The sequence below is a fragment of the Hakea prostrata genome, chromosome 9 (genome assembly GCF_041222555.1).
Source record: "Hakea prostrata isolate BN-2017 chromosome 9, UWA_Hpros_2, whole genome shotgun sequence".
Classification (NCBI taxonomy): Eukaryota; Viridiplantae; Streptophyta; class Magnoliopsida; order Proteales; family Proteaceae; genus Hakea; species Hakea prostrata.
The window spans coordinates 15,767,908-16,056,265 of record NC_142608.1 but is presented as its reverse complement, the minus strand read 5'-3'; the positions used below and the strand labels follow the sequence as shown (position 1 = coordinate 16,056,265).

Genomic DNA, 288,358 nt, shown 5'->3' with positions numbered 1-288,358 from the left:
AATAGGGATTGATGATTTATTTTTTTAAAATAGGGATGACATTTATACCCATTATTTTACCTTTAAAATTTGTTTTCAAATTGAGGGGGGAAAATAATGATATTTCACATGTGAGAAGAGAAAAAAGCTGGAAAAATGAAGAAAATTAATGTAAAAAATGAAAAACCTAATGAAATAGTAAAAAAATTTAAAAATCCGGGGGCAGGGGCCATGGCCTCCTTGGCCCATTAGTAGGTCTGCCCCTGCACACAGAAAACAAAAAAGCATATATGAATAGACACACTTGCGTCTGACACCAAGATTCTTTAATTATTTTTTCAAATAAAAAACTTCCCAAATTTCTCATTTTCCCCCTATCTTATTTATCATTTATTATGTTATTTTGTCCCCATTATTTTACCATTATACTAGATTGTATATGATTTGGATCGTTATTAGTCTATCCTTGCAGTTTTGTGTTATAAATATTCTAGTATCTTATAGAGTATTTTCATTCCTACACTGAATAAAAAATGTGCATACAAAGTATAAACGTAAAGAATATTAAACTGATAATAGCCAATTAGTATAACAATAAGATTTTATTTGGTAAAAAGAAAAAACAATACTACTTGAACAAAGAATGCCAGAGAACATGATAAAAGTAGCATGATTTTTTTGTCAAACTTATTAATTAGGAATATGAAGCTGGATAGATGTATTGAGTATGAATGAAATCCAATAAAATCACAATGGCGATGAAGCTTTTGCCCTTAGCCTTGGAGCATTAAATAATAAGGAAGCTTAAAAGATCATTAATATAATGCATCGTAGCTACTGAAATATCTGGTTTACAATTGAAATGAATGGAGAGGGATATTCATCAGCATATGTAAGTTTTTTCATTTACTGGTTTTCTACTCTTCAATAGAAACTATATTTCTTGTTAAGTTAAAGTTAACGATGTTAGCAAATATAGTGGAGAATAAATCATATAAACTTTAATGGAGATGATCAATTCATACAATTGATTTAGATTAGTAACGTGTTCTACTAGATAGGCCACAAAACATCACTATATATTCCAAATTATTCATTTGGATTTTAACTTTGATGCTTAGATTAAATCTCCACTGTCCATTATGAGCATGTGCACCAAACACTAACTTAAGTGAGAATAAACCATTTTTGTTTCAAACACACTGAACCATCTGAGGTTCAACTCAAACCAAATAAACATTAGTTTTTAAACAGGAGGTAGGATTCAAAAAATTCAAAGAGCTCGTTTAGACCAAACCGAAAAAAATAAAGCAACGATCGTGTTACAGTTGTGTATCAAACTCTTCATCTTAGAAATAGAGCAAGATAAAGTGGAGCCGCTCTGAGAAGGAGAAGGTGGAGGGTTGTTCCAGTAACAAAGAGAAGTAGCAAAAGAAGGTTGATGCCCTTCTCATTTAGTTGGTAATATGTGCATAGTGTTCAACATGTAAAATAGAGGCTAGGTAATGAAAATAGCAGAACAATTAAAAGACCAAAAATTCTTTTTACTGCAAAACATAGGCTAGCTAAGACCAGTGATTTAAACACCCAAGAGAAGTGAGGTGGGATCTTAGATGATGATGCCCATAGATTCCCAAATTCTCTCTTCTACATGCAACGCCTACCTCTGCATCTCTCAATCTAAGCATCAACCCCTGCAATTTTGGAGTCAATCTTATTCTTCAACTTCTACAATTGTTTTTGAGAAAATCCATCAAGGGTGGCAATGCTTATCTCCTCGTTTTTCCTCACACACTTACCAGAAACGTGTTTCCATTCCCATATTCTACACTTGAATACCTTCGAATGAGACGTAGCACCTCTTACTTATTCTTTGGCCAGGTAATCGATTCACCAGCGTCTTCCAGACTAGTTGCTTTAGGTATGATAATCATAAAACCCTTGATATCGCATAGGGTTTTAAGTTTATAGAGCTTCTTCTGCAAACCCTCACTTCGTTTTAGATAAGAAACCTTCTTTTGTTGCTTCTCCTTGTTACTAGAACAACCCTCCACCTTCTCCTTCTCAAAATAGCTCCGCTTTATCTTGCTCTATTTCTAAGATGAAGAGTTCGATATACAATAGTACTACGACCGTTGCTTTGTTTTTTCGATTTGGTCAAAATGAGTTCTTTGAATTTTTTTTTTTCTTTTATCCTGCCTCCTGAATGAAAAACTGATGTTAGTTTGGTTCAAGTTGAACATTAGATGGTTCAGTTCATTTGAAACAAAAACGATTTATTTTCACTTAAGTTGGTACTTAATACATATGTCATAATGGACATTAGAGATTTAATCTAAGCATTAGAATTAAAATCCAACCATTGGTTACTTTGAGCATGCCACATAGTCATTACTCCCAGGCAAAATTCTCCACATTGGGATGGATAATTTTTTTTCCTTTTAATTTACCTTTTATTTTTTCGATATATAATGCAGAATGGATGAAAATCATTCAAGTTTCTATCAAAAAAATAAAATAAAAACTATAATTGTCAATTCATTATTAAAGTTACACTATTTATTTTTCAAAAGAGCACACTAATTAGTGGCCTTTAAAGATATTTAGATACATGGAATTATAGTATTAACAATATGATTTTTTTTTATTAAATAACATTACCGTGGAAATTTTTTTTCTTCTTTTGATAAAAGAACACACTAATTGGCAGTACTCTAATAAAGATAGTTAAATTTATAGTATTATAGTATGAGCCATGAAATTTTTTTATTAAATTTTATAACATTACAGTAGAGACAACTTTCATCAAAATATAACATTTAAAATAAAAATTTAATACTTGATGAATGAATCCGATTTCAATGTCTAGAAAAACTCTCCCACTTATAAGAATGAGAGATCAAAAATAAATAAATCAATATAGTCCCAAAGTACATAAGAATTGCCAACTGTTCGACTCTCTTAAATTTTCATATCTTCAATAACCACAATGCAACTAAACATTAAACAAATTATGTAAAGTATGTAAAAGATATGACAAAATGCAGTAGTTAGTTGTCGTATTTGCACTAGTTTGTTTATATAATATGACATTATTTCCTAAGAAGTGTTGAAAAATCTACACATAGGAAATTATCAGTAGCCCCACTTTACCTAAAACAAATATAATTAATAAGGGGAGCATAAAAGATCACTAATATGACGCATCGTAGCTGCTGAAATACATTATGACGCATATGAATAATATATCATTAGAATGGCGTGTCTTGTAAACAGACGCAATTTCAAACAAAAAAGCAGATGTAAATAGACAATGAATGTAAATAGACATGTTTTTAATATAATGTTAAGAATATGGTATTAGACACAAAGAAACAAAAAAATATATGTGAATAGACACGCTTGCGTCTGATACCACGATTATTTAATTGCTTTTTTCAAGTCTTAATGTTCTTAGGTTTCCCCTTCTTCTCACTATCTTCTTTATCCTTTCTTCCTATATTTGGTCCCCTATTATTTTACTATTATACTAGATTGTATATGATTTAGATCATTATTAGTCTATTCTTGTGATTTTGTGTTATAATTATTCTAGTATCTTAATGAGTATTTTCATTCTTACACTTCATAAAAAATGTACATATAAAGTAGAAATATGAAGAATGTTAAATTGATAATAGTCAATTAGTATAATAATATGATTTTATTTGATAATATATATATATATATAGAAATAATAATAAAAACTATTACATAGAGAATTAATATCTAACAAATCTATACCCCAACTTCTCATTTTGAATATTGATATCTTTCTTTAGCCTCTCCTGTGATATTTGAAAAAAATTTATTAAAGACACATAGCCATGTTTGTAACTAAAACATCATTTTCTTTTACTATGAAAAAAAATACTTTTTTTTTTTTTTAGTTGAATACTAAATTATCGTTGATTTACTTGTTAATAAGGTTTTGAATATGAATTTTTTTGTATTGAATAAATATATCAATTTATCGAACAGTTGTGAATGAAAACATACTTACCTATGGCTTAAGTGCTTGACTTTGAAGATAAACTTTTCATTTTATCAGATCATTTTTTAATTCTGAATCTCTGATGTTTCTAAATTTACAAAAAGAGTTTGTGTGACATTCTCTATAATTGACTTAACTTTCAAATATGCCTAAATTTAATTACAATTCTTCTCTTTACGACTCTACCGATTCTATTTCATGAATAATTTTAACTCTTTGCAGCTGGAGAAAAACCAAGGGAAAAAACAGAATAAGAGAGAGAGAGAGAGAGAGAGAGAGAGAGAGAAACTTGGGGGTAAGACAAATTAAAAATTTGGAATGAAGTTTGACCATTGTCTTAAAAGTTAGAAATTGAGAATTGAGATAAATCTTTTTCTTTTGACCTTCGAGCTTACATATAATAACCATAATTTCATCGAATGGCAAATTAGAAACCCTATAAATTTGGATTTCTCTGTTTCTCTAAAATCTAAATGGGTATAAATAGTTAAATACATATTGAATATAAGTTTTGGACTATTTGTTGACATCTTTACTATTTTATTTTCCAGAACTGAGTTTGGAATTTAAGAATTTAATTACTTTAATATGTATTTCAATAGAAAAAAAAAGATCACTTATCTCAAGTGAAAATTTTATTTAAAAAATTCAAATAAATAATAATCAGTCTGAAGAGTATTACCATATCCACATCGGCACATCTTATTAGTTATCAAACGGATTTGGATACCCTTAAACAGATGCCAATGAGTATCTGAAAGCGGATTTCGGTTATTCGTTTTGTCATTTACATGCTTAGCAACATTTTATATTTTTATTAATAAAATTTATGTAAATAAGTATGAGTTATTTGTAATCAAATTTTTAATTCAATTAAATTAGAACTTTTTTAGAATCAAACTTGTAAATAAAAGGGGAATATTTTAAAGACCACAAGTCTTTTGTCTTTTGAAAAATATTATGTTGGCCTAAAAGGGGTAATCCCAATACAGATTGTGTTTATGATTGAAACCGTTTTGAATCAAATATATATTGGTAAGGCCCTTTTAATAATTAATGGTAATAACTAATAGTAATTGTGAGAAAAAATGTTCGTTTTGGAGAAAATGTCAAATCAACTTATCTCCCCTAACTTTTTTACTCAGGGTATGAGAGTGGATCCGTAGAAAACATTTGAAAATTAGTTTCGGTAGATAGAATCAACTAATTTTATCGGATATAATAAAAAATGGTACTTTACATTCGGGGATTGTTGTTGTATCATTTGCACCACCAAACTTGCCTTTCGAGTAGGAGCGCATGGGTTGTCAAGCAGTGGCGGACCTATGAAGGGGCCGAGGGAGGCCATGGCCCCCCCCCGGAATTTTTAAAATTTTATGCATTTCCTTTAATTCCTGTAATTTTTCCAGTTTTTTCATGTGAAATGCCACTATTTGCCCCCCCCCCCAATATTGAGAACAATTTTTAAAGGTGGAATAATGGGTATAAATGTCATTCCTAATAAAAAAACTAATTCATCAATCCTTATTTATTCTCCCCTCTCTTCTCTCTCATCTTTTCTTCCTATTTATTCTCTTCTGTTTCTATAAACGTGGTTAAAGGAAATTTAAAAAAAAAATCTTATTAGGTATTCAAAAATCAAAATGTTATTTCTAATTAGAAACTAACTCTTCAACCCTATTTATTCTCCTATCTCCTCTCTCCTCTATCCTCTTTTCTTCCTATTTATTCTCTTCCCTTTCTATAAGCGTGGGTTAAGAAAATTTGGAAAAAAAATCTACTCCACAATTAAGTCTCTTTCTCTTTCTCAATTTATTTATGGTTTCTCTTTTTCTCTTTTTTTCTGTTATTCTTTTTATTTGATTTTATATTCTATGTTTCTTTATTTTTCTGAATTTTTGTTATTTGATTTTGTATTGTGAATAAAATGTCTATAGTTAGTAAGTAACTAACTACCATTGATTTGCATCTCTTACCTAAAAGAAAATTTTGTTTACATCTCCTACCAAAGAAAATTTTGGCTTGCATCTAACTTTTTAGGGTTGAAATCATGTGTATATTTTTTTTTATATTGTCGCTTTAATTTTACCTATATTTTGTTGGAAAAAAATATCATTATCAATAATTTACCCTTTTTTCAAATATGTGTGGGCCCCACAAAATATATGTGGTTTATTATTTAATTTAATAAAATAGTTTAGAGGTGGGACCCCAAATGGGTCTTATAATGACCCACACAATATGTGTGGCAAAAAAACATTAGTGTTTTTTCAACGGGAAGATTACTTGGCTTTCATTCTTCGGCCCCCCCATTGCATCCTGGGTCCGCCCCTATTGTCAAGCATTACATCTACCGAAAAACCTGAAAGAGAGTCCTTCTGGCAGCAAAAAAGTATAATTAACCCTCTTAGATCACTAGTTAGTACTTAATAGTTATATTTTTTTTAATATTTTTGTTATTAGATTTGAATTTTAAATGAGCCATGTACTATATTAAATTATTAGAAGATTTCTAAGGAAAAAAAATAGATTTTAGCTAAGGAAAAAGTGAGAAAAAAAGCCCCCCCCCATTTTAACATGTGATCTGATCAAAGTATGATTTAGCCTCCCCTAGAATTTAATACGGTTTATGTTTTTGGCTGTAAGAGCCTAATATACTTGAAAAAATGAATTCTATATGAACAAATAACCTGGATGGTTAACCATTTATTCTCCACCTTAATTTATTAAAGAAATAGTTAAGTTTTATGTTATCCATTTTAAGAAATCATTATAATAATGTAGTTTAGAAAATTGTCAACTTTTCCTTAAGGCTAGCTTTATTAACTCAAAGTATGATTGAAAAAAGATAATTTTTTATTTCTAAAGTTTTGATCATAAGATTCATAACCATCTCAAGTCATTATTTGAATTGGATGTTCTTTTTAAAATATTCAAATTTTAAAAGGACTAGAACTTTCACTTACCTGCATTTAAGGAGAGAAATGCATAAAAAAATATTTAAAATATAGTCACCTATCAAAGTCAAATTACATTGGAGGAGACCAAGACATAGGAAATTGGAATAAACATTTAAGAACTAAGAAGTGTGTTTAACAAGTAAGGGTGAGTGAGAAAACGTCCTTACTCCTTACCAAATAGAATTAAAAAAACCAAAAAAACTAAAAAGAAGCCCAAAAGCCCCCATCATTGTGATTTGATCTTCACCTGTATGGTGTATACAGTGCTATTTTTTATTTCTTCTCTTCTCCTTCTCAACCTCTAAACTCTCAACTCTCATCTCTCAACTCAAATCTAAAATCGTCTTCACAGGTTTGAAGCTTTAAGCTTTCATTAATTCAAGATTTCAAGGCCTGCAGTTCAAGGTGTGTTCCCATTTGATGAATTTTTTTTTTCCTTTTGTACGCTGTGTTTTACATTTTTTTGATGGTAGCATTGGTAGGTTCAGGCATTCGGCTGTAAGTTCTATTTTAGATTCTCTACTGCTTCTGAAAATACTTTGATTAACATGCATGGAATCATTTAATCGAATAACTCATAGGCAAATGGTGTACAATAGAAGCATACAAGGGGCTTTCAAGAACATGGAATAAGCCAAGCAACTTTGTGGAAAAAGTAAAGAAATGAACGACTTATTCTGATTTACATCACCCATCTGCCAAAATCTTCTGGTTTAATTTTCCATAGCCAAAGATCAGCGTTGGAACACATAGGGAAAGCTTCTTAAGTTAATTGGGTTAACCAAGTTTGGACAATGATTTAAATTTTCTACTAATGACTTCTGAACCATGCTTTGGTCAACTGGCTTGAATAACCAAGTTTAATAGCTTGAATCTATAACCACTTGTAGGAGTGGAGGTTATTGTAATAAAGACTTAACATCTCTAAAGAGGTCTTTGGTGATTATTTAAACAGACAGAATAGTTTGTGGAATAAATTAATTATCCTCACGTTTCCTCTTAGGAAAAAATTTCTCTTAAACATTCTTACATTACATTCTCTATCTGACCTAATCAAAACCATTATAATATTATATAGGGATAATTTATTAAAAGTTGGATTAGCATTTTAGGCCTAGCATTTTATATAGGTTTATAGTAGTGTAACATGGATGGAACAGTATCTTAATTCATAATTCTAATAAATAAATAAATAAAATAAAGAACCTCAAGAGGTTGGATCATTTAGCAAAACACTCTAGGAGAATTAACAATTTTTTCTTAGTATGTGTTTTTATGCAAATGTAAGATGTATTCTTATGCAAATGAATTTTACATTTGCAGATATTAACAATGCAAGGAAATACCAACTCAAGTGCAGTAGATAAGCTAAGTGGTTCTACCCATGAAAATGTTGCTCAAAGTGAGGTATCTTCTGGTAGTAAAATAGTAGGACCAAGTAGTGTTTGGAATCATTTTACCAAAATTGTACCTTTTAGTGGTTCAAAAATCACAAAATGCAAATGCAACTATTGCAATGGAGAATTTTCATGTCTTAGTTCAAGTGGGACTAGTGGATTAAAAAGACACTTAGAAAGATGTTACAAATATCCTGCTAGTCAAAAAGATAAGAAGCAAAAGTTACATTTTTCAATGGAGGAGAGGGATGGTAAAAATGTTGCTTCTTTGTCATGTTGGAAATTTGACCAAGAAATTTGTAGAAAGGAGCTTGCCACTATGGTCATTATGAATGAACTACCTTTTACATTTGTTGAACGTGAGTGTTTTAGAAGATTCCTTAGGACATTACAACCTAGGTTTAATATTTTGTCACGTACCACTGTGACAAAAGATTGTTTTGCACTATACTTGGAAGATAAAAAAGAAATTGAAGGATGTGTTCAAGAAAAATGGTTATCGGGTGTGTGTCACTACAGATATGTAGACTTCAATCCAAAACTTTAGTTACATGTGCGTAACAGCACATTATATTTTGGATTGGAATTTACAAAAAAGGATTATTAATTTTTTCATTGTTCCATCACCACACACCAGTGAAATGATTAGTAATGTTCTTGAGCAACGCTTAATGGATTGAGGTTTAGAGAAATTGTGTACCATTAATTTAGATAATGCATCTAACAATGATGTGGCTGTTCGAAATTTGAAGAGGAGGTTGATTAAAAAAAAATGAATTGTTGTTGAATGGTGAATATTTTCTGGTAAGATGTGCTCATATTTTGAATTTGATTGTTAAAAGTGGTCTTGAAGTTTTTGGGAATTCAATTGCAAAAATTCCTACTGTGGTGAGATATGTAAGAAGCTCACCTGCAAGGTCCCAACAATTCAAGCTATGTTGTGAACAAGAAAAAATTCAATGTAAAAAGACTTTGTGTCTTGATGTTGTTACGCGTTGGAATTCTACATATCTCATGTTAAGAACAGTTTTAGAATTCTAAAAAGCTTTTGAATGCTTAGAAGATAAGGACTTTAGCTTTACAATGGATTGTAAGGATATGGTCCCAAATGAACAAGATTGGGAAAAGGCAAAATATTATGTAATTTTTTTGAAGTGTTTTACAATGCCATAACAAGATTATCAAGATCACTTTACATCACTTCAAATTCTTATTTTTTTGAAGTCTATGGAATTGAATCACTTTTGATAGAATGGTCAAGAAGTGAAGATCCTATATGTCATGATATGACATTAGTAATGATGGACAAATTTAATAAGTATTGGGATAGTGCAGAAAAAATTAATATCTTTTTGATTCTTGCTATGATTCTTGATCCCCACTTCAAATTAGCATTTGTGGAAGCTTGCTATTTGAAAAAGTATTCTCAATGTGATGTGGAAATGAAGATTGGAGAAATTAAGAATGTCATGAATTAGCTTTATAACTTCTATCAATCATTTGAATTACCTCCTAATGCAATTGAAGCTGCTTTAATTTCTAAATCTAGTGATCTTCAAAAGAATTCTGCAATGGAAATTCAACACAGGATTCTTCAGAAAATGAAAAATAGGTGAATTTACAAGTGGGAAATGAGTTGGATCATTATTTATTGGAGACTATTGTTGATACTGGGGATAATGGAGATAATTTTGACATCTTGAACTGGTGGAAGATTAATAGTTCAAGATTTCCCATTCTTAGTAAAATGGTTCAAGACATTTTACCAATTCCTGTTAGCACTGTAGCTTCAGAATCAGCTTTTAGCACTGGCAGTCGAATTCTAGACCAATTTCGTAGCTCATTAACACCACGGCTTGTAGAAGCTTTGGTGTGCACACAAGATTAGTTACGGCAAACACCATTATCTTGCAATATTGAAGAAAACCTATATGATCTTGAGAAGATTATACCAGGTAATGAATTTTTAATTTATTGAATTACTCTACTTATATGTACTATGCATTATAAATTGAATTACTTACTAATTAACATTTTTACATTGTTAATATCTTTAGACTTCAATGAAGACAATGTAGCTGCAAGTTTGAATTGAAGCATGATATTGCATAGTTTCCTATTTTTCATTGAAGGTAAGGATTATAGTAAGGATGCAATAAATTTTTTCTTCATTTTAATAGTAACACCAATACTTTTTGATGATTTCTTTTATTTATCGTTGACTAAAAATTTAAAACTTTTTGTAAGATTTTCAATTTCCATCATTAAAACAATGGGGGTAGGTTTTCAATTTTCATCACCAAAGCAATTGGAGATTTTCAGAGCTTAACATAGACTTGTAAAGCAATTGGAGACTTTCAACTTTCAAGCTTACTTGTGATACTTTTATGTATTTTGTTTTTTTGTTTTTTGTTTTTTTGTTTGTTGTTGTTTGTTTTTTTTTTTTTTTTTTTTTTTTTTTTTTTTTTTTTTTATGAATTTACAATCTTGGGTTCATTTCTGTTTTTTTCTTTGGGGTGGGATGGGTGTTGTATGGCCTGGATTGGTAATAGTACTTGGACCTAATGATAGAGTTTTGATTTAAGTGCAAATGAATACTTTTAGTAATGCCTCAAGCTTTGATTGAACGCATAACTGTGTCTTGACGGATGCTGTAACCAATATCATGTTATATGCTCTGTTTAACTCAACATTTGCTTAGCAGGTATTCAGAATTTAATTTGTTGTTGTATTGTTCTATCCCCAGTTTTGCAGTATTTCTTATTTCATGGTCAGAAGTATACTTTCTTGCATTGGTGACTCAATTTTGAATATCATGCCAGTAACCTATGCATTCAAGATAAACTTAATATTCATACTTTCTTTTGTTGATCTGATCCTTGAGAAATGTCAACTTCCATTCCCAAATCATGGGCATGTTATTTTAGCAGATGCTTCTCCCATATTGTTTTATCCCATTAGTAGTTCGGAGATTCGATATTTGGTTGATGTACCTAGACAAAAGGTGCCTTCTCTTGGTAATGGTGAAATGGCCAAGTATTTGAAGACTGTAGTCAGGTATCGATAATTTGCAATATGCAATATGATGATGTGTATCTATGTTTAGATTGATGCATGAACCTAGAAGTTTGGTTGTTATTTTGTCTTTGTTATAAACATCAGCTAAGTTATTCAAGATTCTCACTTCCTGCTTTAATATGTACAAATAACTACCTGATGTATGTTTCAGATCCCCCTTAGCTGTATGATGCCTTTGTAGCTGCAATTGACAAAGGAAGCATCAAAACAATGTCAAACAGAAGTATGTTAGCTGCTCCTATTCCTACTCCTGGGGCACTGTTAATGGGTGATGCATTCAACATGCGTCATCTAGTAACCAGTGGTGGAATGACTGTTGCATTGTCTGACATTGTTGTGGTAAGGAATCTTCTTATGCCTCTACAAAATCTCAATGATTCATCTTCACTGTGCATACATCCTTCTGGAATGGGTTTTTTTCTTAATGTGTTATATTTTGGTTTTAGCTTAGGTTGACCTCATTTAGTTGGGTTAAGCTTATGTTGATGGTGTTGATAATGTTGGTTATTTTCTTAGCTTGACTTTATGATGTATCTAATATGTTACTGATATTATACATCAATAGCTCTTTTATTTTGGCTCTGTTACGATGGTGTATGGTTATGGACCTTCTATTTCAAGTGTTTTTATTTGTAAATTGGCTCAATTATAAGGCCTGAAATTTAGATCCAATGTGGGTGCACAAAATTAGTATTTTAGTTAGGGAGTTAAGTATTAGTACTGGGAACCTATTAGCTATTAGTTATTAAGTTATGTTGTGAACAAAGTTTATCTTTTTGCAGGGGCTTCGGTTTGGAGAAAATAAGGTTCATTTTGAGTTAGACTTTTTACATACATGAGGAGTTATATATCAATTTAAGTTATTTATTTTATTATTGCTTTTATGAGTCAAGAGGAAAGTTAGGTGAGTTGGACTTCTATTTTGTCCTTTTTCTTTTCTGTTTTATAAACAGATGTACGACATCAGAATTCATGCATTATTTGGAATTATAGAATGGTATTGTTTTAGTTTCTGAAAATCGAGTTGTCTGCTCTCTCTCTCTCTCTCTCTCTCTCTCTCTCTCCCCCCACCCCCTTCCCATGCTTTTCCCCATGATTTCTTGATCATTGTATTGCTACCTGTTTTACATTTGATAGTTAGGACCAAAGATATGGGCCATATGGCCAATTAAGGTTAGGGCCAGGGTAGGAATGGGCTCAAATTAGAACATATAGAGCTGGGCTTGGGATTGCAAAAGCCCGGCCCAGTTACAGCCCTAGGTAAAATGTCTAAATTATCCTTGCAAAAATAAGTAAAGACATAGAAAATAGTACAACATTATTGATATTTGAAAAAAAAGATAAGGATAGAAAAGGACAGAACAAGATTTGCAGAAAAAAACGAGTACATGTTTTTATAATAGTAGTATGATATACTATAATTGTCAATTCATTATTAAAAGTATATTATTTATTTATTTATGTATTTTTTGACAAAAGAGCACACTAATTGGTGATCTTCTAATAAAAATATTCAGATATATGAAATTATAGTATTAGCAATATGAATTTTTTATTTTAATAGTGGATTTTTTTTCTTTTTTGGGATAAAAAGAGCACACTAATTGGTAGCATTCTAATAAATATATTCACATTTATAGTATTATATTATGAGTCATGGAATTTTTTTAATTATATTTTATAACAAGCGGATGTAAATAAATAACGTATGTAAATAAACAACGCATGTAAATAGACAAGTTTTTAATACAACGCTAAAAATATGATATTAAACAAGCAAAAACCAAAAAAGCGTGTGTGAACAGATACGTTTGCATCTGACACCATGATTCTTTAATTACTTTTTCAAGTCTGAATATTTTCAGATTTCCCCTTCTCCTTATCTTTTTTATCATTCCTTCCTGTATTTTGTCTCTTGTTATTTTACCATTATACTAGATTGTATATGATTTAGATCATTAGTAATCTATCATTGTGGTTCTGTGTTCTAATTATTCTAGTATTTGAAGGAGTATTTTCATTTCTACACTACATAAAAAACTTGTACACAAAGTAGAATATAAAGAATATTAAATGGATAATAGGAAATTAACATAGCAATAAGATTTTATTTGGTAAATAGAAAAACAATATCACTTGAATGAAGAAGGCTAGAGAACATGATAAAAGTAACATGATCATTTTACCAAACTTGTTAATTAGAAGTATGGAGATATATGTATTGAGTATGAATAAAATCTAATAGAATCACAATGACGACGAGACTTATGCCCTTAGCCTTAGAGCGATAAATAGTAGGGGAGTGTAAAAGATCATTAGTATGACGTCTCGTAGCTACTGAAATATCTGGCTTACAATTAAAATGAGCAGATTGTTATAAATAATATTTATTGTGGATATCCATCACCCTCCAATAGACAATATTTCTAATTGAAGATCTCAACCACCTCAGCATACAATCTTGGTGATTCACATTCCCATCTTAATTGAAAATTACAGTGATCTCAACACCCAATGTTGGCAGTCAATATTTCCATTCTATGCACCTTCTATCTTGGGCGGCAATCTATCTTTCTATATCAAGAATATCTTATTGTGTGCAAGAATCATATATTGTATTTCCATATCAGAGTAGATGCTCCTTTTATAAATATATAATGCACTCAACTGAATGAATTAGTTCTGATTGAACTCATTTTGTCTTTCTTCTTTGTATTCAATATCTTCTTTATTTTATAACACGTTATCAGCACGATTCCGCTCGAAGAACGAATCCGCTCGAAGTATTGCGTTTTGAGAAGAAAGACAGCAGACTATGTATCATTATGTTTTCTATTCCAAAGTGAAAAGAATGATCGACCTCCTCGCACGTTTTTGTAAACAATGGAGTTTACCTTGTCCATCTTAAAATGTAAGTGCATCATGATAAAAAGGTATGTGTTTTATTGAATCTAAGAATCAATCAAATAATAAGATATTATGTTGCTTTAACGATTGTGGTTTTATTTATTGTATATAGTGGTTGCTAGCTTTGCACCACAAATATTGTTAAATGCACCTGAAGTTGCAAGATTTGAAACTGTAAATGAATACAGTTCTACAGATGCACATGAAGTTACAAGATTTGAAACCGTAAATAAGTAAAGTTCTGCAGATGCATTTGAAGTTGCAAGATTTGAAACTGTAAATGAATACAGTTCTGCAGATGCACATAAAGTTACAAGATTTGAAACTGTAAATAAATACAGTTCTGCAGATGCACATGAAGTTGCAAGATTTGAAACTGTAAATAAATACAGTTCTGTAGTTTTTGAAATTAATTCTCTTTTGAAATTATAAGGAGAAAATATTATTCATGAAAATATCCCAGCAAATTTTCAAGTTTCAGATTTGTTGTTACAATAGTAATATTGTAAAAGGAGTTTTAATAAATACTCTGAATGATATCATGCCTATTTGTGGTTGAGTAAAATAATGGACTCTTAATGAAAAGTCATGAAGCTCGTCTTATTGGTTCTGTTCCATTCCTTGAAGTGAATGTAACAACTCATGATATGCTTGAAAGAAGGCAAAATTAAAATTATGGAAGAGGATGAGACAAAAGACGGAATAATTACTGTCATTATTATGGAAATAAATAAGAGAATAATAAGGATTATCAATATAACAATTCAAGGAGTGAAGATAATATTTGTTACCGATGTGGTATAAAAGCCATTAGACATGTATCTGTCGTACTCCACAATATTTAATTAAGCTTTGTCAAGCCTTAATTAAAGAAATAAAAATAATGTGGAGATAAATTGGATTTTCCAAAATCATGATACTTGAGCAATTTTTGCCTATAAAAAAAATGATGATTTTAATGGCTTCATAGATACTACACATCTAGATGCTGCAAACTCCTTTGAAGATAATAGTTGAAGATTTGATTATGGTTATTTTATTTGATGACATGGAAGCCAATGTTCATACAAGAATTGTTAGTACAACATTGATTGGAAGCTCCGGAAGAGCTAATCTATTATTATCTAGAAGATAAAGTTGGTTATGAATAATTCATTATTTTGTAGTAAGTCTCAAATAAACTTATTAAGTTTCAAAGCTATTTGCCAAAATGATTATCAGATTGAGATTACAAATAATGGTATAAGTAAATATCTATACAAAGGTATTAGATATTTCTCCCAATTTTTACTACACGAATATCGCATGGTTGAAACACATGCTTGGGTAAATCAAATGAACATTGATTCCAATAATTTTATTATTTGACATGACCGGTTGGACAATCCCGGATCAAGTATGATGCGAAAAACTATTGAAAATTCAATTATCATCCATTGAAGAACCAGAAGATTCTTCAATTAAGTGAATTTTCTTGTATTGCTTGTTCTCAAGAAAAATTTATTATTAAATATTCACCAGCTAAAGTTGAGATTGAATATTCTACGTTTTTAAAATGTATAGAGGGTGAAATATATGGGCCCATTCACCCATCATGTGGACCATTCATATAATATATGATTTTAGTAGATGCATCTATAAAGTGGTCACATGTATGTTCATTATGAACTCGCAATTTGGTGTTTGCTCAAATAATGAGATTAAGAGCATAATTTATGGATTATAAGATAAAGACAGTTTGTCTTGATAATGCTGGTGAATTTACATATTAGGCTTTATGATTATTGTATAACAACTGAGATCACAGTTGAATAGCCTGTTGTTTATGTTTATATCCAAAATTGTTTAGCAAAATCATTTATTAAATGTCTCCAATTAAAAGCTAAACCATTGGTTATGATAACAAAGCATCATTTGTATACATCAGGCCAAAAGGTTGTCATAAATTCTCCCTATTACAATTGGCTTATGGTCAGAAGCCAAATATTTCTCATCTTAAAATTTTTGGATGTGCGGCTTACGTTCCAATTGCTCTACCACAGCGCACAAAGATGAGTCCCAAAATAAAGTTGGGAATATATGTTGGATATAAATCTCCTTATATAATTCAATATATTGCTAAGGATAGGAGATTTATTTAATGCAATACTTGCTGAGTAATAGTTTTTCCAACATGAGGGGGAGAGAATAAACAAATGGAAAAAGAGATTGATTGTATGCATTATCATTATCTTATTAGATCCAGATTTGCTGACTTGTTAAGAGTTACTAAATCTTATATTCCAGCTGTAAATGCTCCGATTAGAATTGATGCCCCAGCAGGACAATCTATCAGTGCAAATGAAATTAAACCACATTTAAAACGTGGAAGATCAATTGGTTCAAGGATAAAATCATAGAAAAAGAAAGAAGCAAATGATCAAGATGATCATAAAATGGAGACAATTGATTATGAAAATCCTGAAAACATAATTTTCTATGAAACCCTAGAAGAGGTTCAGGTACCTGAAAATAATGAAGAGATCTTGATTAATTATGTCATTGCGGGAAAAAGATGGAACCAAAAAGATAAAGTTGTCGACAACATTTTTGCATATTATGTTATTGTTGGAATAATACAACAAGACAAGAATCTTGAACATAAATTTGTTGATGAATATAAATCAAGAAATGATTGGCCAAAATGTAGAGACGCAATTCAAGCAGAATTGAATTTCACTTGAAAATAAAAGTTTTTGGATCTGTATTCCAACATATGAAGGTATAAAGCCAGTGGGGTACAATTGAGTTTTCTTCGTAAAATGAAATGAGAAAAAGAATGAAATCGTGATATATAAACTATGAATATGGCACAAGAATTTTCGCAGATGCCTAGCATTGATTACATGGAAACATGTTCTCTTGTGGTGGATGTAATCACCTTCAGATATCTTATTAATCTGATAGAATATGAAAATTTTGACATGCGTTTAATGAATATTATTACAGCCTATTTATATGGCTCACTCGAGTGTGAAACATATATGAAAATCCCTGAAGGATTCAAAATGACTGAAGCATATAAAAATTCACAGGAAGTTTATTCAATAAGGCTTAAAAAATGATCAGGGCATATATGGTATAATCTCCTTAGTGGATATTTACTAAATGAAAAGTATAAAAATGATCCAATTTATTATTGTGCCTTTATTAAAGGATATGGGTCTAATTTTAGTAAGTATATATGATGATGATTTAAATATCATCGAAATTCCTAAAGAGTTTCCAAAAGCAGTATATTATTTGAAGAAAGTTGAAATGAAAATCTTGAAAAGACAATGTTTTGTCTTAACTTGTAAATTGAGTATTTGACGAATGAAATATTCGTTCATCAATCAACTTATATAGAGAATATTTTGAAGCGATTTTATCTAGATAAAATACATCCATTGAGTACCCCAATGGTTGTGAGATCGCTCAATATAAAGAAAGATTCATTTCGACCCAAAGAAAACAGTGGAGAATTTCTTGATCCTGAAGTACCATATCTTAGTACAATTGGGACATTAATGTATTTTGCTGATAATACACAATCGGATGTGGCATTTTCTATAAGTGTATTAGCAAAATTTATCTCTTCTCCAATACGAAGACACTGAAATATTATAAAACATATATTTCAGTATATTTGAGAAATTATTGACATGATATTATTTTATGAATGTTGATATCAACTTACTTGTTATGCAGATGCAAGATTTTTATCTGATCTATATACAACTAGATCTCAAACAGGCTATTTATTCATAAGTGAATGTTAGCTATTTTATATTTGGTTTAAATCAATGATACAACACATTCAAGAAGCATGCAGTCTTCTACTAGAATAAGGGGTTTGAATTATATTATATGAAGATTATGCTGCATGCATAGCTCAATTGAAGCGATGATAAGGAGATGGAACGATACATATTTCACTGAAATTCTTCTTCATTCATGGTCTTCAATGAAATGGTGAAATCGATGTTCAACAAACTTGTTCAAGTGATAATTTGACAGATTTATCTACTGAGAAGTTTCATACTTCAAATCTTGAAAAGCTGGTATATGATATTGGAATGTACGTACTTAAAGATACTCAATGATGTTATCATCAGGGGGAGTACAATACGTGCTGCACTCTTTTTCCCTTAACCAAGGTTTTGTCCCACTGGGTTTTCCTGGTAAGGTTTTTAATGAGGCAGCTATCAATACGTATTATTTAGATATGTATACTCTTTTTCCTTCACTAAGATTTTTTCCCACAGGGTTTTTTCTTAGTAAGGTTTTAATGAGGTACATTATCTATTGATGGACATCCAAGGGGGAGTGTTATAAATAATATTGATTGTGGATATCCATCACCTTCCACTAGACAATACTTCCAATTGAAGATCTCAACCACCTCAGCATACAATCTTGGTGATTCACATTCCCATCTTAATTGAAGATTACAGTGATCTCAACACGCAATGTTGACAGTCAATATTTCCATTCTATGCACCTTCTATCTTGGGCGGCAATCTATCTTTCCATATCAAGAATATCTTATTGTGTGCAAGAATCATATATTGTATTTCCATATCAGAGTAGATGCTCCTTCTACTATAAATATGTAATGCACTCAACGAATGAATTAGTTCTGATTGAACTCATGTTGTCTTTCTTCTTTGTATTCAATATCTTCTTTATTTTATAACATAGATATTATATATATATATATATATATATATATATATATATATATATATATATATATATATATATATATATATATATATATATATATATATATATATATATATATATATATATCGTTAAAAGGGTCATTTTATAACGAAAATAAGAAAAAGAAAAGAAATACAGCAATTAGTACCTACCTTGCTCACCCGCAACAACAGTTGCCCCTAATACACCCTTTCTCACTGGTTCCTACTCATAATTGACAATAACTAAGTCATCAGAAAAGAAATGTAGGACGTCTAGATGCATCCAAATCAAGATCTTTAAGAAAAGCTTCATAACAATAGTTACATAGCAGTACTATCCTCTCCCAATGGGAGGCTCTGATGCACTGTGGATACTTTTGCTAAAGCTGCATCTACCTTCTTGAATTTCTCTGCTATAGAAACCTTTTTACTTGTTACTACTTTCTTCACTGCGTGAGCCTTCTTCTTCGGACGACCAGGTTTCCGACGAGGAGAACCTTCAGCCCGCATTGATATAGACGAAGACGAAAGTGGAAGAACTACTTTCAATTGCAAAGTTTCATCATTGGCCGAACTCTCCAGCCTGGCCGAATTCTGATCGGCCCCACAATAGTCCAAATCATCCTCCGTAGTTCCTTCAATGGCTGAACTTCTAATAATATTTGCAACTTCAGGTCCCACCAATGAACACTCCAAAGAAGGGTTTCTAATTTGCATAGAACTTTTACCTGCAACAAGCACTTTTTGAAATTCAAAAGGAGTGGCCGAACCACTTTCGAGCTTATCTGTAGGTCCCACTAGTGAACTCCCCAAAGGAAGTTTACTAATTGGATTAAAACACTTTGCCGCATCTAAGGAATTTTGAATTTCAAAACTAGAGTCCACGGCTAAAGAAGCTGCTTCAAAATTATTCAAATTCTGTTGGGCCCCACAAGGCCTCTCATGAAGCTTTTCAAACCGTTCAAAAGAGCCAATATCCTTAGTGGCCGAATTAGGTGGAAGTTTGTTAGTCGTGGGACCAACAGAGGTAACTACGTTCTTTGAAAGATTACCAACCAACATCGAACTCTTGCCTTTATCTAAACTTTTTTGAAGTTGAAAAGGATCACTTTGAGAGAGAGAAAGATCAAGAGAAGAGTTCTAGCTAGACGCAATCACCACATCAGAGGGAACCAACCTTGTAGATTTGAAATTTGAATTGAAATTTGAAATTGAATTTGCTGCACCCTCATTGGATGAAATAGAGTCCTCCAAACCCGCCACCTCTAGAGCCACACGAATCTGATGTTGGAGTGAGCTTGGAGTCTGCACTCTCACACCGTCAGTAGGAATCCCATCCACAATAGGATTATCTGCTGGGAGGTTTTCTGCATGAACGATAGAGGGCTGAACCTGCAAACCATCCACAGAATCGTCTGAAGCAAACCTACAATGAAGACCCAGGTGGCCTTCTCGATTACACCGTGAGCACCGCAGAATATCATCCTCAAAAATTACCTTCTGAAGAAAACTAAAAACTCGAAGAGTTCCTGGTTCAAGGCGCTCAATCTGAACCTCATTCACTCGAACAGCATCGACCTCCAATTCAACCAAAATTCGAGCATAATGACCAATAGAACCAAGACGAGTTCGTTTATCAAGAGAAACAGGTCTCCCAACAGATTTTGCTATAGAAAGAAGCACTTTCTCATGCCAATACTCAAGAGGTAAATCAGGGAAACGAACCCACACCAACTTACCTGCTGGTTGAGGAGAGTGGATATTAAAATCCGGCCTCCATCGTTGAAAACGAATGTATTGCTTTCCAACATTCCAAAAACCTCTGCGCCACACCTCAGTCATATCTGCCTCACTATGAAACTGAAAGATGATAAACCCTTTCCCAATGAATGTAAGATCACCCCTTGAGACAATTTCCAAGCACCCCTAGCTAGCTCTCGCAATTCATCCATGGTAGTGATGCGAAAATTAGTTCGCCCAATCAACGAAAAACGGAACTGATTTCGTTGCAGCTCGTATTCCTGTTGCGGGATTACAATCCTGTGAAACTTACCCGCTTGTATAGGAGAAGGGAGGGGATCGATCTCAGGCAACAACGAACTCCCCACTACTCCCGCATAAGATTTATCCCCATTGGTAGGCACCTCTGGAGGCTTCAAACGCAGGAAGACCGATTCCCTAGGCACCTCCGAATTTCCTAGAGCTTCCATCTCCTCCATCTCATCGCATCTTTCTCTATCTCAACTCACCGTATGTCCTCAAGTTATATATATATATATATATACTAGTAAAAAACATACGTGCAAATGCACGTAGTGATATATGGGGAAAAAAATTGAAGCAACTATAAATTTGAAAAGAAAAAAAAAAAAGGATTTGCAAAAAAAGGTAGAGTACACATGCTTTTATAATAGTAATATAAAATGCATTCCACGAAACAAGGTAATCATAACTTTCAGCTGCATTTGAGCACATAGTTATGCGGTTATACATAAGGCTAATCCCAAATATTGGGCACGTGATTTATAAAATATCTAGAGCTTGATATAAAATCATAGAGTATATCCCCGTGCCCAGTATAGTGGTAACGAAGATGTCAGCTTTTGAAAGCACATCTTTAAGGGTCAGGACATTGAAGCCTTCCATCAAAGCTTGAAGGGCACAAATAATGTTAACCGTATCAGTGATAATGTTAGGATGTTAGCAAATAATGTTAATGCCGTATCAGAAGATAAGATAATGTTAATTCTCGATTTTGTGAATCCAGAAGTCAATAAATCAGAATCCAAATTTCGAGTTCTATAACAAATTCGAAGAGCTAATAAAAAACTCTTTAGCAAATTGTTGAATTTCAACGGAATTGAAATTCAAAAAAAATGTAGAAGACGAACACTACAAATGGTACAGAGAGTGGATTAATACCTTGAAAACCCTTGACAGCCCGCTTTATTTTCTTGGCACATCCTTTGCAATATGCATGTCGACCTTCAAAACCGCCATTATCGATCCATCTTCTTTCTTCCCCCATCTCCTTCTTCTCACCATTGTTCGGCTTCTCACCATCGTTCGGTTTCTGATTATCTTTCTGCAATGAGAGAACAAATACATAGAAACCCAATAAATTCCTCGAATATAACTGAACATCAAATTCAAATTTCAAAATTGAGAGGAAGAGAGAAGTAGAAGGCAACCCACCTCATCCATTATAGCTTGCTTTTCTGTGAACATGCGTTAACAATAATATACCAAAAGAAGAACTTGAACTGTGCAAGGGTTTACTTCAGGAAGCTCTTACCTTCGATTCAACGGAAGGTGCAGAATATCTCTTCAGTTATTACTTTAACTGAACTATGCAGAGGTAAATTCTGCAATAATCGAAAGTTGGGAATTTGGAAAAATTAGATGAAAGAGAAAAATCAGACGAACGGGAAAAGAAATATTGAGAGAGATTCAGAGAGATTGAGAGGGATTTAAAGAGAGATTCAGAGAGAGAGTTCGAGAGGGAGAGGGATATAGAGAGCGACAGACTTTGAGAGAGATTGAGAGAGGTCGTAGAGAGATTTAGAGAGTGCGGTAATTTAGAGAGAGAGATTCAGAGAGAGTTTGAGAAGGAGAGGGATATAGAGAGTGACAGACTTTGAGCGAGATTGAAAGAGGTCGAGAGATAAATCGAGAGAGAAATTGAGAGAGGGATTAAAATTAATGATAAATTAATAATAATTAATGACTAAAATGTCTAAATTATCCTTATAAAAATAAATAAAGAAATAACAAATAGTACAACATTATTGGTATTTAAAACAATGATAGGGACAGAAAAGGACAGAAAAAGATTTGCGAAAAAGGTAGAGTACATGCTTTTATTATAGTAGTATGATATATATCTGTGTTATAAAATAAAGAAGATATTGTGCAACTCTTCTAGATTTTTATATCTTATATAACCATAATACAACTATACATTAAACAAATCATTAAAAATATGTAAAAGTTATGCCAAAATGCAATAATTGGTTATTATATTTACAATATTTTGTCTTTACTGTATATCATTCCTAAGAAATGTTAGAAATTTTGCTTATAGGGAGTCATCAGTGATCATCACTCTACATACAACAAACACAATAATAAGGAAGCATAAAAGATCACTAGGATGACGCATTATAGCTGCTGAGATACATGATGACGTATGTGAACAATAGATCACCAGGATGACGCATCATGTAAACAAACTTTTTTTCAAACAAAAAAAATATGTGAATAGACATGCATAATATTACGCTAGAAAAACGTGGTATTACACACATGTGAAAGAAGGAAAAAAAAAACACGTATATTGAACACTTTTTTGTTTCTATGCGTCTGACACCACTATTGTTTAATTATTTTTCAAGTTTGAATCTTCCCAGATTTCTCATTCTTCCTTTATCTTCTTTATTGTTTCCTCCTTTATTTTGTCCCCCGTTATTTTACCACTATACTAGATTATATATTATTTGGATCATTATCAGTCTATTTTTATGGTTTTGTATTATAATTATTCTAATATCTAAAAAATCTCTTCATTCTTATACTATACAAAAAAGTTCATAAAAACTAAATGAATAATATAAATAGATAATAGCCAATTAGTATAACAATCAAATTTTATTTGATAAAAAGAAAAATAATATTATCTGAATGAAGAATGCCAGAGAACATGATAAAAGTAACATGATCTTTTTACCAAACTTGTTAATTAGGAGTATGATAGTTATACTATGTAAGGCAAAAAATCCTATAAAATCATATGACGACGAGATTTATGCCATTAGCCTTAGAACGTTAAATAATAGGGGAGCCTAAAAGATCATTATTATAATGCTTCATGGCTGTTGAAATATCTTCGTGGGGAGGTCTATAAAGATATGATACGTCTTTCCATTGGCTGGTTTTCTACTCTCTAATGGAAACTGTTTTTCTTACTGAAGGTAATGCTAACGATATTAGAAAGTATAGTAAATAAAAAATCACTTAAATTCTAATGAAAATTTTCCATCCATGCGATTGATTTAGATTAGTAAATGTTCTATTAGATATGTCACATCTATCCTTGCAATTGATTTAAATTAATAAAGTGTTCTACTAGATATGCCACAAAACATCACTATATATTTTAAGTTGGAATGAATAATTTTTTTTCCTTTTCCATTTCCTTTTGTTTTTTAATATATGTACTATAGAATGGACTGAAAATCATTTCACGTTTTTATCAGAATGTGTAACGAAAATTATAATTGTGAAATAATTCTTAAAGCACATTAGTTTTTAATTTTTTTTTGTTGACAAACAAATACACTAATTGATGGCCTTCTAATAAAGATATTCAGAGAAGTATTAGCAATATGAAAATTTTAATAACGTTACACTGAAAATAAAATTTTCATCAAAATATAATGTTTAAATAGATATTTAATACCAAATTAATTAATCCAATTTAAATGCCTAGCAAGACTTTCACACATATAAGAATGAATGGACATGGGGAGAAATAAATCAATATCCTAAATTAAATAGATAAGCGTTGCCAACTGTGTAACTCTCTTGAAATTTTATATATTCAATAACAAAAATGCAACTAAACATGAAACAAAATTTGAAAAATATGTAGAAGATATGAAAAAAATGTAATAGTTGGTTGTTGTACTTGCACAAGTTTGTTTCTATTATCTGTCATTATTTTTTAAGGATTGGAAAATAAATATACAAATACTAGGAGAGCATAAAAGGATCACTACAATGATGTCTCCTAGCTACTGAAAAATGTGGCTTATAATCAAAATGTTTAAATAATGATATTTGCTAAAATATGATAAGTCCTTCTATTGTTAGGTTCCTACTCTCTTATGCAAACTGCATTTCTTGCTGAAGTCAACACTAATCAGCAAGAATAATAGAGAATGAATCATCTCAATATTGATCGAAATGTTTCATCCATGTAGTTGATTTAGATCAACAAAGTGTTCTACTGAATTGACACACAATGGCACTGGATAATTCAAGTTGGAATGCATAATTTTGTTTTCCTTCCACTTTTCCTTTAGTTTCTTCGATATGTATAGTGAAATGACCTAAAAATAATTGATAAAAGGGCACACTACAACAACAACAACAACAACAACAACAATAAGCCTTGTCCCAACTAAATGGGGTCGGCTACGTGGATTCTTGCCCTCCAATCAGTTCTATTCGAGGCCATGCTAGATACAAGGCCTAAGCTATACATATCCTTTCTCACCACTTCTCCTAAGGTTATCTTAGGTCTACCCCTAGCTCTTCTAGTTCCTTCAATATGGATTATATCACTTCTCCGTAAAGGAGCATTTATAGGTCTCCGTTGAACGTGGCCGTGCCACCTCAAACGACTTTCTCTAAGCTTATCACTTATGGGAGCAACTCCCAGCCCAACTCTAATATGATCGTTTCTTATCTTATCCATCCTAGTTTTGCCACTCATCCATCTTAGCATCCTCATTTCTGCTACACTGAGTTTATCTATATGATTCTTTTTAACAGCCCAACACTCTGCACCGTACATCATAGCTGGTCGAACAACGGTCCTATAAAATTTTCCTTTAAGCTTTAATGGAATACGCCGATCACATAAGACCCCGGACGCACCTCTCCACTTCATCCACCCTATTTTAATTCTTTGGGAAACCTCATCTTCCAAATCACCTCTTTTACTTATGATTGAACCTAGGTACCTAAAACAATCACTCTGAGAAATCTCTTTATCGTCAAGTATCACCACCTCATCATCTGGCCGATCATGACTAAAGTTACAAACTAAATATTTTGTCTTCGATCTACTAAGTTTGAAGCCTTTTGATTCCAAAGCTAATCTCCATGATTCTAATTTGGTATTAATCCCCACTTGGGTCTCATCAATCAACACAATATCATCCGCAAAAAGCATACACCAGGGGACCTCATCTTGAATGTCTTTGGTTAATTCATCCATTACTAGTGCAAATAGATATGGGCTTAAAGTTGACCCTTGATGTAGCCCAACTGTTATCGGGAATTCATTACTTTGTCCCCCCACTGTTCTAACACTAGTCACCGAACCATCATACATATCCTTAACTATATCTATATATTTACTTGCAACACTTCTTTTCTCTAGTACTTGCCAAATTAACACTCTAGGGACTCTATCATAAGCTTTTTCTAGGTCAATAAATACCATATGAAGATCTTTCCTACATTCTCTATACCTTTCCATAAGTCTCCTAATTAAGTAAATAGCCTCCGTTGTAGATCTTCCTGGCATAAACCCAAATTGGTTCTCCGTAACTGTAGTTAAGTGTCTCAAACGGGTTTCAATTATTCTCTCCCATAATTTCATCGTATGGCTCATCAATTTAATGCCCCTATAGTTATTACAACTTTGAATATCTCCTTTATTTTTGTAAATTGGAACCACAACACTTCTCCTCCAATCATCTGGCATTTTCCCTGTGCTCATAATCTTATTAAACAACTTAGTCAACCAAACTAGTCCATGGTTTCCTAAGCTCTTCCATACTTCAATTGGGATTTCATCAGGACCTTGTGTCTTGCCGAGTTTCATCCTCCTTAAAGCTTCTTTTACTTCGGACATCGAAATTCTACGTATATAAGTTCGGACCTTGGTGCCTTGGTGAAAAGTGTAATCGTCCGAAACATAAGTGCTTGAAGAATGCTCATTTAGTAAACTAGAGAAATAGGTTTCCCATCTTTTCTTAATATCCTCCTCACAAACTAATACTTTACCATCTCCATTTTTAATACATCTAACATGGTCAAGATCTCTACTCTTCCTATCCCTCATCTTAGCTATCTTATAAATAGATTTTTCCCCTTCCTTTGTGCCCAATTTATTATACAACTCTTCATATTTCCTTTCCCTTGCTTTTCCTGCCAATTTTCTTAGCTTCATTTCTATCCAACCTATACCTATGAAGATCCTCAACATCTTTAGTTCTTTGCCATGCCTTAAAACTAGCTTTTTTATTCCTAATGGCAACTTGAACCTCACTATCCCACCACCACGTCTCTCTATAAGAATGAGTCTTTCCTTTTGATTCACCTAGAACATCTTTAGCCACCTTCTTAATACACATAGCCATCTCATTCCACATTGCATTGGTATCCCCTTTAAAATCCCATTTTCCTTGTTTGACTACTTCATTAATGAAGGATTTAGAGTACTCTCCTTTCAAATTCCACCATCTTATTCTGGGATAGTTTACCTTGGACCTTTTATGTGTTCTTGGGACTAAGCACATATCCAAGACCACCAGTCTATGTTGTGCAGTTAAGCTTTCCCCCGGTATCACCTTGCAATCCTTGCACAACAATCTATCAGTCCTTCTAGTTAGGAAGAAATCTATTTGGCTTCTATGCTGTCCACTTTTGAAAGTAATTAAATGTTCATCTCTCTTTTTGAAGTAAGTATTTAATATAGATAGATCAAAAGCAGTAGCAAAATCCAAAATTGAAATCCCCTCCTCATTCCTTTCTCCAAAACCATATCCTCCATGAACACTCTCATATCCTCTTTGATCTTTTCCAATATGTCCATTTAAATCACCTCCTATGATAATCTTTTCTCCTTGACGAATTCCTTGCATTAATCCATCTATACTTTCCCAAAATTCTAGCTTTAGACTTTCATCTAATCCTACTTGAGGTGCATATGCACAAATTATATTTATGCACTCTTTCTCCATTACCAGCTTGATAGCAATAATCCTATCACCCACTCTTTTAACATCCACCACATCATTTTTTAAATCTTTATCCACTATTATACCCACTCCATTTTAATTTGTTTTATCCTCAGTATACCAAAGTTTAAAGTCATCCAACTCTTTGGCTTTTTTACCCCTCAATCTAGTCTCTTGGATGCAAGCTACATTAATCCTTCTTCTCCTCATAACATCAATCAATTCTAAGCTCTTACCAGTTAAAGATCCTATGTTCCAAGATGCCAATCTAATCCTACGCTTATGGACTAGCTTCTTTACCCGCACTCGTCCACGGCGCGGGAACCCTTGCCTACTTATCACCGCATCCGGGCGCCGATGCGACGCGTCGCTTACAGGGGACGCCCTAGCTAACCCTTGCCCACTTATCACTACACCCGGGCCATAGTGTAGCGCGTCGCTTCTTTTGTCGGGGAACGCCCTAGCATAGCTTTTATCATATAGGGTCGAATCCATGAAAAAAGGTTTGGCTAGATTTTTTCCGGTGCCGGCTGCCGACCTGACGCACCAACCCTCCTCCTTTACCCGGGCTTGGGACCGGCAGCAAAACACTGGCGGAGTTGATAAAAGGGCACACTAATTGGTATCATTTGAATAAAGATATTCTGATCTATAGTATTATAGTATGAGACAATTTTTTTTATTATATCTCATAACGTTATTATAGAAATAGAACTTATATCAAAATATAATATTTAAATTAAAATTTAATACTTATAGAATGAATCTGATTCTAATGCTTAGCATAACTCTCTCACATATAAAAATGAGTGATCGGAGGAAAATAAATCAATATAGCTCCAAAGTAAATAAGTATTGCCAACTGTGTAACTCTCTGAACACTCTTATCTTCCATAACCACAATGCAGCTAAATATTAAATAAATTATGAAAAATATATAAAAGATATGACAAAATGCAGTAGTTAATTGTTGTATTTACAAAAATTTATTTCACCTGTATGACTTTATTTCTTAAGAAGTGTTGGAATTTTAGTATATAGAGAACTATTAATGGCTACCACTCTACCTAAAACAAATACAAATAATAGAGGGAGCATAAAAGATCACTAGCATGATGCATCATAGCTTTTAAAATACATGATGATGCATGTGAATAATAGATCATTAAGAGTCGTCTAGTATAAACTTACACATTTTCAAGCAAAAAGCATATATGAATAGACAGTATATGTAAATAGACATATTTTTAACATATTTAAAAAAAATATATTATTAGACACATTGGAAACAAAAAAAACATATGTGAATAAATACGCTTTTTTGTCTCCATGTGTCTATACCTCCATTTGTTAATTACTTTTTTAAGTCTAAAATTTTCCAATGTTCTCCTTCTTCCCTCTATCTTCTTTATCATTCTCTTCTTTATTTTGTCTCCTATTATTTTACTATTATGCTAGATTGCATATGATCTGGATCATTATCAGTCTATTCTTGTGATTCTGTGTTATAATTATCCTGGTATCTTTTTTCATTCTTACACTACATAAAAAATGTGTATAAAAATTAAAAAATAAAGAACATCAAATGGACAATAGCTAATTAGTATAGAAATTAAATTTTAACCAACGGGGGTTGGTTCAAGGGTAAGTAGCTTGGTCCGCTTAAGCAAGCTTCCGGTATCTAATATTTGTGGATGCAAAAAACCCTCGTTGGGAGACTCACCCACCACAGTCAAGTGTGCGACACGAGTCGAACATCGGTTTATAAACCGGGGTTGGCAACAAAAAACAAATAATTAAATTTTATTTGGTAAAAGAAAATTAATATTAATTGAAAGAAGAACGCTAGAGAGCATTATAAAATAGCATGATCATTCTGCCAAACTTGTTAACTGGGAGTTTGGAGATACATGTACTAAGTATAGTTAAGAATCCTATACAATCACAATGATGACGAAACTTATGCCCATTCACAATGATGACAAAACTTATGCCCATAGCGTTAAAGAGTTAAATAGTAGGGGAGCATAAAAGATCAATAGTATGACATCTCATAGCTATTGAAATATTTGGCTTACAATTGAAATGAGTGGAGAGAGATATCCATCAGGATGTGCCAAGTCTTTCCATTGGCTGGTTTCCTACTCTCTCATATATTTTTTGTTGAAGTTAATGCTAAAGATGTTAGCAAGTATAATAGAAAAGAAATCATCTCAATTCTAATGGAGATTTTTCATCCATGCAATTTATTTAGATTAATAAAGTGTTCTACTAGATAGGCCACAAAATTCTTCTAGATAAGAAAAAATAAAAATGACAAGAAAGAAGATGAAGAAGGATAAGAGGGAGGTCAAATCTACTTAAACTCTTGTACATGCCACTGCCTTAGCATTGATAATGTTCTGCCCTTGCTGAAATTATTCTCTTCAACTCACTCTTCTCTCCAACTAGTTTAGAAATAGTTCGGGTTATATTAATTTGGATCTTTTTACTTATTTGTTATGGAAAAGGATGGTACCAAGGTACCTGTTATGTGGCACTCTCTCCCCTATCCCTTGGGAAAGACTTTGTGGTCCTTCTACGTACAACCCTATAATTGATGCATGTTAGTAGCTTATTGATGGTTGGTAGTATTCTTAACTCTTTCCCTACTTTTTATATCTTCATGTATGACTAAAATTAAAATATATTCTTTAAATTACTTATAATCTCATCTTCAATGTATTCAACTAAGAAATTAAGTCTTTATTATTCTAAGGGGTTAGTTTAGTTGGTAAACACCAATACCTTACAATATGAGATCAAGAGTTTAAATTTCGTTGTGGTTGAGGCAAAGCTCCATATATAAAATAGCTCCTCTCCACCTAAGGATTAATTGACATGTATGTAAGATGACTTGAATGAATCCCATTTTCATTAAAAAAATTATATATCTATTTCACACATCAGCTGCATTGTTTGGAATTTTAGTCTTTTTACGAAAGAGATCCAGTTATATTCATTGCCAAAGATTAATTGGATTGAGTTGATGTGTCATAATGAAATTCAACAGCACGTACTTTGCACCTGATTTGGACGCCATAGAAAAGTAAGTCTCCCTCCATGTTAGGGCTGTCTAATTATTGCTTGTTCCATAGCTGCTAGATGTTTGTTAGACTTACAACTATTAGGTATTTTGTTGATATACCACATGTTTCCTTGATTTCTCCTTTTTAGGTCCAATAGAGTGTTTATGCGAGGGGGGGGGGAATTGAAGGGATGATTTACATATATCACCAAGAAGAATTGATGGTGATATGATTTCTTGATGATTTTTTTACGTGCTGTAATTCACTTTGTTCTTAGATATTTCATTCATTTCTTTAAAAATCTATGGCCGTCGTTCTTCTAGTTAGTTCTTTGATGATGTTAAAACCAACTACAATAATGTTAAAACCAATTATAGTAACAAGTGATTTCATAAAAATCGTAACAAATATAAATAAGGGAAATTTTCAATTCCACACTTTCAGTTACCCCCTAATATGAATTCCTCCTACTGGGTTATCTAATTTATCAATTAGACCCCCATTATTGACACCGTTAGTCTACATTATTTGTTGACTATTTATTTCTAATATTACCCCAAAATCCCAAGTTTACCGACACTATCCATGAATCATACCTCCCAAACTTTATGAGGAATTACTGTTGGGAGAGGAAGAAGTCACAGATAATAAAGAAAAATGAAGAAACAAGTCAAGCTGGTTTTATTTATTTATTATTATTCTTGTCATTTTCAAAAGTCTAAGTTACTTACATCAACATGTAACTATGCTTTCTTAATTGTAGGGGGTGTCATTGATATATTTTCGTCATATAAATGTTCTAATTCATAAATTATATAACTCAGGAGACAATATTAAGTTTAAAAGGTAACTAAGAGGCACTGCTGAAAATTTTCTAATAAATAATGAAGACTCTGCTCAGCTTTATTAGGAAAGTCCTTTCTTTTCACCATTATATGTCTGTATAACTAATGCTTTGGGTTATCTCTTAGTTTAATTATTTGATAATATTCAAATTGATTATAATAACAACTGATTTTATAAAAGTCGTTAGTGATGGAAACGCGTTCACTTTTTTTCAAGCGTACCTTTTGCTACACAAGCATGTGAAATTGGCATCATTCACGATTTTTTTTTTGGTGAAGGGCATCATTCACGATTAACTCATCTTTAATATAACTTGTTGAATAATATTGAGAAGCTGAAATGACATAAAGATAAATGTCACCAAAAAATAAAGAAGACTGCACTGGTTTTTATCAAGCTGGTCATTTTTCTATCAATTAGTATATATTTGTCAGCCTAACCCTTTAACATGTTTTATACTTTTCGATTATCTTTGTGCTTGATTTAAAAAAGATAGCTATATACAATAGCCTAACCCTTTAAGTGTTTTTTCCTTCGTTCCTCTCTCCACTTCGTTTCTCTTAGCATCTTTCCTTTCGATCCTTTGTTTCTCTCTGTTTAGGGTATTTTCTTCCCTTCGTTTCTCTCTGATCTTTCGCATTTTTCCATTCTCAGTTTCTCTCTCTGCTTTCTATCTCTCTTCCAGCGAAGTTTCCTTTCTCAGTTTCCCCTTCCCCGCAAGGTTTTTGGTTAGTCGGATCGAGGCTCTCCTCCTCAAACCCTACTGATAGCGGATCTTTCACATTCAACTTCGTTTTGAGCAGATTAGTCAGAATGAGGAAGCAGAAGCGAAAAACAAAAATCTCAGTTTATCTTTTTCTCCGTTTTCTCTTTTTGCTGTCTTTTCCCCACCGGTGGAAGTTTGTAGTTATCTAGAAAATATATATATATATATATATATATATATATATATATATATATATATATATATATATATATATATATATATATATATATATATATATATATATATATATATATATATATATATATATATATATATATATATATATATATATATATTATTACTCAAGTAGATGCGAGATACGAGTCGTGCATTCCGCAGATCTGAAGGTTTTACGCTGGAGCTGGAAGTGCCTCTGGTGGATCTGGAAGCTTTGTTGCTGCGAGAGTCTCGTGTTGCTGGTCAGTGTGTCTTCACCATTGTCATTTCTGCCCTTGTGGTGTGTTATCTTTCCGCCCTTGTGGCGTGTATTTCCTTCTTTATGGCGTGTTTGTGTCCGCCTTTGTGGTGTGGTGCCTATTTGGGCGTTTGTGATGGAGGATACGTATATCGTATTCCTTGTGCTTAATTGTTGTTGTGGTTGTTACAACCATTATTCTAAGGACTTATTGGGCTGGACCCATTCCTTAGCTTGGATGACCTTGTCTATTGCATGTATGACATTTGGTCAATTTTCATTCCTTGGTTCGGACCGAACCTTGTATTTTTCATGCATCTATCTTTTGTATTTTGTTCTTTTCTTTAATGTATGTCTGTGTTTTCTTTCAAGTTCATAAATAAAGTTTTTCAGCTTTGTACCAAAAAAAAAAAAAGACAACTATATGTGAAATGCTATCCTGATTCAATGTGAAATCAATCATTGAATAATATTAAAGGATTAAAGTCAACGTGAAAACAACAATCACGAAAACAATATTAACAATGACTCTATTTAAAACAAACAAACAAACAAAACACCATTATAGCTCTATGTTTGAAAACTAGTTGTGCGATATCAAGTGAGATTTTATAAAAGCTGTAGTTGATAGAGGAATGACGTTGTTCTTTCTTAAGGCAGCTGAATCTCTCAGGGAAGTGAGGGAAAAAGTAGAGGATCTCACCGATGAGCTAAAAAACATTGCTTCTGATATGAAGAAATCCTTTGTCATGACCGACAACGAGGAGGACTTGGATATATGGGTGAGCCAACTCAGACAATTAATTAGCCTTCAAAGCTAAGTATGTTATAGAAGTCTTCTTGATCAGCAATGCAACTCCATGTGAGGGTCGCAATATATTTAAGCTCATCACTGGGGGCTTTGCCATATTATTGGATTTTTCTTGGCAGCAGTGCCTATGTGGCACATCTCCAAGCAGTGAACGGTTTAGATGAAGAGTTGAGTCTAACATTAAATCATTGTCGTTGATTTTTCCCATGTGCAACAAAGCAAACTTTAAGTGGGAACAGACCCGGTTCGCACGGTTCAAAACGAACCAGTACAAAACCAAAACTCAATTTTAAAATAAAAAGTTAAAAAACGTCGTCTTCTTCCTTACGAATCGACGTTCTCATCTTGAATAACACCGATCTTCAATTTGGTTACTGACGTTCTCATCTTGAATAACACCGATCTTCAATTTGATTACTGCTTGATTGTTTTGGCCAAAGCGCATCTGATTCTTGCAATTCTTCCACCATTTCCTTGGTGGGTCTTTTGAGAAAGAATGATTGAATCGCGGTCAAAGCACATTTGATTGCTTTCGTTTTCCCTCAAGATATCAAAGTCTCTTGCTTTCGATCACGATTTCACATCACTGCTTCGATTTTTTAATCTTAAGATTTCACAGCATATCTCCTGCTTCTATTTTGTTCCGTGAACATCAACTCTAGTTTCCCAATTCCAGTGAGCGATGTACAATGGCATGGGGTCTAACACAAATGGGTATTGCCCAGAACAACAAATTTTTAATTTTTCGAGAAACCCTAGAGTAGAAAAGAAGGGATTTTAAGGAGATTTGAGCATCCCGGGTGTGAAGAAGCCCAAGAGGGAGAACTTAGAGCATGACAAGAAGCGAGAGATTCAACTGAAACTTGTAATGCTGGAGGAGAAACTGATTGATCACGGATACATAAATGATGAGATCCAGGAGAAGCTCAAGAAGCAAGAAAGACTTTGGAGGTTGTAGTGGTAGCTCCAAAGAATCTGATTCTTGCAATTCTTCCGCCATTTCCTTGGTGGGTCTTTTTTGCAAGAATTAGATGTGCTTTGGTCGAAGCAATCAATCAGTAACCTAGTTGAAGATGGCGTTATCGCAGCAAGATGAGAACGTCAATGATTCGTAAGGAAGAAGACGACGTTTTTTAACATTTTATTTTAAAGTTGAGTTTTGGTTTTGAACCGTGTGAACCAGGTCTGTTCCCACTTAAAGTTTGCTTTCTTGCACATAGGAAAAATCAACGACAACGATTTAATGTTAGACTCAACTCTTCATCTGAACAGTTCACTGCTTGGAGCACTGCCATGTAGGCATTGCTGCCAAGCAAAATCCCATATTATACTCTCAACAAATTGAAAAGGGAAATTGATGGCATCAACCTCAAGCTGAATGATCCAGAGAAGAGAAAACTGATCAAGAAGCGGAGTGGTTCAGAAGATACTAGTGAAACTGCTACTTTCAACCATCATTGGGAAGTAGAAGACCATACAAGTGATGAAGATGATGACATGGATAAGATGGTCGGCTTTGAAGACGTAGCAGACCAACTGCTGTGATCATTAATAAAGGAAGATCAGCTAGGAAAATTCCATGTAATCTCCATTTGGGTTGAGGCAGGAGCAGGTAAGACAACACTTGCTTGGAACATTTACAAGAGATGCTATATTTGCCGTCATTTCAACTGTGTTGCTTGGATTTCTGTTTCCCCAAAGTATAATGTAAAAGATATATGGCAAATTATCCTGAAGCAAGTTAAGGAGAAAACAAAAGAAGAAAATAATAAGAAGAAAATAATGAGCATAGTGCTTCTACTACTACCACTACTGCTGTCCGTGCTGCATTACGAGGAAAAGATTATCTGATTATTTTGGATGATTTATGGAAGACAGACAACTGGGAGAGGATACAAGGCATTTCCAACGTCAGTTGAAAAGAAATGCTAGGTTTTGGTAACAACACCTAATGACGAAGTTGCTCGCAATGCCAACCCGTCAACAGAACCGTTTAAACTGAGAGTTTTGAATGAACAAGAGAGTTTGAAGCTATTCTTGAAGATGTTGTAATATGATATAGGGGGCAGTTTAGTCTTTTCACTATGGTTAGGATAGGCTAAGTCTTATTGAGTTGTTTAGAGGGTATGTGAGTAATTTCCCATGTTGTATCTCATGTATGTAATTTGGGGGTTTTGGGTTTCAAGAATCATTCGCTCATTTTCTCTCTCTCTCCTCTCAATCTCTCTCACGGGTTCTAGGGTTTGCTCTCCTCTGGTTTGGTGATTCTGCTCATGCGCAAGAAGACTCCATTGCTGCTCCTTGCTTGATCTTTGTTGTGAGGTTTACTCTTGTAAAGGTGTGCAAGTATTACTTGCTGTTTGGGCGTGGAGGTGCTGGTTTGGTACTCTCGGTTGTGCGTTCCAGGGAAGAAGAAGCAAGGCTGTCATCTGTGGTTTCAGGTGTGATTGTTCCTTGTCTTCATGTTTCTTTCTTTTACCTTTTGTATAGAGTTATCACACTGATCTTAGGGCTGTAATCCTTCTCTGTTGTTCTTCGATTGCATAAGCTTGGTGAGAGCATATCTCATCCTTGGATGTAGGTCTCTGACCGAACCAAGTAAAACCTCTGTGTTGTGCGAGTGGTTGCTTCTGTCTCTTCGATTCTTGTTGATATTCCGCTGTGTTAGACTAGATTTTCTTAACAATTTTGGCATCAGAGCACTGTTACGATTCTTGACCTAATCTGTTAAACTCTTGGTTAATCGTTTGTATATGTTTTTGGATAGAATTAGTAATCTGATTTTAGATTATATTCTTATTCATCTATTTCTGTGGTGATAAACCCTAGCTTGGCCGAATCCCTGTCTTAGGGTTTCTTCTCAAATTGATTGAGGACTTTAACTGATATGCATTATTGGTATTGGTTGAATACAATTTCCTTGGCTATTGACTCAATTTGAAGAATTAAAATTGCTTGTCTGATTATTTGACTAATTTGGCTCTTTGGGATTTTTCATATTGAATTGGGATTTTGTGAGAAACATGGTGTATATATGAGATAGATGATAGATTAAAGTTTATAATCTCAAATTAGTATAATTCTGATTTTTTGGTTATAGAAACATATAGATTAAATTCTGACTTTTTTATTTAGTGCCATATTGCCTTCAATAAACAACTCTTGAATATTCTTATTGTGGTTTAACAGTTTGTTAAACATTGGTAATCTCTACTTGTTCTCTTTGTATAAAATTGATATTATTATATCTTTATTTTAGATTTATTGATTGATTAAATTCTGAAATATTATAAAGTGAATAATATCTTGTGTTACTTGTTTACTAATTAAGATACAAACTGATTGTATATCTTATTCTTTTGTCATGGCACCAACCCGGTATGAGTTGGAGAAATTTGATGGTAAGGGAGACTATATGGTGTGGAAGAACAGAATGCATGCTATTCTTGTTCAAAACAAATGCCACAAGGCATTGAAGACTGATAAAGAGATCTCCTTGACCATGACTGAAGAAAAAAGGGAAGATATGCAAGATATGTGTTATAGCACTATTATTTTGCATTTAAGTAACACTGTTATGAGAAGGGTAAGAGATTGTAAGACTGCAGCTCAGGTTTGGCTTAAACTTGAAACTCTTTATAAAGCTGCATCTGTTCCTAATATTACATTATTGAAGGAACAATTGTTTAGTTTCAAAATGGATGCTTCTAAGACTCTAACTGATAATGTAGAGGAATTTTATAGATTGTCATGTGACTTGGCTGATCTAGATGAGGAATTATCTAATAATACCCTTGTTGTCCTATTATTGAATTCTTTGTCTGATTCTCATGTTGGTGTCAAAAATGCTATTAAGTATGGTAGAAAATCTATAACCCTTGATGATGTGATGGAAGCATTGAAAATTAGGGATATAGAATTGAAATGTGAGAAGAAGGGAAAGCATGCTAGTGAGGGTTTACATGTTAATTCTGATAATAGAAGTATGCATGAAACTAAGAAGTTCAATAATAATAAGAAAAAGAAGAAGTTTGTTGTAAAGAATGGCAATGCAAATGTGAATCAGAATTTTAATGGAAAGATTAACAACAATAAAAGAGTTTGTTATTATTGTAAGAAGGAAGGACACATAAGAAAGTTTTGTAGAGAGAGACTTCAAAAGTTGCAAAGTGAAAATGGAAATGAGAGAATGGAGGCTACACATGTGGCTGATGTTACTAGTGATGCACTAGTGGTTTCATCTAGTAGTGATCATGATGCCTGGATCTTAGATTCGGACTGTACCTTTCATATGACTCCTAGAAGGGAGTGGTTTATCACTTTTGAGTCTATTAGTGGTGGTAAAGTATTAATGGGTAATGATCATGCTTGTGATGTTGTGGGGATTGGATCAATAAGACTTAAATTGAATGATGGGACTGTTAGAGACCTTGAAAAGGTAAGACATGTACCTGAACTTAGGAGGAACCTGCTGTCCTTGAGTCAGCTTGATTCTAGGGGTTTCTCTTACACCTCTAGGGATGGTTCTCTTAGGGTTATGAGGGGTAGTAGTGTAATTCTAACTGCTGATTTGAAGAATAGTTTATACTTCTTAAATGGAAGTGTGGTTTTAGGGGCTGCATCAGTCTTTAGTGGGGTTCTTAGTGAGGTGGAGCTATGGCATAAGAGACTTGGTCATATAAGTAGTAAGGGGCTTGGACACTTGTACAAAAGTGGCCAGATAAGTCTAAAGAAATTTAGCCCTTTGACTTTTTGTGATGTGTGTGCCATGGGTAAGCTCCATAAGACTAAATTCCCCCATTCTTCATATAAGACCTCTCATGTGCTTGAATATATACATTCTGATTTGTGGGGAAGTCCAAATGTACATTTGTCTCTTTCTGGTGCCCAATATTTCTTGTCTATTATTGATGATTATTCTAGAAAGACATGGCTGTATTTTCTTAGAGATAAATCTGTTGTCTTTGATAAATTTCTAGAATGGAAAGTATTGGTTGAAAATCAAACTGAAAAGAAAATCAAGAAACTTAGAACTGATAATGGTCTTGAATTTGTAAATGAAAATTTTCTGGTTTTTTGTAAGGAACATGGTATTACTAGACATAGAACATGCACCTATACTCCTCAGTAGAATGGAGTGGCTGAGAGGATGAATAGGACAATCATGGATAGGGTTAGATGCATGTTGATTGAATTTGGCCTAAGTAAGAAATTCTGGGCTGAAGCTGCTAGTACAACTTGTTATGTCATTAATAAATCTCCTTGTTCCTCTGTTGATTTTGAAACACCTGATTTTAGGTGGAGTAAAGTGCATACTGATTACAATTTGTTGAAACCTTTTGGTTGTGTTTGTTTTGTTCATCAAAACAAGAGTAAACTTGAGCCTAGGGGTAGGAAGTGTATCTTCCTAGGGTATCCTTTAGGTGTTAAAGGATATAGGCTTTGGTGTTTACAAGATAAGAAAATTGTAATTAGTAGAGATGTTAAATTCAATGAACTTGAATTTCTGAAAATTGATTCATCAAGTATTAGACCTAACTCCAATGATCTAGACAAGGCTATATTTGAGGTGGAGTTAGAGGATAAGTCTAAAACTGTGGTTGATGAATCTGATCCTAAGATTGAGGATGATGATTTGAAAGTTGGAAGTGATTCTTTTGATGTTAAAGAAGAGCTTAAAGATGAGGATCCTTTAGATGGTTATTTATTGGCTAGAGATAGGTCTAAAAGAGAGATAAAGAGACCTTCTAGATATGCTAATATGTGTGAATCTAATGGTGGTCCAAATCTGATTTCTTATGTTTTAAATGTAGCTGACCAGCTTGAGGGATGTGAGCCTAGAACCTATAAAGAGTCTCTTGGATGTGGGGATAGCAAGCTTTGGCTTGTTGCCATGGAAGATGAAATGGAATCTTTAATGAAAAATCAGACTTGGACTCTTGTAGATAGACCCAAAGGAAAGAAACTAATTGGTTGTAAGTGGGTTTATAAATTTAAGGTTGGTATTCCTGGTGTTGAACAACCAAGGTATAAGGCAAGACTTGTAGCTAAGGGGTATTCCCAAGTTGAGGGAATTGATTATAATGAAGTGTTTTCACCTGTTGTGAAACATACTTCTATTAGAGTGCTTCTTGCCCTAGCTGCTCTCTTTGATCTTGAACTTGAACAATTAGATGTGAAAACTGCATTCTTGAATGGTAAGTTAGATGAGCATATTTATATGGTTCAGCCTGAGGGCTTTGTTGTGAAGGGGAGTGAGACTAAGGTCTGTTTATTGTTAAGGTCATTGTATGGCTTGAAACAATCTCCTAGGCAACGGTATAAAAGGTTTGATGAATTCATGCTTAAGAATGGTTACAAGAGAAGCTCCTATGATAATTGTATTTATTATTGTGAGTTTAGCACTAATTCTTTCATTTATCTTTTACTTTATGTTGATGACATGCTTATTGCATCAAAGGATAAATTTCAGATTTGTAAGCTTAAATCTATGTTGAAATCTGAGTTTGAAATGAAAGATTTAGGGGCTGCTAAAAGGATTCTTGGCATTGATATTCATAAAGATAGGCCTAGTGGTGTTTTGACCTTGTCTCAGGTTGGATATATTCATAAACTTGTTAACAAGTTTGGACATGATAATATTAGGACTGTTAATACTCTTCTTGGTGCTCATTTTAAGTTTAGAATGGATTCTATTGCTGTTGTAACTAATAGACCATATCAAGAATGTGTTGGTAGTCTCATGTATTCTATGGTTTGTTGTAGGCCTGATATTGCTTATGCAGTTGGTCTTGTTTGTAGATACATGAGTAGGCCATGTGATTCACATTGGGATGCAGTTATGTGGTTGTTGAGATATCTGAAAAATTCTGCATCTTATAAAATTGTTCATGATAAGTCTTGTGTTGATAAGTTAGACATTGTTGGATATTGTGACTCAGATTTTGCCTCTGATTTGGATAAGAGAAGGTCCATTACTGGATACTTGTTTACTCTTGGTGGGAATCTAGTGAGTTGGAAGTCCACCCTCCAACATGTGGTGGCACTTTCAACCACTGAGGCTGAGTACATTGCTTTGTCTGAGGCTGTGAAGGAATGCATGTGGCTTAAGGGGCTTCTAGGGGAGCTTGGTTTTCATGACTTGCATTCTCTTGTTTATTGTGATTCCCAGAGTGCTTTGTGTCTTGCTAGGAACAATGTGTTTCATGAAAGAACAAAGCATGTTGATGTAAAATGGCATTTTATTAGAGATATAATTGCTAAGGGTTTAATTGATATATGCAAGATAGATACTTCCATTAACCCTGCAGATATTATGACTAAGGTTGTACCTATTAATAAGTTTAAGTCTGCCTTAAACTCATTAAAATTGTTATCTCTATAATTTGTTTTACATTGTTTTTTATTTTATTTGATGGGTTGTGTTCTCTCAGGTTTATGCATCGGCAAAATAACAGAGTCAAGGTGGAGAATGTTGTAATATGATACAGGGGGCAGTTTAGTCTTTTCACTATGGTTAGGATAGGCTAAGTCTTATTGAGTTGTTTAGAGGGTATGTGAGTAATTTCCCATGTTGTATCTCATGTATGTAATTTGGGGGTTTTGGGTTTTTAGAATCATTCGCTCATTTTCTCTCTCTCTCCTCTCAATCTCTCTCACGGGTTCTAGGGTTTGCTCTCCTCTGGTTTGGTGATTCTACTCATGCGCAAGAAGACTCTATTGCTGCTCCTTGCTTGATCTTTGTTGTGAGGTTTACTCTTGTAAAGGTGTGCAAGTATTACTTACTGTTTGGGCGTGGAGGTGCTGGCTTGGTACTCTCGGTTGTGCGTTCCAGGGAAGAAGAAGCAAGGCTGTCATCTGTGGTTTTAAGTGTGATTGTTCCTTGTCTTCATGTTTCTTTCTTTTACCTTTTGTATAAAGTTATCACACTGATCTTAGGGCTGTAATCCTTCTCTGTTGTTCTTCTATTGCATAAGCTTGGTGAGAGCATATCTCATCCTTGGATGTAGGTCTCTGACCGAACCAAGTAAAACCTCTGTGTTGTGCGAGTGGTTGCTTCTGTCTCTTCGATTCTTGTTGATATTCCGCTGCGTTAGACTAGATTTTCTTAACAGAAGACAATATTTAGGCGCTCACCGAGAAACATTCCGACTTGTGTTCTTTCCGAGGATATGAAAAATCTAGCAGGTCAGCTGGTTTCAAAATGTGAGAGACTCCCAATTGCAACCGTGCTTCTCGGAGGTCTCTTATCTGGAAGAGAGAAAAATATACATGAGCGGATTCACATGCTTAAAAAGTTCCGTTCAAATATCAGAGAATCAAGAGCTTTCCGAAACGTATTTGCTCTTAGCCATGATGATTTGCCACACATTTCAAAATCATGTTTCCTATATCTTGGTCTCTTCCCAGAGCATAGTTTGATAAACTGTGACAAGTTGATTCGCCTATGGGTCGCCGAGGGGTTTTTGAGAAAAGCGACCATGAAGCAATGGAAGATGATAGCAGGCAGGGATCGCCTTGAGAATTTGATTGGAAGGGCTGTCATTTGAATTGTTGAAACCAAATTAAACAGGTCACCTCGAACATGCGTTAATCATGATCTTGTTAGGTTCACAGTGGAAGCGGAAGAAAAGAAAGTAAAGTCTTCCAGTATCTTCAAGAAGAAACAATTGGAGTCAATGCTTGGAAGCAAGCATTCGTGGAATTGCAATACACCCTAATGAAAGTATCAATGAGTTCTTCCATACTAACAGCCAGTCTTCCTCCTTTGCTCCTTCACAATCTAAAACTACCCTTCCCTCTTCTTTTGCTCCTTTACAATCTAGCCTTACCCCTTCTCCCTTTAAGCCTTCTGTTATAGAGAAAAAAGGTACATTAAAGTTTTTCAAAGAAGAAGCGAAACAAGTGGAATCGTTGTTGATGAAGGAAGAACCCTTGGGACTATTCAAGATTTTTCTTCTAATCAATCCTCTAATCAACCAGTATTGCCTGACTATTCAAGATTTTTCTTCTTCTTCTTCTTCTTCTTCTTCCCCTTTTCTTTTCTTTTTTTAATTTTTTTTTCGGGGGGGGGGGAGAATAGTGGAAATATGGTGATCAATCTCTACTCGGCCTCGGACCTCTGGTTTCAGGGAGTCAAGGTGAGTCCTACAATCATATAACATGTAATCTTTCTTGGAAGGCTCTTTTCTGGAACCTTCTTTTAAATTATTCTGATCAGTTAGTTCGTCTTTGTTTTAGTAGCTTGGAGGAATAACTTAGATCCTGACTGTCACATCCACCCAGCCGGTACCCCATTTGGAATACCCGGGATGTGATCCACAGTCCAAGGATCAATGATCTGAGGTCCATGCCTCCCACATACACGGTAACACAATCATGAACAGTAATAATCAATGGTAAAAACAGTTAATACTAAATATCATGAATAAGATAAGACTAAATAAATCAGAGTGCGGAAGGCAATAACATTAAAGCATAATCATAAGGGTGAGAGAAGGTATGATAACCACTCTCTCAGAACAGCGGAAAAGAAGTGTGATAACGTCAAATACATGTCTAAGTGTCAAAAGACAATCTCCAAGATAAGTTAGTTACAAGACCAATGGTTCCACAAATACACCAGGGGAATGGGGCACTATGCTAGGGTTTCTTCTATACTAATGGTAGTCTCCTCAACAGTACGGATGAAGTAAACCCAGCGCTGCCGCTCCCGCACAACTGTGGGGCTAACCCTGGTGCGAATAATAATCCTCCTCGGCTCCAATATACGAATCCTCACCGACGCCACTACCCGGAGGGTAGTATGTGGAATCATAGTCCGCCTCATAGGAGGTGCCATCGTAATCTTCGGTACCTGGAATGTAATCTAAAACATTTGCACAAAAGGAATGAGTTCGAAGAACTCAGCAAGGAAGTTATTCCATAATTAGAAATCATACACATTCAGAACATATAATAATGCAATGTGATATGGAACATATGATGCAGATATGAGCCTAACTCTATGAATGCTGGTCTCTAAGGTAGACATGCTTTAAGTCATAGCACCGTACTTCTCTGGGTCGTCAGTCACTCTCCCATTTCCATATCTTGGGAATGCCCGGGGAAGATCGGTAAAGTCATCAAAACCATGGTAAGGGGTATCGGTCACCGCTCTCTCACATCACCATTTGGTCAAGTACTGGCGCATGTCACAGTAAAGCCTAGCCCAATGCAAATCATCTACTCAGTCGGTCAAGTCAGATTCAGATACGTCCATTCCTCGCCCCCGGCGATCATTTCCGGTATCCTTCACACTAGAGTCAGCGAAATCCCGGATTTCGGACTCATCAACCCTATTGGTCATCCACATATAGTAAACGGGAAGCTCTCACGTCCTCTCACGGATTGGTTACTGGTCTTGAGCGCCCGTGAGCCCAAGTCTATCCATATGCAACTCTACCAATAAATGGCCCCTTTTAGGTATCCGTAGCATGGTTTATGTCCCCTACCGGATTGGCTACCGGCCTAGAGCGCCCATCCAACCATACACTACCACGGGTTGTTCGGTCTCAATGCCCTTCCGATTCGGGTCTGACACGACAAGGATGAACCTAACCACACAACTAGACACTCCTATGTATGTCATCCAATAACTCGGGAAAGTGTCGATAGGCACCATCAGAGAACATCCCATACTATTCCCTCCGATGCCCAAGGACAGAAGTGTCAGTAGGACACCCTCCAATCCCAAGTCATTGTAAGCAATCACACATCAAATCTCATCATTTCTCATGCATCCAATGCATATTCATAAGAGTACTCAAATCATGATATTGAAACGAATCATTATAAACATAAGCAAATCAAAATGATAGAGTAACACAACAAATGTATAAAGATTTAAATATTACTATTCTAACACATATGTATCAGTATCATAATGATTGAAAGAAATTTAGGGACTTCATTCTTTGAATAAAGCATAGTTCAATATTTGATGACTTATATGTTTATGGATATAACCATCCTTACCTTGGATGAGTTGATGATGAATTGAGAATACCAAGAATAGTCCAATAGAAGTGTTAAGGCCCTAAACAAACATCAATAATAAGTTAGAAAAGAAGTCGGGAAGATCGGATGTCATTTGAGTCAAAACTGACCAAGGTTGCTGTCAGCAACAACTTTGGTCGATGGTTTTGGTCGATGGTATCGACCAAAATGATCGACCAAAATAGTCCTCGGGCAGAATAGTGGATTTTGGGGATTTTGGTCCGAAATGAGTCTTCCGGTGTTCGGATCAATCTGAAACTTGGAGGCATACTTAACAACAGTAGTAGGACACTATAAATCAAGAAATTAACCCAATCCAATGGTCTAATTAAAAAGCCCCAATTTGAGCTATCAAGTTCAAGTGATAAACATCATGGCATGAGTTGGAATTGATTCCATTGATGAGGAATAGCATGCAATAGCTAGAGGAACTAATAGAAATTCGATTGGAATCATATGGCAATGTTAAACATGAACATAATACACTTTATAGCTCAGTTTGATATCAAATGGTATGATGTTAATAGGTAAATCATGGAATACATATGCTAGGCATGAGATATAAGCATTAGCATCAATGAATGGCTAAGGGAATCATGGATTGAGCATGAGTAGGCACTTGGAGTGGTGGTTGCAAGGTTGCAGCACCATTCCAAATGTCCCATCAGCAAGATGACAATAGAAAAGAGTAGAAAATGGTAGGGTAGAGAGTGAAATGAAGAGTCATACCTTAGTGTAGAAGATGAAGGCAAGAATCAATGATAAACTAAGTGTCTTTGATGAGATACCCTTCACACTAACCAAGGAGCTGCTTTGGGAAGCTCTCCCCACGTTTCCAGGTGAGAAAAATGATTGCAAAAGGCTCAAGGCTCGAGGTCATATTAAATAGAAAAGGAATATTCCATGGAATCATTAACTTGGCAGATCGGGACATTTTGGTCGATGCTTTTGGTCGATGGTATCGACCAAAATGATCGACCAAAATGTTTTCAGCAGAAAACTCAGGTTTAGAACAGCAACTTCAAGTAGGGATTTGAAAGGCTATACAAGGTCAAATTAAGTGAGGTTTTCTTCCACAATTCAATCAAGAAGTCTAGTTTTGGGGAATACCTTCGGATTGTGCACAGGAGGTCATTTGGTACATCAACCATATTAATCTTCTCTGATGCGCAGACTTTCCTTAAACACTGACAATGCATTTAAGCAAGGGGTATCATTGTCAATGTCCATGGGCTCGGTCTCCGAATCATGATCATCAATCAGGATGGTCCATAAATCTCTTCTTCCACCGCTTCGGGTCCTCGGACCTGAATACAACAGTGGATCCGGGTCAGGGTCAAGGTTAGAATAGGGCTGGATATTACATTCTCCCCCCTTAAAAGAATTTCGTCCTCGAAATTGAAAGCGTACCTGTGCTTCCAAAAAGATGAGGAAACTTCTCCTTCATGTCTTCTTCTTTCTCCCAGGAAGCTTCTTCAGGGGTATGGTTTTTCCATCGGATCTTCACCCAGAGGGATGGTGGGATTCCGCAACTGCTTGTCCTTTCTATCTAGGATCTCGGCTGGTCCTTCATCATAAGAAAGATCGGCACTAAGTCCTTCGGGTGCTTGCTGTAGTATGTGCTCCGGGTTTTCTAGGTATTTCCGAAGCATCGAAACATGGAACACATTGTGAACTCCAGCAAGTGACGGAGGCAAGGCCAAGCGGTATGCTACCGGTCTAACCCTTTCCAAAATCTCAAAAGGTCCAATGAAGCGGGGACTAAGCTTTCCTTTCACATTGAATCTTGTCACCCCTTTCATAGGTGATACTTTAAGGAAGACTTTCTCTCCAATTGGAAATTCTAAGTCGGTTCTTCTCTTGTCGGCATACGACTTCTGTCTAGATTGAGCAGACTTAATCCTTTCCCGAATCATGTCAACCATATCACTGGTAGCTTCAATCATCTCTGGACCTAAGACTTTTCTTTCACCAGTCTCAGTCCAATACAAGGGCGTTCTACAAGTGTTGCCATACAAAGCCTTAAACGGAGCCATACCTATTGTTGCTTGATAACTGTTGTTATAGGCAAACTCGACTAAGGCTAGGTGTTCATCCCAATTTCCACCCATGTCAACCACACAGACCTAAGCATGTCTTCAAGAATGTGAATTGTCCGCTCGGATTGTCCATCAGACTGTGGGTGATGAGCTGTACTCAGATTCAATTGGGTTCCCAAGGCTTTCTGCAATCCATTCCAAAACCTTGAGGTGAACCTAGGATCACGGTCCGAAACGATACTCACTGGTACTCCGTGTAGACGAACTACATTGTCCACATAAAGTCTAGCTAGCTTATCCAAAGAGTAGGTGATCTTCATAGGAATGAAATGGGCTGATTTAGTCAACCTATCAACAATCACCCACACAGTGTCATTTCCCTTACTCGTCCGCGGCAAGCTAGTCACAAAGTCCATTGAGATATCTTCCCACTTCCAACTAGGAATAGGAAGGGGCTGAAGTAATCCAGATGGGGGTTGGTGAACAACTTTCACACGTTGGCAAGTTCCACACCTGGCAACAAAGTCTTCAACATCTGCTTTCAAACCATTCCACCAAAAATGTTCCCTTAAGTCCTTGTACATTTTGGTACTCCCAGGGTGTACTGTAAAGATGGACTGGTGTGCTTCTTTCAATATTTCTTTCTTGATTTCATCAACAGCGGGCACACAGAGTCTACCTCTAAACAATAAGGTACCATCCGTAGATGTACTAAAAGCAGGGTCCATTTCTGAATTCGAGGCAACCTTATCAATCTTCTCTTTCAACTCTTGATCAGAACTTTGCAAAGCAACAATTCTATCTCTAAGGGAGGATCTTGCAGTCATGGCATAGAGAATACAATCCGAACCCTTAGGGACCACTTCCAAACCAAATCTTTCCATTGAGGACAACAAAGGCCGACTCAAAGCATTTAAATCCAACTCTTTTCTTTGACTCTTTCTACTAAGAGCATTCGCCACTACATTTGCTTTACCCGGGTGGTACTGGATGTCACAATCATAGTCAGAGACCAACTCCAACCATCTTCTCTGTCTCATATTCAACTCCTTCTGGGTGAAGAAGTATTTCAAACTTTTATGATCCGTGAATATGGCGATCTTCTCACCGTATAGATAGTGTCTCCAAATTTTCAAAGCAAATACAACAGCTGCAAGCTCTAAGTCATGAGTGGGGTAGTTCTGCTCATAATCCTTTAGTTGTCGAGAGGCATAAGCCACTACCTTTCCGTGTTGCATCAACACGCAGCCCAAACCGATTTTAGAAGCATCGGTGTAGACCGTCAATCCACCGGAACTATTAGGTATAGTCAGAACCGGCGCGCTTGTTAATCTAACTTTCAGCTCTTCAAAGTTCTTCTCACAATAATCGGTCCAGACAAACTTCTCCTCTTTTCTAGTTAGCTTAGTCATAGGGGCAGCCAACCTAGAAAAGTTTTCAATGAATCTCCGGTAGTATCCTGCTAATCCAAGAAAACTTCTTATTTCGGTCACGGTCTTTGGTCTTTCCCAATCGCAACAGTTTGGACTTTCTCTCGGGTCAACACGAATACCCTCGGCTGAAACAACATGGCCAAGAAACACTACACTTGAGAGCCGTAAGTCACACTTGCTAAATTTAGCATAGAGTTTCTTTTCTCTCAACCTTTGCAACGTGCAGTTCAGGTGCTCCGCATGCTCTTCCTCATTCTTTGAGTAAATCAAGATGTCATCAATGAAAACGATTACAAATTTATCGAGTACATCGTGAAATACTCGGTTCATGAGATCCATGAACACGGCAGGGGCATTAGTCAAGCCGAAAGGCATCACTTTAAATTCATAATGTCCGTACCTTGTTCTGAACGCTGTCTTAAGGATGTCACTTGACTTCACCTTCAGCTGGTGATATCTCGATCTCAAATCAACCTTTGAAAAGACAGCAGCACCCTTCAACTGATCAAAAAGGTCATCAATCCGAGGCAAAGGATATCTGTTCTTGATTGTCAGCTTGTTCAATTCCCGGTAGTCAATGCACAGACGCATACTACCATCTTTCTTCTTTACAAACAAGACCGGAGCTCCCCAAGGCGACACACTTGGCTGCACGAAACCTCTCTCTAAGAGTTCATTTAATTGAGTTTGCAATTCTTCGAGTTCGGTAGGTGCCATTCTGTAAGGGGCCTTGGATACAGGAGCCGCTCCAAGAATAAGTCTATAGAAAACTCAACTTCCCTATCAGGAGGCAAACCTGACAAGTCATCCGGAAAAACATCAGGGAATTCACTAACAACTCTGACTTCTTCAAGTCTCTTCTTCTCTCTGACCTTGCTTCCAGATGAAGCATTTCCCAAAAAGGCATGGACTTGCATTAGAGTGGACAAGGTCTTTTTGCTAAATCTTCCCTTCTCTCCTTGAAATTCGAAAACTGAATTCTCTTCTACACGGAACTGAATCTTCTTTGAGGAACATAAGATCACGGCATTGTAGAAGGTCAACCAGTCGATTCCCAAGATTACATCAAAATCTCTCATGTCAAATAATACAAGGTTTGCCTTCAGATTTCTTCCACAAATCAAAATAGAACAATCTTCTAACACTTTATCTAGTCTAACAGCAGACCCAACAGGGGTACAAATAGACAAATGACTAGATAAACATCGAGGTGTCAAGTTAGTTCTCAAGGCAAAAGTAGATGATATGAATGAATGTGATGCACCCGTATCAAATAATACAAATGCGGGAAGAGAAGCTACTAACAGAGTACCTATTACAACATCGTGGCAGGGGTCTTGCTCGGTACCAGATATGCTAAACACTCTGCCAGAGGGAGGGGCAGAAGTAGCAGCAGGAGTACTCTTCACTACAGGAGCTTGAGGTTGCACAGACTTGTTGGGGCAAGAACGAGCATAATGGCCTGCTTGCTTGCAGAGGAAGCAAGTAGTATCTTTCAGTCCAATAGGAGCTGCAGCAGGGGGAGGTCTCTGATAAGCTGGTCTAGGATTCACCATCCCAGGCCCAGGAGGATAAGTAGCTCCCTGAGGTCTGGCTCCACTGGACTGACCATAATAGCTCACAGGAAGGGAATTAGGATTCTGACCAACATGTCTCGGCTGAAAGGCGGGTGCAGGATAGGGAGTAGGTCTAGCAAAACGCCGATCAGTGCGGTCCACAAATCCAGAAGATCTAGGTTGCCAGGGTTTCTGAACTCGAGCATTTTCCTTTTCATTCTCTTCAAGCTTCTTTGAGTTTTGGACCACCTAGCATATCCTTCAAGAGGCAAGACAGTGAGGTATGCCTTAATAGAAGGTCGCAAACCCTTGAAAAACTTTTTCGCCTTGGCTTCTTCAGACTTAATAGACTCGGGGGCGAAGAAGAAAAGTTCTTCAAATTTCTGCTGATACTCAAGCACAGACAAAGTACCTTGTACCAAGGCCATGAACTCGGCCTCCTTTGCGTCCTTTACAGCTTCCGGAAAGTAGTTCTTGCAAAAAGCTTCCTTAAACTTCTCCCAGGTAACGACACCACCATTCAAGGTCTCAAGGATAGGCCTAGTGGAAGCCCACCATGCATCAGCTTCTTGCTGAAGCTTCTGCTCAGCAAACAACACTTTCTGAGCATCAGAACATTGCAAATGTATTAAGGCCTTCTCCAACTCACGAAGCCACTTGTTTGGAAAGAGGGTGTCCTTTGTTACACCAGTAAAGGAAGGTACTTGTAACTTTAGAAAACTTTCCATCAAACGGGTGTGGGGTGTCCCGGTGAATCTTTCCATAAGAGGGGCTGCGGCTCCAGAAGTTCCAATTCCGGCACGGTTCTCATTGCGAAGGGTAGCAAAACCAGTCATCATTTGATTAAATTGGGCAGCCTGCTGTTGCATCATGTTGGTCATGACGCTGGCGATATCTCTAAAGCTTCCGATATCGGGGGCACCAGGAATGCCATTCGTGGTGTGGCTATCGTCCTATGTCTGCTGATCAGAGCCCCCAGCAGGGGTTTCTTCGTTTCCGTTGCTTCCGGATCCGACGAAACGATTTCTAAGTAAGACCATTCTGCAAGGATCAAAGATAAGGATACCAAAATTTCAAATTTGACAAAGACAACTTGGCCAACGAATAGGATAACCAAATCATGGTTAGAATTATCAATATAACAGTAAAATAAATCAGCATTGATCAAAATCCAAAGGAAATGAGTCCAAGAATCAAAAACTCCCAAAATAACCCAATGCAGAAAAATGAAGGATTTTGGTCGATGCTTTTGGTCGATGGTATCAACCAAAATGATCGACCAAAATAAATTCTGCGCGAAAAATCAGATTTAAAGGGCCCACTTCTCATTTCATTTTCATTTCTCACTCAACCATTTCGAGTTTAGCTCGAGAAAGCGATTTTCTAGGGTTTTCAAGAGTGCTAGGACTTGATTCAAGGCTTCAATCATTCTTGATAATCTCACTTGATCATCTACACAAGTAAGTTCTCTTTCTTTTTCTCTTTTCTTGCAAACTTCATTCACCATTGTTGTGTTCTTCAATAAAACTGAGTAATACTTGCAGCTAATGGTTAGAATCATACATATAAATGATTAGAAACATGTTTTCATAACTTTTCAAATAAGATTAAGTTCCAAACACAAGATTGCATCCATTTTGGTTACCAAAACACTATTCATTTCACAAAAACTCAACTTTACAAGCACTTGTCTCATTTTCAACCCAAAAGGAATTTTGACATGAAACAAATTTCTACAACACTGATCTACTAGGGGTAAAGTGTTCCCACTCTCCATTCGGTCAAATTCCAGTTTTTCAAAAATCACAAATGCAAGCCAAAAGAGGGATTTTTCTCTCTCTTACTTGCTGAATTTTCACTTTGAATATGCCAAAAAGATGGATTTTCACCAAATAAAGTATTCTAGTATGCTTGTATAGGTCTTATGCATATGTTAGAATGTTCAAATCAAAATTTCACCAAAAATCGAATTTTCTGAAAATTTACGAAAATGCCCTTCATCTAACAATCATACACTGAGACTAATCCAAATGAGTTTCTTTCCTTGTTTCAACAGATACACCATGCCTAGAGGAGGGAGACGAGTAGACAGGGGTAGAGGACTTGTTCCCCGGGCTGAGGTCATAGACAAGGAGCATTTCACTACTCCTATGGCGGAGTTTCTATACGAGCATTATTTCCATGATATACCGATCGAGCACGGACGATTGGTGGATGTGGATGATTTAGAGGTATTTCGCATCCGAGAGAGATTAGAGGCTATGGATTGGCTTCACTTATACACTACGGCACAGCCAGTCTACCCAGATCTTATCAGATACTTCTATAGTAATCTGACTTACCGTATAGAGGATGATCCGAGGGATGGTTCTAGGATTGTCATAGATTCCATGGTCGGAGGTAGAGAGATCAGTTTCACTACGAGGACACTGGCTCGCATCTTAGATGTACCGATCATACGAGATTCCCATTGGTGGATTCCTGCTGGTACAGATATCACAGAGGTGCTTCTTCCTTATGAGGTATACGAGGTGTGCATGACTCTATGGGATGACATTGACTGTTATATGCCCCGGTGTGGTACCGCGATGCGTCCTTCAGCTAGAGTTATCGCTCGCATCGTCGGGCGAAACATCCTTCCGAAGGCAGGGCATCATAGCAAAGTGTCGGCGATGGAGGCACTGATCATTTATAGTATGTATACTGGAGTACAAATCGATTTAGCATACATCATGCAAAATGTCATGATTGATCGGATCGAGTTTCCTGGGGATAGGAACTTGGCTTTCGATCGACTCTTGACTCGTATCTTTGAGTACTTTGGTGTGGACTTGGAGCATACACCTACGATTCAGGGTCGAGATTTAGGTGAGCCCATTTGTGCATGGTTGATTAGGAAGATGGGGCTCCAGGATGCGGTCAGATCAGAGGATGAGGATGATATCGATGATGCATCAGGAGATGACGACTCAGAGGATGATAGTACTGATGATGATGACGGTGGTAACGATGATGAGCATAGTGAGGATGATGATCAAGGTCATGATGATGCTCCGAGGCATGAGGAGGTTCCCGCTCCACGACTTACTGAGGTCGGAGGCCCATCACACTGACTTCTGAGGCTCCAGATGTGGCTTCCCATCAGTCGTCGATTTACTCTATTCTTGAGAGGATCGAGGCTCGGCAGGAGAGGATGGAGTTACACATGTGCACCCTCAGTGAGAGGTTTGCACGACTGGAAGAGGAGTTCAGATCTAGGAGGGATCAAACAGATCGCATAAGTCGTTCACCTACATAGACATCACTAGGAATTTTCTTTTATGTCATTATGGATGTATTTCTCTTTTTCAGACTTGTAAAAATTTCCCTATGAAATCAATGAAGTTCAGTTGTTTTGTCTATATTATTGTGTCTTATTCATGAGTCAAGTTATGTTTCCATATTTTGGTTTCTAGTCCAGGTTATCTATTATTCACTTCTAAGAGCACTTGAGTCACTTTCGGATCTGTGACTCGGAATTTTCCGTCACCGTTTCTGTGGTCGGGGTTCCACTTGATCTTGGGCTCTGATACCAATCATCACATCCACCCAGCCGGTACCCCATTTGGAATACCCGGGATGTGATCCACAGTCCAAGGATCAATGATCTGAGGTCCATGCCTCCCACATACACGGTAACACAATCATGAACAGTAATAATCAATGGTAAAAACAGTTAATACTAAATATCATGAATAAGATAAGACTAAATAAATCAGAGTGCGGAAGGCAATAACATTAAAGCATAATCATAAGGGTGAGAGAAGGTATGATAACCACTCTCTCAGAACAGCGGAAAAGAAGTGTGATAACGTCAAATACATGTCTAAGTGTCCAAAGACAATCTCCAAGATAAGTTAGTTACAAGACCAATGGTTCCACAAATACACCAGGGGAATGGGGCACTATGCTAGGGTTTCTTCTATACTAATGGTAGTCTCCTCAACAAGACGGATGAAGTAAACCCAGACTGCCGCTCCCGCACAACCGTGGGGCTAACCTCCGGTGCGAATAATAATCCTCCTCAGCTCCAATATACGAATCCTCACCGACGCCACTACCCGGAGGGTAGTATGTGGAATCATAGTCCGCCTCATAGGAGGTGCCATCGTAATCTTCGGTACCTGGAATGTAATCTAAAACATTTGCACAAAAGGAATGAGTTCGAAGAACTCAGCAAGGAAGTTATTCCATAGTTAGAAATCATACACATTCAAAACATATAATAATGCAATGTGATATGGAACATATGATGCAGATATAAGCCTAACTCTATGAATGCTGGTCTCTAAGGTAGACATGCTTTAAGTCATAGCACCGTACTTCTCTGGGTCGTCAGTCACTCTCCCATTTCCATATCTTGGGAATGCCCGGGGAAGATCGGTAAAGTCATCAAAACCATGGTAAGGGGAATCGGTCACCGCTCTCTCACATCACCATTTGGTCAAGTACTGGCGCATGTCACAGTAAAGCCTAGCCCAATGCTAGTCATCTACTCAGTCGGTCAAGTCAAATTCAGATACGTCCATTCCTCGCCCCCGGCGATCCTTTCCGGTATCTTTCACACTGGAGTCAACGAAATCCCGGATTTCGGACTCATCAACCCTATTGGTCATCCACATATAGTAAACGGGAAGCTCTCACGTCCTCTCACGGATTGGTTACCGGTCTTGAGTGCCCGTGAGCCCAAGTCTATCCATATGCAACCCTACCAATAAATGGCCCCTTTCAGGTATCCGTAGCATGGTTTATGTCCCCTACCGGATTGGCTACCGGCCTAGAGTGCCCATCCAACCATACACTACCACGGGTTGTTCGGTCTCAATGCCCTTCCGATTCGGGTCTGACACGACAAGGATGAACCTAGCCACACCACTAGACACTCCTATGTATGTCATCCAATAACTCGGGAGAGTGTCGATAGGCACCATCGGAGAATATCCCATACTATTCCCTCCGATGCCCAAGGACAAGTGTCGGAGGACACCCTCCAATCCCAAGTCATACGTAAGCAATCACACATCAGATCTCATCATTTCTCATGCATCCAATGCATATTCATAATAGTACTCAAATCATGATATTGAAACGAATCATTATAAACATAAGCAAATCAAAATGATAGAGTAACACCACAATTGTATAAAGATTTAAATATTACTGTTCCAACACATATGTATCAGTATCATAATGATTGAAAGAATTTAGGGGCTTCATTCTTTGAATAAAGCATAGTTCAATATTTGATGATTTATATGTTTATGGATATAATGAGTTGATGATGAATTGAGAATACCAAGAATAGTCCAATAGAAGTGTTAAGGCCCTAAACAAACATCAATAATAAGTTAGAAAAGAAGTCGAGAAGATCGGATGTCATTCGAGTCAAAACTGACCAAGGTTGCTGTCAGCAACAACTTTGGTCGATGGTTTTGGTCGATGGTATCGACCAAAATGATCGACCAAAATAGTCCTCAGGCAGAATAGTGGATTTTGGGGATTTTTGGTCCGAAATGAGTCTTCCGGTGTTCGGATCAATCTGGAACTTGGAGGCATACTTAACAACAGTAGTAGGACACTATAAATCAAGAAATTAACCCAATCCAATGGTCTAATTAAAAAGCCCCAATTTGAGCTATCAAGTTCAAGTGATAAACATCATGGCATGAGTTGGAATTGATTGCATTGATGAGGAATAGCATGCAATAGTTAGAGGAACTAATAGAAATTCGATTGGAATCATATGGCAATGTTAAACATGAACATAATACACTTTATAGCTCAGTTTGATATCAAATGGTATGATGTTAATAGGTAAAGCATGGAATACATATGCTAGGCATGAGATATAAGCATTAGCATCAATGAATGGCTAAGGGAATCATGGATTGAGCATGAGTAGGCACTTGGAGTGGTGGTTGCAAGGTTGCAGCACCATTCCAAATGTCCCATCAGCAAGATGACAATAGAAAGGAGTAGAAAATGGTAGGGTAGAGAGTGGAATGAAGAGTCTTACCTTAGTGTAGAAGATGAAGGCAAGAATCAATGATAAACTAAGTGTCTTTGATGAGATACCCTTCACACTAACCAAGGAGCTGCTTTGGGAAGCTCTCCCCACGTTCCCAGGTGAGAAAAATGATTGCAAAAGGCTCAAGGCTCGAGGTCATATTAAATAGAAAAGGAATATTCCATGGAATCATTAACTTGGCAGACTAGGACATTTTGGTCGATGCTTTTGGTCGATGGTATCGACCAAAATGATCGACCAAAATGTTTTCAGCAGAAAACTCAGGTTTAGAACAGCAACTTCAAGTAGGGATTTGAAAGGCTATACAAGGTCAAATTAAGTGAGGTTTTCTTCCACAATTCAATCAAGAAGTCTAGTTTTGGGGAATACCTTCGGATTGTGCACAGGAGGTCATTTGGTACATCAACCATATTAATCTTCTCCGATGCGCAGACTTTCCTTAAACACTGACAATGCATTTAAGCAAGGGGTATCATTGTCAATGTCCATGGGCTCGGTCTCCGAATCATGATCATCAATCAGGATGGTCCATAAATCTCTTCTTCCACCGCTTTGGGTCCTCGGACCTGAATACAACAGTGGATCCGGGTCAGGGTCAAGGTTAGAATAGGGCTGGATATTACACTGACTGTTTTGTAGATTTTCCTTCTTTCAGGACTATATGGTAAGGTTCTTAGAAGGGTGTGACTAATTACAAAGAACAAAAGCTATCACAGGACATCTGTACATATCTTAACATTTATATTGGACAATTTTATATGTAACATGTTATCTTTGAGCTTTTGAATGCTCTTATCCCAATCCAGTGACTTTATATGTGATCATATTATACTGATACAACCTAACATGATTTTTTCTTCATTTATGATTCTTTTGGTCCTAGATGGGGACAGCAGATGCTATTTTGAATCATGTGAGCGGTGGGACAACGCTGCAGGAGAATAACCTGAAAGAAATCAAAGGAGGAATTGTGGTGGGACAACACTGCAGGAGAATAATTTGAAAGAAATCAAAGGTAGAATTGGTTTAGAAAGCCAGGTAAATTCTCTTAGTCAATACATTTGTGTAGTGGTGAGTATGCTATACTCAAGTCCCAAGATAAATGGAGCTGATCTTGGGCTTGCACATTTACCTTGTTCAGGGTTGGTCTCCAAAATTGTAGTAATAACTCTACTGTAAGTGGACATTCTCCAGGCTGTTCTTGTTGCAAGCAAGTGATCTCTGATCCAGTTCATGGTGAGCATCTTGTGTTACTCAAAGACTCAATTTTCTCTCCTCTAGTCGTTTGTTTTTGCTTATGCTTTTATAGCACATTGTTGCAAACATGAGAGGGAACATAAAATAGGAGGTAGCTAATAAAATGCTGAATCAGACATTATTAAGTGGGTTGCAGTTGAGGTTTCAAAATGGAAAGTCCCATCCATCCCACAATCATTTGAAAATTTTTGGGTACTACTTGAGGGAGTTATGAGCTATTGAAGAATTGAAGAAACACTGTGTTAGGTTTTTTATTAAAAATCTATATTAAGTTTCAAAATTAGTTTTTGCATTTCTTTTATTTAATTATTTTGTTAGTGTGTGAGACCCATGAGGTAAGGGTGGTAATGAGGCACCATGAATAATGGAAGTCCTTCATGACTTATGAGGCTCTTCATGACATTGGTCATGGGTCTTAATGGTCTTGATCATGGTGGTGTGGTGGGGTTACTTGAAGGGTGGAATTTACTTAAATTCTAACTCTTGACCATCAATTCTCATTTCAACTTCATGACCATTCATGGTCATTACCATGAGTTTGGTTGAGGTTATTGAATGGATTAAATCCAATTCATTGCCTTAAGAATCCTAAGGGGTGTAAGGTGAGGTTTGGGCCTATATAAACCCAACATTTCCTTGCATGTGGTGTGCAATTGAGACACTCCTCACTCTCACATTATTTGTATTACAAAGTTAATTTCTTTCTTTGAATTTGTCTAAGTGTTGTGCTCTAGCTTTTGACTCCTTGAAGGGACTAGAAGAACTACCTTATCTTCTAGTTGGAGGTTGTTTTATCTTGGAGGTGGTGGTGCGAAGAACCCTTGGTAGTAGAGTGCATCAATTACCTTAAAGACAACACTCAAAGTGTGACTCAACCTCATTGTTCGGTGGTTCGTTCGGTTGCATCATCAGCTCTCCGGATTGACTAAGGATCTTCATCTCTCAATTGTATTGCAATTTCATTTTTGTGTGTTTGTGGAATTTGTAATACAATTACCCCAACACACTGCCTTCAAATTTCAACTCAGGGAGTGTAGGGTTGCATGAAGTCTTTTGTGTTCTACCATTCATTTGCCAATTTATTGATTACGTGTGCAGGGGATCAGTGTAAGTCCAGTATAGTGTAAACATGATGGATGGTTGTGGTAGACTACTATGAAATTGTCATGTGTTCCATAGAAGGAAATCTACAAATCCATTCGGCAGCTGAGAGCAGTAAGTAAAACTTCATTGCTTGCTTTGGACATTCAACTTCCTATTACTGTAACAATTTTTTTTTTTTTTTCTTGGGTGAATGGAAGTTTGTCAATCTAGATCACTAAACCAAGGAAAAACGGTGATGTCCTTCTGATTTTTGCCATATACTATAATCTTTGTTTTAGCTAGGCATTTTGGAGCCCTCAATCAAGCTTTTCCAAATTAGTCTCCCTTTCATGGAATTTGTGTCTTGTTGAATCAGTTGCTTTCCATGTCTTCTCATTTACGCAGATTGGAGACAGTATAGTTTTAGTTCCCCCCTGTGACTTGTATTATTGTGGAAGAACCTCCAAGGTGGTGTACATTTCTTACAAAGCTTGGTCTTTGAGATCTTCTGGGAGACGTTTGAGTAGGATAGACACATTTTGCTTCTGAGAGATGTGTGTCTGGCTTAAAAAGATGCCTTAACGACTATTTTTTGATGACTACTTCCTAGAAAGAGCTCTGTTTGGACTGAAAACTGGGAGAAAAATTTTGTCCGTTGGGAGGTTGGGCCAAACAAATGAATGTCATCTATATAAGCCCAACCAGGGATTCCTTTAAGCCCACCAGGGGTATTAGGCAGGGGGACCCTCTATCCCCATACTTATTTATTCTTTGCTCCCAAGTTCTCTTAGCTATTATTCAGAAGGCAAAATTAGAACATTTGGTGAAAGGTATCAGTATCAAGAATCGGACCAAGGCTATTTCACATTTTCTCTTTGCGGATGACTGCATCCTTTTTACAGAAGTGAAGTTAGACAAGGTGTGCATGCTAAAACAAGGGGTATCATCATTAATATTATATTCAAGATGGGTTTTTTTTTTTTTTTTTTTTTTTGGTAATATATTCAAGATGGGTTTGTTGTTGTTGTTGTTGCATGTAGGAATTCCTGTTAATGCTATCTTATCTCAGTGAGCTCCAATTCAACCTTCTTGTGTTTTTGTGGCAATAGTGCAAAATCGTTTGGCACCTCTTTTTTTCTTGTGATTGGACTAAGCGCAAATGGATGGCAAGCCTTTGGGATTGAGAACTGGTTTTCTATTTTAGACTTCATTTCTTCACCTATGCTCTTCAGTTTTATTTGACTCATACTTTGATAAACCTACGCTAAGATGGACGTTTCCAACTATGATGATTACACATTATTTCATTTGTTCAATGTGTAAGACATGATTTTTGCTAAAGAGGCCCTAGATCCATCTAAAACCTTGGACTATGTGTGAAAATGGATTAAAGACAAAAATTATCCACACACACACCCCCCCCCCCCCCCCCAATACGGGTTTGAAGACGCTGACCCTAGATATACAACTGTTACAAAATGTATATGTTGGCCTATTAAGGAGCTAATAATTGATAATTCTACTATTTTAATGTGTGCAGGTATTCATAACTTAGGGTTGAATCGGATAGGATGGATCTATGGTCTTTTTTTGCATGGCTCATTTGGCTATCCCAATGGGATATTATGGAACTGCAATTTTTTTAAAGGCTTTTTTGACTTGTTTACAAGCGGTTTGGATCATGTTCTCCTATAACAGATTTAGGTCCAATAAATCTGGTGTAATGCCCATGAAGTCCTTGATCTTCTACCCTCTCCTTATAAAAAAATGTGGTATGTAAACATTAGGCTGGAACAGGGCTGGGTTGGGTCAGGATTTTGCATTCCCAAACCTAGCCTTATATATTCCAATCTAAGCCCATTCTTGCCTTGACCCTAATTCAGAGCCAATGATTATTGTCCTTAACCCCAAGCCTACAAGAGCAAGCCAATCCCATTCCTGCCTTGATTGTTCCATATTGGGTCAGGTTGGCCCTAGCCCTCACCCTGATTGGCACTATCCCTATCCCTACCCCTAATTGGTCATATCCTTGGCCCTGGCATTGATTGGCCCTATAGTTGTCTCCGACCACCCTATATAAAAGGGCTAACGCGCTTCAACCTAAAGAGGCAACGGCCCTACTACAACACAAAGGGGCCTTTTGGCCCACCCAATCTATAATGAAGCGCATGAGCGCGTTGTTGCGCATGTATTTATTGTTGTTCTCAGCTTACTCAAATAAGGGGGTGGGGTGAGGTGAAGGGCGAAAAGACTTGCTTGTTAGGTTAGGCTCTTGGGTTTTTTTTTTTTTTTTCTATTTTTTTTCCGTTCACTTGATGATCCCATGTAGGTGCGTAAATTGGATCACTTTACAACATTACCTAATATTGTGTTCATTAGAATCTTAGGTTCAATCTAAGTTGTCCATATGGTAGTAAGCCGTTAAAGAAATATATCACCTTACAACACATAATCTTGTGTTTAATCTGATCTGTCCATACGGCGTCAAGGATATATATTGAAGAATAGGTCACCTTGTTCAATCTGTTTGAAATTATTGTGCAGTCCCATTTCTTCGACTATCCCTAGTTCATCATTTTCTCTGAAATAGTGAAATCCCTCTTTTTTGGGTTTTCTAATGTGCTATTTGATGAAAATTAGGGTTATTAAATATAAGCTTCGAAAGAGAAAAGAAAAAACCATGTCTCAATTCTCAATTTCTAAGATAGTAGTTGAACTTCAATCCAGTTTGTTTTTTGCCCCAAGTTTCTCTCTCCTTCTCTCTTTTATGTTTTGTCTCCTTTCTATGTTTTTTCTCCGGTGGCAAAAAGTTGAGATTATTCATGAAAGAGAACAGGTAGAGAGAAGAATTGGAATAAAGTTTGGACAGATTTGAAAATCCAAGTCGATTGTAGAGAAGGTCACAGATGAGGTCTTTTTGTAAATTTAGAAACATCATAAGGGATTTGATAAATGAAAAGTTTATTTTCGAAGTTAAGCCCTAGATGAGTATGTTCTCATCCATAATAGTTCGATAAATTAATATCCCTATTCAACAAAAAAAATCCCTATTCAAAACCTTGTTAACAAGTAAATGCACGATAATTTAGTTTTTTACAATTTTGTATTAAAAAAAGGGTAAATAGTTACAAACATGACTAATTCACTATCCGTCCTTGATAAGTTTTTTTTAGTACCACATTGGAGGCAAATAAATAAAAGATCTCAATATTTTTGGGAACTAAAAATCACTTAGATCGAACCTCAAAGGGTCCAAATAAAAATTACCCAAACAAATAATATAAAAAGTGAACTTATAGTCTAATATGATCAAATGACTCAAGGTCAAAATCAAGACTTATATCAATGTTAATATGAAGACTAGTTTAACAACTAAGGACAACATTAGGGCCAAAATTAGGCCCAGGATTAAAGCCAAAATCAGGGATGGGTCCAATAGGCCAAAGAGTAATCCTAGACCCAAACCTGCCCTCAACGCCAAAATCTTGAATTCAAGCCCTATTCATATTAAATATTGTAAAATATAGTTCTTGACCGTCTAATTCATCCCTTACCCATAAATCTATAGATTCACGTATTTAGTGTAAAAAGGTGAATCTCTAGATTTTATGAATCTAGAGATTTTTATAACCAAACAAGCCTTTAGCAAATGTCAAAAACCTTTTGTATTTTATAAATATGGTATAATAATGGTATAATGTACTTATACCATATGGTATTCGATACAAAAATGATATATAGTAAATTTTTTGAAGTAAAAAACTTCTTAAAAGAAAATGTGAAGTAACAGTTTTTTAATTCTAAAAATGAAATGCCGTCCGCAAGGGTCAAACCCAATATATCTCCATAAAGAAGTATGGATATTTACCACTCAACCAACCTTGCAATGGCACGTTCGATAAATTTACCTGTAGGGCTGCTATGTGAAGAATCTAGATTCTCTCCACTCAACTTGTCCGTGCTTGCATTTCCCCATACTCACAAAATGTCTCACATGGGTTTTGCCCGTGTCAGCCTTGTGTCATTGGGTGAGTATGGGGGATGGGGGCACGGACAGACTGGGTGAAAAGATCTCCTCGCCTCAAAGAATGGTTTGGGACACGAAATCTATTTGTTCAGATAAGCCTGCAAATCCCAGAAAATAGAGAGCAGCAAGACAACAGAAGAGAGGCGATTGCGCTCATGTTTGTGGATCACTTCACCGTTTGTTGAGCCTTCTTCGACTCAATCAGAAGAAGAGTTTAAACAGGAGGAAGAATGGCTGCCTCTGCAACAGCTTTATCTTCTTTCTCCTCACTCTCTATTCGTACAGCTCTTCCTACTTCACACTTCAAAGTCTTTCTGCCCACAATCAAGAGACCCGAGAGGGCCGAAACCCTACCAACTTTTCCCCTCTCACTCCTCCCCAAACCCAGAAAATTCAAGCCTTTACAGGCTAAATCCAGCGATATCGACACTACATTCTTCGACGAATTTAACCCAGAAGAGGAAATTCCCTTCGAACCTGTCGAGCCTCCCGAAGGCTACGTGCCTCCTCCGGCCTTCGATGAGGGTGAACCTGAAACCGAAGATGAAATTGCTGCTGCCTATGAGGAGATGTATGGACCCGCCTACAGTGGTGTTAGCGTGCTTGGTAACAACATCTATGTCATGGACTCCAAGATGAAGAAGGCTACTGGGTTTGGGACGAAAACGAAGAAGGAGAGGATCAGGGATGGACTTGAGGAAAGAGTGGTTCAGGTGAGGCGAGTGACTAAGGTGGTCAAGGGTGGGAAGCAATTGCATTTCAGGGCTATTGTGGTGGTGGGCGACAAGCAGGGTCAGGTTGGCGTTGGTGTTGGCAAAGCTAAGGAGGTTATTGGAGCGGTTCAAAAGTCTGCTACCAATGCCAGGAGGAATTTAATCTCAGTGCCCATGACCAAGTACAAGACATTCCCTCACAGGTAAATGAAACCAATCACTTTTCTAAATTAATTACTGCCAGTCAAGGAATACCTTCTGGGTAGTTTGGATTTGTGGCTTTTGTTAGTTATTTGAATTTACAGTGATTATCAACATTGTAGATCAGATAGTTGGGTGGGAATAGAGGATTGTTTGTTTTTGCTCTTAAATGGTTCTTGGTGAAATTGGGAAACAAATTACTACATGAAGGATGTTAACGTCTGAATCAGCTTATGAATGAATCAGTAAGGTCTTTTTGCTATCAGGGATTTTCGTAGAGCTTAATTTCCTCAAATTCCCCATTCATTGCACTGATAGGCAAAGAATGGTAGGCGGGATATCGTTGACAAAACCTTTTGGCAATGTTATTATGTGCCGAGGAAATACAAGATATTCATATCCTGATATCTGAATATATAATGGTGATATAGTTGTTCTATCAATCAATTTTCATCACATTTTCATGATTTATGAGCTACTTTTAGTTTGGCTGAAGGAGAAGAAGAATGGCTAAATAAACTTCATTACTAACATCTCCAAAAGAAGAAGAAGCGAGAATAAAACATTCTACTGGTTGAAAGAAATAGCAGCTTTGGGCATCTGTTCATATCAGAGCAATTGAACTAGAAACTGACGAGTGATATGTAATAAGAGAACAATTTCACTACCAACCCTAAGCTGTAGATGGAGCCAGCCTGCAGTTCATTATATGTTCTTTCAAACAGCAATGCACAATGGTCTTTTGTTGAATTCATCCAGGAAAAAAGGAACTGCACATGGAGAATACTGGAATATATGGAATTCTTCAAATTCATTCTGGACTGATAATCTACCCAATTTGTCAGAGAAAGTTATGATTTTTTGGTATTTATACATGAATTTGGGCTTCTTCTTCTTCTATTTTAATTAGAGGAGAAGTGTTTAGCCTTTATGCAGCTCTGTCCCACGGGGAATTTTTTGTCCCTAGATCTTTCTCCAAGTGGACTTGTCCAGACTTATTTCCTGTTTCTTCTCCAGCAAGCATTGCCTTGTCTAGTTACCTTCCATTACTCCCCTTTAAAGATTTCTCTTCCTTATGTTAATTTTTGCTCTTAATCCTTAGCTTTTGGGCCACTATTACCCTACTTCTGAGGGTTCTACATTCTCCTTTTCTTTGATCATTGTAACCTTTCTTCTTCTGCCAGTCCATAAAGATTTGAGTTTTACTAGTTCATATATAGATTCATTTATAAAGCTATTTTTTGTATGGAAATCCTGATGAGAAAACAATTTTCTCTCTTATAATTTAGTTTATTCAACTTAGTTACTCAACTTGTGCTGATTTTGCTACACTATTGACTGACAGGTCTGAGGGAGATTATGGTGCCGCAAAGGTGATGCTAAGACCTGCCTCACCGGGTACAGGAGTGATCGCTGGAGGTGCAGTCAGGATTGTTTTAGAAATGGCAGGTGTTGAGAATGCTTTGGGTAAACAAATAAGGAGTAAAAATGCTCTTAACAATGCAAGAGCAACTGTGGTTGCAGTACAGAAGATGAGACAGTTCAGCGAAGTTGCTCGTCAGCGTGGAATCCCCATGGAGCAACTCTGGCAATGAACAACTAGTGGAAATCACTGTTTTTAGTTCCTGAACCATTTTCTGTGAACTTCATTTGATGGCAAGGACTTTGTAATTTGTTTTCACTAATGATTTTGTAGTCTTTCTCTTGAAAAAAGCTAATGGAAGATTTGGATATCAAACATGGCCTTTGTCTGACACAGAGTTTCAGCGAACATACATAGAGGCGGCATCTCTATGGTGATCATGTTTCACTTCATTGGATCCGAATTGGTTTTATCTTGGTCTTTATTATCAATTAGTCCTGCACACCCCATCTGCCAGGAGCCTAAAGTTGGATGCTTATGATTTTCATTGTTACTGCAAGTGCAATCTTTGGGAACATGCTCTAAATGCATTATTTGTTTCAGTTTTCAAGAATTATGGTTTAGTAATCCTTCTATAGGGGTCCGATATAGCTTGTCTATGCGACATCAGCAAAACAAATCTGCCAATCGACCTAGAACTCCACACACGTTTAAAAGGTAAAGTGACCTGGAGTCATTATTGGCTTGATTCCTAGGCAATACCTTCTTTGAGGACTTGTCCAATTTCAGCAGTACCTCACCAGGGAGCTTCATGCCCTCTTACTGGAATCTTCTTTGTACTTAATTTATTGGGAAACAATCAGTATAATACATGCAAATACTTCTCACAAATCTATCTTTTTTGGATAAACAAGCTACAGGACTGAAAGGAGGCGAAAACAAAGGTATTGCAGAAGCTGCAGCACTACCAGAACCTGAAATCATAGCAGTCAACTACCAGCACACCGGTATTCATAGCAGTCGACTGGGTGATCAAGAACTGCATCGCAAGCCTTCTTGGTCCTCTGGTATGGCTTCTCTGCTATACAGTTACGGCGGTCGTCATATACAACACCTCTGGAAGTCAAATTCTGGCAAGGCCCCTCCTCTTCACAGAAGAAGTCATAGGAGAAGGTGAAGTTTTTCAAATTGGGTAATACACAAACACCTGCTGGTACAGTACCAGTCATCATGTTATGGGCCAAATTAAGCTGCTCCAGATGTGCCAATCCTGCGAGGCTGTAAGGTATGGGACCAACTAAATTGTTATTACTCGCATCCAATACTCTTAGCTTGTAGAGGAGGCCTACCTCTGGAGGCATGCACCCTGATACACTGGTATTTATCAACAGCAGCTCCTCCAGAGTATTTGCCAACTTGTGTATATTAGGTGGAATGCAGCCCCCTAAGTTGTTGTTGGCAAACACTATTACAGATGCAGTGCTCCCTGATAAATTTGAAGGGAGAACTGAGGTCAAGCGGTTGTTATTGATGAATATGGCATCAAGGGCTTTATTGAAAAGCTCAGAAGGCACTGGTCCCTCAAACTCATTGTAGCGGAGATCAAGGTATGCCAGAGAAGGGAGCGAGAGTACCACTGGGGGGAAACGGCCAACAAATCTGTTATTGCTGAGGTCTAACTCATAGAGCAGGGTCAAGTTAGCCAATGTTGATGGGAGTATTCCACAGAAGCGGTTACTGTTGAGGTGCAGGAGCGCAAGGTCAGAAAGCAGACCAAGTTCGTCTGGAAGGATGCCTGCAATATCACCGTGGTTGAGATCGATGCCAGCAACAACTTGAATGAGAGGATCATGGGGAGAGGGTGCACAGTATACAGACGTATAGTTACATACTGATGGACCAACCCAGTTGGAGGTAAAGTTTCTGGGGTCAGAATAAATTACATGCTTCCATGCTTGGAGAGCTATATAAGCCTGGTGAAGTGGGTTTGTTGAGTGGCGGTGATGATGGCGATGAGAAGTGGGGGAATGGGTTAGTTTTGATTTAGCAAGGAGTGTGTCAAACTGGCAAGACAATAATAGCAGGATTATTGAAGTTGCAGTGATGGAGTAGAGAAAAGAAGATGATGAAGGCATTGCTGCTAAGTACCTTAGGTGGTAGCAGGTGGCTCTGAGCTTCGAGGGTTGTAGGCAACCTCTCCAGTAATTGTCCAATTTCATTGCCTTGTAGTTTGGATGAGGAACTCTACTATATATATATATATATACAGAAAGAGAGACCATTTTGTTGGTCCCAGCTGTGGAGCCTTGTTTGTCTGTTCTAACATGGAAAAATTAATGAGAAGTTATTGAGTTTGGAGGGGTTCAAGTTGGTGAGAAGAGAGGGCGATGCGCACGACAAGGACTTCCCTCCCTCCATGTCTTGTGTTGTTGTCGGGGTGGTTTAAAAGTGGAGAAGCAGTGAGAGCTGAAGAAAATCATTTCTTGAGTATGAAGGGATATCTATGAAACCATTTTCTAAGTTCCAACTATCAAAATCGAAGAAAAACTTGCAGATTCCATTGAAGGTGGTCGCCTTCATTGTTAGTTTCATGTGAAAGATTTTATTTAGTCCTTTGCTCCTAGTCCTTACCTGAACAAGAGTCGGTTTATTTTATTTTATTTTTTTTGGTAATAGAGTCGGTTATTGTATAACCTCTGTTTGACTAATAAAACCAAAACTTGTCTTCTGGAAATCGAAATTCAGAATTTGGATAAGATGTACCCATCACAAGGTTTTACCAACTACAGAAATGATGAACTCATGAAATTAAATTAGCAAAGAATCATTGCAGGTGTGATGTTCTTACAATTTGAAGTTTCTCAGAAGTAGTCTTTTTCCGTTTCTAAAAATTGTAGCATAGACATGAATAAGCGATGAACTTGTAAATCACATTCAGCAGATGCAATAACCTCTACGAATCCAATTCCAAAAAACAAATGATTGACACAGAGAAGCCGCCAATGTTGGCCAACAGGAATAGTATTTCAAGAAAATGACTTCAGGCGATCCTTTCTTTTTCTTCTTCTTCTTCTTCTCCTTATTTTACAAGAAAATGTAACCAAATTTTATCATATTGGATTACAGAAGACATGCGTCACATGCTATTAGCCTCTTCTACTATTACTTTGATCCCAACACTTCAGTGATAACACCTGAAAGCTTGGGATTTCACCATGATTCAAGGTCCCTCATTATTTTTCAATTATTTCTCTCTCACCTTCCAAAGAATATCTGCTCCTGAACGATTCATTTTTCAAGGTAAGATATCAGTACCTGTTATAATACTGCACAGAAAGGGGGAAAAAATGAGCTATTCCATTTTTTGTCTTCTTTTGGTAGAACAATAATGAGATATTCTCAAACAGTGCAAACTGAATGACCAATCTCTCAACCCTAATTGTCACAACCATAGGCGACACAACATTTGAAGGGCTCAAAGAGACTAAGGTGACATCAAACAAGCCGCCTAGTTCCTAGGCTACACCGACTCCTAGAACCACTAGAATGCTTGGACGCCTAGGTGTCGCCTTGACAACCATGCTCTGAACGAGACTAGGGATCATTTCATTTCATATACGGAAAAAGAATGTTCTATATGCTCGTTCAATTTGGGCTCTTCGTAAATTAGACAGCTCAATCTTTGCCCATGGAAAAGCAAAAATACTGCACAGTTGATCCTCATGGGATTATTCCCGTCGGCCAATGTAAGGTTACAGGCTCCTGAGACCCAAGCATGGATCTTTCTTACCCTGTATATACTCCCACAAACCCCCCACCCCACCCCCAGCCAAAGAGAAAAAAAAAAAAAAAAAAAAAACCTCCAATTGAGCTATGCTTTTGTTCACACATTAAAACCAGAACTACTAACCAAAAAAAAAACCAGAACTAGTGCTCATATTCAATAGTCAGCTAGTGCCCATTTAGCGTTCTTCATCCTCTATGTATGTAGACACAAAAGTACTTAAAATGCTACTCTCTAGGGGTGTAAGTTTGGCTCTATGGAATGAAATTGAATAGGTTTAAGCTCAAAATTCTATTCTTAAGGGCAGGTTAGGGTCAAGTCACATTGAATGTTTGACTTAGCCTGGCCTGGCTCATCTCAGCTGACCCACCATACTCTTGATAAAAATTTATGTTTAAAATCCGAGGCCAGGAACGTTTTGACTTGGCCTACCCCGGGCCAATATGATTACCATTAGCACAAGATCAGGCTTCAAAAAGCACCACTTAACCCATTCCTATTGCAGAATCCTACTGCTAAATCTTATAATTGACAATCCAACTAATTTTGTATAACGAAGGAGATGAACTACCAACCTCAGAACCTGTGGCAATGAAACCATTCATACCGCACATACACAAAGGGATGATTCCTAACAGATTGCTTCAAGAGACTTAAGACAGAGAAAGTAGGAAAAATAACAATTGCCAAAGAATGCTTCCAATGAAGAGACTTCGTTTTTAGATAGAGAGAATATAAAGCAAGTAAATTCTCTCCCATCCATTCTTAACACCTCCCCAGAAAAACAGGTTCTGTTTAAGATTCTAACCATATAAGAACTTGGAAAATTGCATGAATGATAAAATCTCTCGGAAAAGAAAGATAATCTTTCAAGTGAAAGCAGAGAAGCCCATACGATGAGGAATGTTAACAGACAAGCCATACTTATGGTCTGCAATTCAAGTGAGGGAAACCAATATTTTCTCAAAATGACTAGTTATCCAGGGAAATCATGTCCCACTCAAACCTAGAAAAAGGGGTCACCTCAAATAAAACAATTGAAGGAATTATAAATAAGTAACAAAACACAATTTCATCCATTAGTCAATGGGCGGGCAAAACTAGTCAATTTACCAATCATCTGCTATTTCTGACATTTATAGATATGACACCAGACAATTTTAATCTCTTCTTATTCATCCAAATTTTTTTTTCACATATTCACCATAGGCAGCTACCAATGGTAAAAAAAACTACAGCAGAAAGTCTAACTATACAAGTTTACAAATTTCTTTTCAAATATTTACATCTCGTTCTTATAAGTCCTGTTTTCAAATGTAGCATTTCATGTATATAGCTATAATGTGATCTATGATGGAATGTTCAACATGGCTGAACAAATTCTATACCTTGCACCGGTTAACCCAATTCTACTAGTCATGATATCTGATAAAATTCCAGATAACAAAGGCCTCACTTCAGTATCCTGCTCCCATTCATCATCAGAAAGTTTCATTTTCTTGCAAACCGTTGTAGTCGAAAATATTGTCACGAAGATAGATACGTTTCCTCAATTACAAAATTTACCACCCAATTTTTTCCTTCCCTGATCCACGGTGTACTGCTGGTCCTTGTCCTGAAAACAAATCTATGATTACCTCCTTTCAAATACCAGTGCTACTGCACTACCTACTAGACACAAAAAGGAGTGAAAAAAACTCACACATCCATAGCTTTACCTTCATTTCCATAACTTCACAAAACCGTCATGACTGCCTGAGGCGATCATTTCAGCAGAAGGCGAGTTTGCTAACGCAGTAATTAACCCACCATGTGCAGCAAATGTCTTTGTTCCACTACTTGTTGGATTCCACAGTTCAAGGGACTGCAGCAAATTAGCGACATTAGATCTCACCAGACAATTGGATGATTAACATGAAAAACAAATCCACTGAAATGACATCAACAGTGCAGATTAGTAGGACTTCCCAACCCCAGAAAAGCATGGACCCAAACAACAACCTCTCCAACACTTGAGACTTCCAAATGACAATGGACCAAAAAACATATAATATACTAGTCATGGTAAACAGAATAATATGGCCAGCACTCCATCATGGTTGTTTGTTGAAGCTGAAAAATGTTGAAGGAAGAGGTTCTATTACACTGTCCACGTGCAGTTTCATGCCTTGATGGAGGGGTAATAATGGAAACAAAAGCAAGGGGCATATTGGGCAGTGCCATTGTTTTTGAAAAAGAAAATAAATAAACAAAAAATTAGCATTGCTGCTTTCTTTAGCCCAAATGCTAGATGCGGCACATAAGCTGATCAACTACTAATCTTAGAAACTCACAAGTGACTTACGTTAAACATCAAAGCTAAGACAATGTAGCAAAAGAGAGAATTTTCAAAGCAACAGGATATTGATCCTAAGAACCAGAATACCTGGTAACCTCCAACAATCAGAAGTAGGGGATATTGTGGATGGAAGATGCAGGACTGGAACTTGTTGTCGCTGGAACACAGTTCATGCACACATCCCCCACCTGATAAAGCTGACCAGACACAAATACGGTCTTCACTGACAGAAGCAATATACTTCCCACTTGTGTCCCAGCAGATTGATTGTACTTCCTTGGTGTGTCCCTGAAAGGATGTGCTACTCCCAGTGAGTTCACATATAAGAGAATTTCAAGCAGATGGACACACACAACTGCAGTACTATCAGGACTCTCAAGGGAATAAGAAAAGCAAACCTTCAAGTTGAACTGAACAGTGCCAGTCTCGACATCAAGTATGTTGACGGCATTCCCAGAAGCAGCAGCTAGAAGTTGACCGACCTGGGGTTGGAATCTAACTTTTATTGCACCACCCTGATATGTTCAGAGAGGTTAAGGTGAGGAAACAGAATATCACTCTCACAACAAAATTATATTGGTTGACTGAGGTAACATGCGATTTTATCCGCTGAAATCCATATAATTATATCTGTAATTGTGGAAAAGCTGACTTCGCAAACTACTAAGAAGAGATGCTTTGAATAAAAATGTGTTAGCTTCTCTTATTTATTTATTTACCTCTTTTTTTTTTTTTTTTTAGGGGGGGGGGGGGGGGGGGGTGCATGGGATGAAAGTGGATAAGAAGTCAGAGAAGAATCCTAGCTAGCATTAATAGAAAGAAATGCTGAGTAGATATATTTTCGATGTGTATTTTAGGGAATCTAACAAAGACAATGAAATAGTACAATGCCCACTCTAGGTGTAATCTTATTGATGAGATAAGATATCAGCAGTGACACCAGGCAAGAAATAGTTGCGTTAGCTTTCCATCACAAACAAATGAGTCTTTATTATCCATACAGCTTTTCAATTCCATTGTTTCACAGTAACAAAATTTACACCCCCCCACCCCAATTTGCAAGACTATGCGCCTTCCATATGAATGTTTCATTATCTGAGAACTGAGATCCTTATACAAGAACAGCATAAATTTCAGAAATATATGAGATCTTTAAATGGAAACTTTGCGAGTGCCAGGCCCCACCATACCTTGATCCTAGGTATATATTCAAACCCACTCCCCCACCCCCACCCCCCCTGCCCTTTTTCTTCTTTCTTTTAGGGTGCCCCAGGCTGGAGGGAGGGATAAAGAAAGAAAACTGTGTCAAATGAGAATAGTTGTCTAGAAATCATCCAAGTTGTACAACATAATGGAATAGTGAGGTGATATTAGAAAAAAAATTATCAGCAGCCTTCTTCCTGTTGTTCTCAAGTACTGAAAAATACTATCTTAAAGTAATGAGTTTCTTGGTGTTTAAAAAATAAAAATAGAGAAAAAGAAAAATGAATTTTCAGGTGTTCCATACAAGGACCATTTCTGGCGATTGTGTAACACAACTGAAATATAGAAGCTCACCTTGAAGGTGCGTGTGCATTCACGACCACTCACATTCCAGAGCCGGATCTCATTACGATCACATGAGCAAAGAAGGTCCATTTTTTTGGGGTGGAAATCCAAGGACATGACTTCTTCACTATGTCCAATAAGCTTGCACAATGAATGGTTAAACTGAAGAACCATAGACAGAAAACACATCAACATATGTCCTCACATGAATGTACATCAAAGGACAAGAAGAGAAAGTAACAGACAGATACAAATACAAGCACATCTAATAACAGTGAACAAGAAGAGACTAATCACTAATGCAAGTTAAACACAGAGACAAATGCAGGTGTGTTCACAGTCAGACACCCAAGGATGGAACCAAGCAGTTCCAAATGTTTAACATTTCATCAGTTAAGAAGTAATCTATGAATATTGATTAAAACCTCACACAATTGATGGAATTTCAAACACCCTCCCCTCTCTCCCCCGAATAAAATACCTACTAAGAGAATATTCTAAAGCACATAAAAACACCCCTCAGCCACAGTATAGCTGTGTATCTAGAGTCGTCCCCTAACCATCATGAAAATGCAAGCAACTCAATAAGGTTCACAATCCCAAGGAACACCATCAAAGTTGTGTTTGCCATTTCCATTACATATGAGAGAAATGTTAGAATAATGTGTAAAGGTAAAAGGGAAGAGGAATCCAGTCTTGGCAATACTACCAGGGACTTACCAAGTGCTTTTTAGTCATTTTACTGTAATACATGCTCCTTGCTCTACGTTTTCCTATATATTCATTTTGAAGGAGGCATTCACTCATCAGTTATTACATGAAGCCTCCCTTGTTTACAGCTCTCTTCTCGCTTCCTCTTCTTTTTCTCTGTTTCCACTCTTAACTCAAATGGTATCAGGGAGAGACTGTTAAAACTAGTGATCAAATCCTACATCTTGCTGGAACTCCGTTGAGGGGTAGCAACACCCTATGCTACATTTGAAGTTTTCGAATACTAGTTCACTATTTTAACAAGTGAACTATGTCTGTCTGTTGGTTTAGCCATTTGAAGGGTTATTTATAACAGCTTATTGTGCCTTTTTGTATGAGGCATGTTTCTTCTGACTATTTCTTTTTATTGAGGTGTTAATATTGATCCAAACTGGATCAATTTTCTGGAGGTTATGTGATGAGCACATTTATGTGTGAAATCTTAGGGCATAAAGCATGCATTTTATACACTTAGAGTGGAGTTACCTTGGGTTTTATGTTGTTTTTGCAGACTTTAGGACTTTTCAAGATTTAAGCAAATATTTGGAGTTTTAGGCTTGAATCATGCTATTTTACACGTCAAGAAGTCCATTCAAATTCTCAAATGCGAAAATTGGCCTGATTTGGAGCATGATGGGCTAGAGATGTGTGATTATGGGCCAACTCCGAAATATTGAAGAGATAAAGAAGGCAAATTTGATCTACAGAGATATTATTGAGAGAATCCAAATGGAAAAGAGTCCTTGCACACCTCAATATCTTATCTCCTATCTTGGATTTAATTAAAGAAAGAAAAAGAGGAAAAAGAATTATATTCAGAAAGAAAAAGAGGAAAAATCCCGTTTTTGAATGCCTCTGTCCAGTTTCGATCAAACCCTTCATCGAACGGTCATCCGATGTCCGATCGTGCTGATTTTTGGAGGAGAGCTTCACGACTACTTAAACCTCAAATCCAACGGTGGAATTATGCATCTGATCTCTCTAAGTCGGCGCGATTACTACGTCAAAACCCTAATTGGTTGAGTCAGATAGAAACCTTGAGTTTTATTCAAATTCAACCGTGCTTCATATCTCATGTAAACTCTATAAAAGGAGAACATACTCCATCAAAGGAGGACATGTTCTAGAGCTTAGTAGAAGCATTCTTTCTTCTCTCTTTAGTTTATTAAGGTTTTCTCTAGTTTTCTTTGCTTGCATTAGTGAGATTTAAATTTTTAGATTCAATGTTTAGGTTTAATCTTTTTATGTAATGCAATTCAAGTTCAAGCTTCAAGTTCAAGTTTCAATTTTTTTAGATTCGTCTTTCTCTGGGTCTAGCAATTGCAGATTTAGATCATTCTAGATCTAGATCTAGTTGTTAGGATTGGTTGAGATTCGAATCGTTTGTTCAATTCGCAAGTAAGTAACTTTCTTTATTAATCTTCTCTCCTCCCTCCATTCCTGCTTCTATCTACCCCTCCATATTCTTAATTTAGGATTTACTTTCAGCATTATTTATTGTTCTCCCTTCCCTTGGATCCTTGATCAGAGATGCCTACAGTCGTGCCTCTCTTTGGTTAAGGCTTCCTTTTCCTTTTATTGCTTTGTTTATTACTCTGTTATTTACTTTCTGTTATTTACTTTTTGCCTATTCATTCATCATCTCGGACCACATAACCGGAGAAAGCCTACAGTCGTGCCTCTGCTTCTAGTGACGGGTGGTGTTGCATCTGCATTTATCTATGAACTAAATTTTACTGACTGCTTTAACATACTAATTGGTTTTATTTATTTTTTTCCTTTTTATTTTTATTGTTTGCATTTTTTTTTCATGTCTTTTATTTATGCATTGATTGTGTTTAATTTATTTTTCGTTTCAATTCGATTGCATTAGACGTATAGATTAGGATCGTTTAGTTTAGTTAATTAGTTAACAAAAAAAAAATTGAATCATTCCAATCTCGCATTACTATTAAGAAGTTGAATTCTAAGTGGTATATCTCCTTGAGATCGACCCGTTAGCTACACGATACCGTGCGCTTGCGGTTACTTTTTGTATGAGGCATGTTTCTTCTAACTATTTCTTTTTATTGAGGAGTTAATATTGATCCAAACTGGATCGATTTTCTGGAGGTTATGGATTCAGTTTAACTTCTCCTTTTATGGATGTTTCTGGATCTATGCTGAGGTTTCCTGTTCAGTTTGGTTGGGACAGAAGCTGTATTTTTCTTTGAAAGTTTATACCTGCTGTTTTGCCAATTTATCTCTGCTTCTCTGCTCTTCCTTGTGCCAGGAGTTCAAAAACCTCCTGCTCTTTTATTTTTTGGACTATTGTTGTTGGTGCTGCTTAGATGATAGTCTTTGATGGCAGCATCACGGGCTGCCAATTTCAACCAACTGAAGAAAATTGTGAAACTGATTCTAATTGGGCATGGCAGAAGGCCCATTGGATGAGGAATACTCTGTAGGATAATGTGTCATGGGAAACTGTTGACGCCTGTATTCTAGGGTGGATGTTAAATTCTACGAAGGGGAAAAATGTGGACTTACTAACCCATATTGACACTAGAAAAGAATTATGAGAATATTTGAATGTTTTGTATTCTGACCAAAACGACCTTTCTTGTATTTATAAATTGTCATAGTTCTATGGGGTTGATCAGAAGGGTCGCGCTTTGACGCAGTATTTTGCAGACTTTAAAGGGATGTATGAGGTACTACATTCCATACTTCCTATTACTTGCGATGTGAATTAAATACAAAATCAGCAAGAGAAGCTCACAGTTATGGAATTTTGGGGTGGTCTTGGCATTAAATTTGACATTGTTCACTTTCCAAATTCTTGATTGTGATAAGACCGCCGAGTTGTTTGACACATCTTTCATGGCTTCTCACATGCTCTTCGTGTGTGTCACAATAATCCACATGACAATACAGCATTTGATAATTCAGCACTTGCATCTCTTTCACAGGTTCTTCATGTTTCTCATCAGAATTCAAATGACATTGCACAAGCTGATGAATCTGTCCTTCATGAAAGCTACAACAGGGACCCATTTCTCCTAGTCATGTTTGCCATGTTTCCACAGGACAAGAACTGGCAGACTTGTTTACAGAACCTCTGGGATAGACTGGATAGTGGGAGTTGATTATATTTGCAACAAGCTGGGCATAGTTAATATATATGCTCCAACTTGAGGGGTTTGTTAGAATGAGCTGTAGAAATACTTGCTTCTTAGTCCTTACCCCATCTTTTTGTTTCTCCTAATTTTTCTTTGCTTTAGTTTTCTAATTCACAAGAACCAAACAGAAGGAACAGGAAAAGGGTGACTCTCACGAGTTGTAGCATGTGACTCAGTGTGATAGAATCTATAAGACCCCTAAAGGCAAGAACATGCTACCGTGATGAAGCATATGCAGGAAACTATTCACAAATTCATTGATAAGTTTTTCCCTTGGAGATGAAACTGATTTTCACAGCATACCCTGTTGAAGTATACGTAAATTTGTTTTACTGTTCACGTTATTGTTCACTTAAAAAGTGATTTTACTGTTCACGTTATTGTTCACGTGAACAGTATTATGCTATTGTTTTGATTATATTTTCTATTTCTAATGTGGGAATCTTGCTACATAAGTTTTGGGAGTTTTTTAAAAAGCATAGTTTCTATTTTGGTGGTAGTTTCTATTTTTAGAACTTTCTATTTTAGGAGTCAAGAAGTTACTAAAGCTATAATATTTTGTTTCCTTCTTCTAGAGGACAATTACTTGTCTCTCAAGTTGTATTAGATTCATTAGAAGCTATAAATAAAAGTGCTCTGTGATTCTAGACTCTTTAGCTAAGAATCACAGGTCTTTTCTACTGGTTATTCATCTCTCTTCTTTTCTTCTTCTTCTCTCTTTTCTCTGTTCAATTTCAACTGCTATTTTGATTGTTTAAAGCTTGTTTTCTAACATGGCATCAGAGCTTTTTTGAATCAAAATAGTGTTGTTCTCAATATTCTCTTCTGAAATTCTTTTTTCTTCTTCTGTTTCCTTGGTGTGCAGCCACCTAATGCTGTATATTATGGACTATTAGATCAGATATTCATGTGAATTGATCTTCTCTACCTATTACCTTACTCTTACACGTTCCAGAACTTGAATACCTTTGTTACCTCTCTTTTTTCTCCTATTCTGTCCTAAGGTTGCAGAATTTTTTTTTGTGTTCTTTCTACTTCAAGTTTTGGAAAACTGATTTGAGTGATATCTACCTCAGTTTAATGTCTTCACTTACACGTGCTCAATCATGAGTACGGCTGAATCAAAAGGATCTCAAGGAGATCATGTAAACGTTCAAATTACATCTATCAAGCTCAAAGGTAGTTCTAATTACTTGTTGTGGTCACAAGCGGTTCGGGTGTACATACTTGCAAAAGGTAAGCTTAAGTTCATTGAGGATGAACCTCCTGCTGAGACTGACAAATCTTATTTTAGTTGGATCCAAGATGATGCAATCATCAAAATTTGGATGTGGAATAGTATGGAACCTGATATTGCAGCGAATGTTATGTTCCATAAGACTGCAAAGGGAATATGGGATGATTTGCAAGAGATTTATTCCCAAGCTAAAAATATGACTCGGATTTTTAGTATTTATGAAAAGCTATTTCAATTTCAGCAAGCTGACAAGTCTCTGCAGGATTATTACAACTCCTTTAAAGGCATGATGGAGGAGTTGAATGTCTTTCAACCTCTCACCACTGATATAGAGAAGCTTAAGGCCCAACGGAATGAATATTTTGTGTCTAAGTTTCTTGCAGGATTGAACCCTGAACTGAAATCTGTCAAAGGACATCTTCTTGCTGGTGAGCATGTCCCTAATCTTAGTGAAGCATATTCTAGACTTCAACGTATTGCCTTGCCTGAAGGGAGTTCTCCAAAAAAAAGTTCTAAAGGAGAAAATTCAGCCTTCACTACCTCTTATGGAAGGGGACGTGGTCATGGTTCAGGGGGAGTTAGTAGGTCTTCTGGAGGTCGTGGTGTTCAACTGTCTGATAAGACATCTCGACTTTGTACTCATTGCGATAAAACAGGGCACTTAGTGGAAGCTTGTTGGGCCAAAGATGGAAAACCAGAGTGGGCCAAGCACCTTGCCAATCATGCCGTTTCTGATGGTGGTACTGATACTGTAGCAAACAACGATAGTGGTTCTGGATCTTCTTCAGGGGACTTGTCTAAGATTCTAAGAGATGATGTAAGCCAAATCCTTCGCCGATTGCAAAATATTGAAACTGGCGCTTCCACATCCACTAGTACTTCTGTTGCCACACTTTCTCATGCAGGTAACACAGCACTTCTCACTTCTACTCCCACCCCTTGGATCATCGATTTAGGGGCCTCTTCCCATATGACTGGTAAGTCATCACTTTTTAGCTCTTTTTTTAAATCTACCACTAAAAATTTTGTTGTCATAGCTAATGGGACTTCCACACCTATTCTAGGCTCTGGAAGTGTTTCTCCTACACCTTCTCTTACTTTATCATCCATACTTCATGTTGCTAACTTTCCTTTTAACTTATTATCTGTTAGTCAATTAACTAAAGCACTAAACTGCTCTGTGACTTTTACTCCCACTTATTGTGTTTTCCAGGACCTTCACACAAAGAAGACGATTGGTGGAGGGTGTGAAAGGAACGGACTCTACTATCTGGACTATGCTACCCCTATTGCGGCTCTTTCTGATGATTGTGTAGATGCTCTCCGTGGGCACTGTCGTTTAGGCCATTTGTCTTTACCTAGATTAAAAATTTTATTTCCTTCTTTTAAATCAGTGTCTAGATTAAATTGTGAAGCGTGTGAGTTAGGGAAGCATCATCATGCCACCTATCCTCCACACTATCTCTCGTAGTGAGTCCTTATTTTCTCTTGTTCATTCCGATATTTGGGGCCCTTGTAGAATTAGTAATAGGCATGGTTTTTTATATTTTGTTACTTTTGTGGACGATTTCTCCCGTCTTACATGGTTGTATCTTTTAAAGGATCGGACAGAGTTCTTAACTACATTTAAAAGTTTTATTCATGAAATTCGGACTCAATTTTCTCTTCCTATTAAAATTTTTCGATCTGATAATGCTTTAGAATATGTGCAACATGATATATCTAACTTGTGTGATTCTCTTGGAATGATTCATCAAACCAGTTGTTCATTCACTCCCCAACAAAATGGAGTGGCTGAACGCAAAAATCGTCACCTCTTGGAGGTTGCACGCGCTATTTTGATTCAGATGTATGTTCCAAAGAGTTACTGGTGTGATGCAATTTTGACTGCTGGTCATTTAATTAACCGCATGCCTATGCCTTTGCTTTCTGAAAAATCTCCTTTTTCAATTGTTTTTCCTAATAGAGAACCGTTTTCAGTTCCACCCAAAATTTTTGGTTGTGTGTGTTTTGTTCACATACCACATCCTTTGGATAAACTTTCCCCCCGTTCTATTAAGTGTATTTTCTTGGGTACTCATGCACTCAAAAAGGTTTTCGTGTTATGATCCGGTTCTTCGCAAACAATTTACAAGTGCGGATGTGACCTTTTTTGAAGACACTCCTTATTATCTAAGTCAATCTGTGTCTGTTGAAAACTGTGTTTTGGATGATAATCCTCCTATTCCCTCTTTAGTTCCTTCCACTAGCAATGTTCCTTTACAGGTTTATCAGCGAAGACATAAGTTGCCAGAACATATTGAGGATAGTAGAGTTCCTCCTACAAATATTAGCGGCTCTCCTTTAGTGGAGCCTGAAGCTGGCCCTACGGATGTTCCTTCTTCATCCTCTCCACCGGCGGATTCTTCTAGTGGAGATCCCACTCTACCTTCAGATGACTTACCAATTGCTTTAAGGAAAGGTACTCAGAACTTGCACTTTACACTTTAACATTGTTTATCCTGTTTCCAATTTTGTTTATACCTCTCATCTCCCTCCTAGCTTTCGTTGCCTTGCTTTGTCTATGTCTGCCGTTCATATTCCAACCCATCATACCGAAGCTCTTAAATTCCTGGCTGGAAAGCCGCTATGGATGTGGAAATGGATGCTTTACATTCTCGTCATACATGATCTTTAGTCAACTTACCTCTTGGGAAAGATGTGGTCCGCTGTCGGTGGGTGTATACTATTAAGTACCATTCTGATGGTACGGTTGAAAGGCTTAAGGCCTGCTTGGTGGCTAAGGGCTATACACAAACATAAGATGTAGATTATTTTGGTGTCTTGATATCTTTTGCTGTGAATTATGATTGGACTCTTTTTTAGCTTGACATAAAAAATGCATTCTTATTTGGTGATCTTCATGAAGAAGTTTACATTGAGGAACCTCCAAGGTATGTTGCTTAGGGGGAGGACAGTGTTCGTGTTTACACGCTTCATAAAGCGATTTATGGACTCAAACAGTCTCCACGGGCTTGGTTTGAGAAATTTAGCAAGACTGTGGAGTCTTTTGGTTTTGTATAGTGTTATTCTGATCACTCTATGTTTGTTAGACGGCAGGGTGATTGTGTTGTCATTATGGCAGTTTATGTTGATGATATTGTCCTTTCAGGCAATGATGTTGATGCAATCCATACAGTTAAGGCACACTTACAAAAATCTTTCCAAACCAAAGATTTAGGTGATCTACAATATTTCTTGGGGATTGAGGTGATCCGCAATAAAAAAGGAGTAAGTTTGTCACAAAGAAAGTATGTGTTAGATCTTTTGACTGAGACTGGCATGCTTGCTTCTAAACCTAGCGACATTCCCATGGATCCTCAGTTGAAGTTAGGACGTGATGATGGTGACTTGTTAGATGATGTCCATCGTTACATGAGTCTTATTGGGAAACTTATTTATCTTACTGTTACTCTTCCTGATATTTCTTATTCTGTTGGTGTGTTGAGTCAGTTTATGCAGTCTCCTAGGAAGGCTCATTGGGATGCAGTGATGAGAGTGCTTCGGTACCTCAAGAGTGCGCCCGAAAAAGGGCTCATCTATCGACCAAATCGGAGTATGGACTTGGTTGCCTTTTCTGATGCAGATTGGGTTGGATCCGTCATTGATCGTCGGTCAACCACAGGTTATTGTACTTTTCTTGGTGGAAATCTTGTGACTTGGAAGAGTAAGAAACAGTCCACCATTGCTCGATCTAGTGCTGAAGCTGAGTATAGGGCTATGGCCCACACCGCTGCTGAATTAATGTGGCTTCGTTCATTGTTAGAGGAAATAGGATTTCCAGTTTCTGCCCCTATGAAAATGTTTTATGATAATCAGGCAACCACTTACATTGCTAGTAATCCAGTGTTCCATGAGAGAACGAAGCATATAGAGGTAGATTGTCACTTTGTGCGTGATGCAGTGAAGAAGAAGCTTATAGCAACTCCTTTTGTGAGCTCTACTGACCAACTCGCTGATTTGTTCACCAAAGCTCTGTTCAGACCAAGTTTTCAGTCTATCTGTTGCAAGCTGGGCATGGGAGATTTGTATGCTCCAGCTTGAGAGGGAGTGTTGAAGTATACGTAAATTTGTGATTTTACTATTCACGTTACTGTTCACGTGAACAGTGATTTTACTGTTCACGTTACTGTTCACGTGAACAGTATTATGCTATTGTTTTGATTATATTTTCTATTTCTAATGTGGGAATCTTGCTACATAAGTTTTGGGAGTTTTTTAGAAAGCATAGTTTCTATTTTGGTGGTAGTTTCTATTTTCAGAACTTTCTATTTTAGGAGTCAGGAAGTTACTAAAGCTATAATATTTTGTTTCCTTCTTCTAGAGGACAATTACTTGTCTCTCAAGTTGTATTAGATTCATTAGAAGCTAAATAAAAGTGCTCTGTGATTCTAGACTCTTTAGCTAAGAATCACAGGTCTTTTCTACTGGTTCTTCATCTCTCTTCTCTTCTTCTTCTTCTCTCTTTTCTCTGTTCAAGTTCAACTGCTATTTTGATTGTTTAAAGCTTGTTTTCTAACATACCCAATGGAAAAGCTGAAGCCAAAGGCTGCAGCTGCAGGGATATTACTTAAGTCAGCACCACTTGGGATCTTCAGAATGAGTTAGACTGATGGCTTCCCTGATCATGAAGGTGCTGGCAATGCTCAGATGCTTCTCTTTCATCTGGAATAGGTCTATGGCGTACAGCTGGATAATGAAACAATAATTGCATACTGCACACCCATCCAACTTAGAAATGAAACAAGTGAGAGGGACAAAACACCTCCCGAGGCACTGTCTTTGAAACCCGTACAAAATAAATCCTATTACTCTCTTCTTATACAATCTGTTGATTGTTGAGTGGAACAGAAAACAATCTACGTAAAAATTTTGAGAAAGTACCATCATTCATTCTGGTCATGCATAGAAAATCAGACATACATCTGAATGACTGCCAAAGAGAGAATATTCCTAAAACGGACCAACAAACATCATAAAAACCATAGTCGTCATGGCGTCACCAAGGCATCGTTTAGGTGTCCAGGCTGATTTCAAGGGGCATAGATGGACGGCAACTGTCTTATTGTATGTTGCCTTGCATTGATTGGTTGGTTGTGTCATATGATTCCTCATCACCTACATTTCAGTCTTTTGTTTCATCCTTGTTTTCTGTTTCAATTCCTAAAACCTAACAAGATGCTCTAGCTCAATCAGCGGGAAAAAGCAATAAATGAAGAAATGAAAGCTCTAGAAAAAACAAAACATGAGATCTGGTTGCTTTACCTGCAAGGAAGAGGACTATTGGGTATGAGTAGGCGTTTGTGGTCAAGCACAAAGCTGATGGTACTGCAGACAGACAAGGCTAGATTGTTAGTGCAAGGGTTTACATGGAGATATGGTATTGGCTTCCAAGAGACATTTGCACTGGTGACTAAGATGAATAAAATGCGGTTAATTGTCCCATGTGTAATAAATCAAGGGTGGGATCTCCAACAGCTCATTGTGAAGAATCTGTTCATCCTTGGAGAACTTCTAGAGAAGGTATACATGGATATCCTACCTGAGGATTTAATCAACAAAGAAACTTATGGAGAAGTGTGTAGACTCAGCCATGCTCTATAAATGTTGAATTGGTCTCCTAGAACTTGGTTTGGAAGCTTTCATAAAGCCATGATTTTCATTAGCTATAAGCATAGCAATGCTAATTGTAGCTTCTTCATCAAGAAGACCAATGCTCACATTACTATGTTAATAGTGTATGTGGATGATATCGTTATCACTAGGAATACTGTAGCCAAGTCTCCTCTTTGAAGATGTTCTTGGGAACAAAATTTGAAATCAAGGATATGAGAAAGTTGAGGTGCTTATTAGGCATGAAGCTGGCCTGTCTCTCTCACTCAGAGAGAATATACTTTGTTGTCAATAACACGAAAAGGGCAACATAGCGAAGCACAATGACTGAAACTCCAGCTGACCCTAATTCTCACCTTAAGAGTCGAGATCATGAAACAGTGGACAATCAACTACCAACTGTTAGTTGGCAGACATTTATTTATCTCACACTATATGGCCTTCATTGGTGGTTTGGATAGCAAGTATATGCATGGCTTGTATTCATCTCATTTTGACGTTTATATAGAATCTTGAGGTATTTAAAGGCAGGCTTTGGAAAAAGAATTCTGATTTCTTCCCATAATCATCCCAATATTGAGGCTTACATAGACGCTTGTTGCGCTGGATGTCTAAATGATCAAAGGTCTACTTCAGGGTATTGTACCTATGAGGGTAGAACATGGTAAATTAGCAAAGCAAAAGGCACTTTTGTAGCCAGGTCTAGTGCTGAAGCTGAAATTAAAACCACGGCCCATGGAATACAAAACCTTAGTTAAAGGGGCTTTTTCAAGATTTCCATGTGAATTTGAAGGTCCCCCTGCTGTTAAGTTCAGATAGTATGCCCATAATCAGTATTTCTCACAATCCCATTCATCATGACAAGATCAAGCATGTGGAGATTGACCACCTCATCAAAGAGAAGATCGAACATGGCCTTGTTGCATTCACTTTCTTCCTTCAAGCAATCAGTTAGCTGACTTTTTAACTCAAGGTCTAAGTACTAAATATTTCACTCTAATCTTAAAAAGTTGGGCATGATGCCCATGCACTAACTTGAGGGGGAGCATTATAATTCAGGTATAGGGGTACATACATCCCCAGAATATTTAATGAAGTATCCCACATTGCAAATCTCTATTCTCTTTCTATTCATCTCTTATTATAAATTCTAAATTCGCAGCAAAAAAAAAAACAATCAGGAAACAAGAAATAGAAAGAAAACACAACTCAAATAAGGAAAACCAGCATTCCTCCTCAAGAACCTACTTCCGTGGAGAGTTTTGCCCTTCTAACACTCCCCCTCAAGCTAGAGCATAAAGATCAAACATGCCCAGCTTATTAGAAATATAGTCAACCCTAGCAACCCCTAAAGACTTTGTAAGTCAGCCAACTGTCCTCATGTGCAAACATGCTCTAGAGAAACTAATCCTTGCTGCAACTTCGCACGAAAAAAGTGAAAGTCCAATTCAATTCACTATGCTTTGTACAATCAAAGACTGGATTGGTTGCACTGTGAATAGCGGTCCGATTATCACACCATATTGTCATAGATGAATCATCACTGGACCCTAGCTCTTTCAACACTTGTCTAGTCCAAGGAACAAATTTCGGTCGATATGGGAATTTCGACCTTGCAAAAGGCTGAAATTCCCATGTTTCAGTCGAAATTTCTACCAAAACTGGACACTTTTTTTCAGACACTTGGAACCTCAATTTCAGGCCTCATATGGACTCAAATTGATTTGGATTCTTGCATACTATGTATTTTGTAGCGCTCATGCACAATTTTGCCCTTCTAACATAAACATAGCCTGGTTCTGTTATACACTAATACTAATACAAGCGAGCTTCCCTAAATATTCATCCATTTTACTATTACACTTTCTCCTTCATTATGAAAAGCTACTGATTAAATCTTGATGCCTGAAAAGGAAGGTCTTATGTAGTTTCATCCCCTTTCCCCTCATCTTTGGGTACAACATCCCATTTTAGAAGTTTTATTTAGTTTACTGTGGATGTCATACAAAATAACTGCTAAAAAGCACACATACGAATGCACTTGGAGATTTTAAGGATAGACATCAACATGCATCTACTAAATTTATAGGTGAAATGCTAGGAGAAGGGTGCTTAAACAAGAAAACATGTAAAAAGGCACCTAACAAATTTTCATAATTAGTAGAAATTACAGTAGTAAAACAATCATGCAGTATAAACATCATTGGTCCAAAATCACAATTCATGCCATATAAGAGTAATTTTATGGAACACCAGCTTTAGAAGTTTCCAGACATAGATGACACTGGTCACACTTGGTAGAAGAAATTAAACATTAGATAATAAAACATAAAAAAGAAGAATTAATAGCATCGGTAATGTTCAGGAACAATTCAACAACTATTAGATTAAAATCAGGAACATATGAAGCAGCATGAACATAAATAAGGTTTAGGAAAATAATTACATCATTTGTGTCCCAAATCTGTACAGTTTTATCAAAAGAAGATGTTGCCAAGATATTTGAACTTCCTCCAAATCGAACATCAGTAATTAGAAGGCAATGGTCCTCCGAAGAACTCTTGGATTCGAAGTTATCTAAGTTTAAAAGTACTACCTGCCAATGGAATCGGAATCAGCCTATAAAAATTTAATTAATTAATTAATTAAAAAAAAATCTGTTCTTTTCTAAGTGAAGAGTGAAGGCATGTTGAAGAAGCAAAACAGGATGAGTTTCAACCACCTTTTTGTCATGCCCAGCACTAGCTAACAACTTCCCATCAGATGAGAAGTGGCAACAAAGTACTTTGCTTTTAGTTGATAGGGAAAAAACTTCTCCAAAAGAAAAGCCTGCAAGAAGTGAGAATTCTTTTAATCTCCTGAGAAAACTATTTTAAAATTTTAACAGTATTCATCCCAAGGTTATCAAGGCTGCAAGGAAACCAAGGCATTGAGACACTGCTTAAGCGCCAAGGCATTATAGTATAGACTCTTTAGTCAACTAAAAAAATCAGCATCCCACTCAGCATATCTTTTCTTTTCTTTTTTTTCTTTTTTTTTTTTTTTTTTTGAGGGGGGGGATTATTGGGTACAGAAGTAATCATAGACTCATAGTCAAAATTGTATAAAACCAGAATACTTGGAGAAATACTCGAATATTGAAAGCATGTAGAAATTCACCTTGGGCAGATTAACAACAATTACTCAAATGAAATCAAGAAATTTAATAACAGATTAAAAATAAAAAAGAATAAGAAAAGAACCAAAGAAGCTGTGCTGTTTAGCATGTATACTTGAATGAAAGGGCTGTTTAACAAAACTTAATAACAGATAAAGAATACTCAAATGAAAGCATGTAAATCTGAATGAATCGACGAAGAACAAGAAAAGGGAGCTGTTGTTTAGCATTACAAATTTAAGAACAAGAAAAGAACCCAAAAAAAGAGGGCCAAGAAAATACCTTGGGCTCTTTCGTACAGAATAGAGGAAAGCGGAACCGCTGAGGCTTGGTTTTCTCACACAAGCACAGAACAGAGCTGCTGCTGCTATTGCAAGGGTTGGAGAATAGAGAAAGCAATCAATAAAGGATGCTGCTGCCATGGTAATGCCCAAGGCTGCTGCTGCTCAGAATTCAGAAAAATGAAAAAGCTGCTTGAAAGGACTGCTGCCACTTGATTGAAGAAGAATAGAAGAAGAGTCAACTCGATGGAGAAGAACAGTCAACTGGATGAGTGGATGAAGTTCTTCCATTTGGACTCTAGAGAAGAGGGTGGTCTGATAGTCTCTACTTGATGAGAAAGAAAGGCCTCTCTCAATAAGTTTTTGAAAAATAATTTCCCTTTTATCTCAATATCATCCCTCCTCGGTGCATGGGATTGTTACCTACATTATATATTAATTATTTACATTCTTTTTATTTCAAAATTATATTTTTACTTATATAATTTGATGGTTTTTAAAAAATCCAAAAAAAAAAAATGATTGCTTTAGTGCCTAGGCAGTAATAAGACTCACAGATGACAAGGTGGCACCGCCTAGGTGATAAAGTGGCCAATCTTTTGCATGTCAACAGAGTGCTTCAACTCTTAGGTACCAACATGCGCCTTGGCAGATGCCTTGGTAAAAATGATTCATCCATAAAAAATTATTCAATAGTATTTCGTGAGATTTTTGGCAACCAAGATCTGCCACCACTACCCCTTATTTATTCAATAGTATTTATGTGAGATTTTTGGCAACCAAGATCTGCCACCACTACCCCTTATTCTACTTGCAAAAGAACTTCTAATCCCACTGTTACACTGAATTAAGTAAGTGCACTCTATGCATAACTCTTTAGCTGACCCCAATTAGTTGTGACAAGGCTTGTTATTGTTGTACACTCTAAGCACAACTCTTTCTAGCTATGAAATATCCAATTCTAATACAAACATCAGAAAAACAACCTTGTGTACCCCCTTATAACCTAAAGTTTGGGACCCATAATTGAGTCCTTTACAAATATAACAAAACCTCATAACCAAGTTTATCAAAACAGACCCTAACATTGCACCATAATTGAATTAAATATCTCTGAACAATGATGTACACTGTTCAAGTGAACCAGCAATGGATGAGGCCAGCTCAAGCCAGCACATTCAATTCAGATGGTCTTTTAGCAGGCCAAAATGAGGCCAATACACTGACGTAAAGAGTGTCACAGCACATTATTTGGCATATTGCGAATATCCATATAAGATTTTGAAGGGCCCAAGGTCAGATTATATGGAGATTTTATTCTTAGGAGATTTAGGACCTTAGTTTAGTTTCTATTTTAGTTATTTCATGTAACTAAATTATAAAGCCTAGTAGTTTCTAATTTTAATTAGTTTATATTTCCATAAGATTCTAGAGTCACTAGCATTGGGAGATCTCGCAAGATCTCGGCATATCTCACCATATCTCACTATATCTTGCCATATCTTGCCATATCTCACCCTATCTTGCCCTTGATCTCACTGGAACTCTCAATTTTTGCCTTTCTTTGTGGATTTCGGCTGGATTTTCACTTGCAACTACTCTTAGCACATCTACAACATCGAAGGAAGATCAATCATTCTTTGGTTGTCTTATAAACTTATGATTTAATGACTTCTATAGAACTTCTAATGGTTGTATAATTTTATTATTTTATTCTTGAAAATTAAGATTGTGATACTCACATGGATGGAATTTTGATAACATTTAGGTTACTTGATGCATTTGATATACTTGCTTTCATTTATATGCCTTAAAGGTTCTATATTACATGTTGTATAACCTTGCATTCCCAAATCCTACAACATTTCGATTTCACACTATAGGTAGACTTAGAAATCATACATAGGGTTGTTTTCTGACAAATCCAAGGCCACCAATGTGTTCAAAAGGCCTTAAATAGACTAAATACCAAGTTTCAACCCAATTGGGACCCTAAAACCCACAGAGATGGGCCACTGAGTTGACGCCAAAAAATTGTATATATCGACCGAGATCTCGGTTTTTCAAGGAGGCGAGATCTCGCTCGAGAGTGATATCTTCTACCATGGTCACTAGTACTAGGATATTAGTTTTTATTTTCAGTCTAATAAGTTTCTATTTCTTGTAAAGCTTAAGCCAAGCTATAAATAGGCCCTTAGGAATAGAAAAAAAATGAAGTAAAGCTTGAGCTTTGTGTGTTTGCACCCCCCCCCTTCTCTCCTTTCCTCTTTTCTTCTTCTTCTTATGAGTGTTCTTCTCCCTCTTCCCCTTCTTCAAGACTAATTCTTCTGAGATTTCCCCTTCCTCCCCCAATCTTCTTTATCCTTCTTTCTTCTCTATTTCGTCCCCCATTAATTTGGTATCAACACCAAAACCTAGGAAACTCTCTCTCTATCTATTGGATTATTCACTCTATCGAGCTTGTTTTCAACTTCTCTCCCCTGCTACTTTCCTTCTTGTGATCTGTCTTCCCTGCTAATTCTTCCTCTCTCTAGCTTGTCTTCTCTATTTCTTCTTTCTATGGTCTTCTTCCCCATTCTGTTGTCCATTCTAATTAATATCACTATCAAAAACCATATCTTTCTTTATTCTACACACCTTTAAAAACAAAAACAAAAACAAAAACAAAAACAAAAAACAAAAAACAAAACAAAACAGAAAAAAACCCAACACACTTTGACAAGTGTTTTCCATACATTATCAACTCAGTTCTTATTTCAATAGTACTTGAGGACGAGTTCTTTTCAAGAGAGGGAAAAATTGATGCATGAGAAGCAGCATGGAACCATGACCAAGTGAACCAGCAATGGACCAGACCGGCTCAAGACAGCCCATTCAGTTCAAATGGTCTTTTAAAAGGCCAAAACACTATTTACATGAACAGTGTCACAGCCAATTATTTGGCATATTGTGAATATTCATGGAAGATTTAGTGAGGCCCAAGATCAGATTTTATGGAGATTTTATTCTTGGGAGATTTAGGACCTTATTTTAATTTCTATTTTAGTAATTTATGTATGTAGCTAAAATATAAAGTCTAACAGTTTTTATATCCATAAGACTTCATTGTCACTAGTACTAGGATATTTATTTCTATTTTCAGTGTACTAAGTTTCTATTTCTTGTAAAGCTTAGCCAATCTATAAATAGGCTCTTACATTGCAATTAAAAAAATAGACTTTGGAATAGAAGAAAAATGAAGTAAAGCTTGAGCTTTGAGCATTTGCAGCCTCCCACCCACCTTCTTCTCTTCTCTTTTCTTCTTCTCCTTCTTACGAGTGTTCTTCTCCCTTTTATCCTTCTTTCTTCTCTATTAAAGTCCCCCATTACCACTGATGGCCACTGGACAAGAACATTTTATTGTTTGCCTGTAGTCCTGGCTAGTAGCTCCTAGGACCTTGTTGGTTGCTCTCCTCCCCCCCCCCCCCCTTTTCTCCCTCTCGAACATTGTCTCTCCCTTTAGGGGCTTCTTTGGTAATGAATTCTTTCTTCATCCAAAAAGAAAAAAGAACAATTCATTGTTACCATACAGCATGTCCAATTGCTTAAACCAAACAATGAATTAGCAAAACCTTCAGTTTTAATAAACATTTAGAAAATCACCTTTTGGGTTAATCCTGTTACGTGTGGTCTGCAACAACGTGCTAAATGAGGTACCCCTCAGATCATCAATGTCAGTATCACGAGACAAGAAAGCCTCCAGATTCGTATATGATGACCCCGCAGCCACATTGTGCCTTCCATCCTAAACTTGAAGTGATCATGAGGTGTTGGTCAAGTTTATATGGTTACCAGATAAAGTGAATGGAAATTCTTAGTAATCGTATAAAAACTTTAGAAAACACAGCTCCACCTTTCCAGAAGTTTCAGCCAATCTAGATCTATCACAACCATGCGAAACTAGCTTTCCCGAAGTCTTCCAGTTCTGGATTAGAGCAGTAGGATTTGACATTTTATCATACACTGGCATCAGAGATTCTGCTTGATTCCAAGGAGTACCTCCTGCCATGGTACCACATGCAGCCACAGAATCAGACAATTCCTTCCTTTTCCTTCCTCCCTGATTCAGGACATGCATATATCAAGGACAAATTAAACAAGAAATTGACTTGCCCCACTATATAGAAGCGAACTAAAAAGGGCTCTGTGGAGAATACATTTCAAGCGGAAAAATTAAATAATACAATTAGGAATGTGGGTCAATCCATCAACCTTTGGTAATTCTTGTTTCTGTAGCCGATACTTCTGTCGTTGCTGATCAGTGATTTGCCTCATGTGGAACATCATCTGAGACATAACCATTAGTTATCTGTAGTTGGGTAATGAAAAGCATAAAATGAAAATGTATGCCCGATCATCACCGCATGCATGAAACAAAAAGAGAACAAGCTGCAAGAAAATTCCAAGCATCACAGAAGTAGCTGTTTTCCACAGACCACAACATACAAACTTGTAATTGCAAGAAGATTTCTCCTTCCTCAATATGGGGTGGAATTCCTTTTTAGTAATGATTCTGTCGTTACTATTTACTAATACAAAAGTACTTATCAAAAAAGAAAAAAGAAAAACAGAAGCATCATATCCCCTACAAGGCTTTGACACATTTGCTTCTATCTATTTATGAATAATGCATGTACTGCTCTAGTGAATGTATGTGTCACGTGCTTATGTATTAGTACCCATGTGTCTGTCCCTTGTTAGTCTACTATCAGCGATGGTCACAATTTTAAAAGGTTAAAACTTTCTAAAATTGACACCAACCTCATCCTCTTGTATTTCACCACCTGAGACTGCACCAGTTGAAGAAGAAATGATATGCTGAGCACCAACACCACCCCTCATCTTTTCATCTTTCATGTTTAAAGCACCCTTTAGGAGCATCAACTTTTGCAGCTCCAAATCAGCAGAGGTCCCTGAAAGACATGACTGAGCAATGAGCTCTTGCCGATGTTGAGCTGCCAACATCTGAAACTGCTGTTGGATTGGTTGCTGCCAATATGACTTCAGTACTTGCTTCCCCAGACCTGAGGGAATTTGGTCAATTCCCTGTGCAAAGATCACATCACAGATAATTACAAAGAGCAGGGACATACTCGTACACACACACCTCTCCTAGAACAAAAGAATGACAAACCATGAAGAGAATAGAACTGTCTGAGCCACTTACAGCTAAAGGCCAGCCACTCAAGGGAATTGAAGTGATTCCTTTGTTTAAGTCTGCAAGAAGACAAGAAGGAGATTCTTTGTAGGAAAACTAGAATATGAGGTTGCATCAAAATGTTGACCATCCTTACAATTGGATCAAAATAAGTGCACACGTGATGATGCGTTAAGTGGCTAAATATTCTCATCAAGTTAAAATATGAAGTAACATAGAAATAGTAAGTGAATAATATGGAAAGTTATAGACAGACTTTCTGTATCTCCTAGATATATGCTCTATGAAATGTAATATCAGCAAACTCCACTAACATATTGCTACAAGTCCCAAGACCAGAAGGAGGGTTGATTGATCAGACCACCAGCTGGCCCACAAAAAAAAAATTAAGCATTTATATATGGATCCTAAAAACTTTAATTGCTTCACCTTCCAACAGGGCATCCCTAGAAGCGATGCACCACACATCGACTCACGTGTAGTGAATAGTGAGCAAGGTTTAGCTAGAGCATCCCCTCTAACAACGCATTACTTACAGCACCTAGATGCATGACAAGCAGGGAAGGGTTTTTGTACCATGAATAAGTGCAGGTAAAGAAGCCACTCCAAAAGCATAGGATTGGATTAGCAACTTGGGATATTGATCATTAACAGTAAGAGTTGAGAACTGGTAAATATCACGAGGAGAATAAGGGTCAACACATCTTGTATTCAAGAGAATAAGTAGAAATGTAAAAGAGGAGAGTCGAGAATTGATAAATGTCACAAGGCGGATAAGGATTGACAGATCTTGTATTCAAGAGAATAGGTAGAAATGTAAAAGAGCTAAGGAGATGAGTGATGAGCTCCCCCTCTTCATTGCTCCTGAACGGCTGAACCTACCTCGATGGCTCGACATCAGACTCTGCTAAGAAACCTTTCTTCCCCTGGCCTTTCAAAAGAAACTGTGTATATCGATTGACAATTGTGTCTACCCACTCGTCTATATGCAGAAGGTCCATCGTCGAGAAACCTATGGCTGTTGAGGGTCAGCTTTCCTTGACATCTGATGCCAGCGTTGTTGCTGCAACTCTGCCCGAATTTGGGTCTTGAGGCTTCAACCACTCTTGTGCTAGTACCTCTGTGGCTTTCCACAAACTTCTGCCACCTTTTCCTGCAACTCCTACTCTTCAGTGTTTCCTCTTATGCAATCACCTCCTGCCCCGGTTACCTCGCCTCTGGTGTTTCAATGTCTTCACTCTTCAGTCCCAATCCTCCCCAAACATTATGTAACCCCTTCAAATTCTAAGTGTGATCCAATCCCCTATTCCTTAACCAAATGTTCCCCCAACCCCAAAAAAAATTCCCATTACTTCCTCAAAACCATCTCTGTCCCTCTCACTTATACCAGAACCACACCCAATTATCCTTTGAACCAAACCAATGCTTATCTATCTCATTCCCTTTGAGCCAAACCAATCAGTTCCAAGTCCCCAGACTCCCTTCCCCCTCCCCCATTACAGGATCTCAATTGTTCTCTCCCCCTCCTCCTCTTTTGGGTGTTCGAGGAGAATCCCCTTTTTGTCCCTTCTTGTAGAGGCTCTCAGTATGACAATGTATACTTCTGCAAGAGATAGAGTAGTCTCCCTTTCCCAGTATTTATGTCTGACTCCATAATTTGGGAATGTCAAGGGTCTCAACTCATTGACCAAGCAGTCTTTAAGACCCCTCCTTAGTCCTTAAGACTCGTGTTCGCAATGCTTCCTACATAGACCCCTCTTTGTCCTTCATTTCCAACTATGATCACTCCCTCAGTGGTCATCCTTAAAGAACCCCTTAAGCTCCAAATCTCCTCTTATCCTCCCAATTTCTTCACTTCCATCTTTCTTTTCCTACCTTCCTTCTCCATTCTTTATCTCCACCATCTACACTCTAAATAGAGCCATTGACTGCATCCCTTTATGGGACGATTTGTTCTTCTTAGTCCTATAATGAATTGTTTTCCTTGGAGCGTTGAAGAAGACATAACTGTTGTCTAGCTTTCTTGTCAATGACATTTCTCTCTCTCTCTCTCTCTCTCTCTCTCTCTCTCTCTCTCTCTCTCTCTTTCCGTTCCCCATGCTTCTTCCTTCTCCCTAGTCTTTTTAGTGTCAACTTCACATCCAAACATTATCCTCCTTCAGCCTGAATTCTTTTTCACTTGGTCCTCCCATTCCTACTTCCTTCCCTCTAGAGGCCTGGGCAAAGTCTAAGCACTTTTTCCCCTCCCCTCTACTCGTTTTTACAAAAACGCTTTGCAACACTAAAGTGCTTCTTAAGAGCTAGAATTCCTTGACCTTTGGTAACATTTTATCTTATGTTTCCTCTTGTAGTTCCAATCTCTCTAGAATCCAATCCCTTCTCCAAGCTGGCCTCCTCAACCGCCTCCCCTTTTTATGAGGAAAAAGACTTCTAAGCTCTCACTCCTCTCCCCTTCAAAGGAGAATTTCCTCTAGCAGAAGTTGCGCACCAAATGGCTTGAACTTGGAAATCCTAATTCTGTCTATTTTCATAGTTTCTTGAAGCACAATCAACTTTTAACTTACTGGATCATCAATGCCCACAAAATAGCTTGAAGTCGTCTCCTACTTCTCCTTTCTCCTTGTCCCCCTCCTTCACTCCCACTCCATCCCCTCAAATCTCTTCAACAAATTTGTTCCCCTTCTCTCCTTGGTTCCCTACCATCCATTCCCACTGAAGAAGAAATTCTTTGTGCTATCCACTCTCATCAGTCTAATAGGGCCCAAGCTTGATGGATGTTGATGCAAGGGGAACCTACAAGAGCTGTTTACTAGTTTTTAGGTTAGACAATTATTCATGGTAAGTAATAAATAAAAAGGGAATTGCAGCAGTCATAATCTGATTAGACATGCAAATTAGGCAATCTAAGCAAGGATTAAATAGGGAAACATGGAGATGGGGATTGTTGAAGTATATACACTTGGGCTATTTACTGTTCACGACACTATACACGTGAACAGTAAAAAATCTGTTTTACTGTTCACGTGAACAGTAACAACAAAGTTACTGTTCACGTGAACAGTATTATGCTATTGATGTTATTCTACTTTCTATTTCTAATGTTGGAGTCTTGCTACATAAGTTTTGGGAGTTTTTAGAAAGCATAGTTTCTATTTTGGTGGTAGTTTCTATTTTCAGAACTTTCTATTTTAAAAGCTAGGAAGTTACTAAAGTTGTAATTTTTTGTTTCCTTTTTCTAGAGGACAATTACTTGTCTCTCAAGTTGTATTAGATTCATTAGAAGCTATAAATAAAAGGGCTCTGTGATTCTAGACTCTTAAGCAAGAATCACAGGCCTCTTCTACTGGTTCTTCATCTCTCTTCTCTTATTCTTCTTCTCTCTTTTCTCTGTTCAAGTTCAATTGTTGTTTTGATTATTTAATGCTTGTTTTCTAACATGGCATCAGAGCAAGTTTAATCAACTTAGGGACCGTTTTCTCTCTCTTGGCTGCCTAGTTTTTCTCTTCTTCTTTTTTTTCCTTTTTCTTACCTAGGGCAGCCCCAACCTTCGCTGCAGTAATTGTACATGGCTGTCCTTCTTCTTTAACTTTTGAAGCACCAAGTATCTATGTATTAATACTACAAAAAGGCCCTAAGCTTTCTGGGGATATGTCTACCTATTTGATTCAACTGAGGCTGCTACTACCCTTTTTTTGTGTGCAAATCTGAAGTTCAATCTACACTATACTGATGTCTTGGGATTCTTCTTGATTCTTGCAAAGATATGCCCATAATTCGGATTGCAAGACCTAAGTATTGTCTTCCATTGTTTGTGCTATAAGTTTAGTTGCAAGTCGTATACTAGTACCCCTGTTTCATTGAATTTCTCTCTTCTGAAAAATTCTGCTGCTACCTTCTTGCTTTACTACTTCTTCCGTTGTTTATTTCAGAATCAAGTTTAGCCTTCTTTTTATCTAATACTTCTACAAAGACCTAGAGGACTATTTTTCCTTCATATCGAGATCTGTTAGAGTTTCAAATCTAGCAGAAGTTTGCTGCTATGGTCCGAGATCTGATATTATTTGCTACTACAGCAACTGTTATTGCACTTCTTCCTAGTGGATTGCTGCAACGACTACTGCAATTTGAGATTCCAAGCTGGTTCAATATATTTTTTTTCCTGATCTAATTAGCTCCTGCCTAAGGGTTAGCGGTGGTCCATAATTTTTTTCCCCTTGGTGCACAAGACTTTGTCCTGTGAGACGATTTTTTGCTGCTTGATCAACTTTATTGGTGAATAATACACTGCTCTGTGGCTGCTACTTTTCCTTCTTGGGTTTCTTTTGTGTTCATACTTAAGATGCTTGTCACTGGTCATCATTAATTGTCCACGTGTAATGCTACACGTGAGGGGGAGAATGGTACATTATTCTACTCAAGATGTGCTGATGGATATTATTTGTGAAGATCTTTGCCCTCAACTTATGGCATTCTACAACAATATCATTACCTATCTTTACCTATATTGCCCTTTTAACTTACCTACTTGGTCCGCAATAACCCATATTGTCTTTTACCCTACCTACTTGGTCCGCAGTAACCCATACTGTCTTTTACCTACTTGCTTGGTTCGTAGTAACCCATACTACCTTACCTACTTGGTCCACAGAACCTATACTTGTCTTTTACCTTACCTATTTGGTCCGCAATAACCCATATTGTTTTTTACCCTACCTACTTGGTCCACAGTAACCCATACTGTCTTTTACCTACTTACTTGGTCCGTAGTAACCCATACTACCTTACCTACTTGGTCCACAGTAACCTACACTGCCTTTTACCTACCTACTTGGTCCACAGTAATCAATATTGCCTTTTACCTACCTATACTTTACCTATTACTTGCCTCCTTGGGAAGCATTTATATGGACATTGGAGTTGCAATTTTGAAGATTTAGCGTGGACATGTCTCCTTACTACAGGCATTATATGGATAGTGCCTTTTGCCTACCTACAACTTGGCTTCTTGCAAAGCATTTATTTGGACTTTGGAGTTACAATTTTAAAGATTTAGTGTGGATATTTCTCCCTACTACCGGCATTATATGGATAGTGTCTTTGATCCTGCATAACTTATGGACTTTGTTCGTCTTCAACATCATTGATTGTTCTCAATATTGGATGGTTCTATTGACATGAAGAATTAACTTTTTTTTTAAGTTGGTGTTGATTATCTCCTGGGTGAATTTTTTTTAGTGTTTATCGACATCTGCCATTGCTACACAATTCAAGATTGGTGCTACTTTTCACGTTTATTCTTATTATGCAAGCTGAAGTTTTATTTGTGTACACTCCAGCTTGAGGGGGAGTGTTGAAGTATATACACTTGGGCTATTTACTGTTCACGACACTATTCACGTGAACAGTAAAAAATCTGAATTTTACTGTTCACGTGAACAATAACTTTGTTTGTACTGTTTACGTGAACAGTATTATGCTATTGATGTTATTCTACTTTCTATTTCTAATGTTGGAATCTTGCTACATAAGTTTTGGGAGTTTTTAGAAAGCAAGTTTCTATTTTGGTGGTAGTTTCTATTTTAAAAGCTAGGAAGTTACTAAAGTTGTAATTTTTTGTTTCCTTTTTCTAGAGGACAATTACTTGTCTCTCAAGTTGTATTTGATTCATTAGAAGCTATAAATAAAAGGGCTCTGTGATTCTAGACTCTTAAGCAAGAATCACAGGCCTCTTCTACTGGTTCTTCATCTCTCTTCTCTTATTCTTCTTCTCTCTTTTCTCTGTTCAAGTTCCATTGCTGTTTTGATTATTTAATGCTTGTTTTCTAACAGGGATCATAGCATTGTATCCCTAATTCGAATGCAAATTTATCAAGAATCCAAGAAAATAGTAGCTGTCCTAATCAAGATGCTGTTTCTGACATGAAAATACAGCAAATAAAAATGTAGAGAAACCTAGGAATAATTCAAGTGTACCTACTGCATAAATAAAGGAAAAAATGGGATGGGGAATAACTAAACACAGATAACAAGGGAAATAAATACAACCATTGGTTCTTATGGGGTTGCAAAATAATGGTTAGGGAAATAATAGTAATGAAATAGGGATATGGTATATGCAGTGAGACCACGGTAACCAAAACTAATACTAATAAAACTATGGATGGAAAGACAAAGGAACACTAAAAGTATTTTATTGGTAACAAAGGAACAAAAGGAAAATGAAAACGGAAAGAAACTTGGGTTAGGAACTAGGAACAGTGAACACAAAAGGACAGCAATTTGTGTTAGACTGAAGAAAGAAAGAAAAAACACAGAAAATAATGGAAAGGCAGCAAGGTCTTCCGGACAGAGATAGAAAGGAAAGATAAAACAGGCAGTAGGATCTGCTGGACAAGGAAGGAAAGGAAAGAAACAAGAAAGAAAATAAAAGAAAGGCAGTAGGGTCCGCTGAACAGAATAAAAAGGAAAGAGACAAGAAAGAAATGAAACTAAAGGCAGTAGGATTGACAGAGAAGAGGGGAAGGAATACCTGTGCCTGGTCATGCAAGAAAGAGAAGAGAGAAGAGGATTGAGAATGAGAGAGTAATGGGGGACAGGATAGAGAAGCAAGAAGGTTAAAGAAAATAGAAGAAAGAAGGGGATATGCGAGAAGAATCAGACTTGAAGAAGGGAAGAAGGAGAAGAACATTCATAATAAGAAGAAGAGAAGAGGGGAGAGGGAGGGAGGGAGAGAGAGAGAGAGAAGGGAGGCTACAAACACATAAAGCTAAATCTTCAATTCTTTTTTTTTTTCTTTTTTTTCTTTTTTTCAATTGCAATCTCAGGGCCTATTTATAGCTTGGCTAAAGGTTTACAAGAAACAGAAACTAATATCCTAGTATCTACTGACAACAGAATCTTATAGAAATAGAAACTAAATAAAATTAGAAAGTACTAGGCTTTATATTTCAGCCACATGCATAAATAACTAAAGTAGAAATGATCAAACAAGAACTAAACTAAGGTCCTAAATCTCCCAAGAACAAAATCTTCATGTAATCTGATCTTTGGCCCACAAATCCTTTATGGAACATTCCCGATAGACCAAATAACGGTTGTGACACCATTCACCTGAACAATGTTTTGGCCTCTTTCTGGCATTCTAAAAGACCATCTAACTGAATGAGTTGGGTTCAGCTGGCCTCGTCCATTGCTGGTTCACTTGGTCCTGGTTCTATGGCGGTTGTCTTGCATCGATTTATCCCTCTCCTACAAAAACTCATCCACAAATTCTAGTGAAATAAGAACTAATGTCGTATCATAAGCACTTATTCAAAAGGAAATATGCTTTTTCTTTTTCTTTTTTTTCTTCTTTTTTCTTTTTCTTCCTCTTTTTTTTTTTTTTTTTTTTGGGGGGGGGGTGGGGGGTGGAAGGTGTGTGGAATGAAGAGAGATAAGATTTGCTAAGTTATATTAATCATAGTGGTAGTGAATAGGTGGAGAATAGAACGGGGAGGAAGACCACAAAAGGAAGAAGAAATAGAGAAGACAATCAAAGAGAAAAGAAGAATTAGTAGGGAAGACAAATCATTAGAAGAAGGAAATTAGCAAGGAAGAAAAATAGAGAGCAAGCTCAATTAGAATGAAGAATCCAATAGGCAAAGAGAGTTACCCAGGTTTGGGATCTAATACCAAATAATGGGGACCAGATGGGGAAGACAGAAGGTTAAGAAGATAGGGGAAAGAAGGAAAAATCTAAGAAGAATCAAACTTGAAGAAGGGGAAGAAGGAGAAAAACACTCATAAGAAGAAGAAGAGACGAGAGAGAGGGAGGGTTCCAAACGCACAAAGCTAAAACTTCAGTTTGTTTTTTTTTTCAAGTTATTCCCAAAAGTCTCCTATTTTATTGCAAGGGCCTATTTATAGCTTGGATAAAGCTTTAAAAGTAATAGAAACTTAGTAGACTGAAAATAGAAACTAATGTCCTAATAACTAGTGACAATAGAATCTTATGGATATAGAAAGTAATAAAAATTAAAACTACTAAGCTTTATATTTCAGCCACAAATAACTAAAGTAAAAACTACCGAAATATAAATTAAACTAAGGTCCTAAATCTCCCAAGAATGAAATCTTCATGTAATCTGATCTTGGGCCCACAAATCCTCTCTAGAATACCCCAATAGGCCAAATAATAGGTTGTGACACTGTTCAAGTGAACAGTGTTTTGGCCTCTTTTTTGGCATTCTAAAAGACCATCTAACTGAATTGGTTGGCTTGCACTTGCCTGGTCCATTGCTACTTCACTTGGTCCTCCTAGTTCCATGCTGGTTGTCCTGCATCAAAGAGGGAGAAAGGAATTCCACCTACTGAGAGAGAAAGCTCTTGCTCAAAAGAACTCTGAAATTTTTCTTTCCTTCAATAATTCAATCATAAATCGAATTGCCAATGCAAGGCTTTAAATAGAAAATTTTCAATCCAACCATCCCTACAACTGAAATCCCAAGAAAATCCTAAAGTAATTCTCTACTTAGATCTAATATTTAGAGACAAATTAGAAAACTCCAAAGTACAATTAAAAATATTAACCCATGGACTAAATAGAACCCATGAATCATCCCAAATGCAAAATAACCATAAATTTAAGTAATAACAAACCATGCCCAACCCACAAAGACTCAAAGGAAAAAAACATCAAATTAAATCTAAAGACTTCATAAAATTGCCTATGAGCAATGCTCTTCGTCAAACCATAGGACTCTGACAATTCAGTTGCCTCTGATTCGTCATCAACCCACATATGTGCTGCTTGGGACGATCTCTACAGCAAAGTCGCTGGTAAACTTAATGTCCTCATCAGATGTAGTATGGGATTTTTGAGGTTTTCTTGCGGAAACACCAAGAAATATCTCATTGATGCCATCTCTAGTTTCTCCTTCAACCATTCACAGCTTGAAAGCATCAACTAAACCTTCCTCTCCCTACAACTTTCTTTGCAAATTTATAGCAAAGCTTCTTGCCAATCAGCTAAAACTGACAAGTCCCTCTCTTATCAACCAAAACCAATCTGCCTTTATCTCTAGCAAAAACATTGCTGAGATTATTATTCCCTGCGAAGAGTCTGCAAAAATTGATCACAATTCACACTCCCCAGCTGCGCTTCTAAAGATTGACATCCACAAAACCTTGAACTCCTTGCATTGAACTTTGGATTTCACCTGTGATCGCTTATCCTAGATGGGTTTTACCCAACTTTTGTCCATTGGATCCATTGCTGCTTCTCTGCTATGAACACATAAATTCATAGCAGGAAAATTTATATTACAAGGTGCTTATCGAGGTCCAATGGGCTGACATGACATATGGGGAAGTTATATCAGGTTGGGTCCTTTATTTCTTAGGGTTTCACCGCAAGGGGCCAAATACATAAACTATCAACGATTAACATACAATATACTAGTTTTTCTAAGAACTTTGATGATACTCAGGAGTACTTACATGATTGGTATCTCAGACCTAATTTCACCAATTCTTTCTACCAAGAACATCAATCTAATCTCTCTACCAAGAACATCAATCTAATCTCTCTACCTTCTCCTTCCATCAATTTAATTTCTTCCCTTAAGAAGATAGTTGCTTTCTTTATCTAGATTAGATCACAAATTTGACCACTGGAGCTGCTAGCATCTGAGATCCATAATCTGGATTTTCGAAGTGCATCAAGGTGCCACCCCCTATGTAGAAACCTTGAACCCTAATGTGAAACCAATATATTGTGAGCCTAATAATCAAATCTTAACATTTTGATACTGTTAGAAATACTTTAAAAAATAAAATACCAAATTGACAAAATCAGATCAATGAGCTAGCTTAACTTTATTTTGAACATGAGAATGGATCAAAGACTCTGTAGACCTCAGTAGTTACCATCATGAGCTCAACAACTGAACATTAAGCTAAAAAATGTAAATGATAGTAAACTTTTGAAAAGTAAAAATAATTCTGTGCGAAACCAATGAATTACGAAGAGCAAGAAAAGACAATCACTGAAAGGGGAAAAAAAAAGGAAGGGGGCTGGGGCCAGAATATAGACAAACCCGTTTCAGAAAGCCCAGTTAAGGCTTTTGAAACACCATAGAATGTTGGCTCTGAAGGATGTGAGCTGCTCAAACGAACACCCTGTCTGCCACACTACACAAGGAGCAGCCATCAGTCAAATAGTATTCCCAAAAACGTGAAGCTGGTCCTTGACAGCAAGACTAGATAAACACATACTCTCATAGAACGCTGTTGAGTCTCTGCACAGGCTTGTTGATGGACATTCCTGCAAAATCAAAAAAAAGTAAGTATTGCAGGAATCTATATACAATAAACCTTCAGACTTTGAATCCACCCAATTTAAGTATTTAAAGAGAAGCTGGAAATACCCTAGAGTTGGAACGACTGAATTGCAGGAAGCCATTTTTCCACAACTGGCAAGCCGGATATCTGGTAGCAAAGTTTCAGAGGAAGGTTGTCCAACACGCTCGTCCACATATATATGGGCAGCCAACATGCCAGTAGTTGGCATGTTTGTATGGCTAAATTCCGTAGGAAGCTGTCTAAGTCTTTGCTCATTCCTCTCACATATCTCCATCCAAGGACCGACAACATCTTCACTAGGATCTATAACATGTTTGGACTGAAACATGGAAAGATGGTACAAACTGAATATTTCAGGAAAACGATACTACTAGGAGAAAAAGTTTTTGGACCTAATTCAAACCACACCTTAAAAGCATTTTGATGACTTAATTCCTCGGCCTGCTTCTCCCTGTACCTATACACGTCAGAGAATATTGACCACCACTCCGACAAGAAACCTTCAGGACTTCCAAGCGCTGAAAAGAGAACCCAGAGTCCTTGTTATAAATAAAAAATCCACAAGCATGTTCAATTCCTTGAAGTGTTCCTTTGAATTGATTCAAATATATCGTTCAGAACAAGGTCAAGCTGATATATCAGGTTATAAGAACTTCAAAGATTAAATTACTGTGAAAGACCCAAATAAATCTATCGTCACAGCTACAAAACTTGTCATCGACCACAAATCCATTCACCGCCTGGAGAAGAGGATGGAAGGGGTCAGGAAACAGAGCATTAGTTGAAGAATACATTACCTACAGTTTGGAAAGTAATTTTTGTTTCATCCCTCAATGTCTCTGCAGCCTTATACAGTTTCTTTTTTATCATATAATCATGAATGTATTGAATGAGCCTGAAGAAGAAACCAACCAAAATGCCCCATAAGAAGATTTATCCAAACAACAATGAAGAAGTAAAGCAAAAACAGCCGAAGCAGTTACATCATATCCGCATCCCACTTAAGATCGTCCATCATCGACTCCAGTTCCTGCAAACGACCAAAAACTCATCAGCGAACAACAGAAGGAAAACATGCTATGATACCCAAAAGATCAAACAAGAAACGGAGATGAAATGAACAGAGCTCAGCAAGAGAATCGTTGTGCAGCAGAAGGGGAAGCGGCAGAGAGAATACCGATGTTAAGGAAACGATGGAGGAGAGGAGTAATGGAATGAGGTTCAAGAAGAGATGTGTTGCAGTAGTTCATTGTTTATGTTGCAAAGAGGAAGCCAAGGCAAGAGAGAAGAAGCCATGCAAAATGGAAAGCAAAACAAGAGAGAGTAATTTTAAAAGGAATATATATATATATAGATACTCCCCTGTTCACTCTCTCTCTCTCTGCTTCCTCGCCCTCTTCACTATTATATTGCCGCCTTTACTTTAACCAGGGGGAACGACTGAGGTAAACGAAAAACTCACTCTCTCACTGTTTCACTCCAGGGTTTGGTGTGTTTTGTGTTTTTTGGTGCAGAGAGACTCCAAAAGGAGTCCTGAGAGTTTATAACTGCACGACCTCTATAGAGTCCCCTAGAGTCTATGGCGAGTAACAGAGGGAGCCGTGAAATGTGAGAAGTGCGTGCGTCCCACATGGATCCGATTCTCCAGTTGTCAATTTGTATTCAAAATTTTCTTCCCTGATAAACATATAAAAACATCCATACACACACACACAACACATGCATCAGATTCTGATGGTGGGCTTTCTCCTAATGCACGGCCCAACATTGACTAAGTGATGGTGGGCTTTCCTAAGCCATTTTTCGTCTCACAACTTAAAAGTGGGTATCCGTAGATAACCGAAATCTGCTTTCGAATTCGCATCCGCATCCGTTTAGGGGTATTCGAATCCATCCGATTATTAATAGGATGCGGATATGGTATACCATTTCTTACCGATTATTATCCTCCAATCAAATTATCTGATTAAGTTACTTATTTAAATTTATTTTTCTTATTTTTATAAATTTTTTACTAGTGATATGTGACTATTTTTCTAGATTTCTACTAAAATATATACAAAAGTTGTTAAATTCTTAAATTTCAAACCTAGCCCTCACAAATTAAATGGTAAAGATGTAAATAGGTAGTCGAAAACTTGTATTTGATATGAATTCATGTCCATTTAGAAGAATCTACTTAAGAAAATAACTATCCAATTATCATCCGAATCTCACAGAATATGTCCGAAAATCGATAGGATATTATCCGAATTCCTTCGAACATAATAGGATGTTGATATGGTATTACCATTATCCGATCCAAATCCGGTCCGTTTACACCCCTAGTTGTCCTGACCCAAAAAACAAATTAATAAAGCATTATTGGTATATATTTTGGGCAAAGCCTTAATGAATACATTTTGTCAAACAAAATGCACAAGGATTATATTATGTTATCCAAATTCTAAAGTTAGGGAATAAAACAGAAAACAAAAAAAAAACCTAATGAAACAGAATGATTTTCAACTGGATGCAGTATCATCAAGTATCAAATCAATAGGCGTATCTTTAACCCACACCCCCCCCCAACCCAAAAAAAAAAAAAACCTAGTTAGTTTATCAACTATCTATGCATGGATTACTTGTCCAATTTCCCATCTTTTCTAACATAAAAATAAAATAATAACCAAAATTAAAGCATGAAATATCAGATCGTAGAAATTATAGATTATGTCTCAAAAGATGTAACATGGAACATAAAATAATCTAGCACAACTGAATATTTCTCATACTTGAATTTACTTCTAGCCTTCTACTTTGCTACAAATAAAACTTCTAATATTTTGTTAGGGTTTGTTTGGTTACATGAGTCTACAGATTTCAAATATCTAGAGATTTTAAATCTGTGGAGTCATAATTTATAAAATTAAATGTTTGGTTGTGGAATGAAATCTATGGATTCATCCTAAAAAACTATTTGATCGACGTGATTTTTGTGAATGCGTAAATGTATAGCTTTTTTGAAATCTTTGGATTTCACCCCTTACCCATAAATCTACAGATTCACGTTTTTAGTGTAAAAAGGTGAATCTCTAGATTTCATGAATCTAGAGAATTTTACAACCAAACAGGTATAATTCTCAGATTCATGAGTCCAGAGATTTGAAATCTCTAGATTCATGTAACCAAACAGGCCCTTAAGAATTCATGTGGATACAATATTATCAAATAACTAATTGTGATGGACATAAATTGAACCAAATGAGATATAGTCAACTGGTAGCAAGCATCAAGAGAAAGAGGCATGGAGGAAATAATTCTCATATTGTAATGACCCTCAAAGAAAAAGAGATTGGTGAGAAGTTAGGACGATGTTCAACTACATCATTTTCTTGGTAAGGAAATGGATTGACTCTTGGAAACATTTCAAAATGTTGGGAGAAGAGGAAGCCGATTGACTGAAAAGTCTGTGTACTTTCACGGTGTGGCTACTGTGGAAAGGAGAAACGATCAAGTGAAAGGGGGAAGGAAGTGGGAACCAATAGAAATTATTGAAGAAATCAAAAAAGCCCACTCAGAATTTTGGGCTTCCTACACAGAAGAAAAGATATAGCCCAAGGGAGAGATACTGTAGGAAGCAAAGATATAGCCCAAGGGAGAGATACAACCTACTGCTACATTTCCTTTTGATATCCCTCTACTGCTAACTATTTGAGACTTAATGTGGATGCATTTTGGAAAGCCAAGAATTGTGAAGGGGGCTTGGGCAAGCTCATACGTGGAGATGATGGGAAACCAATGTTTGCAAAATCCATCTCAGTCACTTGTTCTTCGGCCTTTGATGTGAGGAACTAGCCATGAGAGTTGGGTTATTAGAAGCTCTAGCAAAGGGGTTTGATTACATTCTGATTGAATCTAATTGTAAAACCTTGATTGATAGTATCATGGACAATAATGCCTCTACCTCCCCTATATTCTACCTATCATACAAGAATTTTGGGGTTCAAAGCCCTTTATGTCCCTAGGAAGTTCAATACTATTGTGGACTTCTTAGCCAGGAAGGCCTTCTCACTCTAGAGTCCAACAAAATGACCATGTTCCATTGGGTGATTATAGAGCTTTGCTCGACTGCACTTTGAGTCTTTAATGAATAAAATTGTTGATAACTCCAAAAAAAAATGTTCTTTATATTTCTATTCTATATAAGACTTTTAAATTATAACAAATAAAAGGATATTTCTTTGAAAAAAACAATATCTAAAACTAGCACATGTAGGAAATTCACCCCACCACCCCAAGACTCTACTTGTGCGGAAGCCTTGGGCACCATGTTCCCCCTTAAATGTCAAGTGGTTGTCCTTTTTCTCTTTTTTTCTTTTTTTCTTTCAGGATCGTAGTGGGGGTAGATGGTTGTTTCTTTACCAAATATTGACCCTCCTTAAACATTACTAAGAACCTTGTACATTAATTACTACCCTTTGGAATCTAAAGATCTATCTAAAAATGCCAAGGTACAATTTCTCATATTCTTGTAACTTCATGTTACCAAGCATAATTCTAAACCCTACATAACACATCAACCCTCACCTTCTTTGAAAGGTTTTCTTTTAGTTCAAAATCATCCATTGAATCTTTCCTGTTCTCAAAGTGGGCTATTCTTTGCTTATACACTATTCCAATCCTATGATTGGATGTTATAATGAAGCTAAAGAAACTTTTTGATGTGCAATCACAAACACCATCTCTCTTAAGCAAGGTTTAAAGTATCCCACGATACCATACGATACTAGCCGATATGTATCCATATCTGACCTAACCGATACGATACATCCTGATACGTCTCTCCATTGAATTACACTAAAATACATTAGCTAGAGTGATACAATACTCGATACAGGACGATACGTCTCTTAAAATCACCTGACCGATACGATACTCGATACCGATACTTTAAACCTTGCTCTTAAGCTCTTCCCATGGTCATTTCTTCTCTAGGGTGGGTGTCACAAAGGGATCATACAATGGATGGACATATTGGATACACCACGATGCATGGAGACCATGCATCTTAATTCACACTCAGGATACTCCTAAACCCCATCAATATTCATGGTGCATTCATTCTGGTGCAGGCCTAGCATGATTAGTTGTTGGTGCATCCTAGGAGCTTAGTTTCTCTAAAAGGAATGCAAAACCTTCCTATGACGGAAGCAGCTGACAACAATTATGGTAGTTTTAAAAATAGAATCAAATATTGCCTCATCTTTGACCCTAAAGCATTGTCGAAGCCTAATGAAAGAATTGCAGGGACGATTCAATATAAACAAATACGAATCATTAGCCAACAGGAAGAACTATTCATTTCATAATGATACTTACGATATCAATTGTTAACTGAAACAATTGAATGCAAATCTCCACTTGATCTTTGATTTTCGTGATGAGTCTCTCGCACACCTAAAGCTTTCCCTTGCCTTGAATTTAAGGTCCCTCACAATCGATTAGATTTTTATCAGAACCTTAGATCACACACTAGTAGAGAAATAGAGAGCACAATTTCACCTAAGAAGACAAAGAGCCACAATCGTTGTACGGCGCAATAAGAGTGTAAGATTGAAGGTCTCCCAATATATTTTTATATAAAGCAAAACCCTAATAGGCTAATACACAATGCTAGGCTAATTCCAAATTTATCCTTGGAGATTTCCTATAGAAATCAGATTCTACTTCCAAATCAAAATTTTTCCCAACTAATACATGATGCTAGGTTAATTCCAAATTTACCCTTGGGATGTCCAATAGAAATTAGACTGCTTCCAAATCACTTTTTTTTCCCCAACATGTAGTTCTACTATATGATGAAGTATGCTATAATAGTTTGGAGATGATGTTATATTCTAAGTGGTAGAAATGAAATTTAACTATAATAAAATTATGGTATGAAAAGTAATAACCAATTGTTGAAGAAAAATGATTCTTTCATTTTCATCAAGAAAAAAAGGTAAAATGTCTTCTCCAAAATCCTCCTAATTATGTTTTGAGGATACCAAATCATTAATTTCTTACATTTAGATTGAAATGTTTCATATTCAAATAGTTTACAAATAAACAAAATTACCAACAAAGAATGAACTCATCAACATATCATACTCTAAACCAAGATAAAAATCCTCATGCATCAACTGTTGTCTCAATTTGACAATGCATCAACTAATTATTAGTGAAGGTCTCCTTGCTACATTAGTGAATCCCTTTGCACTCTAATGTATCGTCTTACCTCCTCAATGTTTATAAGCAACAAATGAGAAGAAGAGAAAGAGAAGAAAGGAAAATAAAGTGAGAGGAGGCTTTACAAAATTAACCCACAAAATTTCTAATAGGCCTTAAAATCAATGAATTAAAAGAATAATCATATAAGCGTGAAAGCTCCACTTAACCAAGTCAAACCCTTAAATAATAACAAGTGAGCTAACTAACCTTAGTCTTCATTTATTTATTTACAGGGGCAGACCTAGGATGCAATATTGGGGGGGGCCGAAGAACGAAAGCTAGATAACCTTCCCGTTAGGGAAGCACTAATGCTTTTTTGTCATACATATTATGTGGGCCCTTATAAGATTCATTTGAGGTCTCACCTCTAAATTATTTTATTATATTAAAGAATAGACCCACATATATTTTGTGGGGCCCACACATATTTGAAAAGAAAGAGTAAATTATTGATAATGATATTTTTTTCCGACAAAATATAGGTAAAATTAAAGCAACAATATAGAAAAAATATATACACACTTTAACCTAAAAAGTTAGATGCAAGCCAATATTTTCTTTGGTAGGAGATGTAAGCCAAATTTTATTTAGGTAAGAGATGCAAACCAATGGCAATTAGTTACCTACTAACTATAGAAGGGATTGAGGAATTAGATTTTAATTAGGAATGACATATGTGCCCATCATTTTACCTTTAAAGATTGTTCTCTATATTGGGGGGGGGGGGGGGGGGGGGGCAAATATCAACATTTCACATATAGGAAGAGAAAAAAATGGAAAAAACAAGGGAATTAAGAGAATTTGTATAAAAAATTTAAAAATCCGGGGGGGGGGGGCATGGCCCTCTTTCGGCCCCTTCATAGGTCCGCCCTTGTTTATTTACTTATATAATGGAAAAGGAAACACCACACATTTGCGCAACACTTTAACCTTGTGACAGGGTACAAGGACAAGCAAATAGGCACTGCATTCGTAGTCATTTTGTGGACACACTATGCAAGGACAACATGTATGTTTGGCACAATATAGTGACATTCTTCTTCCTTTATATTATAATGTAGTTTTTCTTTCTAAGAGTCTTCCTTATGTTAATTTATTCATTAAATCCCTCTATTTATTCCATTGTATTACTAATATCACCATAATAAATATTTAAAAGCCATTTTATATATTGTTATTATACCTATTTAGAATTTTTCGGATGACAGAATGTTTATGCATGCTCTTGTGCTATTTTTATGATTTAATATTAAAGGCAAAAGATAACAATACCCATTTTTTAGGTAAGATTACATGTTGGTACCCCTCCCAAGGCTCAGGTTGTTATTGCATTCTCTTTTAATATATTTAAGTTATGACCCTATTCTTGTGTTCCGCTAATACTTTTTATCTAAGGCATAAAAGTGCACACAAATAATATAACATAACCTCTTTTAGTAAGTAAATACTTGCCTTAAAAATACCCTTGGCTAATCTAAATATTAGTTCCAACTTCAAAGGAAGACATTCTAAATTGTCCAATTTCTAGCATATTTCACTTACCTCTCTTATCATATACTGCTTTAAACATTTACACGCAAGAATGTACAAAAACAATAAGAGGCAAAGGCAACATAATAGTGAGTTGTAAATAATGATGGACTACAATTGGTATATTTGACGTGGATGGTGGGAGTTGTCCTTTTTTAAAAGTCACCAAACATAAATTGAAGCTCAACTGATAATAAGAGATATCCAGGAATGAAAGTTGTCTATAGTATTATATTACTTACATCATTTTTTGTTCTCTCTTGCATGAGAGCTAGGATTTTTCCGTTGTTGGAAATGACACCTTACCCTAATTCTTGGGCATCGGTCATTGCCTCATTTGACATTGAGGATACTGGTTTCCTCGCCATTGACTAACCGATGGGCTCTCCCTTTTGAGAGGGATTTGTGTTGAGTAAGAGCTCTACCAGAAGTTCTGGGGTTTATGAACTTTAATCTAAATTTCTAGTTTTTCATTATTGTTTGCATATCAAATAGCTGATGTCACTTTACCAAAATCTACATTATTACTATATTCAATGCTTTAAATATCATTTGAGGAACTTGTAATGGTTAATTATTATTTACTTGTGTGTCTTTTATCTTTTCTTTGTCTTTTTTCTATTCGTTAGTCTTTCTTTATTGCTTACAGATCATATCACTCTCGTTTCTTTATACTTCAATATTGCATCATCGGTAAGAACCTTTGAATACTCTGAATAAAAATTAAAAATTACCCATTGTTGGCATCATTTCTCCCTCTAGCTGAGTTTAAACTCACTTTTGAGGTGTATGCTTCTCCGGTGAGGGTTTTCGTATTTCTCTTCTCCTCCATCTATCTCCTCAAATATTATGTTGTTTATTTTGTTTTCTTTGTTTATGCCATTGAGTAATGATTTTATGTTCTAGTTTCAAATCTCCACAATTGTCTTACCATGCACTTTAAACCATGGTGAGTATTTTACATAAGATGGTTTGCAAGGGTTCAAACTAGGGTTTGATGCTTAACGCAGTTAAAATCCTTCTTTGTTTTTTATATATTGTTCATTAATCAGTTTAGCTTTTTCAATGTTTTATGTTTTTCTCTGTTTTATACATATTTATTGGATTATCGTTTGATTTATCATTTGAGTTTCCTTGTGGTTAGGTAACCTGGGTTGTAACTCTAGCGAGGAATAAAATAAGCCATTGTGGCTGACTAGTGAAGGATATTCATGGTGTTCTTTTTTCTTGGTTGAATACAACTTAAATGTACAAAACTCCCAGGTCTATTCTTTAACTCCCAGGCAATAACCATGAATATCATTTTATGGAACTGTCAAGGGAGCGGCCATCTCTCGATGGTCCAGTATCTGGAAAAAAAATTTTAGCATGATCAAGTTCTTCTCTATGAATTGCTCATTAGCAGCACTTCAACCGAATCACTAGGCTAAAGGATCAACAGGGGAATCGATTAGAGGATGAAAAGGAGCACAATGCACATATTAGGTGCTATTATTCTAACTTATTTTCCACTTCTAATCCGCTCGATTGTGATGGGTTTATTTATGTCATTCCCTACTTAGAGAATTGTATATAGAATAGGAAGAGAGGAGACCTTCATATACCCGAAAAGAGATTTATTACATGAATCCCAAATATAGTACCAAGACATGACGAACATAGTAAAAATAAAAAAGAACACCAATTGAAAATATTTTTATTCCATTTTGGGATTTACAAAAAGATAAACATACATAAAAAATCGTAGGGCAACACAAGAAGAAGATTGAAATCCTAATGGTTCCACTGCCCAAATATGTTTTGCCAAAGTACATAAAGAGTAAAAGATGTCAGTAATTTCCTTATAAGAAGCTTGTTTGAATTCCCATTAAAACGATAAATAGGGTTTTGAATATTCATTGAATAACTTTGCAATGTGACTAAATTCTACTTCTGTCAAAAGAAGTAGAGAAATATTCTAATTTCCCTTATATTCGCATTGATAACTAAGATTTTTTTTTTCTAGTAAAACAATAACTGAGAAAATCGTGAAACATTTTCTTATCCCCGGTGATAACTAATTCTAGTGATTTTTATACTTGAGATAGCTTGACTCAAGATTATCTTCTCTTTATTAGTGTTATTTCTCAATAAATTTTGTTTTAGTGAGTCTTAGTGTTGTAAATCTTGTAAAGGTCTTTTATGTCATTTATATAAGAATTTCCCTCTAATTAATTGATGGAATTGATCAGTCCTCTTTTCCTTGGCATTGTAGGAGAAAAATATAATATATCAAGAAATGACATGAGGTATAGAAGAGCAACAAAGAACGAGTCTACTCAATTTGTGTAACAATCCCCGTATTTCTAACCCGAGATCCGTATTTCAGGTCCGAGAACCCGAAGGTCTAGTCGGGTAAAGTTGTGGAGTGTTCGGATAGAAGTCCATGATCCATACCCTAAACCCATGGATCAGGATCCTTTGTCTAAAGAGCCTGCCTTGCTTGGTAGTTGGTCTTCTAGAAGACAAGTGTTGTTCGGAGATGTCCGGAATGAAGGTAAGATCTCCCCCATCTCTTCTTTAGGGCTAGGTTGTACTTGGATATCAACCCCCTAGCAAAAGCACCCTTGTATGGCAAAATACATGGGGGCGGTTGCTAGTGGCAGTTGATCAAACCAAGCGACCGCCTGGAGCGACCGCCCGGTCTGTTTTCGAGCTTTTGCCCTATTTTGCCCCCTGACTTCTATAAAAGGTAACCCTCATCCAAGTAACGAATATTTTATTCGTGGTTGCTAATTTTGGAGGTTAGACGGCTGCGGGAAAGTTCCGAAAGTGGATCTGAAGTGCTTGGTAGTGATCTGGAGATCAGTCCTTCCCTTTTTCTAGCTTTCCGAAGTGAGGTAATGAATTCACCCTTCATCCTTTATCTCCTTTGTCTTTTAATTTAGTGTTAACCCATCCCCTCATCATGGTGGTTACCCTCTTTGATCATTGTGACTCTTTTTCCAATCTACTTGAGGTGATTCATCCGAAAACGAAACCCTGCTTTCGTGAAAAGGATAATCCAATCAAGGGGAGAGTTCTGGGTAACCCAATGATGGCAATTTGTAGGATTTTCTTCACCCTTTGGCTTTGGGAGTGTTAGATTCGAGATTTAGGTCATGATCACTGGAAATCCGGATTGAAGACGGGTGATCAGAAGCCTGAGTTTTGGATTGAAACTCTATGTTTTTGGGGCGGTCACTAGTGGCGGTCGCTCAACTTAAGCGACCGGCTCGAGCGACCGGTTGGTAAACAGTGACCAAATGACTTTTGGTTTTGATTCACCTTGATTCAATTAACTCATATAATATTGTAACATTGTGTTTAGGTATACTCTGTTTGAAAAGAAAGTCTTGTAATAGTTAACGGATCTCTTTTTACGGACAGTTTACTTATATGTAGGTAAGGACAATCAATCCTATCTTTTGAATTGACTTGAACATGCTAGTCCAGTGTCTGTTAGAATTAGTATTTCTTTATATATGTTGTATTCATGTCTTATATATTAATCTTGTTATATTACTGCTGTTTGTCTTGTTTACATATATACTTTGTTGATTATAAATGTTATGTATTGATGATGGTTAGTATATGGTTTTGATGGAAGAGGTATTCTTTTGGGATATCTTAGCTTGGGATATCAGAAGGCTGTGGAATGGGACACATGCCTGCTGATGTCTCCAGACTTGTCATGACTGTTTGATAACATTCTTAGGTAGAGTCTAGAAGTTCATGGTTAGGTACCCCACATGCTACGACCCTTTCGGTAGGGGGATTGAAACCGAGTGACCCGTGATGACAATGATGTGACATTGGTCCATTGTTAGTCATATAAATGGTAGGGTTGCATATGTTAGGGTTGGGCTCATGGACGTCCAAGGAATTGACCGGGTGTCGTGAGGAGTCATGAGAGCGTCCACCCCAATAATATGTGAATGACCATAGGGTTAACGAGTGGAGTCCAATAGCGGTAGCCAGTCCGTGAGGATTCTCATTCCTAGGTTGCGAAGGATACTGAACCTAGTTGATTGGTGCCATAGGGGATGTATCTGGACTTCATGTAGACATGTTACCAGTATGACCTTGCATTGGATTAGAAACCCCGACATGCGCTAGTACTCATTACCAATGGTCTTGGTGAGAGAGTGTTGACTTAACCCCAGCCATGGTTTGAGAGCCAGGTGTGGACTTTCCCTTTTTGCCCAAGATCCCTACAGAGGTAACCAGTCCTTGCCGGATCAGTGTGACTAGACTTCCCTAGAGGAGAGCTGGTGTATATCTTAAAGCATGTCAACTGTTAAAGACCTGCATAGTTAGAAATCATAGTATCATTCATACTTTGCCTTCATTCATATCATTTATGTATTTATGCTTTGTTGGATAATTGATGGGCTTTGTGATTGTTTCTTACTGAGTTCTTTAGAACTCACTCCTTTATTTTGTATATGTTTATTAGCCTGCATAGAATAAGGAATTATACAGGAAGATGGACTGGTTTCTTATGAAGGAACCATCCCGTATGAAGAGGATGTGACACCGTCAGTGGGAAATGGAGATAGCTTGTGCGGGAGCTCCTGCGGGTGCATGGAGTGCACTTATCGCACCTATTGATGGTCAGAGACGGAAGGTGGTTAGAAAGTTCGATCAGCAAATGGAGAAGAACTGGAGGACTCCTCACCTTGATAAACTTGAGTCTAAGTTTATAGCCTTAGAAAAAAAACTGGAAAGAAGATAATATAACTCTTTTGTTTACTTCCGCTGAACTCGTATTCATTATTCTTTCCTTTATTATTGTTATTGGAGTATTTGGACTCCTGTAATTCCTTTAAATCATTTATTGAACATTTATTGCTCTTGATTATATTTATTTGTATTTAATATTGTTGATAGACTAAAACCGTGGATCCTATGACGGATCACTCCCACGGGTTGTCGGGCGGGTAACCGAGACCGGCGGGTGGGGTGTGACAATTTGAGATAAAGATGCTGCAATATTGCGGCAGCATGATTTTTCCAGATTGGATACACGTGACATTATCAAGTGAAATCACTAAAAAAGGGCTAGTTGATTAGATATTCCTCTTGTCGTAACATGAAGGATCTTAGCCATTGATCTTAGAAGAAAAGGTTCTAATCCTACAATCCATTTTTACCCTATCACTTAATGAAACTTTTAGGGAACTAGAGAAGAAAATGAACTATTGAAAGAAAACAAGGAGAACTAAATGTGCAAAAAGGAGTTAAGGCAAGAGGAAAAGATGCTGGAGATAGGGAGCTGGAGCATTGTGGAAGTATTCTCCTAGTTCTCTATTGGGTTTTATAGTTTCTACTTCTTTATATTCTAGCGAACTCTTTTAATGACTGCATTTATTTATCTGTATTTGCACTTTAATATGAACTAGTTTCTTATTTTATTGGGATGATAAGTGTGAAATCCAGCCCTTTCCTAACCCTGACCCTGACCCGGATCCATTTGTGTTTGTCGGTCCGAAGACCCGGAGTAGTGGAAGAAGAGACTTGTGGGCCCTCTTAGTCGAAGATTCGGTGTATTACTCAGAGCCTATGGATATTGACAGTGATGCCCCTTACTTGGATACACTGTTAGTTTTCACTGAGAAACTGCACTTAGAAGGGGGAGAGCGTAGTTGAAGTACGTGATGCACTTCCAATCTCGTTCCGAAGGTATTTATCTATTCTAGACTTGTTGATTGACTTGTAGGAGAAAACCCAACTCAATTTGGATTAGTCTGGCCTTCCATTTCCCTGACTGAAGTTGCTGTTCAGGCTTGGTCGACTGCTTGGTCGATTGGCGAGTCGACCAACCAGTCGACCAACAGAATAGTAAATTCGAAAATTAAAAAATTCTCTATTATTTTAACCCTATTTTTTGGGAACTCATGAATAGAAGCCTAACCTAATCATTGGCACTCCAGAGCTCGAGGAGTGAGCTTCCCAAAGCCCTCTCTCGAAGTTGGTAAAGGATCTTGGTCTCAATCATTGCATTCCCTCTTCATTCACTTCCTCAAGGTATGATTCATCTCTTTCATTCTCTAATCTACTCTTTCCTCCACTCTTTTTCACTATTGAGACTATGGCTGAAGTGCTGCAACCTTGCAAACACTTAGCCATGTGTTTCCCTTTCATCTCCATTAATTTCTTTTCATTCTTGCTATGCTATGCATTCAATACAATCAATAGCATTGCATTTCTATGATTCTTGTCATTCCAACTTGTCTTATCAACCTAAACTGATGTGTAGATGCATGCTAGATTTGATTTACTATTGGTTAATGATTCTAGTATAGTTCTTATCATTTCCTTAGCTGATTCCCCATCATTCCTTGCCTTTGCAACAAACCCCATTTCAATTCTTGATGTTAGCATATAGAACATAGGGTTTCAATTTGGGTATTCCTAATTGGACCGTTGGATCATGATAATTTTCATTGTATAGTGTCCCTATATTTCTATGATCATTCCCTCCAAATTTCAGATCGATCCGAGACCATGAAGATCGATTTCGGGCCCAATTTCCCTATGCTGCCCATTACTCATCCTCTTGGTCGACTGGTCAGTGGACCAATTAGTCGACCAAAGGAAAACAACAACTCAACTCTTGCTCGTTTGATCTCCGATTTGATTGTTTCCTTCTCTAATGTTGCATATATGTTGTCTAGGGTTCAAGCACTAAGTTGGGGACTATTCTAAGTGGTATTTGCTATTATTCCCGATTCCATTAAGGTAAGGACAATTATACCCATATGACATGGACTATGTGTATATTCAAGGATGATTGGCAACTTGATATACTTTGCTTATCAATTCTATTTAGACATCATATGACTACTGTAGTTGTCTTTTAACAGTAGTAACATGTTTAATTACTCTTGTACATCATGTCTATTTAATTATTGTTATTTACATTACACTTGAATTATGTGATGTTATGATATGACTTTCAATATGATGATGTATCATGTATGTGTGATATGATGAATTGAGAATGTGATTGGATAAATATAATTTGGGATTGAGGAATGTCCTACTGACATTTCTTTCCTTGGACATCGGAGGGAATAGTATGGGATGTTCTCCGAAGGTGTCCATCGACGCTTTTCCGGATTATTGGATGACATATATAGGACTTGTCTAGGTGTATGGCTAGGATGTCCTTGTCATGTCAGACCCGAATCGGAAGGGTATTGAGACCGAACAACCCGTGGTAGTAGTGTGGTTTGATGGGTGCTCAAGACCGGTAACCAACCTGTGAGAGGACATATATCATATTACGGATACCCGAAATGGGCCATTGTTGGTAGGGTTGCAAATAGTCAGACTTGGGCTCACGGGCGCTCAAAGATCGGTGAGTCATATCCGTGAGGGGACGTGAGAGCTTCCCGTCTACTATTTGTGGATGACCAATGGGGTTGATGAGTTCGGTGAGTAATATCCGTGACTCTAGTGTGAAGGATACCGGAAAGGATCGCCCGAGGCGAGGAATGGACGTACTTGGATTTGACATGGTATGACTGAGTGGATGACTTGCATTGGGCTAGGCTTTACCGTGACATACGCCAATACTTATACCAATGGTGATGTGAGAGAATGATGACCTAAACCCCAACCATGGAATTGTCCGAGATGGATGCAGGACCCAATTCACACCGGAGAACCCAAGATACCTGGATGGTTGAGGGAAGAGTGATTTGAGACCTACCCAAGGAAGTATGGTGCTATGACTTAAAGCATGTCTATCATAGAGACTAGCATATGTAGAGTTAGAATCATAATTGCATCATCTGTCTCATATCATTTGCATTATGTTATGACTTGTATCATATGATTTATGTATTATGGATTAACTGCCTTGCTGAGTTCCTTTGAACTCATTCCTTTCTGTGCATTTGCTTTGTTAGACTATCCTACAGGTTTTGAAGAGTCCGATGGCACGTCCTTCGAAGCACCCTATGATGAGCCACACTACCCTCAGGGTAGTGGCTACTATGAAGATTATTGTGAGGGTACCAAAGAGGACTATGCTGCACACCAGGATTAGCCCGACACTGGTGTTGGAGCAGCTGTTTTGGACTTCGGATATTTACACTTATGAGGATGTGTTCTATGTGACCGAAGAAACATTTGTTTAATGTTACATTTTGGATTCTCCTTTAAAACCGGATCTGTAATTTAACTTTCTTTGATATACTCATTTGATGTGATTTGTAAACTTAACTTAAATTGCTACTTTTCCGCTGCTATGTGAGGAAGTGACCTCTGATCACTCTCTCTCCTTTTGGATTCTATATATATCTTGGTATCATCTTTATTCCGCACTCTGATTATCCGTTTTTATTCATGATTCTTTATTATATGCTTAAACCATGATTATTATCGTTCATGATTGTGTTATCGCGTATGTGGGAGGCATGGTTGCTCGATACTTGATCTTTGGGACTGTGGATCACATCCCCGGATATGCCCAATGGGGTATCGGCTAAGTGGATGTGACAATAAGAGTACTCAAATCTGTGATTTGAACTGTGATTATTCAGTTTGTTGTAATTTTACTGTAGCACAGTTTATTATTAGTGCATTCAACATGCATGTTTTTGAGTAATTTCATTTATTGATTGACCATCCTGGAGTGAATGTTGTGGTTTTAGTTAATTGAAAAGTTAATTGGAGCTAGATCAATGTTGAATAACGTGAGTTAACTTGATCCTTATGTGGGTTTAGCTAATTAGTGGGTAGGGTAGGGATAGTCACCTACATCACGTAACCACCATTGGAATCCATGCGTAATTCGCATCCTTAATGCAACTCCCCATAGGAATATGATGGTTTTGAACTAGGATGTTAATGCATATGTGGTTTGGGAGATACCCACGTGCAATTTCAATCCAGGTTCTCTAATATGCCTTATGTTGCAATTTTGCTATAACATTCACAACCCAAATTCAGGAAGGGGAAAATTGATTTTCAACATTCATACGACTTATTATAGTTTTTTCCATTGTATGTTTTCCAAATTAGGATCTCTTGTTTAATTCATCTATCCTTCGTTTAATTAATTCATCAGTCAAAGTAATTTTGTCAATCATGTTTAAATTAATATCTCTTTTACATTGAGATTCAAGGATAATATTCTCCATGGGATTGATACTCTACTTATTCTTTACTACGTGATTGCAACATGTGCACTTGAGTAGCATTTTTAGACACAAGCAAACACCCTACGAGTAATACAAAAAAAGTATTTGGCATAGATGTTGTATGGATTGAAATTGCATCAACTCCGACCTAATTTCCAATCGTCTAATTGCACAAATTATTTTCGATGATTCACAAGAAAGAAACAAGTGCCAAGTGGTTTATGTCGACTATTCTCTCACCTTAAACTTCCTTGCCCTCTCTGTTTCTTTAACTCTATTGCTCAAATCCCCTATTATGGGAAGGTAGTAAGAAAAGGTGGGTAATGGGTTTTGGGTAATCCTTCTCTAAAATTTCCTCTGTTCAATTCTCAACATAACCATTGCAATCAATTTAGAATTTGATCAATCCAGTAGAGGCTGGATTATTTGTATATATGGACCCCCTAAAGGAAAAGACAAAATGCCATATTGGCAATAGCTATCTGAATTTTTGGAGAACATCACAGATCCTTGCATTAGGGGATTTTAACAAAGTGCTTGTTGTTTTCGATATACAAGGGGGAGCAGATTTTTGCCAATCCTCCTCAGGAAGGTTTCTTATCTCCCTCATTAATTCAAAAGGCCTAATCGATATTCCTTTACATGGCTCTTCCTTCACCTGGACAAATAAATAACAGGGCCCAAACTTCATCAAAGAAAAACTTGATCGTCTCCTGGTGTCACCCAATTGGACCATATCTTTTCCTTTTCTAAAGGGGATTTGTTGTGAATAAATCACCTTGGACCCGATTCTTATTAGTCCAGTCAGGATCAACCAATGGTTCAAACCAAACAAAGGGTCAACACGAAAGCCACACAAGGATCTAATCCTGGCCATTAGATATTAAAGTGTTCAATCCACGATTAAGGAAAGTGGGAGTCAACAAAAGGAATCCATAAATATGGTTGTAGCGTGCACAGAAGGTAAGACATTCAAATTCACTCACTAAAACCTGCACTTTTCCCACCTTTAAGCATTCAAAACGCTTCTAGATGCAACTCTAATCCTTCAATCCAAACTGACTTGACCGTTAGAGACGGAATGCCGATCCAGCTGATCGGCTCCATTTCTAACAGTTCTTCTTCTATCTTGCAAGAGAGAGTGAGTTCCAGTTCAGATCGAGCCAAATCTGGTTTAGTTTGGTGTGAGATTCATGGCTCACAAACCCCAACAAAATCTGCACCAACAAGACTAAACTCCCATCGACAGGATTAGATCATAATCCTATTACTTCAATTCATTCCCAAAGTGAACTCCCATAAGAAACTATTCCCCTTTCAATCAGCTTGGTTAACTCATCCCCAATTCAGTGATTTTGTAAACAACTTTTGGGGTTCCCTTCCTAATGATTCTTGGCAGGCAAAACTAGCTGCACTTTCAATGGTTCTATGCAAGTGGAATCGAGATATTTGTGGCAGGGTTGAAATCTTAAAAACATGATTTTATTTCAACATTTAGAGGAAGAAAATAAAGACTCACATGAATAGCAGGTCCTAGACGGTTTGAACTCCAAAATTAATTGGATTTTAGATGCTGGAAGAACATTTTTGGATGCGAAATCTAGACAAGCTTTCAGCCAATGTGGAGATCATAATATAAAATACTTTCACACCTCCTTCTGGCTGGACCCAACCGTTGGTTACCTTCTCTGAGAGGCAACACTCTTTCCAACATCTCTTTGTCTGAATAGAAACCAAATAAAATGGTTATCTCAAGCAACCTCAAATGGCACCTGGGATATTAGTTGTTTCATGACTATTCTTGTTGGGATTTATTAATTATATTAATAAATTAAATGCCCAAGGGCAAAACTGAAAAAAAAAACTTTTAGGCGGTTACAAAATATAGGTTATATATTTGTAACCACCGCATCACTTGAGAGTAAGTGTGAATTATTCGTGCGTGAGAATTCCCAGAAAGGCGGCTCCCATCTCTCTCTCTCTCTCTCCCTTTCTCCAAGAAACACAGGAAAGAGAAGCCATTGGAGGTTTCCTTCCCTTTGCTTTAGATCTCTCTACCATCCTTTCCACATGGCATTTGGGTTGTGGAACTTGTTCCCTTTCGTAGTGATTGTGGAATCACCCCGGTGGAGCTTTGGTGGAGGAACGAGGACGTGGATCCACTTTACTTCCGCTGCAGACACTCTATAATTTAGGAAAGCGAATCCAGGTAAGAATATTTCCCCTATCAATTATGGAATTGAAAATTATATGGAGTATTACCAAAATTGGCATCAGAGCCAGGTTCCCACTTCTTGGTTCCTCCCCATTGTTTATTTTCATTGTATGGATCCAATGGGAGGATCAAGGGGTTTATGGTAACCCACGGAGAATCCAGGGTTTAATAGGAAACTCATGGGAGAATTGATAGGGTTTTTAGAAACCCTTATGTTTTGGTTCGGATCCAAGTGGGAGGATTTTTTAAATCTCCCTTATGAAAAATTGCATGATTGATAATCCATGAGAATTATTTTTGTTTAATGATTGCTGGATTTTTTTCATGTATATTTTTTTGATTAATTTTTTGGGAGAAAAAACGTGTTCTTTCATTTTTTGAAAAAATTTCGTTCAAGAAAAAAAAATTTGGAAAAAATGACGTCATTTGGTCAATGTGGACCAAACGGACGTCCGTCTATTGGTTTGCTTGATCACAGTGACCCAGACGGAAATCGTCCATCTAGGCCAGACGGTCGTCTGTCTAGTCACAAAAGGCCAGACGGACTCCCAGATGGCGATCCGTCTCAGAATCCATCTAAGAGTTTGTCTAGTTCTGAATGTGTTTCTATTTACTAGACACCAATGGCTCGACAATTTGTGTGATGTTTGGGCATTGAGGGCCTAATGGGGCCTAATGGGAGCTAATGAGGTAGAAGTGTTCTGTTGGAATCACCTCATAGCATTAACATGATTGCATGTTTTATTTTATTAAAAATGTTTTTAATTATGGGTCTATTAATCATGTTTCTTGCACAGAATGAACTAGTGTATAAGTCTATGTGGGTTTGCATGAGAATTTGATTGAATGTTTGTTAGCATCTCTTTTGGTTTAAATGCTTATCCCATAGGTTGACTATGCTAGTGTGATTTGTTGTTGCTTGTGTTATGTTTTATGCTAGAATAGTTGAGCTCAACCTTGCATATAATGTCTCTAGAATAAATGGCTGCTACAAAGAGCAAAGTTGCTGACCTCACTAAAGGAGATAAGCTGAATGAGAGGAATTATGACCTCTGGCACCGAAAGGTGCAATATCTCCTAGAAGAGCAGGATATGCTGGAAACCATAAACCAGACCATGTCCCCACCTGAGGAAGGTACCACTGCACAGCATCGCAGGGACCTTGAGTCATACAATGCCTGGAAGAGGAAAGACCTGGTAGCCAAGATTACAATCTTGAGCTCCATGAGGGATGACCTGATGCTTCGGTTTGAGAATCATAGGACTGCAAAGTCTTTGTGGGAGGCTGTGAAGTTCTAGTGTGGAGGGACTTCCACCACAAGAGGCCGCCAGTTCGGACTCATTTTTGAAGATTATAAAATGCCCTAGGGTCATACCATGAGGCAGCACATAACCATCATGTCAAACATGATTAGTGAGTTGAGCGCATGTGGGCGCCAAAAGATTGATGAGGAGCAAGTCTCTGCAGTCATCAGGTCACTGCCGAAGACTTGGGAGCATATGAAGATCTTCTTGACTCATGATGATGATGTCAAGACTTTTGATCAAGCTGCCAAGCACCTTGAGCTAGAGGAGGATCGGATGTTGGCCGATGCCCCTCAAACAGAAGTACTTGCTGCTGAAGCTAGCACTAGTAAGGGTGCAGGCTCTAAGCGCAAGAGGGAGAAAGCTCAACCTCAACGGTCCAGGCAAAGTAACCAGGGCGGGAACAAAAACAAGAGTGGCCCCAAGCATTCAAGGGGAACTAGAGCTGGCAAGAAGAAATCACCTTTGATTTGCTTCATGTGCCGAAAGCCTGGTCATTTTGCTCGTGATTGCACTGAGCAGGAGGTATGAACTGTGTTATACCTCATCTTGTTATATAACAAGTTCTACTATATTTGCTGAACTAAATCCTTTGTGGATTGTTGATTTAGGTGCGACAAAACACATAACAAGGGAACGCTCGAGCTTCATGGAATACCATCGTATTCCAAGAGGAAGTAGGAGAATAACGATGGGGAACAACTCAAGTGTGGAGGTTCATGGCATAGGCACATGCAGATTAGTTTTGCAAGGCGGCCGGACGCTGTTACTCCATGATGTGTTGTATGCTCCAGACATTCGACGGAATCTTGTTTCTGTTATTTATCTTTTGAGACATGATTTTAGAGTTGTATTTGAAAACAATTCTTTGGTTTTGTATCTAGGTGATTCAATTTATGGTTATGGTTTTCTTCATAATGGTTTTATTGTATTGGATACAATTGATAATTTATCTAATCCTAGTAATGCTTTTGTTTGCCAAAATATTGTGTGTATTGATTCTAATTTGTGGCATGCTAGACTAGGACATATTGGCTTAGATAGGATGAACAGGTTGGCAAGAGAAGGTCTCTTAGGCCAAGGTTCACTATCTGATTTGCCAACCTATGAGTCATGTCTAGCAAGAAAAGCAACTAGTAAACCATTTAAAAAGGCTTTGAGAGCCTCTCTTCCTTTATAACTTATCCATTCAGATGTGTGTGGACCCATGAATGTGCATACTAGAAAAGAACAAGCTTATTTCATCACATTCATAGATGACTATACACGGTATGGTCACATTTATCTAATTTCTCATAAGTTAGAAGCTCTATAATATTTTAAGAAATTCATGAACTTAGTTGAGAATCAGTTAGATAAAAAGATTAAAACTCTTAGAACGGATAGAGGTAGAGAGTATCTCTCCGATATGTTCAAAGTGTTGTGTGTTGAAAAGGGGATATCTAGACAACTTACTATTCTAGGGACTCCACAACAAAATTGGATTGCTGAGAGGAGGAATAGAACCTTGCTAGACATGGTGAGATCCATGATGGCGCAAGCAAATCTACCCATCTCTTATTGGGGAGATGCTTTGTTGACTGCGACCTTTATCCTCAATAGAGTCCCAACCAAATCAGTTCCTTCTACACCATATGAGTTGTGGACCGGAAGGAAGCCAGATTTGAGTTACTTGCGCGTATAGGGATGCGCAGCATATGTTCACTCTACTTCTCACCAATATGGAAAGCTTGGACCCAGAGGAAGAAAGTGTATCTTTGTGAGATATTCTGAACCCTCAAAGGGCCATGTCTTCATTGGACTAGATGAGAGTGAGAGAAGAATTGAACTTGAGTCTAGGGATGCAACATTCTTCGAGAATGATTTTCCATCTCTTTCAGGAGTTAACAAAGAATCATCGGAATTCTTTGAGATGCAAGATAGTGGTCTTGTCACTCCAGGGATTTAGATTCTGGATAATGAACCTGGGGTTCATCCAGAAGATCCTAATGGGAGTGGGAGTGCAGATGTGATAGCTACCTCAGAGGGTGAGCAATCTGACATGCACTTGCGTTGTAGTGGGCGCGGGTTAGTTCCTCATCGACGTTTCGACATAGAGGATGAAGCCTACATGGTAACTCCTAAAGAGATCGACTGTGAGATGATTTCAGTCGATGAGCATGAACTGAAGAGCGTGCAGGAAGCTCTTGCGGGGTCAAGCTCAAAGGAATGGTTAAAAGCAATAGAGGAAGAGTTGGAGTCAATGAAAATTAATCATGTCTGGGACTTGGTTGACTTGCCGCCAGGCCGAAAGTCAATTCGGAACAAGTGGGTTCTCAAGATCAAGAGAAAGGCGGATAGATCTATTGAGAGATTCAAGGCTCGTTTAGTGGCTAAGGGCTACACCCAACAAGAGGACGTTGATTATGAGGAAACTTTTTCCCCTATGGTTAGGTTTGCCTCAATCTACCTCATACTAGCCATTGTTGCTCAGTTGGACTTGGAGCTTTATCAGATGGATGTAAAATTTGTTTTTCTCAATGGAGAACTTGAGGAAGAGATCTATATGGATCAACTTCAAGGCTTTGAAGCTAATGGACTTGAGCATAAAGTGTGCAAGCTTAAGAAGTCCATATATAGCTTAAAGCAAGCATCTAGACAGTGGAATGTGCACTTCCACCAAACTATGATGGAAAATGGTTTTTCCATGCTTGAGGAAGACCACTGTGTTTACACCAAGAGATATGATGGTAATTATGTCATTCTGACACTGTACGTAGATGACATACTTATGGCTAGCAATAGCAAGGAGCTATTGGAAACCATTAAGAAATGGTTGTCCTTCGTATTTGATATGAAGGACATGGGTGAAGCAAGCTATGTGCTTGGTGTCAAGATTGTCAGAAATAGGCAAAAGAGATTATTGGGTTTATCTCAAGAGACCCATATTGACAATGTCTTGACGAGATACCAGATGCACAACTGCAAACCAATTGATACTCCAGTGGAGAAGGGTTTGCATTTGAGCCTTGATATGGGTCCTAAGACTCCAGAGGAGAAAATCAAGATGGAAAGAGTTCCATATTCCAGTGTAGTGGGTAGCCTTACGTACGCTATGATGTGTACTAGGCTAGATATTTGTTATGCAGTGGGTTTGGTTAGTCAGTACCAATCAAACCCAAGCATAGAGCACTGGAAAGCAGTCAAGAGGATATTGAGATATCTCAGAGGAATCGGCAACTACATGTTGTGTTACCAAGGATCGGATTTGCAGTTAATTAGCTACAACGATGCCGACTTAGCTGGAGACATTGATGAGCGCAAATCAACCTCTGGATATGCTTTCTTGCTGAATGGCGGGGCCATTTCGTGGTGTAGCAAGAAGCAAACTTGTATATCCCTCTTGACCATGGAAGCAGAGTATGTGGCATGCTCAGTTGCAATTCAAGAGGTTGTTTGGTTGAGGAGATTCCTTCGACATACTAGAATTGTGATGACATCCAAAGAGGCTGCCCTTGTCTACTGTGAGCTATATCAAGGATCCCAAGTATCATGGGAAGACCAAACATATACAGTTGAGATATCACTTTGTTAGAGACATTATAGCAAGGAAGAAAGTTGTACTTAAGCACATATCTACTAGTCAGATGGTAGCTAACCCTCTTACCAAACCTATAGCCAAGGATGTTTTTATTTCTCATGTAAAATCCTTGGGCTTGCCTAGATTGTGACCTACTTTCATACTGAAACTTTCTTATTATTGAGTAATGAGTAATATGAGTTCATTCCAACATTTATTTTATTCACTTTCTGTGTGATTGTGTTCTTCTAACATAAAACAAGATATGTCAATAGGCAAGAGAATGGCTCACTCACACAAACATTCGCCTCTGGCACCTTAAAGGCGAGCAGAGATGAGACGAATTGTGAATGACTTTGTGTAGGTTAATTTATAATCATGATGTCGCCTTGATTTGGAATCAATATGAGTTTCTCTATCGTGAAGAGAATCGACATGAATGTTCCCACTATTCATGTTACATATAGGAGCTAGGTGCGAGTACTTTATGTGGCACTAGGGTGGCGACAATAAAGAAACTCAGGTTAGGCGCAAGAGGTTGCGACTAGACTAAGACCTATATGGCGTTGAGAGGGACATACATTCTATTGTGTATAGAATTCTCCACTATAGCATGTATGTCATACTATGTGTGCTTAGCGATCATTGGAAATGAGAGGATGGATCCCTGCTCCTCTTATTGTGTGAGTCCTAAACCTTATGGTCCATAAGTGTTTTTAGTGACTTTCGACGACATCATGAACGAAAAGGTTTGATGTAGCTACTTTGGGGTGTTACCTATGGTCATGATTGATTCAACCTAAAGGGGCATTGCTGGGAAAGGAGTCAATCCTAAGTGTAGTGATGGTCTAGGGCAAAAGAAAAGGTTTGATTCAACTGCACCCTAAAAGTGTTTGCTTACGCCAACTATATGTGTTACAGTAGTGAACATTTTAAGGACAAGAAGGTGATCTCTCAGAAGGATCGAGATACATTTAGTCTGGTGAGTTTAATAAACCTAGGACACTATGGTATACTAGCTTTCTGGGAAGGTTTCTAGTTTGGGGCTCACACGTGCAGGTATATCACCGGTCGCACAACCCATTTGAATATGACTTGTGGATGTTTGTGTTTGGGACACAAGAGGTCTATGTATCTGGGATACATAGCAGAGAGATCGAATGTGTATATCTAGGATATACATGTGTGTCTAGGACACACTATTACAGAGAGATAAACACTTGCCCTTGTGAAAGTGAGAGATGTTGGGATTTTTAATTATATTAATAAATTAAATGCCCAAGGGCAAAACTGGAAAAATACTTTTAGGCGGTTACAAAATATAGGTTATATATTTGTAACCACCGCATCACTTGAGAGTAAGTGTGAATTATTCGTTCGTGAGAATTCCCATAAAGGTAGCTCCCATCTCTCTCTCCCTTTCTCCAAGAAACGCAGGAAGGAGAAGCCATTGGAGGTTTCCTTCCATTTTCTTTAGATCTCTCTACCATCATTTCCACACGGCATTGTGGAACTTGTTCCCTTTCCTAGTGATTGTGGAATCACCTCAGTGGAGCTTTGGTGGAGGAACGAGGACGTAGATCCAGTTTACTTCCGTTGCAGACATTCTATAATTTAAGAAAGCGAATCCAGGTAAGGATCTTTCTCCTATTAATTATGGAATTGAAAATTATATGGAGTATTACCAACGATTCTCCCTACTCATTGTCTCTGAGATGATGTAAAACATGACCTCTGCTGAAGTGGATACATGGCTCAAAATTCCAAATTCTCTGCACGGAAACTACTCTAGACCTTCCTTCTCGTGCTAATATTTCTGAAGTTATTTCACGTGGTGGTCTGTTTTTTCGCAGGAAACTCGAATTGCATCCAAGATACAAAATGCTTTTCTGGCAGAGTACTAAAAAAATTGCCTACTAGTCAATTCCATTGTCGGAAAATGGACTTCATTATTACTGTTTGCCCCATCTGTAAAAAAATCCAATGAAACACTTGGGCATACTTTCTTTACTAGTGAATTTTCAAAACACATTTGAGCTTTCTGGATATTGACTATGCATTCCCAGCTCTAACGTGTTACACGAATCAAGTGCTCCTCTCACACAGTACACGAGAATTACATTACACTAACATATAAATCCTTCTCTTACTTTCTGAACTTCAACAATGCAATCTGACTTTGAAAAGCAGCATGTTTATAGCAAGGTGGATTCCTACACTTTCAACTCAAAAGATGAAGCGAATCCTGGAATGCATTGCATCTAGAGTTAGCCAAGCCAAAGTGAATTGTTGTCCAATTCGCCATCTCTGGATCAACTCCGAATTCCATCACAGGATGATATAACAGTTTGGTTGTGACAGACTTTCTAGTAATGAATCTTTTCAGCTTCATCAAAAATAAATAAATTTAGAAACAGTTCATTTTCGATGTATTCTAAACTTCCGAAGCAAACAATTTATCTGAACCATTGCTGTAAATGAATGCAGCTGCCTTCTTGGTCGTAAACCGACCATTCTTGGAGAGTACAAGGACAGGCATCCTCATCATTTGAGATTGCCAAATTTCATAGACATAATTAGAAGGGAGTATTGATTCCAACTCCTCAATATTCAAAACCTAGAAACCAGAAAATGGAGCTGAGCTGGAGAGAAGAAGAGAGGATTGAGCTCCACATCCAGGACTGATGGATTACAAGGATAATTATTTTTTTCAGCTTTTATTCTGAAAAGGGTTTTTCATGTTAAAAATCTGCTGGCGGAAGGTTTAATCTTTTCCCAACAGGGGCTGATTTTTGTTTACCATGAAGTCATGAACATCTTTCACCACTGCAGAAGCAACATCTATTTTGAATTCTAATTCATAGACAAGCTCATTTAAATTTTCTTCTCAATTTAATTAATTCCAAGGCATTCAGGGGGTTCCTATCCCAAAGAGAATAAAATACAGAATTGGGGAGAACTCATCCCTGTTATGTAAATGACAAAATTGTATCTGAACCGTATTTACATTATGTGGAAAATACAACAAATCGTGACAAACATGAACAGCCCCAAGAGGCCTCCAGAAGTCATGAATTTGGAATGCTGTATCTATTATACCTTGTTTGGAAGTGATAATGCAGAATTTGATGTTATTCACCTCCCTGTAACGGAAATATTGACAGTTAAGCAACTAGCAACTCGAAGAACAATTTTTTTTTTTCTTTTCTGGGGGAAGGGGGAGGGGGAGAGATCAGAAGTAGTATGTACAGGGATTTTTTTATTATTATTTTTGGAAAGGTATGTAGAGGAATTGAAAACTATAAAAGAAGTTCATGCACACGCCATTCCTTACCATGGAAATTTAAAGTGTGAACAGTGTCAGTTGATTCTACGAATATACAGATAGAGCTGGGGGATCTACGCAGGTGGCAAGGGACGCCGGCAAGTTGGGCATTCCATCTTTATATCCATCCACCTTTGTAAACAACCCGTGTGGAAGAAATGGTCACATGGTGTCACCTGTGGAAGAATGTGTATAAAAGTGAACTCATGGCTCCCAAAATTGTCACCCTATATATGGGGAAAGGGAGAATAAGAATCTGAAAAGAACATGAAAAGAAAATATATATCCTGTAGATCTCAAAAAATACCATGCAATCATTTGGCCGTTGTGCAAGATCAATTGCAGTCATGCAAATGACACAGTCAGTACCATGAGTTGTGCCCTGATCAAACCTTCTATAGTAGCTATATTTCTCAGGTAAAATCTGTTAGCCATCAAAGAAGAGTTGGTTTCAGAACAATGATCACAGTTCACTTAGCATACCAACATAGATGCAGAAAGAGACAAATAAAAGGAACTAATTTTCTTCATCTAACTAATTGCAGATGCTGAATTTATCAAGTAATAACAAATGGGAGGGCAAAGAAGCTAATCACACAACTACCTGAGAGAGGCAAGCCATAAAAGTCAACATGTCATTGTAAAAGTGAACAAGGCGGAACCACACATTCAACTGAAGGGGTATTAATAAAGCAAAGGTGTCTGATTAAGTGATAACAATTGAAAAAGGCAGCAACTTTTGTTTCAAGGCATGTGTCTAGAAAAAACAGGGGGATCGCCTTTTAAAATGGGTGTGATAATATGCCTTTAAAATTCAGCTTTTGTGCTAATCACGTCCTTGCATTTTGTACCATACATAAAACTACAATATACATGCTGTAGACTCTACCACCATATGCAAAAATTTTGCATATATAAACATGTATGATCAAAATTTTCTTCTCAGGGGCTGGTTTACAACATTTGCTGCTTCCCTTCCAAATACTCAAAACCAAAATCAGTTGAGGGACAATTTGAATCTGAAACACATCACATTCCAAGCCCAAAGAAATGACCTCATTACTCCCCAAATCATACATATCCTGAACCAGAAGGTTGTCAGGTAGAAGTTGAATTTAAGCAGTTCTAACACACAATTCCAAAGACAATTTGCCATGCCACTCGGCCCACTCCCCCCATCACTCAGACAAACAACATTTTCTGTTATAAAATACTAGCATGCTTTTGATATTTAGAAGTAATATTGAAGAGGTTGTGATAATCTAAATTAAAGAGACCGACACTGAGTATGAAGAAAACAAGAAAGGACATAATCATCGTCTAATTTTTTTTGTTTCAAAACAGTGTCCTCTCCCAGTGCATGAGGCTCCAGATACTGCAGGGTCTAACTTCTAAGAGGGATATGTAGGCAGCCTCAACTCCTGCTTCACTAGAAAGGCTGTCTTCAATATTTTATGAACCCACAACTAACAGGTTGCAAGGGCAAAAAATTAAAATAAATAATAAAATTAAGAATTGCATAAAAATAATAATGTGAAACAAATCAAACCTGATGGGGAATGAACCATCGAGATCCGAAGTAGTGTTGAGAAAGCAGAATTAATGATTGAAGTCCCATAAACACCCCCAAACATATACACCAGTTCATGTCATGTTGAATTCGCATGAAGTTATTTGGGCAACCGAAGACATATAATGGAATTGCAAGCCGTGTGACTGTCACGCCCACTATGTAATGAGGATGTAATGGTTTCCTTGAATCACGGACAACATTGGTGATGATTTGAGGTATCCAAAAGGAGTACATAAGTAAAAGGATCAGCCGTAGATAATTATGGAACTCGTACATGGCTAAAATTCCTCCTAGAAGAATCCCATCTGCAAATAAAGGTATTACTCTCAATACAAAGATTCAACATACATCAGGCAACACATCATAAGACCATATCAAAGTCAAATAATGATAATAACTGACAAAGAAAAACAAACACCAAAATTACTTAATAATTTTATCATTTACTCGTCCAAAAAGAAAACACACTGAAATTACCTCTCCTAGGAAAAAGGGTCATCATGGAATTGTCCTTCTCATTAAAATGTATGTATAATTTTATTGGCAATTGACTTAAATTTCGAAAGAAGAGAGAAAAAATAGACAAGCAGTGAAGTTTTTTTATTCAACAAATTTCTTGGCAGATTCACACACTGATTATCACATTGTACAGAGAACAATCAGATAGAAAATATTGGGAAGTCCAAATACAACAATCGAGAAATAAGAACCACTAACATGAATACGATGACCAGAATGAATTTGATAGAAAATTAGACCCAATTTTTATAACCATCTACAACTGAAACTTTTTTCAGGTGTCCAAATATTATTTCAAGTGCCAACAAAGATTGCAACATCCTGGTTGACGGCCTACAGAAAAAGTAGCTAAACAAACTAGCATGAAGAGGAAATGTTATTGCAGCTGCCTGGTTGACTGCCTAAAGGAGAAATATACCTACTACAGCCTACATAAAAGGTCGAACATTTAAACATGCTCAACTAAACTTTCAGATCAGAGAATGCATGTAATCAGTTTGGGACTTTTGAATCATCAACCCCCCCCCCACCAAAAAAAAAAAAAACCCTTAGTATTGAATAGAATAAATCACATCCAGAAGATGTACTTACAGAAACGACTGTAAAGAACGGAAAGCTCTCGCCTCACAGTCTCCCAGCCTTCTCCATTGCTCAGAGGCCTACTGGCCTTCCATATCGCAAGAAGATATCTCATCTCAAAAATGGAAAAGACAACAAACTTGAAGAAGGCAGCTGTGGCAAAAGCATTAAACAGGGATTCTGCACACAACAATTGGATTTTTTTTTAAATTAATGCAAGTAGACTGTCATGCAGATAATAAGACTTTTCAGACAAATCATAAATAAGACAAGAGACCAGATGATAAACAGTACACACTCATAAATAAGGTTTACAGTATCTGTATTGGGCAACCTATTACATCATATCATGCAAGAGAAAAAGCAAGACATGCGAAAGACGCATAACAAAACAGTCAAATGTCTCATGTATAAAAACACTAGAAATAAGTAAGATGTAAAATGTATCATGTATTAAAAGGACAAAGTACAATATACAACAACAACAATAAGCCTTGTCCCAACTAAATGGGGTCAACTACCTAGATTCTTGCCCTCCAATCAATTTTGTTTGAGGCCATGCTAGATACAAGGCCTAAGCTATGCATATCCTTTCTCACCACTTCTCTTAAGGTTTTCTTAGATCTGCCCCTAGCTCTTCTAGTTCATTCAATTTGGATTATATCACTTCTCCATACAGGGGCATTTATAAGGCCTCCGTTGAAAGTTCAAACGATTTTCTCACAACTTATCACTTATGAGAGCAACTCCTAGACCAACTCTAATATGATCATTCCTTATCCTTCCTAGTTTTGCCACTCATCCATCTTAGCATTCCCATTTATGCTACATTGAGTTTATCTATATGATTATTTTTAATAGCCCAACACTTGGCACTATACATCATAGCTGGTTAGCCTGGTTGAATGACAGTTCTATAAAATTTTCCTTTAAACTTTAATGGAATACGTCTATCACACAAGTTTACAATAATTGCCAATGGACAAAATACGTATCTGATGTGAACCAGATTAGGGCTGAAATAGGGCTTAGTGTAGCTTCCCCATACCTTACAGCCCTCTAGAACCAACAGGGGTATTTTTGTAATTTTACTATATTCCGGTTGAGTCTACTTGGGGTTTAGTTGGGTCCAATATGTTTGTGGGACCCTAGATCTATTTTCATTTTTGGGTTTGAGCCAATATTTGATAAGTGTCCTTTTTAGGTTAGGATTACTAAATTGAGATCTCCCTAGATTTGTTCTACTCCATACAAGGATTCCATATCTGCTCTAAATTTCCAATTTGGATCCTTCTAGAGTGAGATTTAAAGAGTCCTTGTGTGAGCATGAGCGATTAGTCCAAGTAGGAGTTTTAGTTTGATTTGATTTTCTAAACTAGAGTCCTAGAGTGAGTTCCTTCTAAGCTATAAATAAGCCTCACTAAAATGCAATATTCAGTTGATGACTAATGAAATAAATCTGAGATTGAAGAAGCAAGAATGAGAGGTCCATGGGTTCCCATTGAGGAAACTTGCAGCAGCCATTGATAGTAGAGTTCTGAAGAACTGCAGAATTGTGAAGAACCCCTAGCATCCTTACACACACAAGTACCGAGCCCCAACCTATCCCCAACCCCTTACCTCTTCTTCCTCTCATCCGCAACCCTCCCCTACCCGTCCGAAACCCTAGTTCAACATTCCACCTCCCCTTTCCTCATCACAATTCATCCCCAAACCCTTCCCAACCCTCCCCCCTCTCAATTCTTTCTTCTTCTTCCTCTACAGCTTGCTGCACTTCAGGAAATTCAGGAATTTTAAAAGCAAGAATATCTAACCTAAACCCCAGGGTTCCCCTACCCAAGACCTATCCCTACTAGGGATTAGAATCCTTCCCGATACCCTGCCTTCAATCATAGGTTACAGCCCTCCCTTCCCCTCTAAACCCTAAAAAAATTCTGCAATCCCATTTTCTTCATTAAAAACCCCTAAACCCTAACCCCCCCCCCTCCCCTGTTTCTGACTTGTGGCAGATCAGAAATAAGAAAAAGAAAGAAAAGAAGAAAGAATGATTGCCCAAGATCTTCAAAACCCCACCCCATCCCACAAGTTGAAATGTTTTCCATCCAAAGTTTCCACCCATTGGGGTTTGTTTAAATCCCTAACTTTTCCCTATCATCCCATAGGATCCCCAATTCCCATCTAGATCAGAGCAACCCATATCTTTTCTAAGAATTCCCAACAACTTCCCTACCAACCCATATCCCTCCTAAGAGCTTCCAACAACTTTCTTAGATACCCATAGGCATCCCATAATAATTTTAATTTCTTTGCGGGAAAATTCTGGGCAATCCCTTAATTTTAGGGAAACCATCCTAGGAACCCTAACTCTAAAACTGGGTTACCTTCAATTTGTTGATAATGTGACATAAATGTCTATGGTATCAGATTACGTCTGGTTCTACTAGAAGTCTATGACATGGGATTCCTGTGTCAATCAGAGCACAATGCACATCGAATCCAGGTGGAATTACAGTGGGATTGAGAGAGGCCGACATAACTGCCTCTGTTAGTCTATACTCTAGAGGAATTTCTTTGTTTTGTATTTCCTATGAATTAAAGTTATCATGCAAACTCCCATTCTTGCACAGTTTGAACATGAGTTGTATTTGACATTTGACTATTGATGACGTATGTGTGTATGTCTTAGTTATATCTTATGCATATTCAATATACGTTTAATGTTTTACTTCATTATCAATTGAAACAGGTTAGGTCTAAACTTAAATATGGATTTAACCTTGCTTTAGCTCATCCACTAAAACAATATCATCAGAGAAGAGCATACACCATCGGAGATTTTAGGCTTGTATTGTTTTCAAACAAAAGCACATGATAAGGAGATGCAGAAATTTGGAAAGACAAATGGCAAACAAGCAAATACACTGGAGAGAGAGATGGAGGAGTTGCAAAGAGAACAGAAAGAGAGGTGTGGGGAGAAAGAGATAGAAGGACAAGGCTTCCTTCTTTTTTTCTTTTTCCAACTGCCTGGTTAGTAAGCACAGTTACATAAACAACAAAAAGCAATGGAAACACACCACCAGAGTGATAGCGCCTAGATCACCAAGTTCAAATTGGCTGGATTCATGTAGAACATTTTATTGCATTAGCTACTATACTTATGATGACGTTCCACACAACTTACCAACTAATATGCCTGCAGTTAGATGTAGAAGACAAAGATAAGCATCCATGATGGCCTGTTGCCCAATCATAAAAATGGAAACTTTAGCTGCTCCCTGTAAAAGAATGCTATCATTATGGACTTTCTTCTGTGATATATAAGTTCTTACAACCATTACCACAAAAGCTTAAGCATTAAGAAGGGTTATATCAACATATATGGGTATATATAATTGGGAAAGGTCTTCAACAATTTGTGAGAGAACCTTACAGATTGAGTGTTGCTATGTTCCATCTGTCGAATTAACAGAAGAACTTGAAGAAAAGAGACCTGAAAGAATATGCTAAGGATTCCACAAAAGGGGGTATAGAACTAAGGTGGCAATGAATTGATGAAAAACTCAAATTATGATCTATAAAGGATACAAAGGTGACCATCAAAGTATAGTTGACTGCTTTGTTGTAGTAGACCTCAATGTTGACAGAAGTAGCATTTAACACTATGGAAGAAAAGCACTCCCCCTCATCATCAACAGTTTGGCTCTCTATTAATCCCTGCAACTGATAACGTTCATGATCTCCATCTACAATAAGGCAAATGCAAATCAGCGACTCAGCAAATCCTAACAAGAAGAATATACTACTAAAAAACAATAAAGATAAGTTCTAATTCCATCAACAAGAAAAGGGAGTTACTTGCTTTGCAATGCATAACATTGCGATTTCAACATTAAAAAAAATGGGTTGTGGAATGAAGATATTGTGAATGCAGTTGATTAAATGCTGTTTGAATCCATTAGATTTAAAATAACAGTACAAATCTCAAAAAAGTGTATATAAGTATCTGAAAAACAAGAAAGAGATGCATCTTAAAGAAAGGAAACAAAGAAATCAGTGGGTAAATTGTTTATTTTCTGTCATTGAACATAAGTTTGCTCTGTGGCAAGGGTAGATTCCGTGCACTAGGTTTTCATTGTAAGCTTGTTAATCACTGATAGTAAACATTGTTGAACGGATGCATGACAACTGTAACAGGGTTATACTTAATAGTGAGTGATAGGTTGAATTTTATATTGGGGGTCAAAGCTCCTATGTAGTGGATGATACAAATTCCAAGGGTGGGCTCCTGTGTTGTGGAAGCAAAAATATATGAGTTCCATGCTCCTGACAATGGACGTGATTGAACAATTGTATTGTGCATTATACAAAGGCCTGATAGGAATTGTAGCTCAGAAAGTTACTTGCACTGTGAATGTCAGCACACAGCTGAACTCAAATATTGCTTTGTGTTGTGGTTTGTGATTTGCTATCATGTATTGACTGACATGAGCACATGTGAGACAAACAAATGGTGAGAAAAGATTTCAAGATATAACTGATCCACGTTACCCCACCCACCCAAAAGAAAAATGACTGTTGAGTATAATACACTCTTGAGGTTGTGCAATCAAAATCCAAAAAATACATCTGAAGTGAAAATAGAGGAATACAAGTGAGTGAATGAGCAACAGGATTTAAATACAGCCACAGGAACCAGCAAGGAAGACTTAAGGACCAGGTCAATGGAGTTTAACTGGCCAGTAAAAGGCTGGACCATTCAGCTCGTGGGGATTATAATTAGCTCAATAGTTGCTTTATCTTCTTTTCTAGTTCAAGTAGGAACAGCATAATTAATTTCCATTTTATTTCAGTTTAAGTTATTATATATATTTAGCTACATAGAGTACCCATAAGTCCTAATTAGAATAGGAGTTTGGTTTTCCTATAAATAATCTGTCAGGCTCATTTCATTAGCCAAGCAAGATTTGATTATTGAATTTACCCCATAAAAAAAAAAAATAAAATAAAATAAAAAGATTTGATTATTGAACAAAAAAAAAAGAGCTGCCTTTGACATGGGATCTGTGAGAGGCAGTGGTGGTGAGACATGCAAGACTTGAACTAGGTTATTCTTCTCTCTTCTTCCTTCTATTCTGAATTTTACCACCAACCAGATTTTAATGCAGCCTTGGATTGAAGGATTCAACCAAGACCAGTCCACCAAGATCTTAGGGAAATACCAACATGGGAGTTTTGGGCATGGGGTGTGAAAGGGGATTTTTTAGGGTCTCTGCTTGGGGCTTCGGGGTAATGATGTGCAGCCGGCCCAAGGAAGGACTGATAAGTTTGAAACCCTAGGGATGAGTCCAAGAAATTAAAAGTTAGAAAATATAGGAATTAATATGTAAAGGGTCTAGAGGAGGAATCTAGATTCGTAACTAGAATCAAATGGAGTCCTAATAGGGAAGACGACTTCCTCAAAAGGAGAAGCAGGTCTGATTAATAAAACCCCACAAATTATTCAGTTGCAGGTTTCGGGTTCCAAGATGGTTTAATGGGAATTTGAACACTGGAAGTCATTTGATTTCCAATCAAGGGCTGTCAAAAACAGGAAGGTTATTCACATGGTCTTGTATTCTTTTAATGGGCATTTAGGGTTTTCCAAATGGGCAGCACCTTGGAGAAGGTCAATTGCAGGTTTAATGGAAGTTTCCTCCAAATCTGAAAACAAATATTAAAGAGAAAGAGATGGGGCCATAAAATAACCAAGACCACATAAACCTGAGTGGGACAAAGGCAAACACCCATATCTATCAACCACAGGTTGATTCCCCGAGAAAATAATCCAATTCAGAGTTGGATCTGCATCAGGTAATTTTAATTGATTGATATACTACTGCAAAGAGGTTAACCTTCCACCATTAACAGATCCAACCAATGTTCTATCTAGTAATATTTTCCATTGATATGGACTCTTCAAACCAGAACCAGAACAAGGTAAATATGTTCAATCTGTACTTTTCAAACAGAACCAGAATAGGTGATGTGAACGCAAGGACCCTCCCTGTCTGAAACCCTAAGTTGGGCCCCCAAGATGGATCCAAGAAGCTTCAATAGGCTGGCCGAACCATCTATGAAGGGTATTTTGGGCATTTTGGCCCTTGTTTTACCTCATTTATTTCTGGAATTATTAATAGAATTTTCTAAAATTTTAGTTGAGTCCAGTTTGGTAGCTTGAGTCTGTTTTGGATTTGCTTGGAGTATTCTACTTTGAGTTGAGTTGTTTTGAAACTTGAAAGAATCCTAAGTTGGTTGCTTTAAGTTATCTCATTGGCATGTGCTTAAAAGGATAACTTATTGAAGTATAAGATTCCAATCTAAGGGTTGTAATCTCATAGTAACTCGATTCCCTATTAAGTTTGGATAAGAGTCCAATTTAAGTTGTAATTGGATCTCGTTAGTTAAGGATATCCCAGTTTGAGTCTGAGTTTTTAATTTTAGGCTATAAATAGTCTCTTTCTAAATTGTAAGTTTCAGTCTGGATTATTAAATGAAATTTGAGTTAAGGAACAGGGTTCCTGTTTTGAGGGGGCCTCGACAGGTTTTGGAAAGAATTCTCCAATGATCAGTTTTCCCATTCAAGTTTCTTCAAGCAACTTCATCTTCTTCACAATCCAGCAGCTTTCAAGCATTCATCAAAGCATTCAAGCAAGCAAACTCCACTGTCAAGCAAGTGCAGCAGCATCCCCATCCATCCCCTGCCATCCCCCCCTGTGCGGCCCTCCCCAACCCTCTCCTTACTTGTCCAATCCTAGAATCCCTTCTATACTGCTACCCTAGCTTCCTTGATGCAACCCCTCTTGTGCAGGCCTAGAGAACCCTCCCTACCCCATCGCAAATACCCTCAGCCCCTTCCCTTCAATTCCAGCAAACCCTAACCCTTCCCCTTAGAATTTGTGGCCCCCTGCCTTTTCTCCTCCTCCCCACGGGTTCAGAATCCCAACCCCATTAGGATTCCCTTATTCCCTGCTCAGTTCTAAACCATTCTTCCCTCATTAGAATCACAAAAGCCTCTAGGTTTTGAAATTTCTGCACTTCATCTTCTTCAAGAGAGATCTGCAGAATTTTGAGAAACTCCAGAAATTTCTTAAACACCCAAGTTCCAGTCCCTGCTTCTCTGAGATAGCTTCTGAACTTACAGAACAGTAGTATTCTCAGATTAGTCCAGCAATACAGCTAAACCTAGCCCTTCCCAAACCCTAACCAAAACCCTAGCTACTTTTGAATTTTAAATTTCAAATCTGTGATTCAAAGTAATAAAGGATTCAGATCTGAAATTGAGTTTCAGAAGGTACTAAACAACATTAGAAACCCCTAAAACCCCTCTACCTATTGCTAGAATTTTCTGGGCAGCCACATTCTGGGAAAATTACAGTTTTACCACTAACCCTAGATCCATGGTTTCAATAGGGTAAATAAGTAGATTATCCAACCTGCAGCAACTCTGTTTTACTTCAAATTTCCAGAATATAATGTCTATTCAACTGATCCTGTTCTGCTACTCCCATGGATCCCAAACTTTGGAATATTACAGGGTTAACCAATGGAGCCACTCTACCTGATTTTTGTCATCATCTGATTCTAAGATTTCTGATTGTCAGATTTCTTTCTACTGAAAATCACCTCAGCTCTGACATCTGTGATACTCAGGTCTGAAGTTTGAGTGATTTTATCTATATCTCACCATTTGATTTCAATCCATCTTTTGAGCATAGGATAAGCAATGAAGAAGTGCAAGCTCAACTAAAGTTTTGGGGGTTACCTGCTGATATGATTTAATTAGATTCTTCCATTTGTGGGAAATTTGATTTCAGATTTGAAATTCTAACTCACCCTTCAAACTGTCCATCATCTCTCTCTAATATTCTGAAAGGTGTCTACCCTCATTCTTGGTGATTAAATTGTAGAGTTTGACCTTCATCTGAGAATATTGATTTGTTGACTATTCCTTAACCTTGAATGATTTCACAGTGGTTCTTGAGATCCTGTTGTGAAATTAGTTCCAGCTGACTATGACAGACCTGGTCTTGCATTAAGAGGAAAACAGCAATCAAAGGCCATGTCAATTTTCTTTTGACTAAGTGCCCCCCCCCCCTCCCACCTGAACCACACACAAATTACGCAAGAAGAATGAGCAACCATAGAATGCATAATTCTGCAAGACCCACCCTAAAAAGCCGTTTGCATAGAAAGACATCAAGAGATTGCATTGAAGTCTGTATTGCATACATACTGCTCGACCTAAGTGTCTCATCAGACTAGAATGGCTCCCCAATATGGCAAGAAGAAGTATCATATCACAGTATAAATACTGGCTAGGTTGTATTGATATCATTTCAGTTACAGTCATGCATACTTTGCAGATGTCTTTCTGCCATTCTGGGTTTTCAGAAGAGCTTAAAGCTACAACACGTAAGTACGTAACTTATGCAAGTGTTTCTAGTAATTGATAAGAGACATTGTTGTTATACACAGTTACTGGAAGCAAAAAATTCATAGACAAGTAATGGAAAGAGAACAGAAGCCAGAGCTGAATGAACTGAGATACCACTTTGGCCTGATGATACACGTGTAATTTGAGCTGCAATTTCTAAATTACAATGTTTCTCCAGGTCATATATAGGTGCTGCAATACAAAAGAATGAAATCATCAATAAAATATGATTCCAAGATGAATGTATTGTCCAGAGTTGTTCTTAAAAGAATAGGTGAAGAAATTACAGTTTTTCCTTCGCCAAGTTTTATCAATAGGAGACTTTTGAAAAACCTGAGATGAGAAAACTCCCAGCTGTTCAAGGCAACAAGATGCATAACAAGTAAATTTCGATATCATGTACGCAAAGCTGATCAATTACATATGCAAGATGATAATAACATTCTTTTGTTCACTTCCTCACCTGAAACAAACCTGTAAAGGTAAGTTCCAGGCAAGTTATTCTGATATAAATAAACTGTTGGTTGGACCAGATTGATTGCAAGGTGAAAGTCACAGGCGAAAGTTTACCCATTTATTAAGTAGGCAAGGAATTATTAGACCGTTTGGGTGTGCAAGGGATGACTGAACTTACTTACTTGGGTGTTTTATACATTGATGCCACATATACCCACTATTTTAATGCTCATTTCACACTTTTTTTTTCTGGGGGTTTTTTTTTTTTTTTGGGGGGGGGGGGTGTGGAGGGAAGAGAGTTACATAAATGTCCAGATTTTTATAATTGGACTACTGACAATCTTCACCAAGTCCCATCATAGAATGTCTGGGACACCAAGATAGTTGCCCTCATTATTTGGAGATTCTTGTATACTGTGTATCAAAATGTTGTATTCAACAATTTTCGTCCTATTTCTCTACCTCTGACTTCAATTATAACTGAAATATATGGTTTCTTTCTAATGCTTCTTCATGCAATTGAAAGATTTCTGAAAAATGTAAAATAAAACTTCCCTAGAACAAGAAATGGGAAGATTTTGTGTGTTCGAAACTCTAAAAATTCTGAAGTCTCAAACACCATGTAACTGTCATATAAAAGAAAAGGGTAATGCCAGTAGAACCAGAGCAAGCTAACAAAGGAATAGCTATACATATGAAGAATGATAGGTAGCAAGCAACACAGGAACTTTCTAGACTACCTGGATGCTTTGTTTCTATAGATGTGAAACTGCATGCAATCCTTTGAAAGTTAAAACAACAAACATAACCACAGTTTATTTCACATGCAACGTACCAACACCAAGCACGTGTAATGCATTGTTGCATATAGAGACCAGCTAAGACTTGTATCTTTTTTTTCCTTTAGGATGAATATAGTTCTAATACAATGTGAAAAATGAGAGGTTCAGAAGAATTCATGAAGTGAAACTATTGGCTCGTTACCAAGTGATATGGAGTAGCCAGAAAATAATCTTCTTCTTGTCCCAGCTCTACTTCTTTTCCACTACAAAGAGAAGAATGGAACCCAAAAGCTTAGGTTTAACAAGATCAAGAAATCTGTAAGTAGCATCAAAGAAAACTATCAATTACAAGAACCCAGACAACCAAATGTTTTTCATGATACACAACAAGGTCCACATATTTAAGCTGCATCATCATTGGTAAAAGTTTCATAACATAGAGGACAAGGGCAGCTCCACAAAACAAAAGATTGTCCCAACTAACTGGGACGATGGTATATTTGATACACTTCTTTATTTTGAACTAAAGCAAACAGAAAACGGTCGTATTCCTCTAGGTTTACAGAAGTAGATGTTTCAAGGTTAAGATTAATATGTGTTGGTATAAAATTTCCCAGCATAGGTCATTAATATGAGAATTTGAGATGTCTACATGAGTGGCCAACTAGCATCCTCAAGTGCATGCCCAAAGTGGGATGCAAACTTTGAACGAATGAAATTATTTTGATCTAAAGTCACCAGCTGACAGAATTGTAGGAAGTACCCAGGCAAATCCATCACATATCTTCTACTTTGTTCCCTTGATAGAAAAAGTAATAGGTTATTATTCTTGTTAACACCTCAGAAGGTGTCGTAAAATCTCAACTGGACATTTTTACATTCTTACCCATTTTTATGGTATCCCAACAGTCACAGGTAGGAAGGCAGTTCCACGTCATCCATCACCCCCCCCCAACCCCCACAAAGAAAAAGAAGGAAAGAACTTGTCCATGTGGGAGTCCGACCCCAATCCCTAGAGCAACCTCCCTCTCAGCTCTTCCCTCATCCAATTCCCTGGCAATGTCAACAGAGGTAGCGCTAAAGGAAAATCTGATAGTGATGATGACAGATGGTGGCAGGGAGTGTTACCCACTCTCCATGGCTTATCTGCAACGATTACATCCCACAGCAACAGTGAAAGGGCATTGGTGATAATAGAAATATTGATGGAGACAACAACAGTAACTGGGAAAATTGACAATTACTGCTGCAACTACCGTCCTGCAAATAGTGATTCTTTCACTTGATTTCTTCTATTTCTCCAAGATAACCCCACCCCGCCACCCCTTTTATTTTTCTAAGCAATGTTGCAAATTTCCTCTTTCCACACCAACTTACCATCAAGGCCCCAGTTAATATAGGGGAAGATTTGTTCAACTTTGATGTTTAAGGATAGTGGCTGGGGAAAAAAATAAAGATCGCAGACAAAGTAACGGTTGATATTTCAGTTCAGCTGAAAAATGTCAGGAAAGGAGAACATGATTGGTTCATCTTAGATTTTGAAAAATGACAAAATTTTCCCCCTGATAGTAAGGATTATGGGGACTAAAGCGGGTAAACAAAGTCAGGTTAAAAATTAGAATAGCCAGACTTTACCCATAGGAGCAGTTATGCAAACAAAAGCAACAAAATAATACCAGCACAAGAAAGTCTCAAAACTAAAGTAGCTTTCAACCCCTCTCTATTTTGTTTCTCTTTACTTTCTCTTTTCTTTTTCTTTTATAAAAAAAAATTCTAAAAAATAACCCAAACCAAAATGTAAGACATAAACTTTCTTGGATCAGTGGATGATAGTCCAAAAACTTTGATCACCAATTTCAGAACCATCCATCAATCTGAAGGCTTTTGACATAAACAGGAAATATAGAACTGGTGGTCCACTGCTCTCTGAATTCCATATAGTTTCCTATTCCCAAACTCCAAAAATAATTGTAGAAGGAACATGTAAACATAAACTCACCCTCCCACTTCCAATATATTGTTCTTTCAAATGAATCACTATTCCCTGTCACTGTTGACAGACCCACATCAATCCTCTTTTCAATGCATCATTGATCATTCTTCTGTATTGAGATGTTAAATGTTGAACATCCATTGAGGATCTTCCAAGTTCCAACATATGTTAGATGCCACTAAAATGACTGCAGCACCAAAAACCAGAACCCCAACACCATAGCAATTACAGGAAGCATATGAACAGAGGACTCCAATAGCTATCATATTCATGGTGGGAGATCTCGCGAGATATCTCGCTTTTTGTGAGTGGCGAGATAAGATCTCTGGTGAGATCTGCGTTTGCTGCTTTAGGGCTTTTTAGCCTGTTTCTCTCTCTCTGGAGCATCATTTTGGCCGGAAAACTCGATTTTTGGCCGGAATTTGTTGGGGATTCAACATAGCAACATCATCAACTCATCTACAACAATAAATTCAAGCATATTTGTAGTGATTCAAGCCTATTTCAAGGGATCTTCAAGAAATGTAAGATTTTCCGCCAAATTTGATTTTTTTCAAATACAAGGTTCTACAATGATTGTATGAGTGTGGTATAAATATATGTTGATGATCAAGCTTTGATCTACACTTTCATGGAAAAAAATTTAATTTTCTGTTATTATTGATGCAGAATGCTGAGTGATACTCATACTACCTGTCTTAGTCTTGTAAGTTGTAAGTTGTAATTTTGAGTTTTGACATTCTTAGTCTTAGACTCTTAGTCTTGTAAGTTGTAAGTTGTAAGTTGTAATCTTCTTAATTCTTATGGTTGTAAAATTTTGAAGACATTTAAGTATTTAACAATTTATTACTTTGAATCTTTGATAGTTTGAACTTTGATCACTTGTTGACTTGAATACTTGATGTGTAATGTTAGTGTATTTGATACTTGATAGTTGATACTTGATAGTTGATAAATGATAACTCATTAACTTGAATTACTTGATATCTTTCCATTACAATATTACATGTTGTCTCTGTCTCTCGGACTCTCTAAGACTCTAAGAGACTAAGACTCTAAGTCTCTAACCTTGCATTTCCCAGAATTTTGATTTTACACATAGGGTCGACTTAGGAGACATAGTTAGGGTTATTTTCTCACAAATCTAAGGCCACCAATGTGTTCAAAATGCCTTAAATAGGCTAAATACCAAGTTTCAGCCCAACCAGAGCCCTAAAACCCACCGAGATGGGCCACCGAGACTACCGCCATGTTTTGGTAGATCTCGGCCGGATCTCGCCATCTCGGCGGTCTCGCTTGAGTCTCAAGATCTCGCTTGAGAGCGAGATCTCCCACCATGATCATATTAACCTTTTCCAGCTTAGCATTTTTGAAACCTTATAACATAAGTTTGATCTGTTTATTGGAAAGCCATCTTAGTAACTGAATATTGGAGCCTGCTTTTAATGCCCTATCAAGACCAACACCAGGGCAAACATCCACAAAGAAGAGACAACCCACCCCCCCCCAAAAAAAAAAAAAAAAACCTCAATTTATCTATTTCATATATGTAAAGATGTTAATGGGGATAAACATCTTTTCTACTGTTTTTTGCTTTATTTTCATGTGACACCTTGTGCCAACAATGCTAAGAAAAAGTTATGCAACCCATGTTAAGGACTGAATGTTTACCTACTGATTACCATTCTAAGTTGCCTGAAAGGCCATATATATACACCTTCGACCCGCAGTTGAGCAGATGCACCTCCACGCTCGTCTTCAAACACATCCTGGAAAATAAGCACTCCCTGTTGCAAACAACATGTTAAGGACTGAATGTTAACTGGCAATTAACAACAATTATCATGAAAGATTAGTACAAGCATCCATTTTCACACAAAATTATATTCATGAAACTAAAATCTATTATAAGCAAAGTAGATCAAATGTGAAGCAAGACAACAAATACGCTTTTGATACTCAACTTTTGTGTAGGCCTTCAGGTGCTGACAAAATCCCAATTTCTAATTCATAAATGTCATAATATGGGTACAAGGGTATCATTGTCCATAGAGTTTTATTTATGCTTCTCTAATTTAGTGTAATCTGCACACTTTACTGCTTATTTAAAATGAAGAAGATTTGTGTCACATCAACTTATTAACATAAGTTCAATTCCCAAACATTCTACATGGCATCAGAGCAAAAATCAATTTTGGGGTGTCCCATGTTTTTGAAGACCTAGAATCTCCCTCTCTCTTTATTTTCTCCTCAGTGCCACTTCTGCTTCCACCTTCCCCTTCTCACTTTCGCAACCCTACCCAGCCACTGCCTCCCCCTCCCATCTTCTTCTTGGTTTCGCAAGCCAGCCCCACATCCGCCCCTCTCCTTGTTTCTCTTTCATCCAGCACCTCCTTCTCCCCTTTGTGCCCCCTTCCTTTTTTACCTGCCTTCATCTATTTCTCCCCTTGGTGGTGAGTTTCTCCCTCCCACGAAGGCCTTACCATGTTTATGGCTTAAATCTTTCTTTTTCCTTTTAAGGATTTTATGTGGTGAATTTTTGTGTTCATAAACACCCCCCCCCCCCAAAAAAAAAAAAGCCCTAGCTGTGTGATCAGCAGAATGAAGGGCTTCATTCAATAGCATGAACATGTTTCTTTCATTCCCTATGAACTCCATTAAGTGCAATAGGAGAAATTATTCAAAGTGGTACTCATCTTGCCCTCATGCTGTTGGTTCCTATATTTTCACTGGCTATCTCACTGTAGCATCTGTGAAACCTCGCATTGTTAGGTCCTACTCAGATTAAGTGGGAGAGAAAAAATACTTGGTTATGGGCTACCTCAACTCTATTGATCCTGCCACTGCCAAAGGCTGTCTCCTTGTTGACAATGCTGCCACAGTTTGGAAGGCTACTAAGTTGTCCCATTCGAAGGTGGGCAATGATGCCCAGTGCTTTTATATTCACATGAAAAATCATCAATTGTAACAAAAGGAATTGTCTTTGTCCCAAAATAACAATAACATGTCTGGTCTATGGCAAGTTCTGTACTCTACATGTTTCATTAATGGAAATTTTTGGATGTAGTGAGTAATAGACTCCAATAGTTCGCCGTTCAAGAATTCTTGTTTAGGCAGTTCATACCATCCCTACATAGTGTTTTGATCTAAGAATTCAACTCTTCCATGATTCAGCAGTAGCATATTGTTCCATAGAGCTAAGGTCCAAAATATGGAAGAAACAAGTGTTTCCACAACTCTACCACCCCGTCAGTTCTGTTACACTTACTCCCCCTTTCATGACCACATAGCTTTCTGACTAAGGAATGTGAAATCTTTTTCCTGTTACATGAATTAAATGTTTCATTTCATCCTGGAAAAGCCATCTCTTTCTCATTCAATGTGACTTGTGATACTGATGCTCTTGCTTTTCACAACTGGGAAAAAAAAAAGCTCTGTGTATACAACACGGCCCCACACACCCGCATGCATGCACATGCACCTGGGAAAAAAGGGAAGACAAGCTGCACGTGTATAATTTTTTGGTAATTTTGATTGATGATAAGATACGAGCTCATGTTCTCACCCAGACCCTTTCCAGCTCTTAAACAGGCTTATGCACTACAGTACTACTATGATTCACACTGTGCCCATGGAACAGTCAGCCCCCTACTCTGGCGGTGCTCATCTTCTGGGAATTCTTCCACTGGCTCTCATGCTTGAACGGCTGTCACTTCTGGTCTTGTCCGTCTTCTGGTGAAATGTGATTATCATGTATAGGAGAAAATAGATACAAGAACATTGTTGAAAGCTCCACAACTTTTCCCTGCTTCTTGCGGAAATAGGCTGCCCATACTACTGTAGCTGATGATTCTCCAAACACCACCCAGTGCTGTTGTTACCTTTGCTACACTCCCATCATTTAGCCTTCCCTGTTCTTTTTTCAATGACTAAATAGTGCCTCAGTCAATTTAATTCCTTGGATAAATGGCTCCCATGCCACCAATCAGGCAGTCACATGACTGGATCTACCTCTCATTTTATTTCCTATTATATCCTTTTTCAGGTAGTTGTAAAGTTCATGTGACTGATGGGTCTCTTTCCTTTGTTTTTGGCAAGGGATCCATCCATCTGTTTTTCTACAGTATCCCTTTCCTAGAATTTTATATGTTCGCAATTTTTCTACTAATCTTTTGTCCATAGTATTCATACCAGGATTTAAATTGTAAAATCGCTTTATCCCCTTTCATTGTCTTTGTCAGGGCATGGAAACGAGCCGTATGATTGGCAGTAGACAGGGTGTTGGACTATACAAGCTTGAGAACTCTTCCTCGGCTTCATCTATTGTGTCATCTTCATTTCTTGGGTCATCCACAGTAGGCTTTATTATATCTATTTTGATGATATCATTGGTAGGGTCACCTTCTTTGAGACTTTATAGATACTCTTTCCAGAGTTGGTTAGGCGTTGTAATCTGGATGGTTTTATTTTTTATTATTGCACTTTGTCAATTGTCAGAGCAGACTAGACATACTTATTGTTAGATTGAACAACAAAGAAGTAACGAACAGAAAAGAAAACAGATAAGATGGAACACACAGATTTGACATGGTTCATGTACCAACTTGATATGTTACGTCCATGAGCAAACCTGAAGAAGTTTTCACTATGCGAGGGAGGATACAATGGAGGTCTCTCAATAACACCCAAAAACAGCTTTACAAACTCCACCCAAAACCCTAATTCAAAATAACCAAATCTCACTATGACTGTAGTCACGGTACAAGAGAACAGTAAGGCATATAAAAAATTCTCTAATGGTGTACAGGTTCAGGTCAGGTAATACCATACCACAGGGGCTTCACCCTTGCAAATCTCCCCACCCCAAACCCCCCCCCCCCCCCAAAAAAAAAAAAAAATACTGAGCAAGGGACCAGTGATGAAAGCAAAGGGCGTGGGCAGCTAAAATATGTCAAAGCACGTCAATTTTCAAAAAAGACACAAGAATTCAAAGCGCACATAACACTTATCCTATCCCTAGTAATTGAAGCTCACTTCCCTAGGTGTGATTCGTTCTAATGTGTGGGGGGCTCAACATGATGTGTATCTACTTCTGGTTTGCTGGTTTGTCACCTTTCGTGATGCTTTAGTCAGGCTACTTGAATTTATTCGCTTCATTCACGCACAGATGCACCTCACTGCTTCCAAGCATTTCATAGGATGGTTCAAACACTGTTCGATGCCAGAATAATATTTTTCAGATTGATACAGTAATGAATACATGCTTGGTGATCTTCAATCCTACCTATGTGATAATGGTACTATTCATCAGACTAGTTGCGTTGACACCCGTGCCCAGAGAAATTGGCTGCACCTAAGAATCGACCATCTCCTAGAAGTGGCTCATTCCCTATGTTTTCTATGCATTCTACAACTTGTTTTTGAGTGGAGTCATTCTTCTGGATGTTTATGTTATAAATAAAATGCCATCTCGCATGCTGGACCAGCGTTGTCCCTGTATCTTGTCATGGTTAATCCACATTTGTTGTGCCTCCTTGCCGTACCATCCAATGTTTTCATGTGAATCACCTTTGCCCACAATCATCACATGCATGGCAAGCCTGATGCCAAAGGGCATAGCAGCATATTTCTTGGTATTTAGTTATGTACAAAGGCTACAAGTGCAACCACCCTACTTCTCAAAATTTTGTTTGATACCACCGCTGTGGTTTTTCAGGAGGAAGATCCTTTTTACTTGTCTGATTCACCTCTTCAGGAGGAGAATAGTTTAGGTGAAGGGGTGCCATTCTCAATTACTATACGGATGTTTCACTAGAAAATATTTTGGAGGATGGAGTACTTGAAGAAGGTGCAACAGGATAGGAATAGCCCATGGTTGGAGAAGGAGCATACCAACCAGAAACCTCACATTGCTGGACAGGACCAACAGCCAGCAGTCAGGAGAAGGGACCTCAAATGCCAACAAGTCTTGCTAAAATATTTTTTTATTAGAAAAAAGTAATGAAGTGAAATCTCTAGCCCTTTGCTGCCTCTCGAGTCTTGACCAATCGGACTTTACCAATTTCAAGCCCCACATTGTTCTCCCTTGCCTGGTAAGTTTATTTCTAAAATGATCCTACATGAATTTACCAATTACTTTGAAAATCCAGCAGAACATGCCCCTGCCCTTGGGCGAGGCGCAACAGGAGAGGCCATGCGCCCTCAGCCGGTTGTCCACGCCGGCCGGGCTGCTTGTGGGTTGCCCACTTGTTGCTTTATGTCTGCCTGCCCGTCTGTTTAGTCATGGGCGGGTTTGTGCTCTTGTCGGGTTTTCCTTTGTCGGTGGTGGTTTTTGGTGGTGGTGTTGCTGTGGTTGGTGTTCCTTTGTTTTGTCTCTTTTCTTATGGCTTTGGGTGGCCCTTGTGTGTCTTGCTTGCTGCTTCCTCCTCTTGGGCCCTTGTGTTTGTCGGTGTTGGTGTTCGTCCTCGTTCCCTGCGGGGCCGTGTCTGCTTTGGGTCCTTTTGTTCTTTTTTCTCTTATTTGTTCCTCCTTCTTCTTTGCTCTGCTGTTTTGCCTGTTGTCTTGTTCTTCCTATCCTTGTTCTCCCTCGGTTTCGCCTTCCTTTTCTGTTTTTCTTCTTCGTCCTTCATCTGAGTTGTTCCGTGGTCCTTTTGGTCGTTTTGTCATTCTCGCACCCTGACTCCTTGTATCATACTTTCCAACCTGTCTCTTCATTATCCTCCGTATCGATTCCGAACACTTGGAAGAAGGCAGTAGCTAGTTCTCACTGGAAAGAGGAAATGAATCGATAAATGAGAGTGTTGGGGAAGAACAACATGTGGAAATTGGTTCAGCTACCTTTCAGAAAAAAGGTTTAGGGTGAAAATGGGTGTCATTGGTGAAGCATAGAGTTGTTGAGGCTGTCAATTGATACAAAGCTAGATTGGTTGCATCAGAATTCATCCAGACCTACGGAGTTCAATAAAAGAAACTTTTGCACTAATAGCCAAGATGAAGACTATGCAAGTTATCCTCTCCTATGCAGTAAATCAAGGATGAGATCTCCAATAGTTAGAGGTAGAAAGCATCCTTGCATGGAGAACTTCAAGAGGTATACATGGAGAATCCACTTGAATTTGCCACTAAGGAAACGTTGGCAAGCTTTACCAGGCTTTATGCAGATTAAAGTACTCTCCTACATAGTACAAGATATTGTGAGACATCTTTTTTTTTTTTTTTTTTTTGGGGGGGGGGGGGGGACAAATTGTGAGACCTTGCTTTTGTAACTTAGTGAGGCGAGATATAGGCCGATACAGAAAAGCATGAAATCTTGCCTGAGTCCCGATTAGGCTGAGTCATTCCGCCATACAAAGCATCCCAACTCCACTGAGTTGAGATATCTTGACTTAATCTTGCTCAGACAGAGAGGTTTCCCCAGGCTATTCATAGCATGCTGCCACTTCACCTATTTTGCCAGATTCTTGATCAAAGCAGCTATTGATGGTAGCAAGTAGGAGCTGGAGGAGCTGCTTAATGACTAGTGAGTTGGTGCATAATGCTTAGTCTCATCTGAATTCTCTAGTTGTAACTTTGATGATTGGATCATCATTTGAACTAGAGTAAATTACATTGACACCCCAAAATGGAGGCCTTAAAGCATTGACACCCCACTTTATGTTTAAAAAGCACAGAGACCCCAAAATTATAATTTTATTGAATATATTTGTCAAATTTATCACTGAAAACAGTTAAACTACTGTTTATTTTCAAAAATATCCCTATAATAAACAGTGAATGAAAGGTTTTCAGTGATAAATTGGACAAATATATCCAATGAAAATCCAATTTTGGGTCTCTGTGCTTTTTAAACATAAAGTGGGGTGTCAGTGCTTTAAGGCATCCATTTTGGGGTGCCAGTGCAATTTGCTCTTTGAACTATGAACATTTGTAACATATTAGACTTGTTTGAACTTTGAACTTTGAACACTAATATACTACTATTACAAGTATATGATGTATTGACATAATGATGTGTACAATTGGCTATTCAAAGGTTTCATTTTAGTGTCACACTTCCCAATGTGGGTCAGAAGCTGAACTCTTATTTACACTTTCTTTTTCATAAATCTGAAGGCACCACTGTATTTAAAAGGCCTTGAACAGACTGGACAGCAAGTTTCAGCCCCATGACCCTTAATACCCCTCGAGTCGAAACCTTTTCTTTTGTGTTTGTGCCGGGGGGGGGGGAATTCCACCAACTTGACTGCTTGCCAAGATCTCCAGTCACCTCGCTATTTTCAGATGGCAAAGATGGACCTCAAGCTCAAGTTCTTGAACTATACACTCCTGGAACATGGTTTGGAAGGTTACACAAAGCCATTATCTCCGTTGCCTACACACAAGCTAATAAAGAGCATACTCTTTTAGACAGAAGGCAATTGCTCATGTCACTATCCTGATCAATTGTGTTTGTGTCATTGAGATCATCATTACAGGGAGTAATATTGCTGAGATTTCTTCCCTGAAGATCTGAGATAAAAGATACGGGGAAACTAAGAAATTTTGTATGCAAAGAACTAGTTTTCTCTACTCAAAAGATTTCTCTCTCTTAAAAGGAAACATACTCCTGACCTAGTGACAAAGACAGGTATTCCTGGGTGTAAGTTTGTCAAACAAAGCCTAATTCTCACCTCAAGAATCAAGATGGTGGACCCATGGCCAAAGGAAGCTACTCATGACTAGATATAGCTTTTGTTGTTAGCCTGATTAGTTTATGAATGATCTTTATTCTTCACATCTTGATATTGTGTATAGAATCTTGAGATACTTGAAGTCAGCTCTAGGATAAAGAAGCAGATTGGGCTAGTAACACAGAATCTACAGATGATCAGAGATCTACCTCTAGGTTGTACCAAAGTTGATGGCAACCCTAGTTGTCACAACCACTAAGTGAAAGAAGTGGTGGACAGGGTAAAGATCCAAGTCAACACCAATTAGGTGACCAAGGCATTTAAGCTGCCTACCTACAAGACCAAGGAGCCCAGGTGGAACAAAGCGCCATCTAGGCAACGCCTTGAAAACTATGATGGTAACCTAGTTATGTCGCAAAGAAAGCAAATAGTTTATGGCAAGGTCCAGCGCTGAGGTAGAGTTTTGGGCTATGGCCTTTGGAATTCATGAATTATCATAGCCAAAAGGGTTTATTCCAAGACTTTGTATTAGTATGTAAATACCTATGCACCTTTACTCTGACAGTATGTCTGCAATCAGCATCACCTGCCCAAAATCTTGTTCAGCATGATTGAACCAACATGTGGAGATTGACAGTCGCATTATCTAAAAGAGAGTATTGAATTTTTATTTTTTTTTTGGAGCTGGCGAGTTGATATTATGGGGGGGGGGGGGAATATTACTAATTTATGTGCCGCCGGATGGGTGCGAACCCAAGACCTCCCCATGGGAAGTTGGGTTGTTTAACCGCTTGAATATTTTCCCATGTGCCTTCCAATGGCCAGTTAACTGATGTACCTACCAAAAGATTAAGTAGCACAAGTTTTATTTCTCTTGTTGGCATATTCAGCATGGTTGATATTTATTCTTGGAAGATCTCCCCCCCGAGAGAGATCTCGCCACCTTGAAAAGAGAGACTCGACCATCTCGGTGAGATCCCGAGTAATATGGCTCCTCGGTGGCCCATCCGGGATTTGTCCCAACTGGGTTCAAAGGGTATTTAGCTTATTTAAGGCCTTTTGACCGTTGTCCTTTTTTTTTTTGAACCAACCCTCGTTGCTAAGGCTACCCATATTTGTAATTGTAACATCTATCAACTTATAATAAATTCCCAAATGAGGACTCGCAATCTCAAATTTCAAGAAAAAAATATACAACCATTAGGTTCTATATAAGTCATTAAATCATAAATTCTAAGCAGTGGATGATTGTCTTCCTTGTGTGTGTGCTGGGTTGTGTGAAAACAGCCAAATATGGGGGGGGGGGGGGGGGGGGGGGGGGGGGGGGGGGGGGGGGGGGGGGGGGGGGGGGGGGGGGGGGGGGGGGGGGGGGGGGGTGGTTTTTGGGTTAAGGGGGGGCCAAGAGCCCCCTCCACAATAAGAAAATCTAAAAACCAGAGAAATTAGGAGTTTGCATTAGTGGAATCCAACATTATCAGGTTATTAACGAACGCACTAAGTTTTATCAATCAGATAGAGATACAGAAATCTTGTTCTCCATTTCCACTCTATTTCAGATCAAAGCTGATGTGTATCGTAAGAAAACTTCTTTTCTTTTTTCTTTTTTTTCCTTTTTTTCCCCTCCTCTTTTGGGAGGGGGGAGATTTCACTAAGCCAACCAGATCCCCTACAGCCTTTCCCTTTCCATTTTACCCACTAACCGGTGCATCTGTTTATCTTCAGTGTAAATGGCTGCATCATCACAATTGACTTTTTCCTATTTTGTAAACCATTTGTCCTCCATTCATTTCCAATTCCATCCTTTCAAGTCCAAACACTCACCCATTTGAAGGTTTCCATCACAAGTGAGCTTCTTCTTCTTTTTCCCTTTAAACTTATGTTAGTACCAATGCTTAAGAGTCAGGCTAAATATTCTTTTCACATTCCCAATAGAAGATAAGAAGAACAGATGCGGACATTGTCAATGTATGTGGAAATCATATGAAACCAGAGAAAGATCAACAATCCTAAACGCAATATTATAAGTATCAGATTATACAAAGTTCTCACCCCCCCCCCCCCCCAAAAAAAAAAAAAAGATCATACAAAGTTACATCAGTACCAATGACAAGTTTTTCAAATGCAGCTTTATAAACATGATAGTGGTCTCCACAAAGCAGAAAATGGATAACAATCAGAAAAACACTTAAAATGATATGCTTGTAACATTAGAGAGCATACAACCTTCTTAAGATATCTCACCCACAAAGTAATGGAAGAAAACAGCATTAATTGTCAACAGGAAATCAAATTTATCAATAGTATCGGACTTTTTAATTGCAATCCTTTTCAGGAGGCCTTCCCAGTTTCATCATTCCATTCTACTCAAAGCCACTTCAAGTTACAAAATTAAGTAAGAAGCAAAAAAGATATGCCAAGAGAAGAAACTTATTTATCATCATAAGCAATAGAGAGCTGAAGAGAAGTGGTCCAGCCCTTACATAAACAAAATCATTAACAGAAGTGCATTAGAAAGTTTACTTCACAGAAAACAATACAGTTTATCAATCCAACTGATTTTATGGAAAATGAAACTTAGGTACTTTAATCCCTTACAGAACATCTGATCCGAAGAAAAAAGGTCATACCCAGTGCACAGGGCTCCTGCATTTAGCAGGGTCAGGGAAGGTCAGATGTACGCAGCCCTTCCCCTACTCCCAGGGGGTCTGATCAGATGAACTACACATAAATAGAGGAAATGAATGATGCAGTAACAGTGAAATGAAACATTGTCCTTACTTGCACATAATGGACTCCACTGATCTTTGTTGGGGTACTAACTAATTCAAAGATAGAAATTCCATTAGATTTTCCGAAATCCGGAAACCTGGAAGAGCTCTTGGTGGAATCTTGGAAGCTCCAAGTGCCTGCCGAAACAATTGGAGATAAACATTAGAAATACCATATTAATGAATTTCATGGACAAAACCTTCAACCTTCCTGCCTAGAGATAGACACATAAAGAAGGTGAAGAAACATCAGAAACCAAATTACAGCATATTTGGAAGCCTATGCTTAAAAGGACAGCATGGTTTAACTAATAGAAAAATAACTAGAAGAAAATGTGCCAACCTTTATACGTTCCTGTGATGTTCCAATTGGAATATGGGCCCAGATCATTTTCATCTCTTCTAATAAATAACCACTGCAAGCACAATGAATGGAGCCAAAATATATGAATTTCAGCTTTAGATAAAGTAATTTAACAATAAAAAACCATCCACCAACTATTATTAGATCACCAACTGCATGTTCTATGGTTGAATATTTCACAAATATATTCCATGTTTGGTAACAATAACACCACACCCCCACCCCCCAACAGGAAGGGAAAAAAACAATGGAATAATAATAGATACTCCAAGAAATGGTGTACTTTCCCTCTACAACTTCAGCTAAAAGAAAAGATGAATTTCAAGAGGATATGACTAGAACAGACTGATCTACACAAGGAACAATGAGGAACCAATTAGATAGTTCTTTGACACCTCATAGCATAGACCAACAAACATATTCCGATGTCAGATGCTTATGATAAGCTGGTTACACATAACACTTCTGTTCCCACTCCAGAAATGTTTTCTGTTGGTGACTCATAGACCAATGCTTTGAATCTTTTGATACATCATTTTTCAAATAACAGACCATATGCCACTTTCTGTTCCATGTAGGAACTACAAAAGATGACAGAGCTGTTCAATAAATACTTCCAGAGCACTTGCATAAACCTTCATCGGCACATCCTCTACATTAGCCTAGGGCAAACACAAATGAAAGTTAGCAGTGTTTTTCTATTCCCCTCCCCTCCCCTCTTTTTTTTAAGCTTAAGGGAGAGGAGGATTTGTAGATATGGTATTACCTTAGAAACAGCCCAATGAACCATTATAACGAGGTCCAACTTGGAATAATTTGATCCAAACATGGACATGGTGAGACACAAGACCACACTACTGTTATAAGTACAGTACAGATAGAGGTTAAGGATTAGCAGCCAAACAATCAAACTAGAAAGCTAGAAGAATGTGCTACCATGTAGTGAGAGGCCTGATCAAAAGGCACATATTTCACTTCTGATCTTTTATGTGGTATTGGAAAACATCAGAGATGGTCCAGGGTCTTCAGCCCTATCTGAGAGCGAAGCTCAGTAATCTGCCATTGCCCTCATATATGGCATGTTTTCAGAAAGACAATAAAAAACTGCCAATTTAACTAGTCATACTATCCATCCTTTTTTCAATCAGGTTTAGTTCATTAAAGAATACATGGAATATACACCTATCCTTATGCAGACAACCCACTCCTTCTGCATAAGATAAATCTTTTAAGAAGGTGAAAAACTATTCCCTTAATAATAAAATAGAGAAAGCTATCACTACACCAAAAAAATCAACTATGGGCTTAGCAAGGAAGCCATCGAGAAAAGCAATGGCTTACCAAATGCACAGAAAAGTGGAGACTACACATTCTCTGATCTGTCTTCTGTTCCTTAACTACTTATATCCTCAAAAGCTCCATTTCTTCAACTGTCTTCTGTTCCTAACTACTTTTATACTCAAAAGTTCTCTTTCTTCTTTTGATGAGGTAATATTTTCATCCAAGATGGGGGGAAGCTCTCAAAAAAGGTGCTGAAAGATCTGTATGTCATCCGCATGAAAAATAATCTCATCCCACTTAGACCAAACCATGGAATTTAAGGCCTTAAAATCACAGAATCAATTCTAGAACAAGGAAAATTCTGACACTGTAGATGGATGTGACAGCTTAACCCAATTTGACAGTCAATTACAGGTTCAGAGACAGAAATATTGTATTTTGTCCCAATGCCTTAACCAGTCTGAAGAAGTAGCCCCTCTGGACTCATTTAAAAGTCTGCAATCTAACTTATCTGTCACAAACAGCTATAAGATGTAAAGCCTTTTCATATCCTGGACAAGTTTGATGCTAAACTTTATGTCGATGAAAGTAGCTCCTCAGAAAAAATACGAGATTGGTTCCTAGTCCCTTATATATTATGAGTTCCAGCTCCAATACATTTTTTGGCATTAGGCCAGTATACTATGCTGTTTAACTTTAAAAGAAACATTTCAGAGGGGTCAAATACTACTGAAGTATAACTTTCACTTGTAGAACCTCAATAATAGCCAACCTCACACTGATACCTATAAAAATGAAATTGATGAAAATAATCCACCTTTTATCCATAGCTTACTTAGAAAATTCTCTTCCCTACTAGGTTATGTATTCTCATCCTAAACAAACTTTCCAAATTATTTACCTTTTATCCATAGCTTCCTTTGAAAATTCTCTTTCCTACTATATTATGTATTCTCATCTATTCTCAACCTAAACAAATTTCCCAAATGGGTCAATAATCAGAAAATTTTCTAACCACTAACAAAAATTCCCATACACTCACTTCCTCATAAGAGAAACAAACAAGTTAAACTGCTCAGCACTAACAATAAGTACAGCTTCTTCTTTTTTAAAACCAATCATGGTGGTACACTGAAACGAGAACCTAAGCCCACATTAGGGGGAAAATGTAACATTTCTTTTGCAGAGACCAACACCACATAGAACTAAACATATAAGAGAAACCCCTCTGTGTAGTCAAATAACCAATGCAACACTTTCAGAATTCAAGAATACAGAAACGGAATCTTGGCTCAGTGCCCACGCGGGGGAGGGGGATGGAAGAAGCAAGGGATTTCAAGAATTGCCAGAAAATACATGCATAAACATTGAAGTAGTCCCAAATTAAGCACAGAGAAACAGAGAAGAACCAGATTAGGAAACCAACCTCGTCACCCCAGGAACGGGACTTCTCCCTTAGAGGTCTGAGAGCATTGACCGGCCTACAAAAAGCGGAAACAATCCAGAGCCCCACCAAGGCACCGTACAACAAAACCCTTTTCTCACTCTTGAGCTGTATACAATCAGAACTTTGCCTCCTGATCATTTTAGAACCACCGAAACTCAAATCTGTATTTCCCCCAAACATCTCCGCTTAATCAGCTGATTTACAGGAAGAATCGTACAGAGCCAAATAAAACCCATGTGAGAGAGAGAGGAATTGAAGAAGAAAACGGTTGCTTCAAGTAGAGTCAACCATTGGAAGTAGCAACAAATCGACAGACGATCGGGAAAGGAAAACGAGAGCCCAACGAACGATTGAACCAGAACAACTAAGCCACAACAGCGACCACCTACACCCGTTGTTAGCTGAACTAGAGAACAGAAACTAAGATAAATTAAAATACAAAAGAGGTCAGTCAGATTGATTAGATATACGAGTGTTCTTGGTTGATGGTTGATGGGGTGTAGGTTCTGAAAATTCTCTCTTTCTTGCAAGTGGAAATGGCGGATGGGATGTACCGATGTTCGCAATTGTTTTTGTTGGGTGAGAGGCAAGAATGAAGGTCAGCGGCAACAGTTAAAAAGCAGTCCATATGTAATTGACTGAATTTATGGATGATGAATGCATCCCTGGCAATTGGGTAAATACGTTTTGGGTAACGGTTACTGTTAGACGGTTCGAAGTTCTAACTGAGCTCGCTGAGTCTCTCAGCTGAGGATATCAACTCAAATTAGCAGACCAAGGGCACATTAAAAAAATCCCCTCCACTCAATTTGCCATTTAGACAATCTTTCTTACATTGGCATAAGTGTGGGACTCATACTGCTCTGGTCAAGGTGGACAAACCTATTAATGTCAGAGGATGGTCTAACGTAATCAGTCAATGCAGGATTGGTAAAGTGGTAAGATTCATACATCTCAGTGGAGAGGTCATGGGTTCGACCTTGCGGACGACAAAGCCCTTAGGTGCACATAAGCTGGCCTGAATGAACCTCATATACCAAAAAAATTGATCTAACAACAGTCAGTCAATCAGCAAGTTTGGTGGAGAGAATTTTTTCTTGAGATAGATGAATGTAATATTGTACAAAGTTGATCTTTGTTGTAGATGTACTTCTAATTCAATGGTGGTAATTTTTTATGATTTTTTTTTATAAAGACAATCTCTTACTCAAAAGCAATAAAACCAAAGAGGTTTTGGGTCTAGTCACCGTTCTTTCACACCACACCTCCTAACCCCCAACCCCCCCCCCCCAACATGAGTCCTGGGTCTCCAGTCCTTGCAACTAACTTGATGATGAAAATGAAAATGAAAAAGAAAATTGAAATTTTGAATTTTATACTAACATGTATATATGAGTGGAGATCTCCTCATTGGATCATAGTATACTCTTACGTATGAGGTATTGGTCTTTACCAACTGAATCACCCCTTAAAGTTAAAAAAACCTAACTTTGAGGTGTGGGGCATGTGGGAGACTCATGCCAATACCTTATACATGGTGAAGATTTTTTTTTTTTTAAGGTAATAAATGGTGAACATCTATTATCCATTTGAATAGACAATCTATCTAGACTCAATTGTTTTCCTTTTTATTGGGAGAGGGGAGGTGTTGGTTTCTAGGGCAATGTTAGTTGTGAAGTGTTGAAATGTCCAACTGGGGTGGTTCATTGTCTTTTTTCTGTTCACCTACTGATGTGTTGTTCTGACTGCTCATTTCCTTAGCAATTATGGGTTAAATATGAGTAGTAAGTTGATTGAGCCTCTTTTCGATCAGATGAAAAATGCCAAGGATCATGAGAATGTGTACTCGCATATATATGGCTTTCACTTTTCTATATAATAAATGTATAAGAATTCCTACCCTCTTCAACATGAGGTATTGATTTTTGTCAATTTGAACCATCCATGGGTGGCCTATGACATTTTTTGGGATAAAAGTTTGCTCTCGATGGCTCTAAGTCTATCGATGACTTACCTTGAGCTCGAATAAAGTTTAGGTGTTCAAAGTTCTAGTCGTAAGTCAAGTAATAGCCAGCTCAAGATGGTACTAAATTAGGATTACGATCGGATAGCATTATTCAGTATTTAACATAGCCCAGCACAACCCTACCATATAAGATATTTTCAATAAACCCGACGATGATTTTTTCTAAAGAAACTTTGACCTTGGCTCAAGGGATTGGAATGGGAGAGGGTCATGAGGGCGGGAGAGATGTAAAGATACAGAAAAATTTGAACCCAAAACCTCCTTAATCTTATTGTCTCTATGTAGAAAGTTACCACTAGACCCATCACTCTCTTAGAAGCACATTCACAATATTGTAACACTTTACTATTGCTTCTACAAATTCCATTTATGTATCTTTAGAATAACTACACAAATTACTTCATCTACTCTACCAAATAGAGAAAGTAAAGTCAATGTAGTGTTCTTGTTGTTTAATTGCCTCTCCCTCACCACCTAACTAACCAGGTTGGTGAATATTAATTTTCTTTCAGATTAGATTGATTTTTATATTGGTAAGCATTGGAATGTTCAAATTATATCCTCATCAGCAAAACATAATTAATTATTTATAATTTTTATTTTGTCTTCTTTGTTTTTTGTATTTTCTTTGTAACATGCATGAGAAGAAACATATTTCGGCATATTTGGTGAATAAATGAACTCAATTATATAAACTCGTTAGCATTCCTTCTTCCCAGGATAAATGGTAGTTAGCATCTTATTAAATGGAAGTTACCTTCCTGGCTTCTTGTATTATATTCATTTTTCAATTATTAAATTTCAATAATATAACTTTTTGTTCTCTATGATAGACCAACTGATATCATAGTGCACCTAATTAACAAATAAAAGAGGGGATTAGTGGTCCATGATGGTTACTTTAACAACTTAATTATGTGTTGATTTTTATTCACTTTTTTTTTTATGGATATTTCGTCTAAGTTGATTTGAACAGAATTTGCCCATCTTAAAGGAAACATGAAATACCTAAGTTAGAAAATTAAAAAGAAGTGCTAATAAATGCTGCCAGAGTCTAATATTTGTTTGCAGCCACATATGATAATCCGCCGCGCATGTGTATCGTCGCTCATCCACTTTTTTCTAGAACTGAGGTTCGTTTAGGCCAATTTATGCACACTTTGACTACATCCTCAAGGATAATTTTTTTCCAGATAATTTAAATATAAAGTGGGACTTTGTCGCTGGCCCAAGGGGATTTGAATACTTGACCTAATAGTTATGCAGCGTTGGTCTTAATGTCTTACCAACTGAGCAACCCCTTGAGGTTTCACCGCTCCACTTTTAGATCCAATAGCTGAGAAAAAACCAAGACAAGTATTGGATCTAAAAAAGGAACAAGTGGCAAATACATAGGCCCAGGGGCAAAGCTAGGATTTAACATTAGGGGAGGGGACAAGCATTGATGTTTCACACAAAACACATTGACTTTTCAACCATTGTCTTTATAGTTAAAAACCATTTTCTCCAATTGTAGGAGTCAAGTACTTATATTTCAACATGAAAAGAGGACCAGAGAAAAAATTTCAAAAAATTAGGGTGGAGGCAAAGTAAAACATGTCGTCGAATTTTGGCTGATTAGGTGACACCGAAATTGTTTCCCAAGAGAAACCGAGATAAGCAAAAAATTGCTAAAATATCAGCAATATCTCATTCAAAATCACCAAAATATCGGCGATATCTCATTCGAAATCACCGAATCGACCTATATATCGCCGATATCTCAATTTTGCGATATTTTCCCAATTTCTCGAGATTTTTAGGTGATTTTTCTCACGATTCTATAGTGGAATCTTCAAGGTCAATGGACAATCTTACCAATTTTGTCCCAATGATTCAAGCCTTAAAAGGCAATGTGCCAAATGTGTTAGGGGGGAGAATCTACATAGAATAATTTCAAGAAATAATTCAAATTAAGGTAAATATCATTTACCTCCCCTCTTAGCTAGACAAATAGCACTTACACCCCTCTTAGTTGGATGATATCACTTACCTCCCCTCTTTCATAGCAAATATATCTAACACCTCCCCTCTGTTAAGTTTCTCGGTTAAATTTAACTTTTACCGTTAAATATTTTTCTAAAACCCTAAACTACCCTTGACTAAAAATATTTTTTAATTTTAAACCCTATATTACTTAAATCACCCTAACAGTTAAACTACTAAATTACCCTCAATTAAAATAATTATTAAAAACCAAAAAACTAAATTATTTTTAATTATTAAAAGCCCAACATAACCTTTTTTTGAAAGAAAAAACAAAATTTATCAAACCATTGAAAAAACCCAAAATAGTAGTACGTGTTTAATTTTATCTAACATACCCTTTTTTTTTTTAATTGCATTTTTTATTTTACTTGATAGTAGTACGTGTTTAATTTTATCAACATACCTTTTTTTTAATTGAATTTTTAATTTTACTTGATAGTAGTACGTGTTTTTCTAAATTGTTTGATAAATTAAAAGAAAAAGAAAAAAAAAGGTATGTTGGGCTTTTAATAATTAAAGATAATTTTGGTTTTAACTATTATGGTGATTAAGTAATATAGGGTTTAAAATAAAAAGGAAATATTTTTAGCAAAGGTAGTTTGGGGTTTTAGAAAAATATTTAACTATAAAAGTTATATTTAACCGAGAAAGTTAACAGAGGGGAGGTGTTTGATATATTTGCTAGGTAAGAGGGGAGGTAAGTGATATTATCCAACTAAAAGGGGGTGTAAGTGCTATTTGTCTATCTAAGAGGGGAGGTAAGTGATATTTACCCTTCAAATTAGGAAGACATTTTGTAGCAAAATCTTCAAGATCAACGAGCAATATTATTAATTATATCCTAGTGATTTAGGCCTCAAAAGGCAACGTGTTAAATGTGGTCAAGGAAGAGTATGTACATGAAAGAAATTATGGAAACAATTCAAATTATGAAGGGCATCTGTAATAAAATCTTCAAGTCAATGAGTGATCTTTCCAATTATGTCCCAATGATTTAAGCCTAAAAAGAGAACATGTTAAATATGGCTAGGAAAGAGAATTTGCATAGAAGAGTTTATAGAAAATAATTCAAATTTTATCAAATATTGACATCAAATTAGCCTATATACCAAATTTGGGCCCAAAACGACCTAAAATACCCCTTGAAATGGGGGGTCGAAATCTAGCCATATTTCGCTGAAATTTTGATGAAATTTACTGAAATTTCAAACATTGGGAGGGTCACGTACAGATATTTCACACATAGAAAGAGAACCATGAGAAATTTAAAAAAGGGGGGGGCTTGCACCCAGGTAGCTCTGCCCTTTGCACGGGCCACACAAGAAGTCATCCTTGCGATGGCAAAATAATAATCAGCCCAGCATGCAAAACTCTTTCATCTTTTCTTTTGGAAAAGACCTTTTTTACCCCTTTTATGTCCAACCCTACAATTAACATATACAACTAACTTATCAAAGACTGATGATACATAAGATGTCAAAAGTTCAAAACTTTTTAGGGTCTCTCCTTAATATATAAGTTTTTTTATGAAGATCAGTCAAGTGTGTATAAACTGTCCTAACCAACTTGATTAAAAGAAAAGGAAAAAAAAAAAAACTGACACCCTCACCCTCTCCAATGAGGAAAACCTAGATTTCCATTATGCTGAGATATCTCTAGTTTTGTGATTCATCTCCCTCATAATTCCAGCCAATATTCTCAAAACCAAATAGCTAAACAACAATTTAATGATTAATAAAGTAGAAGTCATATTTTCTAGTCTATTGCTCATTTCTGACTGGAAAATTTCAACAAATCCATACCAATTTACAGCTCTAGTGTCTTAATCAAACCAAATGGGTTCAACCGATGCAATTTTTTTAATCCAAAATGTGTTTGAAAGTCAAAATCAGGAGATTATTCAAGTCTGTTCATGTCATATGACAGGAAGGGGAAATAGATAACTTAATTTCCAAGTATTTGTTAGCAATCAAGCATAATCCATACCAGTTCTTAACGTATATATAATAATGATTTGAAGCTTTAGAGGTTTTCTTGTCGTCAACCTAAAACAGCTGGGTTTCTTCAATGTCCACCACTGGACTATAACCTTAAAGCATCAATATCAATGAGTTCTTTGAAGAAAAGTTTTCACAAAGAAAGAAAAATGTAATCAATAATCACACAATGGACACGAATTTTCATGGTTCGGTGATGAATACAAAGATCTTTGTGGTTTTATTAATTATCTATGTTTATACTTCATAGAAAGTAAAAAAAGAAATGACCTGTTCACTGAACCATAAGAATGCTACTTTGAAATAACCTAGTTGATTTTCAATTTTTTCATTATCAATCTTTTACCTTTTTTTTATTTTATTGGGAAATTGGAAATCTTGAAGGTACCTTATGAAATGAAGAAATGAAGAAATGAAGAAATGAAGAGAAGGGATCACATCAAGTTAAGCTGCCAAAAAACGAACCAATCCGCATCAAATGGGTATCACCTATACCTCCATGTATCAAATTAAACGTGGATGGTTCCTTGTTTAAAGATCGAAGAGCTGTAGGATTTGGAGGCATTGTGCGGGATCATGGGGACAATAAACTCTTTTGCTTTGGAAGAGGGACCGATTCTCAAGACATTCTCATTATTGAAGCTCTGGGAATGCGTCAAGCCTTGTTGTGGGCCAGTGATTTTCATTTACAGGAGTTTGAAGTGGAAACCGACAATCAGGCACTAGTTCACATCTTGCATCAAGATCTATATGAAGTACCATGGAATATATTCCCAATCATATCCGACATTCAAGAACTCAGGCTTCAATTTGCATCTCTCACTTTCACCCATATCTATTAGGTGTAGGTTGTAACAAGGGTTTCTCCCTAAATAAATGACATTGTGCTTTACCAAAAACAAAAAAGTAGGAAGTATGCGAGGGAAGCAACCACGAAAGGAAGAGACACAGTGAATGACAATTGAGAGAGTTGTCACCCTAGACAAAACAACCATTAAATTTTGGCATGGGGCACCTTTTTTTTTCTTCTTTTTTTGAAAGTAAGGACACGAGGGACTAAGTGAAGTGTTGGAGATCGAGAGACCCCATTTTCCTTTGGTGTTACATATTATTAGGTGGAAATTACCATTTATTACATATGATCATGTCCACTCAATGGTTGAACCTGTGGTAACCTACATGTATTTTCCTGTACAAAAATCTTATCCCATTTTCTAATTCGAGATTTTCGTATGCCAAGATCTCAGATATGAACTTGTGCCATCTAAAACCTCCATTAGATTAAAAAAGGGGGAAGGATTGTGAGCAGGGTTCCTATAAGTTTATATAACCCTAAACCTAAACGCAAAGCCTTCCAAAAGACCATTACGCCCTTCTTGAAAGTAAAAAAAAAAAAAACCCTCAATAATGATGGTCATTTAGTGTGGCCCTGTCTAAGCTTAAAGAACCACAAAGGCACTCACCACACTAGGCATGTATCCCTTTTTTCCCAAAACTTTGTCCCAGTAAAATTTTCATTCTAATATAGAAAGATTCTTAAAATCTAGAAAGATTGTTTTTTAGCAGCCACGCCAAACACAACCACCCTAAATGCCCAAGAAAATTCCACCTTTCTAAAGCTATATACATGAATGACCACCAAACACTTTCTATTCCCCTAAAAGCTTATGTAGCCTCCACGCCAACTGTTTGGTATTATAAGCAAAACAAATATAAAAGCAGAATGATAACAAGACAACTCCTTTCAACTCAAAAGACAAAAGCAGAAAGCAACTCCACCAGCAAGAAATGTGAATTGGCCAAGTGAAATCTCATGTCTACTAGGGGAACATAATAAAGGATTTGGAGATAGGCTTTACTTACTTGTAATTTTTTCTATACCCTTAGGAATGAGAAAACTTTTACTAGCTCCCTAGCCCGGAGGGCCTTTTCCGTCACAAGCCGGTCCATTTCCGATCCCTGGATACTCTCTTGTAACTGGATTTTTAGTGTGATTTTCTTGTGTTTGCATGAAGTTTCTAGGGTGAAATGAAGTGTAGTTAACCCAAAAAAAAAAAAAAAAAAAGCCAGAGAGAGAAGAAAAGAAAAATAAGCATAGGAATTTTTTTCAGAGAATACAAGCTTTCCTCTTCCCTTTAGCTAAAATTAATCTACTACCAGGAGAAAAGAAGAATATTTACCAGAATAGTTAGTCATCCAGGAATTTTCCAATATGCCAATGATCAAACACCAAAAAAGAATCAGTATTTTTCAACTCAGTTGTTATAATTTCTTCAACATTCTAGTATCCAGTTCTCAGTATCTCAACCAGGAGTTTTAAAAAATCTCTATTATCGGACCCTTCAAGAGGACAATCTAGATAGAAAGTTACTGGTTCGTGATAGTTTTCTCCACTGATCTAGATTGATCGGATGAAAGGAAAGATTGAGATTAAAACTAATCATAATAAAATAAAATAAAAACCAATCGAGACTGGAATTTACATCTCTCACCCAATTGCTTTCCTTGCAAACCCACAAAAGTTATTGGAAAACTAAACGAAGAGGAAACGACTTTTCCCAAATATTGACAAAGATGACCCACAAAAGAAAAAGCCAACCATCCTTACCTCAGAGAGTTGGAGAGATTAGGCATCTTCTTTTCTGAAAGTGACAAGAACATAATACAATGGGTAAGTGATAAAATTGTGAAGAAAGAAGGAAAACCAAGGCTAAGCTTCTTTATACATGCTTGGTTTCTGAACATTCAGCATAACCAAAACAGAGGCGATGAAGTTCTTGGTCCAGTTGCCATGCTGCTCGTGCTTCTGCTTCATAAAACCCAAGAAGGGGAAACCAAAGGAGAAGGGAGAGAAGGCAGGATGAACGAAGCAGCAAGTTTTCTGAAGATTTCTTCAACAATGTAGAAATAATTGTTATTGTTGGTTGTTTTTTGAGCATTACTACTGCTCAACCTCTTTCTTTGTTTTGGCAGTACTAATGGGCACTGTGCCTTTTAACCCAAAATGATGTAAAATGGAATAAAATGGTCCCTCAAGGCCTTTTCTGGTCTACTTGTTGATGCTTCTAGTTTTAAATGCTATCTATGCTACTGCAGCACATCAGCATCAGCTTCTCTTCTTGTTTTGTTCATTTTGATCTTTTGGCATCATACCCATCTCCTGAATTTGTTGTTCAATTGTCACAAAACCTGTCTCTGCAAGAAAACTGCAAAGGACACACTCATCAAAGATGTGCACGAGAGCTCCAAAAATGAAAAAATATGAAGGCTTCATTAATAGATATACACCCCCAACTCGTCCCATTACTGAAGAAACTGACCATGGAACTGCAAGTATGTCAACATCTCAAGAAGCATCATCACGTCATGAAATTTATAGGCACAAGGAAAGACCATGCACAATCAATTTCAACAGCTTAATAACACATCTCAACTACAGCAGAAACAAAGATTCTCTTGGGATAAACACAAGATGGTGAAAATAGATCTCCCACTCTTCATCTGATACACTCACCAGAACTCTTATGACAGTAATTAGGATAGTTCCATAATAGATTTAGCAGAAGTAATGCATCAACTTTCACTAATAGAATATATATATATACATATATATATATATCCGATCAAAGATCAAGTCTACAAAAAGTACATTTTTTTAATTCCTAGTTCCAAACATAAAGGCTTATTCGTATTCTGCAAAACACGCATATTTAGGTGGACATATGTCTACATGACCCAAAAAAATGCTTTGGTGGTCTCCAAGAGATGAAATGAAAAGGAATAATAATAATAATAATAATAATAACAAATAAATAAACAAAACAAAAGATTTTCAATATACATTTGTTGGATCAGGTTTCAAATTGCTGGGCACGGAAACGAGTACCGAGCCACTGGTTATTCATACTTGAGGTCAGATTTTGCAAGCCTTGTTGTCTATACACTTGGAAATACTACAGCTGGCATTTTGTTTTAATTGAGCACACACAATAATCTACAATTTCATCTTATATTTGTGGTTCAAACTGTGAATACCAGATTAATAATAACCGTTCAAGAGTATTACTTTTAGTAATTGTTTGGCTATGTTGACACTTTTCAAATGTTTATTGTCATTGAAGCTTTCAACAACTTTTCATTTACAAATGCAATTTTTATCAATGATAATATGAAGCGATCTCGTTGCACATCACGTTAACTAGTGACTTCCTAAAAGAAACCAATACAAGCCCCATAGCATTGGACTTACTTTGGGGACTCCATTCCTTCAAGATTACCATTTCATATGCTTTAACTGTAAATATCATGGACATTGTGCCCAGCTCAGTTCTATAGCGAATGAAATGTGAATTTCAAAAGGACAAAAAGAAAAAACAGAAATGGGTAGAGATGCGAATTAATGTTTACTCATGATATCTTACAAGATGTGTCAATGCAATTTAAAGAAATAACCCAAAATGATAACATCTACAAGCATGGTAACCCCAGTTCAACTTATAATTCTCAATGGCAGTGGTAGTACCAGATGAGTTCGATTAAGCATCAAAATCATGTAAACAAGAACCACTGATGGACAGGATGATAGATATAGGAGAGACAAAAACTGCCACAACAGAACATCATAAACGGGTAAAAAAATGATATGGAAGGAAGTAGTTGTTTTCACTTGACTTTAGTTCAATGCGAACAGTATTCCAACTCTATGGAACAGCAGGGAATTACCACTACTTCAGGAAGGTCTCAGACAGCTTCAAATAAAGATAAGATTGCATAAAAATGCAATAGGAAAAAGGGGAAGACAGAAAGGGTATGACCATAGCATCTCAGCTGTTTCTTGCAGCAATTAAGATACAAAAGCCACACATTCAAATCACATGGTAGACCTTACAACATATTTTATATAGAAGGTCCACTTCCTCCAAAAGGAAACTAGTCAAACCAAAGTTGACAAAGAATGTCGACGTAAGTAGCAGTGGATCATTAAACATCAAGTAAGAAGCAAATACAAACAACTTATTAGAAAGTAGAAACCAACTATGACTACTAAAAACCAAATTAGTAACTAAGATAGGTAGTAGCTAGTAGTAAACTAGCAATACTACCAAAAAAAACCCACCAACCTATATCCAGGAAACTCAGGCCATGGGTTTGGTCCTGCCCCATCCAGTTGCCGAACCATATGCCCGGTTCTTCTTAAGCCTAAGACTGTGTTGTTTGCAGTGCTTGTCTACATCACCCACGTTCATAATCTGGGATTAGTGTGAGCAACCAGAACTAGAAGACTACTTAGTTAACATTCACGTTGACTAGTTATGAATCCAATGAAAATGTAGACATCAGATGCCTCATGCCACAAGGCAAGGACACAAAACCCACACTGGCATACTTTGGATGGAATCCAGACAAACATTATATACCTGGTGCAGATTAGAAGACCTACATCTGAAAGTCCAAGAAGCTGCCCAAGTAGTTATATTAACAGTCATACTAGTACCAGTGGCAGTTGTAAGGTAGATTCCATAACCTTGCATTTGTTCTCAACTTTATGTTTTTAAGTGAACTGTGGTCCAATTGGTTCACTTTATTCTGACTTTTAGTACAATAATTAAAGTCATTTAGTTCTAGGGTCCTATTAAATTAGTAAAAAGGACCTATCTAAAGCCTCCACACATGGGAGCATTATTATTCTTCTTAAGTCAGTTTTTCAAGTCTATTATGACTAGAACTTTGTTATTTGGCTATAGCGCCCTATATATACCCCACTGTGAAGAATAGAATGGAGTCCAGAGTTTCAAAAATTGCTTATGAACTTCTGTTTGGTTGCTGCCGCCTTCTCTGCAAGAGTGTTATGCTTGGTGTGGAGATCCAAGTAGTGTTTCCCTGGTGATTCAGAGTCCAGGAGTGCCAGTGCTTGGTTTCAGGAACCAAAAAGTTACTGATTTTGACTGCGACCAGTCTTCAGAGAAGATCAGCCCTACCAGCTGCTGCCTTGGGAAGTCTACTTCTTGTTAAGAAGATCTGATCATCCCCATGCCTTTTTCTATCCCCATCAATCTGTTTTCCCTTTTTTCCCTTCTTCTTTACTTGACTTCAAGAACCTCCACTGGCCCATCTTATTTCCAAACCTGCAACTCCCTAAATGACTAAATCTCATAACTTCCATCAGTTTTTACCCAGTTTCCAACCACAGCTGTCCCTCATAACACCCCCCCCCCCACACAAAAATTAAAAAAAAGCACACACACAAAATCATTGATTGCAGCCCATTTCTAGCATCATGACCATATGTCCTACCCCACTTGTGATTCCAACTTCAGCTAAACCTATCCACTGCATTCTTGTAAATTGAAAGCAAAACAGTTCCTAAAGCCCCTATAATCAAAACCTTAAAACCTACTTCTGCCCATCAGAATCACTTGAAACTTGATACACCATCTTCCTTTATCATTCCCGACACACTTCTAAAGCTATCAATCAAACAGGCCTTCCAGGAGCCGGTTTTGGGATAACCAGTTTTCACCCCAAAACCCCTAACCAATTTTCAGGTTTACACTAAAGTCCAAAATCTTAAGTTGGTTCTTATACAGATCCTAGTGATTGGCCATCAATCCAGTTGAGGCTACATCAACACCTTTTGCTGAACCACAACAAAATGAATTATGAAGATGACCTCACTAGTTGCTCCTATGGTCTGAAATTTAAAGAGTATGCCTTGACTAATTTTAGGTATTCTCCTACCTTCCCATTTTGTTAATATCTGATGCTGAGACAAACAACAACTCTGACAACACTTTCCGCTCTTGGATAATTAATACATGGATCTTTATATCTTTATCCAATTAAAAATGTATGACTTTCCACATATATGAAGTACTCCATGCACTTCAAGACGGTGAGTAAGGATCTGAGTTTGAGCTATAGAAAAAACCACAAACAAATGCACCAAAATAAGAGACAACATAACCATCATCCAAAAACTTTCTTAAATAGGAACTTTCATGGCTCGCATGTAATACCCTTCATTCTCCTACTTATCACCCTTTGTTCTCCTATTATCAAACCCTTAGAGCTTAAGGGCAGATACCATCACTACCGTACTCCAAGAGGAACCACAGAACACCACTTACAGCCATCACAAATATAGGTATCAGTTTGCAAGCACCATAAAAGACAACGAACAATTCCCTGGTATCTGGGTCAGTGGTCAAAATCTATCATAAGAAGGAAATCCCTAATCTGCAAGTCTCCTGAACTCTTCCCTTATGTAACTCTGAATTTTTCAGTTTAACAGATACGAACATTTATGAAACCTGCATTATTCGTATACTTGTTCACATAACTAAGGGCCTTGAGAAAAAATTCTGTTCAATCATCGTGTTCATACTACATCCTTGCAGATGAATTCTGCAGTTTTATTGAGCTGAACCTTACAGTTTTCTATTCCAGCTATTCTCTAGGATTAAGAGCTCCAATCTGTTACCCAATATCTAGGATTAAGAGCACCAACATCTATAAAATTCTGAATACATAAGAAACTCAAGAGCTGGCACCTGAATGACAATGGGAAGAGAAAACAAAGACATGAAAGGGAAGCAAGGGCTATGAAACTAAAAAATGTTAGGGTCCCCCTCGAGTTGTTGGTTTCTCTTTAAATTTTATTGCAATAGAAATCTACAACAACACCATGTTTTATTGCAATAAAACTCTGCGGTACATAAATATCCAAGTTTCCAGCCTGGTAACCTTAGCAAGCTCATAGCATGTATTCATGGCTTAAATATACTGAGAACATTACATTGGATCGTTGCCTACTGAGGTTTGATCTAATATATGGGTGGTAGGGGCCAAACTAGTATCGAAAGGGTAAAATTTTGCATCAGGGAATGGAGCGTTTTGATATATCAATCAAAATACCTAACATTTTCTGGAATCTCAAAACAGCAATCATAGGCAGACGGCAAGACCCTGCCCATAAACAGAAGCACCAACTAACTTTCAACAGTTATTCAAGCAGCAGCAACACAATATTCAGAATAACTATATAACCGCATGATCCAGAAACTCAAAGTCAACATCAAATAAATATTTATGAAAATTTACATAATGTAAATAAATTACAATTGAGGAGAGAAATAAGTACCCGCTAAGGAGAAAGAAAAGCACCCCCGCCAGAAGCACGAGAAAAAGAACATGAAAAATCATGGTGAAATCAGTGGATGAGAAAGCTAAACCTAACATGGCAGCAAGGCAAACAGCAAGCGTAAGAAACGTGATTTTGAGCACAGCCCACGTTTGAACATTAACACCAGGAGCCAAAGCCCCGAGTAGAACTGCTTGCCCAGATGATATTTCTTCTTTCTGGCTCTGTAACTTGTCCATTTCTGTTTCCAGAATTAGATCTAAAAGGTGATCGGTGCTACCTTGTATTCAAAACAAAGAGAAAGGAAAGGAGAAAGGCTGTTTGGGCAGTTAGGGCTTAAATCTTTTGAATTTCAAGGTAATGTAATGAATAGGAACTCTGCCGTCATGAGCAGAAGCCGTTTCGATGCATCACGTTGCTTGCAGGATCTATATGAACGGGGAAAGGGAACGGTGGACCATTAAGAAAAATAATACGCCAAATGTAGTTGGAAGTAAAAAGAGAAGAACCTTGGGTAACGATAAATGTAGTTTTAAGTTAAAAAAGCGCCGCCTTTCATGCAACGGATAGATTTTTCTCTTTTCTAGTTTTTTTTTTTTCACATCTACCGAATAAAAAAGTAACAATTAGAAAAATAAATTGCTGGCTACCATGCGATGGCATGAATGGCTTTGGTTCTATTTTAGTGCTACAAAAGAAAAATAAGGGGGAAAAGACCTTTAAACATTCAAATTGGTAAATTATGGACTTATTTGATAATTCATCAATTATTTTTTTTTAAAATAACACTAAAATAGTTTTGTAATACTTTCGAAAGCAGAAACACTTTTTTGTTTGCTGCCAATGCAGGGTTGGTGGAGTGGTAAAGATCCATACTTCTCAGTGGAGAAGTATTAAGTTTGACGCTTACGGACGGCATTATATTTCCAGTATTAAAAAAAAATTGTAAATTTAAATTTATGTTTCCAAAATCAACCGAAATAAAACAATTTTATCAACCGATTTTTGGAATTTTTTTTTTATTTTTTTATTTCTCGAAGCAAGAAACACAAAAACCTTTTCTCGATAGGTTCTCAAACCAATCTAACATTTTCCAAAATATTCAATCAAAGTTACGTTTTCCCTATATCATTGGCATCTTGTATAAACCAACACTCGTTCTCTAAAGAGGATTTAACAAAATTCAAGTCAATGGATCCCAACCTCTCCATCTCCACATGTTAAGTTTCAAATTCAAAGAAAATAACCCATCCCCAATAGGAAAGGAATTCTCTGTCTAGAAATACAGAAGCAATATACAACACAAGTTCTTCATACATCAAAATGAAGCTTCATTGGACGCTGTAAGGCCATAAGGGTTGAATGCCGCCAAGCAAGAATTTAAAGACTTCAAACATAATAATACGCAATAATGTTCTAAATTAGGAAGAGCAAATGTTCTAAAATACGAAGAGCAAATTCTGTGAAAAGAAATAAACTCAGTCAGAATTTGGTCCCTTCATATACAGGCATCCAGCTACTTTTCTTGGCTTTCTGTTGAGCCATTGGGTAATTTTATGTAAAGAATAAGACTACTGCACGCCACTCCCCCACCTTCACCTACTGCCCCCTCCCTCAAAAAACCAACCAACCAAACCTTCCCCTCCCCACCACAAAAAGAAACACCTCCTTCCCTTCTTTTTCTCTGCAGCTCCTCCTTCCCCACTCTGAAAAAGTCACAAAAAAGGCACTTGTCCTTTCATTTTCTTGTCAATAAGTGAGTTCAGCTATCCATAATTGAACATTTCACTACTGTCATTTACAATGCTTTACAAGATTGGAAAAAAACTAAATAAACATCCAATTGTCTTTATTCTGTTGCATCAAGAGTTGAGTATAGTTTCAAGGCCTAAAAAGACCTTTCAGTTGGGGTTTCCTTGCATGCGCCACTCTCTCTCTTTGAGATATTGAAGCAGCGGATTAGGCTCAGACCTTAGGTCCCCAGCAGTACCATATACAAATGGGCTTGGTCTTTGGTATCCATGAGAAAGTTTATCCCTCACTTGTTCTTCACCACCCTGCAGTGGAGACAGTCCTGAATACAACAGTGAAGTCCCCAAGTATTTCCTGGAACTATCAGCCAGAGGGTTTCTCCACTGATTATGGTGGCTTAAGCTGGAAATATCATGATCATGAGGCTTCCCTAGGACAGTCGGTGAATAAAAAAAATTTGGCCCAATATTGTTATTGCTGGGATCAACATTAATATTGCCTCTGTACTGTTGATGTTGTAGAGTAGAATCAGCTCTTCTTGCAACTGGTTCATATCCGTAAGTGTAGTCAGCAATGCCAGGACCTAGGATAGATGGAAACTGAGTTCCAGTCCAATTCGAGTGGCTATTTACTTGTGGTGCAGATAGTTTTGGCATTTTCATGCTCTCCAAGTCTTTGAATTCAGTGTAGTATGAAGAATCATCATGAAACCAAGTGGCATCTTCTGGTAAAAGTGGTGCAGAAGGCACAGGAGCTGAATAGGGAAATGGTGAGTGACAAGTAGCTGTAGAAGCATACCCAGGAGCAGCAACAAATTCACCTACAGAAATGTGACCATACATAGTCTGAGACACTGAATTGGGAGACGATGCCCGTACTTCTTGCTGAGATACTCTAGTCCCACCGATGGAGAGATGGGATAAGCGTGCTAAAGCAACATCATCACTACTACCTGAGGCAAAAGTATTCATATCATTAGTTCCTTTTTTTCCTGCAATGCCAAAATTTTCTCTGTTAAGGACCCAGGCACTGAGAGATGGAGGCCCAGCAGCTATGCTGGTTTCTGGAAATGTACACTTAAATAAATCCTCTGTAAGAGTCTCCTTTTGCCTGTACGTCATGCCGCTTGAACTAGCAGGTAGGGAACCGGATGCTTCACCACCATGATGGTTTTGTGCAACTGATGATGAGCCACGACGCAAGTCTTGACTAGATGGTACAGCATCACAGCTTGCAGCTTCAAGAACATAGACTGGAGCTGAATTATACCTTGTGATGGGCTTGAAGAGAATAACTTCTTCATCTTCCACAGGAGGAAATTTTCCTTGCACATCAAGGTCACTTCCATCACCTTCACTATTCTGCACTTCTCTTTCATTAATGGCTCCACCATGCTTAAGCTGCTGCTGCAATTCTTCTATATTGGTATCAGACTTGGGCTCCAGCTCCTCTGTCTGTCTCACCTCTTGGAGATTCTCCGACTCAGTTGTACAAAATCTTCTTGCTTCTTTCTCATAAACGATCCACTTCTGAGAGCCACTTGATCTATTTGAAAGCTTCATGGCAGCAAAATATATACGATTAATACGATTTTGACATTCGTATCCATCATCAAAATTGCATCGTTGTTGAGTTGAAAATTTTGTGTGTGTATGAGACCGCACCATAGGAGCAAAACCCTGCAACTCATGATCTTCCCACAGAACAGTAGAAACTAGAGGCTCATTTTCACCCCTTTTATCACCAAACTTGTTCAGGAGATTTACAAAAGCACTAAAAAAATAAATTATTGCATTTGCATACTTTTTATCAACCTCATACATTTCCGCTATTTCTACCATGTCCGGCAACCACTCTGCAAATACTAATAAAGATGGTAGGAGAGGACTGTGAATGACTTGATCACTCATTACACATCTAGCAGCAAGGCGACCCATGCATATGAACGTAGAAGCCAATGCTAGCTGCAGAAAGATAGGCTTCTGCACATCCCCCACATGTTTTAGCATTTGTGGACTTGGGCTTTCATGTAAGGTATGGATGGTAAAAATGAGTATACACACAAGTTGTAGAGCTCGGAAAGGACCTTTCCTAGATGCATCCATATGCTGGTAGGACTCCAATGCAGTCATTAACCTCAATTCATCAAGTGACAACAAAATATCCAGTTCTCTAATGGTAGAGCCAAAAACACAAGAAAATTCATCCACACTGTACACCAACAAAATATGGATGAAAAGTTAGAGGTCAAATGGACATATTCATAGAACATGGATGAAGTAAGCTCTATGTAATAAAAAAAATAATAATAATAAAAATTTGAAATAGACCAGATATCACCAATATATGCCTAAGCTGCAACAAAAATCTTATAGAACTCACATCCACCTCATCTATTTCAGCACAACTTGCCTTAGGTTGAAGAACCCAAGTATAAAAGGGCGAAAGATAAAATATCTCTGGTTCACGACCATACTTACGTCTTTATCTGTGCTAGTTGGTAACACTAGGATTTTTAAGGATTACTGGAAAAAACTGAATTAATTCCTCATATTGTAAACCTGATAAAATTATTGATTGTGGTAAAGACCACAGCATGAATAAACTCATATTTTCACTCAGGCATGGTGATAAGAGGTTCTAGTTCTCCACCCTATTTACATAGGGCCAGTTTCAGCGAATTCGAATTGATATTTGGTAAGAGAACATAGCATTTCCATCTATATACAAAACTATGTTTCCCAAAAGTACACACTTAAGCAACACTGCCACCTTGGGCTGTACCATTGTCCGTGCATAAATAAAAGAATGTTGCATTACTTTTTCACTCCAAAAACAATTGCATTTTATGAATGACTAGCTAGTTTTTCTGCAGGTCATAGATTTAAACTGGCTGGCATACTGACAAGTAAACCCACAAATTTCTATGAGATCTTCAGGATGTATGTCCCCCTCATTTTCTGTGCTTATGTTGAACCCTATGTAGTAACATTTTACAAATCCAAAACCCCAAACAATGTTATGATTCATTGCATCAAGCATCTCTTATTTGGAGGAAGGAGGGGAAGGCCATTTCTTATTGATAGTTGTTTAGGGATAAGACAGTTGAGAGCATTCTGCTCATTTTCATCTCAAAAGGTTAGTTGGTATAAGAAAAGCTGGAATGAGAACCCAAGACTAAATATTTGAAGTAAAATTTTAAGTGAAAAAACGGTAGCAGAAACTAGGACTAGTTAAAGGCGTTCCCAAAAGGAGATTAAATTGGAAAATCAATTTCACTTTCCTTCTTAACCTCAAAAATCTGGGATAATTGGAAGCACTTTAAATGTTATAAAAAAGAAGATGAAAAGCTACAGAATATGGGTACACCCTAAAGAAAATAGAAAATACAGTGGGGACTTCCCACCTGACCTCACAACCAGATACAGAAGAGAAGAACATGAGAACAAACAAATGCAAGAAGGTAAACCCAGAGAACCATGAAACATGGCAAAAGCACCAATAAGTCCCTCAAGAGAGACAACAATAACAAGAAACACCCAAAGCAATAACAGGTTTTTCCAGAAACTCCTCACAGATCGTATCCCCTTGGTGCGTAGTGACGTAACCCCAAGTCAGGGGCCAGTCGTCAAGATCCTCTTCTAATGAACCAGTAGTAATTTCAGGTTTTAACCCTGCTGTTTAGCACATACTACAGGTAATTTTCCAGCAGCAGCTGTTTTAGGGTCTAAACGCCCTGCTTTTGTAGGTTTTGGGCTGCATTGAAGGTTCTAGGGTTTTAGAAAGGGTTGGCAAGGGTTCAGGTAGGCTAGGGGTCTAGGATTATAGGAATTTCAGTTCAAAACCTTGCTGTAATTCAAAGTTCAGAACTGAATTTCCAAGTTTTATAGTTTGCAACTTAGGATTTGTCAGAAATTAAGGGCACATTTGATAACATTCTTAGAAAAAGTTTTTTGCGTTCTTTTGTTCTTTGGGAACGGAAGAACGGGTTAGAGGTGTTTGATAAAACGGTTCATTTTTCTGTTCTTTAAGAACGAACCGGACAGAAAAGTGTTCTAAAGAACGCTTTTTGCAGAACATCAAAAAGATGTTTTTACCAAAGAACATAAATGAAAGTGATAAAATTGGTTCAAATTGAAGTTTTAAAATGAGTTTATGAAACACCAACTTTATTTTCAACCCAAAAAAGAAAAAGAAGAAGAAAAAAAAAACACCAACTTATTCTATTATTAGTGTTCTGAAAATATTTTCAGAACGGATTAATCAAACGCCATTTTCAAGTAAAGAACGGTCTTTTAGCACAGAAACATTAAAAAACGGTTTTGCATAAGAACTGGTTTCTCAGAACAGAAACGTTAGCAAACGCATACTAAGGTTTCTAGTGTTCTAGAGTTGTTCTAGGGTGGAGGGGAATTGAGGAGAGGTTTCAGCCAGCAGGTTCTAGGGTTAAGGTTCAAGAGAATTAGATCTGATTTTGTTGAATTTCAATTTCAGATCTGATTCCCAAAGCCTGGGCTTATGAAATTTAGAGTTTTTTAAATTATAGGGTTTCTAGGGAATGAACTAGGGTTGGGTTAGGCTTGAGTGAAAAATAGGGATTAGAGAGGATGATCCTAAAAGAATTAGGTTTTGGATGAAGTTTTTGAAAGTTATGGTTAAAATTAAGATTCCTAAGGTTTTGGGAATTTAGGATTTATACCATGGTTTGGTTGGTCCAATTGGGCTGAAACAGAGAGGGAAGCGCACTAGGGTTGGGGGGTTGAGGTCCTAAAGTTTGGGACAGATCTAACGCTTAGATTGCCGTAGATCTGACCTTGAATTTTAGGTCTTCAAATAAGCCCGAAAATTCCACAAAATAGAAAAGAGGGTGATATGGGAATTAGGGTTATGGTTTTATGGTTTTGGGGGATGGGAAGGGGCAGCCAGTGGAGGGGGAAGAGAAAGGAAGTAGGGTAGGGGTAGGGCTACTTGGACAAGAACTCAGAAAAGCAGGGAAATCATACTAAGTAGGGTAGTCTTCCTTTCTGAGCTCTATTTATAGCCTTACAACTAAGGGAAATCATACTAGGACTCAACAAATAAAGGAAGACTACTTGGACAAGAACTCAGAAAGGAATTCTATTTGGATTGGAATTCCTAGTCACATAAGACTCTACTCAAACAAGTAAAAGGGAATTCTAATTAAGAATGCCTAAGTCCTAACAAATAAAAACTTGCAAAATTAAACTTCCTACTTTAAGAAGGTGATGAGGACATCAGTGAGCAGTTACGAGTTTACCGGGCGACGCCGATGTAGAGATCATCCCACGACAACATCTATGTGGATGGATGATGAGTTCGGAGGTTATCGGATTGCTAGGATCCTATGGTTTGATGAGAAACACTGCTCATAGGCAGTTTTTCATGTTACTTTCCTTAGTCTTAGTGAGTTGGGTAGTAGTTTACTATTGAAATATTTTAATTTCAAGTTTGAGTCTTTATGGGCTGGGTTTAAAGTCTATTTTGGCCCAATTTTGAATTATTTTGGGTTTGGGTTATATTTACAACTTAAGTTGGAGTTATTTTGGGAATTAAACATGTAGGGTTGGGAGGGATCAATTTTTTTTATTTAAACCTTGTATCGAATTCGTTTTTGGCAATGAATGAATGAAGGAATGCAAAAAATTAAAAGATTTCTCTCTCTTGTGCAACTCACTTTCTTGGCGTGGATTTCTAGTAAGTTCTTCTTCTTCTCCTCTCTTACGTGGATCAATTTCCTCTCTTCTTCTTTTCTTTTCTCTACATAATTGTTCTTTTCTCTCTTTCCTTTTTCCTTTCTATCAATTTTTTCTAATCCTCTTCTCTCAATTTCTTTTTCTTTTTCTTTTCTTCCTTCTTCTTCTTTCCCTGCTGTTCGTCAGAATTGTCTTTCTTCTCTGTCGTAACCTTCTTTTTTTTATTTCTTCTTTTCTTTCTCTCCTTCTCTTTTATCACCTCTAGTACAACACTCTTGTTGTGGTTCTCCATCCTAACCCTATTCTCCTTTCCTAGAATTCACCATTACTTCAAAATATTTATGTTTTCTCTTATTTCTGTTTCTAGATGTTTTCTAACCCCTGTTTTGCAGCCAGGATCAGCAAGTAACATTATCTCTCCCTAAATATTTCTCATTTATTCTTTGATAGTAGTTTACTTTAAAACAAAACTTCCTAAGACTCCCTTTACATTGTTAATTGCTGAATTCCTTGTTAGAAATCTGGTATTGATTAGGACATCTCTATTTTCTTTAAGTTTCTTAATCACCTTGCATTTAATTTAGTGTTATGGTACTAAGATCCCCATCCCCTTGTTTCCCTATGGATTCTTGTTTAGTTGTGCTTATCAGTTAGGCCTTATTGTGTTTCTTTCTCTACTTTTGTTGTCTTATATGCATGATTAATCAAAATTCAAGTGTTGCAATTCCTTTTCTTTACTATCTGTCAAGAATAGATGTTTCCTTCTAAGAGTCTAGTAGCCCACTTTGTAAGTCCCCTAGTTTCTAGGGTTTCTCCTACATCAGAATGATTCCAACTTGAAAATAACATTTCAACTAGTACCCCATATAGGACAAGGACTCTGTCATAACATACTAACCAAGGACTCGAACTCAAAATAAAAAGTAGATTTGGACTCATAGAATGTGGAGTGCAACTAAAGTGATCCTTCTCCAACTGGGACGCCTAACTTGACTATGACTCCTCCATAAGTAAGCAAAGACTAAGTCAAATTCAGAAATAAAAGTAGATATTGGCTCCCAACAGTACTCTGCATCCAATAAGTCCCATTAGGACCCCAGAGAGCAAAATGACCAATTTGCCCCTGGTCAGATTCGGCCTTCCTGAAGGGCCATAGGAAAAAAAGGCAGGGTCCTCCCTGGTTACATCACTTAGCTATATCCCTGCTACCAAGATTTTAGAAGAAAGGTTCTGTAGTTTCTGTTTTAGGAAGCAAAAACAAGAAAGAGATTACTCATAATCTGAAATATTTCTGTTTTAGGATTTATGAAACCGTATTCTTAGAATGATGTTGTAAGGTAAAAAAAGAAGATAGAAACAGGGGTATAATGGTCATATTACCCTTCAAAGGGTTATATAGTCGATTTGGAAAAGAACTGATAAAAAGGGGGTTAGTAATTTAATGCTGTTTTTGTTTTTACATGCACATTCTAAGGAGTAAATGGGTCATTTTCTCTACCAAACTAACAATCCACCAACAGTTTTAGTGATTTTGGACCCCTTTGTAAAATTGTGCCACTTCAAGGGGGCAGCGCATGTACTTCACTCTTATATAAATCCTTCAAGTCATAATGTAAGACTATAAAAAGTAATACTCCTAACTATGATGTTCAAGCTCCAATAAAATCAGTAGGAAAACTTAGGCATTAGATCAAATTAGAATTAAGAATTAGAAGACTATGTTTCCAGCCAAACCCGACTGTAGAACTCACTCAAATTTGAAGTGAAGGATGATCAGCTGTAGAGGAAGCACTGCTAATTTTTCCCCACGCCCCTCTCAATCCTCATTTCGTCTACAATAATTTATGTATACAACGCTTCTGAAAATGCCCAAAATTCCTCACTGTACATCATAGTATGATTGTCTAATTAAATTTTCCTTCAAGTTTTGAAGGAAGAAGTCGATCATACAGAACCCTGGACTGGCCTCTCCATTTTATCCATCCTATTTGCGTTCTATTTGAGGCATCGTCCTCTATATCACATTTTTTGTTTATAATCGAGCAAAGAAACCTAATATAATCACTTTGTAAAATCTTGCTCTCACCAATTTTAACCACCTCATTACCCATTGATGTGCAACCAAAGTAACCCACCAAAAAGCGTGTCATCATTCAACTTAGCTTAAAAACTTTTGATTTCAAGGTTGATCTCCATAACTCTAACCTGGCGTTAATCTTTGCTTTCATCATCAACAAGAGACATACATCATGGAACCTCATCTTGAATGTCTTTGGTCAAATCATCCATGATAAGTGCAAACAAATAAGAGTTTTAAGATGATCCTTGATGTTAATTGCAATTGGGAATCAATTAATTTAGGCCCCCACTATCCCTTCACTTGTCATTACACATCATATATATCTTAAGTGTGTCCACATATATTTATTTACTCGAAACATTTCTTGATGTAGGAGAAACCCTAGAAACTAGGGGACCTACAAAGTGGGCTACTAGACTCTTAGAATGAAACACCTATTCTTGATAGATAGTAAAGAAAAGGAATTGCAGCACTTGAATTTTAATTAATCATGCATGTAAGACAGCTAAAGTAGAGAAAGAAACACAATAAATCTTAACTGATAAGCACAACTAAACAAGAATCAATAGGGAAACAAGGGGATGGGGATCTTGGCACCATAACACTAAATTGAATGCAAGGAGATTAAAAAACTTAAAGAAAATAGAGTTGTCCTAATCAATATCAGATTTCTAACAAGGAATTCAGCAATTAACCATATAAAGGAGTCTTAGGAAGCTTTGTTTTAAAGAAAACTACTACCAAAGAATAAATGAGAAATATTTCGGGAGAGATAACGTTACCTGCTGATCCTGGCTGCAAAACAGGGGTCAAAAAGCATCTACGAACAAAAATAAGAGAGAAAAAAAATATTTTGAAGTAATGGTGAATCCTAGGAATGGACAATAGGTTAGAATGGAGAGCTACATCAAGACTGTTGTACTAGAGGTGATAATAGAGAAGGAGAGAGAAAAGAAGAAATAAAAAAGAAGGTACGACAAAGAAGAAGAAAATTCTGGCGGACAGAATAGCAAGGAAAGAAGAAGGAAAGAAAACTGAGAGAAGAGGGTTAGGAAAAAAATCAATAGAAAGGAAAAAAGGAAAGAGAAAAAAACAATTATGCAGAGAAAATAAAAGAAGAAGAGAGAAAACTGATCCACGCAAGAGAGGAAAGGTAGAAGAGGAGAAAAAGAACTTACTATAAATCCATGCCAAGAAAGAGACTCGCGCAAGAGAGAGGAATCTTTTAACTTTGCACACATTCATTCATTGCCAAAAACAAATTCCATACAAGGTTTAAATAAAAAAAAATTGATCCCTCACAACCCTACATGTTTAATTCCCAAAATAACCCCTACTTAAGTAGTAAATATAACCCAAACCCAAAATAATTCAAAATTGAGCCAAAATAGATTCTAGGCCCAGCCCATAAAGACTCAAACATGAAATTAAAATATTTCAATAGCAAACTACTACCCAACCCACTAAGACTAAGGAAAATAACATGACAAACTGCCTATGAGCAGTGCTTCTCATTGAACCATAGGATCCTAGCAATCCGATAACCTCCGAACTCATCATCCATCCACATAGATGTTGTCGTGGGATGATCCCTACGTCGGCGTCGCCGGTAAACTCGGAACTGCTCACTGATGTCCTCATCATTTCTCCTCTATTATTTGCCAAATTATCTCTCTAAGGAATCTTTTTCAAGCTCAATAAAGGGCACCATGGAGATCTTTTAACCTTTTCATAAGCCTGCTAATTAGGTTAATAACTTACATTGCGGATATTCCTGGCATAAAACTAAATTAGTCCTCCATAATAGTATTCTTGTCCTAATAACTTGGTCCATATTTCATAGTATGACTCTTTAATTTTATGCCTCCATTGTTATTGCAGCTCTAAATATCACCTTTAATATTTTGTAAATTGGAGCCACGACGCTTTTCCTGCATTCATTTGTAACATTCCTTATAATCTTTAAAGCTTGGTTAGCCAACATAAAACTACTTGTAAGCCTATAAAACAGTCATAGTTGGATAGAGAACAAGAAGAGTTTTAATAAACTTTGGTTCACTACAATTTCTGTGTGGATAAATGAGGTCAGGCTTCCTGAGTAAGCCAAATTATCCTGCTATTAATCCTATTTTATCTAATTCTAATCCCTTGATTATCTCTTCTCTGCTTTCCCTCATTATCTCTTTGTTCTACTGCGTACATGACTACCAATATGGCTCCCCAAAAGACTTTCTTCATGATGGGAACTGAAAAAGTTTCTGAAATTCATGACAAGGTCAGGATCGCTGAGCTGGGTTTGGAAGACGGAACTCAATCAAGTGTCTAGAAATCTTGGAATAGGATGGTGCTTCTTGCTGTCGGGGATTTCTCTCCAGAAAAAATTAAAATGGAGATTGGAATCAGAAGTAGCCATTGATGAACAAGAGGGGCAGCAGAAAGAACCAAATTGGGACTCCTTTGCTGGGCTGCTTGGTTGCAAGAAGATGAAGTATGGAGACAATGAATAGTGGGTCTGACCTTTTACAGATGAAGGAATTGTGGTCAGTTCACTCTATGCTAATTGTAGTTTCACCATTTAAAAAGAGTTGGCCCAATTACATTATCACTCAACTGTAAAGACTCAACGTAGTGGACTTAATAGTAATAAATTCATAACTTCAGGGGTGGTCTGTGAAATACTGAAAGTTTTAATAGTAATAAATTCATAACTTCAGGGATGGTCTGTGAAATACTGAAAGTTCTTTATTTAGGGCAAAATGCAGTGAGTGTCCGTGAAATTATCCCAATAATTTCCCCCCAAAAATGCACAAATTGATACAGTTCATCAAAAGATGAAAATAAAGAAAATTTAATTACTGATATGGTATACCATACATGCAAAGCATAATATAACTGCAAAGAATTAGGACAATAAATCCCTACATGCATCTTTCAGAAGATTTAAACCAAAAATCAAATAGACATTCTTTCGCAACAATTACCTTGACTTCATATAGAAGTTGCTTATTGTCCGAACAATGAGAGGCCACAAACAGGTCTCCTCAGATCCAACACCTTCAGTGATTTTGCACATGTTTCTAGTTGAAGAACTGTCGTTTGGTTGTGCTTTAGTTTGTGCAATTGTGCTCTTCGATGGTGAGTTGAAATCAAAAGTGGCCTCCGTGGATAGAGCGCTCAAATTAGATGACCTATTCTGTTAAGATTTTAAAGGATATCTAAAACTTTCAATATCAATAAAAGAATTTCAATGAGTAACGCATATCATACTGTGGGTCAAGAAGAAATTACCTTCTCAAACAGTAGATTGAGGTTTTCCCAGGCATCAGGGAAAGGATTTTTAACAGCCAAACTTCTTATACAATGGTATAAAGCAAGGAATTCATCACCAGTGTATGTTGCCAGTACAGCCAACTGTGAATTATATGTTGCGTAAATATAAAGCCCCACCAAGAAGTAAAGTGGAGTAATTAAACCAAGTAAACAGAGATTCAGAGGGTAGTGAAACCAAACTTTTCATCAGCTGGTGATTTTATACGAAGAATAACTCACGTAATTACCTGATTGTGGGGATTTCCACTGTTTGGCCAAATCATTGATGCATTTAGGTAGTGAGCAGCTGCAACTGACCAATTACACCTCTCACTGGTAGGCTTTGCATAGATTTCTCTGTATCGAGCAAGATCTCCTAGGTAAATCAGACAACGGTGGCATGAAAACTGGCATCTGTGCATCATTGTTGACTCAATAGAATTCGAAAAGCATTCATCCTTGAAGAATAGTTCCTCAGGAAGCCCATAACTTCTTCTGATTTTTGTGATTAACTGCTGGTAAAATTCACTAGCTTCTGAAAGAAATGATCTAAATCTTTCAACAAGATTATCACTATCGTGCTGCACAGTAGTTGAAGTCTGTGGAATCATCAGATCTTTATCTGGATTTGTAGAAGTTTGTTGTAGTCTGCTACGAAGTTCATCAATACATTTATAGTGAAGCCTCCAAAGAGAGTATTCTATATCCTGAAGCTCTGCAAGTTCATGGTCACTCAAGATGATCTTCTCATAGTTTGAACGACTTTTACGGAACAATTCTTGAACATCCGTTTCCAGCATACCCTTTGAATGGACTTGGGTCCACAGTTTCTTTTCTGCATTAATAGCCTGCAGTAAACAACATCAAAATCAGATAAACTGCAATAATATTGTTTTTATAAAGAAGAGCTAATTGGCTCTTTTCTACATTACGAAAAAATGAAGCACCAATTTAACTTCTGGAATCACCTCAGCAAGAAGACTTCTTGTGTGGCCATGGCCACTGAGAGGAATTGTAGCATCACTGATCGCCATTGGACTGCACAAACCGTACATACAGCTAGTTGCTTTGAACCCAAAGAGATAGAAAGCCACCCATTATTCAAGTGAAAAGAATGCTAAGAACCAGTTCAACATTGTAGAAGGTCACAACCTATTGGAAACAGAAGTTAGTTGATTTCATTCCACACAGAAAAATTGGAGAGAGATCCACAACTCTCACATATATTAGCATCATTGAGACCAAGCCAATATCTGCAAGCAATAAGACCACACATCTAATGAGGAAAGAGACTCTTTTCATGTAGCAACTAAAAGGTTGTCAAGTTTGCATGACTTTGTGATTCCCAGTACAAGTTAAAAACTCTAGAAACCCTACCCAAGTCACCAATAAAATTTTACTCCACTTCACAATTGGTTGAAGAAATGATTATGAATTGCTACTGCAAAATATTTTCGTTCCTGGATGTAACATTTTGGTACTGAAAAAGACAAATCTCGAACAAATATGCACCATTCGCATGGGAAGAGGACCAGGTGTTCAATTGTGTATACTCCAAACTACATAAGGCGTGTGATAGGAAATAACCAACAGGGGAAAATACTAAACCAGTAAAGAAAGTGAAAAGATGGATTTCCTTGATTCTATTCCAATTATCTGCCCCAAGCTCAAGCCGTAGAATTTGCCCACAACAAATGCAGCTTAATTCACCCGTTCCAGAACAAGAGCAGAGCAGAATCCCAATATGGCAATCATTGTTTATCAACAAATTATCTACGAAACATTTCTAAAGCAGAAATGAGGTTTAATAGGAAACTGTAGCCTATTGCATATCTGTAAAATCATACTACTACATTGAATTAACACAAAGGCAGATTTCCATTTGCTTATATTAAATGGCTCATTGAAGTGATGCAGGATTTTCTTATACCGTTTCTACTAGATTATTAAGCCATCCGACAAGTAAGTTTCTGAAGTGAAATTGAGCAACTTTGATGGATAAGAAGAGAGTGCTGACAGTTCAAACAGCATAATCTATACAGTAATTGCAGTCAATTATCCTGAACATAAGAGTCCGAAACTGGTGCAACAGTGAGAAAACAACCGCAAAATACCTTTATCAGAGATCCAGAAATAACGAAACTCAACAACCCCTTCAAGCAAAAACCCACACGCAGTTTCCCTCTAACGCAAAGCAAAATTCTAACACAAGAACAGAAGAATCTACTTTACAGCTAAGAAAAATCTACGCAATTAAAATGTAGTCACCATCAAAAGATGCAAAGGACTTTGATACCAGAATGCCAACTAGGGAACATCGGCTTCCAGCTTCAGGTACAGGACTAAAATTCAGCGAACCGAAGTTCCACGAAAGACAAATAAAAACAATCAAACCTAGCAAAATTAACGTGCAACACAGATACAGAGAACAGTAAACATAAAAAGGAAATTCAACTCAATTGCTGAAAACACGATCAGCTACTGAAGACAAAATCTCAAGAGAATTCAAGTCAAACGAAACTACCTAAAAATTACAGAAACCCATGTTTGCTCTGCAACAAAGAAGAAAATTGAGATCTTACCCAACGCAAAACAAGCCGCCGCCTTAGTAAGTAGCCAGTAGTCAATTGTCACGAAGACACCAACCATATGTAGAAACGGTTCAAAGTAGTAAAAGTGAACAGAAGATACAACATACAAGGCAAGCCGTAATAAATACCGGTCGTGGTCTTGGGGCCCACCTTCATGGCCTCTGTTGTGAAACAGACAAAGTAAAGTGATGGAAAATAAGGGAGAAAGCGAAGCCGATCAATGACAGAACGTAACAGCGACACGTCGGACTCTGACGTGAACGGCTTCTTTAGCTTGTGTTACACGCTATCATTCCAGGATTTTTCTTCACTCCTGCGCAGCGTTAGTTGTTCACTCCGGAAAGTGTAGTTGTTGAATTGAGATTTGGGTCAAAATTTTCAATCTCGACCATTGAAAAATATATGTTGAAATTAAAATTTTGATCGAGGTCTAATAAAACGGCTGCAAATTCTGCTGAGCATGTCTTACACATTTATTGAAGCTCGATCCTATATTGGCCAACGCATGATTGGGTTAGTAGGAAGATGAATATCTCTTAGTGAAAAGGTTGTGGTTCAACTCTCCCTAGGGATGTTAATGGTGCTATTTCGGACGGTTTCGGACTCAAAAATGCAAACACGGCTCATTAGCAAAATAATGATTTCAGGCTGGTTTCGATTTGGTGTGGTTTGGGTTCAGGCTAATTAACAGTTTGGGCTAATAATTTATAGAATGCAAGAAATAAATAAATAAATAGTCGAGCATCTTATAACAAGAGCCAAAATTCTATGAAAAACAAAATAGCTATTGATCAATTTTCATTAACAAAATGAAAAGTCATTCCATGTTATAGAAATCCCCCCCACCTTATTGAAATCAATAACTCAAATAATAAGTAGTAACATAGAAACTGCAAATTCATTCCTTAGGCTCCACCCGGATAGTCCTACAACAAATCTTTTAACCAAAAACCCTTTTGAATTCTAACTTGTGCTATTTATAAATTGAGTTATTGTTTTGTGAAAATGTTGATTTTTTTTCCCTTCTATAAAATCCATCTCTTTTTTGGATTGGTATTTAATTGATATGCAAAATAAATACCTTCTCCACAGACTACAATAAGACACTATATGTATTAGATTCCGTAACTCTTTGTACTTGCCATTCTACGTAATATTAAGTTTTTATTTACTACAAAAAAAAAAAAACCTTTCAATAATATGATCATACTTAATTAACATTTTCATACTTAATAAAAATAGTTACTTAATTTAAGCAAACTTTGCACATTCAATTAGACATTCATACTTACTCCTTCTAATTGTCTCTTATACTTAGTAGAATCACTATTTGATCTTTGAATCCATACTTAATTTTTCTGATAGTCTATACCTATTACCTAGTAATAATATGATGATTCAAACAATATTTAATATTAAATTATATAACGAGTTGTAAAACGGGTTATAACAAGTTGCGGTTTGGGTTCAGGTTGGTGCGGGCTTTGCCACCCTTAGTTAAGACTCGGTTCAAGTCGGTTCAGTTTAGGTTTAACAGTTCGGACTGCAAATTGACACCCCTAACTCTCATCAAGGCATATGAAATATCGACATATAATATAAAAATGGTTTTGGGCAATTTTTTTTTATGTAATTAGTCACTTTTATGTTTCATTTTATAAAATTAACCGTTCAATATTTCACTTAACAAAACTAGATAAATGAGTTGCATTTATAAAACTAACCAAAATAGTGATTTCTCATACCTTTGAACATTTTTACCCATAAAATTTACCATATTAATATAAAGTGAAAATTTTCAAAGGTATGAAAATGTAATGATTTTTTCCTTTTAGATAAATAGTAATCTTTTCTTTCCTCTTCAATGTGGTTAGTTTTAGGAGTTCAGAAATATTCAAAACTATAAAAAATCACTATTTTAATTATTCAAAAATACTCACATATAATTAGTTTTGTTAAGTAAAATATTGGGTGATTATTTTTGTAAAAGAAACCTAATAAATCCCATTCTGATCTCGTACTCTCTTAACCTACCGTTTTAAGTTGCATCACATATATCTTAGAGTTCATCACAACTTTGAAGTAGCTGACCTTGATGTTGATAGTCCATTCGATGGCAGACAGGTCAGCAGTTCTGAGAATGAGAAATGGGATTTGGTATTGACTAATTGGGCTGTGGGTCCCTCCACATTAATTCCAATCTAACTGTAGACACATGGTGGGGACCATTGCTCACTCAGGTCTGCCGCGTATGAGCACTTTAAGGCTTGAGCTTGCAATATCTCATCTCATGACACTATGTACCACTTTCCACGTGTCAAGACAAAAGTTATTGTATAAAGTAAGATTTTCAGGTTTTGTCTTTTTAGTATTAATAAGAGGTGTTTATTGCATTGAACAGCTAATTAAAAAAAAAAAAAGCCGTGACTATTATGTACCTAGACATGGAAAGTGATTAGATTCGACATGGATACACTACTAAGTCTACTATCTCAATTTAAATCTGATAAATAAGGGGCTGTTTGGTTATTTGAATCCAGATTCATGAATCGGAGATTTGTGGCTGTTTGGTTCTAAAACATTCATAATTCATGAAATTCAAGTTTAGTTTTTTGTCTAAAAATGTGAATTAAATCATTTTTGGATATTGAGTGAAATCCATGCCGCTATAAGTATAAAATTGATGAAATTTGTAGATTCACGCGAAGTAACCTAACGGAACTCTATGAACTTCAATAGATTTGAGGCAAACCAAACAGTTAATTTTTTTAACTATGAATCTGTAGGTTTGAAATCTCATTTCATTTCAAATCCCTGAATTTTCTTTATTTTTAATTTTTTGGTTACCAATTACGGTTTTCAAATTCGATTACCAGTCCTTATTTAGAGGGGGAAATTTTTTTAATGCTTTATTTTAACTGGATATCTTCATAAGCAAATATTCGAATTCGAATCTAGTTGGTTATCGGACAAATACAAATATTTTCCAGTAACTTTTTTTTTTCATATTTGGACATAATTAAACAAATACAAATGCGAATTCAATGGTTGCTGATACTTCAAATTATGTTGTGGATATAAAGAAGAGTTTGCCTTTCTTCATTCTATTCAAATGATGGATAGAGAAAGCTCTGCCCAAAGGTGCCTACTGGGCCATTCACCGATAGCCTAAGAACTTTTCTTATTTATGAAGAAACTTTTCAATAGTTCGCTCTTTTTTTCGGGTGTGAAGCAGTATCAACCCAAAATACCCAATAAACATTAGCTGTCCTTGAAAAGGAGGTTATCCAACTGCACCTTCCATTACAGTTGACTATCTTGTTATAACTTCACTCCAGCCACTAGCCTTGTCTTCAAATGAGCAAAGGAAGGAATGTTGCAATAACCCAATCAATGGGTTTAGGCTGACAATTATGAAGACAGGTGAGGTCAAAGTCTCAAATTTCCATTGAATAGGGTTTTATGGTTGGTTCGTAAACCCTGGGTGCAGGGTTCTATGGTCAATTCATAAACCCTAATGCTGAAGGCATCATTGGGGTGATCTCGTAGTTCTTAGGGGGTGGGGACAATAGAGTCAGTGCAACCCAAACTGCCAACGAAGGATAAACACTCAGTGAGAAAGGACAAAGGATAATGGAGGCCAATCATTAGTCCTACACTAGTTTTTAAATAATGTGCCCAAAGAGACCAACATATTTTGTTACATTCTTTATTTATGGGGATTAAAAACTTAAAATTACCAAAGGGAAAAGGGTTGTACAAGGCGTGTAACAACCACTGACAAAGTTGTTCCATGGCCGTTTATGTTTCTTGTCTCATTATCTATTAATTATAATGACTTGCGAAACCCAACCAGAAGGGGTAGGAGCCCATAGAAAAAGTATAAGAACAAAACCATGAAGGTTATTTATTATTATTTTTTTGGGGTAATGTTAAGACTTCTAAAATGCTAACATAGATATGATATTTTATTGTGTTTAACAAAAGATAAACAACTCGCCGTCTTTTTCAAGCCAAATGGATAAGTGACATTGAAAATTTATCTGCTGCTCAGATAACACTTCTTTTTTTAATAAGATAAGGCCGCTGTTGAGTCTTGACATTGTTTTGCTAATAAAACAAACGTCCGACTTTTTTCAATCCAAAATTCCATACAGTGGATGAGGATGAGTTTTGACATCAACGTCTGCTGATTACTGAACAACTACATTGAGTTCACCTGCTTTACGATGGAGTGGCATGGTATCTGTTGTAAGAATATTTTGTGTGACTTGAATTAATGTACCCCATTTTGAAGATGAACTACACATGAGTAACTTGTTTTGTGAGATTCATGGTGATGAGTCCAAAATCTGCTTAGCCCTTGGATCTCCACGTAGTGTCCTGCAAAACAAAAGCGTCAGATGTGGCCCGACCGCTGGGGTCGGGAGTCCACCTCCGAAGGCTAAGTCAGTTGATGAACTTAATCACAAACGGCTCTGCTAGAAGCACAGAGCTAATGAATGAAGAAACGGGAAAGGTGATCTAGATAACAGGACGCTGATAGTTGAGGTCTATCAGTATGTATCTGAACCTGAGTCTCAGATAGTATTCTCCTTGATCGATTGATCCGTCCCTCACCTTGTATGGTAGTGAGGTTTATATAGAGTGTACCTTCGAATCTCCTTCGTTGGATGCACTCGAGCCTTCTTCGGGTAGTCGTTGGATCTTATCAATAAGATCCGTTGAGCGATAGACTTCTACTAGTTTGGGCTAGTAGAGGACTCCTGAGATAACCGTTAGGTTATGCGATAGTTATCCCTTTGATGATGATTATCCGCAGCCGTCAGTTTGAGTCTGCTGTCATCAGGGTGATTACCCTAATCCATAAGTAAGATTAGGGCACGCTTGCAGCAGAATAATCTTTCTTCTTCAGCAAGCCGTCTTCTGGATCCGGTTCGCTCGGGAGTGATTCGGTTTTCTCCTTCTCGACTGGGGTCGAGGGTCGGACCAGGTATGAACCCGGTTTGATCATAAACTCTCCATATCACATGGTAGGTTTGATTGGCCAAGTCATAGTTTTGTTGGAGAGAAATTAACTGGTGTCAAATTTTCAGTTTGTTAGATTTATTCATATTCCGGTCAAGTAACTATCATGTAGATATCTTGGCCAAAGGTCCTAAAAAGTTTGGTTTCTAGAATTTGGTGGCAGGCTCCACCATTAGATGTTCTTTTGACAACGGAAAGAAAAGAGAGAGAACTGGTGGAAGCATAAAGTCCCAAGCCTAGAGTCTATCATTGATCTTGCTTTTTATGGGGGTGTGGGGATGTGACCCTTATGGTATGGTACCACCTGATCCAACGGATCAACTATTTACTGGATTGAAACTCTATATCTATGGAATTGAATTTTGTTAATTTGTAAGCCTCTTTGAAGCAACATAATTTTCCTCCTCGGTGAGTGTTCTCCTCCTCTTTGGTGAGTGGTTATTCTCCTCCGTTGTGAGTGTAGTTAGAAGTTCGGTGAACATAAATTTTACATCTGATTTTCTACTTACCTAAGCATAAGGAGTAAACTGGTAAAGGAAGAACCAGAATGGACCATCCAAGAGCAGCTAAGGGAAGAGGAAGAGGAAGAGGAAGGCCTAAACATGCAAGGTATTGAGAAGAGAGGTCCTATGCATCCACTGAGTTTACCCTCTATGATGAGGAGGGACTAGAGATTGATGAAGAAAGGGAACATAGAGCAGTGGCAAAAAAGGAGAATACCTTGGTGGGGCTTATCATCTCAAGGAAGAACCATCCAAGAAAATCGAGGTACGAGGCGCTGCCGATGGCGTGGAACACGGTGAGATCAATCACCATTATTCAGTTAGACACAAACTTATTTTCTTTTCAATTCAAGCACACCTAGGACATGTTGAACGTCATTGAAGAATCACCATGGTCAGTTGCTGGAAACCCTCTGATTTTGGAACTCTGGAAAAAAAAGATAAGAATTGGACATTTATGTTGAATCCACCAGGATGTATATATTGTTCCTATAATAATTAAAGCATAGTTATGAATATTATCACGAAAGCGTACCTCTAGTGTTTTTGTTGTAGATCCGCCTTCTTTAATCCCTTGAATATTCCGAAGCCTTTCACTATTTGGAATCCTTGGTTTGAGAGTTTGTGGAAACAATCTCAAACCCAAATATTGCACGTGACGGCTACGGGGGGACCCAATAAGCTATTTATAATATAAAACCCTAACCTTTAACCACTCCCACAATAGTAAAGGTCAGTAATACCCCTAAATGAATATGGGCTCACATAAAGGACCAGTGTTTGTTAAGCCCACAAACCCAACAATCTCCCACTTGGGCTACACTAACACGAGTACCTTTACTTAAGTACTTGGCCATAACTCCCATAATCCTTCATCACTCAAAAGACCTAATTCAACCAACAAATAATTAATGTGAACGACAGCAGAAGATGCTCCTCAACATATGGAACACAACTATTTGTCATTACAATCATTAACAACTTGTTGATATGAATCATTGGGGGTGTGTACAAGAGGTAAATAATGCAAAACCTTATGTGATCACAAAAGCATTCCCTCTTGTGGGTCTTTTTCTGATCAATGATCAGCCTACCTTGAATTACCTCATAGGTAGAATACTAGATATTATAATTTGGCAAACCGTCATTGATCAATCTAACATAATATCTGATTTTAGCAAAACCGTCCATTGGCATAACCGCCTGTGACAAAACCGCCTATTTTAGCAAAACCGCCCATTGGCAAAATTGCTAACCAGGATTTAGGCTGAATACCGCCATAAATCAGAACATTGGCTAAATACCACATAAATCAAAATTTTACCAGAATTTAGGCTAAATACCGCCATAAATTTGAACCTTGGCTAAATACCGCCATAAATAAAAACTTTGGCTAAATAACGCCATTGTCATTAAAACCTTGGCTAAATACCGTCATTGTCATTAGAACATCAAATGTAGCAAATATAAATCTACATTATTTACCTTAATCATTAGCATAAAATGAAAACAAATGAACCATTTTATTAATGAATAAATTACTTAATAAAGTCAAAAAAATTTGAATAAAAACAACCAATAACTCCCACTAAATGAAAGTATAAAAAGATTCTAAGACATCCATACTTGAAACATGATTCTTATAGACTCCCACTGAAAGTGCCTTAGGGCCTGTTTGGTTACATAAGTCTAGAGATTTCAAGTATCTAGAAATTTCAAATCTATAGATTTCAAATTTATAGAGTCCTGATTATAAAATTAACTGTTTGGTTGTGGAATAAAATTTGTGGATTCATCCTAAAAAAATATTTGGTCGCGTGATTTTTGTGAATGCACAAATTTGTAGTATTTTTATAGTGGAAATAAAATCTTTGGATTTCACCCCATACCCATAAATCTACAGATTCACGTTTTTAGTGTAAAAAGATGAATCTCTAGATTTCATGAATCCAGAGATTTTCACAACCAAACGGGTATAAATCTCGATTCATGTAACCAAACAAGACCCTTAGAAAATGGAAGATATATTAATGGTATTGTTAATGACATATATAAATTATTAAAACATCAATCTTAGGCATGCATTTAATAATGGTGACAAAAAATATAGATTGCCAAAAAAGAAAAATTATCATCATGCTAGTAAGAGTTGCTACATTTACTACATTTCAACATTTGAGTTGAGAATGCACTAGTCCCCTTACAATTTGTAATTACCGCGGGATATGATTTTGAAAGTGGTAACATCTTTGGGTTAATAATACTTCAAAGTCATCATATTCCTTTAAAAACATGTGCATAATCATACTTTGATAAAGACACCTTTGGGTGAACACCATCAATCTACTGCAAATAATTATACATTAGATCACATAATATCATGATAAAAATTATATTTTACCACTTTGGTGGGTTTCATATAATTCTACTTTTGTGGGTTTCATATAATTCTATCATAACATTGTGTAATCCTATTTGCAGTAATTTATAATGAAATTATTTCAATGAAAAAACAACTATGCACATCCAATGTAAACAATATACATAAGTACGATTGTTATTGAGTTCAAGCTTTCAACCCAAGATTCAAAGTTGTTAAATAAAATAACATCTTTTGTTGCCAAGTTTTAAAGTTTAGTCTTCTAAAATATTCAAGTTTCTCATGGTGATTCATAGGAATTGAAACCACTAATGATTGAGTTGAGGCCGTAAGAGTCTTCATCACATTCATGTCATCTCCCATATTTCAACCTGACAAAATCTAAAATGCGAATATGTTTTATGATTGTTGGCCAGATTGATAGTAAATCAGGAGAAACTAGAGATTACCAGGAGAAATCAAATGATAACAATCAAAAGAATATATCAAAGCTATTTAACATGGAAAATGAAATACACCTAAATGGAACCTAAATCGGAAGCAATAGAATAAAGAGGAAAAATCGTCGAGGCATGTCAAACGTTTTCCTTAAAACCGATTCATCCCCTCCAATGTGTGCTTGAGGATCTAATGGACGTCTGTCTTCTAGGATACAACAATGAACAATGGTATACTTAGCACAAAGTAGACTGCTACGGCTTGATATGTGCCTTCCTTCTATCACTGTAAAATCTAAATCGACAAGATTCTCAAACCATTAATAAGATTCATAAAATATTAAGAAGACTCTCAAAGCAAACTTAGTAAAATTCTTAAATTAGAAGAGAGAAAACCCAAAAGGACTTGTCTTCATCAAGGGGGGAGGATCCCAATTTATAATTGAAGTCTTTGGTTGATACAATGAACATACCATATTATCATCAATGTCTCATTAACAAGCTTGGGAAGACAAAAAATCCTTGTCACTTACAACCAACTTGGAAACGAAAAGTTTTGGTTCTTAATGAATCAAGTTTGGGAAACGAAGAGCTTGGGTTATTTATAACCAAGCTAGGGAAATGAGAAGTTCATTGGGAAATAAAAATCCCATAAACTCATGAATAATACTTGGGAAATCAAAAGCCTAAATGTTCATTAACAATTTATGTATAAACTATCTTTGGATTTGAAACACCCAATTGTCCATAATTATTTCATGCACTTATTTCCACAAAATCTCCTTAATGAATAATTTTCATTCACTCATGCTGAAGAAGCCATATTCCAACATTTGTACCATAAAAAATTAAAAAAAAAGAAAAAAAAAAAAAAAAAAAGAAAAAAAGAGAAAAGGAGATACATGATCAAAGGAAAGATAAATAAAACAAAAAGGGTTTTCTCTAGAGGTAATCTGGATCCTTGAATATCAGGGACGGAAGGGAGGTCAAAGTTAAGAAAACGGGGGCCATATTAGAAAATGGAAGTGGGACTTATGGAAGGGTTAAGTATGGAATGGTGAATGTAATTATCAACCCTTTCTTTTGAATCATTTGGCAGCAGGACCAAAATGGCCCTTTCCCTTTTCATGTACTTACTATTCACTACTCAGCCCTCTCGTTCTTTATCTTTCTCTAGAGGTAATATGGATTTAAGGGTGTTAAAACCTAACTTAAATCGTTAAAACCGGACCGAATTAGCCCGTTATAGCCCTAACTGGCCCGAATTGAAGCTTAATGGGCTGTGTTTGGGCTGAACAACCTTAGCCTGCACTGGTTCGAGCTGGGCCGGGCTAGCCAGTGTGTGGCTCGCTAATCCGAACCGTTTGGCCCGAAACCAGCCCGAACCTGAACCAACTCGTTAAACCTATTATAAATAAATAAAATAAATTGAATTTAAAGGTAAAAGACATGAAAACCCTAAAGTATCCATTTGTTTTCCTTAATTGTTTTGCTTTAAAATATGCAAACAACAAGTCTATCAAAGCCTTCGCCATTTGGAAGATGGGCGTAGTAAATATTTAGCAAGTGTATTATCATTTGAAAATCTTTTAATGCTTTATTTTGATCCATTTTTACAAGTGTCAAGAAGGAGGAGGGGAGAATAAGCAGAGACAACCAATTAAAATTTATTAAGATGTCAACTTTCTTTTGTATATTAGTTCTATAATTTTTACTTCATTGTAGATTTTTTTTTGTTTTGAACACCCAACACAAGAGACTTGGGGAGAACTTAATGCTTATATGCGTTCAAGCTCTTGATAAATTCCACACATCAACAAGATATTCCAAACATATCGCTAGTAAATCCGAACCCAAATCGTTAGTAAACCTAATTTTAAACCGTTAGTCCAACCCATTACTTAGCCCTAACCCAAACCGCACCGGCCCGAAACCGTTATTTTCTTAATGAGCCATGTTTGGGCTGATTGTTTTTCAACCCGAAACTATTAGGCTCAGCCTGAAACCGGTCCAACCCGAACCGTTGACACCCCTATATGGATCTTTGAATATCATGAAAGGAAGGGAGGTAAAAGTTAAGAAAACCGGGGGCATATTAGAAAATGAAAGAGGGACTTACAGAAAATAGATTAAGTATGGGATGGTGATTGTATTATTGACCCCTTCTTCTGAATCTATAGGCAGCAGGACCAAAACGGACCTTCCCCTCAGCCCTCTCGCTCTCTTTCTCTTCCGCGTACATCTTCCTTTTTCTTCTGGTACCTAATCACTCTGTTCATTATGCTACTCTTAATATTTGAAATTGCAGAAAACAAAGTTCATGATTTTAATGGCTGAAAGCCAATGCCTGAAGTTGCCTTCAATCAGTATTTACTCTTAAGCATTCGGTAACAGGGGTGTTTCTGTTGGTTCTCAGGTGGTTCATATCATAGTCACAGTTCAATTTTTCCTAATAAGCTGTACAGGGTTTCTTCTAGATTTCTAACTAGTACCACCAAAAGAGAAACCTTAAATTCAGAATCCTTCTTTTGTTGGACACTGCCGGGACTCTTGAAGCGTCAAGTTTTGTTGTGATTATGGAAAATCGGAAGAAAGGAACAGTGACGCCACTGTCGTCCTTATATCCCGCAGAAGAAGCCCAAAAAGCTGCGAAGCATGTGCAAGAAACCATTGCAGACCGGCAAAAGGAGCTTGAGTTTGTTAATAACTTCGTTGTCGACAACAACAACCTCGTCAATCTTGTGCAAAAGCTCCCTGATGAACTATCACATGACATCATGGCAAGACTGCCAACTGCATGACCTCCTCATCCTTCTTCATCCCCTTCCCCTAATGTCTTGTGTTTGATGTATTGTTTCTTCGGTTGCTTTGGCAGGTCCCATTTGGCAAGGCTGCGTTCCTCCCTGGTCGTTTGATCCATACGAATGAGTTCCTGGTAATTCGGTCTTCATTATTGTCTTCTATTACATTCCATTTGCTCTACAAGAGTCTTTACTATTTTGTATTGAAGTCCTGGGTTATTGATATTGATCTGTTAGGAGCTGCGGAAACTGAAGAGTTGGCTCTCTCTGAATTCATTTGCAATACTTAATGCGCTTGCTTTGTCTAAACAATACGTCAATGCTTTTTGGGCGTCCTTCTTGGTGTGTTCTTTTGTTGTCTGACTGTTTAGTAAATCATGATGCTTTTCAATCTCCTATTCAAAAAAATAACTCTAGGCCACTGGGGTAGAATAAATTATGACTACAGTTCATGCTGGGATTTCAATTTTCCCAGTGAATAGGTTCTTGATATTCAATTGTATGTTAGTATATTGGAATTGCAAAAGTTATCTATTTGCTTGCATTTGTGGGCTAGAATTAAGGTAAGGTGCATAGTATCTTGGATATTGCAAGGGTAGAGTGGTAGACTACCGTGATGTTATTAGGATACTTTCAAAGGTCAACTGGCTGTGAGTTTGTTCACTCATTTTTTTTGCTTTGGTAATTTGTATATCATGTGCTTTTATAAGCTTAAGTCAAAAAAGGATTGTGTAACCCCAAAGCTGAGATTGTATACCAACACAATTTGATTTTTGCTTTAAAGGCAATGAAGTCTCAAGTTTCAACTAGACTGATTTTATTTATTTTTTAATAAAATAATTATGATGTTCTATCTTCATTTGAACCAAGTAATCCGGCTTCCTCTTTCTGGATTTGATTGTTGTCTTCTGATCGTGTCGCTAACCAATAAAAAATAAAATCCTATACTAATCTAGGTAGCAAAAAGTATGGGGTTGAACTTCGGGGAACTAAAATGCTTAGTTACTAAGATTGAATTCTACAAAACCTAACTTAAAGTAAATCTGAATTGTTTTTTATTCTACTTTAATAAACACAAAGAAAGTAAACTATTAATTAATGCAAAAACTTTAAGTATAAATAAGTGAGGATCATTGGGATTTTGAATCACCAATGCTTTTCACTGACTGTTATAACTCTACGCTTCAAAATAAAATATGGTCTTTCCTAGATATGCCCTATCTTTGCAAGACTATTATCCTTTGCCGAAGCTTGGCACACTTAATTTGCTTAGCTATAGAGCATCTTTAGCTAAACTCAAACACAATTAAAAGCTTCAAACTAGAAGGCATAGAACTATTAAATTAATGAAATAAGCAATGGTTCATCTACATCCCAAAGAAAAAGGAACTAGCTACTCATTTTAACAAAGCTCGTAAAACAAATAATAATGGAATTTAGACAGAGGGTTGTGGTCTTCTTCTTGCAGAGAGAGAGTTTTTCGTTATCTCCTCTAGTGGCTGGCTTCTCCTTCTTATATATACCCATTAATTCGACCTTTTTTTCGTTATCTCCTCTAGTGGCTGGCTTCTCCTTCTTATATATCCCGCACACAATGAATTCGTCGTCTATACCCATTAATTCGACCTTTTTTTGTTTGGATTATAGGAAAAATCGAAACTAGAAGTTGTAGATATTTTCGTCATCTTTCCATAGCATCTTGAATCACCTCAATCCGAGTTCAAACAAGAGAGATATGCCCAAAATACTCAAGGTGGGTCTGTTTGTATGATTTTCAGATCTTATTACTAATTTTGTTCCTTGGACCTATTTCCAATTTGGCTAAGATTCATGCTCTCCTTGCATTAATTAAGTTGGATCTCAGCATTCATGATTTCTTGGGTAGCAAGATTGAATCCCATGATTAAAATCCACCAATATCTAATATATTTGTCAACTTTGCTCCATATTATCTATAATAACCAAAATCACATTATTTCTGAGAAGACACAAAAATACTTAATTAGCTCTCTTTTAATTAATTAAATATGAGAAATTAAATCAAATAAATAATGATAAATGCATGCTTATCATCTTCTAACATATATCTTGTTATAGGTTCTATTGGGGGAAGCGTACTATGTCGAAAGAACCTCCAAACAAACTACTGAGATTCTACAGAGAAGAGGAAAAGTTCTGCAGGAACAGGTTGATTCTTTGAAGGCTATGATTGAGGACCTTAAACTTGAAGCTTCATTTTTTAACAATACAGCTGTTGAAGCTGCTGTAAGTCTCTCAAAAATTTTCCCTTTGACTTTTTTCCAGGTCCCCTTCTGTCAATATACTAGGGAGTAGGCCATGCATTGTACTGCTAGTGCTTTTTTTGCAGTTGTTTACGCATTATAGTTTTCACTGAGTCTAGGTGATATTAGGCGTTGGAGAAGGGGGAAAAAACATGATGCCACCAACAAAGGCATGATTATGATACCTAGGCAACCAAGTCTGCCTTCTAGAGAGGGCAACTGAATGCCTAGGTGATACCTTGACAATTCATGTTGTTTCCTCTTAGTAATCTCTTTTTCGACATTAAGGATTTTATTTATGACTTGAAGCCCTATAGCAAGTTGAGATAGGGAGATAAGCCTTGCCCACATGACATGGCACAATATGGGTGTCATTTATTTCATATACATTAGCAATAACACGGTTGGAATTGTGAAGTATTCATGGCCTTATTTTATGTACTTGACTATTACTTCAACATTTGGTTGGAGCTCTGAAGGATTGGTTGACATTCTCTATGCTTAACCACTGAACCATTTGTTGAATGCTTATAGGGAGATATCAATCATCTACTTCCTTACTTGGCTAGTTCGAATCTGTGTATGTACGTCACTCTTGTTTGAAACTAAAATATTACAATCAGAATGTCAGAGACATCCCTTCTTTAAGAAAGATGAGAAATTGCTAAAACTTATCTCATGCTGGGCACTTATGATGCAAATGTATCCTTAACACCTAAATTAGGACTTAGAGAGGTAGGTTCTGCAAAGGTATACCCAATTACAATAGGACAGATATACAAGTTAATAGTTGATGTAATTAAGAAACGAAGTTGGTCAATTGAATTGCAATTATATTTGGATAATCAAAGCATGAGTTAAACTAAGAAACCTAGGAGAAATTAAAAATAGCTTAAGTAGATGAAAATAAGTGAATATTGATAAATTAAATGTAACTGATCTGTTGGGCTTGAAGCAAAGAAAAAGGGGAGGAAGGTGGAGCAATCAAGCACCTGGAAACTGAATTCTGATGATCTGACGTCTAAAAAATAGTTTCTGAAGTTCAATTGTTTAATCTCAAGCAATTCTGATAGTAGTTTCACAATTATGGATAGAATAAGAAATCAAAAAATTGCCTGTATCAAGGTTTCTGTTAACTACTTGAAAGGATGAGAAACTGAACTGATTAATAAAGGAATGATGGACTTAATAACAGGAAAAGCAATCAAAGGGAATGATGCAGAAATCTTCCTGCTGCAACCATGAAATCCGTCCAAACACATAAAGAATCCACTCAACTCAAACTACGTGATCCAACAGCTGCAATCTGCAGAAAGAAATCTGAAAATTTAGTTGCATAAATCACAAGGGACACTAGCTCAACTAGGACTTCGAAGTTTAAACCAATTATTTTGACAGCTTTGAAATCTGAACTGAAACTCCTAGATGCTCTTGGACTACTGCTAAGATTCCAATTCAAAAATAAGAAATAATATGAATTGGGACTCTCAAACTTACACTTAGAATACTATAGAGTAGGACTTGCAGGGTGGATCTCCAAATGGAATCAATAGATAGATCTGAAGGGAAGAATAACAAATTGATTATTGATCGTACGCTGTATATCTGAATTGAACAAAAAGCATGAATTGAAAGTTGATGAATTTTAGAAAATGAAATAGGCTGATTTGTGCTGATTTAGGAGAAATTGTAAGAGTTCAGAATTAGACTTTGCTAGTGTTTATTTCCAGTCCCATGCCTGAATAAATTAGGAGGGCTGGCTTCTTACGGCAGTTGGCACCAGAAAAAACCCTACCTAAATCCTTTGACATGGACTCTACTACCTTATTTCATAATAATGCTAGGGAGTTCCCAGACAGAATAAAAAATGTACTATACTATGATCCAACTATCCAAGTGTACTGAAAAGTGATCAAAGGTTAGCCAAAACATCCCCTCCAACTGATGTGTCGTGTCTGCACTCAGATTTGGTGACAAGTAGGCAAGGGTTCTTGCACTGTGGATGACTACAGGTGAACAAGCTAGCCCAAAAGCTAGAATTAGATTAGCATCATGGAGTATTGGGTGTGTAATAGCCTAACAGGTAAGAGTCTAGAATCTTACAGGTGTTACGAGGAGAAGGATTTATCTAGTCTAACATACTTTTCATTTATCAAAATTTCCATTTTACAGGAAGGTCTTGTTGAAATAAGAGAGGATATTGAAGAGAGTAGTCCTCCAGAAGAGGTGGCCAGCAAAACAGGTAGCTGCTTTTGAAAATTTCTAGCATCTCTGCGTTAGCATTTTATTTAACCACTGGATACAGTTGCTTGAATCTTGCATCATGCTGCTTTTCTTTTTCTTTTTATTTCTTAACCTGTGGGCTTCCTGGAATTGGTCCTATTCATGTTTACTTGCTATTTATTGTGAGCTATAAGGATTGGGCTTTTCTTTGTTCTCTGTTGTTGAATTTTAACAGTTTACTCTCTTAATCGGACACATAAGGTGTCTTTTTCACTGTTTTAAGTGTGGTCTCAGTGCAGTTAGAGGTTTGGTCTTTTCTGTTAAAAGTATAAGTGCTGCATTTGTTGTTGAAGTATGCGGTATTAATCCCTATGAAAAGCTCTACATGTTAAGCAATACCGGTATGAGGATTTTTAGTGTAATTCTGGAACAGATAAGTATTTAAAAGTCAACCCATATGGTAGATTGCCGTCAACTTTTCTTTTGAAAATTGGGTGTATATAGTGGTTAAGAATCACTTGGAATAATCAGTCTAGCTTCAAAAAGTTCAATAGCCAAAGACTCAAGAAAATGAATTTGAACCACAGATTGGCATCAGATTTGAAGTTCAATCGAAGATAATGAATCATCACCCCCTAAAATTTCATTTGGATTGCTGCTTGGATCATTTTTCACTAGCATTTCGTTAGTTAGCAGTTGGATTGTCTTTCGGGTCTTTTGGACACCATAGTCCATTCCCGCTGAATATAATTATATTCATTATTAGTCAAACAAATCTACGGATTTCATACTTTGTGCAAAAGGAATGAATGTTGATTATTTTTACCAGGTTAAGCTGGAAATGACCAGAAAGTAAATGACATACAGATAACTAGTTTACTCAATGTCAGTATTTTGCTTCAAGAATGCCAGCAATGTTGGTGATGGAGGCAGCAGTGAACAGATATCAAGAAAATTAAGAAATTAGTAGATGTGGAAGCACGGTCTTGGAAGGGATTTTGTTGTTTTAGCTTTTTGGGTTGCTTCACTTGCAAAAAAATGGAGGCTGATTACATCTTTTATGTGGTTATTATAGCTTGTATTTTAAGTATTACTTGTAGGGTAAATGAAATTTACCTCCCCTCTTACTTGGCTTAATGACACTCAGACCCCCGCTAAATATGCAAATGACATTGACATCCCTTGGCCATTAGAAACATGACATTAAGGACCCTACTGTCGATTTTCCCCGTTAAGTGGAATAAAATGTCGAATTTACCCCCAAACATTGTTAAAATTTTAAAATACCCTGCTGCTTTAATTGGTTTCTGATTTAAACCTTTTCAGGGTTTTGAAATTTAAGCTTGAAGCTGATCTCTTGCTTTCTTGCTGCAAGTTTGTTTTTGGTTTGATCAATTCCCAAGTCTTGTATTTGAGTTTGTTTCAGATTGTATAGGCTTTTAGTTTGGTATGGAGATTAATCTTTGTTATGTCTGATCCTTCATTGATTCTTAGTTTTGGGAATTTTTTCTCATTTAGGAATCTTCAGATCTTAAGAATCTAATAATTGGATCAAGCCGGATTTCTAATATTACGTTCTCTCAATCAATTAAAGCTTTGACTAGAATTTTGTCTGAATCTGACCCCTTGGTTGTCTCTTAATTTTTTCATTGGTTATAAGTGATCACATAGAGACAAGGTGGTGGGATGATGAAGTTCAAGCAGCTATTAAGAATAAGAAATCTAGCTTTAAGACATGGCAAAGGATTGAGGATGTTGAGGATTTACCTAGGTATAACCGTATAAGTTGGCAAGAAATGAAGCTAAAAAACTTGATGAGAAGGAGATTTCAGATAGTGATTATTTTAGGTACCTTGGCTCAATCATAAATAGAGAATGTGATATAGAGGATGATGTTTTCGAAAAAATTAAAATAGGATGGGGAGGGGACAGGTGCATTTGAGATCTTGTGCATCAAACTGTTAAGAAACATCACGTAAGTAAGCTCAATGTTGCAGAATTGAGGATGCTAAGATGGATGAGTGACAAAACTAGGAAGAATAAAATAAAGAATGGTCATATTAGAGCTGGTATAGGAGTAGCTTTGATAAACGATAAGGTACAAGAAAGTCGATTAAGGTGGTACATCCATGTTCAATGGAGGCCTTTTAAATGCCCTTGTACAGAGAAGTGATTTAATATAGGTCGAAGGAATTAGAAGAACTAGGGACAGACCTAAGATAACCTAAACAATGGTGAGAAAGGATATGCATAGTTTAAGCCTTATATCTAGTATGGCCTCAAATAGAGCTGATCGAAAAGCAAGAATCCATATAGCTGACCCCATATAGTTGGGACAAGGCTTGTTTGTGTAAGCGATCATGTAACAAGTTGACCTCTTGCTGGATCTCACTGTTTCAAAATTAGTAAAGGGCGTCCAATGCATGGGGTTCCCTCTCTTGCAGGGTCTGGGGAGGGGCAGAGATAAGCAGCCTTGCCCCGTTTCATGGGGATGCTGTTTCCTAATTTGAAATCTTGAATCAGCGACACCTGGTTGCAGTTGAGCAAGCTGAACTCCCACTGGATTTCCTGGATCTCACTGCTTCGTGATTACTGTTGGTTAGAAATCATTATAGATTTGAATGGAGGTAAACTATACCTTCACTGACCTAACATGGGCCCACACATTTAAAAATATAGTAAATTATTGATAATGACATTTTTACCCTTACAAAATATAGGTAAATTAAAGCATGAGTATCACTAACAAACTAAAATATCTTATAGAATAACTCTTTTAAGCTTTAATGAGTGTTTTCTTTCATACAAAAAAAATCTTACAAAATCAACATTACCCAAAAGAAAAAAAAAAGGCGCGTGATTTCAACAGGAAAAAACTAGATACAAACCAAACAAATCATGGTAGTTACCCTACTATAGATATTCCATTCACAATCTAAAATCAAATAAAAATAATAACATAAAAAATAAAGAAAGAGAGAACATAAAATCAACTAAAAAGAAGAGAGAGATGAATGAACTCTTAACTTTGAGCTTTTCCAAGTTTTCCCTAAGCCGCATGTGAAGAAAGAGGAAAGAAGACATAGGGAAGGAAAGAGGAGGGAATATATATAGAGGAATTTTAGTGACTGAAGAGTTAGTTTCTAATTGAGATTAACTGCTTCTTCCTTAAATATAGGGTTTTAATTGTAACCGTTGGATTATTATTGAGAATGACATTTATACCCTTTATCTTTACCTTTAAAACTATTTTTAATATATATATTTCCTATGCCCCCTTGGCCCCTATGAAGTTCCACCTCTGCCTGCGAGCCTATCACTCTGTCAGGTTGCCTTTGTCCATGGCTGTAACAAGTCTTCGGCCTGTGTTTGTGAAATTAAAAGTAACTGCAAGCGCACAGTATTGTGTAGCTAACGGGTCGATCTCAAGGAGATATGCCACTTAAAATTTAACCCCTTAATGGTAATGCGAGAGTGCAATGATTTAAAGATTTTAACTAAATAAATAAACTAAACAAGCAGTCCTAATCCATACATCTAATGCAATCGAATTGAGACGAAAAATAAAGTAAACATAACAAACGCATAAATAAAAGACAGGGAAAAAAATGCAAACAATAAATATATAAAATGAAAAGGGAAGTGATCCGAGTGTCAACTCTGGATCGAGGGAAGGGGAGTATAATTATGATGACTTTGACCGTGGACCCTTTGCCGTAGCTTCTAGTCCACCGATCGGGGGAAATGATATTAAAGAGAGAAAAAATGCAGAAAGTAAATAACAAAGCAATAAACAAATCAATAAAAGGAAAAGGGAAACCTTAATCAAAGAGAGGCACGACTGTAGGCATCTTTGATCAAGGACCCAAGGGGAAGGGAGAATAGTAAGTAAGTGCTGAAAAACCTAAATTAAGAATATGGAGGGGTAGATAGTATCGGGAATGGAGGGGGGAGAGAAGATTATTGAAGAATGTTACTTACTTGCATCTTTGAATCTCCAAAAAAAACTTGAATAAACGATTCGAATCTCAACCAACCCTAACAACCAGATCTAGAATAATCTAGATCTGCAATTGCTAGACCCAAAGATAACGGATCCTCAAGCTTGAAACTTGAACTTGAACTTGAAATTGCATTGATAAAAATAAAGGAAATACACTTGCATAAAAAAAAAATTACACTACAATCTTTCTTGCAAAACATTAAAACCTAAACATTCAATCTAGAATTAGAACCCACAAAGTAATCAAAGAACTAGAGAAAACCTAGAACATGCTAAAGAGAATAGAAAGTGCAAAACTAAAATAAACTAAAGAGAAAATAAAATGTCTAGATCTAAGAGGGGAGGTAATATTTATAGGAGAAGGAGAATAATTTACAAACAAGGAAATAATGGTAATAATAATAATAATAACAAATAAAAAGGATTAAAATAGAAAAGAAAAAGAAATAAAAGAAATAAAGAAAGATCAAATTCGTTAGAAATTCTAACGAGAGAGAGAGAGAGAGATAAAAAAATAAAAAATAAAAAATAAAAAAATAGAAGCACGTGAAGAGGGAAAGTGGAGAAGGAATAAATTAAAAAAATAAAACTTAACTTTGAGTTACACGTAGAGAAGGTGGAGAAGAAAGAGAAAGAGTGGAAGAAGGAAAGAAAAAATATATATACTTTTAAAAAAGTGATTTGGGTTAATTAAGGGGAAAAAAAATAAAAAAAAAATAAAATAGTGAAAGGTATAGAAAGTGGGGAGAAAGAGAGAAAACTAATTAGAGAAACAAATAAATCTAAAAAAAAATGAAATCTTCTAGAAAAAAATAGAAAATCCTAATATTTGACTATTTGTGGGCCCCATACATTCTTTTAATTATAACAAAGAAAAATAAAATAAGAATTCTAATCTAATTTTATAAGATATTCTGGAGTTGGCCCATATTTGCATCTCTAGCCCATCATGCTCCAAATCAGGCCCACTTTCGCACTTGAGAATTTGAACGGACCTCTTGACGTGTAAAAATCGCATGTTTCATACAAAAAACTCCAGATATTCGCTAAAGTCCTGAAAATTCATAAAATCTGCAAAAAACAACATAAAACCCAAGGTAGCTCCACTCTAAGTGTGTAAAAGGAATGCTTTATGTCCTAAGATTTCACACATAAATGTGCTCATCAGCCTGCCTCAAATAAGAAGGAATATTTCAGAATTCCAAGCTTCGATGGCCTATAAGATGCTAATCACAAGGAAAAAGCTTCCCAACTTTAATACAAAGATAAAAAATCGCAGGCTTGTGAATGTTATCATTTGCGAAGCAAATTAGCCTTGTTGGTTTTCTAGAACAAGTTTAGAAACATTATTCTCTTCTGTGTTCAATCAGTCAAACCGAGGGTTTGCTGTGGCACTGTGATTCTATCCTTTGTTTTACCTTTGTGAGCCATCTGTTACTACTCAAAACAACAATACAAAGTCATAGAAATATATATAGGTCAAATAACAGTGGGTGCTTTGGCGGTAGCAACTGATTCAGTCTGTCCATATGAAAAGTGTCTCACCATTCTTACATTTGGAAGATCAAAAGAAACTAAGGTTTGAACTGTTTGATTAGTGACAAATTTCCCATTGTTTTTATCAAAGTTGCAGTTTTCTCATTTGGAGAATTGTAAAATGTCAGTACTATTTGCACATGGGTTTTGGAAATGACGTTCAAGTGAAGAAAGTTTTACTGGAACTTAATTCACTTTGTGTTTTAAGTTTATTTTGAAGGATAGAGTAAACATGTCTGTTGCAACAGACATGTGCAAGTGTATTTATTTGGACAGATGTTCCTCTTGATTGAGAGGTTGTGCCGTTAAGAGATGCATTGGTTGGGAGAAGATAATACTGGAAGTTATATCTATTGAGGATAATAAGGGGTATTTTAGTCCAATGGAAAAGTATACCAAAAAGTCAGTCTGTACTTTTATATAATAGTATGATAGTGTGATATGATAGGTATATGTCATTAGTTGTTAGGGGCAGTAGATTTATTCATTGTAAGTTTGCGTAAACTATCGGTCCCTTTATCCCCATTTCTATCTTCTCTTCTCTTTCTCTTGAATTTGCTTCCCCTCGAATGATGAATCTTGTGACTAACTGTGGTTAATCAACTGCTGTAAGAGAGCCTCTGAAAGCCTTGGTTCAAGCCACCCACTGAAGGAAAGCTCTGCTACTGCTACTGCTCATCGAAGGCTGTTGTTAGTTGTTACTGCTCCTGAAGATTGAAGTGCTGCTGCTGAATCCTCCATTCGAGTCATGCTTAATGCAGCCCAGAAGCTTGATTTGGTGCTGCAATGTCTGATTTCTTGACCTTCATCTTCCGTTCACCATGCCTTTCTGGATTTCTAGGCCTCCATCCCATTTCATCTTTTCTTCACTTGATCCAGCCATTCATCCCTCCACCATGTTTTTCATCTTAAATCCTAACTTTGTGATTTCGGCCAACCATTGTAACTGGCAATCCAGCCATCCGCTTCCAGCAGACCTCCATTTGACCATACTTTGGAGCCCAGCTGATGGCTTTTCATGCTTACAGAACCAATATTACTATTTGGTGTTTAAGCAATCTCTCTCTAAAGTCAGTCACTGGAGTTGAGTCAAACTTCCAACAGTGTCTTTTCCACAGTCTATCTTCATTCAATTCAACTTTGGACAAGTTCTATATTTTAGTTTGTCTAATAACCCTTAAAATAATTTCTAGTTTTTCAAATCTGTTTCAAACTTGGTTTTATGTCTGAGTTTTCCTGATTTATTAGACGTTATACTTGGGATTTTTATCTTTGGGTTTGTAGTCTTACATTATTGTTGTTGCAGAATTCGGTCTCTCCTGGTCGAATGCTCGAACCTGCAAAAACGTGCTCGACCAGTGTGGTCGAATTTCGTCTCCGACGAACAAGTTAGTTCAGACGAACAAAGGAAGCAAGCTAAATCTCTCGATGTATTCAATAACTTAAGAGTGCATACCCTATGAAGATGATCCTACCTCTTTATATAATTCTCGTTAATAGACTACGAATAGGAATTCCTGTGGTAGAGTTGTATCATGAACTCACCTCTTCATCGTCGGCTTAGTTTTACTTAAAGAATAACACTTAACTTTGATGTAGACTCAAAGTTAAACTCGAATTGTGATAGAGTGATCGTACCTGATACATAAACCAGGTCGAACCCGGTTTTCCAGTTCAAGATAAACTAGGGTTCGACCATGATATCCAGGTTCGACCAAATCGAACTCCCTTGCTCGAACTCATGAAGCAAGGCAGTTCCGAAAATTGAACCCCCTTGCTTGAACTCATGAAGCAAGGTGGTTCTCAAATCGAACTCCTTTGCTTGAACTCATGAAGTAAGGCAGTTCCAAAAATTGAACCCCCTTGCTCGAACTCATGAAGCAAGGCAGTTCCAAAAATTGAACCCCCTTGCTCGAACTCATGAAGCAAGGCGGTTCCCAAATTGAAACCCCTTGCTCGAATGAATGAAGCAAGGCAATTCACAAAAGACTCTCCTTGGGCTCGAAAAATCGAGCACAGGCAGTTCCAAAAATCGAACTCTTTTGCTCCTACTCATAAAGCAAGGCAGTTCCAAAGACAGTTAAAGTAAGGAAGCACGAGCAAAGACAAGACAACTAATGTGCTAGAGAACCGAATACACTCAACTACTATCAACAAAGTTCAGTTAAACATGCTCGAACACAAAGAGGTTCGATAAAAAAGACTTCGCATATATAATTGTCAGCTGCGACAAATAAATAGAGGTTCGACCACAAAGAAGTTCGAACATACACCAAAAAAAAAACAAAAAAGAAGGGAAGCTTGCAAATATCCATCAAACATAAACAAGAAAGCTTAGATAAGAGTGTTTTTGGAACCAACAGCAGTATCTTCCTCTTCGTCTTCTCCCGAGCCACCATCATTCTTGCTCGAAGAGTTATCTTCTTTGACTTCCTCCTCGGGAGCTGGCTCCCAGTCTGAATCTAAAAAAGGAGAAACCTCGACTGGGTCACTCTTCGGGAAAGGAGCTTGACCGACGGCTCACTGGGGTCTTGGTAAATTCAGCTCATCATATAAACCGGGGTCGACGAATTCTTTAAAATCGGATACATCTAAGGTCGGATGGTGAGATAAGACATCCTTGTAAGCATAACGCCGGCCATAGTTAAAGCCAGGCCCTACGACCTGAGCCATAAATTCCAAACATTTCTTCGTTCGAACCCAACGTTTGATAACATCGTGACGCAATTCATTAGACAGCTCGGCAAAAGAAACAGGAGAACTTTGACCAACTCGAGAACACATATCTTCTAGTTTGTCCCGGGCAACAGATCTTTCTTTGATAAGAGTGTCAACCTGACTGGATTTCTCGGCCAACAATTTTTCCTGATCCTCCATTTTCTTTTCCAAAGACTTTATAAGCTCGTCTGTAGCTTTAGCCGACCCCTCCAACTCGGCTATTTTCACAAGTAAAACAACTTCTTTCTTTTCTAAGTTTTCAGCATGAGACTGAACGGACGAGAGATCAGATTCCTTCTTCTTCAAATAATCTCTACAAGAATGTAAGGACATATGGTCTTGTTGACCAGTATCTAAGTACGACCCCAAAACTTGAGTCAAATTGCAAAGCATCCTACAACAAATGAAAATTGAAGGATCATGCTTTGAAAATAATAAAATATATTTACATTACGACCAAGGAGTAGACTTACTTGGTCGCCAAATCATATCGTCGCAGAGGATTTAGACTTTCCATGTATTTTTGGTCGACCAGAAGCAGCACATTCGGAAGCCATTCCTTTGCAACATGAGTCCCAGTTTGACAATTGCAAAGGCAACCCAATTCTGTGGTCAAGGACCAATTAGGCAGGAGCAGGGGAGGACGGAGAGAGCTCGAACTACCAGGACCTTTACCAATAGGGTTCTCTTGAGCAAACACATGAGGAGATCCTACGGGAGCAGAATCCCTTGACGCAGCTTGATCGACACAAGGACGCTTTTCAGAGTTGTCGGCCACTGATTTATCACTTCGGCTTCGTGCTCGAGGAGGATGACCAGATACAACAAACTTGGACTTACCTCCTCTTGATCTATCAGGCTTAGCCGGGTGCTTCTCATGGACTTCTTTCATTTTCGAACTTGCTGTTTGGCACACGCCTCCGGACTTAGAAACACTGAAAAGACAAAAGAAGATGAAACATAAGCAAAACCGAGCAAAAAAGAGTCCTTGCATCAGCTAAAGCTAAAGACAAGACTTACTAGGTAAAAAACCCCAAAAAGAGAGAATCTCCGGGTGCTCGGGACAAAAGCCGTTCACAGCTCGAAAATTCTTATCCTCGGCAGGAATACTGAGGATCCTCTCTTTTGCTCGTTCTTCCGGGGGAGAGAGAATGGGAAGATCATTCGATTTCTTAAGGATTGACTGACTCCAGGAAGTTGGAAAAGAGGGCGTAAGGGAAGATCGAACATAGAAGAATTTGGGACGCCACCCCTTGGTGTTAGAGGGCAGGGTCCCATTGGCAACAAAATTTCCTGCCCAACTGGATTGACGAGCTGAATGTTTAGACAAGTAATACCAACCAGACTGTTCCATTTTCTTGGCATAAAAAAGTGCAGGAATAAATCAAGAGAAGGTCGGACATAACCTCAGATTGTTGGTAGAAACCCCAAAAGCATATTAAATTTCTCCAGCTTTTCGGAGCTAACATACCCAGACAAATTTCAAAATGAGAAAGAATATCCGAAAAAACAGGGTGAATAGGGAGTCTGAATCCACTTATCAAAGAGTCCTCATAAAGGACGAACTCTCCTGAACGACAAACATTTGCTCAGTCAGATTCCAAAGGTGCTCAAAGGGCGAACTCAGAAGGGATACCATATTTGGAGCAAATCATGGACAACTTATCTTCAGTTATTTCCGACGTCCTAAAGGAGGGTCCTGACTTATTTGGATCAAACTCTATGTGGTCGAGCGATGGAGTCTTAGCTTGCTCGACTTTATATTGTTCGGGAGTCAAGCTATCAACCCATCGTTGCCTAGCAGCTTTAAACCTTGCCCGAGCACTAAGACCCGAACTATTAGAAGGAACTAAAGAAGAACGAGATTGGACTTCAGGCTCCTCACACAAATCCCCAGAAGGACCCCTAGATGAATAAGAAAGATCTTGTCTATCAGTACTAACATGATCGGAATATGATCGACCGCTATCTTCACGATCAGACAACGTTCGACTGCTAGAAGACTGACCAGAAACTGACTTGCCACTAACATCAAGACCAGAATTTTCTACCCCACCAGAATTACTATGAAGAGAGTTCGAAGTACTCAGGGAAGAAGGACGAGTATGGGGCTTCCTAGCCACAGTCTTCTTACCAGCCATAGAACAATAGAAAAGAATACCAAACAAAAATAAAGGGCAGAATCTACAGAAAATAAGCACAAAAGGATAGAATGAAGCTGACGATTAAATAAGCACAAGAGGGCAGAATAAAGCCAAAGAGAAAGAGCATCTACAAAAAAAATTATAACCACAAAATGAAATGGAAGGCAAAGTTTGAGATACTTATTGATCAAGCGAGAGAGGTCGCGAATAAACGAAGAAACCCTTCTATAGCTTCCGAAAAACTTGAAGTTTCAACTACAGGAGAGCCCAAGACAAGATTGATGGAAGAAACAGAGGAAGGAAGTAGTCTCCACCACAGTTCAGAGGTTAGAGCAAGGAATAGATTTGGAAATGTAGAAGAAAACGAAGTGAAGAAGATGAAGGGAATTAAAAAGAAAGTGAATTTTATACCCCTTGAGATTCCCATCCAAAGGCCCTAGACAGACTAACATCCAAAGGTCTGAAATTCGGGACCTTAGATATTCTTGAAAGATGCTAATCAAGCGTATATTAGAATATCTACTGGATATATCAATCTACGGTTTAAAACAAGGAAGGATTGAGCCAATAAACAATGCGCCACATAGAGCGGTAAAGGTAGGTTTTATTTATTTTTGCCGTCTTTTGAGTCATGTCAAGGCCAGGTGGCACAAGCACATCAAGCCTCGAAAGAAATGATTGCAGCCGCTACGTCAACAAAACCGTCACATTTATGGTTTGTCTTCTCGAGACTGCCTCAACGAGATATGGGCGAGATTCGAAATTGGACTTGAACCGCCATATGCTACATCCTTGAAAATCCACCTGGAAGACATGAAGAGGATCGACCAACAAAGAAAATCCCACATGACGAACATGTATATACTCGAGCATGTGAGACTAGGGGGCTTATGTTATGGTCGAACCTGGATATCATGGTCGAACCCTAGTTTATCTTGAACTGGAAAACCGGGTTCGACTTGGTTTATGTATCAGGTACGATCACTCTGTCATAATTTGAGTTTAACTTTGAGTTTACATCAAAGTTAAGTGTTATTCTTTAAGTAAAACTAAGCCGATGATGAAGAGGTGAGTTCTTGATACAACTCTACCACAGGAATTCCTATTCGTAGTCTATTAACGAGAATTATATAAAGAGGTAGGATCATCTTCATAAGGTATGCACTCTTAAGTTATTGAATACATTGAGAGTTTTAGCTTGCTTCCTTTGTTCGTCTGAACTAACTTGTTCGTCGGAGACGAAACTCAACCACACCGGTCGAGCAAGTTTTTGCAGGTTCGAGCATTCGACCAGGGGAGACCGAATTCTGCAACAACAATTATAATGTTGTTCTGTCCAGCGGGTTCATGAATCTGTATGGAGAGTTTAGTGGAACACATCATCATTCCATGTCCATTTGGAGACTGCCATGTAAAAGTTGTTGAATGGACAGCTTCTTCAGGCCTGATATGTTTTGAGATTCTTAGTGTACCTCTGGTTTCACAGCTTAACAGTATTCTTGTGTTTATATTGCAATGGCTTTCCGGTGGATTTCAGTACTTCACATTCGTTCATTTTGTAAAAATGAATTATGAGAAAAGATCTATTTTCATAGAAATGGACCATGGGAAACCATTGCGGGATACTCTTTAGAGTGTAATATAAAGTCATCCATGTGAAAGATTTCATTATTTGTTTGGATGTCAGGGTTGTACTGTTGTATCTGCTCTTTTTCTAATCATACCCTGTTTTAGAGTATTTGTCCAGCATTTTTTTTGAGCTAATTATAAATTGAATGGCATGTTTTCTACTTTGAGCTATTTATAAATTGATTGGAATATTCTCTACTTTCATGTGGTCTAGAACCTCAAATTTTGGTTAAATTTGAGGCTTGTGTCATTCAAACATTGCAGGTCTGTCTAAGCATGTAGGTTCCTTTGAGACAGACAATGTGAAAGATGCTAATGAAAATGAAGCATATGCTCGATTTGCCGCCAGGTTAGAGGAACTTGAGAAAGCAGAGCTTGCAGCAGGAAGTGGTGATGAGGAGGATGGAGATGACGCTGATTTCCAGTGCTCAAGGAGTCCTCAGACTTTTGATCGCCAGCTCTCTGATGTAATGTTTTAGATTCTTGGTCCTTTTGGTCATTGATGGTGTTGGATAACATTTAACTTGTACCGGAGCTAATTAAATTTCAACTGTGGATTGATTAGGAGGCCTGGCTAATAAATTCAGTACAACAAACAAAAGATAAAAAGGCGATTAACACAACCACGAAATATCCTTTGCGCAACCTTGGCTCTAAACAAGGTTATGCTTATCAGTCAGCTGTAAGCAATTCAAGCTTTACTTTGTTATTTCCTACATGTCATTGTTCATACATCCTGTGATGTAGTTTTCGACACAGTACTAGAACTTGCTGAGATCGGTAATACCTCCTTTTTTTGGGGGATTCCGAGATGAGATGCCTGTTGGGTTAATATATTTAATAGCTCTAAATGTTAGTTATATCCTCCTATTTCGGTGAGATCTTGGTATAACTCTCAGACATCTACTTTATATTTTGCTTCGCACTGAAATCTACCTTTCATTTGCATTAATCCATTAAAAAGAAAAAAAGAAAAAGGTGCACCAACCTGGTGCTTACTTGGTCCAACTCGTTTGTTGGACCCTCCAGTTGGCCTCCGAAACCAAGTTCTCGAACCATCGTTATAGATATGCTGCACATGGTCGATGAGTGTCGCACATGGTCGATGAGTGTCTTCTGAGAACTTATTCAATGTTTGTCTGAATTCCAAGATGCAGATTAAAGATTTAGAGGTGCCTCCTGTACATAAAGGTTAGTATCTTTCTTATTCATTCATGAGTCATTGCTTACATGAGATGTCTGTGCTGGAAGGGTGGCTAGGCATGGATGTAACTTTCTTCAAATATACTCCCATTGCATGTATTTTCCCAACTCTTGAGGTGTTGATGCTTTTCATGGATAGTAACCAGCTTGAATAGATGTTGCACGGCCAATAAGGTTTACAGCAATAAAATTCCAAAATTCTTTCTGGGCGTACCTAGCAGGATGGGCAAAGACCGCTAAGAAACAACACAATTTTGTCTTAGAAAACCATCTTCATACTCAGAATCTCCAAATTTTATATTGTGTACTCTGAATTTGTTAAAGAACACTCTTGGAGGTAACAAAATCCTATGAGGAAGGATTTGGGTTTTACCTCGTCAGTATATCAGGGGTTGGATTATACTTTGGTAGATACTCCAATGCTGGTCCATGTTGACCAAGAAAAAAAATTCCTGGCCAAATGCTTTAATTAAATCATATTAAAAAGTTACAAAAAATTTCATATAATTTCCCTGAGAGAAAATATTCCTATGATCAAAATGTTAAAAATATAATACTGAACTAAGCGTGCTATAATAAGTTCATTATTTAAGCAGGTATAAACTGTACCAGAGCAGAGATTTCTTTAATTCAGAGTACTTAAGAATTGGTGGCATGGAATATTATTAATCATAACTTGGTTAGAAACATTGTTCTATGCACATAACCAGTGGACATAACTTTAGGCCACAGGTGTACCATTCACCGATTATGAAATGCTTAAGTAGTAAAATTAATAGAAAAAGACAGTTCACTTAAGTGGCTCCCAAACCAAATTTTTGGACAGCATGTTTGTTAAAATCACAACAAATTGTTGTCTTCTATGTAGGAAAATTCATGCATCAAAGTAATATTTACTTTTGGCTTTGTTACCGAACTGGATCTTGTAAAATTTGGTCTGTTTTTGTGATTGTTAAAGTAAAATGTGATCTTTTTATCTGTCAAGTCTTAATGTTTAAAGTTTGGCATAAAATGCAGAGAAGCCCATTTCTACTGATAAGCCTTTGCTGTCCCCTGGTTTGAGGGAGAAGGGCCAAGTACCAACTACTTCAAGAACTGAGGTATCAAATTGAGACTGTATCTTTCACTTGTTACTTAACTATCCCATTCTTGCTGTGAGTAAGATATTATTTGGGTTGGATTTTGTATATTTTAGTCTGTCTCCTGTTCCGATTGATCATTCTTGGGATCTATATGACCTCATCCAAGCAAATCCTATCCACGGTTTGAATATGAGTCATATCTCATAATTTCTGAAGATGTATTTTGAGCTTCTTCCATATAAACCAGGGGTTTCAGATCAACAACAACAGCAAACAACAAACAACAACTTAGCCTTATCCCAATTAAATGGGGTTGGCTCTGAAAGCTAAAGGATATTGTGGGCTTTTTGCTGCAAGATTTGAGTAAAAACCCTTTGCCTTGGCGTCTGAGCTGGCTGTTTCAAAATGGATTTTGGTTTATGATGGCATCCTGGTACTATGTTGATGCAGATCTCAATTTTTCTGCTCAGTTCTTGCTCTGGGTCAGTCTTTCATATCAAAGTGGAGTGTATTTTTAGCCTTTATTCAATCTATTGCTGCTGACTTCAACCTGGTTATTTTCAAATGAATCTTGGTTAAGATCCCATCTTGGTCAGTCTCTTGGATCGAAGTGGTACATTTTTCTAGCTTTTATTTAATCCATTTCTGCTGATTCCAACCTGGCCGTTTTCGAATGAATCTTGGTTTAAGATCCCATCTTGGTACCTGAATGTTGATGCCATTTTGCATTTTTGTGCTCCATTTGTTGCTCTAGGGCTTTGTTCAAGATTCCTTGATTTTTAAATTGGTAACAGTTGCTGTGATACCTAGTTGATTTTTCCACCCAAAATGTGATGCAGATATGCCACCTTGGACCAACCCAAACCCAAGGGTTTCCAAACCAAGATGTACTAGGTCCAGCTTAAGTCATGATCTAGTAGAATTTTAGGAGTTTATGTTATTTGGGGGAATAATATCGTTTATTTTATTATTTTATTATTAGAAGTGTGGTAAACTAATTCTGTTAGTTTTATCCTACTTGGAGAGTTCATCTTTAGGAGTCTTCGAGTTTTCTTTATATTTATGATGTGATCCCCCATTGTTAAAAAATAGAATGGATCAATTTATGGTTTGAGAGCCTATGTGGTTGTATGCGTGCACTCTTCTTCCCCCGGCCTTTTGATGCAGATCTAGAAACAAGTTGGACTATTTTCCTTTGAAACCCACCTAGGGTTGGTGGATAATGGCATTGAGATTTGAGCCTATGTTCCATAGGTTTGTGGTCATGGGCGTATTCTATTGGTCTACAAGTGCCTAGGCCAAGTATGAAAATATGTTATTAAATTGTTTAATTGGTCTAGTTATTTAAATTTTTTGCGACTCAATATACAAGGGCAAGAGAATCTTTTCATACGTTTTATTTCATTTTTTAGAATCAAAGTCAGTTAAAAGTTAGGTAGTAGCTCCAGTCCAAATAGAAATCCTTAATTTGTTGGTAGGAGTTCCATTCCTATTAGATTTCTTGGTTTTCTTTTTTTTGGGGTTTTTGGGGGTGGGGGGGGGGGTTATAATTAGTATATCCCATTTGATGGAAGGCTACCATTAAGGACATCAATCTTAGGCGTTTGAGTCTACCAGTAACGCTGGCGTAGAGATCAGCCCACAACAGCACTATGTTGGTCGATGACGAGTTCAGAATTTACCAGATTGTGAGAGTCCTATGATTCAATGAGGAGCATTATCCGTTAGCAATTTTGTGGTTTTTTTTTAGTTTTCCCCCCTTCTTTAGTGGGTTCACTTGATTAGGTTCAACTATGGGTCGTTTCTATTTAATCTGGTTTTGGATGATCCATGGGTAATAATTAATCATGGGTTTCTTTCTTCTTCTTAAATGTACTTTGGGGGATTTCGAGTTTTACCCTTAACTAATCATGGGTTATTTTTCCAGTTTTACTTTAGACGTCATAATTCTCCTTGTATACGTTCAGTTTTCTGGTGCCATCGTGAATGGTGTAATTATCCCAATCAGAGATGCCTTAAGTATGTTCATTTAGAAATATACTTCTCATCACCTCTTGATGTTCTCACAACGTACTAGTAATTAACCGTCTTCACTTTTAATACATCTAACATGATTTAGATCTCTAGTCTTCTTGTCCCTTATGTTAGCTATCTCATAAATAGTTGTTTCCCCTTCCTTTGTGCCTAGCTTATTGTTGCAAGAATCGATTATCTTAGAATGGCTTAATGGATCAGTGTGATCCCAAGCCTTTGATTTTTAATAAAGTGAAAAGTACACTATCACATAATTACCCTTACTTGGGCAACAAGGAATAATAAACTATATAAATAAACCAAACCAAACCACTAAAGAACTTAATCCACCAACACTCCCCCCTCAAGTTAAGGAAAAGATGTTAGTCATTGTCCAATTTGCCTACAATAGGGAGGAAATCTCCTTTCTTTAAACCCTTGGTGAAAATATCGGCCGCTTGGTCTTCAGACCTCACAAAAGGCATACAGATCAACCCTTTGTTCCAACTTTCCTTCGACAAAAAATCTGTCAATTTCAATGTGTTTAGTTCGATCATGTTCCACAGGATTATTGGCAATACTAATGGCAGCTTTGTTATCACAATATAACATCATTGGGCTTGGAACTCGGTCTCTAATGTCTTCTAGCAGACCTTTCAACCATAATAATTTACAATTTCCATGATCCATAGCTCTATATTCAACTTTTGTGCTGTATAAAGCTACCACATTTTGTTTCTTACTCCAAGTAACTAGGTTACCTCCAACAAATGTACAGTAACCTGAATTTGACTTCCTGTTAGGATACCCAACCCAATTTGCATCAGTATATGCTTCTAACTTTAGATTATCTGTAGGTAACAAGAGTATTTCTTTCCCAGGAGTTCCCTTTAAATATTGCAGTATTCTGGGCCCCATAGTAAAGCAATATTAGGCCTGGTATGGGACAAGTAGATAAGCTTCCCTACCTCACCCATCTTGCTTTCGCAGATGATCTTATGATTTTCTCCAAAGCTGATCATCATTCCATTTCCTCCATCCTCTCAACCCTCTCCCTATTTGAATCTCTTTCTAGTCTCTGGGTTAACCTTGACAAATCTGCTCTCTTTCTCTCTCGAGTCTTTGATGAGATGCGAGCCTCCCTTCTTCATCTCTTGGGGTTCAAGCCCGGCTTCTTTCCCATTACCTACCTAGGTCTCCCGCTCATACCTGGTAGGCTCACTCGCCATCAGTGCCTTCCCATGCTTGACCACATTCGCAAGAAGCTTCAACTTTGGAAAGGCAAACTCCTCCCCTTTGCTGGTAAAGTAGTGCTCATCCACTCTGTCCTTCAATCCTCCTATCTTTACTGATGCAAAATCTTTTCCATTCCAAAGTTCATTGTCCATGCCATGGAGTCCTTGTTTTTTGTTTTCCTCTAGAAAGGACGCAAGGCATCTCGCTTCATCCACCTTGTCTGTTGGTCAACCATTTGTCGCCCAACCTCTGAAGGTGGCCTCGGCATTCAATTTGGCCTACCTTCTCAAGCTCATCTGGAAAATTGTCTCAAAGCATGACTCCATTTGGGTTAATTGGGTCTACTATTTCCTTCTCCAGTTTAACACCTTCTGGACGGTCCCCATGCCATCCAACCTCTCTTGGATCTGGAGGAAAATCCTCTTGTTGCGCCCCTGCTCCCTCTCCGCTATCTTTATCTCACTCTCCACTGGTTCCTTTTACTTCCTTTTGGCTTAACTCGTGGCATCTGATGGCGATTCTCTATTCCCTTTTTGACCCTCGCGTGGTCTATGATACCCGCATCCCCAAATCCACCCCCTTGTTCACCTTCATTTCCGGTGGTTCTTGGACCACTGCTCCCCTCCCCGTTCTCACACAAGTTTGGGACTCCCTTCCCACCCTTTCTAACTCCCTCAGTGACCAAACCATTTGGCACACATCCCCTACCAAAACCTTCTCCATTTATTCAGCCAGGAACCTTCTCCGTGCCCATAACTTGAAACCCCCTTGGCCTCCCCTGGTTTGGTTCAAAGGCTACATTCCCTGGCATTCCCTTACCCTTTGGAGAGCCTTTAACCATGCCCTCCCCACCCAATCATTTCTTATTGGCCGCCATATCCCTATTAACCCAAGTTGTATCCTTTGTTGGAATGGTTCGGAGGACCTTGACCACCTCTTCTTTTCTTGCCCTTTTTCCAGATCTATCTGGGAAAAAACCCGATCTTCCATTTGGCCCCGCTTGAGGTGCTCCTTCAATTTTGCTAGTGACCTGTCTTGGATTCTGAGAGATTTTTCAGGTTCCACCATTTGTGATCGGGTTGGTAAGCTCGTGTTTTGTGCCATTGTCCATCATCTTTGGTGGGAGCGCAACTTTTGAAGATGGACTTCCAAATCCCACTTCAAAGATATGAATTGGAATGCCATCTTCTTTGATGTTTCTTCTAGACTTGTAATTTTTCCCCTCCCCCTGATTGATGATACCCCAAGGAACAGACTTATTGTTGTCTCTTGGGGCCTTAACTCCTCTCTTCGGTCTTCCTCTTAAAGGCTACTTTATTTTCCTTTTTCGTAATTTAAATTATTTATTCATCCAAAAGAAAAAGAGCTTCACTACCAGCCTTTTATATCTCCCTTTGTCCACTAGTTCTCCCTCTTTCTCCTTGAGTTTAGCTTTAGCCTTAATAGGGGAATCAACTGCTTACACTGCAACTTTTCCACTTCAAATAATAAATCTAGAACATACTTCCTCTAATATAGGTATATCCTTCTTTGATTGGGTCACCTTAATTCCTAGGAAGTACTGTACTGACCCAAGGTCTTTAATTTTGAACTCTTTGCCTAAAAAGTCCTTCAGCCTTTGTATTTTTTCACCATCATTCCCTGTGATAACAATATTGTCCACATAAACAATGAGAAGAGTGATCTTGGTACTTGACTTCTGGACAAATAGAGTGTGATCAACATTACTTTGTTTGAACCCAATAGAGGTCATTCCCTTTTGGGACGTCCAAAACAACACCTAAGAGATTGTTTCAACTTGTAAATTGACCTCTTCAGACGACATACTTTTCTTGTGATGCTGTCATTAGAGAAGCCGTGTGGGATCTCCATACAGACTTCTTCCTCCAATTGCCTATGTAGGAAGGCATTCTTTACATCTAAACCTAGTTGATGCAAGTTCCAGTATTTGTTCACAACTACAAACAACAAAACTTTGACAGTGTTCAGTTTTGCAACTAGGGCAAAGGTCTTCCGATAGTCAATTCCATATGTCTAGGTAAACCCCTTTACAGCCAGCCTTGCCTTCAACCTATTGACTGATCCCTTCATATTCTATTTAACCACAAACAACCACTTAAAGCCCACGATTTTTTCTTTTCTTGGAGGAAGTGTAACCAGCTCCCAAGTATCATTCTTCTGCATTGCTTGCATTTCCTCTACCATAGCTGCCTTCCATCTGTTTTCAGCATAGGCTTCCTGCCAACTCTTAGGAGCAGATAGATGATAAAGAGAATATTAAAGTACAATAGGAGTCGGACAAGAAATCATAAGAAACATACTTAGCTATAGGATGCTGAGTACAAAACCTAACTCTTTTTCTAATAGCAGTAGGAAGATCAAAAGAAGATACCTCAAGGAAAACAGTCAAATTTGATGCTGAAGTAGGAGATTGGGCTGGTAACTTGCTAACTTTCTCCACCTGCTTGGGCCGATTGGGATACTTCCTTAAATAAGTCTGCACCTCCTTATTTTGATCAATTTTGTTTTAAAAGACTTCAATAGTTTGTCTCATAGGAGTGGTGTCCCTCTGACATCCCCACAAGGTTCAAAGGAGGAAGGAGGAGAATTGGAGTTCTCAGGTATGCTGGCCAAATTCTCCCCTTGGTCAAGAATTTCTTCTTGAAGTTCTAAGTTTTTTTTTTTTGTGTGTGTGTATGTATGTTTGATAGGAAAGACCAGGGTTGGAAAGAACACATCTCCTTTTGGACTCTTTCCCTGGAGAGGTGTATAGTTAGGACAAGACTTATTAAAGATGACATTCATAGCCACAATGGTTCCCTTGGAAGGAGGATGATAATATTTGTACCCCTTATGAATAGCAGAATACCCCATAAATATGTAGTGTAGGTCGCGAGGAGCCAGCTTACTTTGGTGGGTTATGATTCTGGCATAACACACATCCAAAAACCTTTGGGGGAGTAACAAATGAAGAGTCTCCCTGGAGAAAATCTCATTAGAACACTTGAAACCATGTATCCTACTAGGCATCCTATTCATAGGGTAAGAGGTAGTGAGTATAGTATCACTCCAGTATTGGTCAAGGATATTCATGGCAATCATAATAGAATGGGCTTATCTCTTAGATGCCAAATTCTTTTTTTCGACAACCCCATTCTGGGCTGCGGTATCAACACAATTGGTCTGGTGTATTATGCCAGAGTCAGAGAGATATCTAAAATTCATCATCATTATACTCTGCTCTATTGTCACTATGAAGATTCTTCATAATGGCATTGAATTGAATTTTAATTATATTATGAAAGATTTATCTTTAAAAAAAAATAACTAGGTTTTTTTTCATTGCCAATCAACAGAAGTGACAGTATCTATGACCAGTAAAAGACACGTCGGCAAATGCCCCACACATCAGTATGAATCAACATAAAAGGAATAGATTTTCAATTATAAAGAGAAGGTAAATAAGTAGAACGAGTTTGCTTTGCAAAAATGCAGGCTTCACAAAAAAAATCTTCTTTATTACTAGAGGAAACTAAATCATGAAATACTTTCTTGAGGGTTCCTAAGGGGGTGACCTAGCCTAAGATGCCATTGAAGGTGGTCTGACAAAGCCGAATGGACTTGATGAAGAGATGCAGTTGTAGCTGAAGATGATCTTCCAATTGGTTCCAGCAGGTAGAGTCCAATATCTAGCTTACTACGTCCAATCTCCTCCGTTACCAGATCTTCAAAAACCAGTAGGAAGGGGGAAAAAATCACTTTACAAATTACAATGCAAGTCATGTGTAAGACTACTGATAGAAAGTTAAGACTACTGGTAGAAAGTGGAATGGTAGAGGAGGAGGGAGCATGCAAAACTTTAGACAAAGAAAGTGAAGAAGAATATTGAATAGTCCCCGGTGCTTCTTCCCGAGTTGCGTGCTAGTGATTCCGATGAAAAGTAACGAATTGATCGATTTGCGGTAACTGCAATGATCGTTGATCGATGATCGGTAAACAATGATCGGTAATTCGTCACTCGGTAATGATCGGTATTTCCCGGTATTTATGGTTCGGTGAATATTGAATAGTCCATTTTCCAGTGATGGAAGAATAGGAATCATCAACAATGCAGACTTTATCTCCTTGAGGCAGGAGAATATTGTAAGAAGCATGATGCAGAATTTGTCATATGATCTGTAGCTCTTGTGTCAATAATCCAAGAAGCAGAAACGGAAGAAACATGGAAACTTGTAAAATGTTAACTGATGTAGCAAGATAAGAATGGTTGGATAGCGGAAGGAGCAATAGTAGAGGCTGCACCAGCAATAAAAGATTGTAGAATATGTTGCAAAGTAGCTAACTCCTCTTGGGAAAAACCAATGTCTGCAGTAGCCAGAAGGTGTTGTGGGAACAGAGTCTCAGAAAGATTGGCCTTCGATTTGCAAGAATCAATTATGGTAGAATGGCTTAATGGATTAGTGTGATCCCAAGCCTTTTATTTATAATGAAGTGAAAAGTACACTATTACATAATTATCCTTACTTAGGCAACAAGGAATAATCAACTACATAAATAAACCAAAGCAAACCATTAAAGAACTGAACCAACCAACACTTATTATATAAATCTTCAAACTTCTTCCTTGCTTTTCTCACAATTTTCTAAGCTTCATTTCTATCCAATTTATACTTATGTAAATTCTCTACATTCTTAGTCCTTTGCCATGTCTTGAATCTAGCTTTCTTATTCTTAATGGCTGCTTGAACCTCACCATCCCACCACCTGGTCTCTCTATAAGAATGGAGCTTTCCTTGTGACTCATCTATGACATCTTTAACCACCTTCCTAATGCATGTAGTTACCTCATTCTACATCGTATTAGGGTCTCTCAAATTCCCACTTGTTTGATTACTTCGTCAATGAAAGATTTCAAGCAATCTCTTTTTAAGTTCCACCACCTTATCCTAGAATTTTTTTCTCCATTAACACCTCAAAAATGAAAAAAGGAATAAATTTTAGTTACAACTTCAGAAACATAACTTATCTTGCAGTTAATGTATGGACTAATTACTGAATAGAATTGATCTTCCAGTTAATATATGAACTGATCACTGAATAGCTTCAATAACGTTGCACTTTGACAATGCTTGGTAGTTTCAGAAGATTTTTATATTCTTCAAGGTTTTAAAATATGTTTGCATCTCCAAGTTCCTTGATGCATTTGTTCTTTGTTGGAGGATGTCCTTGGACTTTTGAATTGTCTCTTGGTACTTGGAGTCTGCATAAATTTTAGCAAAGACCTTTACCATCTTTACTTGACAGGTTGCTGAAGATAGGTCTAATAGTTATAGATCAGAGACGACCTTTGATAGTTCGAAGGTATGTTTTCTTCTATATCTTTTTGCTGCTTGGGTGTGTATGAAGTGTTACTTGTGTTACTAGCATGGAGGTTTGGCTTCCCATGCTTGTCTCTGTCGGTATTTGCAGGCTTTTACTGGCTCCATCATAGAGCATGCTCGTGGGTTACAAACCAAACCTGTGGAGCAGACGACTAATTTGCAGGTTCTGCCAATGTTGCAGTTATTGTGTTTCTTATTTGTTGATTCACTAAATTCGCCTGTTCATGATTTCTTGGTTTCCAATCTACTGGTTTTACAGCCCTCTAAGCCAGTCTCTAGATTCAAGATGCAGAGAGGCGGTCGGTGACATAAATCAAGTGAGATACAATGTTTGGCTGTCAGTGTGTGACAATTCCAGTAAAATTATCAGTTTTTCAGCTGCCTACGGTGTTTAATGAATAGAGAAGGGGAGATTATGGTGACACTGAAATGGAACTTTAGATTTCTTTTTTCTATTTCAAATCAACAACTGTAGTTAACCTTTGTTTGGTTTAGAGGTGCTGGGTGGTAAAATTTTAGAAGAAAACTACCTCTGGAGTCTGTGCGGCAAGTTTGGCATTGGATTTACCATTTTCTTTTTCAAGGAGAAATTTCTTCAGTAATCTTGTGTGGCACATAATACAACTTTGTATACGGAGATCTTTCATGGACATCAACTATTTTTACAGACTCAACAGTAAGTAAAGATTAACCTATACAACTTCAAAATGAGTTAATTCCTTCAGCCACTGTTCAACTTTACTTAGTGTTTCTGTAAGTACAAAGCACTTTTTCCCGCTCTGACAATGAAGCAGACAGTAACCATTTACTAAACTCTATGTCACCCATTCCCATAAACTGAGCAAGTCGACAGAACTGAACCTTCTTCTGCTGCTTCAAAGAAGCTTTTTCTCTTTTACCAATATTTTTGGTTCGGCCTGAATTTATCCCTAATTTGGGTCCCCGTGGCTGTGGCTGTCCGGTGGTATCGTTCTCGCATATGGTCACAGGCTTCCCTCCTTGAAACCCAGGGCCGAAGTTGACAATATCTTCATTACGGTGAGCATAGACGATTCCTGCACGGCATCAAACTGATGTTAGAAATTAGAATTGTTTGACAAGGGGAGAAACATGGAAAGTGCAGACCCTCTCAGCAACCAATTTAAGAATTGCATCACCAAAGACATTCGAGTACCATGACTCTACACAGATATTGAACTGAAAATAACAGTAATGCAATCAGTCTGCTATGGTTTTCATGGTTCAAGAAAAATGTGGTTCCATGGTTTGCACTGCAAAAACGGAGGGCACTGCAACCTTTCTCAAGTTCAGTTGTATGGGAAATCTGGAAAATCTTTCAGTTTTTGGGACACTAACCCGATTGTGGTCTTTTTCTTGGGGTTAGCAGCAAAAAATCAATTGTCATCTCCCATGGGCGAGGCTCTACTAGCCTAGTGGGGAGTTGATACCCTATTCACAGGGTTCGCATGCTCTAAACAGTACATTTTCCTTTCTCTGTTTCTAATGCAAGTGGTCTTTAGTGAAAAAATAAAATGAATTGATATAAACCCCTTGCTTACTACACACACACAGCAACCAATGACATGGTTTCAGATTCACACATACAAAAGGCAGAAATCATGAAAGAAGAAGAAAGAATAGACTAACAATTAACAATTAAGGTTACCTAAATCTTCAAGCACTGGATTATCAGTTACAGACTGGTCCAAGTCATCAGATTCTCTGGATTTTGAGCCCGACAAAAACATGTCGCTTTCTTCCTTAGATGAAACAACATTTTCCCCCAGTTCGGTTGGGCCATTCTTTCTGTTTTGATGCCCATGTTCTTGTCTCCCCTTCTCACGTGATTCAATAATCTCACTTGTAAAATGCTTATCAGACAGATCCCGGAACAGATTGCAAATTCCAAAAAGCTCACCTTGAAATTCTTTGCAATCCTGAAAGGAAGTTACCACAAGTGAACATTTAAAAAATGCTTTTTTATTTATACAATATAAGAATCAATCATAGTTGACCAAGAAACCATAGCCTTCATACCTGTACACCTTCAAAATAACGTTTTTCCATTTTTCCTGAAACAGCAATGTTTGATAGCTGCTGTTTGTATACTTGACGGGAATACACAAGTTCCTCTAGGGAGCCAGCTGCAAGAAAGCGAAAGACTACCACATGTCGTTTTTGCCCATAACGAAATGACCTGTCTTGTGCCTGTAAGTCCTGTGCTGGGTTCCAGTTTGGATCAAATATTACAACACGATTTGCGCTGACAAGATTCAGGCCTAACCCTCCAGCTCGAGTTGATATGAGGAACACCTGACAAAGAAAACCAATGCAAACATCAATTTATTTACAAATATTTGATGATGTAATATTTTACCATACCAGCTCATAGGCTACCTGTTTGCTTGGACTTGAGTTGAAGTCATCAACAAGTGACTGCCGTAAGCTAGCTGGAGTTGAACCGTCAAGTCTGGAGAAGCAATAACCTTTACGTATGAGAAACTTTTCCAGTATGTCCAACATCCTGCAAGAAAAGTTCATTTTCAAGTCAAAATAATATAGGTACAAGGAAAGGCTTAAACACACTAAATCTGTTGAGAAACAATGATTTTGGTAGAATGATTAATTGATTAGTGTGGTCACAATAAAGTGGACATAACACTATTACATGAATACCTTTACTTGGGTAACAAGAAATAGAAACTTACATGAACAAAAACCCTAACAGAGTTGAACTCCTAGAAGAACTCAACCAACACTCCCCCTCAAGTTGAGGCATAGATATTAGTCATGCCCAACTTGCCTACAATAGGAAAGAAATCTCCTTCCTTTAAACCTTTAGTGAAAATATCTGCCACTTGGTCTCCAGACCTACAAAAAGCATGCAGATGAGCCATTGTTCCAACTTTCCTTTGACAAAAAACCTGTCAATTTCAATGTGCTTAGTTCAATCATGTTGCACATGATTATTGGCAATACTAATAGCAACTTTGTTGTCACAATATAGCATCATACGGTTTCGAACTTGGACTCCAATTTCTTCTAGCAAGCCTTTCAACTATAGTAGCTCACAAACTCCACGAACCATAGTTTTATATTCAGCTTTAGTACAGGATAAAGCTACCACATTCTGTTTCTTACTTCTCCAAGTAACTAGATTACCTCCAACAAAGGTACAGTAACCTGAAATTGATTTCCTATCTGGAGATTTAGCCCAGTCTGCATCAATGTATGCTTCTACTCTTAGATTATCAGTGGGTGACAAAAGTATTCCTTTTCCAGGAGTTCCTTTCAAATAGTGCAGTATTCTGGTAACAACCTTCATATGAGTTAAATATGGATAATTCATGAATTGGCTCACTATCCCCACTTCATAAACGATGTCTAGCCTAGTGTGCGACAAGTAAATAAGCTTCCCTACCAGCCTTTGGTATCTTTCTTTGTCCGCTGGTTCTCCCTTTTTTTCCTTAAGTTTAGCTCCAGCTTCAATAGGGGTATCAATTGCTTAGAGAAAAATCCTCTGCTGTGCACATCTCCTGCTGCTGTGCACAGCAGTGCGGCACCACAAATTGACACATGGTGTATTCTTAATAAACGGTTCAGATTAAAAGGCAATGTCTTAAGTGAAAGTGACCCATCTTATGACCCGTTTTAACAAAAAAATAACCCGTTTATTAGACCCGGTTCTAAATATGGTTGCCTAATGATTTGTTTCCAAGATTCTCCCATCGTTCCCATGACTCCATCTTCTTCCCTCCATCGATCTTCTTTTCCTCTCATTGCTAAGCACATCTCTCTGCTGGATGTATTTTCTCTTGCAACCTGCTAGTAAGGTCTTCTCCCATTCTATGCTTGAAAGTGACACCATGATGAAAGCCATAATTCAAACCCTATGGAGTTATAATTACCTACATCAGTATAATGACACCAGAAATTTCAGTCAAGTAACACGGTAGTAGAAGATATTTTCAGAGATATGAAAACTGGACTATTTCAGATAAATTGAGAAACCTAGACAAATGCAACAGTAGACATAGGAGAAACAACGTATAGTGAAGAAAGAACCATTCATGAATCTAAAACAGAAGTATAAATCATCGAAATGTCGTGCAGAAACCATACCCAGAAAAGAAAAAAGGGAAAAATCAGTAAACAGGGGAACAAAAATAGAGCTACAGGGTGTGAGGTTATTGATTTACTTAAAAATCTGAAAATTTATTTAAATTTAAGGAAACGAATAGTATGGAACCAAGAACACCTTAGCAGTAGAACCACCAAACATTTTCCCGCAGTGTTTATCATGGTTGTAAATCAAGCAAAGTAGTCAGGGGAAACTAGAAAGAGATGAAGGAATTAACCTATCAGCGCAGAGCCTTTCACCCAAAAAGCTGCAAATCTTAGTGAAATTCTGGAGGAGTAACAGAGAAGGGAGGAGTCACATCTGGGTGGCCAAAGGAGAAGGCCTTACCTGTAGGAGAAAAAACATCCAGCAGGGAGACGTTCTTAGCAATGAGATAATAGATCGATGGAGGGAAGAAGATGGAGTGTGTGGGAACGATGGGAGAATTTTGGGAACATATTTAGAACCGGGTCTAATAAACGGGTTATTTTTTTGTTAAAATGGGTCATAAGATGGGTCACTTTCACTTAAAACCCTGCCTTCTAATCTGAGTTGTTTATTAAGAATACACCATGTGTCAATTTGTGGTGCCGCACTGCAGTGCACAACAGGGAGATGTGCACAGCAGAGGATTTTTCTCCCAATTGCTTTACAACCCAACATTCCCACTTCTGATAATAAATTCTAAGACAAAATTTCTTTGGGATAGGAATATACCCTTCTTTGATCGAGCCACCTCAATCCCTAAGAAGTATTGTAATTTCCCTAGATCTTTAATTTCAAACTCTCTGCCAAGAAAGTCCTTCAACCTTCGAATTTCTTCTCCATCATTCCCTGTGATGACAATATCGTCCACATAAACAATGAGAAGTGTGATATTAGTACCTGACTTCTTGACAAATAGTGTATGATCAACATTGCTTTGCTTGTACCCAATAAAAGTCATTGCCTTCAGGAGGCGTCCAAACTAGCATCTTGGAGACTGTTTTAACACACAGAATGATTTTAACCGATAAACTTTCCTTGCAGTATTGTCATTGGCTTTCATGTGAGATTTCTATATAGACTTTTTCCTCTAACTCCCCATGTAAGAAGGCATTCTTTACGTCTAGTTGGTGCAAGTTCCAGTCTTTGTTCATAGCTACAGACAATAGAACTCTAACAGTGTTTAGTTTCACAATAGGGGCAAAAGTTTCATGATAATCATCCCATAGGTCTGGGTAAACCCTTTTGCAACTAGTCTAGCCTTCAACCTATTGACTAATCCATCCATATTTTGTTTTACCACAAACACCCATTTGCAGCCCACGGGTGTTTTTTTTCCTGGAGGAAGGGTAACCAACTCCCAAGTATCATTTTTATTTATTGCTTGCATTTTCTCTACCATAGTTGCCTTCCATCTCTTATTAGCATAGGCTTCCTGCCAACTTTTAGGAACATATATAGATAATAGAGAGGATATAAAAGCATGGTAAGAGTCAAACAAAGAGTCATCAGAAACATATTTAGCTATGGGATGCTGAGTACAAGATCTGACTTCTTTTATAATAACAATAGGAAGATTAGAAGAAGATACCTCAGGGAGAACAATAAAATCTTATTCTTGAGCAAGAGATTGAAGTGGTAATGTGTCACCTTTCTCCACCTGCTTTAACTGGTTGTAATTCTTCCTCTGATAAATCTGCACATCCTTTTTCTGGTCAATCTTGTTTTAATAGACATCAATAGTGTGCCTCACAGGAGTGGTCTCCCCCCGAGCAGGTTCTTCACATGGTTCAGAAAATAAAGGGGGAGAATTGAAGTCCTCAGGTATACTACTGGCCGAAGTCTCCCCCTAATCAGGAAACACTTATTGAACTCCTAAGATGTGTTGTGGTGGTGTGATAGAAAGGTCTAGAGTTGGAAAGAACACCTCTCCTCTAGGACTCTCCCCTTGGAGAGGTGTATAGTAAAGGCAAGACTCGTTAAAAATTACATCCATGGAAACAATGATTTTTTAAGGAGGATGATAACATTTGTACCCTTTATGAATCGTAGAATACCCCAGAAAAATGCAGTGTAGGCGGCGGGGAGCCAGCTTGGCTTGATTCTGGCATCACACACACATCCAAAAACCTTTAGGGGAATAACAAAAGAAGAGGCTCCTTGGAAAAGCTCATTAGGACATTTAAAAACAAGTATTCTACTGGGCATCCTATTCATAAGGTAAGAGGCGGTGAGTATAGCAGCACTTCAGTATTGGTCAGAGACATCCATAGCAATCATAAGTGAACAAGCTATCTCTAAAAGATGCCGATTCTTCCTTTCAGCAACCCCATTTTGGGCAGCGATATTAAAACAACTAGTCTGGTGTATTATGCCAGAGTCAAAGAGATATCTCTGAAATTCATCATTAATATACTCTGTGCCATTGCCACTGCAAAGGATCTTCACAGTGGCATTGAATTGAGTTTTAATCATATCATGAAAATCACGAAAACATTAAAAAAAAAATGATTTTTTTGAAAAGATAAATCCATGTAAAACGAGAGTGACAATTAATAAAAGTAACGAAGTACCTACGGCCAGTAAAAGACACACGCGACAAGGTCCCCACACATCTATATGAATTAGTACAAAATGAATAGATTTTTTATTATGAAGAAAAGGTAAATAAATACGAGTCTACTTCGCAAAAATGCAGGCTTCACAAAATATTCATCCTTTTTACAAGAAGAAACTAAATTAGGAAATACTTTATGAAGGATTCCTAGAGGGGGGTGACTTAGCCTACAGTGTCACTGATGAAGTTATGATATTACCGAATAGATCTGATTAGAAGCTACAGCTAGAGCAGAAGTAGATCCTCCAATTGGCTCCAACAGATAAAGTCCATTGTCTAGTTTACCACATCCAATCTCTTTCCCCGTTACCAGATCCTGGAAGACACAGTAAGATGGGGAAAAAGTCACTTTACAATTCAAGTCATGTGTAAGACTACTGATAAAGAGCAAATTAGTAGAGAAAGAGGGAACGTGTAAAACTTTAAACAAAGAAAGTGATGGAGAACGCTAAATGGTCCCTTTTCCAGCAATGGAAGAATAAGAGCCATCAGCAATTCGAACTTTATCTTTTCCAAAAGCTGAAGCATAATATAAGAAAAAGGAGGATGAACCTATCATATGATCTGTGGTTTTTGTATCAATGATGCAAGGAGCAAAAACCGAAGAAACATGGAAGCCTGTAAAATTTTTACATGAAGTAGCAAGGTAAGAGTTGGTATGGGTAGTGGAGGAAGCAGTAGTCGAGGTTGTAACGACAGTAAAAAATAGCAGAATACGTCGTAGAGTAGCTAACTCCTCCTGTGAAAAATCAATGTTTGCAGAGGATGTTGTGGAAACTGTCTTATAAAGATTATCCTTCGGTTTTCCCTTATTTGTGCCCTTTTTTGCTCAAAATCAACAGGTTTCCCATGGAGCTTCCAATAACTGGCTTTGGTATGATATGGTTTGTAACAGTGCTCACACTTGACAATATCCTTAGCCAAATCAGATTTAGTGCTAACAGATTGTAACGCGAATGTCTCCACAATAAGAGCATGAAGCATGACTAATCGACGACTTTCCTCACACTAAACAAGGGCATAAGACTGTTCTAGTGTAGGAAAGGGAGAACGACTTAATACTTGCCTAGTTGCCTCTGATATGATTATATTCCATATTCAAACTTGTCAAGAAGTCATATACCCAAATCTTATCAACATGCTTCCTATAAGTAGCCACATTATCTGGATTAGTGGGGTGATAATACCCACAATGATCCAACTCCTGCCAAAAAGATCACAACTCGGCATAATATTGGGCCACATTCAGTTCCTTTTAGGTAGTCTCATGAAGCTTCTTCCATAACGCATAAATCTGTGCATCATTCCCCAATTGTCCAAATGTTTCAGTAGTAGCCTTCCAGATTTGGGCTCTAGTATCAAGTAATAGGTATCCATGGACAATATTTGGATTCATGAAATTCAAAAGGAATAACATAATAAGAGAGTCATTCGAGATCCATTTATCCTGCGAGACACTTATAGTGGTAAGTTTGATAGTGGTGCCCGTAATGTGTCCAACAAGTCCTCTTCCAACAATAGTCAGGTAAGTAGTGCGAGACCAGATCAAATAATTTGTTTTATCAAATCGTACCGAAAGAGGATGAAAAGTGGGGTAATGTTTGGAGTCAGAGGGAGTAGTAGTACCATCAGTAGTACCCTATCAAAATAACTGAAACATCGCAAAATGCAATAGCCAAACCATCCAAACAAATCTAGGGAATGGTAGGATTCAAAAGGTGCATATAAGGAACAACATGTTTTTTTCCCCCAAAATAGGCTCCCTGGAGTTATGGAAACTTACAAATAAACCCCAAAAAAATGTGAATTTTCAAATAGGTCCCTAAAAATATGCAAATTCACAAATAGGTCCCAAGAAATATGAGAATTCACAAAAGAACCTTGGATATAAAGGAAATCACAAACAGACCCTGTAATATGGGTAATCACAAATAAACCCCAGAAAATATGCTAATTCACAAAAGAGCCCCCTGGAACATCAGTTTTTTTCTTTCAATGGTTCAAAAAAGGATTTCATATCACTCAAAAGTGAACCTAGAGATAGAAAAACAGAGGCAATAGGGGAAAAAACAGGAGAAAGCATAGCGGAAGGTGGGTCGATGGATAAATCTGATTCAAAAAAGGAAAAACAGAGTCAATTCAAGGCTGCAATGGGTGTTGCAGGTTAAGGCGATGGTGGCTGCAGGTGAAAAACAGAGTCAATTCAAGGCTGCGATGGGTGTTGCAGGTCAAGGCGATGGTGGCTGCAGGTGAAAAACAGAGTCAATTCAAGGCTGCGATGGGTGTTGCAGGTCAAGGCGATGGTGGCTGCAGGTTAATCTCATGTTTGTGACGGTGGAGCAGCAGCAGCAGGTCTGTCGACAGTAGAGTAGCAGCGGCAAGTTTGCGATGCAGAATCTTGAGAGACTCGATGAATTTCTCTTCTTTTTTTCTCCTCTCCAGCAGCAGCAAGTTTTGCGATGCAGAATCAAAAGAGATTCGATGAGTTTCTCTCTCTCTTTTTTTTTTTCCTTTCCACAATCGATGGGGTTTGGGTTCCTTGTTCTTCCCTAGTCGAACTTTGGCTTTAATGCCATGTTGAGAAACAGTGATTTTGGTAGAATGGCTATCAACGTGATCTCAAGCCCTCTATTTATAATAAAGTGGACATAATACTATTACATGAGTACCCTTACTTGGGTATAACAAGAAATAGAAACTTACATGAACAAAAATCCTAATAGAGTTGAACTCCAAGTAGAACTCAACCAACAAAATCTAAGGAAACAAAGAAATTTGGAAGGGCAGGAATTTTGAAAGGAAGAAAATAAAGAAAAGATTAATCCAACAAAAGCCCAACAGCTCTTTGTAAGACAGGTATTTTCAATTCTAAAACATTCTCTCCTTTTAGGTGGTTAATGACTAACTCTTAATCTAATACAATATAAGTGTCATTCTCTTTAAGGGATTCTCATGGCTCATATTTGAAGTTTCCAGAAAAATAAAGCCGTAGAATTATGATTTCAAGTGGGTAGAAACATAGAAATAAGATTAAGTTCTTGTAAAAGTTATCATACATCAACCCAATTTAATTCTTCTAGGAGCAGCTATTTACAACTAGCACAAGACAAGTCGAATTAAATAAGAAACTAATACTTCCATTCACAGTCCAGTGCAAAATAATACCAAATGAATAAAAAGACGTGAACTAGGAAACCCAGGAACAGCAAAACAATACCAGGACAAAGCACCAGAAGAGCAAATAGGGGAAACCAGGACTGAAAGATAACATGAGTATACCAAAAGGTATAGCATCTTCTTAATGGGATAAATGAAGGAAGTCCAAGCATGATTCGCACCTGACAGAATAGCTGAACAGAAGAATTTTATCACCCTGTACAACCCATGATGACATAAACCATTCCAAAGCTCGCATTTTTCCGCAATGCTCAACATCACTAAGGCCCATGAAGCTCTCATTCTGAGTGATTCCGCCAACCAAGTCAATATCAGCACCAAAGACGGCAGAGGCAAATGCTGCATCTTTCCTCTGTTTCTCTATATCATCCTTGGGATTAGGCTTAATCAGCTCCAGATGATTGCTTATCTGAGAGACACCTTAACAAATAAACAACCAATAAAAGAAAATGGAACTAAGAAAAAAATAACATAAACCAAAATTTACCTGCTGAAGCTTTACAAGGCAAGGAAGTACAAGGCAGAAGGGACATGAATCACAACCTTCAGGGTTGTCCCTATGAAGATGACGCCATATTATTCCATTTGGCACAGTCCTGTTGCAGCACTCCACCTGAGTTAGAGGACTTCCACAGCTACAGGGAAGGTCTTTATTTATCAGACATTGAATATCTGGTGACTGTAACATCCTACTGTACACACGCTTCTGCAACTTGCTCATTGCACAAAACACAACATTATCTTCTTTACCCCTCATTAGATGTCCAATGGTCTCCTCTTTGGTCCTTCTCAATAGATATGTATGTAAAACCTCCACTAGGTGTTGCTTACGCTCATCTGCCATCCGAACAAATCGTTCGGGAGCATTAGACCTCTGACCATGCTTGAGTGGTTCATCGTAGAACTCTCGAAAATGTTCCCTCGTCCCTAGACAACCAGGTGCAACCCAATCAAAAAGATTAAACAACTCCATAATTTTGTTCTGCATTACTGTACCAGTAAGACCAAAGCGTTTCCTGGTTTCAATTTCTAAGCATGCAATGTAAAGTTTTGATTTTTCGTTTTTTAATCTGTGTGCCTCATCAACTATCACAATATCCCATTTGACCTCAGCTAAGCTTGAGCCATGAATTCTAAATGTATCAAAACTGGTTATAAGTATCTGAACCACATGTGTTTCAAGTTTCTCCAAAGTGAGATCACGGTTTGGTCCATGATAAACAGCAACACTAAAGGTCCCCCATTTAGAAAATTCATCTTCCCAATTGTGAATGACAGAAGTAGGGCAGATGATCAACACAGACCCTTTCTTTGCCAACCGGTCCCCCTTCGGTAAACTAGAGTCATCCTCTTCCTCATCATTTCCAACCACAGCAGTCAGGAACGCAATTGTTTGGATAGTTTTCCCAAGCCCCCTGTTCAGCATAACAAAAGATAAACCTAAGACATGTATCAGTAAAAGATGATAAAAACATATGGATTGGAACGATTATTTTCATATAAATTTCCAATTCCCATATAGCAGTAACTCTATCAACCCAAACATTTCAAAATTATTAACTTTAGAAAAACCTCAAACTTCTTCCACATAATTACTCCTATAATACTTATGTAAGAATCTGTAATCTAACCTGCACTCATTCATTAATTTAAACATCAAAAGGTGACAAACTTTGCACATATATCAGAAAAAATATGTTGGCACATGCAAGCCAGCATCATCAGCATCATCCTTTAAAACACCTGACCACCCCACTGGGTGTAAGAACATCAATTCCCCAGACCGCATCTTCTTGGGGGTTTATGAAAGGCGGGAGGTGCTACAGCGAACCCAATTGGAGTCAACCCACGTAATCAAAAGGAGATGACTCAAACCAGTGGGTTTGTTGAAAAGGAATTAGCCCTGCCATGTGGAGAAAGCTATTTATTGAGCTAAGGATTTGAAGAGAGGACTAGGTTGGAATCTGAACTACCTTTCCTACCTAGGGAAGTAAGCCCGGGGGTAACTTCACCCTTCTATTCCCGATTTGATGGGATATCTCTGACAATGGAAAATCCTGACTCATTAGCAACTAAAATACATCGAATCCAGCAGAAGTCTTACACAGTCAATTAAATCAAAACATAATAATGTTCAAATTAATATTAAACCAATTTAAATAAAACAACGGAAGTTCAAAACTGCCCACATATTGTCCTTTCCAAAAATCTACCAGACTAATAAGTCTTCATTCATCTTACCCCCCCCCCCCCAAAAAAAAAAAAATCTACCAGACTAATAAGTCTTCATTCATCTTACCCCCCCCCCCCCCCAAAAAAAAAAAAAAAATTTAATAAGTCTTCACACCCAAGTGTTACTAAAAACAAAAATCTAACTACTAATTTAGACATGGTGTTCATCTCTCAAACTGAGACTCTGCATGTCTAGCATTCTCATAATCACACCATCATATGGGGAACATAAATAAGGGTGAGCTTGCAAGAACTTAGTAAGGAAACAAGAATCACACGCTATTGGAATTAATCTCTTAAAATGCATATATATAGTGCAATACATTAACCCTCACTTTTGCCAGTCACATTCATATGAATACAGTGTAGAAATCCCCGCAAATACAAGGCCCCTGTCATTCTAGGAACTTATCTCTACATTGTTCCGTCCATAGCCAGATGGGTCCCTACAAGGTAGAGAAGTCTGATCCACGCCGTACCAAGGCTCCTGCACCATAGGCACCTCATAAAGTCCCACAGACATACTTGTATCTTCTCCCATAGTGTTTATGTATGCAATGTACATTTGTATATATATATATATATATATACATGCAACATGTAACCGTCTATTTTAGATATGTCAATAATATCTACCCAATAATGATGAATCACATAAGCAATAATGTTGTTATCAAAAACAATAATTTACAAGGAAATCACCAATACAGTCCAAGATAAGGGGTCATGAATAGCATTCACACATAGATGCACGCATATAGATTAGGACAAGTATACGCATGAGATGTCGCCAATGCATGCATAACTTCCCTAAACAGAATTTTTCTAAGGGAAAGACCATGCTAAACTCACTTTGAAGTATACAAGATCAAGAATTCAGGATTTGGTCATAAGATGGATAAAAACTAGAATTCAGGAGGAAATACATTGTAAGCATAATTAAGTTTGGATATAGCCCCTTGAAAATGCAGACTTACCACATGCTGACTATACATTTAAGAATCAGATTCTCTCATGTAATTTCCATTCAAAATCCAATTCTACACATGCCTTCATGCTCTACTGTTGGGGATTGCCACATCACCCCTCACTTAATTTTGATGATAACAAACACAAGGTACTAGTGCCTTGTTTATGAAATGTCTAATTAGATCTAGCCTAGTGAATTGAATCAAGGAAAGGCAGTCAAGACACAAGGGATCAGAAATGAATCAAAGGCCAACCCAAAACTATGGTATGGAGACAGAATGGAATCTGATGCATTTCAAAAGTGAGAGTCCATAGCACACAAGACTGAGCCAAAGTGCCATTACCATGTACAAGAGATTTAATCGTGGCTCACAAAATATGATCACAAGCTCAGGATGAAGACTCTAGCATGAACATGAAGTTTTATAAGCATGAGTATGTAAGTGTGAGTGTCATCGTCATCCGTGACATACATCTTCGCCTGAATAGATTATGGAGAGGAGAGTACTGATTTCAACTGTAGTGACTACAGTTAGTTTGGGTAGCCCCAGTCACAATCTATCCCCACTCATCACTGGTACCTTCTCAATATGGTGATAGATTTGTGGATGACTTCTTCACAGCCCCAACCCAGCCATACATGCAGGTGATGTTCAATAACCTGGTGGCAACAGTAGTGGGTGGATCCTTAACGCAAGCTGTGCAACCGCCTTTTCAAATATTACAATGTTGCTCCTGAACTATGCAAATGCACCATTCTATGCATTGTGGGTAATAGTACAAGCAATTCTTTGGCACCATGATGACATGGAATCCTTCTTATTCAATGTAGAGGCTAACATACTTCAGAGTTTTGATTGATGCAGGTTCTATTCCAAATCAGAATTTGAACATTGAAATGATGTATTAACAGTTTAATACTTCAACATTCATGTACAAGTAAGGCAAGTGAGGCAAGTGAGGCAAGTGAGTCAAGTGAGGTTGTTATTTTGTGAAATGTATTGACGAGGTCTTCACCAAGGCACCAATTTTTGAACTTATATGCAGAGAATTTCAATGTCCGAAGTAAAAGAAGCATTAAGGAGAATGAAACTCGACAAGACACAAGGTCCTGATGAAATCCCAATAGAAGCATGAAAAAGCTTAGAAATGCATGGACTAGTTTGGTTAAGTAAGTGGTCTGATAAGATTATGAGCACATGAAAAATGCCAGATGAATGGAGGAGAAGCATCGTGGTTCAAATTCACAAAAATAAATGAGATATTCAAAGCTATAATAACTATAGGGGAATTAAATTGATGAGCCACCCTATGAAATTATGGGAGAGAATAATTAAAACCCGTTGGAGACACTTAACTACAATTACAGAGAACAAGTTTGGATTTATGCTGGGAAGATCTACAACGAAGGCTATTTACCTAATTAAGAGACTTCTAGAAAGGTATAGAGAATATAGGAAAGACCTTCATCTGGTATTTATTGACCTAGAAAAAAGCCAATGATAGAGTTCTTAGATCATTAATTTGGCAAGTACTAGAGAAAAAAAGTGTTGCCAGTAAATATGTAGGCATAGTTAAGGATATGTATGATGGTTCAATGACAAGTGTTAATGAATTCCCAATTACAGTTGGGCTACATTAAGGATCAACTTTAAGCTCATATGTATTTGCACTTGTAATGGATGAATTAACCAAAGACATTCAAAATGAGGTCCCCTGATGTATGCTTTTGCTAATGATATTGTGTTGATTGATGAGACTCAAGTGGGGATTAATAGTAAATTAGAATCATGGAGAGTAGCTTTGGAATCAAGAGACTTTAAACTAAGTAGAACGAAGAAAAAATATCTAGTTTGTAACTTTAGTCATAATCGGGCAGACGATGAGGTGGTGATACTTGATGATAAGGAGGTTCCTCAAAGTGATTGTTTTAGGTACCTAGGTTCAATCATAAATAAAAGAGGTGATATAGACGATGATGTTTCTCAAAGAATTAAAATAGGGTGGATGAAGTGGAGAGGTGCGTCCAGGGTCTTGTGTTATCAACGTGTTCCATTAAAGCTTACAGAAAAATTTTATAGGACTGTTGGTTTGACCAGCTATGATGTATGGTGCAGAGTATTGGGCTGTTAAAAAGAATCATATAGATAAACTCAGTGTAACAGAAATGAGGATGTTAAGATGGGTGAGTGGAAAAACTAGGAAGGATAAGATAAAGAATGATCATTAAAGTTGGTTTGGGAGTTGCTCTGATGCAGCACAACTAGAAGTTATTGTTCACGCTATAGTAGTATGAACAGTAACCTAGATGATAATTTCATATTTGGTGGGCCCCAAGTCCAGCTTGCATGGAAATAGATTCAAATTTGGTGGGGCCAAACTCCAGCTTGCAAGGAGATAAAATAGGAACTATTTTTTGTGGGAGTTCTAGAGATAATTTAGAATTTTATTATTTATTATTGGGATAATCATGTAATCAAAGTTTTTATTTGGGTAGGATATCTAGGATAAGTTTTAGTTAGTTTTAAATTCCTAAGAGTCCTAATAGGATCAGTCTTTTGTTAGTTTTAACTTACCAAGAGTCCTATTATAGTTGTTTTCGTATCAAGTATGTTTGTTTTGTTATTTAAACACTTGTAATCAGCTTATTGAGGATGGAATAGAAAAAATGAATGAAAGAATTTGAAAAAAAGAGCTCACGTTGCTTTTTCTCTCCAGGCGGAACCAGCACTTCCCCCTCTCTCCAGGTAATCTCTCTCTCCTCCTTTCACCCTTGTTTCCCACTAGAAAAATTCCCTTAGCTCTCCTCTACAAAGATCTACTCTCTTTTTTCTCTCAAAAAAGACCTAGTTTCTTTCCTAGAAATCTTCTTCTTCTTCCCCAAACCCCACGGTTCTGTTTTTTCTTGCAGAAAAAAAATCTTTGTTTTTTTTTCTTCCTTCCCTCTTTCCCTTATATGGCAGTCTAGTTGTCTTTTGTTAGTCTCCCTTCCCTTCTCTTTGTTTCTTTTCTTTCTCTCCCTCTCTCTTATCATCTACTCTCTTTCCTAGGATACGGCATTACTTCAAAATATTTTTTTCTCCTTTCCTAGGATTCACCACTACTTCAAAATATTTTTTCTTTCTCTTATTTATGTTCCTAGATGCTTTCTAACCCCTGTTTGCAGCCAGGATCAGCAGGTAACATTATCTCTCCCAAAATATTTCTCATTTATTCTTTGGCAATAGTTTTGTTTAAAACAAAAACTTCCCAAGACTCCCTTTACATTGTTAATTGTTGAATTCCTTGTTAGAGATCTGATATTGATTAGGACAGCTCTATTTTTCTTTAAGTTTCTTAATACCCTTGCATTCAATTTAGTGTTATGGTGCCAAGATCCCCATCCCCTTGTTTCCCTATTGATTCTTGTTTAGTTGTGTTTACCAGTAAGACTTATTGTGTTTATTTCTCTACTTTAGCTGTCTTACATGCATGATTAATCATATTTCAAGTGCTGCAAATTCCTTTCTTTACTATCTATCAAGAATAGGTGTTTAATTCTAAGTGTCTAGTAGCCCACTTTGTAGGTCCCCTAGTTTCTAGGATTTCTCCTACATCAATTGACTCAACTGCTCCAACAAAAAAAAGAGTAGATCTTTGTAGAGGAGAGCAAGGAGAATTTTTCTAGTGGGAAACAAGGGTGAAAGGAGGAGAGAGGGGGAAGTGCTGGTTCCGCCAGGAGAGAGAGAGAGAAGAAAAAAAAGCAACGTGAGCTCTTTTTTTCAAATTCTTTCATTCATTTTTTCTATTCCATCCTCAATAAGCTGATTACAAGTGTTTAAATAACAAAACAAACATACTTGATATGAAAACAACTATAATAGGACTCTTGGTAATTTAAAACTAACAAAAGACTGATCCTACTACGACTCTTAGGAATTTAAAACTAACTAAAACTTATCCTAGATATCCTATCCAAATAAAAACTTTGATTACATGATTATCCCAATAATAAATAACAAAATTCTAAATTATCTTTAGAACTCCCACAAAAAACAGTTCCTAGTTTATCTCCTTGCAAGCTGGAGTTTGGGCCACCAAATTTGAATCTATTTCCATGTAAGCTGGACATGGGGCCCACCAAATATGAAATCATCATCTAGGTTACTGTTCATACTACTGTAGCATGAATAGTAACTTCTGGTTGTGCTACATCATGCTCCCATAAGTGATAAGCTTCGAGAAAGTCGTTTAAGGTGGCACAACCACATTCAATGGAGACCTATAAATGCCCCTGTACGGAGAAGTAATATAATCCAGATTGAAGGGACTAGAAAAGCTAGGGGTAGACCTAAAATAACCTTAAGAGAAGTGTTGAGAAAGGATATGCATAGCTTAGGCCTTGTATCTAGCATAGCCTCAAATAAAACTGATTGGAAGGCAAGAATCTATGTAGTTGACCCCATTCAGTTGGGACAAGGCTAACTGTTGTTTGTTTTGTTTGTTTATTGATGAGGTCTATATGAAGGTTAACGAATTTCACAGTTTCAAATTTCTAATGGTTATTAAAGTTTTTTTACATCAAATGAATAAGGTTGCTTTTTTATTAGATTATACGAGAGAGTAATTGAAACCCATTTAAGACACTAAACCACAATTACGAAAAACTAGTTTGGGTTTACGCTGGGAAGATCTACAACGGAGGCTATTTACCTAATCAGGAGACTTATGGAATGGTATAGAGAGTGTAGGAAAGACCTTCATATGGTATTTATTGACCTAGAAAAAGCTTACGATAGAGTTCCTAGAGCAATAATTTGACAAGTACTAAAGAAAAGAAGTGTTACAAGTAAAATATGTAGACATAATTAAAGATATGTATGATGGCTCAGTGACAGGTGTAAGAACAATGGGGGACAGCGTAATGAATTCCCAATTACAGTTGAGTTATGTCAAGAATAAACTTTAAGCCCATATTTATTTCCACTTGTAATGGATGAATTAACCAAAGACATTCAAGACAAAGTCCCTTGGTGAATGCTTTTTACAAATGATATTGTGTTCATAGATGAGACTCAAGTGGGGATTAATACCAAGTTAGAATCATGGAGAGCAACTTTGAAATCAAAAGGATTTAAATTATGTAAAACAAAGACAAAATATCTAGTTTGTAACTTTAGTTATGATCGGGCAGACAATGAGGTGGTGAAACTTGATGATAAGGAGATTCTTCAGAGTGATTGTTTTAGGTACCTAGGTTCACTCATAAATAAAAGAGATATAGAGGATGATGTTTGCCAAAGAATTAAAATTGGGTGGATGAAGTGAAAAGGTGCGTCCGGGGTCTTGTGTGATCGACGTATTCCATTAAAGCTTAAAGAAAAATTCTATAGGACTGTCGCTCGACCAACAATGATGAACGCAAAGTGTTAGAGTGTTGACTATTAAAAAGAATTATATAGATAAACTCAGAGTAAAAGAAATAATCATATTAGAGGTGGTATTGGAGTTTCTCCCATAAGTGATAAGCTTTGGGAAAGTCATTTGAAGTGGCACAACCATGTTCAACGGAGACCTATAAATGCCCCTGTACCGAGAAGTAATATAATTCAGATTGAAGGAATTAGAAGAGCTAGGGGTAGACCTAAGATAATCTTAAGAGAAGTGGTGAGAAAGGATATGCATAGCTTAGGTCTTATATTTAACATGGCCTCAAACAGAACTGATTGGAAGGCAAGAATCAATGTAGCCGACCCCATTTAGGTGGGACAAGGCTTATTGTTATTGTTTTTGTATGTGTATAATAACCTACGGTCCGAAGCCAAAGTCTCATTCTGGACTTACTTTTTACAAAATTAGATAGAGCCATCGTGTTCAAAGGTCCAAATTAGGCTGCATACAAACTTTTATTGTCAAACTAAGTCAAAAAAACATTGAGATGGCCAAAAAAATTCCCCGTCCAAAAAAAAAATCACGTGCTTGGAAGTGCAATTTGTCTTTCTTTTGGACCACTAAGTATGCCATCATGACGAAGTTCTCAATCCATAATGCAGACATGTCCAACCAAACCAATGCTATGCTTAAGGAGAATGTCAAGAAAGAAAAGAGGGAACATATCAGCTGAAACAAGCACATAATATTTGATGACAAGGCCCAAGGCAAAATGGAATCGTGGTAAAGGGCACATAGAGAATCTGTATTTGAGGAGACAAGGTTTACCTTGTGCTGCTGATGAAAAATGTGGAAACCATCATATTCTCTTAACTAGTTTTAGTATCAGCCACAAAAAATTCTCTTTGCAGATGAACAAAACTAAACTATAATAGAACACTGCTAAATCATTCTGTAGCTCGATGGTCCAAAGGCCAACAAAAGATAAGTGTTTCAAGCAATATTGCTTGAATTAGGAAGTAACTATAATTGGATATGGATACTATTTAAATATTTTTTGTATGGCAGAAGGATATACAATTGTCGACAAAAAAACCGCAGTTTTATAGTAAGTATATGTCTATATCATAGAACCTGACAGAATGTCTTTCCAAGGACTAACAGTTCTCCAAATCTTTTTTTTTTCCCCTAATTTGGCCGCCCGGGGGATGGGGGGAGTTGGAGTGTTCGGTGGTAGGAAGCAATTTAACATTCACCATAGCCCTTTTACTCATAGACTCTAAGCCAAAAAGTCATCAACCAACCCCAACCTTGAAGACCTCCAAAGATAATTTGAAGAAAACTGTGTTTTACCTGCAAGACTCTTGTGTGAATTAGCTGATAGAACCCACCCTTATCATTAAAGTAAGAAAACTATCAACCTACCCCCACCTTGACCTCCAAAGATGAGTTGAACAAATATGTCATTTACGTACAACAATCTAAAGTGAAACTAGCCATTAAAGCCCTCCAAAATCCTCGAAAAGCAAACGATATGTTCCCTGTATGATTAATTAATAATCATATCCACCCAGTCCAAGGGAGAAATTTTAAATGGGTTATCATTTTCACACATCATCATGCTGAATTTGGGAAGAAGCAAGGTAAATGCAGATAGGACCAAAGTTAATGTTGAATATATAAAATAGAAGTGGCCAAAACCTTACATGTCATCTCCAAGGATACCCCCATGGTTGTTCCTGTATAAACGATATAAGAACCTCACTCCCTCTCTTTGATGTTCAAGAAGCCTGCAATTGATAGAAGCAGGAACCTACAAGCGAGGGGGGGGGGGAATCTCATCAGTAAATTCATTGGATATGTTGACATAATTTCCCAGCAGGAATTATTTTGAAGGATTTTTCTTAATGACACTCCTCAAATTGACAAATAAATTGTTATCTTACCTTGAGCCCATTCAGTATTCCATTTCCATGTGTACTCCTAGAATATGCATGAAAATTATAATGACAATGATCTACCACTTTCAAATTATTCTAAATCCCTTGAACACTCCTAAATTAGAAGCTTCTGAAAATAGACTGGGGCAATTAATGAAGGTTCAAGTTCTAAATAAGCCACTCAGGTAGTATTGTTTATGAACTACCACATCAATATCCACAATATCTCACCAGCCAAAATCAATAGCATCATCAGATGATTGGCTTAAAATGACATGGTACATCCACAAATTAGAATAGTATATTCTCCTCGTAAAAACTTGCAAGCTCGAAACCGATAATTCACCATAATTATATATTTACCGTGTTCTGTATCAAAAATGTGGGGGTGGTTGTTTTCATGTCAACTATAGAATCTGCCGAGACAATACAGCCCTCTAAAGTTTTCATACGTTGATTGATCTTTGCAAGACCCGTTTCTCAGCTGTATGACATCACCTTTGTTGTGCTTAATCATTTATTTTAGGATACGGATACAGTTCAAAAATTGGATCCTTTCCTAGCAGCTTCTGATTTCTCTACCTACACTCCATTCCTATTTTCGAAAATAGAGCTCCATTTAATCTTGAGGGGTTTCCACTTTGTCTAAGCTATTGTCTTCCTCTTCATCCAAAATTCCGTGTTTTAGCAGAATTATGTGAGATGGAATATCCTAGACTTCATCTGAATAAATTAATCCTAAAAACTTAAAGCATCAAATTCAGTATGCGGTCGTGGTTCAATGTCACTGGAAGCAAGAAAGGTTTTCCTCCCCCTTGAAACAAAAACTAAAAGCCCAACACCTGGGTACAAATATTGAATAAACCCTGAATTGAGAAGGGGGAAGATGTTTGGCATCAGGTTCACCTCGAATAATGCAAAAGGAATTAACAACAAATTTATAGATTGAATTTCAAAAGAAGGATAAAAAACGCACCCGTACTGCTGGGTTTTCTCCAGGAGAAGAGAGAAGCATAGGTTCAAAAGGTCCTGTTGCCCCAAGTTGAAAGAGAGCAGAGACGGGTTCATCCCTACGGCGTTGGGAACCATGTGTGAAGCCTTCTTTCTCCTCCTCATCTTCCTCATCATCAGTACCAACAACGTCAACTTCCTTCCCCCCATTAAATGCTACTTTCTCTTCGTTTGATTGGGTTTGTGGGGTTTGATTTGATAAGAAGAGAGAAGGGTCTTCGAGGCGTTGGAGTTGCTGAGAGAGAGATGATTTGGGAGGTTTCCTGGGAAGTGTAATTAGATCAGAATCTTGGGAAATTGAAGACTGGGTGTTAGAAGAGATGGAGGAGAAACTGCTGCAAGGCCGTAGGGTGTCTTTGAACCTATTTAGAGACATTGATGAAGTCTCCTCAATTTTCGAAAGATTTATTCTCAGACTTCGGATCCTCTATGGATTAAAATTGGATAACTCTGTTTTTTCTCTCGAGTTGAGAAAAGCATCTTGAAAACCGACTGGTGATGTGGAATGTCACACAGTGATTTTCAAAGAGGTGGAGCATCTCGATTGAAAAACAAAACCTGTTTCAGCTTTCAGGTCCAAACTTTCAAATTTCAATAATTTTTCGTTGGGTTTATAACAATCACTGAAGGATTTTTGTCCGCTGCTGTTCTGACACCCTCCGGTTTCCTCCTGTTCTCCCTTGGATTTTTGACACCTGTTAAATTCTAATCCAACGATCAAAACCATTTCATTTTCAAAATCAGAGATGGGGCTTGAACGAACTTCTTCCCTCGTTCAGTTTTTCCCTCTTCGGCTGCCATCGTTTGAAGAACTCAGGTGTTCTCGTTCGCTGCCGCTGTTCTTCCATTTGAAGACCTCAGGTGGTTCGTTGTCGCTGTTCTTCCATTTGAAGAACTCAGGTGCCATCGTTCGCTGCCGCTGTTCTTTCATTTGAAGAACTCAGGTGCCATCGTTCGCTGCCGCTGTTCTTCCATTTGAAGACCTCAGGTGCCATCGTTCCTCACGAATCACCGGATTTTTGTCGCTTCAACCATCATTCGTTGTTCTTTAGTTGCAATATCAGAAGGTGAAGAAGTTCTGCAACTCTCGACCTCTCTCGGCCTCTCTACCAGGTAGACTCGTTTTTTCATTTCTTTCCCAAACAAAGAACAGAGAAAATTAAAGCAACCGAAATCCCTCTGTTCCACGGATTTGCTCGAATGAATTGATTTTTTTTTCTTTCTTTCAAAAGGCAACCGAAATCCCCCTGTAGCTGTACTTGGTGGACAAAAATCCATCTTTGGTCTGTCACAATCTCTCTCGCTTTCTCTCCCCCGCTCTTCTCCTCCTTCCTCTGCTATAAATTTTGATTGGCAATATGTGGACTTTCCTCGAAGCTTTAAAGTCTATTGATCCTGATACCTTCTTCACAAGCAATACCAGAAGTCGGTATTCTCTTAATCTGTTCTTTCTTTAACTTTCATAGTTATCTGTGTTAGTTGTTACTCATTGCTTCTTATCTCTTTCTATCTAGATAGTTTTTTTCGCTTCTTGCTACCACTTCATTAAGAATCAGTAACTTTCATCTAACATAAAGCTAAAGTTGACTAAAGTAAGAAAGGTTTATTAGCCAGAGATGCAAATGAAATTAATAAAACACAGGTTATGAATCTTAGACCCACACAGGGAATCTGGGTTAGTCCATGTTTAGGGGCGCAGGATTTAACCAACTGAATGTGTGTAGTAACCAAATTCAGAACTATCTAGTCATTCCTAGACATGTTCCTTTCACTGTTGCCTGTTTCTCCTCCACAAGAGCACAAATTTTCTTGAGGATGATGTAGAAACACAAGCCCTCTAGAAGTAACAATTGCCTTAGTTATGGCGGCCATGACAGCCTTACAAATTTAATTTTCTGATTCAGTAAATCATTCTATACCATCAAATCTGAGCCTAACTGTCATGTATTTGTAGAAAAGCATTGCATCACCTGGCATAGGTATATTGGCCATGGTTGAATCAAATGCAACTTGTGGGAAGAGATTGGCCTAGATTGGTCCTGAAAACACAGAGGCTAACCGCCAAGCATACAGAACACTCTTTGTCTCTGTTCCGGGTTTGGGCCAGTACATTTCAAGAGCAATCCTGTTTGAGGAAACACTCTATCAGTCTACAGTAGATGGTAAGAAAATGGTGGATGTTCTCAAGGACCAGAACATAATGCCAGGAATCAAGGTTGACAAGGTAAGGAAATGTAAGAAACAATGAATCGATGACAAACTGCTACATGAAAATGAACCATATGCATGATCATAACAAGAGGCATGCATATAGACATAAATCTTTGTATTAAAGTTGTTGGCCCCTTTGTCATGTTTATGATTCTATACCATTTTTATACGTAGGGACTGGTGCCACTGGCTGGATCAAACGATGAATCATGGTGCCAAGGACTCAATGGTCTGGCATCTCGTTGTGCAGCATACTATGAGCAAGGGGCACGCTTTGCCTAATGGTGAATACACATAAAAGCTTCTAGGAGTAACATCCTACTTTCTATTTCTACACTTCTATATGCAAATGCTGATTTTTGTTGTTGATCATATGCTAGGCGAACTGTTTTCAGTATTCCAAACGGGCCATTTGCGCTTGCAAGTGAAGGAAGCTGCCTGGGGGTTGGCAAGATATGTTGCTATTGCACAAGTAACTCAGACCATTCAGTTCATTTCTGTTTCCACATTTTAGAGTCCAATGTAGCTAGGCAAGAAATTTAGAATGAAAAATAGCAACAGACTGATACACTGAACTGCTCTCACCTTCTGTTTTCTTTCTGATCCACAAACAACTAGGGATTGTGAACTTAGAACTTTGGCAACTGGCAAGGGTCATGGTGTTCACTGATGCACTATCAGCCACACCTAGCATTTTAGTAGATAAACCACAGAATGAGGATGCAAAGATACAGAAGCTTATCAGTCCATGATTTTTCGTGCCTAAATTTATCAAAATTTCAAAGACACTGAAAAAGCATTCATTAGAGAAGTACCAGCATGAAGAACTGAGCACTTTAGTTTACATGAACAAGGATATAGTAACCGCGACTTGTAAATTTAATGAATCAAATAACTTTAGCTTAAGATAAGTTATTTTCTAAATTAAAACCTATTAAAAGAATGGAGACGAGCGAATCATGCATGGTGGTACTTTTTGTTAGAGTAAAGACATAGGACTAACTAGTTAGTTCCTCATTTTGTTGATGTAGTATAATGGTTTGGTTCCTATAGTTGAACCTGAAATTTTACTGGATGGAGAGCATGGAATTGACAGGACCTTTGAGGTAGTCTTGAAAGTGTGGGCAGAGGTTTTCTTCTACATGGCAGAGAACAATGTTATGTTTGAAGGAATTCTGCTCAAGCCCAGCATGGTGACACCCAGTGCTGAATGTAAGGAGAAAGCCACACCAGAGCAAGTTGCTGAATACACTCTGAAACTTCTTCGTAGAAGGATTCCCCCTGCTGTCCCAGGAATTATGGTATGCTTATCTTGACATTCTTCATACTTTAATTGTTTCAAAAAAGAGGGGGCAAAAACATTTAAAAAAAAATGAAGAAAAATGAACTTCTATTGAAAGTTTACCTTGTAACTGCTTTTCTTTTTTCTTTGGCAAAATAGTTCCTTTCAGGTGGGCAATCAGAAGTCGAAGCAACTTTGAACTTGAATGCTATGAACTGAGGAGCAAACCCGGCATGTTTCATTTTCTTATGCAAGAGCACTTCAGAACACTTGCCTGAAGACATGGGCAGGAAGGCCAGAGAATGTGAAGGCTACACAAGAAACTCCCCTTGTATGAGCAAAGGCCAACTCCCTAGCACAACTTGGAAAGTACACAGGTGAAGGCGAGTCAGAGGACGCCAAGAAGGGTATGTTTGTCAAAGGAATACACATACTGAGTTCCTGAACCTTGTAGCTCATGGGTTTTGATGCAACTGTTTTGTCATAACCAAAGAACATGATTGGGACATCTATAAACTAGCAATTTCCCTAAACCAAGGGCATGCTGATGCCATGTTAGCACTTAGCAGCACTAGTTCATGATTATTAATGTTGGAGGAGCAAGTTGTGAACCAATATGAGTTGTTACTATCATAGACAGTTGTTACATGAGCTTTACATTGAAATCTAACAATAGAAAGCCTAAGACAGAAACCACTATGGCACTAACTGATTATCCAAGCAAACTAATAACATAAAGATAGGAAATTCTAAAACAGAATACATAACCAAAAATAAACTGAACAATTGACTAGAGAATCACACTCAGAGGCTTTGGTTAGATTCAAGAGGCTGGGTAGGTCTTAGATAAATGAGTCTTTAGCTCAACTGGAAGAGCACATGGGGTCACACCCATGAGATGGTGGTTCAAGTCCACCAAGACTCAGAAAGAATTTTGCTTTCATTTTTCTTTTCAGGGCAACAAAAAGGCCAGTCTAAAAAATGCTTTTACACTTCATTTGTCTAACCAAAGATCGGATTGAAAAATAAATATCCAATCAAATGGTATGATGGCTATCTAAAACATTATAATAAATTAATCTTCACATAAAATAGAACCAAGTAAAGATCTGAGAGACCTACAAAGATATTGAATCTTAGTGGAATCGAACCACCATCTCATGGGTGGGCCCATGTGCTCTTCCATTTGAGCTAAAGATTCACCTACCTACATAAAGAGTGTTAGCAAAAGTGTATAATAAATACAACGCTAGATACACAGAAACCCAAAAACCCAAAGAGCATTCCAACAATATTCATTCAATCTGATAATGCCAGCAACAAAATAAAGATAATTCAAAGTGAAAAACAATATAATCCTTATATGAACACCTAAACAATGTAGAGAATTGTCCTTGCAAAACCAAATAACTTGTGGGCCAGCCATCAACCAAAACAACGGCACCTAAAATGAATCAACCACCTACAAAATCAGTTTAAGAAAATTACCTACAAATCCAAATGAACAATCTCTATATACCTTATATATGTAGAAAAAACAAGGCAAATTAAGATAAACATTATTTTTAGCAAACAAGATCTTATAGTACCTCTCATACCATGATACTAACTCAAATAAACATTTGTATTTGGAGCAGAAGTTTCCGATGAAGCAACAAAAGACTTGGAAGCATAGCCATCAACATTCACCTACACATGAATCTCAAAAATATAAATAATGAAAATTGACATTAAAGTATAGATCAGCTTGGTTTCATGATTTTTATCATCTGGCAAGCAGTCCTTTTTTCTTCAATTGTTCTTTTGATTATTCACTGCCTATGCAAATCAATTTCTATAGAAAGTTAAGATCTTTTACTTATGTTTACCAAGAAGTCTTGGATGATCCATATAAAAGCTTCTTTTGTTGGTGCAAATCAATTTTGCGATGTTATCAAATCTAGATAGGCAGTACTAGCAGCAAGGACAAAAGAGAAAAAGGGTACTGCGACTGCCAAAGAAGAGCAGAATTGATTTACCTTGGCAGTCGACTCTTGCATGTTAAATTGTAAAGTAGATGCAAAGTAGAAGCTTGCCTAGTATGAATCTAGCTAGGAAACAAGCTAAGAATAGCAAGCAAACTGTAAAAGCAGAACTAACTAAATAAGTTAGCTGTGCAACACAACAGGATGAGGACATTTATCTCATTGAGTTATATACATGCATACCCATTATGTACTCAATATAGATAGGCTACATTAGTTGACCAGTATATCAACAAAAGTACTGTATCTTGAGGACTTCCTACTTCCTAGGGTACCTAATTGTATCTATCTGCACCACAGTTTTCAAACTGTCATATAGGCATCCAGTCTTTTTGTTGCATCCAACATGTCTTGTTGTCATATGCTTATACTATGTCCCATGCTTTGTTATTATGTTTGGCTTTCGCACATTAGGCATTCTGTTTTTCAGTAAAACACATTCGGCCACATCTGGTATTCTCATGTCATACTGCATCGATATTGCTTCAGTGTTGCAAAATTATCATTCAACTATAGAATGCCTAAGCAGCGCTCTAACACCTATGGTCATGTAGTTGCCTACACAACAATGATTTGAGCATGTTATTTCTCTCAAATAGTTGATAGTGCTCCCAACTTACTTGTTGTTCATCATCTTTTTCATGGTGATACTTGCTATTTCATGCGTTCACTTTACATTTAGAACAGTAGAGGATATCTACATCGACAACGTCCTCATTTTATGCATATTTACACATTTTTGTCACTCTCCAGTCTTCCCTCCCCCAACCCCCCTCCAAAAAAGAAAAATTTACCCAAAAAGCCAAAAATGCAGAAATAAAAAAATTACTTGACTTCAGATTTTCATTGTGCTTTAAATTATTTATGCAGCATCCTGTCCATATTGCAACCATGGAGAAGCATACTACAGGCAAATTTAGATAAGGTCTCCAGATGAACCCATGACAACTTTTTACCAGAGCTGCAATGAGAACTGCAAACGTCAATGGCGTGAAGACTAATCCGAAATATGCAATTGGTCAACCATTAATTTCTTGGTTGCTACCTTTCATTGAGGTTGAATGGGATTCTCTGGCAGTCCAAGGGCATTCAGACTTTGTAAGTTGACATAAATGAGTAACAACTAACACAGATAACTCAGAGGAAGGAGGAGAAGAGCGGGGGAGAGAAAGCGAGAGAGATTGTGACAGACCAAAGATGGATTTTTGTCCACCAAGTACAGCTACAGGGGGATTTCGGTTGCCTTTTGAAAGAAAGAAAAAAAAATCAATTCATTCGAGCAAATCCGTGGAACAGAGGGATTTCGGTTGCCTTAATTTTCTCTGTTCTTTGTTTGGGAAAGAAATGAAAAAACGAGTCTACCTGGTAGAGAGGCCGAGAGAGGTCGAGAGTTGCAGAACTTCTTCACCTTCTGATATTGCAACTAAAGAACAACGAATGATGGTTGAAGCGACAAAAATCCGGTGATTCGTGAGGAACGATGGCACCCGAGGTCTTCAAATGGAAGAACAATCGGCAGCGAACGATGGCACCTGAGTTCTTCAAATGAAAGAACAGCGGCAGCGAACGATGGCACCTGAGTTCTTCAAATGGAAGAACAGCGACAACGAACCACCTGAGGTCTTCAAATGGAAGAACAGCGGCAGCGAACGAGAACACCTGAGTTCTTCAAACGATGGCAGCCGAAGAGGGAAAAACTGAACGAGGGAAGAAGTTCGTTCAAGCCCCATCTCTGATTTTGAAAATGAAATGGTTTTGATCGTTGGATTAGAATTTAACAGGTGTCAAAAATCCAAGGGAGAACAGGAGGAAACCGGAGGGTGTCAGAACAGCAGCGGACAAAAATCCATCACTGAAGCTTACACATCTTTATTTTTTTGTTTTCAGAAATTGTTTGTTTCATGATTTCATTTTCAAACTCTTTTAGTTTATGATTCCGAATAAAAAAATATAAACAAACTTGAATTATAAAGTAAAGTTCTTAATTTATATTTGTATAATAGAAACTACGTGTTTGGTTCATTCTAGCATTCCTGTTTTACTTAGGGCCTGTTTGGTTACATGAATCCAACATTTCAAATCTCCGGATTCATAAATCTGAGATTTATACCCGTTTGGTTGTGAAAATCTCTGGATTCATGAAATCTAGAGATTCATCTTTTTACACTAAAAACTTGAATTTGTAGATTTATGTGCATGGGGTGAAATCCAGAGATTTAATTTCCACTATAAAAACACTACACTTTGTGCATTCACAAAAATCACATCGACCAAATATTTTTTAAGGATGAATCCACAAATTTTATTTCACAACCAAACAGTTAATTTTATGAATTATGACTTTATAGATTTGAAATCTATAGATTTGAAATTTCTAGATACTTGAAATCTTCAGACTTATGTAACCAAACAGGCCCTTAAAGAATGAAACAAACACTTCCTAGATGTGTCACTTGTGCTACATATCAGTTTCTGAAACCTATCTTGGAGACTTCATTAGGATGCGTTTTTTATCCTTCTACAGTACAAATTGCTTTCCAGATGGGAGAGTCACTCGGACTAGCTTTGAATTTCTCTTTTCTTCTATTGCTTCTATATTTTGCCTGCAAAACTGATTTCCAGATAGTATTATAATTTAAGAACCCCCAAGCAAGCTTCATCTGGAAAGCTTCATTAACCTTAACGAGATTTCTAAAGCCCAATCCACCTATCTCTTTTGGTTTGCAGATAGTGTCCCACCCAATGAGATGAGATCGCCTTTTGTTTTGAGTGTCACCCCATAAAAAACCTCTAGCTGACTTTTCAACATCTTGAAGTATTCCTTTTGGTGAGGGTCTTGACTGCATAGAGTAAACTGGAATAGCCATAATAACTGATTTAGCAAGGGTTATTCTGCCAGCTAAAGAAAGTAAGTTAACCTTCCAATTCGACAATCTACTCTTCACTTTAGCTAAAATATGGTGGTAATTTTCCTTCTTAACCTGTGCATTCCAAATTTGGGTTCTTGGATATTTACTAATTTCTTTTGTTTCAGTGAACTTGCTGACATGGGTGATGTCTCTAGATTGAATGCGACTGACGTTTCTAGAAAAGAAAATTCTGGTTTTTGAAGTACTGACTTTGCTACCAAAAGCCATAGAAAAATTGTTGAGACAATCATTGACTGTTGCTACCTGTTCAATTGTGGCTTCGGCAAAAAGAAGTACATCATCTACAAACATTAGATGAGAAATGCATGGCCCGGTCCTCCCAATTTTGATAGGTTTCCATTGCCCATCATTTACAACATCCTGTATATAATGTGATAACCTTTCTATGCACATCACAAAAATATAGGGTGACAAAGGATCTCCTTGCCGAAGGCCCCTAGTGGGTTGGAAAAAATTTGTATCTTCCCCATTCCAAAGAACACCCAGCTGTGCTGTGGTTATACACTTCATAATCACATCAATCAAACTACTCGGAAGATTGGCCAGTATGAGGGTTTCTTGTATGAAGCTCCACCTAATCTGATCATAAGCTTTCTCAAGATCAATCTTGATGGCCACAGTGAGTTGTTTGTTGGATTTCTTGCACATAGTATGAAATATTTCTTGTGCAGTAATGATATTTTCCTGTATATGTTCCCTGGAACGAAGCTAACCTGATTTTGAGATATGAGGCTTGGCATATACTCTTTTAATCTAGCAGTAATAACCTTAGTAATTATTTTCATGCTCAAATTACACAGAGAAATTGGCCTGAATTGAGAAATTAACTCAAGTTTGTCCACTTTAGGGATGAGGGCTAGATATGTTTCATTCAATTTGACATCTATTTTTCCTTCAAAAGCTTCTTTCACCATCCTAGTGACTGCTTGCCCTACCACTTCCCAAGATTTTTGGTAGAAGGCAGCTTGGAATCCATCAGGACCAGGTGTCTTCCATGGACTAATCTGTCTAACCGTGTTGTAGACCTCATCTTCATCAACCATTTTCCCAAGTGACAATAACCAATCATGATTTAATGTAGGAAAGCAATGAAGGGAGTGAAGTACCTAGCTATTTGATTGCTCCTCGGAAAATATATTTTTATAAAATCCAGTGACATGTGCATGTAGCTCAGCTGGATCGCGAATCCATTCACCTTCATCAGATTTTAGTTTTTCAATCTTATTCTGCCATCTTCTGATGATGGTTGAAGTGTGAAAATATTTTGTGGTTCTGTCTCCATGTAACATCCACATTTTTCTAGATTTTTGTGCCCACATAATCTCCTCTCTATCAAGAAGATTTTCCAATTCAGCTCGTAGTTCTTTTTTTCCAAGTTTCTTAAGGAAAGGGTTAAGTAATCCATCTGCTAGTCGTTTCTGAATACCCCCTAGCCGAGCATGCAGTCTTTTCTTTGCCACATAAATACTCCCAAAATTATTATAGTTCCAAGTAACCAAATGATTCTGTAAAGAGTGAAGGGCTTCCGGAATCTCTTTATTGCTTTCCCATCCATCTGCAATTACTTTAGAAAAATCTCTATGAGTCATCCACATAGCTTCGAACCGAAACACTTCTTTTTCCTTTTTTGAACTATAGGCTGCAAATCAATGACTAGTGGGTGGTGATCAGATTTAATTCTAGGCACAACCCGAACTACAACATCAGGATAAAGTACTCGCCAATCAGCATTGCACATACCTCTATCGAGTCTTCTATATGTTCTCTTGTAACCCTCCCATTTAGGTCCACGCCACTTGAATTTTGATCCCACTGCTTCCATATCAATAACATTACACCTGTTAGTATATTTGTTGAAGTTCTCACATCTTTTTAATCTGAACTGCTGCTCCTCCCTTTACCTCTGATTCATCTAGGACATCATTCAAATCTCCAGCTAAAAACCATGGTAGTTTAAACTGATTAGCTGCAATTGCCAATTCCTCCCAACAAAATCGTCTATTGCCTTCCTGTGGACTAGCATATACAACAGCAAAAATCCAAGGAATATTATGTTTATCCATAATTTCGAACAAAAGGAATTGGGGGTGTTCACGAAGTAACTTCACCTTCAATTCACTGTTTAAAAAAATGCACCAAATTCCCCCTGCTAGACCTATTGCATCACTCCGATAACTGGTAACACCTTTCATTTTCTGTATAACTTTTGTTGCTCTTTCACCACTTATTCGGGGCTCCATAATTACTATGCAATCTGGATTATAAGTACTTCTGTAATGCTTGAGAGCAGAGGTGAAGGCTTTACTCCTTGCTCCTCTGCAGTTCAGCAAAAAAACTCTCATTAACAAATCAATTATTTCGGGGGATCTCCCCATCTATCATCATCTCTTCCCTAATAGCGGAATTATCTTCACTGCTCTTTTCACATAAATCATCCATACTCTAATCCTTCAAGCATGGTTCTTGGCAATGATCCGGTGGCTTCCCATGGTCCCTTAATATATTTTTTTTCCTTCCTTACTGACTCCGCTCTAAGGCAGAATTGGTTAGTGTTGAATTTTGAATATTCGGATTTCGATTTTCTTGATTTGAAGGAGCTACCACTGGGTTATTGCTTATCACTTGATCACTACTGTCCTCATTTCCAATCTTGAATTTTGCATTCACTAATACTTCTGGTATCCTATAGTGGTGCTGTGTTTGAGACTCTGTAATTTCTTTTTCTGGCACATGTCTCTCAAATTGATTACCATCCAATACCACATTATAATCCTTATTGTTTTGGCTTCTATTCTTCACATGTCTGTCATGATTCAAAGAATTTAGTTGCTGAGATGAGGCCACATCAAATTCCCTAACTACATTAGGATTTTCTCCCAATATATCTTGGTTATTCTCTGTACTAAGGGCCATGAATCTTGATCCAGATACCACTCTTCTAGCTGAGTTTCCTCCTGCCAAAATTCTCTACCCCTCTATCACTCCCACCGAAGTCCCCTCCTCCCATCATTTTCCTCTTGTAACGTGGTTTTTGGGCAATCATCCATGGTCCATAAGTATCAGGAGGAGGGAGATTGTTTCTACCTGTAGCATTGATCGGCTCTGCTTGGGCTTCCTCTCCTTCATTAGTAGTAGGCTCTATTATATCCTCGTTTCTTGTAGATGGACACTGATTTTGATTATGATCGAACTTCCTGCACTTGAAGCACAACAGGTGTAGCGATTCATAAAGGATTTGATGCACTCTTCCTTTCCTCCTGAATTTAGATAACAATGGCTTTTGCAAATTGATATCCACACAGACCCTTGCAAACCTTCCTCGTGTGGCAGCCTCCGTAGTGGAATCGACTTTAATAAGTTTCCCTATCCTTCCTGCAAGATTAGATAAGAAGTGTGTATCAAAGTATTCAATTGAAACTCCTGGGAACCGTACCCACACCACTAATTTTCGAACCTTTGCTTCAGCTGGGTTAAAATTAGGTTCCCACTTTCTAATGGAGAGATAATGATCGCCAACAATCCAAGGACCCGTAGTTAGCACTTTCCTGTAGTCTTCCTTTGCTCCAAATTGTGCAATGAAAAATTCATTCCCTAAATCAATTAGGTCTAGAGAGCCTACTGGTTTCCATAGTGCAGGCAGACGCTTAGATAAAAATAGGAATCCCGTCGATCGCCCTACTAATTTAATTATGAGCGGTTGTTGCCAAGGAGCTCGCAGCCTCTCCTTTTCCTTTTTTGATAACACAATTGTCGGTCATAATTTCTCTTCCTCCTTAAGAATTTCTTCATCAATCTCCTCACTATCCGTCTCCCAATCCGAAAGCCCCTCATAGGAAAACCCATCGTTGTCATATCCTTCGTCTTCCGTCTTTTGGTCATAAGACATCTTCTGGTCATCTTCTATTCAAGAGGTGGATCTTGTGCCTCTAACCGTATCGACATAAGAACGAGAGGAAGGAGAAATCCATGCGCCTCTATCCGTGTCAACATGCGAACAAGGAGAAGAAGAATATTTTGGATCATCCCCTTGGCATGGTCGTCCACGCTTTACTTCTTTTCAATTGATCGAGTTCCTCCATCGAAGCACCAGTCACTGCTAAGCTCTCTTCCGATATCATCGCTAGGGCAGCCACTGCCTGCGGTGGTGGAAGTGGTGGTTGCATTCGAACTTCTTTTCCCTTTCACTCCTCCTCCGTTTCGGCTCCACCACTGAAGCAGTTGCCGGAGAAAGAGAGAGGAAATAGGAACGACGCTTTTCAAACAATCCATAAAGTCATTATTTTAAATTGTTTGACATCTATTGTTAGTTTTGTTTTTATTTAAAATAATAGAAAAGTCTTCAAAATCCATAATAGACTTTGTCTATATGGATTTTTAGATTTTTATGAGAATTTCATTCTCTTTATTTATGCAAAGGTTTACTTAAAATTTTATAGTTAAGATGAGGGTAAAATAGTCAATACACATTATTTTATAAGAAAATCACTTTTTCTTTTCTTTCTATTTTCTCTTTTATCACTTGCTCACTATTATTTTCTAACAATTTTTTATTTTGACATACCAAACTCATTTTTCATTTCATAATTTAGTTTGGACAAAATTCACCAAACCATTTTTCATTCTTGACCAATAATGAATTATTGTACTTTGCTTTAAATAGGCATAATAGAGAATGAGAATTGATACCAAAAAGAGCCTTAAGCTGCATTTGTTTGCAAAGGTGGGGATGGGGAAAAAAAATATGTGGGCCCTATGTGTAGTGGGGTGAAGGAGAAGGAAAGAAAAAAGAAGAATTTTGTGAAAAAGTGATAGTGGTGGGTCTCACTTTTTACTTTTTCAAACTTTTTGTTGGAAAACAGAATATAATATTGGGCAATCATATAAGACAAATGAAGACATACAATCATAAGAATCGAAAACTTATCTTATTTTGAATAACATGAATGATCTCCTTGTTGAAAGCATCGTAGTATACATCCATCTAATGATGCACAAACAAACTTAGCGGAGTTGAGACGTGTCGGTGGTGGCCGGCACTTTCTTTAAGGTATTTAAACGCCCCGAATAGTGCACACGGGTTCTAAGTGCGTTTTCACCCCCAAGATCAAACAACCCCTCCATCGCAGACGATGCACTCCGTTGCGATGAACTAAGGGATCCAAAAGCTACATTCACCAATCCATTGTTGACACGGTTTTAAAACAACTTCAAAACAAAACCTCATTCCTCATTCGAATAAACAACCCCTTGCACCTTTATATAAGAAAGTAAAGGACACCATTAAGGGTTGTCTCCAAGAAACACATCCCTTCCCTTAAGGCTTGTTTGTTAGCTACCAAACTAGCCTCTCAAGAGAAACACCTATTGGCAATTTAGGTGTCCATTAGGAAAAGATACAATTGATTAATCAAAACGAGATTTTTTGAATTTTTAAATAAATAAAATTACAACAATCCCCCACAAAATTCAAAATTTCAAAAAAACAAAACTTCAAACTGGTGAACATATTAGACACGATAGGACACGTCGTTATAGGTGTCTTTCGGACTTGAACCTACACTAGGTCTAATGAACCTCGCTACAGAGTACGAGTGAAGTCAGACTTCTTGAACATTTCCTCAGTGTGTAGCTGGCAAGCTCATCAACCATATCCTATCAGCCGACTTTACATGATAAGCCCTTTTATAAAATTTATTCTTTTGGACATTTTTCCTCTAAAAGAGAACATGCCATGTCCCAGATCTCAGTCTCATGGATGTCTAGAGAATTTGCCTATACAATTCTCATCGAAAAACGACCTTATTTTCTACATCCACTTAGGTTAGCCGGTGTGCACCACAATTAACACACCCCCACATTTTGTAGGCTTCAGCTAATTAAGAACATCTTGTTCAACCTCTTTCCTTGTGATGGTACTACTTTACCATAATATTGGAATGAATTTAGTAGTACTTCTCAGGTCATCCCGTGACTTCGTTGTTTACCCTTTGAACCTAATTCAGGATTATAACCTCTTCACATAGGTTGGGTGTCCATCACATGACCTTGGATAGGCTTTCACGATTCATTCCTCCAAACACATCACATTAGTGATTTTGCGGCTTTACACAACTTTTAGTCAAACTATTTTATTGACTACACATAGCGCTATTTTATTAGCCTCACTCAACATATGTATTTAGGACATAATGTCCCTAGCTTCCATGAAGGTATATGTTTAAGACACAATTAATGTCTTCCTTTTCCTATTGATCATGCCATTTTACTATGTTACATGATCATTTACTGCCATATCTTCCATTGTTCATGATAAATATAAACCCCCACAATTTAGGTTACCATGCATAAGATTCAATGGGCATTATGACCACACACATAATACTGATATAGTTTTGATTTCACATACCATATTATGTCATTGGCAGCCACTTAGGTTTGACCAACTTTCACTCTAACATGACCGAAATAAATTAAGGTCACTTTGAAGATTTGCAAGCCATAACCTCTCTCTCTTTCTTTTCCTTTTTTTTTTTTTTCTTTGCCAAGTGCATGACATAACTTCACATGCATGATTGCAATGACAGTATAACACACTAGTGCCAAGTTCTCATAATGTAGATCATTAGCCTCATTATTTCTAATCTACCTTCATTATGCATGTACTTGGTGGAACTCAACATATAGTAACACAAAGGTATGCCATTCCTCATAATGCATCTGGAATATAATATTACCAATGTTTGGCTGTTGCCCCTCACTGTTTTATTTTATTGTAACAACAGTGGCCCTATTTGTTAAAAGTTTCTTGAAAACCTACATTTTCCTCCTTTTAACAGTGGTCTATAATTTACCATCGAGGACAAACCTCCTTCTAACAATGGTGAAAACATGGAATTATGATTCCCTTCATTTGTCCAAAGATTCCCATCATCATGGATTTTCCTGCCTTCATTTTAATTACAAGCTGATGCACATGCTTGTAAAGCACCACTCATGATAACTGCATGGGGTTCAAAAACCCCTCAATATCATCTTTTTAAAAAGATTTAAGGCAATAGTAACCTTAGAAATCTACTTACTTTGATAGTTTCCATGTTGGGATGCAACAAGCAAAGCAATGCTTACATTAGGATTAATACCATATATTTCAATCATAATATCCTCAACTGAATATCAAGTATTGGCTTGATCCTTATGCCTAACACAGACTATCATCCCGTGCTCAAGGTTGACCTCATCGTCCTACAAAGAGCAGAGTGTTGCCGGCACTGCCATTAATACTTGTTCCTCCACAGGCTTCCTCCAACATGGTTGAGTTGACAACCACTAACTGAGTGGCCACACTTTGGGCATCTTTTGAAGAGCCAAACAGCCAACCCATTAATACTTGTAGTCCCTTTCAAACCATCCACCATTGTTGCACTTCTATTTGAACATTCCAAAATAGAAGAGACAAGGTTGTTCACCTAGAACTGAAGTAGATGATGACACAACAAGAAATATCAGACGCTAATATTTCATTGTTTTAGATGGATGACTTATACACCACCCATAAGAGACTCATTTTCCCTAGTGGGCATGCAAAAGATGTTAGCCCAGGATTCTCACCATTAAGCAAAAAGAGCATTCTGATGTTTCGACATTGTTTTTTTTTTTTTTTTTTCATCTGATTCTTCGTTTGTTTCCTTAGCCTTCTGTCTTTGACTTCAGCCATCTTACTAAGTAATAAACGGGTTACTAATAATGTTAGAAACTTCAAACAAAGAGTGTGTTTCAAAGGCAGTCTCCCAAGTGCATATGAAAAAATGGAATTCCCATCTTCAAGTAAAAGTCATGCATTTTCACTAGAATTGTCTCTTGACAAGAGACTCATAATAAAATTAAACCCACTATTCAGGTTTATCATGTTTATATTATAAATGTGAATATAGTAAATTCTCCTTGAAGATAGGGTAATATTGCCCAGCTTGCTCATAAGAGTATGAAATAGTCGAAAATTGACTCCTGCATCAGCACACATTTCATCTCTAGTCATTGATGTACTAATACACCCAGCGTCCATCTTTAGTTCTATGAAGTGATAGACATCTGCAACATGTTTTTTAAAAACCATGCGGAACTCTATTCTGAGCTATACTTATGGCAGCCACAAGCATAATCTCATCCAACCAGCAACTTTAGCCTAATGCAGATTATAGAATAAGTCTGTGTTGCAGCGTATGCAAGTCCCAGCCACAAAACATGATAGATTCTAAGCAATAGAGGGTCAATCGGATGCAGAGAGACCACCTGTATTATAAAGATCTCCAGACTAGCAAGCATTAGAGGGTCAAATAAGATGCATAGAGACCACCTAGATAATAAAGCTCTTCCTTAGACTTTATTTCTTTTTCACCAGAATAGGTAAAAACCATTTATCTAGAAGTACTAAGAAAGTAACTACGGGACTTTCAATAGTAAACCTTACAAAGAAAATAGCAATGCAGGAGAATTTGCATGGGATAACGACAGAGATGAAATCCAGAACACACATATTGTAATGAACAGGTTAAAGAAGGCATTACCGTCCTCTATCAGCAAGATGACACAATTCTGATTCAGTCCTTGATACATCACTATCAGATCCATAGATCCATAGCTAAACCTTGAAGGTAACTCCTTGGGGACCCATCAAGGGCCAGGTTCTACTTCAAAGGTGAAGAGGAGTTGCCATTCAATTCGGAAACCACCCATTGTCCATTGACGCCAGGCTTCTTAACCTTACCAAAGATCAATGGACACTCGCTTGTTGAGTAAAGACGCTGCAAAATAATTCCAATACATAACAGCAAAGCACGAATTCAAACCCTCCAATAAAGCAGACAGATTTGTACAGATTCATGAAATGGTGGTAGAAGACAAATAATATCTATTCAATGGTTATAACCTATCTCGGAACACCACAACCCTTGATAGAGTATGAAGGGGTACGAACCCATAACCAGTGCTTCATAAGAAAATAAAGGGGTACGAACGGACCATGGCGAACTCTCTATATTCATCAACCAACAACAAAGATACACCTCTGATGAAGAACGACCCTATCATTGATGATCTTTCTCACACCATTTGAAGATAGGCTTCTTTCGCCATAGATCCATTCTTACTGTTTTAGTGACCAAACAACCACACGCACATAGCAAAGCAGAGTTACACCAAACACAACCAAAGGTAATCGTGTTCTATAAGCACCATCTCTGTAACACATTCATGGCCTCTCAACCTATTGTTGTTGGCCAAGTTATTTGTCTAGACATGATTATTCCTACTGCCACTCCATACAATCCAAGTGCACAACGAAGATCTCCATAACCAGAATTTATTTTTTTATTTTTTTATTTTTTTGAAAAATAAGGAGTCCAAGACATTAATGAAGATACCAAATCAGACAAGAAACAGATTATGGAATACATTAGGGCCTGTTTGGTTACATGAATCTAGAGATTTCAAATCTCTGGATTCATGAATCTGAGAATTATACCCGTTTGGTTGTAAAAATCTCTAGATTCATGAAATCTACAGATTCACGTTTTTAGTGTAAAAAGGTGAATCTAGTAGATTTATGGGTAAGGGGTGAAATCCAGAGATTTCAAAAAAGCTATACAACTGTACATTCACAAAAATCATGTCGATCAAATAAATTTTTAGGATGAATTCACAGATTTCATTCCACAACCAAACACTTAATTTTATAAATTATAACTCCATAGATTTGAAGTCTATAGATTTGAAATCTCTAGATATTTGAAATCTCCAGACTCATGTAACCAAACAGGCCCTTAGAGAATCTGGCAGTACCAGTTTGTAGTGAACAATAGGAAGCCAAACGGCTAATATGATTTGAAAACCATGCGGCGTCAAACCCAATTGACGAATGTTAATCCAAGTCTTATATGACTTTTAAATACCTTAAAACTGTTGGAAAACAGAATATAATATTGGGCAATCATATAAGACAAATGAAGACATACAATCATAAGAATCGAAAACTTATCTTATTTTGAATAACATGAATGATCTCCTTGTTGAAAGCATCGTAGTATACATCCATCTAATGATGCACAAACAAACTTAGCGGAGTTGAGACGTGTCGGTGGTGGCCGGCACTTTCTTTAAGGTATTTAAACGCCCTGAATAGTGCACACGGGTTCTAAGTGCGTTTTCACCCCCAAGATCAAACAACCCCTCCATCGCAGACGATGCACTCCGTTGCGATGAACTAAGGGATCCAAAAGCTACATTCACCAATCCATTGTTGACACGGTTTTAAAACAACTTCAAAACAAAACCTCATTCCTCATTCGAATAAACAACCCCTTGCACCTTTATATAAGAAAGTAAAGGACACCATTAAGGGTTGTCTCCAAGAAACACATCCCTTCCCTTAAGGCTTGTTTGTTAGCTACCAAACTAGCCTCTCAAGAGAAACACCTATTGGCAATTTAGGTGTCCATTAGGAAAAGATACAATTGATTAATTAAAACGAGATTTTTTGAATTTTTAAATAAATAAAATTACAACACTAAAAAAAAAATAAAAAAAAATTAAAATATTTATTTTTTTTAATTTTAATTTTTAAAAACACCCCCCCCCCCCCACCCCTCCCCCTCCCCCCCCCACCAAAAAAAAAAAAAAAAAAAAAAAAAAAAAAAAAAATAAATTTTTTTTTTTTTTTTTTTTTCCCCCCCCCCCCCCCCAACAAAAAAAAACCCCCCCTCCCTTTGTTCCCCCCCCCCACTCGGTGTAGGTTTTTTTTTTATTTTTTTTTCCCCAAAATCATGATAATCTTAGACCCTTATTGGTTATCCATTGGGTTTGATTAGAGGTCTTTATAAATTCGGCATGCTTCTTAAATCGTCAAGGACCTAATATTAACTATAATGAGTTGGTTTAGCAAGACCTTGGCTTTCCTTTCATTCAACTCACTTAGATTATTGCAATTGATTTAAGTAGCATGACTTTGATTCATGCATAGTTTATTGCACATCATTAAATGGTTTTGTATACTCATACTGACAATGTTAATATCTAATAGATATATGACCTAATTGTATTTTGAAGTGGTCTTAAACAGTTTGATTTTGGTTTATGATTAGCTTGTTGGATCTTTTAGGCTTATATATCTTTAAAAAATAATAATAAAATAAAAGAGAAAAAAAATAAGGAAGGCTTAGGAAATTTTTTTTTTGTGGTCTACTTCATAATAGTGTTTTCTTTTCAAATGCTATCTCAATTCTATTTCTGTTTAGATTTATTGTGAAACAAAATAAGGTTTCAGAAGTATTAATGGAACCTGTTTTATATTACAGAAATATTTTTAGAACCTATTTTGTACTACAGAGATGTTCCTAGAACATGTTTTGAACTACATTATTACTCTAGAACAAAATTAAAATAATGTCTTTGGTTTTACTTTATGCTATGTATATCTTTAAAACATTTGGAAGAATTATATATATGTATGGTTGTTTCCACCATATATGACTACAAATAGGGTTATATAATATTATGGTATAATTATTTTCAACCAATCAAAGTGATAAAATCTAATTTTATTATAATATTTGTAATTTAAGGAATTGTTTTGAGAGCAGCAAAGTGGTAGTGTTCACCCAAAGGTGTCACCATCAAGATAAAATAATGCATGTAGCTTAGGGAATCATGATAACCTAGAAGTAGCTTTACATCCTCATTTTTTTCATCATCTTAAATCTTAAAAGTTAGAAATAACTCCAAAATGTGGGAGGAAGAATTGGATGTGATTTTGCCTTTGAAGAATTAGAATTATTATAAGCCTATTGTGGTAGACATTCCTATGGCAACATAAAAAATACACAATTTTCAAAATTTTTATTAATACACCATAGGCAGAAAATTGGTGACACATACCCAAAGGTAATGTTACCTAAGTTCGAAAAGGTAAACACATAAGCTTAGTAAATAATAGTGGTATATAATACCAAAAAAATAATAAAATAATGATAGTATAAGGATCCTATATGTCCAAAAGTAATGAAATTTTCTAGATCATTACTATTCTGTGAACATAAAATGATCAAAAGACAAGTGCACCATGAGCTCCAAAGGACAAAGACGTAGTACGATTGTAATTTTCATATAAATTTATGTTAAATTTTGTAAAGATATTGAATCATAGGAATGATCTCCAAGTAAATTGTTAATTTATGGAAACCCATCAAAGGGAGAAGATACCAATAGAAGTCTTTCATAATAAATTAAATATTGAAATAGATAACTAGTTTTAATGGAATAGCAAGTTTAAAAGTAGAGATCCTGTGAACAATTTTTAAACATGACATTTCAATTGGTCTTAATAATGATAGTTTAGCTGATTTCTGCACCTCAACTAATTTCTTGATATGCTGTATTTAGTGATTTTTTAAAATGTTTTGTTAGTTCTTATAGATATAGTTTTAATTTTCTAATCTTTTTATGTCTTACTAAAGAGTTTTTAAGATTAAATTATTTGCTAAGATTTTAATATGTTTATTTATGTTTCAAAATTTGTGCATTAAATGTTGAATTTTCCATTTAGCGGCAAAAGTAGACAGTGTTCATCCAAAGATGACGGTGTCAAAGTTTAAGGATTTATGCACAGTCTTAAGAAGTATAACTTACGGGTTTCTTATCACCCAAAGGTGGAGAGACTTCAAAGGTTGACGTGGTCTTGTTGTTTTTCCTCTTAAATGTGAGTGTGCCACACCAAAGTATTTCTTGGTTACAATAAATTGGTGTGGGTGTTTATTTTACTTGAGAGGTGTCACACCCCACCTAGCTGGATTTGAATTTACTCGAATATCCTCGGAGGGGGTACTAAAGTATCTAGGTTTACATCCAATCTATAAGCACACAATACAACATAGCATAATCTAAAGAACACAAGAATAAAAATGTATCAAATATCAAAGTTATTACAGTCATCCTCAAAAGGTAAACAATGTTATAATCAGAGTTTGAAGGAATGGTTAATGTTGAACAACGGAAGTTATAATTGTTGCTAGCAAAAGGTTTAAGAGTACAAGTAGCGTCATTGTTTGACAAATAAATAAAGAATGTAACTAATCGTAACCAAGGCATCTGCATCTCCAAACTATATCTCCAAGGCCTCAAAATGGTTGGATTCTATAGGAGCAATACGAGTAAGGACACAAGTCGTCGTGTGTCTCGGTGTCCTCTCGCGCTGATCCCTCGTAGGACTACGCCGGTGGTGAACTCTCTAAGAAATGGGATCCTTATAACCTACAACATAATCTAAATAAAATATATAATTGAGGAGTGAGTTCCATAGAACTCAGTGAGGTCAACATATTCACATATTGCGCATCCGACACACAAAACAATATTTAATACATATAAGAGTAAATAAAATGAGATGATGTATGATTATGCAAGTATGCTGAAAAACTCTAACAAATGCACTCTCTATGGCATACACACATTAAGTCACAACACTAGCCTCCTCTGGGAAGTCTCGTCACTCTTCTTCACCGACTAGTTACGTCTTTTGGGAACCTGTGGCAATGGGTTTCGGTCACATCAAACCGTTGCTGGGGATTAGGTCATCACTCTCTCCCCACGAAAATTGCACATTGTGCTGAATTGCATTAACAATCTGTAACCTTATGGTTGTCAACATATGCTTCGGAAAATGCTCTAATGTCTCCCCGCAAAAATCACACATTTTGCTAGATGCCCACGAGCCCTAACACTCCACATATGCAACATTCCCAATGCATGATAATATTTGACCTATGTTTTCTCACGGAAATAATACATCCTGTTGGACGCCCACAGGACCCAGCCATTGCTATCATGGATCACTCAACTTCAATATCCATGCCAATGGGTAGAATGGTAGCAGTATGCATTAAGGGTTAACTAGCCAATGCATCTAAACACTTGCTGATAATGTATATGGTTATCTAAGTGAATGCAAAGACACCAAGGGTAGTGGGCGAACCCACAACCCTGAGTTGACAAATATGTAATGACTTGCCACCCAATTCTCAACACATCACATTTACAACCATAAATGAAATGAATTGAAAAATATATAACATAAACATATAAAGTCTTGTTACCATCTAAGCGTGCAAGTCTTACCATATCAACAGAAGAATACATACAACATTTATAATGGAATGAAATAAAATAAAAATCAAATACACAAATCCATGATAGTATATTCTTCACCTATCAATGACAAGAATAATCTCCTAGAATCCAAGAAATCCACAAATCAAAGTGTTAACAAGCTACAAGAATCCTAGAAAAATATGTAGATCAAATTAGGTTCAAGTTGGGGACCGAACTATGCATCAAACTAACCAAGATCAACCCACCCGTATAGAGGCGGTTGGTCAAAGCTCACCAAGACCACCATCGGTCTACCGCCCCTTGGGTTGTGAACAAAAATGGCCAATCCCAACCTTATTCCGAAATCCAATCTTTTGGGACTTTTAGAGCTTTAATGGAATAGTAACAACGTCCCAAAAGCACCTTCCAACCACCCAAACAAGTCTCCAACTAAAAATCCCTAATTTGGTTAACAAAGTCTTTCCCGCAAGTATCTCTAAGATGATGAATCGGTCTCAAATGGAATAAATAACACAATCCATCACCCATTGGGGTTAAGAGACACAATGGGAAACATATAAATAAAAAAAAAAAAAAAAGAACACCATTCATTTCAACCCAACTACCACAACGACCATCATTATTGCAAACATTCTTCATAAATACCAAGAAAGAATAGTTGCAAACAGGGTTTTAGAGATATTTTTACCTCAACACGCGATTATCTCTGCTTTCTACACTTCGGCACGCTTTAATCCTCAATGATTTGACTAAACTCCAAGTTTTTCCCCTCTCCCAAGCTCACAGCCTCCAAAGAACATAAACAATTTGTTTATGAGGCTAGGAAACAACAAAATAGGGTTTCTAAACTTAAAAACCTGAAATTGCCTTTTTCTGGGTACGTAATAGGTAGTTAATTTGATCAACCGCCCCCATAACTTCTTCATATGAATGCAGTTTCTGATCGGCTTCAAAGGGTAGAAACCTTTAAACATTTTTGACTCAATGGTATACTTTACCTTGGCATTGGGGGTCCTCTTGCGTTGGTTTTTGTGGGTGCCAAAATTGTCTTTTTAAGCCTTTCAGGGTGAATTTCTCTGTCCTCTTAAAATCATTTAAGGTGGTTAGGTCATCTCCTAGTTCATCCAAGTCCATAGGTTCACTTTCTGAACTCCCAGGTTCAACTTGAATGGTCAAAAGTTGTCTTCTACTCATACTCTGGGTTTATGGACCTAAAATGAATGTTTATTAGGTTAGAATTTTAGGGGATTTCACAAAAGGCACTTCCACTTGCACTTTTAGTTGTACGAAATATATATGAAGAACTATAAAGGGAGATGAAACATGCCGAATAAAGCATTTGGTATATTACTTGTTTCAATCAAATAGTGGGAGTTCAATGGGAGGTTGTTCATTTTTCCCATTCAGTTTAGGTTCAACATTTTGTAAAACTTCTATGACTTCAACGCATAGTATTTTGTTGAACATGTTTATAATCGCTATTGATGTTTTGTTTAACATTGCAATATTGATTTATATTTTGAAATCTAAGGTGGTCTTTGCCAAAGAACCAATGTGGCATTGACCACAAGCAATATTTAGGCAAAGATAATGGCGGTATAGAGCCAAAGTTTACAATATAGTGATTAACCATATGCGGCATTTTGCCAAAGATTTGATTTATGATGGTTTTTCCCTAAATCTTGATTTATGACGGTATTTAGCCTAAATTTTAGGTGGCATTTACTACAGGTGGTTTTGCCATGGGCAGCTTTGCCATAGATGGCTTTGTCAATAGATGGTTTTTGCCATGGGCAGTTTTGCCAAAGTCAGATACTAACCTCAGATTAATTATGACGGTTTGCTAACTTATAGTTAATATTTGAGTATTCTATCTAAATTAAAGTTAGTTTGGGAATTACTCCCATAAGTGATAAGCTACAAGAAAGTCGTTTGAGGTAACATAGTCATGTTCAACGGAGGCTTATAAATTCTCATGTACATAGAAGTGATAAAATCCAAATTGAAGGAATTAGGAGAGCTAGGGCAGACCTAAGATGAGTGGTGAGAAAGGATATGCATAGCTTAGGTCTTGTATCTAGCATGGCCTCAAACAGAAGTAATTAATGGCAAGAATCCATGTAGCTGGCTTCCTTTAGTTGGGAAAAGGCTTATTGTGGTTGTTGTATCTGAGTATTCTACCTGTGAGGTAATTCAAGGTACGTTGACCATTGATCAGAAAAGGACCTTCAAGAGCGGATGTTTTTGTGTTCATAGAAGGTTTTACATTCTTTACTTCTTGTATGTACCCCAAAGGGTTCACACTAACAAGTTCTTAATGCAAGTGGTGTTCCGTATATTGAGAAGCATCTCATGCCATTGTTTACATTAATTATTCATTGGTTGAATCAAGTTTTCTGAGTGATGAAGGATTATGGGAGTTATGCCCAAACACCTACATAAAGGTACCCGTGTTAGTGTAGCCCAAGTGGGGATTGTTGGTTTATGAACTTAATTAACATTGGTCCATTACTTAGACCCATCCATTTAGGGTATTTATGTTAGCCAAAATTGATAATATAATAAGGGGAATCAAATAATTAAGAGAAGATCCGGAAAAACAGAACTTGAACCGAAAAAGAAGAATAAAGGAAAAACCGTCGAGGCGCGTCAGACGCTTTCCTTAAAACAGATTCGTCCCCTCCACAGTGTGCTTGAGGATTCAACGGACGTCTGTCTCCCAGGATACAACGACGAACAACGATGTACTTAGCACAAAGTATATCGCAACGACGAATTTGACAAGTGCCTTCCTTCTATCACCACACGATTCAAACACGAAACCAAACTCGAAGCCAAACTCAAACCATTGACAACACTCACAAATCGTTTTAAAGAAGGCCCTTAAAACACACTTAGCATTCTTCTTAAATCATAAAAGAAAACACAACACAACTACCATCTTCACCAAGGAGGATCCCTATTTATAGATGAGATCAATGTCTCTTTATCTAGCTTGAAAGATGAAAAGCCATAGTCACTTATTACCAAACTTAATGAATAAGTTATGGGAAATGAAAAGCTTTAGACTTTTAATAACAAGCTAGGAAGTGAGAAGTTTTCTTGGAAATCAAGAGTCCCCTAAACCCTCCATAATTATCTTAGGGAAATGAGAAGTTTGTTGTTAGGAAATAGAAGGTCCCATAACCTCCATTCATGAATTCTCCTTAGTAGATGAAACACCCAATAGTCCGTAGGAATTCCCATAACCCTTCATTCATGACCTCTCTTAGTGCAATGAATCATCAAATAGTCCATTGGTATTCCATGCACATATTTCCACAAATTCATTTATTTCCACAAACTCTCCATATGAATGATTTTCATTCACATTCACTCATGTTCAAAGAGCATATTCCAACAATCCCCCACATGAATGAAAATGACGACGAAAAACAAAATAAACAACGACCGACAAGGTGATAGAATTCTACGGTGAAAGCCTGGATAGGATAGGTAGGTTTTGCCTTTGAACCTTCCCTTGTGAAAGTATATTTACTTTACTAGCTGATCAGTAGATGCGATGTCCTTGAACTGTCTGCCATTTATGTAAATGATGATATACTCCACACAGACATTCCCCTGACACAATTACAGTTCTCATGGTTATGTCCATTTTGGCCGTGGACATCGTCCTGGTTCTGTGAGAGTTTCTAGAGAATTGAGCCCTCACAATTCTCCTTTGAAGCGGCCCCTCTTCTCTCTCACATAGGTGATTTCTTACTTAAGAGTAACCCGCATTACTCCGCTCGGATCCAACGTTTGTCCAATGCATAAGAATCATTGAAAGCATAAAGCTTAACCTATTCCTTACGGGTATCACTGTTTTCATCTTAGGAATGGGTAGAGGATGAACCCCCACAGTGATCTCACTCGGTTATTACAGTTTAGTTGTCATATTGAACCTAGATCTTGGGATCTCCAGTCAACTAGGTTAGGTTTCCACTGTAATCAACCTATTTATTCATGGGCTTGAGTCCCATTCCTCTTGATGTTTGTTCAATTTGATCTCATTTCAACCTATGGTCAGTGGATCCGCAATCCTTTTCTTTTGACCTTCCATAGTCACGTGTCATGACTTTATTCGAGATCAATTTGCCAACAGTATTATGTCAACGACATATGAGTCTTGACTCACTGTTATACATCACATTCTGCATTCTCTTAATAGAAGCTTAGCTATACATATAGCAGACATAAGAGATGCTAGAAACCAAAACAAATTTCATTTGCCCGTGTAACTTTGAGATATATAAATCTCTAGTATGAAGCTGATCAGCTATACAGTCCATTCCTACACGAGATGCTCGCCATCTAGCTTGCTTTCTAACTTGCCTTGTAGCAAGCCTTGTAGCTTTCTTTCTAGCTTGCCTTGTAGCAAGCCTTGTAGCTTGCTTTCTAGCTTGCCTTGACAATTACCAAAAGTTCCAAACTAATTAGGGAACTCAAAATACAGAACTGCCATAACAAAACAAGACTGGTTTTGCAAAAATCCGAGATGAAAATAGATAAGTTTTTACTATAGATAAAACAATTTTGCAAAACCACATTGCCGATAAAACTTATAAATAGAGGCAGTCTGTAGGTATGCGCATACACTTTCATAATTGTCAAGTTACTACTAATGGAGCATCAACATATTCTGTCTATGGATGGACTCCACAAATTTTAAGTGCACTAACCATTAAGAGACTATTCTTCACATCTCTCATAGTATAAACAACTTTAACTTGCACCTCTCAAACCCATCATAGTCAATAATGTATTTTAATCAACTAATACATTAGGATGGGTGCGGTCAAGTTGAGAATATCGTAGTGGTTTAAACCGGATGATCATCCATAAAATAAGTCCATAACAATTCAATGAACCAAATATTAACCACTAGAATGCCTTAAAAATAACCTCATATATACCCAACTCGGGAATATCTTCTTAGAAGTTCCATTGCCGTTTGGCCTCTTTGCCATACATTTATCCAAGGTTACAAACTCAAATTCTATCATGAATTTGGTTACCACCTTCTAATTTGAAGGATTTCTACGAGATCCATTACTTTCAGTCATAAACTGATAAAGAAGTCATCTATCACATGACTGCCGTGATCTCAAATCTTTTCATTTTTCCATGAAAAATCCACATAAACCCCCCACAATTCGGGTTTAATATATATAAAGTTTTATAACCTTATATATTTGGTATGTGCTCCATATGTAAGTCATAAACACCATGCACACAACACTAATGAATTAGATTGCATGAATTATACTACATCATTCATCTCTTACGACCCTTTTTTATGGCAAACTATGGATTTCCTTAATCCACATAGTCTAAATACACTTGATGAATTTGCAACATGCAACCTCATATGATTACAACAAAATGTAATCAACAGGAAAAATTTCCAACACAACCCAAGGTTGTCATATATGCATAGTGCAACATACAAGTAAATACACTTGCACATATATCAATCGAGAATGAAATCATCTCTTTATTTTTATGCTTCCAATATTTCTTGAAGTCTTTCTACAAAGATTGTAGCTTCTTAATTATTGCAACTACTTGGAAAGACTCACTCATGGTCATTCCCTCAACATGAATTTCATGAATGATCGTTGGGAGTTCTTGAACTTGACTCATCATAGTCTTTGAGTCTATCATCTTGAAATTCAAGAACTGGCCCATAAGAAACTTTTTAGCACCAGCATCCTCAGATCTATACTTATGGTCTAAGGACTCCCAAAGTTCCTTGGCAGAACCCTTAGGACTATACACACTATATAGTGCATCAGTCAAGCCGTTCAGAACATAGTTCCGGCATAGGAAATCAAATTGTTTCCATGATTCAATCGTTTGAGCATTTGAACCATCCTTCCCATCAATAGGAGGATCCTCTTTTAAGAATCTCGCAAGATTCAAAGTTGTTAAATAAAACAACATCTTTTGTTGCCAAGTTTTGAAGTTTAGTCCTCAAAACTTTTCAGGCTTCTCATGGTGATTTACTGGAATTGAGACTGATTGAGTCGTGGCCGCAGGAGCATTCACACTCGTGTTATCTCCCATATTTCAACCTAAACGAAATCTGAACCGCTAATGCAGTTGACTCAACCTCTCAAACAGTAGGAAGATCATCTTTTACTAATCATACTAGATATAATGTTGTTAAACAAAATAACATATTTTCTATCCAAGTTTAAGGTTCAATCCTTCAAACTTTTCCATCTATTTTCAATTACATGAAAGAGTACATAAATTAGATTCCAATAGATAGCAATTCTAATTTTGGTCAATATCCAATTTCAAGACGATACTCTTTTTGCTATTTTAAGCCAAGATACTCTATGAGTATAGGAAATTGCAATATCCATATGACTCAATAATCTCATACCAAAGTATTAGAGTTACACATATTGATCACACTATAATATTATCTAGCCCATATGTTTATGCAATTCATCCGTTCCATAATGTAATTATGGATCCATAAACTCCAAAATATTCTCGTTGGAAATACCAAGATAGATTGATATAACAATCACATGAACCAAGTAAACACATTTTCTCATGAAAATTGTAAACCCAATGAACTGTTGTAGTTCCAAAATAATCATGCCTTTAACTTTGTTATGAAACAATAAACTCAAGGCTAACAACTTTGATCATTTAGAGTTTTTGCATCCAACCCAACAAAAGCAAATCATATTAAATAAAACATGATAAAGTTGGATAAATACCTTGAACAAAGTATCTCACAGAAGAATAATATTCACAAGATGAACTTAAAATCTTATTTTCTTCCCATACTTGTTAACGGATTTTTAGCCGTCACAATTCAATACGTACTTGATGAACTAATTGAAATAATAAGTTCACAATACCCAATATATGAGACTAATAAGAAACAATGTAATGGTGCCCTTAGCTTGAAATACTTTGGAAAAACCTTTACTTACTCATATTTAGCACCGGAAGATGAAAAAAACCATATAATCAATACACATCATCATCTTCTCTTCCTTTCAACTTTATTTCTCCTTACATTAAATATATAGAGAAAGTAAAGTGAATAACATTATAACCTATAATGATAGGTTAACACTTTAAACAACCAAATAAATAGATGAAAACCCATGGTAGTCATCCTTGTAAATTCATTCTCAGAATTTGAGGAAGGTTTTCATACTAAAGCAACAACCACTATGTAATATCTCAATGAGGATTATCATTAGAATTACATAAACAAGCAAATATATAACAATCTTGTATTGATGTTTCAAACATCAAAATTGGTGAAAATATCATATGGTCCCCTTTCATTAGGTCTTTAGGAAAGGAGCATCAAGCAATTTAGATAATAGTTCATGGAGTTTCTTAACAGCTAAAGAGTCTAAGAAACTCTCTGCCCTTACCATGATATCTAATAAATCAATGGAAGAGGATAACCTCTTAGCAATAAAGTCAAGATGGCTTTCACCATGCTTGCACCAATCACTAAGTATTTTAACCACAGCTACCGTCCACTCATTTACACCACCATCTACAGTAAGTAATTTATCTTTCTAGAAACTCAAAAGATTATCAAGAACTAGCCCATCAAAGGTTTCCATCTTCTCATCCAGAGATTGGACTTCTTCTATTCTTTGACGCTTGGAACAAGAACCCATTTCTTATACCTTAAATAATCTGTTTTAAGATTGTTAGCCAAAATTGATAATATAATAAGGGGAATCAAATACTTAAGAGAAGATCCGGAAAAACAGAACTTGAACCGAAAAGGAAGAATAAAGGAAAAACCGTCGAGGCGCGTCAGACGCTTTCCTTAAAACAGATTCGTCCCCTCCACAGTGTGCTTGAGGATTCAACGGACGTCTGTCTCCCAGGATACAACGACGGACAACGATGTACTTAGCACAAAGTATATCGCAACGACGAACTTGACAAGTGCCTTCCTTCTATCACCACACGATTCAAACACGAAACCAAACTCGAAGCCAAACTCAAACCATTGACAACATTCACAAATCGTTTTAAAGAAGGCCCTTAAAACACACTTAGCATTCTTCTTAAATCATAAAAGAAAACACAACACAACTACCATCTTCACCAAGGAGGATCCCTATTTATAGATGAGATCAATGTCTCATTATCTAGCTTGAAAGATGAAAAGCCATAGTCACTTATTACCAAACTTAATGAATAAGTTATGGGAAATGAAAAGCTTTAGACTTTTAATAACAAGCTAGGAAGTGAGAAGTTTTCTTGGAAATCAAGAGTCCCCTAAACCCTCCATAATTATCTTAGGGAAATGAGAAGTTTGTTGTTAGGAAATAGAAGGTCCCATAACCTCCATTCATGAATTCTCCTTAGTAGATGAAACACCCAATAGTCCGTAGGAATTCCCATAACCCTTCATTCATGACCTCTCTTAGTGCAATGAATCATCAAATAGTCCATTGGTATTCCATGCACATATTTTCACAAATTCATTTATTTCCACAAACTCTCCATATGAATGATTTTCATTCACATTCACTCATGCTCAAAGAGCATATTCCAACAATTTAGGCCAAGGGTATTACCAATCTTGCAATTGTGGGAGTGGTTAGGGTTAGGGTTTTATGTTATAAATAACATCTTGGGTCCCTGTATCTGAGTATTCTCCCCCTTGCTTCTTTCTCTCGGTCCCACCCAGCTGAAAAAGGGGAATCCGTGTCAAGTTCATACCTTGATTTGGCAGGTGAGCTAGCCTTGGAGAAAGCTTTTAAAAAGCAACCCTTTGTATATAGTCAGGCCCTTGCTTCAGGTTTGGGATATTCAACTTTGCAAGGGATTTTCAAGCTCGGAACCTTTAATCTCACATGTTCTAACCTTAAGTAATAAGCTGACCTTTTTCCCTATCCCCATAACAAAGACTTCAAACTGGATAAATAGAGCATAAGAGAATCCAACCCAAGCAACATAACACATCTATGATCTTTGGCCCAAATGATGTATGATCCTTGGCAGCCACAAGCAATGCTATATCAGTCTCTCAGAGCCTAGGTGAAGAAAATCCAAGTAGTTATCATCTCGGCTCCATATATTCTCTAATCCAAATGGCAGAGAAGTTTCAATATTTATACCTTTCCATTGAACTGCCAAAGAGAAAAGGGTAAAACAACGTGATCACGACATTGTAGGTGCTTGCAATGGGACGGATGCAACTTCCCTCATAAATTATGGATTTTATATATCGTATTCAATTCTTGTGTGGATGGATTTTGTTTGATTATCTTAATATTTTTCTTTAACAATAATGGTGTTAGATAGATCATCTATTAATTGTAATAACAAGAGTCAAAGGTAGTATGACTAAAGATCTTCAGTAGGACTGGGCACATGCGAACCAGCTTCATAAAAATACCTAAAAGTGTGAAATCTCATGAAAATGGCAAGGAGGAACTTCTTTTCTAAAGAAATATGTAGGCCAGCCATGAAGTTGAAGAACTTTGAATTAAATTGGATTTACAACCAGAAGTCAAAACAAGTGGAGAAAGAAGAGAGAAAATAAACCTTTGGAATGAATATGTGTAGTGGGAAGTGGGGACATCTACCGGTTCAATTTAATTCAATTTCTGTATTCCTAGCTTCTATTGCAAATCCAATCAATTTATTTCAGCCTCTTAAATGAAGTGTTCTTTCCTAATCAAGCTTAAAATGGTAACCAACTTGACGTGTATGAATCCCACTTTTTTTTAATTTTTTTTTGTTGCCAACCCCGGTTTCCAAGGCTTTGCCCTGATTAATTCGGTGTTCGACCTGGGTCGCACACCTGGCTATGGTGGGTGAGTCTCCCAGTGGGAATTTTTTGCATCCACAAGGTTTCGATACTGGTACCTTGCTTAAACGGACCAAGCTGCTTACCACTTGGACCAACTCCCGTTGGTATCCCATCTTTAATTTTTTTGATTTCATTTTTTGGTTGGAATTTGATGCTTGTCGGCCAAAAAAAAAATGATGTCAACTTATATGCATCTCAATTACACATTTACATCTTTAGGGATAATCGTATACCCGTTATATATGACGGATTCATCCGAGACCCAAAGATACTTCGAACAATTTAAACATATGACAGATTCATCCTTGGCCCCAAGATAATTCAAACACCTGACCTTGTACTGTGACCTGTTGATCTTTGCCAACTTAGCCAACCCCCTTCAGGTTTGAACTTTTTGTGTTAGTAAATAATCTTATCTTAGAATAGATTTACATAAAGAATCTTGAATCCAAGGTGGATATAGGTCTATGTCCAATTTTCTTGTTTTTTATTAAAAAATAGTTTTCCAGCCCTTTTGGTATTTCCGGCTGCTCGACGAAGGTCACGTGAATTATTTAAATCTACGACATCCGATTTTGAACATGCATAAAGGTATAACTCAAAATCTTAAAATCCACCATCGAATTTGAAGTTAATGATATATTATACATGTAAGGAAATCTAACTAATCCACGTAGCGTGCATCCAACAATCCGCTGGACATAGAGCATCAGAATCCAAGGTGATTTGAGAGAAGAGATTTCTTTCGAATGGCTTATGAGATACTAAGGTTTATCCATTTATAGATGTGAAAAATACAATTATGATCGAGAACCATACGTAACGCACACATACGTTGAGGACATTAAGATATACATAATAAATTACCGTTGGTTCACTAGAAAACTGCAACGTGGATTAATTACTAATTATACATAATGGAATCCCTATGAATCGCTGCTAATTTATTAAACTTACCGAGAGAGAAGGCCATATTTCTAAAAACTTCCTTAACATGCAACGGTAACATCTTTAGCGGATCTTGCTATGTATGTTAAACCCAAGAACTCTCTCTTCTTTGATTCCCCACCTTCTGTAGCTCTTTAACTTTCTATTTTTTTTCTTTTGTTGGATCTCTAAAAAGGATTAGCTTTCCTTCTGGAACAGTTTCCCTAAAGTTTGTGTCACTCTTTCTTGCTTACTATAAAGCTAGCCCGAGTTTAGTATTGAGAGTCTCAGTTGTTCTTCTGGGTTTTCCTGTTTCTTGTTATTCTCTGTAATTATGGATTCATGGAGAATTACAAGCTTTCTTATTGCCATCTTAATGAGTTTCGTTTGTTCATCTCAAGCTTATACTTTTCGTGTTGGAGGAAAAGGCGGATGGGTTGTGAACCCTTCTGAGAATTACAATCACTGGGCTGGATGGAACAGGTTTCTTATTGATGACACTCTTGGTAATCTGTCTCTGGTTCTCTGTGCATTTTGTTCTAAATTGTCCTTTCTCTGTGTCTGATCTCTTGGATATTTGTGGTGTTTGTTTTAGTGTTTAAGTATAAGAAGGGATCGGATTCAGTGTTGGTTGTTAACCAAGGCGACTATGAGAGTTGTAGTACATCAAAGCCGATCATGAAGATGGACGATGGTGATTCGAGGTTCAAGTTTGATAGATCGGGCCTTTTTTTCTTCATCAGTGGAAACCATGATAACTGTGTGAAAGGTCAGAAGATGATCATCCTTGTTTTGCATGTGAGACATCACAACATACCTTCACCTAAGGTTCCTACGCCTTCAGGGTCTCCTCCCATGGCTCCTCCTCCAAAGGCCATGACACCATCTCCCATGGCTTCTCCTCCAAAGGGCATGGCACCATCTCCCATGGTTTCACCTCCTAAGGGTATGTCACCTTCTCCCGTGGCTTCTCCTCCTAAGGGTATGACACCATCTCCCATGGCTTCTCCTCCTAAGGGTATGACACCATCTCCCATGGCTTCTCCTCCAAAGGGCATGGCACCATCTCCCATGGTTTCACCTCCTAAGGGCATGTCACCTTCTCCTGTGGCTTCTCCTCCTAAGGGTATGACACCATCTCCCATGGCTTCTCCTCCAAAGGGCACGGCACCATCTCCCATGGTTTCACCTCCTAAGGGTATGTCACCTTCTCCCATGGCTTCTTCTCCAAAGGGTGTGGCACCATCTCCCATGGCTTCACCTCCTAAGGGCATGTCACCTTCTCCCATGGCTTCTCCTCCCAAGCATATGTCACCTTCTCCCGTGGCTTCTCCGCCAAAGGCTGTGACACCATCTCCAATGGCTTCTCCTCCTAAGGCTAAGGCACCATCTCCCATGGCTTCTCCACCAAAGGCTAAGGCACCATCTCCAATGGCTTCTCCTCCAAAGGCTAAGGCACCATCTCCCATGGCTTCTCCACCAAAGGCTAAGGCACCATCTCCCATGGCTTCTCCACCAAAGGCTATGACACCATCTCCAATGGCTTCTCCTCCTAAGGCTAAGGCACCATCTCCCATGGCTTCTCCACCAAAGGCTATGACACCATCTCCAATGGCTTCTCCTCCTAAGGCAAAGACACCATCTCCCAAGGCTTCTCCACCAAAGGCAAAGACACCATCTCCACCAAAGGCAAAGACACCATCTCCACCTTCTCCACCTCCGGCCGCAACTCCTCCAGCACCAAAATCTGCTGTTCCAGGTCCTAATGTGACTCATTCACCGGCTCCAGCACCATCTAAGTCGTCTGCACCGGAACTTGCAGTCTCAGTTAAGTTGGTTACATGGGTCTCTATTTTTGTGAGTTTATTAGCATCTTGTAGCGTTCTCGAGTTTAAAGCTTTCAGGTTAAGTAGGAAGGATTTCTTAACAGTCTTGACCTTAGATACCTCATTATCATTTGGATTCATTGATGTTCATGGATTTTGATCTGTTATTTCCTTCAAACTGCTAGTCAGTAAAATTAACATACATATGGCTTTGAACATTGTCTACAACGGAAATTACAACGGAAATTAGAATTTTCGTTTAGTCTCAGATGTGATTTAATTTGATAGACTAACATTTCAGAAGCGGGGTGGATGTGAATTAATGGTGGTGGGTTGTCTTGCAAATTGAATTTTTTTTTCCAAAAGAACAGGTGAGAGAAAGACTGTTCAAATGATGTCTGAAGATGCAAAAACTGGCAATATGGGCGTTACTTATGGTGGTTGAATCGACATATACAAATAGAAAAGAAGACATTTTCAGTTTCTTGGTCGTCTTTGTTATCTCTCTCTCTCTCTATTATATGCGTTCAGACTTGTATCTCTTATCTTCAGACAAAAGAAATTCACGTACCGACTTTTTTTTTTCTCCTTTGATTTTGATTCCTTGCCGACTGTCTGGTTCAAAATGAAGACCGGTCCAACTTCAGAATAGGTAACCCTTGGACCGGTACTTGGGCTTGAATGGATTATTAAGTTTGGAGAATGACCAATACATCTTAGTGAAGAGATCATAGGTTCTACTATCCTCAGTTGTATACGTAATAGTCACAGATTCTAGCATGGGGATGGTAACCTTCTGTAGAGGCAATAAGACCGAGGGAGTTTTATGTTTGAGCCTTTATCCCTCCATGCCTTTAACTAATTTTATTTCAATCCACTTAATGTATAGTGGACTAAAGATTATTAGGGCTCAAGCTTCTTGTGAAGTTGAATAGAGATGATGCTTTTCACTAAGGAAATAGAAATAATGTTAAATCCCTATCAAGAAACCGGAGAAATTACTTGTAGACCCCTATATTATGGTTTGGTTGCTTTATGCCCCTAACTTTTTATTTTCTCACTTGAATACTCCATGCTCTTTTAGGGCCTGTTTGGTTATCTGAATCCAGATAACTTGAATCCCTTGATTCATGAATCGGAGTTTATACTTGTTTGGCTGTAAAACATCCCTGAATTCATGAAATTTAAGGATCTCACTTTTCTGCTTAAAAACGTAAATTAAGTCATTCTTGGGTATTGGGTGAAATTCGTGGATTTTTTATTTTTTATTTTTGTGGAAAAATCCATGAATTTCACTATAAGTATAAAATTGATGAAATTTGTGTATTCACGAGAGTAACCCAACGAAACTCTATGAACTTCGATAGATTTGAAGCTAACCAAAGAGTTAATTTTTTGAATTGTGAATCTGTAGATTTGAAATCTACAAATTTGAAATCCCATTTCATTTCAAATTCTTAGATTCATGTAACAAAACAGGCCCTTATAACGTTTTACAAGCTCTTGTCAATCATTGTTTGCTAATAAGTCATGGTTCTTAAAATTTTAAATACTCAGATGAACCTTAAATGTATTGAAATGATAAAAGCTTAAAAAATTCCATGATACAATATTGATATTGGTCAATATGTATCTATGTTGGATACAACTGAAATGATATATGTCAGTATGTCTTTTTCTCTTTCTTTTATTCCATGTGAACCAATATCGATGTCTTTTTTTCTCCTTTTATTTTAAGGACACGTATTGGATTGCACTAAGATATATTGACAAGTACAGTTCTAATACTCGATATGAAATGATAAATTGATCTCTTCAAATCACTTGGATTGATATAGTATCCATACTCATACTTTAGACCTTAGAAATGACCATGTGTCACTTGATTAGAGAATCTCTTCAATCATACTACTATTATAAAAGCATGAACTCAATAGAAATGTCTACAATTAGTTTTCCACTAATATCTTTCTGAATTCATTCAATTAGATTTTTGCATTTCTTTACATTAATTGAAAATGATGTCTACAATGGTAAATTACCACCTATGAACTGAAAGGACATTTCGTATGTAATTATCAATGAACTGAGAGGACATTTCGTATGTAATAATTATATATCAATTGAAAATGACAACGACTTTTCACTGTTTCCCATGTAATTATCTATGAAATCACTGAATTACGAATGATGCGTCCAAAATCTGCTCAGCCCTTGGATCTCCGGGTGATGTCCTGCAAAACGAAAGCGTCAGATGTGGCCCGACCGTTGGGGTCGGGAGTCCACCTCCGAAGGCTAAGTCAGTTGATGAACTTAATCACAAACGGCTCTGCTAGAAGCGCAGAGCTAAGGAATGAAGAACTGGGAAAGGTGATCTAGATAGCAGATCGCTGATAGTTTAGATCTATCAGTATGTATCTGAACCTGAGTCTCAGATAGTATTCTTTTCGATCCCCCCTCACCTTGTATGGTAGTGAGGTTTATATAGAGTGTACCTTCGAATCTCCTTCGTTGGATGCACTTGAGCCTTCTTCGGGTAGTCGTTGGATCTTGTCAGTGAGATCCGTTGAGCAATAGACTTCTACTTGTTTGGGCTAGTAGAGGACTCCTGAGATAACATTTAGGTTATCTGATGTTTATCCCTTCGATAATGATTATCCGCAGCCGTCAATTCGAGTCTGCCATCATTAGGGTGATTACCCTAATCCATAAGTAGGATTAGGGCACGCTTGCAGCCGAATAAGCTTTCTTCTTCAGCAAGCCATCTTCTGGATCCGGTTTGCTCGGGAGCGAATCGGTTCTTTCTGTCTCGACCGGGGTCGAGGGTCGGACCAGGTATGAACCTGGTCTGATCATAATCCCTCCGTATCAACGAATAACATATTTTTCTACCAATGAAGTTGAAGACGTCTCTCACTAATGCTATACATTCTTTATTCTTTTCAAGCATTTCCTATGTAAAATAATTATGTATGAACTCATAATGAGAACGACTTTTCACTGCTTTCCATGTAATTATCTATGAAATCATGAATTACGAATAACATATTTTGTGTGAACTTAAAATCATAATGAGGACTTCCCACCAATGAAGTTGAAGACGTCTCTCACTAATGCCATACATTCTTTATTCTTTCCAAATTCCGTTGAGCTTCTCAAGTAGAAAACCATAACCCATACACAACATAACTGAGAAAATAGCATAAACCCCTTCATGTTCACAATTTCAAGCTCCTGAATTCAAAGAAATTTCTCATTAATGAAGTACATTCTTTTCAAATTCCAATCTAACTGTTGAACTTCCCAAATAAAAGAGCATAACCCATAAGCAGCATACAACATACCTCCATAACTGAAAGTACAATCACTCAATTCGTGAACATCTTAAGTTTGATTGTCACAATTTCTACAGCCTTGAATCTCCTCCAGCAAGTCCTTTTGAGAATTCTCCATCCCTAAAGCACCTACAACAATTTTAGAGGTATGTCAAAATTCAGTTTATCATAATTTACTATTATAAATTAATATGCTGGAAATTCGTGTTGATTATATAAGCATCATATGATAGTAGAGAAGGTAGGCTAAGAATAAGACCTGTCAACTTCGGGGTTTTCCATATTGCTATTTGATTAGCATATCCTAGCATATGGTTTGTGTATGGGTTTACAACAGTGTATTCATTTGTGTGGGATTTTGTCTTTTAGCATTCTTGATTTGACTGCATTTTTTCTCACTTGCTGACAAGATAGTGAAATGGAATTCAAAAGCTATTGTTTTTGGTAATCCAATGAGCGGTTGGAATCATATCAGCTAATTGATTTCCACATAGTTTACTTTCCGAACTGCTTTCTTCACCTGCCAAAACTCAATCTACAGGATTTTAGAAGAATGTCTTCAGAAATCCCTTGCTTATGAAAATAAGGGTGTATTTTAAAACCAAGCTAAATCCAGAGTACTTGCAAGAGAACCCGAAAGTGGTACCATATTTCTCTCCAAAATCACAATGAATACGCAAGTGACTTACAAATTCCCCATGCTACCTGAAAATTTTGACAAACTGGAGGTTGAACAGTCCAATTAGTGATTCTTCAGTCCTGCTACCTGAAATAATTGATTGTCATTAAAAGAATGCTCTTGATTGTTGAATGCTATTAAACCAACTGCTACTATCCCTTGTATTATTCATTGATTATGTTCTTGGCTTTCATCGTACATTTAGTTCGATCCTTCCTTAAAATGTAGTTTTGTGCCTTTTGTCTTTCACCCTATGTAATATTTTTCTACTTACAGGATGATTTCTTAATATTAGTGTTTTCTGTGAATAATGCTTGTTGTCCAGGATCGCATCATACCTCCACTTGAACGACCATATTCGCTAGATTGCATCCCAGTGGAAGCAGAATATCAGATATGATTATACCTTTAAAGAATATTTGCACATAAAACATAAAGAACAATAACATGGTTTAAGATCAGATAAACGATGTTGTATCCGTTTACTTCGAATTCCTCTTTGCTTTGGTACGTGCTTTGAATATTTTAGATGATTAAACATTTGACTAGGCAAATTTCTCATTAACATTCAGTTTATCATCATTACCCATACATTTCAATAAGGATAGCGCTGACCTCCCTTTCGACAGACAATTATGTTGATAGAAAAGTGGCTGTAACAACAAAAACCATTTTCCTGTACTGCCAAGCGGTTCCGACCACCTATGACCCAGATTTAACAACATAGAAAAACGTCTCTAACAACAACTCCATAGCCACTTACCCACATTTGAACTCACATATTTTTGTATTTTTTCTATAACAGGGCCATTGTAAGAAATTCTTTAGCTCTAAATCAGCTACAATAGTTCTAAAGGTATGTTAAAACTCTTGCCATTCTAAGAAATTCTTTACCCTTGAATCAACTACAACAGCTTTAAAGGTATGTTTAAATTCACTTTAGTATCGTTATCTATAGATTTCATTATACATACGGCTGCACCCTTATGAATAGAAAATTGTCTGTAACAACAAAAAACAATGTCTTTATTTCATCTACTGTTACTTTGCGTGCTGTGAACACCAGATAAGGTATGAAGAATCAAATGGAATTAAACTTGTGGATCTTTTAAGAGTGTTTATGTTATTTTGTTGTTCTCAATATCCAATTATAACTGAAATTGAGACCTGAATCTCAATTACAGCTGAAATTGGTAAGAGAATTATAATTACTGGTTGGAAGGCATTAGCCGAATCCAAG

At 37.2% G+C, this 288,358-nt stretch overlaps 10 protein-coding genes and 1 pseudogene across 13 annotated transcripts; 4 read left to right on the top strand and 7 right to left on the bottom strand.

Moving 5' to 3' along the window:
* Positions 1-62,322: 62,322 nt before the first annotated feature.
* On the top strand, positions 62,323-65,352 carry EMB3113 (Ribosomal protein S5 family protein). Its single transcript, XM_089168975.1, has 2 exons — positions 62,323-63,155; positions 64,499-65,352. The coding sequence occupies exons 1-2, from the start codon at positions 62,470-62,472 to the stop codon at positions 64,746-64,748; spliced, it is 936 nt and encodes a 311-aa protein (XP_089025101.1). The 5' UTR covers positions 62,323-62,469; the 3' UTR covers positions 64,749-65,352.
* LOC149004839 (Leucine-rich repeat (LRR) family protein) lies at positions 65,345-66,878 on the bottom strand. The gene has a single exon (XM_089168974.1). The coding sequence runs from the start codon at positions 66,796-66,798 to the stop codon at positions 65,506-65,508; it is 1,293 nt and encodes a 430-aa protein (XP_089025100.1). The 5' UTR covers positions 66,799-66,878; the 3' UTR covers positions 65,345-65,505.
* A 2,901-nt stretch (positions 66,879-69,779) lies between these two features.
* On the bottom strand, positions 69,780-92,622 carry LOC149004838 (transcriptional corepressor LEUNIG_HOMOLOG-like). The gene is made up of 14 exons (XM_089135729.1): positions 92,504-92,622; positions 92,198-92,325; positions 91,598-91,680; positions 91,225-91,509; positions 90,676-90,750; positions 90,317-90,523; positions 90,067-90,208; positions 85,709-85,815; positions 85,433-85,582; positions 72,196-72,348; positions 71,037-71,153; positions 70,726-70,926; positions 70,019-70,164; positions 69,780-69,915 (listed from the first exon to the last, which is right to left on the bottom strand). The coding sequence occupies exons 1-13, from the start codon at positions 92,620-92,622 to the stop codon at positions 70,021-70,023; spliced, it is 1,911 nt and encodes a 636-aa protein (XP_088991855.1). The 3' UTR covers positions 69,780-69,915; positions 70,019-70,020.
* A 9,337-nt stretch (positions 92,623-101,959) lies between these two features.
* Positions 101,960-102,988, bottom strand: LOC149004837 (transcriptional corepressor LEUNIG_HOMOLOG-like). The gene is made up of 5 exons (XM_089135728.1): positions 102,946-102,988; positions 102,760-102,857; positions 102,371-102,480; positions 102,028-102,281; positions 101,960-101,981 (listed from the first exon to the last, which is right to left on the bottom strand). Exons 1-5 carry the CDS (start codon positions 102,978-102,980, stop codon positions 101,960-101,962), a joined length of 519 nt encoding a protein of 172 aa, XP_088991854.1. The 5' UTR covers positions 102,981-102,988.
* Positions 102,989-128,869: 25,881 nt separating this feature from the next.
* LOC149004836 (transmembrane E3 ubiquitin-protein ligase FLY2-like) lies at positions 128,870-158,952 on the bottom strand. Its single transcript, XM_089167644.1, has 15 exons — positions 158,205-158,952; positions 155,477-155,549; positions 155,144-155,271; positions 145,368-145,483; positions 141,906-141,966; positions 140,753-140,819; positions 140,580-140,657; positions 135,578-135,735; positions 135,423-135,482; positions 135,174-135,267; positions 132,005-132,172; positions 130,871-131,199; positions 129,629-129,745; positions 129,331-129,497; positions 128,870-129,139 (listed from the first exon to the last, which is right to left on the bottom strand). Exons 1-14 carry the CDS (start codon positions 158,403-158,405, stop codon positions 129,396-129,398), a joined length of 1,752 nt encoding a protein of 583 aa, XP_089023770.1. The 5' UTR covers positions 158,406-158,952; the 3' UTR covers positions 128,870-129,139; positions 129,331-129,395.
* A 7,448-nt stretch (positions 158,953-166,400) lies between these two features.
* LOC149004835 (uncharacterized) lies at positions 166,401-172,871 on the bottom strand. The gene is made up of 2 exons (XM_089169405.1): positions 172,417-172,871; positions 166,401-167,482 (listed from the first exon to the last, which is right to left on the bottom strand). The coding sequence occupies exons 1-2, from the start codon at positions 172,653-172,655 to the stop codon at positions 167,383-167,385; spliced, it is 339 nt and encodes a 112-aa protein (XP_089025531.1). The 5' UTR covers positions 172,656-172,871; the 3' UTR covers positions 166,401-167,382.
* Positions 172,872-174,118: 1,247 nt separating this feature from the next.
* LOC149004834 (Telomerase activating protein Est1) lies at positions 174,119-187,957 on the bottom strand. Of its 3 annotated transcripts, none has more exons than XM_089168061.1 (6): positions 187,854-187,957; positions 186,240-186,423; positions 185,520-186,119; positions 185,251-185,373; positions 184,944-185,155; positions 174,119-176,379 (listed from the first exon to the last, which is right to left on the bottom strand). In XM_089168061.1, exons 2-6 carry the CDS (start codon positions 186,324-186,326, stop codon positions 174,318-174,320), a joined length of 3,084 nt encoding a protein of 1,027 aa, XP_089024187.1. In that variant the 5' UTR covers positions 186,327-186,423; positions 187,854-187,957; the 3' UTR covers positions 174,119-174,317. The 3 variants fall into 3 exon arrangements, with proteins under 3 accessions (XP_089024187.1, XP_089024190.1, XP_089024188.1); XM_089168064.1 differs by having other exon boundaries at positions 186,240-186,524; positions 187,854-187,947; XM_089168062.1 differs by having other exon boundaries at positions 187,796-187,870.
* Positions 187,958-198,389: 10,432 nt separating this feature from the next.
* On the top strand, positions 198,390-226,946 carry LOC149004833 (Prefoldin chaperone subunit family protein). 2 transcript variants are annotated; one of them, XM_089169326.1, is made up of 12 exons: positions 198,390-198,468; positions 198,627-198,990; positions 199,086-199,145; positions 201,109-201,276; positions 203,466-203,535; positions 215,811-216,013; positions 216,112-216,228; positions 216,698-216,737; positions 217,767-217,849; positions 226,385-226,441; positions 226,550-226,624; positions 226,721-226,946. In XM_089169326.1, exons 2-12 carry the CDS (start codon positions 198,787-198,789, stop codon positions 226,766-226,768), a joined length of 1,125 nt encoding a protein of 374 aa, XP_089025452.1. In that variant the 5' UTR covers positions 198,390-198,468; positions 198,627-198,786; the 3' UTR covers positions 226,769-226,946. The 2 variants fall into 2 exon arrangements, with proteins under 2 accessions (XP_089025452.1, XP_089025453.1); XM_089169327.1 differs by having other exon boundaries at positions 198,396-198,990; positions 216,704-216,737.
* A 253-nt stretch (positions 226,947-227,199) lies between these two features.
* On the bottom strand, positions 227,200-248,479 carry SWI2 (switch 2). Its single transcript, XM_089169325.1, has 8 exons — positions 247,848-248,479; positions 246,638-246,744; positions 236,848-237,775; positions 236,522-236,769; positions 228,859-228,985; positions 228,499-228,774; positions 228,128-228,398; positions 227,200-227,516 (listed from the first exon to the last, which is right to left on the bottom strand). Exons 1-8 carry the CDS (start codon positions 248,256-248,258, stop codon positions 227,200-227,202), a joined length of 2,685 nt encoding a protein of 894 aa, XP_089025451.1. The 5' UTR covers positions 248,259-248,479.
* A 149-nt stretch (positions 248,480-248,628) lies between these two features.
* On the top strand, positions 248,629-251,820 carry LOC149004831 (fructose-bisphosphate aldolase 1, chloroplastic-like; annotated as a pseudogene).
* Positions 251,821-281,612: 29,792 nt separating this feature from the next.
* Positions 281,613-283,264, top strand: LOC149004830 (uncharacterized). The gene is made up of 2 exons (XM_089135727.1): positions 281,613-281,784; positions 281,874-283,264. The coding sequence occupies exons 1-2, from the start codon at positions 281,613-281,615 to the stop codon at positions 283,262-283,264; spliced, it is 1,563 nt and encodes a 520-aa protein (XP_088991853.1).
* The last annotated feature ends 5,094 nt before the right edge of the window (positions 283,265-288,358 follow it).

What these genes read in the sequence shown, in the direction of transcription:
- LOC149004834 (XM_089168061.1), bottom strand. Translation starts at nt 186,326, where the DNA reads ATGTACGGTTTGTGCAGTCCAATGGCGATCAGTGATGCTACAATTCCT. An exon ending in TCAATCTACTGTTTGAGAAG is followed by an intron (nt 185,156 to 185,250) that starts GTAATTTCTTCT and finishes AAATCTTAACAG; the next exon opens with AATAGGTCATCTAATTTGAG. An exon ending in AACTTCTATATGAAGTCAAG is followed by an intron (nt 176,380 to 184,943) that starts GTAATTGTTGCG and finishes GTTGGTGTACAG; the next exon opens with TGTGGATGAATTTTCTTGTG.
- LOC149004838 (XM_089135729.1), bottom strand. Translation starts at nt 92,622, where the DNA reads ATGGACCTTCTGCATATAGACGAGTGGGTAGACACAATTGTCAATCGA. An exon ending in TAACAGGATTAACCCAAAAG is followed by an intron (nt 85,816 to 90,066) that starts GTGATTTTCTAA and finishes CACTTCTTGCAG; the next exon opens with GCTTTTCTTTTGGAGAAGTT. An exon ending in AATGCACACGCACCTTCAAG is followed by an intron (nt 71,154 to 72,195) that starts GTGAGCTTCTAT and finishes TGAACATATCAG; the next exon opens with GGTGGTGCAATAAAAGTTAG.
- SWI2 (XM_089169325.1), bottom strand. Translation starts at nt 248,258, where the DNA reads ATGTCTCTAAATAGGTTCAAAGACACCCTACGGCCTTGCAGCAGTTTC. An exon ending in GAGAAAACCCAGCAGTACGG is followed by an intron (nt 246,745 to 247,847) that starts GTGCGTTTTTTA and finishes CCTCGCTTGTAG; the next exon opens with GTTCCTGCTTCTATCAATTG. An exon ending in CTGTTCAGCTATTCTGTCAG is followed by an intron (nt 228,986 to 236,521) that starts GTGCGAATCATG and finishes CTTTTCTTGCAG; the next exon opens with GATGTTGGACATACTGGAAA.
- LOC149004836 (XM_089167644.1), bottom strand. Translation starts at nt 158,405, where the DNA reads ATGTTTGGGGGAAATACAGATTTGAGTTTCGGTGGTTCTAAAATGATC. An exon ending in CTTAGAATGGTAATCAGTAG is followed by an intron (nt 141,967 to 145,367) that starts GTAAACATTCAG and finishes TTCTCTTTGTAG; the next exon opens with TGGAAAAGAAGTAGAGCTGG. An exon ending in TGGCTACTCCATATCACTTG is followed by an intron (nt 140,820 to 141,905) that starts GTAACGAGCCAA and finishes TGCCTTGAACAG; the next exon opens with CTGGGAGTTTTCTCATCTCA.
- LOC149004835 (XM_089169405.1), bottom strand. Translation starts at nt 172,655, where the DNA reads ATGGACAAGTTACAGAGCCAGAAAGAAGAAATATCATCTGGGCAAGCA. An exon ending in CTTTTCTTTCTCCTTAGCGG is followed by an intron (nt 167,483 to 172,416) that starts GTACTTATTTCT and finishes TGTCCTTTGCAG; the next exon opens with TTTTCTTGCAGAGACAGGTT.
- EMB3113 (XM_089168975.1), top strand. Translation starts at nt 62,470, where the DNA reads ATGGCTGCCTCTGCAACAGCTTTATCTTCTTTCTCCTCACTCTCTATT. An exon ending in TACAAGACATTCCCTCACAG is followed by an intron (nt 63,156 to 64,498) that starts GTAAATGAAACC and finishes ATTGACTGACAG; the next exon opens with GTCTGAGGGAGATTATGGTG.
- LOC149004830 (XM_089135727.1), top strand. Translation starts at nt 281,613, where the DNA reads ATGGATTCATGGAGAATTACAAGCTTTCTTATTGCCATCTTAATGAGT. An exon ending in TCTTATTGATGACACTCTTG is followed by an intron (nt 281,785 to 281,873) that starts GTAATCTGTCTC and finishes TGTTTGTTTTAG; the next exon opens with TGTTTAAGTATAAGAAGGGA.
- LOC149004837 (XM_089135728.1), bottom strand. Translation starts at nt 102,980, where the DNA reads ATGATGGACGATCTTAAGTGGGATGCGGATATGAT. An exon ending in AATTACTTTCCAAACTGTAG is followed by an intron (nt 102,481 to 102,759) that starts GTAATGTATTCT and finishes TTCTCTTTTCAG; the next exon opens with CGCTTGGAAGTCCTGAAGGT. An exon ending in GTCATCAAAATGCTTTTAAG is followed by an intron (nt 102,282 to 102,370) that starts GTGTGGTTTGAA and finishes TCCATGTTTCAG; the next exon opens with TCCAAACATGTTATAGATCC.
- LOC149004833 (XM_089169326.1), top strand. Translation starts at nt 198,787, where the DNA reads ATGGAAAATCGGAAGAAAGGAACAGTGACGCCACTGTCGTCCTTATAT. An exon ending in TTGATCGCCAGCTCTCTGAT is followed by an intron (nt 216,014 to 216,111) that starts GTAATGTTTTAG and finishes TGGATTGATTAG; the next exon opens with GAGGCCTGGCTAATAAATTC. An exon ending in CGACCTTTGATAGTTCGAAG is followed by an intron (nt 226,442 to 226,549) that starts GTATGTTTTCTT and finishes CGGTATTTGCAG; the next exon opens with GCTTTTACTGGCTCCATCAT.
- LOC149004839 (XM_089168974.1), bottom strand. Translation starts at nt 66,798, where the DNA reads ATGGTCTCTCTTTCTGTATATATATATATATATAGTAGAGTTCCTCAT.